This window comes from Lampetra planeri, chromosome 14 (genome assembly GCF_965212315.1).
Source record: "Lampetra planeri chromosome 14, kcLamPlan1.2.h2, whole genome shotgun sequence".
Taxonomy (NCBI): Eukaryota; Metazoa; Chordata; class Hyperoartia; order Petromyzontiformes; family Petromyzontidae; genus Lampetra; species Lampetra planeri.
The window spans coordinates 5,468,717-5,757,074 of NC_136120.1; the positions used below are offsets into that span (position 1 = coordinate 5,468,717).

General features: G+C 41.5%; 2 protein-coding genes and 4 long non-coding RNA genes across 9 annotated transcripts; 5 read left to right on the forward strand and 1 right to left on the reverse strand.

The window, feature by feature from the left end:
* Window positions 1-13,217: 13,217 nt before the first annotated feature.
* LOC144722452 (uncharacterized) lies at window positions 13,218-17,192 on the forward strand. Its single transcript, XR_013586053.1, has 5 exons — window positions 13,218-13,255; window positions 13,375-13,398; window positions 14,501-14,554; window positions 15,735-15,788; window positions 17,148-17,192. It is a non-coding gene; the product is annotated as an uncharacterized LOC144722452 (long non-coding RNA).
* A 161-nt stretch (window positions 17,193-17,353) lies between these two features.
* On the forward strand, window positions 17,354-21,268 carry LOC144722453 (uncharacterized). The gene is made up of 3 exons (XR_013586054.1): window positions 17,354-17,412; window positions 20,454-20,507; window positions 21,214-21,268. It is a non-coding gene; the product is annotated as an uncharacterized LOC144722453 (long non-coding RNA).
* A 1,130-nt stretch (window positions 21,269-22,398) lies between these two features.
* LOC144722454 (uncharacterized) lies at window positions 22,399-32,746 on the forward strand. The gene is made up of 11 exons (XM_078600720.1): window positions 22,399-22,454; window positions 23,998-24,051; window positions 25,528-25,581; window positions 26,022-26,075; window positions 26,529-26,582; window positions 29,435-29,488; window positions 29,847-29,891; window positions 29,997-30,050; window positions 30,192-30,245; window positions 32,303-32,356; window positions 32,540-32,746. The coding sequence occupies exons 2-11, from the start codon at window positions 24,031-24,033 to the stop codon at window positions 32,681-32,683; spliced, it is 588 nt and encodes a 195-aa protein (XP_078456846.1). The 5' UTR covers window positions 22,399-22,454; window positions 23,998-24,030; the 3' UTR covers window positions 32,684-32,746.
* Window positions 32,747-34,542: 1,796 nt separating this feature from the next.
* LOC144722455 (uncharacterized) lies at window positions 34,543-36,721 on the forward strand. The gene is made up of 3 exons (XR_013586055.1): window positions 34,543-34,622; window positions 35,617-35,661; window positions 36,687-36,721. It is a non-coding gene; the product is annotated as an uncharacterized LOC144722455 (long non-coding RNA).
* A 5,521-nt stretch (window positions 36,722-42,242) lies between these two features.
* Window positions 42,243-43,670, forward strand: LOC144722456 (uncharacterized). Its single transcript, XR_013586056.1, has 2 exons — window positions 42,243-42,322; window positions 43,260-43,670. It is a non-coding gene; the product is annotated as an uncharacterized LOC144722456 (long non-coding RNA).
* A 10,985-nt stretch (window positions 43,671-54,655) lies between these two features.
* Window positions 54,656-211,528, reverse strand: LOC144722331 (uncharacterized). 4 transcript variants are annotated; one of them, XM_078600503.1, is made up of 58 exons: window positions 211,394-211,528; window positions 206,890-206,982; window positions 201,048-201,641; window positions 197,183-197,248; window positions 186,116-186,233; window positions 180,879-181,002; window positions 177,708-177,983; window positions 176,928-177,008; window positions 175,295-175,420; window positions 163,878-163,937; window positions 154,550-154,603; window positions 153,013-153,057; window positions 150,036-150,089; window positions 138,124-138,159; window positions 135,709-135,762; window positions 134,739-134,786; window positions 119,817-119,870; window positions 114,221-114,265; window positions 111,326-111,379; window positions 109,484-109,537; window positions 107,146-107,199; window positions 106,460-106,504; window positions 102,375-102,437; window positions 101,739-101,792; window positions 100,358-100,399; window positions 98,667-98,708; window positions 97,170-97,223; window positions 96,200-96,253; window positions 95,179-95,232; window positions 92,640-92,693; window positions 91,831-91,884; window positions 90,694-90,798; window positions 89,250-89,294; window positions 87,499-87,576; window positions 86,865-86,900; window positions 85,333-85,386; window positions 83,738-83,791; window positions 83,321-83,368; window positions 82,702-82,824; window positions 81,329-81,382; window positions 80,518-80,571; window positions 78,932-78,985; window positions 74,959-75,012; window positions 74,064-74,117; window positions 73,908-73,961; window positions 73,196-73,249; window positions 72,012-72,056; window positions 70,820-70,873; window positions 67,415-67,468; window positions 66,473-66,526; window positions 65,036-65,107; window positions 64,422-64,457; window positions 63,366-63,410; window positions 62,353-62,532; window positions 61,453-61,519; window positions 59,474-59,659; window positions 57,731-57,808; window positions 54,656-56,979 (listed from the first exon to the last, which is right to left on the reverse strand). In XM_078600503.1, the coding sequence occupies exons 2-58, from the start codon at window positions 206,969-206,971 to the stop codon at window positions 56,783-56,785; spliced, it is 4,584 nt and encodes a 1,527-aa protein (XP_078456629.1). In that variant the 5' UTR covers window positions 206,972-206,982; window positions 211,394-211,528; the 3' UTR covers window positions 54,656-56,782. The 4 variants fall into 4 exon arrangements, with proteins under 4 accessions (XP_078456629.1, XP_078456630.1, XP_078456631.1 ...); XM_078600504.1 differs by lacking the exon at window positions 153,013-153,057; XM_078600505.1 differs by lacking the exon at window positions 135,709-135,762.
* Between the last annotated feature and the right edge of the window lie 76,830 nt (window positions 211,529-288,358).

Genomic DNA, 288,358 nt, shown 5'->3' on the forward strand with positions numbered 1-288,358 from the left:
ATGGCAGCCGATTTATGAAGGCTTGAACCACACTCATATGAATATTTGCAACGTATTGTAATTCTAACGTGATATCACATAGCCACGGTGTGATATTATACACAGACCAAATGGAATAGCAGGACTAAAAATGACAAGCGACACTGGTACCTACTATGTGTGTATATAGGCACATATTTTATACTTAACATGATTAGAAAGCATTAATTTTATTCAATTAATAATAGTGCCAAATACAGTAGGTCGATTTTGCTAAATTTGTAAGAATACATACATTTCTTATGCATCCTGTAATGCATTTAGAGTAATTGCTTTCAAATAGTCAATAACTTGAAGTCACTCGTCTAGTTGACATTCCAATTTGGTGTGTACATTGTATTCTAACTTCATTTCCCACCATAGGCGCATGGATTCCTTTTTGTTAATCGATTTTGAAACTCTCCTCTCTCCCACATGATTATTTTGGCCAATTGGATTTATCCACGAATCAATGTACAACACCCACGTGACGTGGCTAGACATAGGAGGTCAAGCATTCTAGACATTGAGCCAGTTTGCATGGAATTCACGGGCTAAATCTCACTATCATATGATAATTCTGCAGGGCATCACTACCGTTAGCCGTAGAACCATGTGACCTTGTTTAAAGTAGGGGCATATGAAGATTTCAGGGGTGGAGGGGGGCAGCAGTGGTCAACGAACGTTATATAACACACTTAATATTTATGATGTAGGTGTAGAGCGATATATATTTGTAAATCGGGCATTGAGTCGTTACATGTTCCATGATCTGTTCTGGGTGACCAAACCCACAAACTGAAGTTTTTTACTTCCCATTTGTGCATCAAGTAACCGCATCTGCTATGGTTTGTGCGGATGCAATTTAGGGTTGAAAACATGTTAAACGCTAAACGGAATGAGTTACGAAACGATCTCCCCTTGTCTATCGTGCATTCCGCTCCAGCTCCATATGGACACCAGGAAAGGCTGGGACATCCACGGCTTAATTGTACAGATTTGTAAATGTTGTCCAACCCCCTATAATTATTGCAGTTCACATATTTAAAATGGCCATCTCACAGCCCAAAGACTTGAAGTCTTTGATTTTTAACCAACCGATTTATTTGCGTCCCACATATTTCAATATCGATGTCACGTTTATGTAATGTCTCTGTATTACTGGCTAACTAAGGTGCTATGAGAGTTAGAAGGTTGGCTGAGTGGCATGAAAAGGGATAACTTTCTGTGTTGTTGATGTTGGTGGAGGGGGCGGTGACAGTACCGTGAGGGGGGGGGGGGGCGACAGAGGATCGTGCTCTGAGTTCGGTGCTGAGGGTGGGGGTGGTCTTGTGCACTCTGGAGAGGATTGCTCACGAACAATCCCACTATTCTCCTTCCCGAAAGCTGACTGCAACCATGGTGAGCGGCCGGTTAAAAACTGCAAGGGTGTGGATGCTCTGCGTCGCTGTCCTGATGGACTTTCTCAACGTTGCCTTGGCTCAAAGAGTGAGTACCAACGATGCACCTTTCATATTTGTTAATACTATACACGACCCTACTGCACAAGCAGTGCATGCACTGTTTTTTTGCGACGAAATGTTTTGTTTTAATATGATTTTCCAATTGCTTAAAATCATAAATGAATTGTTATTCAATTCGAATGTGTTTAGTCTTGTCCAAGCATAATATGCCAGTTTCATTGTTATTTTAGGATAGTTCTATATTTTATATGTGGGACATATGACATGTTCGGGAAAATAAAACGCTTAACATCATTACTTTGTCAAACTTTAACTTGTGCGTAGTTTCGCAATTGCAGGTGTATTTTACGAAAATTCGTCAATGCGTTTTGAGACCAGAAAAGACACGCCAACCTCATATTTAAGCAAAACATTTTTATCTCGTTATTTAAAAAAATGAACTGTACATTCCTCTATAAAACAAAACTGCGATGAACTTAAAGTTAAACTCAAATCCTGAATGTATGCATCCTAAATACGTTAAATAATAATCAGATACCAATCTACTCATTTTATCAAAAATAACTGCATCCATGCACAACATTGTACTTGTTAACATTACATTATTTAGATTTTTTGACCACCATATTTACCGTCTTAATTGTGTGTTATTGAACATGTAGTTTATGTTTTAATAGCTCTAGCAGTCACACATTATTTCTATCCTTCATATGTTTTATACCCTTAAGGGGCACAACTATGACAAAGACCTGATTCATATTTGGTAGATAATCTGTCTGAAATTATATATTTTTTAAATCACAGCTAGTGTACTATGTCGTTGCATATGCAATGAGGAAGGAGCGAATACATTTCCTAGACGTAGCGCGATCACCACTGTTACACAGCTTCACGGTTCGAATCCAGCGGCCACCCTGGTTATTCAACTAAACTAAAAACAAATTACCAGGTAAAGCCCGCTGAGCTACAGAAATCTTTTTCAGAAGCAACCTGGACACATGATAGCTCAACGAAGTGGCTTATTACATGGCATTTTATAGCAGCCAAATACTCTAAACGCGTGTGTCTAAATGTGGGGGGGAAAACCGGAGTACGCTGAAAAAATCTACGCGACCACAGGGAGGATATGCAAATCCAAAACATACAGGCGTCAGGGTTGGGATCGAACTCACGACCTTCCTTCATACTAGGCGAGGGTGTTAACATCGCGCCACCGTAGCGACTATTTCAAATCAGTGGAAGTTAAAGATCAACTAACATCATTCACAAGAGTAGGCCACCGTGTCCTGGCGCCAGAGTCGAAATTTGCCAAATAGGAAAGTTACTCACAAGTTGCTCAATTTAAAATATATATCGATCATTGCCCCTACGGGCAGACTAATGCCCCAAGTCACTCTCGCAAATGAGATTATCCTGGTCTATTATGCTCTCACCTCATTTGATTCAACATAAAATGTGGTCCTGCGGTGTTGGAGCGAATGTAGTAATGCATTCACTTGTTCCACGCTGTGTTATTAATTCGCACCTCCGATTACCACGGTTGGCTACATGCGGTGCAAAATAAGTGCAGCATCATACATGCTGCATTTTTGACACTGAATCTATATATCATCATTGTTAATGTGAAAATATGTCCGTATTAATTAATGATTTACCTATTGGGTTATGTGTTTGCTTTCTTATTTAGTTTTGTAATATTTAAACTAATAAATATTGTAACATAGCAAGCGCGTTTTCATAGGCAATATTATGACTCCTAACTAAATGTTGGATTAAGCAAATGTATCAAGTTAGTCGTGAGAATTGTTCTTTAACCAACTGGTGAGCCGAAGCAAAAATAACTAGTACTTGTACACGTGACAATTTTATTTGTTTGGTTGTGTTGGGTGGCGGAGGATCTGAACAACACAACACTTGTTTAGACGATTGCAGGGTCGAACCCATGAATAGTTTACAAATCAATTTAATCACAAGTGAATTTACGAATCCTCTGACCAAATCAGCTGGGATGCAACCTATCTTGTCAGATCTCAGAAGCTAAATAAAACCGAGCATGGATATCGTGAATCGTGCTTGGATTGGTGACTACTTGAACAAAAATAATGTTTTGTATGCTGAAGTGGGGCTGCCTTGTCAACAGAGGGCAGTGCAGCAAAATAATTGTACTATGCTTCAACGGCTGACTTTACTTTCCTGCCGTCACTCATACTGACGAGCATGATCAAGTATGGTCAATTAACCCTCATGGCCCAGATGCCATGGGGAGGCCCCCATCAAACAGTAGATCAATAAAAGGGCTGTTAAGTAAAATACAGAACACTAGGTTATTAAATAGGTGATTGGGCTGCAATATGCTGTAAAATATTAATGCATACATTGTAACGATTTAAACACAAAAGAGTGACTTTTTATTATGGAATAAGTAGGCAATCTAAACTACCTGATGTGATGGAACATGAATTCCCTTGTACGTAATATCTCCATTCATATTGACGCTGTTGTTTGTCTACTTTTATGAACACATCTTCTGTCTCGGTCCACAAAATACTGGATTGTGTAAACAGTTATAATGCCCTTTGTGCATATTCCACATTAAAGTAATAATACCCATTCAAGCATTGTACAATAATAATGATTACATAATTACAATGCAGGTACTCTACTTTATTTACCACTTTTTAACCTTGTGAGAAGCCATGAAGACCATTGGTGCCTCATTTGGCATTTTGCACCAATATATGCCACTCTTTTCTACGGACTTTTTCTTCAGCCGCAGTGTTTTCTTTCTTGGTGAGGCCTGTGGTTTATTATTTGGAGTAGTCTTCCCATTTACTGTATTCTCCGGATTACAAGACACCCAGTAAGTCAGATGCACCCGTAACTTGTGTCAATATCTCTCTCTGCCTCACACACACCAAATGGATTATCCAATGCACTCCCTACGTTTGCTTTAAAGCACGGAGGAAACAAGTGAGTGCGATATTTATTGAGTACTGCCGTGCTCTTTATTTGTTTATATTCTCACAGGTTATTATAATGCTGCTATAAATGTCCCTATAATTATACTCCACTTTGTTGAGCTATCATTTGTGGCCAGGTCGCCTCTGGAAAAAGCTGATAGCTCAGTGGGCTTTACCTGGCAAGAAAAAAAAATAGTTGTTCATTTGCATAGATGTTTTAAAGTGATTTGCTTACCTTCCCAATACTTTGCACTCCGATCGTCTTTTTGTATTGTTTGTGGTAACGTTCTGACCTGCCCCGACTGGACATCTGTGAAAACGAGTTTTTACAGCTCATCGGATTCCTCCAATAAAAATGAATTATGCTGGTAGGAACCTCCTGGTTACACCAGCCCACAGGGGATTATTGTGTCCGTCCATCGTGCAGGGAGGGGCTGGGTGGGGAGGGAGGGGATGGGTGGGGAGGGGCTGGTCACCCCGTGGTGCCCTTATAAAACTCAACGTTTAACCTATTCACGCCGGCTTGTGCCCGCCCTCACAGTCGGGCATATTTGCGGAATACACCACGCCGCCGTTGACCCTGGCCATTGACCGAGCAACCCAACGTTCCTACCAGCTCCCCCCGTAGGAATGTGTTTCTGAGGTACACGGCTCATGTCTGGCATGTGAGGTACCTCATTGCTGCTGTTGTTGACGACTCTGTTGCTGTGGCTCACGATAGGTAGAGCCTGTGACACCCCCGCGACCACGTGGGGTCCCTCGCCCCCCAGGATCTCCTGGAACCCCCGGCATCCCGGGGGTTCCTGGTGTGGATGGCGTTGATGTAAGGAGACTTCTTTTGCATCCCCCACCAACCTTCTCCCCTGTCTCGGCACCCTCTCTTCTGCCACCCACAATGCTTAAGGCTCAATTTTAGATTAATTCACCAGTGGAACCACAGTGGCGAGATGACCCTGACGCCTGCTGTATATTTGGAGTTTGCATGTTCTCTCCGTAGTCGCGTGAATTTTTCTCCGGGTTCTCCGTTTTTTTACCTCCACATTTAAAAAACATGCGTTGAGAGTATTTGGCTGCTGTACATTCCCATGTAATAAGCCATAATTTGTCGCCATGTCACTTCTGAAAAATAGCTATATAGCTCAGTGGGCCTTACCTGGTAAAATAAATAGTTTATAGTGTTAAATACATGGGAGCAATAACTTGAACCAACAGAACTCTGAACAACATATCCCATGCATTCGAGCTTTCTATATACTATACATATGATTTAATTCATGATCTAATTCATGATTGATTTAGCGTTTGGTATAATGGTCAGAACACTGGGCTTGCAAACTCGAGGTCACAGGTTTGATCTCATGCCACCGGCAGTTGAAATAAATGTTAAGTCAATTATATTTTTTGCTCACACACGTAGTTCCTTTCTGTCACAAATCTGCCACTTCAAGCGCCATCACCACAATACTAACAAAGATAAAAAAATAAATCAAAACAATTCTATACAATGATAAACACAAATATATCCGAGCTATAGTTGTTTAAAATATAATTTTTTTTTAAAGTAAGTTGTGGCTGTAAGTTGTTGCAAGCAAGTGCAAAGAGATGCGTTTTGAGTTGTGATTTGTATCTATGTATGCATTAACCTAGTGAGCATTGACTGTGCATATTGATTCAGAGAGTTGTTCTTAGAGGTTTGGCGCCACAAATGAGAAAGATCTGTCCAGCCCCGTGGTTTTGTGTTTGGTTTTTGGTGGTTGGAGGAACGTTTGAGTCAAAGAACGAAGTGATTTGTCATTTTGCTTGATCTGTATGAAGTTTCTTATGTAAGGTGGAACTTGGTTGTGTATTTTTTTGTGTGTTAAGCGGATTATTTTGCATTGTATTCTGTATTTGATGTGTAGCCAGTGTACGTTATTTAGATTTCGATTTCAAGCTTTCGTGACTGCAGAGATTCATCTTCTTGGTTCTTTCGGTAAAGTCACGTAGAAGGGAAATAATAAAATAATAAAAATAAAACATAATAAAATACAATTCTCACGACGTTTCGGCCACAACGCAAGCAGCCGTCCTCAGGTGAAGAACAGCGCTGTCTTTCCGACAGAAAGAACCAAGAAGATACGTTATTTATAGTTTATAAGATGTGCAATGATTTTAACAATCTTTATATTCCCCCCACCTCTGTTAACCCAGCAGTTTTAATCATTATGCCATTGTTAGTTGATCAGCTGGTAGTGTCTGGTATGCGTGTACTCCCCCATCTTCAAAGTTTTCTGACAAGAATACCTTAGAGGATGAATACCTTAGAGGATTTCTTTGGGTTCTATACTTTTCTTCTATATGCCAAACAAACACGAGTTCATGGAATTGGTTTAAACATTCCAATGCATGACCCTCCTTAAAAAACATTGGAAGCATTTGTATTGTTATTAGATAGTTGTGTACCATTCTGTATACGATGTATACAATACTGCAATAGCAATAGTCAAGCAACCTGATATTTGTAGTGTGTTGTTTGTAAGTGTATGTACTGTGTATTATAAGTGAGAAGCAGTGGTGTACAAGGTAGCACGCTCAAATGAGTACCTAGTGCAGTGTGTAAAAATAACTTCTGGAGAGACAAAGGCGGATGGGCGTGGTGCTGGCTACTTACCTCCTCAAGTGCCGTGCCGGCTTTCATAGGTGCTCGCTAACAGCACTTGCCCCAACAGTCTGTTAATGTCAAACCGGGGGGGATCATTTGTACAATGTGTACTCGACCATTAAAGTATTTGAATTGAATTCGTTTTCGTGGTGTTGTAGGGAGACCGTGGGCCCCCTGGACTTCCTGGTTCACAAGTGAGTTCTTGTATTTTAATTCTATTCTATCCTTGCGTGTGATGGCAATATGTTGAGGAACTAAATGCCAATGCCGAGGTCTTCTCGCCACGAGAGGGCTTCGAGAGAGAGTTTGTGTAGTTTTGATCTTCCTCCATTGAAGGCTCACAGACTACAGTGGTACACTATATGGCCCATTGTTTTGCTTGCATGGCCACAGTCACACTACTGTGGAATGTGTCTTTAATTTTCCATCCATGAAGTACATGTGGTCATCGGACTGTTGATGTTCTGATAGTTAATTCAGTGTCTCTGCGGGATGTCTTAGCCAGAAGGTTTCGAATGAGGTATTTGTGCCAGACGTCCGTATGATCTAATGATGGCTCATGAGACAAGCCAGTATCTCTGAACGTTGTACAACTAATACATCGCATATAACAATGACATTGAAAAATGTGACTTTAGTTTCTTCAATATCAAGAATTTTGTCAATACAAAATACCAAACAATTATGTGACCAAGAAATGAAGGTGACGCATGCTTTGGCAGATGTTGGAAATGAGGATGTTTGAAAGGATCAGCATAATATCAGTAGCCCGTTGAAATGGGAGTCAATTGAAGAACAATTAAATGGATTTTTGGAAGGATGTTTGATATAATTAACATATTAAATGTGACCATTCCCAAATTACAACGAGGCTGAGATGACCCAGGCTTTGGATTCACGAGCGGGCAGCTGAGGCAGTGCAGTCAATATTCAATGTCACTAACCGATGAAACTCAACGCAGTTTGAGTGAAACGTCATTGTATGATGATGTTAAATTCAGTCATTAAAGTCTTAAGGCACCTGTTGAGGTGCTTTGTTGGTCAGAATTTTATCAATACAACGTCACGTATAAATAATATCTTGTGAAAACGTGAGAATCTTGTTGGGTGGTGGAGGGTTAATGATGATAATGTTGATCTACAACTACCACATGTGCCCTCACCCAAAACAGTATTGGATTATATATTTCACCAAATATTTATCTTGCATACGATCAAGTCCTCTGCACTATTATCATAGTGCCTCTACCGTGGAAAAAAAGCAGAACATACCCCTGCTCCTTTCATCCACCGCCCTATTTCGCTGCTGTTCAAGCATTGGTAAGATGTCCGATGTTTACAGAGGACTGCGTGGATTGTTTGAACAGTGATTCACTTTGTTTGTGTCAAACAGGGCCCGAAGGGGGAGCCAGGAGAACCAGGGCGGAGCGGCCCACCCGGTATTCCTGGACTGCCAGGCGTAGACGTGAGCCGCTCTCGTTTCTCGTCACGTGATCTATGACAAGACCTACTCGACTCCGAAACCGTCGTGTCGCGCTATAAAACCAAATTCGGGATTTATTGTCTTTCGCATGGGCACGTACAAGTCCACCGAGGTTTTGTCATCACGCACACAGGGGCCAAATGCAACCTTGTCATGTGCTGTGCGATGGATTTTTTTGTCAGATATTTAACTAAAACAATTAAACACGATTAAACTATTTTTTTATTTTACCAGGTAAAGCCCACTGAGCTATATAGCTGTTTTTCAGAAGAGACCTCGCCACAAATGACAGCCCAATTTAGTGGAATATCACGTGGAAATGTATAGCAGTCAAATACTCTAAAATGCATGTTTCTACATGTGGAGGGAAAAACCGGAGGACCCGGAGAAAAAATCCGCGCGAACACGGGGAGAACACGCAGACTCCAAATATACAGCGGGCGTCAGGCTCGGAATCGAACCCATGTCATCCTGTATACCAGCACATGGCCTGCAAGCGAACATTGGCTCCAAGAGCCTCAGAAAAAATACTTTGCGCATACTAACATAACGGTATTTAAGGTAAGTAAATACAGGCTGGCAAAGAAAGTAATCACGTACAGGTTGACAACAATTCACTTAAATACGCGCGGGCACAAAAAGGCATCACGTACAGGCTAACAGTTGCCAAGAAACTCGCTTCTGGACTAATACAAATGAGTAGCAGGGTCGACAATGGAGAAAATTCTTACATTCGCATGTCGCCTAGAAGAACACATTCATCACACGATACATTATATATCAATGAAGAATGCAAGATAATATCTAAATTATGCTAATTGTACAAAATGTTATGGTTTTCACATCGCATTAATTTTCACACACACGTTTAGCACTTTAGCGAGTTATTCATTCTGTCTGTGTGGGGTGTACCGTCATTACTTTATACGGCATGCATGCTGAATTTGTACGAACACTAACACACGCTGCTGGAGACCCTCTCATCACGAAGCATGTTGTCCCTCTCTCTGGCAGGGGATAGCAGGCATCACGGGGCCACCTGGGGAGCAGGGTCCTCCTGGCCCAAAGGTACATTCTGTCAGAATTATGATGATGATGATAATAATTTACAGCCTGTGTCAATCCACTGCTGGATGAAGTCCTCTCCACGTGCCGTGTTGGTCTTCGGGGTTGTTTGATCGTACTTCAGTGCAATGGTCAGTGAGGGTTGGTGAGCGTGTGAGCACAGGGCTGGATCAATGCATTGGCCAATGATGTTAGCCATGGCATGGAATCGAACTATGACACCGCCTGGATTATAGTACAGCAAAGTGTGACAACCACTGTGCCACCACTCCCAGCCAACTCAAATGAGTAGATTAGACTTGACTGTCTAGATATCTGGTCATGATGGCACTTGTCTGCATTCTAGAGGCTTTTAGCAGGGTTGGTGGAACAAGCACCAATGATACCTGTATTTAAAATACACTTGCAAGGCAATGAGGTTTATGTAGGAGACACTATATCAAGTGGGTTTCTGATCAACATATTCTTAGGTTTTTTTCGGTAAAGTCACGTAGGTAAAACATTTAAATTAATAAAAGTAAAATAAAATAATATATAATATAATTTTATTAATTTTAATGTTTTACCTATGTGACTTTACCGAAAAAAACCTAAGAATATGAATCCTTGCAGTCACGAAAGCTTCAAATCTAGAATTTCTGATCAACGTGTGTGTTTTCTTCCGAAGAGCTTTGGGGTACGCACACTGACTACGCACCCAACCATAATAGCTCAAAACAGGACCCTCCTAACAACAAACTACTATGGCTCAGGGAAGCTTCCTGGGTGTATTTGCAACATGGCCCAGTGGTAGCGCATCCGTCACTTGTTGCAGAGGTTTGCGCTTCGAATACAGCAGTCTGGCTGCCCCTGTTATGACTGCTTCGCGGAATAACCGTAACAATTTGCACCGTCTGTATCATTGGGATTGCACGTAGCAATCGTCTAATGTTCACTTGCAGACTATGCGCTAAGTCAACTCCAAAACGCCCTGGAGTATAGGGCACCATGTCAAGCACAAGATAGCAATAATTATGCATTTATATGTATTAGAGCACAAATAATAAAAATGGGCACTTTAAAAATAGTTTTCCACATAAATGTGCAGTGTTAAGATTAATTATCATAACACAATGCAGTTAGACTATTGATTTTGTAGATTCATGTTGGCTAAGCGCACCATTTATATTCGTGCCTGATCTTTAATCAATAGAGAAACAAGAGCTTAGGCAATTTATCCAGAGTAATGGTCTTCAAGGACTATTAATTAAAGCACTGCCAGTATGCACGTGTTTCTTGATCTGGCGCAGACACGGTGAACTGACAGTATCGAAAAGAATTGCATTTGTATTTGTACCACACGATGAACTGACAGTATCTAAAAGAATTGCATTTGTATTGGTACCACACGGTGAACTGACAGTACCGAAAAGAATTGCATTTGTAATTGTACCACACGGTGACCTGACAGTATCAAAAGGAATTGCATTTGTATTTGTACCACACGGTGAACTGACAGTATCTAAAAGAATTGTATTTGTACCACGACAAAAAAAATTGTGAGTAAGCCTATGCCTGTGACAGAATCACCTTGAATTCACACAACCTCATCATAGCTCGGAAGCAGTTGGTGTGAGCCTGGTTCGTGCTTGGATGTTGGTGGCCATCACCACGCATGTAACAGATGTTGTAGGCTGCTGCAGAGCTATGTTATTAGCAGAGGGCAGTGCAGCATAATACACTTTTGTACTCTAACTTTGCTCCAAGGTCTATGCTCCCCACCTTCATCTATCTCCACTGCACTGGCCAGCTTGGTGAAGTATGGTCTAATAACCTGCACGTTATTAGACCATACACATTGCATTAATTATTAGACTATTGCACCCCCATGACCTGCACGGAGTGGGGAGACCCTCATCCAGCAGTGGTTTTACAAAGAACCAGCCAATGTCATGTAAAACAACAATCAATATAGGGTTATAATGATTATCAAACATTTTGCCCAACATTGAAATTGACAACTTATTGTAAAATGAAAAAAAGTACACTTTCTTTTTAAAGTTTGTAATTCGGTATAAATACACGAGTCAACATTTTCACTGCTCTAATTTGCCATACTGCTAGTTACTAAACAGATGGAATGATCCGATTGATCTTAAAAGTGCTTTAAAATATACGTATATAAATTACTGTAAAACAAAGCTTGTATTATTTAAAGTCACTCAGATTGTATTTTAAATTAATGGACAGTCATGCACATGATAGATCATACACGCAGGTCTGCATATCCACTACATTGTAACGTTAAGCAAGTGCGATTGACAAGTTAGGCCAAATTATTAGGAGTGAGGTGGATTGTGGTATCGTGCGTTGGTGAGTGTCAGAAGGCCTTCATCTTGACTTGGATAGACGATGACTGATGCTGATGATGCATAGAATAATGTCGTCCTTGTGACATTTCACAAAAGAGGAATCAAACTATTATTTTTTAATGACCGCAAGAATGGTTGACATAGCCCGAAATGAAAGCATGTCTCCAAGGAGGTGTACATTATAATACTACGCAATGCAAATGTTTTGCTCCTATGACATTTGTGCTGAGGAATTCAGGAATGGAAAGCAGAGGGGCTGTGTGTTGTTTAATCTTTCACTTCAAGGCTAATGACAAGTCAAACATTTAAAATCCCCAGCAACTCTGCACACATGCCCAAGCAGTCTGTTCACATTGTGACTTGCAAATAAGCCCTGGAGAATGAAAGACTGCTGCTGCTGCCTTGTGTTGCCCCTGTTCCTGACAGCGAATGCTACTGATTAAGAAAACACAATGGGAATGTACACTTAAACATCGTAGCACTACTTAATTTACACCGTTTGTCTAAAAAGCCAATAATGGCTTAAAACACGTTTTATATTTATGCTCCACATCAACGCATCGATTTTTGTACGCTATTGTTATTTGCTGGTCACTTATTATACACCGAATGCTCTTGTCAATAACATTGGGTAATATAGTAGCACCTGTTTAACAAACCTGACTGCTAATGAGGCCTAGAATGTTGAAACTGGTCCAGAGTTACTTGCTTCAACAAATGTGGCTTAATATTGGTCTTGAAAGCGTACAGGCTAATGGTTTTAAACACACACATTTTCAAAATGTGTGATTCAAAATCGATTTTCGGGTCAGATCGAATAATTAATATGCGTGTCGTACACCCTTCTCCACCCAACACAGCCAAAGAATAAAGTTTCTACTTTAACAAATGTTTAACCATTTTGTTTAACGATGTTTTGCTGGTAGTTACAGGCAGCAGAAATCTGGAACCTGCCTGTTGTGTGCGGTATAGGAGAGTTGATGACACATTTTATTTCAACGTCTTGACCCCCATGTTAAAATGTGTATTTACGTGAGATATATAGACTGGAGGTCTGCTTCTATTCAATTACAAATAAATCCAGCGTTGTTGGTTGATGAATACACTTGCGTGTACAATGTACATTGGTTTATTACAAGCAGATGCCACAGTTATGTTCAGTGGAGACTGCACCACTGGTTGCATGCACTGAAATATGCTGCATTCATGGGGTGTAACTTGCTACCCTTTTCTTATAGGGTGATACCGGTCCTGCTGGTCCAAAGGGGATGCCTGTGAGTGTTATTTCCCACCAAACATTTCCCATTCAAATAAAGTCATCAAGCTGTGAATGTTATACCCAATTGCTGATGTTGCATATTTTAATACCATTGCTTATGTTTATGGCATTCAGGGATTGGGGATTCCTGGGCCTCCTGTGAGTACATTTGTGATTTAAAAAAATGAACGTAAAACACCACCGTTCCAAAGGAACGTTTTCAACTCACACATTGATGATCATGACATAAATTACACAGAACAAATTAGCTCAACAGTTTCAAGCCCAAAGTCAGTTCCATTTTTGTATGTGTGTGTGTAATGTGCGGGGCACCACTGTGCATCGAGGAAAGGAAATTATTTCTGTAAAATGGGCTACATGACAATTTCTTACAAAAATGCCTTCAAGTTGCTTTAAAACAGACGGCAGTCGTTCAGGTTTAAGGAAGCCGCAGGCCAGAGGGTAACCATTGGTTGGGGTCATGGTCTGTCTGCTAACCTCTATAGGGCTACACGGAGGTCTGGCTGACTTGGCAAAAGAAGGCAGGGTGAGTGGGCAGGGTGGTTGTCTTGTGCAGAGAATATGCGTGGTGCCAGTGTTCATCGTGGGTTGACAGTGCTAGTACCGTAATTGGTCTGGGAAAGGGATTGAGCAGCCGTTTCTGAGACAACGTTCCTGGAGTAAGCTGTGGAATTTGCAGGAGGAACTTCGCTCCTCCACTTGGCATCTCAGGAAGCCATCGAGTGGATCCCCAAACTAGACACCCCATTAAATGCGTTTCCCATCTTACAAACGAAGGAGTTTGCGAGTCGTGCTCTGTCTGAGCGAAGCACCCGACTTCAGTGACATCGTGGTGCCTGTAAAATACAGTCGATCAAAGAGGTAGCTGATCTGTGTGAGGTCTCTGCATACATTTTTTTATGCGTGGGTGTTTTGTGCGCTTTCCAGTTTTATTTATTACATTGAGGCTATTACTGGGATACAAATATAAATACTGTAGATGGTAATTGAAAAAAGTGGCAGGACTAGGTACTGTAGGTTGTCCTAGCTTTCCTGGCATCTGATATATTTTTGTATTATATATTTTCTGTCATTTAATAAATGTTAATGATCCCCAAGGCTTTATTACGCTTATAAGAGGGCCCAAGCGTATGGTTTCATGTCCACTCTCGAAGCAGCCTTTTAAAATAAAAATAGTATATTATGTACACTTTATAGGAGATGTCGGGATAATTGTACCCTTGTTGTTTCATTTCTCCAGGGTTTGCCAGGTGCAGATGGAGTTGGTGGGGACACTGGTAAACCCGGGCCAGTGGTAAGTTTATTTTGCTCTAAAGAAACAACTGCTTGATCAGCTTTCAAATGATGGTTTGAATCAGCTCTCTTAATCCCAAGGGCATTGCCTGGGGTTACGCATTTTCTCATGATAGGCTTTAAAATGAAAAGCTTCAAAAACAATCTTGTCTCGATATGGACTACTTCCTTGATTTGCTAAGGTATTATTTAAAGTCCCACGCTTGCCTGTGTTGCTGCTGTAGTGTTGCAGTTTGCACACTGAACTTACAAATGCAGAGGTCACCCGAAGCAGCGGTCAACTTCCTTAAATCCTCCCGCACCTTGTTCCGTATGTATGCATGTATGTTGAACTTCTTTCACACCGTATGCATATCCAACCGTGTTAATCGGAGGTGCATCCGGTGGGGTAAAGTGTGGGCACTCTCACCTCTTCCACTATGTCTTGACCGCGTTGGAAAAGAAGGCCACAGCATCCTCGAGAGGGGCTCTGTAGAGCTTCCTCTAGTGGAGGCCCTGCTGCCAAGCCGTGACGTGAGCAAGTAATTGAAGGGCTGCAGCATCATATTTACCTTGCATGGCACACAGTGATGGCAAATCAAGGTTAATTTGCCTTAAAATTCATTGCAATTTCTGCGTAACAAATATCTACAATATAATGCAATGTCTGCATAACTGAGCATTGCTTTGTAATTAAATAGTGCGTGGTTGTTATTGTTTTCAAGATAAAATTATCAGAACATACGGTGTGTTCCCACATAAGTGTGTATTTTCATACATTTTTCGCCTTTGTCAATCCACGGATAGATGGAGGCTTTTCCTCCATGCCTCGTTAGCAATGGTTGTTTATTACTGTACATCACCGCACGTGCAACCCTATTGGAAGTCGAGTGACTTCACGTATATGTTATGGTCAGGTAAATTATATGGGTCACTTTGAGCTTTTATTAATTTCTAGGACATGATCAATCTATGTTTTAACTTTGTACTCATGTACGTGGAGGAGTGGTGGCACAGTAGTTAGCGCACTGCATTGTGCACCCGGTGAACCTGAATTTGCTCCCAGCCATGGCGAACATCAGTGCCGAGTGATGTCAAAGCTGATCCTCCACATCTCACCCACCTTGACCTGTGTTGCTGTGGCCTCCTCTTAATGAGACCATTATTCCCCCCCCCCACCAATACCTCCCTGTGTGTTGCAGGGTCCAGTTGGTCCACTAGGCCCTCCGGGCCTACCTGGGCCCATCGGCCCTCCGGTATGTACTTCTGGACACACTCAATGACACAGGGAAACTGGGCAGGGGAGGGGGGTAATTTCAGAAAACCTCCCACTGCCCAATTAATCCCTCCCTCCGGATAGCAAAGTGAGACTGGACAAGGTGTAATGTTAAACCACCGGGGAAATTGCGGCACAATGTTTTTATAAGTTGTGTGCCTTTGGTGAAAATGGTTCCTTGATCATTTCCAGCCGTCAACACACATGGTCCGAGTAACAAAAACGTGCATTTACAAATGTCATCTAAAGATTGTGAGTGTTACTTTTTTTCTGAATCAGCATTTTAGAAAACACTCCTTTCAAGCTGATACATTTGTAAAGTTATGCAGAGTACTGCAAAAGGAAAACGATGGAATCGTTAAATAATGAAAACTCTTTTTTACATTATCAAAGAAACTACACGGTAATTGTAAAATACTTCATGTATGAAATGTTCAGACATATTAGGTCCATACATAGTTTTCTGAAATATTACCTATTTTGCTATAAAATTATGATAGCATTGTATTTTAGATGTGCCTGAACATACATGTATCACAAGGATTATCAAACTTTGTCTAGTATCTGACTAACACTACTTAGATTATGCATTATACATGTTTGCATCATGCAAATGTAATGGTGTATTGTAATCTAAAAAAAAATACTTAATTTGTAAAGTGCACAGTTTCCGTAGATTTAGAGGCGTGGGAAACCACAGAAAAGTGGGATGGCAGCCAGAACCAGTGTCAACCATTGCCCAAGCTCCGTGGCCCTGGATTGGGATATTATGACAATTTCGACTGGGAGTTAGACGATATTTGTGCGATCTACAAACCCTTGCCTCCACAGCCTATTAACCTATTTTCTATTTTACCAGGTAAGGCCCACTGAGCGTTGTAGTTCTTTTTTCAGAAACGACCTGGCCATAAATGACAGCTCAACGAAGTGGAAATCGATAGCAGCCACATACTCTAAACGCTGGATTACACGTACACCATCACTCTTAGTTTTGTCATTAATGCCATACCTAAAATTGTATAGAGACAGATTCAATATTAATGTAAAATAAATGAAAACTCTTTCTATTGTTATTGTTATTTGTAAATGCCACGTGCACTCTACCTTGGGGTCAAAAGTAATTGCGGTTACAGCAGCATTGTTAGCTGAAATTAGAATTTCAATTGCATTGTGATTGCAACTCACTGATGAAACATACAATTACAATTGCAATTGACCCCAGATCTGATCCACATAGAACACTGGTTTCACATACGTCTAGCATGATGCTGAGCATCATCCCTCACAGATTAATCGTACTAATTTTAAGACCCAGTAATTAATTGCCTCATTTATGCAGGGTCCACCTGGGGTTATAGAATTTGACAGCCTTGGAGAAATTAAGGTAAGTCATTGTGTGGCATTCCCTGATTTAAATAACTAAATGCACCACATGTAATGTGAATGACAAGAATGCATGCATATTTTTGTCCCGTGATTTCTGAAAGTATTCCTTAAACACAGAATGCAAGAGGGCAATGGTGGTAATTGTACTGTTGATGTTCCAGTGCCCTCCCTCTTGCCCTCCGGGCTTGCCTGGCTACCCTGGCTTCCCAGGCATGAAGGTAATATGGCACAAAACAAGCATTCATTCTTTCTGTATATACTTGCCTTTTGCCCGTCCAAGGACGGGTGTATTGCAGTAAATCTGAAACTTGCAAGCGAAAAGCAGACCACGACGTGATATTCATTGCATGAATTCGTGTGCAATTTGTAAGGGCACGGTGACACAGACATATTTCATTTTAAGGTTATAATCCCTTGTTCATCATGACGTCCTTTTTACTTTGATGTCTCAACAGCGTTATGGAGATCGCGTGACGTGAGGGTTCTGCATTTGTAGTGAGGGTTGTCAGTAGGGCTGAACGATTTGGGGAAAATAGCTTATTGCGATTTTTATGACAGATATTGCGATTGCGATTTGATTTGCGATTACATTTTTTAAGTCAAGCTTCAGTTCAATATCCACTGTGTAATAGATTTAAAACATGTGATGGAGCATTACCACATGATACCATCAAAATTTCAACTGCTCGATATATTCTAATGCAAGGATGAGAACTTAAAAGATATTAATTGCTTCCAACATGTATTTTTAAAATGTTTTAATTGAAATAGAACAACAAACATAGAACAATTGTTAAGTTAAATAAATAAAGTTATAATAATAAAAAATACAATAAGAAAGTAATAGGACTTTTCAAATCGCAAAAAATTGCAGCCTTTGCGATTTACTAATTGCATTATTTCAAATTACGATTTCGATTTGAAATCGATTAATCGTTCAGCCCTAGTTGTAAGTTTATGCCGAGGAGGGGGGAGTAGGCGCATGGGCCCCCCATGTGGAGTGACGTCAGCCGCTAATTATTATGAATGGGGTGGGGGTGTCCATTTGGAGGACGTCACCTATTGTTAATGAATGGGGCTGTTCGATGTGCAGTAATGTCACCTGCTCATGATTATTAATGAGGGGAGCTGGTTGACTTGGAGTGACGTCACGAGCGTTGCACACAGACATTCTTGGCTCATTATAGTAGGCAATAATAATAATAATAATGGGGGAGGGGTGTCCATTTGTAGGACGTCACATGCTCGTGATTATTAATGAGGGGGGCTGTTCGATGTGGAGTGACGTCACGTGTGCATGATTATTAGTGAGGGGTGGAGTGCTCCATATTAAGTGACGTCACCTGCTCATGATTATTAATGAGGAGGGTTGAGGGGTGTCCATTTGGAGGACGTCACATGCTCGTGATTATTAATGAAGGGGGCTGTTCGATGTGGAGTGACGTCACGTGTGCATGATTATTAGTAAGGGGTGGAGTACTCCATAATGTATTAAGTGACGTTACCCGCTCATGATTATTAATGAGGAGTGTTGGGGGGTGTCCATTCGGATGACGTCACCTGTTCATGAATATTAATGAGGGGGGCTGGTCGATGTGGATTGACGTCACGAGCGTTAAGGACAGACATTCCTGGGTGATTATAGTAGGTATATAAACAGAAGAAAAAACCCGAAAAAAAGAAACTTTTTTTTATAAAATAGTTTTTATTTATTTTATAGGACAATTTAATATCATTGCAAGTTACATAAACTCCCCATTAAAAGCTGCAAGGAATATTGCATTTGAATTCTTGATACACTGACATTGAATGTAGGTCTTGGGAAGTGAGTGTGAATAGAGTGTTGCTAAGTGCCCTACAGTAACCTGCACATGGCTCCCCGTGTGAGCTCAGCTCTGCAAAAGGAGCCATTGTGCAGCTGGGTGCATTGCCTGAATATAGACCGACAGGAATTAAAACAACACGGCTATTGAGGTTTTTTTACTGGCCGTGTTTAATTACATTTCACATGCGCCATTACCTTCATTTGGCCAGGCTTAAGTAAAAGTAAAGGACTTCAATGTATTTTTTTAATTAATCAGATGATAATCACCACCATCATCAACCATGATACCCAATAATTGGGCATCTGTACATGGACAGTTTTTATTATTTGGCTGTGTTGGGTGGAGGAGGGTTTACGACACGCATTGTTACAAGACAACCTAACCCCAAAGAAAACAATTATGAACTACGATCAATCCACTGCTGCATCACACCTAGCCATGCTGTTGCCATCTCTCATGATGCTGCTAAGTAATAGTCGTTCCTTATTCTTGACCATCGGCCGTCATCACTCCTTGCAACATGAAAAATCCAAGCCCGATTTTAACACATTCCTGCGGAGGGAGCTGGTAGGAACGTTGGGTTGCTCGGTCAATGGCCAGGGTCAACGGCGGCGTGGTGTATTGCGCAAATATGCCCGACTGTGAGGGCGGGCACAAGCCGGCGTGAGTAAGTTAAACGTTGAGTTTTATAAGGGCACCACGGGGTGACCAGCCCTTCCCCACCCAGCCCCACCCCTCCCACCTCCCCACCCAGCCCCACCCTCCCCATCCAGCCCCTCCCCACCCTCCCCTCCCCTCCCCACCCAGCCCCTCCCTCCCCACCCAGCCCCTCCCTGCACGACGGATACAATAATCCCATATGGGCTAGTGTAACCAGGAGGTTCCTACCAGTATTAACAATTTGCATGGTGCCGTTAACTTGTGCATGTTCTAAACTCATGAAGTCATAGATTCGCGTGACAGAGCACAATTAACACTCCACGCCGTCAGTGGGCCTCGATTAATAGGTTTGCCGTACAGGGCAAGGCCTCCGCGCAGCCACCCTTCACGGTTGGGGGGTGTTCATGACAACCCACACTGCAGTTGTGACACCGTACGAACGGTGTCACAAATCGCTGATGACTGTCCCACTGACAAAGTTCAGCGGAGCTCTATGGCGATTCCGCAAACGCTGATTGAATTGAAACGCATTTCTCACTTAAATAAATGCATCCGATTAGCACGGTTGCCTACTTAAAAGTGCAAAATAAGTTCAACATACGAACGTTTTATTAATGGAACTTAAAACTTCACGAGAATCAGTCGTATGGGCAGATGCTTGAGGTAGGATTGGCCAACGTGTGTTGGCAATGTTTTGAAATCAGTTTACAAATGCTAATCGCACCAACTTGAAGGAAGGCAAAAGACAATTATCGCTGTGTTGTGTTTCTCAGGGGCACAAGGGCCACAAGGGCGACGTTGGTGAAGATGGTAAGATGGGTAACAAGGTGAGAGTTTCATTTGCTCCTGAAAAGGAAATATTTCCTGAAGGTTTTCATGACTAGCTATTCCTGAACAGCATTAAATATCTTCCTCACAATTTTGGTTGCTGTAAACAGGGTTTTGGTTCATATTAATTAAATAAATACTACAGTACATCCAGTATATTATACAGTACTGGGTACACAATCATGAAAATAATTCTACGTGAAGGGCTAATGCTAATGAATATATTTCTCCCAATATTATTTTATAAAACATATACGTACCGTTATCTCAGGATTAGAAGACACACTTCCCCCTTGTGCTTTTAGGCAAAAGTTGGGGGTGAGTCTTTTAATTTCTTCGCAGTGCATGAGGGTGACCATATCTGTTTGACTTGATACCGGGTGCAAGGTTCACGTTCGTCTTCCTTTACGGGGCGTCTTAGAATCTGGAGAATACAGACAATAAATAACTTCAGAATGTACACGAAGCAGTTGCTACTCGCCCCTGTCAATTCTCTTTCGTCTTGTTCACTTAAAGACCCTGGCTCAGCTGAAATCAAGATCCACGAACGAAGGGCAGCGGTTGAATGGACCCACTGTTGCTTTTTTTTTAACACAGTGTCCCTGATGAAAAAGCTCTGTGTGCCTCATGGAAGTTGGTGAACAGGTAAAGTGCACAGAAGGACAATGGGTGGCGATAACTTCACCGAACGTCTGATTTTTCCAGGGCGACACTGGCCCCGCAGGGGTAACGGGGGAACAAGGCACCGTGGGTTTTCAGGTAAAAACCGTGACCCTACCAACCGTCTAACTCGGACGTGTGTGCGCGCGCGTGCGTGAACCCGGTCGAGGAAGGGTCAGTGGGTACATCGCTAATACAATGTAGTTAGGAAGTTCTATTGTGCTTAAATATAGCAAAGCGACAGCCGCTACCTAACACGGAGTTGCTATTCATTGCACCGCAGGGTGACCAACAGACTTCATCCAGCCAATAGAAAATACCATGTGGACATGGACAAAGGAGCCACTTGACTTAATTCAACTCTGAAGGAAAGTGAAAGCTATACCGTAGTACGTTAGAAACGTAATGTAGCACATATTACTTGGGTTCAAAACAGCTTGACTCGGTGGACAGATGCTGTTGCCGAGGTCGCGGGTTATGCGATCGAAGTGTTATCTGAGCCGAAGATTGAAACCTGTTAGAGGAAGCTTCCAAGTGAGAGTTCTATTGCCTCGCTCCTGCATGTATGTTGAACGTCTTTCGCACCGTGCGTAGCCAACCATGCTAATCGGAGTTGCGGGGGAAGGACAACAAACTAAAGATGAAGGCCAGTTCTCAAGAAATACGTTTTCAATCGAGATGTTTAAGTCCAAAGCTCCAGTGGCTTCCTAATATTGAAAGAAAGAGCATTCCAGACGGCCGCAAAAGCACATCCGAAAGCATGCGATGCAGTGCCCGCCTTTGTTCCACGGTTAACCAAAAACCACTGCTGTGAGGATGAGCGGAGTTCGCGTGGTGATTTATGCTCCACGAAGTGGGTGCTGATGTTTCTCTTCTTAAATTCACTGAGAATCACGAAACGCTATCTCGGCACTCACCCACGCCCCGGCCCCAGGACTGCCCCATGCATGTCACCCTCACCCTGCAGTTAGCCATCCCCTGGTAAAATCAGTCAAACGGTCGCATCGCCCATGACTAAGTGCGTGGGTTGCTGCATATGTAAGGGTGCAAATAAACATTTTGAATTTGAATATGTGGCAAATATTATTGAGGATTATCATCAATACAAATTAAAGTGATCTGTCTTGGTACACTGCTATGGACAATGACGCGTGAGCTCCGAGTACAGTGAAGTAATTTGAGGCGTATGCTTCGTTGACTTGGGAACGTTTTGCACACCGTCTTGTGTGCAGGGTGGCAGAGGCCTTCGAGGGCCCCAAGGAGAAGCTGGCCCTGCGGGCGAACGCGTGGGTATCCCATCATGCATTTCCAGGCCGTGTTTACATCAGCCAACGTGTTGTTCGTGCACAATATATAATGTTCGTTAGTGTCAGTCGATCGCGTTAGTCAGACCCAATTTGTCAGGTCGATTGATGGCATAGCAGTCAAGGTCAGTCCGCTCCTTATCACTCTTACATTGCTGCTGCCATGGTTATTTTTCTCATTAACTTTACTCTATGGGTTCCTCCACCCATGCTGAGGACTCAGTCTCCCAGACTGACTGTCTCATCTCATCCACCCTATGTTCAACCACCACACTGCAGCTCAAAACATTCCTCTTTATACTTCCCTCCTATTCTCATAACCTCCTTTCCCAAGTTCGTATAACCTTGCTCAATTCAAGAAAAATATTAGCCCTTATCTATTACACTTTCAAAAGTGACGTTTGCTGTTATCCACTTTGGACATCTGCTCAGCGTTGATGGTGTAGAGTATATCTAAATGCAGATTTACTATTTATCAGGAATGTCGTACAAAATACTGCAACATAACATGGGTTTCCATGGTTGATACTTAAGAACTAACGTTAATTAACAAGGCTAAGAGTGTTGAAGGCAAGTGTCAATCGGAAGCACCTATTAAGACCGCCACAATATATGAAGTGGCTGTTGTAGCCAGGACCTAGCATACCACCCCTCCTCTGCCCAGTGCTTACGTTGACAACACTGATCCAGGTGCTCTCTTTACTGTGAGTTGACTTGGAGGTGGCCCGTGCCAAGTACAGATATAAACCGATGTGCGTAACCCATTTGTAGAGATTCTTACCACCAAACCGCTATTGCTTTCCACAAAGGCATATACATGCACAAATACAAATAAAACTATCCACAATTTAGGCTTACTGATGGGGCAAGTGCTGATAACTTGCACGTCTGAAAGCCGGAATGGCAAATGCAAAAGGTGGGTGGCTAGTACCATGCCTGACCCCCTTTGTCTTCCAAGTGCTGATGTTAACATATTGCAGCAGGTACTCATTTAAGGCCTAGTCGACCTAGGGCAGGCACAGGATGAGTTCAGATAATTTGTCACTGATATTGGCCATGAGCTAACCACTCCACTACCGCTCCCTACAACCGGTACATGCACATGTGTATGCACATAAACATTTTGAATAATACGAAGGAAATTATTTAAGATGGGACAGTCAGGGATTCTGTTCTGTAAGTGATCTTGGCATGCCACATCCATCTCGCCTTATTTTGGTCAATAGCATTTATAAACCTGTTTATAGGATTATAGGCAATGAGGGTACAATCAATTACAGTTATGTGTAGTGTATCTTGTACTCTAGTGGCAGTGCCTTGCGCTGGTGATCCGTAATCCAAGCCCACCTAGTAGTGTTCCGGAAAAAAAATCAGGTGATAAATTGAGCCCTGACAATATTCTATGTAATAGCAAAACCTACTGACTGTTTTTTTTTAAAGGCATCCCTGGAAATGCTATTTATTCACTCTGAACGCTGCATCAACACTGCCATGTGATGGTTGAATCTGGCTGTGTTTGTTACAGGGTCCTACTGGGCAGCCTGGGCAGCCAGGTCCTATGGGACCCCTAGGAAAATCTGTAAGTATTTGTCGTATCATGAATTGACATCTCATCTCAAGCATTTGAAAGGGTTACCCCCAGTGGCAGCTGTCCCTGTGAGGCACAAACTGACCCAGAACCTGGCCTGCAAGTGGGCATGAGCAGGTGGCGATAATTGTTGCGGAATCACAAATGAGTCATTTGCGGGTCAATTTGGCAAATAGTGATTTTTACACTAGTAAACAATGGCCTACTCTTTCGCAAGCATCAGGGGATATTTCATGTCCACTCTGAAGCAGATGGTGCATTTTTTTTTATAGATCCACAGTAATAACCAGGGCAGTTTGTTGGCTTTGAGCCACAAACCTCGGCAAACAAGCATGTCAATGGCCAAAAACAGCAGTACCAAATATATATATTCTATCTAAAATATGAAAATACCCCGTGGGAACGTGATGTTAAGAGATGCGTTTTTAAACTTGACAAAGTAATACGAAATCAAATATCAACATTAACAATTTTAAATAATGTATTGAACAATTATAAGACAATACTTAAAACGTGAAATAATGAGTTCAAAACATGAAAATTCGAAATTAATTATGAAACTAACAATACTCTAATATTTTTATATTTTTGTGTGTGCTGTATTCTCCGACAGTAAGAGTACAGTAGAATATCAGTTGAAAACCATGCAGAATCTGACAAGCATTGCTCAATACAGAGTACTGCGATATTTATAGCTCTCAGTGTCACTAGGTAAACTGACGGATACTGAAAGGTGTACAAATCCAACAAGCAGGTACGCAGTGGAATTATGGACAATGAATGTGAATTGTGCAATCATTTGTGACCGTTTATCAGGGGACAAATGCACAACCTCTGATGTCAGCCCATAGAGGAAAAGGACAAGCTGGGGCCCTTCCCAACATAGTGCAATCAGCAGTGTACATTTGCTTGATCACAAAATCTTTGTTAACACATTTTTGGGACACGTCACGAGAAGTGATGGCGATCGGTGGTCTCGACTAATGATGGAGTTTTCTTTTATGAAATAAAACTATTTTTTGTTTTGCCAGTTAAGGCCCACTGAGCTATAAAGTGCTTTATCAGAAGTGACCTGGCCACAAAAGATAGCGCAATGAAGCGGATTATCATTTGGAAATGTATTGCAGCCAAATATTATAAATTAATTGTTATAAATGTGGAGGGAAAAACTGGAGGACTCGGAGAAGAATCCACACGACCACGGGGAGAACATGCAAACTCCAAATATACAAGCGTTAGGGTCGGGATCGAACCCACGATCTCTTGTATGCCAGGCGAGTTAGTTAACATTTCACCACAATCGATAGGATGCGAATAATGGAGAAGGAGCTATGGAATCATCTCCCGTGAAGGGGCGAGATCGATTATTGTTGTCAGATGTGAGACAGTGATGGCTTGTGGAGGCCTTCAGCAGTGGATAGATCATACCTTATGGTGATCATGATGATGACTGTATACATTTCACAGGGAAAAGAAGGACCAAAGGGTTTTATGGGATTGCCAGGGCACAGAGGCGACAAGGTATGTTGGCCTACCTCAGCATTTTCCACCTAATAAGGATCACTTGTGTTGCGATCGAAACGCCGTGATTTGTTTAATTTTATTTTATTTCTACCTACGTGACTTCACCAAAAGAAACAAATAGTATGTTGGCAACACATTTGTGCAAAATATGTATTTGTTGCAAAATAAACTCTTGCTAATGACATTTCATTTCAATATACTCTCTAGTGGTGCATTAAATGATACAAACATTAACTGAGGCCACTTGGATAATAACGCTAACATTAAGTAACATACCGTAGATATGGTTTTGTCATTATTTTTGTTGTCACAGATTAGTTGCTGAAATAACATCTGTTGTTGCTCCGTGTAGCTGCTATACTGTTTTAACATTATCAGCGAGCTTTGAAATAATTTCTAGACTGTGCTTGATCATGTACTCCCATTTTTCTCTATAGGGAGAACATGGCCTGATGGGAATTATTGGTATTAAGGGTGTCAATGGAGAACCCGTAAGTAATAATCACAGGTGATACATTGTCAACAATATTTTAAACAAAGTGCATTTTCGCTCCCATACATTACATGCTATTTTACTTAATACATATCCATAGTGAAATATCATACTACCAAACCACTTAAAGTAATTTATTATTATCATCAGGGATTTCTCTGTCACAGGAATATGGAATTTTATATTACAGTTTTGTGGCCACTAAATGGCGGTGAGCTCCACCCAACTCACAATTGAATGTGGAGGCACGTTAATATTGGAGCAATTATTTTAAATCTAATCACGGCACGTGACTTTATAGAGTTCGAAGACAAAAGCATGTGAACCTATTCCATACTGAAGTAAGGTCCCCGAGTGAACCCACTGGAAAGTTTCACGTGAATTGCATACTAATTACATGGTAATTCTAGTAAAGCAAACTAAAACAGACTTAAAATGTCCTTCTCCACAGGGAGACTTTGCATCAAATGGGCGTGGAGGTCTGGACGGTCCTCCGGGAGAAACGGTGAATCACACATTTCATGCACATGCATGCATTAATGCGCTCAACCAAAACATGGACACCTACAGCTGTATAACCATTTGGGGATCTGTTCCAAATGTTCAATTTATTCTGGCATATTTTTTTTTTATAACAGGGCCTAGATATGACAGTTTCTACCATTTCGCATTGACCTGAAAATCTGACGTCACAGAAAGTGACGTCACATTCTTACTTTTTCCACCATAGTTACCATCACGTAATGTCACTTTTGCTTAAATTATTAAAATATATCAAAATATATCAAGTGATACAGCAAATCTAGCTGTGACGGTCCCACCTGATGACGGAGACTTGTGTTGCCTCCGAAACGTCGTGATTTTTATTTTATTTATATTTTACTTTTATTAATTTTAATTTTTTACCTACGTGACTTTACCGAAAAAAACCTAAAAATATGAATCCTTGCAGTCACGAAAGCTTCAAATCTAGTATTAAAATATATTCACGTTAGAATTATAATTTCAGTTGGAACTGAATGTAAAAAATGTCATTCAGTGATTAATGCAAAACATACACATATAAAATGATAATATTTGGTACAAAAACAATGAAAGCTATTTAAATATATTTCATTAAAATTTTTTTATTTGAAATCGGAATTGAAATTTATTCTAAAGTAAAAAAAAGTCCATATCTGAATCAATGAAGTCACAAACTCATCTCGATTACGCAGGCAATGTGATGCATTGTCAGTATGTTGTGTTACGATTCAATTTAACAATTCATTATTATCTCATTTATTAAATGTGTTAATTGTTCAATTTCCTTGGGACAGCGTTTGTCTAGTTCACTCCAATATCCTAAAAGCAACATGCGCGGATAATGTGTATAAATGTTGATAATCAATTCTTACGCATACAATCTAATGTAGTGATCGTGAATGTAAGAGTTAATTGAAATTAATTCAGCAAAGTATGTTTTTTTATCACATCCAGGCAACAGGGGTCACACATTGATAGTTTAAAAGAATGAGAAAATAACGTTATTGTTAATCTCATGTAATAATTCTTGGAAACGCATATGAACTCCGCACGTTTGAACTTCTTTCGCACCGTATGTAGCCAACTGTGCTAATACGTGGTGTGGGGGAAAGACAACAAACTAAACACAAAAAGCAGTTTAAAAAATGATAATTGGTTTTTTACCCTTCTATCTGGCAACAAAACTGACACCTTTTTACAAGGAGTCATGTTTGCATAGACCGCAATACCTGCAGTTATAATACAAACAAAAGAACATAACTCTGATAATGTGCACTGTCCTTGAAGTTGATTAGTCCACACCCGAGACAGCTTTCCTTAGAGCCTAGTCTCACATGGGTTGGACCAGATGACGCCAAAAGGCGCCTTTTGGCGTCATCTGGTCCAACCCATGTGAGACTAGGCGCCTTTTGGCGTCATCTGGTCCAACCCATGTGAGACTAGGCTCTAAGGAAAGCTGTCTCGGGTGTGGACCAATCAACTTCAAGGACAGTGCACATTATCAGAGTTATGTTCTTTTGTTTGTATTATGACTGCAGGTATTGCGGTCTATGCAAACATGACTCCTTGTAAAAAGGTGTCAGTTTTGTTGCCAGATATAAGGGTAAAAAAAACAATTATCATATTTTTACTGGCAAATGAGGTTCCCATAGTACAGTTTAAAAAATGTTTTCAATCTAGATTTAAAGTGCATTGCTCCAGTGATTTCCTCATATCAGAAGAGCGTTCCAGACGGCCGCAGAAGCACATCTGAAAGCACGCACCTTATTTGCTCGATGGCTAGCCAAAAAGTGCTGCGAGGATGACCGGAGTTCACATGATGGTTCATTATCCTGTTTATGCTCATGTGAAGGTTGCTTTCACTGCAGAGCAGATTCAATGGTAAAAGGACATCTCTACAAAAGGCATTTCAATGAGTGCATGGCCAGGCAATACTAGAGTGCGTGTTTAGTGTCCATGCGAGTGCAGGAGTGGGTGGCTGACCACTCTCAGCCACCTGTTTCCTTTCCCAACTCTTAAATATACAGCAGCGGGTGCTCTCTTTCAGACGGAGAGGCCCTCAGCTGTCAGAGGTTGATTAAAGGCATTGCACGCTCGGTTCTTTGAGGATGATATCGAAGTCAGACTGTGGGATATGAACACTGGCCTTGTAATCACAAAGCATATAATAAAATAAAGTTTTAGACAATGGATGTATTGTTTCGCATTTCCAAAATCCTTAGCTCATTATACACGATTCACAAGATAGTCACAGACTGAATACCGCTCAACACCGTCATCAGACTTTGCTAACACTGACGAGATGGTAAAGTAACTTCAGTATGTGCTTCCATCCTACTGCAATGAAGTCTCTGAAATGGAATCTAGTTGTGGAAATGAAAACAGTATCATTAGAATTTGAGATACGTATGGCAAACAACTTTAATATGTAATCCCTGGCTATGAATGAACACAATGTGGAAATTGGTATCAGAATCTGGAATTAAACTCTCCTAGGTCAACTCAGCCTAAAATGTGTACCTTGCGGCTTGGTCTCTAATAATAATGATGGCTTAATCACCCAGGGAAGTCACACAAAGTCCAATGACCATTTTTATTAAAGGTCCTCCACTGGAATATTTGGCCACCACCAATGACCTTAGATGTTTTAGCCTCGGGAAGAAACCAGATAACCTGGAGGAAACCCATGGAGAACAAGGGGAGAACATACATACTCTGCACATAACGGCACACGAGTCAGGAATCGGACCCAGGTTCTTGTTTCTGTGAGGCACAGGTGTTGCCACTGCACCACCTTACCGCCTTGGCTGAACTGTGCGTGTGATATTCCAGGGTGAAGCTGCTAAGCCAGGCTTTCTGGGTCACCGAGGCTTGGAAGGTTTTCCCGTGAGTTTTACCAGCAAGGATAATTTGACCGTTGTTTTTATGGCTTGAACGAAGCTTGGAGAACAAGTTGCACGATTCCTTGGGGAGAATAACTACTCCTGTGCTCATATGCATGCAAAGTGAAGTTTGCTCCACGACTGAGCATGCATTAAAAAGTTCCCATTTTAAGACATGTTAAGAAAAGTACGTATTTTTTGTACAATTATGCATTTCGAACATTCATATATCGTTTTGTATTAACTCGTTTAAAAGTAAGTACTCCCTTTAATGTGCGTTATGTTGTTGTTCCGATTGCACATGTGCTATTGATTGGCAAACTTAAAAGGATAAACATCTCTTTGCCTTGCTTTCTCTGCAGGGCATACCCGGGACACCGGGAATGAAAGGCTCGATCGGAGAAAGGGTGCGTCACTTAAAATCAATAAAACAATTATTCATAATTATTTGCATGTTACATTCTTATTATTATTATTTAACACGCGACTGCATTCTATTTTTTTACGTCAAGGGAAGTACTGGAGCAGAGGGATCAAGAGGACCAGATGGTCCAAAAGGAATAACTGTATGTTTTCACTTTGTTCAATTACCGAAAATGTACTAATCACGTATTATGCTGTTTACTTTAGTCTGAGGTTATTTGGTGAGTGTGTCTCACATTACGCGGATATCTTCGTCAAGTGATCAAATTCTCATTGCCCCACAGGGAGACCAAGGCAATGCTGGCGAGAGGGGCTTTGAAGGTTTGCGGGGCCCTATCGTGAGTTCTGATTAAAACAAAATGCACAACAGTAACAAGGGTGACTTGACCAGACTGTGGCAGGAGCAGCATATGTTGAATGACTGAGCAGCCAAAGATGAAATCTCCTATTCCCAACGAAAATACCCACGGAATAGCCTTTGGAATGTTAGTTGATCTCTGAATAGCACCCATAAGGATGGGAAAGCCTGCCTGATGTGGATAGTGGCTGCATACGGCTTCATTTGCAGGACTTTCATTTCAAAGCAGTAGCCATACTGATCTAATCTCATTGGACCTGGGAGGCTAATGTGTCAAATGGACAAGGGCTTCTCACACAAAGAACCTTCAGAAAACTTGGATTAAATCTATTTTTTCGTCTTCTTCAGCGGAAACTCTAGAATTTCTGTTTAATACCCTTACTTTTGGTGATGAATAAAATAAGTATGACCCATTACTTATTCCCCATACTCAGGAAAAATCCACCTTTGTGAGACTGCTATCTGGAATTGATTAGTGTTGATTTTGCCACCAGTGCAGGTTTGCAAACACGATTGAGGAAACCATGAATGGAATGCTTCTTGTGCTTTCGTTTTCAACTCTGTGAAATTAATCTGGGTCTGTAAGTGACTAGAGGGCTATGCACAAAAGACTGAAATCTTTATGCTCATTTCAGGAGCAAGGTGATGCACAAATACCATTTGTTTGGCCAAAGAGCATTGGGTCTCACACAAGCACGCAGTGTTGTGTGTTCCAAGCTGCGTTACATTACCGCAGCAGTAAAAGCAAAGTTACAATTTTGATTTAAACAAATAAACTAGTTAAACATTAAGAAATACAAAATAAAGTATCTCTATGTTCCAAGGAGTATCTTTGTTAACAGCAAAAAGCCAACGGTTGAAATTCCATATCCTTATGGTATGGTGCCAGTCTTTCTAGTGGACCAACATAATTCGTGCCATTTTATGTCCTTCAATGGATTTCTAATACCTCTGACATTCAGTGTACAATCACGAGACAAAAAGCTATACACACCTCTGTTTCAATATATCAGGGTTGATTACTGTCATATTTGCATGGGCAAGATAAGCATAACAATACAAACTTTAACAGATCAGGGGGAAACACATCGTAGTTAAATTACATCCTGTTTTTTTAATTGAGAAATAAAATAAAGTAAATATATGAGCTTTTGGAAATTAATCCTTATTTTACAATTTTAGAATTTCACAAGCTCACAAAATCACTGACAATCTGTAAGATGGAGCTTTTATTTGACACGACTATATGCCTATGGGTAAAAAAATGTAAAAGTGAATGTGCCACTATGTTAAATAAGATATTATAAGAGACACAGTGCATGTTTCCATGCATCACTATTAACAGCAGAGTCAGTGAAATAAGCATTTTGTGAAACTTTCCACTAACAAGGTTTAGATATTTTTTGGGGGAGGAAAGACAGGCTTAGTTTTTTTTTCTCCAAATTATTCTGATGTTTTCTTGTGACATTTGTTTATGCTAGTTGGGCTGATTACAAGGTTAAGATGAAGCAGCTAAGGACGACACATTGATGTTTTAATCGGTATATTGTGTTAGGATGTCAAGATTAATTTTAATAATTGTATTTTTCTTAATTTTGGTAAATCAATTCATGAAGATAAAACTATCAAATATCAATCATTGGCAGGACTTCCACACGCACCTATGACTTCATATGTACACTATGTAATACATTGTTAAAAAAATGTATAAACATGCAAACTATAAATATGCATCAAAAATAGTTTAATAGACATTATTTTGTGTAATTTTGCATTCCATATTTTTCCCCAAATATCAAACACTCAATATACGTTCCATGCATATATACATGTATGGGATTTCAGTGGATTGGTGCAACATATTATGAATACAGAATTGTGTATAATGCAAACATCTGGTTACATTCATAGCATGTGTTTATAACACATCCATATATAACATTTGCATGCAAGACATGCGTACGTGTGCGCAAGAACGTACTAATTAATGTTCCATCGGATTACGCTTCAGCAATAAGACAAGTTGTGCTTTCGCAGGGGAAACTGGGCGGAGAGGGCCCGATCGGGACCCCTGGACAGCAAGGAAAGCCAGTGAGTGCCTCCGCCCACTATGAACGTCATTTGCCACTCACACAAATCACAAGCAAGTGGCAACACCAAGTTCAAATTGCAATCCACGGGATGTTTTTGCTAGCTTCGAACCGGCAGCGGAACTGGCACCCCCACCCACCCACCCCTTGTCATTACGCTGTAACCCGAGTCTCTTTGTTGCAGGGGCCTAGGGGTCACGTGGGTGCTGGGGGGCTTCCGGGCGCCCCTGGTCACACCGGAGAGAAGGGGCACCGGGTGAGAGCCCAACGCCTCGTCGGCCGCCCCCCCCAACGCTTCATCAAACACGCGTCCAGCGCTGCCAGCTGAGCACATGCCCCCAGCGCCCACGGGGAGAGTGGTGCCGCGAGACTGCCACCCCACTTCCTCGCCAAGTGCCTTGTTTGAGCACAGAAGTTTAAACAAAACGCAGCTAAAACACAAAGCACCGGCCCAAAAGCCACACGTGTCCACGGGATAGCAACCAACAGCACTATCAAGGTTGCATTGGATAAAAGTTGCTTGCAATGAGCAAGGCTATGTATGGGAGCTTGGAAAAGAGACGATGAGGATGGGAATTTCAAAGGCGAGCAGCAGGAGGGAAGTAGCAGTACGAGTTGTGGTTTGACCTCCAGTTTGGCAGTTGAAACACAAAGTATGGGATGAGAAAGAACAGTCATTCTGGCAGACCAAGTCCTCAACGTGGGTGGAGGAACTCAACGAGTGAAATTAACGTTCGCAAAGAAGTAGGGTTAGAAGAAGTAGGGATAGAATAGTGATGAAGGGATTCATAACCGGTGAGCGGTAATGTTCATCACGTTTTTATCAACTGGCCATTGCCAAGGCAAGTTGACGTGGAATTACAGCTCAGTACAATGCCACACATCTGACTGTCACACATCTGTCCTGACCAATTAACCTCCCACACCCATTGTGGCATTTGTGCAGAGTGTAACTGTCATGGTCTATAGGTGTTGCCAAATCCACCCTTTTCACACGCATCCCTCGTCGTCTTTATCTCGCATACATTTGCCTACCTCCAAAGTGCAGTAAAGCAATTTCCTGTGCTTAAACCGGCTTGTGATTCTTTTGATAAGCTATTTGTGAACAGTGGTGTAACCGCCATTTTCTATGTATGTTCACGTATCCAACCTTTTCACGTATCTGCCGATACCTCGGTCCCCAGCGAGTCGTGTATGGGGCACTGTGCTGCGTTATGTTGTAGATGTACAACTCGTGAGTGTTTCCTACCTTTTTTGTAAATTCGGGTCATGAGATTAGCACACAGTGGCACCAGATGCTGGTAAGCACATTCTCTGAATATTCACATTTTCAGAAACTAAAACACTTTTCATATTCCTCACGATGGTCATGCAGTGCAAACATTTCTATCTCATACTCGTCGATAAAAAGTAGAAATAGGAAGAAAAAAGTCACAACATTGCCATTGTGAGTTTAACACATAGGCTTTCACGACCAATATCATCCATAATAAAGATATTTTGGGTTAGATCGCGTAAATGTGTCGTTAAACCCGCTACCACCCGACACAGCCAACTAGTAAGGGTTGTCACGTAAACAGAACATGCCAATTCGTCACTAGTACAGCACACTGCTGTGTTATAGAGCAAAGCCACAACATTTACAATCTGAGTACGACGTTTCGTCAGTAATTACAACTAGCTTCATCAGGCGACAGGCAGATGTGTGGAGAAATCCTCCGAGAGCACACAAGTGTTGTCATCATATCTACCCCTCAAAATGGATGATATTGTGATAATTACTCATACCAGCAGTTTGTAATTTTATATCAATCTTGTGGCGAAAAAAATAAAATATATATTCCCAGTGTCATAATGGTGTTAAATACCACAATTGTTCACGTTTGCAATACAGTTAAGTTCCATCTGCATACTGACAATATAAGGGTGTAAAAAGATTTGGACTTAAACTTCAGCGACTTATAAATCGTGCCTTGCACCTACATGGACTAAGCACTTACGTTGTATGCGCGTCGTTGAATTTGACTGTACATCACCTAGGACAGCAGGTAGCATAGGCCAAGTAAAATGTAATAATACACGTATTGTTGACATTAGCATGAATAAAGAAAAAAAACCTGTTGTGTCAAAGTTACCTTTCAACTGCAACTGATATGCTTTAAGTCAAATGCCAGCTTTCAGGAAACAGGCGTTTATTTGTTCCTGTGAATGTTTTTTTTCTGCGTGAATAGGGCACAGCCGGGAAGCGTGGACGCAGAGGAGTGCCCGTGAGTGCTTCAGACTCTTACAGACAGCGCCAGATTACGTTAGATGGAGCAGGCCAGGGCAGTAATATGTGTGCGCCCCCCCCCCCCCCATTTACCGCTCCACCACCACCCATGCCTGCTGCCAAACACTGCATTGTCATTCAGCTACATAAATTCTGCCCTGAGTTTTTGTGATAGACGAATTGTAAAGCTAAAAGTTAAAAGGGACTTTTTTTTTGGTTCGGCACATAATTGGAAGTGATACCGTGGCTTTAATTACCCATGGGGTTTGTATCACATTGCTACAGGATTGCGTTTCAACCATTATAAAGCTGGCCATGTGGCTCAGAGGTCGAGCAAGTTGATTCCTGGTTGGTTGTTAACTCAACTCATCAACCCTCTGGGGTTGTTAAAGTGAGTACCACTTTGTGGGAAATTTAACAGTGGTTGTCCAACGAAGAGACTTGGCCCCTTCTATAGCAATCTGGGATGTCCACCACTGGCTGAAGGCTGTAAATAGAAGATGAGCACTGCCTCAATTCTAGTTTAAGCGCCAAATAACTTTTATCTTTAATCATTTATTTATTATAACACGGTACATATTTTGAGGACCCCTCAAAATCAAAGGCTCTGAGAGGATGAAGCCCCCAGAGCTCCAGCATTAACCCGCACCTTCGATTAGCACGGTTGGCTCCGTACGGTGCAAAAAAAAAGCACAATTCCTCCCTGCTGCGAGGAATTGTGCACTTCAGTTGGCGGTCGACATCAGAATTGGACCGCGACGCTCAAAGGAATGGCCCCACCCCTGTGGTCACACAAATTACGCGAGACGCCGGTGTATGGCAGCAACAGAAGTTCATGCGAATGCTGTCGCAAGAGGTCACACGTTTGGCGCAACGGTCCTTCGCTGACTGTGCGTGATGATTTAATGATTGAGAGGATGCTCAATTCAACAAATAGCGTTCCACATTGTGGTAGGTCACATTAACTGTGCTGTACTTGTTTTTCTCACCAGGGCCCAGTTGGCGAAGGTGGCATCACGGGAGAGAGAGGAGACACGGTATCGCATTGCGTGCAGCAGACGCCGTTTCACGTTTTTAGGATAGCTATCGTTTTAATTATTAATGGTTTTTCCATATTACATTGCCTCCGTGACGCAGATCTTTTCTTAAAAGGGGACTGCTGGTTCAACATAAAGGATTCGTATCTCTCTGATGTATGGTTCACTGTGGCCATCATTCCTCACTTGTCTAAGCAGGGAGACACTGACATTGACAAAATCGTTGACACATTTAGGCTGGCATTGCATTTTAATTACCTCTTTTAATTCCCGGTGTATCACATTGTCTTGATTGTTAATGCACGAAGCTGCATTATTTATGATTTTTCCTTAAAACAAGACAGTTTGTTAATGCAGTCTTTTATCCTTGACCTGGAGCGATATACTTTGACAACTGTGTAAGAAACCAAGACTTGTAATGAGTGCTTGTGAACAAAAAACTCGCAAAAGTATTCAATTAAAAATACGAATCTTTCATTTAAAAAAATAGATTTGTAATTCAGAAGATGTTTTCCATACTGTGTATGTAGCGATTCATGGAATAAAATCGATTCTTATTTGTACTATAAATCTATCAAGTAATGTGTGCAAAATTACATTATTTACAATGTATAGAAATCGTATATAAATTGTATCTTTAGGCCAATGGGACAACTGGGATAGAATTAACGGCACAGACAAATACAAATGAGATGGCACAAACAAGAGAAAACATATTTGATTCATGAAATCACCGGGGAGGTGAATAATTACATACCTACGATATACTAAGTATGTCTATTGTCACATTTGCTAAATCTCAAAATCTCAAACAGATTGTGTCAATGTACTAAATTATGCAGATGTCCACAATGAATTAGGCCTGCTTATAAAATATTAAATGGCTTAAAAATAGCAACTGTAGTAGCAACCATGGAGGAGGGAAAGAATCGCCTGGTTATATATTGGATAAACTACATTTGGATTATGATGGATAACAACGGTGTAACCACTGCACCCCTCTCTCCCACCCATACTTTTGACAGGGTTTTGCTGGAAGCAAGGGATCAAAAGGAGAAGTGAGTATAATTGCCACGCGACCTTTTTTGAAACCAATTAACTGCACAAGCAGAACCCACTTAACACCACGCTGTCGGGGTCTCATGCATGCAAAAAGGGGGGCATTTAAATCGGTGAAAATAATTTGACCACAATGCCAGGTGTCACGTTGCGCTGTGACTTGGCATGACAAATTACACAGATGCATTTGTTTACACGGAAGCTTTCCTCTCTAGGTCTCAGGAATTCAATGACTGTTGTGGCGCTTCTGACTTGCATTGTGCTTCACTGTCCAGTCGCACGTCCTCACGACATACACATTTAATTTAATGAATAATAGCTTCAGTTATTTCCCCGTGGAAAAAAAACAAACTCACCCACTCATAAAACATACGAATAAAATGTACATTTGCATGGAGAGAAAAAAACATCTACATTAACGTTTCCAACTTTCACCAGTAATTTTTTTTATTGAAATGTATACAAGTGATTACAAAATAACAATCTAAATGAGAACCTTATGTGCGGAGAGCACCCAAGTTAATACAGGAGCGGCTCAGGAGTGATTCAAATTCAGTTACAGTATCTATGCTGCATACTGATGGAAGGTGTGTGTGTGCATTTAAATTAACGTAACAAAATAGTTTGCAACCAGTCTTCACGAATTCACATTGATCGCCACTATAGGTGGAAACAATGTTTAAAGCCTGGATTTTGGTGGTATTTATTATTATTCTTTGTTTTTTTTGGTAAAGTCACATAAATAGAAACCATATTTTTTAATATTTTATTTTTATTTTTTTTATTGTTGTTTTTTTCTATCTACGTGACTACAGAAAGAACCAAAGAATATAAATTAATGCAGTCACGAAAGTTTTAAGTCAAAATGTATTTATTATTATATAACATCAGAGCCATGTGGCGCAAGTAACATATGCCTCGCTCTGTATATTAAGAGATTTTCAAGTATTTTACCACAGCCTTGACTGCTGCTAAGTGACATGGAAGCAGATTTAAAGAAGAAAAAATTCTCATACATATGCAATATGAGACGCAATAATATATCGTCTCCCACAATATACTTAGCCTATAATCCTTCCCTCCTGGATTAATCATAATGAATTCCACTTAGTGCCATAGAGCAATGATGCTGCCACAGTGGTGTAATGGGGAGCATAATTGATTTGCAATCCGGAGGTCGTCGGTTCGATCCGCTCTCCTGGTGTGACAATTGAAACAGTGACGCGAGTTTCCTGAATCCCCTCCTCTGTCCACCCAAGCAATAGAAATGTGTACACCACAACCCAGCCTGTGCAAGTCACGTGTGGTGGAGTAAATTGTGGGTAGTCCCACCACTTCAATGATGTGTGCCCAGCGTGAAGAGTAGGTCAAATACGATCTAGAAGTGCTATCCACAGGTCACCTTAGAGTTACATGTGTAAGTGCTGAGCGCAGTGCTGCTCATCTCAGTCAATAAATCAATCCTTATTTTACGTGCCAATATCGCCCACAATGAAGGAGGCATCAGTGTACATTGCAAAGGAACGGGAACGGTACTGGGGGCAGAGAGCACTCAGCGGCTAACACCGACCGAGCGAAGTAAATTGCAACCGCGCGCAAGATAAAGTCAAGCCGTGCACAAACGAACAACATAAGAAAGTTTAAGTAGTAAATACAAAATAAGTAGAATAAATCAAAAGTAAAGGGACGGTCTTCATTTAAAATGTCATACATTTTCACGGGAAAGCTCGTCTGAATTGTACTCCCTTGAATCGTCTGTACGTCCTTGAACCCCGGCATGCGCGCTCGCCGCGGTTGCGTTGCCCGTGTAGGTCGGTGCCCGTGGGGACGCGGGCGCCCCAGGCAGAGCGGGCCACAGGGGGCGAGTGGGGCAGCTCGGGCTGCCGGGGCCCAGGGGAGTGGTGGGGGAGGAGGGAGAGTCGGGGGCCCCTGGTATCGCCGGCCGCCCAGGCCCCCTGGTAAGGCATGGAAATGGGGGTTGGGGGGGGACATTCTCTGCCTTCATTGGAGATGAACTCTGTGGGTAATTCATAATAGAGGGGGCTTTTTTGGGGGGTTAGACCACGTAAATATATAAATGTGTCGTTAAAGCCACCACCACCCGACACAGCCAACTAGGAAGGGTTGTTACGAAAACAGAACATGCCAATTCGTCACTAGTACAGCACACCGGTGTGTTGGAGAACCAAGCCAAAACATTTACAATCTGAGTACGACGTTTCACCAGTAATTACAACTAGCTTCATCAGGCGACAGCTATATTTGTGGAGAAGTCCACCTATTTCGTTCCATATTTAGAGGCGTAGATGTGGTTACCACACTTCTGCGCTGTTGTGCAAAGTGGGGGGGGGGGGTGAAATTGGTCGCGAAAGCCTACATGTTAAACTCTGTGGATAATGTGAACGACGCGTCATGAACTGGAGTAAATGAATAATCGCTTCACCAGGTGTGATGGACCACGCCTGAAATCCAGAAGCTTGAAAGAAGGGTGGGTGAGAAGGTTGCCACCTCTGAGGTACAGAAAATATCAGGGACAATGTTAGGAAAGACACATATCTCACAATACTGGAAGAGAAGCAACTGACAAACACCAGGAAGCTTCAATGTCCCGGGAAAATGTTTCATTTTCCCCAGGACAGTTTTCTCCAAAAGATGAGGATCTTTGGAAAACCAGGGCAGGTGGCAACCTTAGTGGATCACAGAGGGATGGGTTATATTTAGAGTTACCCCCTTGCTTATTGCAAGTTTACTCTGGGCCATTTAGTTTCCTCCCACATAACAAAGGAATAAAATCAGTTTGACTCTCAACACAGAACCCTACTAATAGACCTGCAGAATTAAACTTTGCTCAGTAAAACAAACATTGAAAATTACGTTTCATTATGTGTCACTATGAAGAATGTGCTGGCTATGATGTGTACATGGAATACGATACAGCATTGCTAAATATTTAAATCATTTTAGACAGTAGCTAACGATGTATCTTATATTTTTCCATTTGAACAGGGGAATCGGGCAAGTGAACTGCACATCCGTGAACTGTGCACCGACATGATAACAGGTGATTTAATTTTGAAAAATACTCCTTGCATTGTTACGTCATCTCGTATATGATTCACCACATTGACAACTGTACAACTGTGCAACACCAAACGTACATCGGCATCAACAGCCATTTTCTATCCACTGCTGCGGCGACGCGGCCCAGCTGCAGTGCTGTGTTCACTGCTTGTTGCAGAGCTTCACGGTTCCATTAATACTGTGGTGTGCAATAACAATACTACCACCGATTAATACTGCAGTGTGCAATAACAATTCTACCACCGATTAATACTGCGGTGTGCAATAACAATACTACCATCGCATGCCATCTGCTTCATAGTGGATGTTAATGATCCACTGACGTTATTCGCAAGAGCAGACCATTGTGTGCCAGATTCACAGGCAACATTTTAAAAATTCTAAAATTACCCACAACTTACTCAATTTGCGCTCGGCGTAGCGATCTTCACCACCTACTGGCAGACTAATGTCCCAGGGTCCTCTTGCAAATGCGACACCTATCCTGGTCTCTTGACTTCTCACCTAGTTACACAAAATAAAATTGAGCCTTGCAGGCTGAAGGCCTTCCCATGCTGCCACCATCCCTCAGGGTCAATCTTACTCTTGCACATGATCTGATCTCATGTCTCCATTATCTGCCTGGCATATTCTCTCCTTTAGCTGCCATTCCATCAGCAGTCTCCTCTATTCTTCACATCTAGCAATGTGCTCTGCTCAAGCCCAATTATATGTAAAAGCCCTGGAACAATGCATTACTGAATGAGGGCCTGCCCATACCATGCGGTTGCAGACATTGGAGTGAGCACCCAGATGTCGGTGACCTCTTTGGGGGTGGGGGGGGGTATTTAAGTTGGTGGGACAAGGTAAGAACACACCTTGGGGGTCAGCCGTTGACTTTGCAGGAGCTGAAGACTCGAGCATAATAAAAGGAGTCATGGTGAGGTATGGTAGCATCAATGGCAGTGGTTGTGATGACCTATTGACCTTGACAATGTCAGCAGAATAAGCGTTTGTGTTGTTGCACTTTCAGAACAGGTGAACCAGATTGCTCTCAGCATGCGGCGCCAGAGTCGGGGCACGACTCACCTCCCAGGACCTCCAGGCCCCCCGGGCCCTCCAGGCCCTCCAGGGGCCACTGGGCTGTTTGGTATGCGAGGGGTGCGTGGCCCTCAGGGCTTTGAAGGATCCTACGGAGTCATGGGTGAAACTGGACCAAAAGGTCAGTGGATAACTGCATTGCTTCATTTAGTCTATGTTCATGCAACAATATGTCCATGATGACTGCGCAGGTTTTTGTGGTTGTTCAGTCGAGCTCTGCGATTCGTTTCCAGGTTGTACCGTGTGTTGTTCAGCATGATGGCTGACGCTTCTCTGCACGAGCGAACTGAAGAAGTTTCCAGCATGCGGAGCAAAATATCAGATATCATGCTGAAACAACCACGTGTCGTACAAGCCAAAGACACACTGGGGAGCTCACAAAATATATTGTTAATTTCAATGCTGTGATTTGTTTAATTAAATGTAACTTCGCTCATTTACCAGGGAATTGAGATTGTCTGCCCGTTTTGCAAGAAAAATCTAGGTAATGTTAGCTGTGTCGTGACAATAATATCAATGCCAGTATTTAGATGTTCAAGAAGATGCACTTCGCCTGGTGCACTGGACTATTCCTCTGAAATATTTAATATTTTTTTCTCCATCTGCTTTGAGCAGTTACTGCGTTTTTTAAATGCTCTGTGGATTGTACTTGGTACCTAAAGGACTCAACCTTCAAATAATAACAATAACAAAATTTACTTTAGTGTAAATTACAGAATTGGTTCACGTAACTATCAAAGTATGATTTTTAATGTTGTACTAAAGTACAGTACTGTAATTCCAATAAACTCTTCAAAATTAGGTCTCACCAAAACAAAACACTGTTTCATAAATACAATTTAATTTGCAACGATACTAATGTATAATTTGTATCATTGGGTGGCACCACAGTGGCAAGATGTGAACTACCTCGCCTGGTATACAGGAGGTTGTGAGTTCGATACCGACCCTGATGACACCTGTATATGTGGAGTTTGCATGTTCTCCCTGTGGTCGCGTGGATTTTTATCTGGGTCCTCCGGGTTTTCCCTACACATCTATAAATATGCGTTTAGAGTATTTGGCTCTGTAAGATTTCCACATGATAAGCCACTTCGTTGAGCTATCATTTTTGGCTAGATCGCTTCTGAAAACGAGCTACATAGCTCAGTGGTCCTTACCTGATAAAATTAAAATAGTTTAGTTTCGTGGAAATATGCTTACCTGCCAATGCGTAGAGTATCTCACACCAAGCATTTACACAAATGGAAGGAGTAAAATTCAAGGCAAAACTTGGTTTGTTATTGAGAGATGCTCCTGTTGCGTGTGATGCTCAGTGTCCGTCACAGACCCGGCTTGTCAATTATGTTTTGCTGTTGTTTAGGTTTTCTTGGGGATAAAGGAGACAAGGGCTCTCAAGGGAGGGCTCTCTTGGGCTACATTGGTGTGCCAGGGCCAAAAGGTACAAGATCTTCCTTCCTAAATACCTTGACATTAATCCTTCCATTGGGATATACATCGTATTGCTGGTATGTGCTCACATTGTGTATTTAATTACGGCGTCAAATGTTTTAGTTTTGAGGTGGTCCAGTGGATCATGGGTCAGATATATAGCTGGCACTGCTGACACCGTGGGTTCAAATCTGGGCTGCTTATCATGATTATACTGAATTCACAAGTGTAGCAAGTTTATTGTCTCAACCTGGTGGTCACCAATGACCACCGCACATGCAACAATCACATTTAGTTGTTGTTGACACTTAATGTGACAAAACAAAATAAAGGGGACAAACACCCGATTTGAAATCCTATCTGCAAATTGACTCCACTGAATTTGCTGCACTAATCCACCTATCCGTGGAAAAGTTGTGCAGGATGGGACAAACTGCAGATCATCACGGATAACAAGAGTTTTCACAGACTCTATAGGTCTTTCGATTTAAAGCTTTCGTGACTGCAGGGATTCATCTTCTTGGTTCTTTCGGTAAAGTCACGTAGAAGGGAAATAATAAAATAATAAAAATTCAGCATAATAAAACACAATTCTCACGACGTTTCGGCCACAACGCAAGCAGCCGTCCTCAGGTGAAGAACAGGTCTGTCGGAAAGACATTCAGACGCTGTTTTTCCGACAGACCTGTTCTTCATCTGAGGACGGCTGCTTGCGTTGTGGCCGAAACGTCGTGAGAATTGTATTTTATTATGTTTTATTTGTATTATTTTATTATTTCCCTTCTACGTGACTTTATCGAAAGAACCAAGAAGATCTATAGGTCTTATCTTGATTTGATCTTGATTAGTGCCTGTGGATAATTTAAGTCACAGGTAACGGGGTGGTGGAAAAGAAGAGTTTTACTGTCCAGCTAATTATATTTTTTTGTAATATTTTGTACTCGCAGGTACACCTGGTCCGACTGGGGAGAGTCGACCTGGGACGGACGGGTCTCACGGGGATTGGGGGTTGCCGGGCTCTGCCGGCCGGCTTGGTTCCACAGGGGCCGTGGGCTCTCCTGGGGTCTGCGACAACTCGGGGTGCATCCCACAGGCGCCACCGCACATTGTCATGGGCAAACTTGGCAGCGTGAAGGGGCCTGGAGGCACGGGGCCCTAGAGACACGGCCACCACCAGCATCATCAACTGGCTTTGTGTGAAGGGAATGCGCTTTTCACTTGAATACAAATGGTGTATGAGTGACAACAGCAACAGCAGTGGCTGCAATTTACCAATAAGTGCCGGTGATGCCCCACGGTGCTTATGCCAGGATAGCTATACTTTGAAGCCAAATGCAAAAGAAAGGGTCACTTACAGGAGTAAAGAGACACAAATAGATGTTATTGAATAACGGAGGTTACTGGCAAATGCATTATCGGCGCTCCATGCTGTGTCAGCTTGCTGTGTAGTAGCTAGTAACTACTATTTTTATTTTTTACCAGGGAAGGTCCACTGAGCTATATAGCTCTTTTAACGAAGCGACCTGGCCACAAATGATAGTTCAATGAAGTGGCTTATCACGTGGAAATTTATAGCAGCCAAATACCCTCAGCGCACGTTTCCAAATGTGGAGGGGGAAAAAAATCCAGAGGATCCGACAATAATGCAAGCGACCACGGAGTGAACATGCCAACTCCAAATATACATCGGGCGTCAGAAACTTCTCGACACTGGTCATTGCTTGTGAGCATTGCTCCCTGCCTCCTGTTACTAAATAATGGCTATTTCAAGCTGCCCGGTAGCATCTCGCATAAACCACCTCCACAGAAGCCTTTTCTCTGACACTGCTGGTACCAGCCAGTGGAAAGGCCACTTGAGCTCTAGGCATGCCCGTTTACCCCCCTTTACATGTAAATACGTAAAAGCCGCTGAAGTGTGCAGTGATTGGGCGCATGGGTAACATGAGCCTGCCAATCCAGCCTTGCTTTCCAAGGAGTTCACGTACGTCTTGCCCAGATTCTTATGGTTCACATGATATCCTCACACAATCCACGCTTCTTTTAATTTCAGGGCGAGATTACAAAAGGTTTTTGGGGGGAAGGGATTACTTTTTAAACTCCCATGCCTCCATTTTAAGGTTTGTACAAAACGTGTTTTATTTTAATCATATTAAAACAAACTTCTTTCTACTAAATTTTTAATTATGAATAGCACAACATATATGTAGTTTATTTGTAGCAATCATTAGTGAAAATAACAAAAACGTGTTTGTGTGTGTGCATAATTAACACTCCTGGTAAACGTTCATACCTTCTCAATCTCAACAAATCAGTATACATCATGGGACCTTTTTTGCCAGTACCAAGTTATGATGATAGGTTTTCCCCTTTTTTCTGGCAACAAAACAGGTGTTAAGATGTTAAAACACCAACTGAAACCTTTTACAAGGAATCATGTCTGCATTAACCACAATGCTTGTGGTCAGAACGCAAACAAAAAACACACTGATAATATATGCATTGTCTTTGAAACTGATTGGTCCACACCAGAGATAGAAAGAAAGACATAACGCTGTCTCTGGTGTGGATCAATCAGTTTCAAAGGCAATGCATAAATTAACAGAGTTTGTTTTTTGTTTGCATTCTGACCACAAGCATTGTGGTTAATGCAGACATGATTCCTTGTAAAAGGTTTCAGTTTGGTGTTTTAACATCTTAACACCTGTTTTATTGCCAGAAAAAAGGGGAAAACCTATCATCAAATCAGTATACAATGATACTTTCTGAATTATATGAAGTTTACATTTGAATTGTCACTCGAATTTGCAAACACAAGCCTCGTGAACGTATCCCGAATTTCTATTACTCATAACGTAACACATTGAAGGGGACTTTGGAAAATTAGGTGAACACTTAGAAACCGATTTACAATTAGGATGCATTATACATGAACGAGCTGATGCTTGTATACTATGCTGTATTTATTATTTAAGGTATTAACAGCTCATAAGAAAACACATTACTGCTTTGTTCACGATGAGTTTGAGTCTTCATGTGTCACAGATGGAGTGGTAGTGTGTTGTGACCGTGTTTTGCATTGAACTGTAGTGATGCATCATGTGATGTCGTGTGGGTTTTCAATAAAGAAGATTCTCTTTTATACAACCAAACGTTCATTGCGATGCATTCACCTTCTTTATGGCGCCACTGAAGCAACCACACATTAAATGTCTACATTGTCAACACACTGATTATGCCATTACATGTATGTGTCTTGTGATCAGGTTACAAATTCGTCTCGCAGTCAGGGGTCCCCTCAGTTCTTTGCAGGGTTAATACAATGAGTATTACCACCTTGTGAGGGCTAAACATTGCTTGTCCTGTGAACAGCTCGTCTGAACCCATCATAGGAATGTGAAGTTTGCACCGCTGACTGAGGGCTATAAATAATAATAATAGTTCAATTTGTAACGCGCGCAAATTTGCAGACGTAGTGGCCGCAACTCAGAGGCGCGGAGCCAAGCTCAGAGTCGCTCAAAAGCATGATTGTAGAGGTGAGTTTTTAAGTCTCTCTTGAAGGAGGCGATTGAGGTGATGCTGCGAATGTGCAGAGGGATATCGTTCCAGAATGTTGGGGCTGCCACCGAGAAGCGGCGCATAGACATGACAATCCTGGATCTTGGTATCAAGAGGAGGTCGTGAGTCGCGCTGCGCAGGCATCTGCCGTGTGCTGAGCTGCAAGTTGTCAATAATGAAGAAAGGTACGGCGGGCAGGCGGATATGAAGGCATTGTGGCAGAGGCAGGCGGTCTTGTATGTGACCCTACTGGCGATGGGGAGCCAGTTGAGAGCACGGAGACAAGCTAGTGAGTCGAGACGGGGATGAGTGTGGGCAATGACGACGCGTTCTAGGTTATTTTGTAGTCTTTGAAGTTTCTTTAGGTTGCCAGCGGAGGTCCGGACTAGGACGGAGTTGCAATAGTCAAGGCGAGACCCAACTATGCAACATGCCAATGTGTTGGCAATTTCAGTAGAGATGAGAGGACGTATGTGTCTAAGAGCCTTCAGGTGAAAGTTACATGAGCTGATGATATGGTTGGTTTGACGGTCAAAGGATAAAGTTGAATCTAGGATGACACCGAGGTAGCTGAAGTGGTCGGTAAACTTGATGCTGTGACCGAAGATGTGTATGTGTTGGGGAGTGCTGCTGAATTGAGACGTTGCTTGGTACCTAACATGATGGCCACTGACTTTTTCGGATTAAGGGCTAGGTTGTGTGCAGTGAACCATTGTTGCACGGCGGTGGTACATTCCGAGAGCTTCTCGAATCCAGATGCATTGCTGGAATCGATGGCGGTGAATAGAATCATGTCATCCGCGTATGAGTGATGCTTAACACCAAAACTTGCAATGAGCCGGCCGATCGGGGAAGTGTAGGCTGTGAAGAGCAGGGGACCTAGTACAGAGCCCTGGGGAACCCCGCATAATGCTGTTGTTTCAGGCGATGTGGACATGCCCACCCTGACTGAAGATTGCCGGTCAGAAAGGTACGAGGCTATCCACTTAAGTGCTGAGCCGCATATACCGAAGTCGGATTTCAGAAGGGAAGTAAGGAGCGAATGGTTGATGGTCTCGAAGGCTGACGAAATGTCCAGACTTACAAGTGCAACAGTTGAGCCGGAATCAATGATCGTTAAGATGTCATCGAGCACTCTAGTGAGTGCTGTTTCTGTGGAATAGTTTTGACGGTAAGCTGACTGGAAGCAGCAGTAGTTTGCGGAGGAGGTGATGTGTGGTTTTAGCTGGGCAAGGGCTAGTCGTTCAAGGAGTTTAGAGAGGTTCGAGAGGTTAGTGATGGGACGATAACTAGATGGGTCATTCGGATCTAGACTTGGTTTCTTTAACAAGGGAGAAACCAGGCCATGTTTTAGGTTGGACGGAAAACACCCTGAAGAGAAGGAGGCATTTGCGATGTTCCTGATCATGATGGCGAGTTCTGGAGCACATTGCTTGAACAAGGAACCTGGGAGCACGTCGTGTGGGTTTTCAATAAAGAAGATTCTCTTTTATACAACCAAACGTTCATTGTGATGCATTCACCTTCTTTATGGCGCCACTGAAGCAACCACACATCAAATGTCTACATTGTAAACAGGGGCGGTTTCTTCATTAGGGCGATTGGGCGACGCACCACCAATGTCATTCAACCACAGAGTCACGCTAGCCGTCACTGTGCCTCTGGATATAGTCCAATCAGCGTCATGCTACGTTCTGTGGAGTACCGCCTCTTTTTGGGCGATTTCCCTCCAGCTGAGAATCGCCCCGAGTGGTCCCATAGACTTACATTCAACGGGGGCGCTGCAATGCATTCTCTATGGCTTCCGGGAGGGCTCGCCCTAACGTGCTTACGTCATCATACGTGCTTACGTCATCATACGTAAGCACGTTTCATCCAACAATATAATTTGTCGCCACCTAGTGGAATCTTTAATAAAAGAAACTTGAGTGGTTTATTTTAATAGTGAGTATAGAAACAAACAAGATGTATTGTAAGAGTCACTTTATTTTTCATTAATATTAAAGAAGTGAAGTTGCCTTTACATGCTTAAGCTGTTAATTTATCCATTGCATGGGTGGACCTTATCCTTATCAATCATCCAGACATTTGCCCCCCCTGAGAGATTTTGCATGAGTCGCCACTGATTGTAAACACACTGATTATGCCATTACATGTATGTGTCTTGTGATCAGGTTACAAATTCGTCTCGCAGTCAGGGGTCCCCTCAGTGGTATTACCACCTTGTGAGGGCTAAACATTGCTTGTCCTGTGAACAGCTCGTCTGAACCCATCATAGGAATGTGAAGTTTGCACCGCTGACTGAGGGCTATAAATAAGAGATGAGTACGGCCCAATACTCATTTGAATGGGAAATTAATTTGACTTTTTGGAGGTCAGTGGAAATAAGCTGATGCTTGGAATGAATAATTTAATCCTCGTTTTGCTCTTTAGGGTAATTGAGTTTAGCGGCAGAACAAGTGCTCACAAGTACCTGTCCAGGCTGCAGATCTTTGAAGAGAGATCCTGGCCTGCACCATGGAAGCTTGAGACTGCTTACTGAGCCAAAGCTCAACTTTTACACCAATGACATCACCTCCTGATTATCATATCAGCCAACGATGTTTAATGCTTCTGCAAAATGACAAACAATAAAGGAACTCGTATCATTCTAGATTTGAAGTTTTCGTGACTGCAAGGATCCATACTCTTTGGTTCTTTCGGTAAAGTCACGTAGGTGAAAAAATAATAAAAAAATCATGGGAAAAAATAAGAATAAAATAAAAAAATGTTAGGTTATTTTTGATTTTATTTTAATTTTATTCTTATTTGTTTATTTTTATTTTATTACTTTTATTTTTTTTTCACCTACGTGACTTTACCGAAAGAACCAAAGAGGATAAACTCTTATAACAACATTGGCGTTCTTGGGTTTGTGCAGCTGCATTGCTGATTCAGGAGCCTGCACTCGTTCTCTGCAATGTCGACGTTTGTTTGCCTTAGCGCTTTGTTGTTACCACTGAGCTCACGCACCACGCATCTCACGTGTAACATTGCCAGGGAACTGGCGAAACGGTATCATGCGGGTAACAATTCTTCTTCTTGGTTCTTTCGGTAAAGTCAAGTAGAAGGGAAATAATAAAGTAATAAAAAAAATAATAAAAACATTGATTTTTTTTATTTTATTATGCTTTATTTTATTATTTAATTACTTCCCTTCTACGTGACTTTACCGAAAGAACCAAGAAGATGAATCCCTGCAGTCACGAAAGCTTTAAATCGAAAAAATGCAATTATTATTACTTTGGCAATTGCATTATTTAAACAAAGTGCTCGCGAGCATACAGTCGTGGATGTTGACTTCAAATGATATCCATAATGCGGGGGCGTGCCTGCCGCAGTTTAGGAGCTAGTTGCTGACGAGAAAACCAAAGCGTAAATGGTCTCCATGCTCAGACAACAGGCGTTACTTTATTTCCTATGACAGCCTTGAGACAGTAGCGAAAATTCCACATTTCTATGTCAGGGGCTGTTATCTCTAAAGGTCAACCAATGCTGTAGAAAGTTCTGATATGAATCACCGTGAGTGGCTCTCGAAATGGAGGCGGAAAGTCGATTTTAATGGGGTCTAAATAATACAAGAGGTTCGATAGCCAGCAGCTGTGAGGTTATGGATTTCTGTTGAATAGCAAAACACATTTCGCAAGCAATGGTTTCTTCGTGGGAATTCCCACTTATTCTAAACAGATGTATTCAAATGTATTTTCAAACATTTCAATCACACACACAACGGATTCATATACCCTTGCAAATTCTGGGAGAATATTAGAATATGAGGAAGCATTGAGTTCTGCAAAAACTTATGTTACCCGTGCCCATAATCTTCTTATTGTCCACCATCATCCGCAATTTCAACGATGGAATGATGTCCAATTACCTACTTATTATCAGCTGATTGTCTTTTCCCCATGGACAAGTAGTGTAGTTGCGAATAACCCCACGGAAAATAGGATCCACAATATTGGTCTCCATATCATGACGGATAATTGTTCTCCTGTCCTACATTGTGCCCGGCATGGAAGCTTCTCTCACATTATCTCAGTTGGGACGGTCAGCTGATACACCACATCATGGCTATACCGTACTGGATTCCCATTGGCCATTGTTAAAGCCCCAAAAATAAGCGGTTAACTTTGCAAAGGAGGCCGAGGCTCGCTTACCTGTATGACATACCTGGTTTAGACAGTATTAGATTTGGTGTTTTGTGAACCACAATACCTTGTTGATCTCGTCAAGGATCATAAACCATCACACGAACTCCGGTCACTCTCGCAGCGGATTTTGTCTAGTCATCGAACAAAGACGGACACTGCATTGCGCACTTTCAGATGCGCTTCTGCAGCCGTCTGGAATGCTCTTCCTTCCGATATTAAGAAGCCACTGGAACAATGCACCTTTACATGTCGATTGAAATCTCATTTCTTTAGAACTGCTTTTTTGTCTATAGTTTGTCGTCCTTTCCCCCAACCTCCGATTAGCACGGTTGGCGACGTACGGTGCAAAATAAGTGAACCATACATGCATTGTGCCCCACAGGCGTCCCACTGCACGGAGAGGGATGACATGCACCAAGATAAACGTGGGTTTGAGATGGCAGGAGCGAGCTGTACCCGCCCGAAGCAGCAGGGCGTCGTTGATTAAAAATTCCAATCCGTCTTCAGTCGGGCATAACTGTTGAATGTGCCTTTGTTAAAGCACAGCTCATTCCATGGCTTAACAGTACTGGGAGGAGGAATTGTGTCGTTACAAGGTGACACGGCCTCACGTTGCAAACAAGCTGTGCACCATTGGACGAACGCTATTTTAAAATGTGTTCACCGCGTACACATGCCACGATATGTATGCTGAATATTGCTACTAACTTTGTCAGATTGTATTGCAGCTGTAATTTCAGCAAACAAGGACAAGTGTTTGATTTGTTAACGAACACTCCACAGTATTTTAGAAAGCAGTGTTAAGACTGACCAGGTGGCTCAGCTGTGGAGGGAACAGCTCGCAATAGGAAGGCTGCAAAGTTCAAAACCTGGTTAGTTGGTTGGCTTGACCCATCATCCCGCTGTACTCAGTTCAATGAGTACCGCTTTGTGGGAGACGTTAACATTGTTTGTGCTTCATATAGACGCACCCCTGCCATATGAATGTCCACCACTTAACTGAGGGATGTGAGCGGATGAGCACCGCCGTAATGCTCATTTGAATAAGGCATCACTCTGACTCTTTCGGCTGTGTTTAAATAAGTACAACTGTGTTATATGTGAGCTCGTCTATATTTTGTAAAAGTGTATTCGTTGAAAAAAGAAGTCACGTTTTTTTTCTTTGTTGCCAACTGTTTCCAGCACAGTAGTTTCTGAGAGATCATGCATATCTATCAGTACTTGTGTGATATCATATATGCTCTCATTTGAGTCATTGCAAAACTTACATTTAGGAAAGTTTTTTTTAATTTTACAGTCATTGCAGAAATTGTCAAACCATAAAATGTCGGTCTAATGTAAAATTGGCCACGCAACTTTGGTCATTCATTTTACAATTCCATTAGCCACATTTCCAAAAGCTCATGGTTGTCTAAGCAGATTAAATATTGGGCAAGCTTAATTATCTGGTCCTGGATATGTCAGCCCAATGTGTAAAAAAACCTGCAGGGAGTCAACAGCCAAGTAGCTTTGTGGTGGGGTAAAGTGTGAGCAGCCTTTGTCCAATGTGCCAGTTGCAGCTAGCTTTAATACATGTACAGAAGGCACACTGTTCTTTATATGACGCCTAATGTGTCTTGATGTTTCAACAAGTAGCCAGTTATAGCCGCAGTGATTTGCAAGTGTGGTGTCTTGTATTTGATGGGTCTCTTTCTTAAAGGCGTATACCACCATCTTCTGGTGAAGAGTAGATATTTTCCAGAGAGCACTATGAAGTGACAGAATGAAGGTGAGTACATTGGATCTAATGCCGATCTCGACACAATTGTGGTCCTTTCGCATGAATAATATGAATAAAAGTGGAAACGCTGAGTAGCAATTTGTCGCTTTAGAAATCTGTAGAAGCATGATAATAATTATCGATGTGCTTGTTGTTACTGCTGTGATTACTGAGCAACATAACGCCACGGATTCACAACTGCGATTTGACCAAGTTACATTGTTATTTTGGATTAAAACAGTTGATCTGAATTTTTACCTTTCGGTGTCCCTTTGACCTTACAGAAATTCGTATTTTCAGTTGTATGCAAGGTTTATTTATTTTTTGCGATTTTCTTTAGAGGTTGTCCTGAGTACAAGACGGCCATTCCGTATTTTATTTTGAATAAAAAAAAATCAAACTGATCAAAAAACTTTAGCTTACATTTACTCAGTTTTTAAATCAGTACATTGTCGCCGATTATAATTATGATTTTAAAATGCATGAGTGGAGATTCAAATAAGTTAATTAACTACAGCGGTATGGTCAGAGTAGCATAATTCATGGTCTGTTATTACCAATGTTACATAATCCAGGCTGATTATAGCCATATCACTGTTGCAGTACCAAGGGCGGTGTGAGTTTAAGTCCCAGCTTCGGTCAACTAAGCACAATCATCCTGCTTGAATACCCAGAATTTAGCACCACTTAATGGAGCATGCACAATGGTTGTATTGTGGAGAGACTGGTCCCTGTCATTAGGACAGAAGAACTTCCACCACTTGCCCTGGTCCAATTAATTGATACGAGCAGATCTCAAAATAAATTTGTTGTATATGAGCACACTGTGATCTGAAAAAAACTTTTCTGAAAATATTAACCTTACATTGGACATATTAAGGCATACAAAGTAATGACCCATGGCACGTGCAATATTTTAAGATAAATTTTAAAAAGCACACCTGAACACATCAAAGTTTTATGAAAAATACACGTAAAAATACAAAATGCATAAACTGAACAATATTATTGATCGAAATAATGAAAACATACTTTGAATAGCACCATTTCAAATGTTTACACAAAAGTACGTGTTACTTGTGGCAGCTAACTTGGAATATGGAACACGTAAAACAATGATAACAGTAACAACGTATGACTACGGTGCGAAATGTTAATGCTAAAGCATGCAAAGCACAATAAATACTGCATATCTTTTACATTTCAATGGACAGATTTTTGGAAACAGCAAGACGTGGTGCAATGACGGCTCAGCCGCTCATGCCTAACCATTGCCCCCCACCCGAACTCGAATTCATAAATTACAGGGCATCCAATAAGCAAATAACTGTTCATGATTTGTTGACAGATGAGAAACTCATTTCTTTAGAACTGCTTTTTGTGTTTAGTTTGTTGTCCTTCCCCTCGCACCTTCGAGCGTGGTTGGCTACGTACGGCAGGGAATAAGTTCAACATACATATATACAACACAGTTTTGACAGTGATCTAAAAAAAATGCACACTGCTCTAAAGTCCCATCTTCTCGATATTAATCTGAGATACGTTTGATTTATTCCATCATGTTGTCACGATCGCCTAGGATTTGTAGTACACTGGCATATGGCATCAGCTGTTTTAAATGGTCCCTTTAAAATGACACGTGTGTAGTGAAGTGAGCCACAGGACAAGAATTGGTACACTCATAAGTGTGACAATATTCATGGCTGTGGGATGACATGCACATGTGTTCGGGCATGTATCATGAAGGCAGAAGCGAATTGGCATTTCACACCGCAATCAAATGAACTTAACAGTGATTGTTTGTAATACCATTCACTTCCCTGCCTATTGACATTGTGTTTGGTTAAGCCCAGCCGAGCACAAAGAGGCCCGTTAAGTGGAACATTCTGTGATCAGATGGAGGGCAAATGCACGTGGCACATTTTGTTCCCTTCGATCTTGGACGTGTTCAAGAGCGACGAGTTGGTTTAAGTGCGGTAGCAAGTTGTGGATCAGACAAGACTTGAAATCCGATAGAAAAAGAGACTCATACAATGGTGCCGGTCAATGTGTGCACTTTTTCTTTCTACTATACTTTGTTGGGATTTAACAACGCGCGAGTGTGTGACATTAAAGGGTTGAAAGAGACACTTTGGTTAAGTGACTTCACGTCAATATAAAGGGGGGGGGGGGGTAGAAATAAATGTATCTATATTCACTTAAGTTCATGTGTTAACGGAATATCAGTTTTATGCCAAAATATTGCATGTTATATTCTGCCGATCGGTCACTTTCTCATCATAGATCAGTGGAAAATTCGATTATACCAACACTTGAACCTAGCCCTTACTATAGTCGTTGCATGGCTTACAGGGTGCAGCTCAAGATGCGGTGAGTTCAGGATTGTTAACGTTTCGCACAGAAACAAACACCGATGATGGGCAATTGTTGCCATATGTGTGCTTACTCGAGTACATGAGTAGTGAAGCGGGAACAGGCTTCAAAATAAGCCCAACATTAACTTGTTGTGACTCTTTAGTGTCGTGTTCTCAATAACGTTTGGACTGCAATTCACTGCAATTCACAAGCATGTGTGCGTGAACTGCGAAGAGCAATATTAGAATAGAGAAGCCTTAACAAAAACAAAACGTAAAATAATCGAATAAGTCCTGATAGACAAAGCGATGGACAGCAAGATATGTAATGTCTTGAAAGTAGCACAATTCAATGCTCGCCATTTCAGAATATAACACATGATTATAGGGACTTTTTGTATTGTGTTGTTTTAACTACAGAACTGAAACTGTAGGTCACAGATCAAACAAATATAACCCAAGACAACAATTGTTAGCACACGTTTCATTTGCCATCGAAGTTTATATTAGAAAGCACCAAAGCGGACATGTAATGCTAAAACCGTGAATGAAATAATATTGTTTCACAATGTAAAGGTGGTCACCGTACGCAGGGCACTGCGGCCATTCGTTCAGCAATTGCACATTCGCTGTGGTGTATTTCTGCACGGAATGAAAATGCGTTGCACAACGGGGGGCTCAAGGTACAACGCTTACCACGGTGTCTCAGTCTGCCTCTTGTGCAGGATTGAATAACGATGATGACGATGACAACAAACCCCATTAAAATATAATAAGCGTGACGATTTTAGGAAGCGCTGTTTATATCTATGTAATTCAGACTAATGTGAGCAACTGCCAAATGGGTTAAAATCAAAAGCTTAACAAGCATGTTAAATCGTATTTCGTAGATATTTGTTATATTTACATTATTCCCTGCTCTTGTTTTTTTTTTAAACATAATGCTCGATAGTATTGCCACAACATAAGTATAGAGTCAAATGCTTTTTAAATCACTACCGTTGTTAAATGCTAACTTAATCCATGGACACAATTGTAAAAAAAATGCGTTTATCAGACATTCCCTTACGAGGCCTATAACATACAAAGTGGTCTACTAGAAATGTTAAAGTATCAGAATATATATAAAAATACTGAATATAAAACATATGAAGGAATGTGTTGTATGTATGTTTGAACAAAGCCAAAATGACTACTGCTCACTTGAGGGGACACCTTTGGTAAAGTTAATGCACTCTCTCCTTCAACTCAAGAGCTTGACTTATCAGGACACAAAAGTAGGTGCTGTTGAGCGTGTGACATTGTGATGTGTTCTATGATGGACTGGAGTCATAAGAGTTCGCGATAACACATTTTCAGACCTACTTAAGTAATGGCGAGCATGCGTCCAGAGATAGCCATCGATATTGGTTCCATGTGCTGTTATGGCATTATTTGTCTTTATCGTAAACCCTACCAATAATTATTTTAACATTTTTAATCTAAACTGAAGATGAAAAGGTACAGATTTAAAATAAATGTCAATTAAGTAATTTTTTTAGAATGTTCTTGTTATAATATAATCCAACAATATTACCATTTGTATGAACTGCCCACTTCACTTGCTTCATCTCTATCAGATAGTCAACGGCCACTTTTAGTGAATGGCTGCGGAGATACACATACCAAGTTGAAAAGTGATATCTTAAATCTTGCCTACACACGGTGACATCCCCGAATAAACTCCGCACAGAAACTCCCTTCGGACCTACATATTTGTACAGGCTCTGGTGCAAGTGGTTAAGCATGGGATAGTTGATATGATGTCTTAACTACTGTACAGGGGAAACAAAGAGACCACTAAAATCAATGTGTGGTCTGGTGTAAACGACCCAGGCACCCAGGAACATGGATTTTTTCCTTCAAGACTGGGCTAGCACACCATTAATTCACTTTGAAAAAGGTCTCCAGTCAAAGACTATAGTGCGTTATTTTAGTAGCATTTTCCCAATAAATGTTAGATGAGCAGTGATTGAACATGTATATTCATGTTGAACATCATGTCTGCCTTATTCTTTGTCATACTCACATCATAGTACTTTACTCTTAGGCGGGATAATGTAATGCACAATAGTTTTAGAAAAAAAATGATATTGTAAAATCTTGCCTCTAACGATGATTAAGTTTTTCCCACACCAACTATAAAGAAATGCTTTCTCCAGCGCAAGTCACAATCTTCTATAAACCCTATCTCTCTCTGCTCTGATGAAAAGCCACTGAGAGAATTACGTGAACGTATTACATATTTTATCCAAGTAAAAAGGCAGCTTTAATTTTCGATTTAAAGCTTTCGTGACTGCAGGGATTCATCTTCTTGTTTCAAGAAGAGGCAGCTTTAATATTATGGATAGTAAGTGTAGCATTTCTATATATTGAAAAAAATGATCTAAGCATAAACTGAACTTAAAATGATTGCCACACTGCAACTGATAACAACTGAAGGGGTACTATGAAGCTGTCATGAAATCTGTCGACAGCGTGCCCTGCTAACTCAACCCCTGGCCTGAAAGTGTGGCCTTCGCCTATGTTCCTTGCTCTGCTGATGACGCCGCGGTCCCATTCGACCGAGCTCAAGGTCCCTTCACGTTCTTCTGAGACATGCCCATGTCCACGTGGCCCCCGTGGTGGAAGCATTGGTGAGGGGCGCACTGCCCGTCGCGGCCAGAGGGCCCTTTAGAACCTGTCGCCCCAGGGACCCCCGGGTTGCCTTGAGGCCCCATGGAGCCCGGCTCTCCACTTTTTCCGTAGCCTGGAGGCCCTGCTGGACCTGAAATTATAAGGCAGAGACACCAGACGTGAGTACACACCCGCTGGCCCCATAGAAAATATACATTCTCAACATGTGTGTGTTGCTCATTTACCACCGGCACCATCGCCATCATCACCACCACCAGCAACACATCACCATCACCACCATTGCCATTACCAACAACATCACCACCATCAGCAACACCAAACAAAGACAAATATCCTCCAAATATCCTTCAACAGACTGTTAGGGCAACTGCTTTTAGTGGTCACATATAAAGGCCAGCACGGTACACAAGGGGGTGGGTGGCCAGCACCACCCCTGACTGTCTTTATTTAGCTATTCGCAATATTTTAACCACACCAGGTCCAGGTCATCATTTGAGGCTGAGTCGACCTAGGGAAGGCCAACAATCGGTTCAGAGAATCGTCACTGGTGTTAGCCATGAGTGGGAATTGAGCTACTGGCACCGGGTTTATAGCGCAGTGCGGGAACCGCTGCACCACCACTTTGATGCCGGCACAGACGTGTACTAGCACCACTAGCACCCACCATCACATGGGAATCCAACATCGAAGTATGCCAAAAGTGTACCGATTGAAAGCGTGAACAGCATATTACCATTGTAAGATGAATTGGCAAACACACGCAGATGCAGTAATGTTGCATGTAATATTATTAATGTGTTACTGATTTAATAATACCCTTGATATGCTTCTGTTTCAACAGTAACATCTCATATGATTAACTAATTCCACTTCTGCCTTACCAGGTGGGCCAGCAGGGCCCGGTTCTCCAATGATGCTCTGTCCAGGTGACCCCCTTTCTCCATTCGTACCTGGTTCACCTGTTGGAGATACGATTTTTGTTTCATTGTGCATGGCATTTTGTACTTTGCACCTCCGATAAGCATGGTTGGCTACGTATGACGTGAAAGAAATTAAAAATACATACAAATCACGATTACATTTGGGATTAATGCCATTCTCATCACGCAAAGTATACGAAAAAGGCATTGTGTTTCACAGCCAAATGACAATCTGCAATAGTTTTACAGCAGGGCGCATGTTTGAAGTTGCTTTACCAAATTGGCCAAACTTGGACACGCACACACACAAAAAAGACAAAGATCCCCCGTATAGCCTTAACAGACTGTAGGGGCAAGTGCTGTTAGTGAGCACCTACAAAGGCCGGCATGGCAGACGAGGGGGTGGGTGACCAACACCACGCCCGGCCGCCTTTGTCTCCCCAGTGGCGATGTTTACACATCGCAATGGGTACTCATTTGAGGCTGAGTCGACCTAGGGGAGGCCCAGGACCGGTTCAGATAATCGTCACTGGTGTTGGTCGTGAGCAAGAATCGAACCCGGGTCGCCAGTTTCGTAGCGCAGCGCACTAACCGCTACACTACCGCTCCCCAACAAACACACGCACACACGCACACACGCGTGCGGTCTAATCATTTTTGAAGAGCGTCACATCGTTGGTCTCCAACCGGGAACCTTCACAACAAGCGGCGACTGCACTACCACTCGCCAACATTCAGAGGCTGACACCACCACTGTGCGTAGATGCACATATGCTCAAGATGCAGAAACCCACGCAAGTCACTCTGAGATCATACTCCCTGTGCCATAACCTTAAGCCTCATGTTAATTATCATCATCAGTGCAGCTTCCGCTTCCAAATTACAATGTCCTTATGTGCTTTGACAAAAAAATTGGATGTGCATAATAACTAATTCGATTTGATATTTAATTGGACACTTAGCCCATCTTTCTTAATTCAAATGGAAATTGAAAAGCAACTGACACAAAACATGATCGCTGTGTGTTGAGTTTGATAAATCCATTCGATTGCTTCAGAACTTGCTAAATATATAGCGTTCGTACCTCCTATGTTTGTGTATAAAGGACAGCGGTCGATTTACGTGAATAGCAGTGTGCACTTCACCAGATTCACAAAAGGGTGGCTCTCTCATCATCCCTTTGTGAAGGAGATAGCCACAGCTGCCGTGTGATACTCGAACGCAGTGAGGCGCAGCCCAATTGCCTTCTATGCAGGCTGGTGCCAGTCGGGTTATAGACTGTGCAGAGCCTCAATAAAGGGGTCACTTGATGATGTGCAACGCAGGTGGGGGGACACTCATGATAATAAGGTCATACTCATTCCACACAAAGTACCTGCCACAAATGAACCACCATACCTTGCTGATCTCGTTAAGGAGTATAAACCATCATGCAAACTCTGGTCATCCTGGCTAGCCATCAAACAAAGACGGTCACTGCATCACGCGCTTTCAGATGAACTTCTGCGGGCCATCTGGAACGCTCTTCCTTCCGATATGAGGAAGCCACTGGAGCTATGCCCTTTAAAAACGAGATTGAAAACTCACTTCTTGAGAACTGCTTTTTGTGTTTAGTTTCTTGTCCTTCCGCCGCACCTCCAATTAGCGCGGTTGGCTACGGACGGTGCGAAATAAGTTCAACACAGGCACACACATAATGTATACCTTTGTGTCCAGGAGGGCCTGGCCGCCCCTCTCTGCCAAAGGGGCCCTGAGGGCCGGGCATGCCGGGAGGTCCTGGCCGGCCTGCGTTGCCATCCTTGCCAGGGGAACCCGGGGGTCCGGGTCTCCCCGGAGATGGAGCCACGACGGGCGGTGCGGGAATGCGGGCCAGCAGCTGGTTTAGCCGGCCTGAGGGTAGGGACACACGGAGACTTAGACTCCCTTGGATGACAAGTGGACACCACCACTCAGGAGACCGTGTGGTGTGGTCTGTTTAGCGATCGTTTCACAAGTACAACGTGGGCGGAAACAAAGTGTTGCGCGTGTAATGTGGTGTTATTTAATTATAATCTTGATTAGCATACACAGCACAATGGTGACATCACAAGGTGGTATCAATGTTGAAGTTGAAGGCAAGGGTATATTGTAGATATCATAAAGTTCACCAACCCGATCGTAAGTGGAGCTCCTGTCTCTTAGGCACTTGTGACTTAGGCAGGATCCAAAGCGAATCACGGGGGGTGGGGCAAGGAGGGAAGTTTGGTTTTGGGAGGTGCTCTGATGTAATATCAACTCAGAGGATTGGTGTCCACTACAAGTGGGTGATTAACAATGAAGGGAACCGGATCCCAAATTATTTCTCGGTTTAAAATGATGTATAACCTATTGGTCCGGTGAAACATTAATGGGCTGGTTAGATATAGAGGGAGGCTCATGATTTTTTTGATAGATGGTTGTAATGTATGGCTTTTATAAACGCTCAAATGTTGATAAAGCTCTTCCTCTGAGAGTTAACAGGTGTTATTTTTCTCTCTCCAAGGTTTATTTCAGTTCTCCCATCAGCATCATGCCATAAGATGACGTGTCTGTCCATTTGGAGCACTCAGGCAGCACATTCTTACAGAACATCCTGTGGCAACAATGCTATTACAGAACGATTTCTGCTACAGCAATAACTAAAACCCATCAAACCCATGTTCTCAGCAGTCCTGGCTGCAGTACTCTGACCCACGAGCCACCCATTCACCTCACGATTCAACATTTCACTCCTTTAGGAGGATCAGAAAGGGCATGGCGGATGAGAAAGACAAACCACACACGCCGTGTACTCTTTTAAGCATTGAATAACGTTGAATGTTACATAACTGCAAGGGTGTAATGCGACAATGTTAGTAATTATGTCTTATTTGACGTTATTTGCAGCTGTGTCATGAACTATTTTTGCAATATTTTAATAAGACCCCCAATTGGCCACATTTTCAATAAAGTTAAGCATGGTGTGAGACCTGAACATTCCCACACTTAAATAGGTTGACTGCAAAATGAACACATTACATGTGAAATATCCGATGTTTTTATTCTGTTCATAGTTGCGGTTCTGAAAAGATGAATTGTTATATTGCATAGTCTTTTGTGTTAAAAATGTGCACTCCTTCTCAGTCTAGGATATTTGTCATAAAGTGTTCACGGTTATGTTAGCTACCCACTGTGTGTTGAGTTGGCAGGCACTTAAAACTTGACAGGTATCTAAACAATTGTTAAAAATCCATCCATTTTGGTGAGAATAACCATATAAAACCCTTCACGTTATATGATAAACATGCTCGTCTTTTATGATGATGTGTTTCAGCATTACGATGATTGCCTTTGCCATATTTATTTATCAAATGCCACAAGTGAAACAACACCACTACTTAAATAGACGCAATTCTAAAAAGTAGCAAAATCATCGCAGCAATTCATTTGTTCAAGTTCAATCAGTTCCCCTCAGCGTTTCATCTGTCGTGCATATTTAGAGTGTACGATTATTGCATAGTTTTTTTTAAGTATGAAGCCAGACTTTTAATGGGTGCCATTTATATTTTTTAGGAGAAACTACTGGACAGATAGTTAATGTGAATGAAAATCAAAAATTGTAATAACAGTAACATCAGGTCTCACGAGGGTCGGAGTGTCTATAATTCTCCGGCAGAAAAACCTACCGTCAAGCTGCCTTGCAATTTCATCCACAATGAATCTCTTTATTTCATCAAACGATGGAGCTTCACCCTGGCAAAGATCATAGTTGAGAAGCGGGGGAGGAAGGGGGGCCAGGGGAACCCAATGATGAACATGTCAATCACGTTTGAATGATACAGAATCCGTGAATAATTCGTATCCATTTACAGGTAATGCATAATTTACGTCACCCAATTTTATACCTGAACATAGCCACATTTTAAATTCGACGTATAAAACAATGTATATCAAACGTTTAGGACATTTTTTTGAATGCTTTTTCATAACGTATTATTTTGCGTATGCCTGTTGAACTCCTTTCGCACCATACATAGCCAACTGCGCTAATCGGAGGTGTAATAGAGAGAGGATATGGATGCTCATGATGAATGATACGGATGATTTGCAATGTCAAGTGGTCTAACATGTATTGGTGTTTGAAAAGTTTAATTAACACGTGAAAAAACAGAATGCTACAAAGATCATAAAAATCACATGTATATCTTATTGACAATTATAACAAATGCCAAAGTTTTACTCATATTTGTTTATCCATAATTTTATGCTGATCTTGTTACGTGTCACATCATGAGATCAAGTTTCCATTTGGATTTTGAGGTCAGCAATGCAACTCTTCTTGCTAGAGAGTGGCGAATGCAAGTAGATATCACAGAGCCACTTTATGAGATCCCTTTAAGTGACCTCTGGCCCACACAGTAGGAGGGCAGCACTTGTTCACTCACTCCACATATGGTAAGACATTGACAAAGGCTGATGATGACGATGATGACATGTTAAATAATACATGTTAAAATTGGCACACATATTGCAAAATGAAGTCACAGAGTGTTCTACCACTGCGAGGGAAACAACTAAGGCAGCACCTGTGGTCCAGGGCTGCCTGGTGTCCCTGCGGTCCCTGCTGGTCCTGGAAATCCTCTTTCTCCTGGAAGTCCCCTGGGTCCGCTCATGCCCTCAAAGCCCTTCCAACCAGAATTCCCAGGTGGTCCGGGCAATCCCCTTTCTCCAGATGTGCCCTTTGCTCCTGCCACGCCTTGTTCACCCTGCACAATTGAAATGCACACAAAGCAAGCTCATTCACGCACGTAACCACATGAGCGTAACCACACGTTTGCAAAACGGTCAAATGGAAAGGTGTAACCCTGTCATTTCTTGCTCACGCCACTGCTGGTATAGGGGGCTCCACTAGAGATAGCTATAAAAAGGCCCTGCGGATGATGTTTTGGCCTACTCTTCCATGCTGGCCAGACATCTTCGAAGAAGTGTCACTACCCAGGCTTTACCCCACTACAAATGATCTTCCAAATTAGTCACTGCGGTGTATCCATATATGCTGTTGGGTGAGCATAGTTTAAGAAACGTGTCCCATTGTTTAAAGTGAAGCGCCAGGAGATCGAACCGGCGACCTCTAGATTGCACGTCCAATGGTATTAACCATGACGCCATGGTGGCAGCATCACACACCGTAACCTGGGCACTATGTAGGCAGAGTTTCTGTACTCGTTGTGTGTAAGGCTAACTCGTAAGGCTGTAAGGCAGCATGTGAGAGCCACTACAGCAATGGGTTCTTTCACCTGACCTGTGTCAATGTTGGACACAGTATCTCCTCATATTGTGTGTGTTTTCTAGGGGTATCATGAGTCATTGCCAATGCAAAGTATGTATTAAGGTTATGGCTGAACATCCCGAGGAATGAAATTAGAGAAAATGAACATTTGATTGTGAACCCCCATCCACCCCCGATCAAATGTTGCAGTTGGATGTGAAATGAATAGAATGCGAGTGCCTCTTACAGGTAAGCATGAGATGCTGTGTTTCGTAACATATATAGCGCATAACAACACCACGTGCATTGTGTCAATCAGGTGATACTGACCTGGTCTCCTTTAGGCCCCTTTTCACCAGACTTTCCTGGTGAACCCTAATAAAAAACACAAACGGGAATATAACATAAAAATAAACGCAACAAAAAAGTGTGCGCAATTTCCAATACACGTGAAAAAAAAATCATGACATCAATATCACATGAGAGGTTGCGAAAATAATGTCGCGATTAGAATACAACGCATTTTTAATAATCAAACACACATCATTTGTCGAGTTTGTTATTACAATAGAAATCACGAGCACACTTGCTCTCTGTGCCATTCTTCTGGCGCACGGTTATTACGGGGGGAGGGGGGGGCGTTATGTCGCAGAGACGATGATAGTTTGCAGCTGTCTCACAGGAGGGGGGCGATGCTGCTATGAAGCGGCACCCAATTAGGTAATTTGCGAGTCATTTTTTTTTCCCATTTTGTACCGGCACACTGGCACACATGGCCTACAAATTGTAAATGCCAATGCGGTTGTAATATGATAATAACAGGTGTTTTAAAAATAATATTTGACAGCCTTATCAAATACATTACCTCTTGTGAGAAAGATTTGGGTAAATGTAAATACCACGTTATATCGAGACAGCTACAATTTATGTACAGTGACGTGTTTTTGTGGGTTGTATTCGCATTTGAAATTTGGGCTATAGTTGACCTATTTTTTCAGGTGATGCATTTAATATATCTTTAAAGACCTAGCAGTAGTAGATGTCAACTGCACAAAATGAATGTTTTGAGAATGGCAGGAACTGAAATGTGGACTCCACCATAGAGTAACTCTGAGTAAAATGCACTGCCCATGATATCATTCAGCAGCTTAAACATAGATCAGGCTATGACCATCATCACAACTTTAAAACACACATGAGGGATATTGTCATAATATAGGGTATTTATTTTAAGTATTACATCTTTGGCATGGAGATTAATTTGCTAAATGTTACCTTGGTAAAATTTTTGAATACATTTTTTTTTAAAAGCTCTTTAATATGACATTTCAAAATCAACACAAAAATATGTTCATTGAATTGACAGCAAAGCACAATTGATCTTACATCTTTTCCTGCTTGACCATCAAAGCCACCAGGGCCCTGTAAGAAAACACCACAGCATTATTAGCAAAATACATTTTGTGAAGATTAACTATTTTGGAAATGTGTGCATCTTTACGTGAATGTGTTCTTTAGAGTAAGGTCCACTGTACACTATGAGACCTCCTTTACCAGTGGCAAAATATAGTAATAGGTTTTTACCCTTTTGGCGTCATCTGGTCCAACACCAATGGAGACTAGGCTCTAAGAAAAGCTGTCTCAGATGTGGACCAATCAACTTCAAGGACAGTGCATATCATTATCATCATCAGAGTTGTTTCTTTTTGTTTGCATTTTTACTGCTTGTGTTGTGGTTATTGCAAACATGATGCCTTGTATAAAGGTGTCAGTTTTGTACCAGTTGAAAGGGTAAAAACCTATTACTATAAGGTCCACTGTGTCTATGTTCGTACAGTGCAAAGTGAATTTACTCTCAGAATCAGAATCTTTATATATCCTGGAGAAATCCCACGATCAATGAAGCTCTTTTTCACAGATGTCCTTTAAAGGCAGGTGAGAAAGTTACTGTGGTGAGTGTCCTCCGTGAGTGGTGGTGAGTAAGTGTCTCAGTTACTCACCGGTTCTCCAGGTCTTCCTCTGGGACCAGGGAATCCAATGTCACCTGATGATCCCTTTTCACCTTTTCCACCCTGCATTGACGAAGCAAAATGCAGAAATCTCGACAAGAAATCTGCAATGATGTTATCTTGTGTATAGGTGGGACGACGTCTGTGTAGGGGGAATAATGAGAATATTAAAACAATTCTAATACATTCATTATACTCTGAATTCTGGTTAAACCATGTTGGGCATTAAGAGATTTTACTTCATTGGGTTTGGTGGCATAGTGATTAGTGAAATTCCATAAAACTAACAAAACATGTTTTGTGATACTGCATTGGCAGTGGTGCACAAGTACAAATGATGCCATTTTATATAACAGGCGACATTTTGACAAATTAGCATTCTTCACAGCACACTAATGGCAAATATGTCTCTGCTATGAAGAAGAAACAGTGCCGGAAACACCGGCTGGTATATATATACATATTTTCCCTCTTTAGGAAAGAAAACCATGATTGATTCAAACCTTTGCAAAACATCGTTAGAAACGAGCTTTCTTTCAAATGGCCTGGTCCACCGCAATGTCAACTCAGCCTTAACAACTCCATATATTACTTTTTTGCATGAGTATCAGGACACAAATGTGGCTGATTCATAATTAGTTTCTTTTTGGTTAGATCATGTAGGTATAATGTGAAATCTAAACTATAACCCTCCAACACCTGAAAAAACCAAGCTATCGCAGGAGAGCGTAGCTTTTGTTAACACCCGAGAACCCTCGATGTAATCGCCAGTAAAACGTGGTACCAAATTGGCAACATTAAGCTTGCTTTCGAGTGGTGGAGGGTTGTAGTTGAAACATTGACATTATACCTACACGACGATCTAACGCAAAAAACACAATTACAAATCATAATATTTGTTGTGAGAGCCTCCGCATAAAATGAACCAACCTCTATGGGGAGGATACAAATGAGGCTTGAAACAGGCACCATTACTGCTGGTGGCCTTGCTTGTCTTTCTGCCCTCTGCTATACTCACCTTAATATGTGCTCACAAACACTACGATTGTTCGTGCTAAGAGGGTATTATATAAGATAATATTTGTAGGATTTTAATGCCTATACAACAAGATGACCATACTGTATGTGCAATATCCAACTGTGGCACAGCAGGTTATAAAATGTTCAAAGGTAGGTTCATTGAACAGACACCCAAAGATGCACTGTGGATTTTAGAATAGTACTGTCCCCTGCCAGAATGCGTCGTAGTCACCTTAACATTTGTAATCATAACTTAAAGGGTAAAGCCATTCAATATCTTGACATTGGCAAAAAGAACCCCACAGATAAAGGAGACTTCCTGTTTTGGAAATGCTCTTCGCTGTGCAGAAACTGATGCCGGAAGCACAATTTTCAAAGGGCATGTGAAATTAAGTGTCCTCCACTTACAGGTTCCCCAGATGGCCCAGGTGACCCATTACTTCCAGATGGACCAACAGGACCCTGTGTATAAGAAAGAAAACACAATTAATCAAACATTTTTCCAAAACGTTTAGCACCATCAATTCTTACAACATTACAGTCAGGCGATGGGCAAGACCAGAAATTGGTACCAGCTAAGATGATGGGATTTTTATGGTACACCATAAACACCACAGCATGGGGAGGTCTTGATCTATCACTCTATAGAAAAATTAGATGTGTTTTTATATGGTCAATAAAAAAGAATTATGTTATAATCTTTCAATAAAGTTTTGAGTATATGCACATATGCATTGCATATTCTAACACACACAATATATATCGTGCACATTTCAGTCTTCCAGTTTATATAATTAAATCAGAAAATAACAACAATAATTAACTAATTTAAACAAAATCATAATGCAAAATCAATAGTCTAATTATGTCCCAGAACCACGTAATGGAAGGGAATAAACAGCCTTCTGCAAATCTCACATTCAGCAGAGCCTATCCCTCACATCATGTCAGATAATGGCCCCCAAAAAATGACACCACAGAACTATGTCTGGAGTCACTTCAAGAGGCCTTTCTAACACTAGACCGGTGCTCCTTTATGCTCACTGAAGCGTGGCCTTTTTCCTGTCAATCATCCAATATATTTTTAGATCTGTATCGCTCGGGGCTGAAATATGTCAAATTGATTTAATGTAATGGGTATTTTTTTTCCTCACAGTAATTGGTGACCAGGCTGAGAATATCAACTATCCCAGGATTTCAGAACCTGTTTTTTTTTAGCTCACACTGGTAGCTGAAACCTGGATTAAAACCCAGGTATTTGATGGCACTGCCTCAGCGCTATAGCATGGGTAATGGCCACCTGTGTCACTTTGGCCTCCTCTTGCACTTGAACGTTATTAAATCCATTACCGTCTCCCCTCTTGTGCCTGAAGGTCCCTGTGGCCCAGGGGGCCCTGGTCGTCCCTGTGGTGAAAAGAACAAAATATAAATCAATATCATTGGCTTAGACATAAAATGATATATGAGACAAATTATACACCTGGTGTCTCCACTCCTGCCATTTTGTAGTTCGATGGGAAAAAAAAATAATTGGTGCCATTTTGTTGTCAAAGGAATGTCCATCTGCAGCAGGGTTAGATTTCAAAGCTCCTGCTGTAAATATAAAATTAACATTGTGTCTGGAACCCTCATCTGATTGCATTCCAGACTGAGCACTTAAAATGTACGTTTCTTATTTGTATTTCCCCTGATGTTATTCTGATTGTCCTATTGGCATAATGTTTTTTTCCGAAACTCAGAAGTTCGTTTATTTCTTCATATATTGGGTCCACTTCATAAACCTCGTATCACAAGGATATGGCTTCTTCATGAAGATCATTGGGAACAGACTAATTAACCATTTAGTGGTCAAAAAACCACATGAGAAAGCTGGATTTAGAAAAGTGAACAGATATAAACTTCCATTGTGCCTAGTATTTGTCAGTTATGATAACGCATTTGACTCAGCGGACATTGATATAGTCATCCAAGTTCTCACAAATCAATGACTAAATAAAAAAAACATATTTCAAGATTATCAAAACCATCTACAAGCATATAACAGCTACACATCTTCTTTGTCGCGTCTCCTGTCCAACCTCTATGGTATTTGCCCAATATTCTGCACAGGCCACCGCTTCTGGTGTTGGCATTGCCGAATCTTGAAGAGTGCATTGTGGTGCTGCAGGGCATCACAGGACATGACCGATGGTTTGCTTCTCCTGACAAGCACATTGGTCGGTTGTGTAGAAGTCTCATGATTTCATGAGAGCGGCACTAACAATGCATACATAAATTACCAATATATATCATAAGAAGAGTCAGGCAAGGAGATATGCACTTTGCGCAAGTTATCCAGAGTGATATGATAAGATATCTTCTGATAATGTATTGAATAAATATTGATACAGATTTAGATGGAAAAAATATTCACCATCTCGGATTTTCCCATTAAATAGTTATACCAACAACTAATGTAAATTAATTACAGGAAATTGTTGAAAGTTGGGGTCAAGATGAATAGGAGAAAAGCTAAAACCGTGTAAAAATTTTGCAAAAAATGCAGATATTTGTTGGTGGAACACAACTGGAAAACACATCATGGTATGTATCCCGAGGGCAGCTACAATTATGTATGGCTACCACTCAAAATCGCATAAATTGAACATAATTTTCCAATAAGAAACAAAGGAAATTGTTGGGGTTAGGGAGAACACGCTCCCGAACCTCATTCTTATGTCTACATATTTCACTGGTTACAGTATATATTATATTTACAATCCACCATACATGTATTAAAGATAGTAACAGCTTATTCAAAGAAAGAAAAAATAAAGTAAAAAAATATTTAAAAAATTATGCTTACCAGACATTATTCGGCAAATGTGTGCACAAGACAAAGTTCACGCGGACAAGATCTTCACAATGGCGTGCGAGAAGAAGATGCTGATGCTGCCCGCGCTTGTGGTTGTTGTACTGCACCTCAGGGATTGCTACTGTAGTTTGCTTCCTGACTAACCATTAGCTCGCAGCGCGTTCCGTACACCATGGCCAACACGTTGGGGCACGTTATTTAAAAAAATAGAGCGTGCACAACAGAAATACGTGTAAATTAATCTAACACGCTATTTCAAAATCGCATTACGTAAACATGCGTAAAACGCGAGGCGACTGTACCACATAAGCAAGGGAAGGTTGCAGTGCTTTTGAAAAAAAAAACTGAATTTGATCATATTAAAATAGTGAGTGCGCAATGTATGGAAACGTGGAGAGGTACGCGCCTTGATTTACACTGAGAGACAGCGAGGAGAACACACTGATCACAGAATAAATGCAACTTGGTAATATCATATCGACCCTGAAGAAAAACAAGTGGGCTTGGGGTCAGGACACATCACTATAAGGGTCGATGGTTGGATGGTTGAGACTCACGACGGAGTAGCAGTTGAAAGAGGGAACACACGCGGAAGAATGACCACCTTAGAAATGGACTAATGAGATCAGCCCATGGGCAGGAGCTAGAGATGACAATGACTTGAGATCTTCATACAGCAGTGGATAGAGCACAGGTGATACATTTTACCACCGGCGTTGGTAGTAAAAATGCATCTGTTGGCATTAAGCAGTCACAGGCCTTTAAGCAATTTTTGGTAGGTGACCAGCAGAATATAAGTATGCGTGAGCACGATTATCTTTCCAATAAAGTCCAATATTTCTAATATCAGGCCACAGGGCTATTGGTCATGATAGAATTGCTCTTTAGAAGACCTTGTTAAAACAAAGTTGATACATTAAATGGTATATCTGTCATGGTGCAGTCACTCCCCTGTGAATGAGCATCAATGTTGTTCACACGTTTTGATGGATGGTTACATTAATGCTCTAAAGCAGATGCTTTTAAACCAGTTACAAGCACATGCAGCTGTGCAATTGGTTTGGAGAATTGATGTTGTCAGACTGTGCAGGGATCTTGAATTGTTCATTATCAACGCGTTGCCTCTCACGTGTGATGTAGAGTGTAGATGGGATGCATTCTGGTGGCTTCTGTTTTAAAAAGTAAAGTTTTTTTTTTAACAGAAAAATGTTCAGCATAGTGGAAAGAAATGCCATCAATAAAATGGGTTACACGTTTTAAGCTTTTAATTGTATAACACTTATGAATATAATTGTGTTAAGATACATTACGATTTAATATTACCCTATGTTGTGGGTGAATAATAATGTGTGTAGTGATACACACAAGCACACTGTTTTTCACTCGCGTATATCCCAGTCATGCTTTTACTGCCTGTACTAAGTCACATTTTCCGAATTCCAAATCACCCGGAATACATCCTATCTCGTGAATCCTGGAAATTAAGCAGACCTTGAGCACGAATAGTTATTGGATGAGTAACCACCATGCATGCCAGGTTGTCACAGGGCTTTTGGAGCTAAGTGATGGGCAGCAGAGAACATCATTTGTTGTACTGCACGCCTATGCTCCTACATATATGCTGCCCACCTTCACCAATCCGCACTGATCAGCGTGGCGAAGTATGGGCAGCCGATTGACAACAGGGCTGTATTCGTGCATTACCTCATTTTCTTAATTAAAATAACATCGCAATCATTAAAACTTCTCTACCCCCGATGAGCATGGTTGGTTACTTTCGGTGCGAAAGAAGTTCAACACACATACATACACATTTTCCTCCAAGTGACTTTAACGCGCATTTGTTCTGAGATGTAATGCAGTTCACGAGCACAGGACATGAATGTTGCTGCCAAACTCACATCTGTCCCTGGAGGACCTTCTCGGCCAGTGATGCCCCTTACTCCAGAAGGTCCCTGCGTGGACAAAACACCTTCAGTTCATCAACTTGCTACATGTTTTTACACCATTGGAACCTCATTTGCCAGTAAAAAATATGATAATTGTTTTTTTTATCCTTCTATCTGGCAACACAACTGACACCTTTTTTACAAGGAGTCATGTTTGCATAGACCACAATACCTGCAGTCATAATGCAAACAAAAAAACATAACTATGATAATGTGCACTGTCCTTGAAGTTGAAAAAATGCGCCTTTTGGCGTCATCTGGTCCAACCCATGTGAGACAAGGCTCTAAGGAAAGCTGTCTCGGGTGTGGACCAATCAACTATTAATGAACGACAGTAATTTCGAGAAATAAAAAAGGTGTCAGTTTTTTTGCCAGATTAAAGGGTAAAAAAACAATTCTCATATTTTGCTACTGGCAAAGGAGGTTCCAATGGACAGTAATTTAGATTGCATAGATTTAGCTGAATGTTTCTGCCAATCTACATAATCTATTTTATAGATTAAAAGTAAATGTTCCAAGTCTATTATGGAACCAACATTTTGACGTATTTAAATGTAAGTTATATTTCTACAGTTTCTTTCAGTAACACCATTACAGGTATGTTTTCTTTAAAAATCCAATGTGATAATACGAAAGAGTGGGTGGATTTTCCTATATGGCATTGACATTTAAATCTAATCCCGGTTACCCAAATCCAATTCATGCCACGCACAACATTAGTGGCTGTTATTATCTGAAATTCACTCTGGGACAGTTGAGTTTTTGCTCCAGTGTAGTGGCCACAAGACCTTGATATAATCCACACTGCCCCTTAAAAAACATTGTGTGTTGGCCTTAAACAGACGTTCACTAACAGCTCTTAACCAGATGATCTATACAGCAAAGGTAAATGGGAGATCTCTGTCCATGCGTATCCGTAGAGGACTAAGGGTCAACAAAAGCTGCATAATGCCAACACGTGAGGGTTTATGTGCGGAGTATATCCAATTACATTCCATAATTCATCGAATGCAGGGAGGTCATGCGTCAGCAGATTCCCTGGTGCTCTCTGCAACGTGCGGACCCTATTGTGAACTACGACACGGCCCTAATGTGTAGCATTAGGTTTAATGACTAATAAAACACCATCATCGCCATCACTTACCATTGGGCCTGGCATTCCAGGTTCACCCTTGTGGCCTTTGTAACCCTGTTGAAGAGGCAGAGCAATTTGTCAGGTCAGTGAACCTGCGAGACACGTGATGGTAATTTCACGCGATTTTCTTTTTTACCTTCGGAGCAAGGAACGTGTATACCCAGGATAGACTCCTGGGTATACACTGCAATGACGAGTACCTTAAAGATGCAAAGTTGTATGAGTTGCATTGCCTATACACACACATATGAAGGTATAATTCACTTATACAGTAATGACATAGATGTTAAATGCACCGCTTTATTATTTACATTATCATCCGGTTAAAATCATATTCCAGGTTCAGCTTCCAATGACAAACATTGGAATCTAAACCTCGAATCCCTGCCTAAGTTGACTCAAGTGGTTAATATTAGGATTGGGGAGACAAAGGTAGCCAATTATGATGGTAGCCAAACCGGCAACATCTGTACCATACTGACCTTCAGTGCTCGCTGACCGCACTTGCCCTGACATTATTTCATTATAATTGGATACTCGTTGTCTACATACACGCAGATATGCATCCATCCATGCTGCCATCAAACTCTTCTTCTGCCCCAATTAGAGCAAATGGTTACACTCCTCGTAATGCAATTTCCAGATGGTAGTGAAAATCAAGCTACTGAATCCATACGTAATGGCTCTGTAGCAAGCTCACACGGGCTCAGGCATTCAGCTGTGCAATAAAACCTGCATGGACGAAAGTCAGGCTTCCACGCAGATATAGTTACGAAATTAAGGAGGCTTTTCAATGGGGAGGAAAACACCGGAGATCTGTTGCTGCATCAGGAGGATTTTCTTTGAGGCATGCAAGTGATAGGCTTGGTCGACACTTGGGGGCAGGTCTTTGATCCATGAGCATACTGAGCTGCAGGCCATGACAGATACTCCGAGAAGCGTGGCATTAAGAGAACGTGGCCTTGAAGAAACAACAGGGCTCCTCAGTTGTGTGCGCTCCTCTTGAAAGATGCATGGTATAACTGGGTAGGGGTGGGGGGGGTCACACTGCGAGAGTCTCTGCCATCCATGCTTTGGTGCCAACTCAAAAATGGGGTGGCACCCTTTTTTCTCTCTATCGCTGTGCCATAGTTGTAAAACCGTGGACGGCTCTGTGGTATGTGTTGTCGACGTTCGAGACAAGATTCCTCTACCGGATATCCTTTGATGCCATCTTTCCCAGGAGCACCTGGGGCACCGGCAGGCCCCTGCAATATAAAACATGTGATATGATGAGAAGCGTGCACATTCGTGTACATTTAATTCGGCTCTGCAAGAACATGGTTGCTTCACAACGTTATATAATACGGTACTGGTTCGGTATGGAACATGGGCCCTTCTTGACGATGGAGTGTCCTAGGATATAACATCTGAAAAATTCAATTATAACACACCTGACTTTGCTTATGAGACCCAAAAGGTGAGAGTGGGTCCAGGGTTTTCTTATTTGAACAAATGCTGTCGGATGACATTCTTTTAGAAAGCCCATAGGCTGATACACTCAAGTATTTATACGTAGAGAAATAAGCCAAAGTCTGCTAGTATCCATACCCATATCCATACTCCACGACCACAAATCATTATTTATATTACAGACATATACACTTGATACATATATACAGTACATCCATGAATCCTCAATGAATGCAGATGGCATCTACGCATGACCAATCTCTCCACAGCACAGCCACTCTTGACGTCCCACAAAATGGTGCCAACTTTTTCATCTCCGGAAAAAAACATGATGGGTTGAGTCAATCCCAGGCGGGGATATGAACAAACACCATTACAATTCTGATCATAGCGTGCGAACTGCAATGCCACCAAGCCAGAGAGATACGACAGTAGAATCCATTGCAGCTGTACCTTCTCTCCCGGAGGACCTTTTCTGCCATCAGCACCCTCTAGTCCAGGGGGACCCTGTACGAACAAAGTGCATTATTGATACATTCGGGACACACAACTATACACGTGCATATGTTTGTGCGGACGTGAATGCAGAAAACTGATAGATTAGCTGACCTGAGCGCCTGGGAGCCCCGGAGGTCCTCTAGCTCCTGGAAAACCATCTTTGCCCTGACAAGAGCACGGAAACACGCATCACCTCGGTGTAGCTCTCCGACGTGTGTCCAGGTTGTACCCTGCGCGGCGTTCGACATGATGTCTGGTGTTTACGCCCCACGTGTTGAGAACTCCCTAAAAGAGCGGCTGCCGAAGCTCCCAGCACGCGGAGCGAAACGTCGGACGGACGTGCCAAACAACGCGTGCGGTAAAACCCGAACGAAACAAGCTTTGGAGAGTGGTACAGCACAACCGCGATAACCTCAGTGGTCACAATAAGCTGCAGCAGCCAGAAATGGATGCCAACAATTTTCTAAGCTCTGTGGTCTCCCAGTAAGGAGGGGGGGGGCGATATTTGCTGTGTGCCATGCCAATTGAGTAATTTTCGGGTAATTTTTTACATTTGAACCATGATGCCTGCACACAACGGTCTACTGCTGCGACTGACGTCACAGGATATATAATGTCCATAGTTAAGAAGACAGAGCGTAGTAGTAATTTTAGGATTATTACGCCCGCAGTATTCAATCGAGTGGCCGCTGGATTTGAACCATGAACCTCTGAAACGAGCAGCGATCACTCTACCCCTCAACCACTTCACCGCCCCTTTACTTAAAATTGTAAATGCGTGCAGACATACACGTAGCACGGGATCGTGCATATGTGTGTGCTTATATGACATTGGTTTTAACCAGGTGATACAAACAAAACACTGGGTTGCTAAGAATATGTCAAATGTGAATCACAGTTGCATGTTCTGTACAGATGTCACTGATACTGCACTCACAGAAACACAGTTGAAATAACTCATTAATTAACGGTGCTGTTAAGGTATGTTATTTTTCCAACCCTTTACCTTATCACCAGAAGTTCCGGAAGGTCCTACAATTCCTGCTTCCCCTTTAGCTCCCTGTAAAAACAGAATGTTTTGTATTTGTTAAAGCCATCGACCTTATACATTTACCATCACTAACTTCCATTGTCGCTGGAACATAGCTTTGGTGAGAATGTATCTCCTATTAGTCTATTAAGTGATAATACAAATTGGTTTGGAGAAATAAAGACATCAAGATGCAAGTCTTGACCATCTCAGATTCGCTGATGACATATCACAAGTAATGGTAACGAAGACAAGGAAATGATGGAAGAAATTAACAAAAAGAATGCAAAGTTGCGCAAAAGATAAAATGAGCAGACAAAAAGTTACGGACAAAAGTTGGCAGAATAAAAATAAATATGGTGTCAGAGAGATTTAACTGGAAATGACAAAAGAGTTTGTATTTCTAGAGCAAATACTAAGTCCAGGATCAAAATGATAACATAAAGAGGTGAGTGAGAGGAAGGTAGAGTGTTTTTGGAATATAAAAATAACATACCAATGTGCCAATAGAAAAATGACCATGACATATGGACATAAAAATCGGACGAAAAAATACGGAGCAAAATCTTAAAAGTGTGCAAAGAAGCATGGAAAGACACGTGCTGGGAATTACACATAGAGACCACAAAAAGGAACGCGTGGATAAGAGAACAAACACAAATGGTAGACTTTATATTCAATGCTAAGAAAGTTAAGTGTGCTTGAGTAGGACACTTCACTAGAAATGAAAACAGATGGACAAGACTGGTGATGGAATAGCAGACAAAGGAGTGAATACACTTAAGAGGATGACTACCAAAGAGAAGCAGCGATTTGATCAGCTTATGTGGATCGTGGTTGCACAGGATAATACGGAATAGAAATAATTGATGAAGGCCTTCGTCCAGTCGTGGATAGAAAACATAAAAAGTGACACATGACGTAAAGAATAATAATATAACAATACAATTGCTATTCTTTTGGTGTTTCAGTAAAGCATACGTAGATAGAAAAAATAATAAAACTATCACGATGTTTCGATCGCAACACAAGTAATTGTCATCAGGTGAAAAAATACCTATTAGCAACATCAGTAAGGATGAGCGCTTTGAGCTTTCTCAACTAAAAAATAGAGATGACAGAGTCATCCTCTCAGCCGACAAGGGCAATGCCACTGTCATCATGGACAAAACCACATACAATAACACAATTCAGGACCTACTTAATGATGGTAGCTATACCAAAATCAATAGAGATCCCACCAACCGCCTGGTTACGAAAACCAACAGTATCATTACTGATTCAACATCTTTAATCGAACCAACCAAGCGGCTTTCCTTAAAACCCTCTACTGCTAGACCACCCAGATTTTATGGCTTACTAAAAATTCATAAAGAAGGTACACCACTTCGTCCCATCGTCTCCACCATTGACTCACCCACCTACCAACTGGTCCGATTTCTGTCTGAGACCTTACAACCATTTCCTGGTAAGACCACCTCAGCTGTACTTAACTCAGCTCACTTGATATCGTTAATAAAGGACATCTCACTATCTCCATGTGATTTGCTTGTCAGTTTAGACGTAGTATCTTTGTTTACCAAAGTTCCTGTGCCTGACACCATTGCAATTATTGAAGATTTGGTCCAACAAGGACTGCATTCTAATGTACCGGCCCTGGTTACATACTGCCTCACAAACACATACTTCACCGGGAATGGAACATTCTACAAACAAGTTGAAGGTACCCCAATCGGTTCTCCCTTATCTCCAGTTGTAGCCTATGTTTTCATTGAAAATTTTGAGACAGATGCCATCCAGGCATCCACCTTACATCCTTCCTTGTGGAAGAGGTACATAGATGACACGTTCGTCATCTGGCCACATGGCCTACCAGCTCTGGGCCAATTCTTCAACCATATCAATTCCATACAGCCAGCCATCAAATTCACCATGGAGGTGTAAAGGATGTCAAGTTACCATTCTTGGATGTTTTAATCGAAAAGAGACCAGATGGCTCAATGGGACACTGTCTACAGGAAAGCCACCCATATGGATGTCTACCTAAAACTTGACTCCCACCACCATCCATCCCAGAATAATTCCCTCATCAAAACTCTACACCATAGAGCTCGATGTTTTCCGACCATCACCACCTAGCCAGTGAACTGGAACACGTACACCAAGCCCTCAAGATGAATGGATATTCAGACTACACAATCTGTAAAGCTATCACCCCAGCCGTTGGGAAAGAACCATCTGAGGACCCAATCAAAACTATCACCTTGCCATACATAGCAAGGGTCACTAAAAAATTTCCAAAATCATGAGCAAACACAAGATCGAGGTTCGATTCAACACAGTATATCAAATTCGTGATCTGATCTCATCTGTGAAGGATGTGATCCCTGACATGCAATACCCCGGCGTCTACAAACTAAGCTGTGTCTGCGGCAGTAGTTACATTGGGGAAACTAAGCGACATGACTCGGACCGTGTTCGTGAACATAAGGCAGATCTGAAACACGGTAGGACCAATACCTCAACCATGGCTAATCATTGTTTTAACGCTGTGGGCACACACAAAATAGATTTTTCCAAGACGATGGTACTCTGCAAACACACTGGCTATCAGCAAAGATTCGTTCATGAAGCCATCCAGATATATAAACACAGACACAATTTCAACCGAGAAGATGGGTACAAACTGAGCAATCATTGGAAGGACATTATTAACCAGGTTAAGTCATAACTGGCTGTGATGTTTAGTAGTTATTTTCGACTCTCTGGTGTTACATTAACAGGTTAAATGTCTTTACATTAACAGGTTAAATGTCTCACCAACACAGCCACCATTGCTCATTTTCCTCGATTTGGCGGTGGCTCTACAATCTTACATTGGCATGTAATTCTCTCACAATACAATGGCCAACTCCACAGCTTCGTCGTCGTGGATGTGGCTCTCCGATTTACCCGATCTTACATTTACATGCAAATTTCATCACTAGCCCTGCCTACTTTGCTCATGACCCTTGGGCTGCACCCATCTCAAACCATTATAACATCCTGCCTCAGCAGCTCACCCGCTATTTTTTCACCTGATGACGATTGCCTGTGTTGCGATCGAAACGTCGTGATGTTTTTTTTTCTATCTTTACCGAAAGACCCAAAGAATATGAATTCCTGCACTCACGAAAGCTTTAAGTCAAGATTTAATACAATGACTGTGGATGTCACTGATTGTATATGCACAAATCTCCCAATCCTGACAACAGTGCTGCGTAGGGCCCATCACCATTGGTGATCCTTAATATATGGCATGTAATATTTTTTACCACAGGGACTGGAATCTCCAGAAGACAAACAGTGCTGAATTCCCATCAAGCGGTGCAGCTTCACGAGGTATGCTCACTTTACCTACCCCAGGGAGATGATGGGCTAAGTGGCCAGAATTTTAAATTGGTAATTCACTTTTGTCTATCTGCTGCTCAGCCAACCGAGCTGTAGGCTAGTGGTTATATATATATTGAAGTATATGAAAGGCCGTTAAGTATATGATTGGCCTTTAAGTATACAATTGCTCTTTCTTCTGTAGATACAGCACTGCATCGTAGGTTGCTAGGATGATATGTCAGCAACGTTTGCTAATTTTATTAATGTTTGTCTTTTGATTAGTTTGTCTAGTATTCAATATCAAATAATGTTCAAATTCCACTTTAAGTATGTTCACCTCTAGATATGTCCTTAAATCTGCATTTATATCAGGGCCCCATGGTCTATAGTGCAGCCTCCAACTATGCTTCACTCAATCGCACTGCCATCCATCTCTCTGCTATGAAGCAAGTCCATTGTCCGAAATGTATCCTATTATATCTACATCCTCTTTCGTTCAGTTATGAATGTATTGCGTTTTGAAATACATACTTATATATTAGGCATTTCTAAACCAAGAAATTATTTAGATACTCACAGATGAGCCAGATGGACCTGGAGGACCTGGGTACCCAGGTTGACCAGGCAACCCCTAAGTGGAAGGCACACACAAGAACCACCGCAGCATGCATCAATAATTCAACAGGCAAAATGCATTTGTTTATTATGGAGCCTGGTTGTTGCTGGACATTACTAATAACAGAACAAAGCAGAGAGGAACATGATAGCTTTTCTCTGTCTCTGCAGTAAGGCTCCGCTTAACAATATCCTCGTAATAACTGTTTTGTATTGTTATTGTCGACCAAAAGTATTATTATACTACACACACATACTGTACATCACGTATGTACATGTACACATATTGTGTACATAGCTGTATTGAGATAGTAGAATAGATTCCGTTGCCTTATATTAGTCTCTGGCACTCCATGTCAATATGTTGTTAAAGTAATTAACAGCTTGCCTAATTGAGATCAATACACATTTGTCAATGTCTGAACCAATGGACATTACTGCCAGCAAGCGCTGACCTTTTTCAATCACCAACCTTTCCATTCCTTTGTGATTTAGGTGAAAAAAACCCATTTCCCTCGGTTTCAACAAAATACTTGCTTCAGTGTGACTAAATCGTGCATAAAATAATGGATGGGAATTCTTACATACAAAGTCCATTATACGTGAAAAATACCGAGGAATGATATGTACACACAAAATAGGATAATAAAATAGCTAGACCAAGTAACCACTGAAATTCTGTAAATCAGCAAATTCACAAAAGTATGCGTAATTTCTTTAAAATTTAAATACAGCCATTACACACAGAGGTCATTATCATTACATTTAAAACAGTGGTCAATATCTTCTTGTTGGTGGGGGAGGGGGAAATCACATGACTAACCATTCAGGTTGTTCGTGATTGACATTTTAATTTTCAACTGTGGGTTGTAAGTTAATTGCATGACTGGAGGAAAAGTATTCCTTACACTGACCTTTATGATAATTACAACAGATGAAGATGATTGTTTTTTATACGGTTGGATTGATGTTCGGGAAAGCATAGACATCGTCGGCATGATGCCGCAGACAGCACTGCTCCATTTCACAGTGGCCCGTACATTGTAGTTATATCGTAATAGCCAGCATTTTAAGCCATGCATGTATGGTTCGGTTAACTTAACCTTAAGTGAGAATTACAGGCATTGGGAAGCAACTGTAATGCCTGGGCATGGTGCTGGCGAGACATACAATCGCCATCTTACGTACCAAGGGTGAAAAGAACGACACACCAGCCGTGCTTAATTCGAAGTCCATCCACAATAAAGCCTTTTCCCTTAGGCACGAAGATATTTCTATTGCGACCACTCAGCGAGAATGCGCCGATAATCACCTTCACGCATTATTTCAGTCAAGTTATACGAGTGGTTTAATTAGGACGAGACCCCTGAACCGCAATGGAAGGCTTTTTTTGTCATTGTAAAAAATGCATTAAACGGAGGAGAGGTACGATAATAATGTCTAGAGCAGGGTAATGTTGAGGTTCGCGCAGAGCAAAGCCTGCCGCACGGCAGCGAGTCCACAATAGGGCAACAGGCGTGTGAATGATGTCCGTGATTAGGCACTCACTTGATCACCCTTGTTAGCAGGCGACCCAGGCATTCCACGTTCACCTTTGGCTCCCTGATTAAGAAGGGAGGAGGAGGTGTCATTTGAAGAGAAGGGCAAACGCAGGCTATGAAATATTTAGCATCATTAAGTGAAGCTGCTCGACTAAAAACCATTAATTAATTATTAGTTTATTTCTACATCGTGGCAATCACACCGATGTATACCGCATCAGCTGCATTCGTATGAATTAAAAGGCATAGATAACACAATATAAAAATGAGCAAAAAACAAGTATGTGTATGTTCATCACCTTAAGGATGATTGCTCTCACTGATAGATAAGTCAGTTGAAACAATGGGAAGCACAGCGGGTTGCGAAGCGTCGAGTCACATACACACACAATGTGCAACTATATGTATGTAGAAAATTTTCCGCACCGCAAGTAGCCAACTGTGCTCATTGGAGGTGCGGGGGAAGGACAACAGAGCGGGGCTTCACATTTACCCATGTAAAGAGCCGCTCTGAGCAGAAGCCCACTTATTTGCACCACCAGGAGGTGCTATTAGCAAAGACAATGGGGTGTGCTCGTAGGCAGAACAATACATTTTGATTTAAAGCTTTCGTGACTGCAGGGATTCATATTCTTGGTTCTTTCGGTAAAAAAATAATAAAAATATAAAACAATACAAATTCTCACGACGTTTGAGAATTTGTATTGTTTTATATTTATATTATTTCATTATTATTTCCCTTCTACGTGACTTTACCGAAGGAACCAAGAACAATACATGTTCATGGGTAAACGTTTTATTTTGTTTTTCCATCTTACACTTGGTCCCGAGGATCCTGGGTCACCTGGAGAACCTGCTTCTCCTGATTCACCCTGCAAAGTGCAAATTATCAAGTTGCATCACATCATATACACTGTGTAGCCTTTCCCATGATCTATATATAGTGTGCAAGGCTGGTAGAGGGGGAGATGGCAGGGGGGGATCGAAGGGTGGGTTTTCCCGAGGCTTTACACATACAGAGGTTCTCACAAATGGCTCGTGGATGGAGGAATAATGTTGAAATAAGGGGGCCCATGTGGCGTTCTCCCTTGGGCCCGCAGGAAGCCCCTTGGCAGCTCTCATAGTAGGGGCATATCAGTGGATTCGTTTTGCTGAAAACAAGCTAAGCAGAAGCACCATATGTCATGATGTACATGCTCATCAATACTGACATGAATTCCAGCTGTCTATTGAAGCTTTTGTCTTTAAACAAATACCCTTTTCTACGAGTTTAACACGTAGGCTTTTTCTATAATGCAATGAGTGATTTCCAATCTTCCCCTATGAATATAATTATCTCACTTATCCAGATTTCAGAGGTGTTGTAAACAATAACACAGATTTTGAAAAATTCACTGGATTTATGAAAATGCTTTTTTGTCATAGGAAACACATTTGAGCATTTGCAAAACCTATTCATTGCCATTCCAAAATCATGTGTTTCTTAAAATCACATCATAAAAAAAGTATCCATGTCCCTTTTTTGGCTCCACGGGCAGTCTCAAAGGATTTTCTAGCCTATGTTTTATAAGGCACTTGCTTAGGATATTTGGCCAATGTTATCATTGGGTATTTTCATGTGTTAGATAATGTGAGTGGCTGGATAGAAAACAAGCACATATCATAGGAAATAATGTTCAAACACTCACACAAAGCAGTCAACAATTTACTTGCTGGTCTAATACAAGCTACGTATCACATGTGCCTATGGGAGTACAAAGCACACGATGAACTCTGTGTGATAACTCAAATGAAGTGAAAAAAAGGATAATAGACTCATGCACATTTGAGCTTTTCAATTTAGTTTAGTCTCATTTGCTGCGTATATTGTCCCTACCGAATTCTTATTCAACATTGTATTTGATCTGCACTCACTGAGTAATAATCTGAAATACCTCTCTGTCCTGTCGCCTCGAGATGTACTGCATGGGCGGCATAGTATAAATAATAATGATAATACTTCATGATGGTGATGCTGATGTGATCACCAACCTCATCTGCAATGTGTCGGATTAACGGCCCTTTGGTATGGTAACGGTAAACTATGTTTGTAGTCAACGTTATTCGAGGGTTGTTGCCGGACAAAACGATCAGAGCGGGGCCAGCTCTGGGTCAGGGTTCACCACGGTGTGGCCAGCACTGTTCGTCTTACCTTGTATCCGTCGCGTCCTGGAGGGCCCAGTGGGCCAGGCATCCCTCGGTCTCCCTTCATGCCCGGATAACCCGGGATGCCAGGATGACCTGCCATGCCTGGCTCGCATTTGTTGCACATGCCCTGGGAATGACGACAGACACAGACCCACATCTGTCAGTGCGTGTTAGTCACAGGCGTTTAACTCTCGATAGGTCTCGATGCAGGATTCTGATGTGCGCTAGACTGAATGGCTAATCTCTCCGACGTGTTTTTGTGTTGTTTGGCACGATGTCCGACGTTTCGCTCCAAGTTCCTGAAGAAGCTTTCAGCACGTGGAGTAAAACGTCGGACAAGCGGCACGACTAAAAAACACGTCGGACAGCTATGCAGCACAACCGCGAAAACCTACACAGTAGTACTGTTGGCTTCCCAACAGATTAGTCTTTCATAAGCAACTAAAACAAGACCCACTTTTTTTCGCAGCATTTTATTTTTATTTAAAACTTTCACCAAACATTCCGAAATTAGAGCCAAAATGCATAAAATATGCCTGTTCACAATGCTTATGAAAGACATACATTTAAGATCAAGATGGTGTTTGAGAAAATGACAGTATTTCCTCTAACCACACACTTACTTTGACCATATCTTGAATTTCCCGTTGAGTGGTGGTAGAATATGGTGCCTTAAAAACAAAGGAAATAACACATTTACATTTTGTATATTCATTGAATCACTTCTTTGTTGCCAAAATATAGTTCTAAAAAAATGAATATTATTTCAATGTAATTTTGTTAGCAAATTTTAAAAAGGACATACAATTAAATATTTGCTGAAAGATAAAAAGTAGAAGTTTGTTTTTGATGAAAATCAATGAGCTGTAACATTAACCAACTATAATTTTCTTTCTCAGCATCATTTTGTATTGCCTTGCATTTTCTCAATAATTAACACATACTATCATGGCAAGCAGCAATAGCAGCAGACGTAGCAAGGAGCTGGGACCATTAACAAAGCAAAGGGAATTGTATTTAATGGACAATGGCATGCTTACATTTGGCCCTGGTGAGCCCGGAGGACCAGGTTTTCCATCCCGCCCAGGAGAGCCCTAGGGAAGAATCCACCCGGAAGGTAGCAAACGTTAAGACGGTCTGAACTTGAGATGGTGACGGAATGTCTTGTTTTGTTTACTTACCCGAGATGTATTGAGAATCCGTGATCGCTAATGTGACTTGGGCTGTTTCCTTTTAAAAAGGGACATGTGCCACCCAAAATGCACTGCACTAACGTTTATAGATTTTTTTTGCTTTTATTTATTGCTGTTTGGCTTTTTTGCAATAGGTACAATTACATCACTTCTTATTTTCAAGTTGCGTTTAATAGCTCTAATTAATTTCATTTGTAAAGCATCAACACATTTCATGTCTGTCTGCTACATGTAATTGATTTGAGATATTGGAAAACTATTCATGTGCCAATATTTTTTACAATGTGTTGCAATTCGAAGACAAGATTGGTGCCTTTGTGGGTGATTACTGGCATGTTATACGATATTAATTCATGAGTTGGCAAAATGTACCAATGCAGAATGCTCCTGAAAAACAGTTTAGTGGGGCTTTCCTGGATACATATTATATAAACATTCATTCGTCTATTTCTTTTCTATTTGTCTCAGAGGTTAGATTTAAATGTGTCCTTCATTACACTGTGGGTATTCATAATGGACCTTAGTTGTATTTCTCTATCGCTGATGTTAGGTATGGAAAAGTTCACATTCTTCGCGTGAAGATTCGGATGATAGCAGCCAAAATACCCACGTTCTTCATTAATACTACTGTACCTCATAAGATAAACATATATATAGAAGGCTAACATTGTAAATAATAGAGAGAAGGCTGAAGGATTGACTAACATGGAGACCTCCTTCTATAGGGTGGCGCCTTTAAGTCGTAAATTGATGAATGCTGACATATGAACAGTTTTGAATGAACATATGAACAGTTATCAATTACTAGATGTTGAGTAGAAAACACATCGCTAACAAGTAGAGCATGAATGTATAAGCTGCCTTTGGTTTCAGGTTTCCACTGGGATTAAGAGTTAATAAATCAGAGCCATAAAATTATTAAAATTAACTATAATACCAAAGAGCTGCATCATGGAATCCATGAAGGTATAAAATAAACAAGTAAAAATAAATATATACATTCATTAGCCTATGCGCTTGCTGAATCATTTGTTTAAGTAGGCAACACGGGGAAGTTTCAAATTTCTAAGTCTCATCAGCAAAGTTTTGCCTGTTAAACAAGTACTGCTGGCCGACCTGACGTTTAAAGTTAGAGCACTCCAGAAATACCGGGAGACCGATTTAGCACAGTACAGCAATATTTCATCATCACATTATTTTATAAATCATGTTGGTTTGGGTTTAATAATAATACAGAGGCGGGGCGTTTCACTGGGTCAAAATAAACACATAAAAACTAAATTTTGGTTCATCAACCTCTGAGTGCCAGCAATGTTATTCAGCAGAAGCAGTGAAGGCAATATTTGTTACGGTTGATGTGGTGCTTTGATATTGGCTACTTGTAACAGTGGTGGTTGGGGTGAATGAATGCACTAATGTGTGGAGGGGAACATATCACTCACATTCTGCCCAGCAGGACCGGGTGGCCCAGGTGGCCCAGGAAAGCCTCTTGGTCCCTGTGGAATGTTACAGTGGCATTTAATGAGGCAACACTACCAACCAAGATTGCACGTACCAGGTTTCTATTAAGGAGTAGCACAAACAGCATGAGAATATGCGAGTTAAACTGCATGAATACACGTTAAGTAAAATATATTGGCGTGGCCCTGCAATTGATTGGCGGCTCATTCACTGTATCCCAAATGCAGTTTTTGAAAAAAATATAAGGAACACAAAATGTTTAGGTTCTCAGAAACTAGGATATATTTAATTAGGGTGTATGCATTTTCATCACGTGCATTTTTGGGTTTCTTTCTTCATTTAATCACAATGTATCTACCTGGCCCTTGTAAATGGTTTGTATGATTTCGATTTTTTTCATTTTGACCTTCGTTTGTGACAGCTGGGCATAATGGTATTTGACATTCACTTGAACTTTCCATCATGGGATTGTATTCATTTGACTGATGATAGAAAAGCCTTTTCTGAATATGGCTTGCTTAACGGTTTGCTGGCATTGTCATCGACCTTCATGAACAATTTAAGCACAAGGCTCTAAAGTGGAGTGGGACAAAGGGGTACACTCTTGCTTAACGAATAAAGATATTTGTTGGGTGGGGGACGCATAACTGCATAACATATGATAATACGTGAACGTGGGACAATTATTGAATGTGGAGCAAAATTTAAGCGATAAAGAGGTGGTTCAGATTGCACTGCGTTCTGTCCGGCATGGTGCCCGACGTTTCACTTCACCTTGAGAAGCACCCAGCACGCGGGGCGAATTGCCGGACGTTGCACCGAAGAACGCGCGGTGCAACCCGAGCACTGTTTTAAAACTACACCGTTTCTACTTTACCAGCAAGGCCCACTGAGCTATAGAGCTCTTTTGCGGAAGCGACCTGGTCGCAAATGATGACTCAACTAAGTGGCTTATCATCACGTGTAAATTTACAGCAGTCAAATACTCTAAACGCGTGATGTTGATTCCAAATGTGGAGGGAAAAACCGGAAGACCCGGAGAAAAATCCAAGTGACCACAGGGAGAACATGCAAACTCCAAATATGTATAGGCATCATCAGGGTTGGGATCGAACCCACGACCTCCTGCGTACCAGGCGAGGGAGATAACATCTCACCACCGCGGCGTCCCAAATACGTGGGAGAACTGTTCAGTGCAACCGAAAAAACCTGTACAGTAGACTTCAAATGTATTTGCAGTTATACATGCTTGCTTGTGAGAGAAAGTGCAATCTTTATGCATGTGATTTTTTACCATAGGATTGTTTTACTTCCTCAAGCAACACGTGATATCATACGTAAAATGTTTACGTATGACATTGGATGTAAAACATAATAATATATACTTTCCCCGTTTCTTCAAATAATAAAAATGAGTTTTTTTTCTGTGAGGGAAAATATATAAATAATACGAAGCACGCAATGTATTGAGTAAAATACACGAATAATACAATAAATCGGAAATGTTAAGTACCTCTTGTCCTTGCGAACCAGGTGACCCACTAGATCCCTGTTAAAAAAATCAGAACAACACGGCAGACATAAATTAAACAATGCGTGACATTAAAAATAACGACATCGTCATCGTGGCCCAAGCTGTTGATGCCACCATGTTACCAACTCTCCCTACCCTCCACCAGATCCCAAGGTTGCTGCGCAGTTCAAATGCACTGCTTTTTGCAAATGATGAAAAAAGTCATCGCAACTATATTTACGAATCCGAATGAGGGATGAAAACGGCCTCTTTGAAGCATTGCTGCCTTCTTGGGATGGCCACGTCTTTCAACCCTTTGAGTTGATGGTCTCAAACAACAATACGACCACACATTCAACTCAAGATTATGGTGGTCTGGACAAGGCTGAGACCATTGTACTGTGCATGCGATGTGGTGATCGCATGACATGAGTGCAAAACACGATGGGCGTTGTGTCTCCTTGTTTGTTTGTTAGCACAACTTTGCACGTCATTACAGCTGCTTCATCAGTAGATGCGCGATCTCCAAGATCTGGCCTAACGTCATAATCCCACCATATAGTCACAGTGCATTGCGTGATTGTGTCATACGAGTATAATGTAAAGATGCTGAAAATAATCAGCCGCGATTTACCGGCTGGCCATCGCGACCGATCCCAGGAGGACCCTTCATGCCGGGAGGCCCCAAAAGACCAGGGAGGCCTCTCTCTCCCTAAAGAGGAGTAAATAATAACTTTACAATACAGCAGTAATTACGAACACAACAAATGTAACCACCGCTTATGGCTATAGGGGTGATGTCAACCCATTACATGAAACATATAAAATAGAAAACGTTAGGTTCATGCGCATACAATTTTACGCAAAATATGTGAGTTTAAGGATATATATTAATAGATGCATTGTTAAATATTAGCCACTATTTAATATATATGAAAACACATACATTGTAAAACACGTACATTGCATTCATGGTGTGCATGCACAATGTGCATGCATAATGTATGTTGATTACCCTGAATAACCCAACCAGTAATGCGCATCTATTGTAATTATATGCATACATTCACTCCCCTCCCCACCCCACTCCTTTGGCCTTCGCACCTGATTGGCTCACAAGTGACGACATCACATTTATCAACGTATTTAAGACCAAAACAGGAGGATGTCTCTACAACTCTGGCTGTCGCCTGATGATGCTAGTTGTAATTACTGGCGAAACGTCATAATCGAATTGGAAATGTTGTGGGTTTACTCTCCAACACACTGGTGTGCTGTACTAGTGTAGTGTTGTAATCACGGACAAATAAACTTCTTTATGAGGCACACTCTGTTTATTGTCTTTCTTCCGACACGGTCCCTAACACACACAAGGGGTATATGGTCCCCTTACACGATACCTAGAGAGGTATGGCCTCCGGACTTGGCGGGACCTACTCACGGGTTACCCGCTAACCTAACGTCCTCCGGCTGGGACCTAGAGGAGGCTAATTGACCCGACCACGGAGTCTGTGGGTCCCGACCACTGGTTACACTGAGCCACAGCCCTTAGAAGGGCTGCAAGGCTTGGTTCCAGGGTCCTATCTATCTTCAGCCCGGGCTTCGGTCTTCGGGTGGAGAGAACTAACTCGAGCTCTCAGTGCTCTGTCTTTTATGCAGGTTCGTGGCTGGCTCCGTCCCAGCCACGCCCCTTCTTGGAACCTTCTGATTGGTCCTTCCCGAACCTTCTGATTGGTCCTTCTCAAACCGTCGTTCTGATCCGCTTTCACCTTCTCTGACCCCGGGAATTTCCCCTAGTAGGAATTGGTGTTTTGATCCGCTCTCACCTCTGTTTGACCCCAGGCTTTTCCCTAGGGAGGTAACTCAGTGGTACTGCAGGTTACTGAATGGTGAGTGGCGATCACCTCTACACTAGTAACGAATTGGCATGTTCTGTTTACGTGACAAACCTTACTGATTGGCTATGTCAAGTGGTGGCGGATTTAACAAAACATTTATATTTACACGATCTAACCCCCCATAAAACTCTATTATGCGGTGTAACTATTTATACTGTTAGATGGACAATGGCGGGGAGGGGTGAATGCAGGTGGGGGGCGGGGGGGGATTTAAGATACCCGCCGCATTGTTTCAACTGTGGCATTGTTTCAACTGTGGCATTGTTTCAACTGTGGCATTGTTTCAACTGTGGCATTGTTTCAACTGTGGCACCGAGAGAATGAATCAGCGGCCACTGCGTTGCAAGTTGAGTGTGCAGAACCACTGCACCACAACACCCCAGAACCATTGCACCACAACACTAACCCAAAAACCTCTATTGTTGATACATTATAAAAGGAAGTAACGAGAGACCGAAGGAAGTGAAAAAAATTAATGGACACTTACTTGCATTCCAGGGACACCAGACGGGCCTTGTTTTCCTGACTCACCCTGAAAAGAAAAGCCAATGAGTAATCATCAAAGGTATTCACAGGAGACTAACGGTGTTGTCCTACATTCAGTGGTGTGGTTTTTATGTTCTGACCGTAGAGTATGAGAGAGGGGGGTAAAAAACACACACAACAGGAAGATATCACATTTTTATGCTCAGCACATAACCCTGGCTTGCACTTGACATTGCATGTGCCGGAACGCTTTCAAAAGGTTTCCTAAAATCTATGGCATCGAGGCACATATCCGCAAATGAAATCTGTGCAGATCTAAAAAAAAACGATACCACCAGTCCTGTAATGTCAAGAGATGGGTTTTGCTTATTACATTTAAAGCAAAAATCTAATTGCAGCCACTTGTGAATATTAATCACTGATTGATAATAATTTTGAGCTATTTCCTGCATATGCTGGCCATTTAAATGCACAGCAGCAAAGATTGAGAGTGTGGGTAATCAGTGAATCTGATTAGATCACTCAGGCCATGGCTCATACGTTAATGAGAGAGCGCAGCTACACCAGCTTAGCTGCAGCGCTCATTGAAAAGTATCCATCACTGGGATAGCGAATGCTATCGTCAAATGTAGCGTTCGCCATTTTGTGGGATATAACGGTTCACAACAGTAGTTAGCAACAACATAGCTACAAAATCCAGTGGTTTTTGCTTACAAAACCAATGCATTGCAGCTTATCTCCGCCAAATGGATAGCCTGCAAACACGAGGTGAATATGTAAGTGTGTGTACTCATTTGAGGTAAAACACAACATGTAGGCCACACCTCCAAAACTGTGACTGCCACACATGTCTGACAATGGATTTTCAGGCTTACTTGCCGTGCAGCACCACGTCTGTTGACCACTCATTGATATGCTATTTTTTTCTCTAACCCCCCTTCCTTCTCTCTGCCTCCGCCCCCCCCCTCTGTCTATTTAAGGCCACCCCACAGAGACGATCACCCCTCTCTGTTACCTGTGTTGCTCCCGCTATGTATCTTGGTGATATCTGTCTGCTAATATGTCTGTCTATAGTTTTCTGGTTAGATTTTATGTCGCTATTTCATTATACCTGATGATGATTGCTTGTGTTGCAATCGAAACGTCGTATTCTATTATTTAATTTAATTTATTATTTTATCTTTAGACGTGACTTAACCGAAAGAACCAAATAATAATTCCTGCAGTCACGAAAGTTCTAAAATTAAGGTCTGACAATGGAATTATGCATTTCTGTGAATAAATTGCCGTGTACAACAGGCCAATGACTACACAAAGTAATGCACACAGCCCACTTCTACACCCACGGACCATTTCGTATCTATCCACTCTTTACGCTGGTTCAAAGGAAGGTAGCAACATTTTGTGATACATTTCTCAATCGTGTCTTTGTTAGAAAATCTCACAGGCAATCCCTGAATCCCCTCTCCGATGGGGCCTTGCATTCCTGGAAGCCCAGGAGGTCCTCTGCTTCCAGAGTCTCCCCTGGATCCATCCAAACCCCGGTCCCCCTGTAGAAGAAGGCAAAACACAAGATACACACAAATACAAACACACGTAGACACACAGGCTTACACACATACACAGAGATATACAGAGATACACACACTCGCACCAGCATGCACACACATACACACTATCAGACACATACAGCAAAGAGAAAGACAAGATGCCCCATATAGCCTTAATAAGATTCTTGGGGCAAGTGCTGTTAGTTACCACCTGTTAAGGCCAGCACGGTACACAAGAGGGTGGGTGGTCAGCACCATATCTGGCTGTTTTTTTTGTCTCCACAGTGGTGATGTGTGTACACCACACCAAGTACTCAGTGAAGGCGAGGTCGGCCGAGAGGAGTCGCAGGACCGGTTCAGAAAATCGCGACTGATGTAAGACATGGCTGGGAATCGAACTCAGGTGGCCACGTTCGCAGCATATTTTGCTAACCACAAGCCTCCGTTCCCCACACAAAGATCTCCCCTATAGCTTTTAACAGTAGGCCAGCATAGCACATGTGTGAGTGGGTGAACAACACCACGCCCGGTTGCCCTTCTCTCCCCAGTGCTGATGTTTAGACACTGCTACAAGTACAGTACTCATTTAAGGCTGAGTCGACCTAAGAAAGGCCCAGAACCAGGTCAAATACTGTATTTACCACTCTTATGGGTCGTGAACAGGAATTTAACTTGGGACAGCGGGTTCATGGCACAGTGCGCTCACCACTACGCTTCCGCTCCGCACACATAAAGACACCCAAACATGCGCATTCATTCACACGTCTATATTTGCATGCACGCATGCACTTCTTATAAATGAATGCCTCCCCAAGCCAGATTGTTCATGGGGGTGTTTAACCATACTTCACCATGCTGCTCAGTGCAGGTTTGTGAAGCAGGAGATCAAGGATCAGTTTAGATATCACTGAATGAAATTCACCAGGTTCATAGGTCACCAGGTTCATTGCTCAGTGCAATAATTCATTGTGCCAACACTCCACACGCACGCGTGTTGCATAGCACGAGAGAGAGAGAGGTTCAATAACTCACCTTGTCTCCTTTCAGTCCGGCAGGTCCAGCTGGTCCCTGTGGTCCCTGGAAACCCTGGGGATAAAAAAACAACATGAATGCAAACCAGCGAGTTTCACACCTCACTCGACTCAAACTGTGTCCGTTTCCTCTGTTGTGCGTCTTCCGCTCTGTTCTGATCGCATGCAACTCACGAGTGCCTTAGCCTTTTCTGTAGAAAGAGGACACGTTTGTGTGAATGTGCAGACACAAATGTGCATATAACGTAGGCCTGTTAGCACCACACAATGTATGTTTATAATTGTGACTCACTCGTGTTGTGCACTATATATAAATTGCAGCGATGAAGTGTTCTTGTTCCAGTGGCTATGGGCCAGTTTCATATAATAAAATAAAAACCAACGCAAAACATTGTTTTGATAATTTTGCCCAATTATTATTATTATTATTTATCGGAGACAGATATATTCAGAAAAAACGACAAAAAGGTACAATCTATATATTATGCTAATGTTAGCTGATGGACCAGGAAAGAATCGTGATTAAATGTATGTAAGTATACATTAATATAGTATATATAAAGTATAAACAAGCGGAGTGCTACATGAGACAGTTTATCTCTTGGACAAATCATACCAAAATAACGGGTACATAATTCTTTAGGGTGATATTGCATCTAAGCTTAGACTTTTTTTCTATACGACTTAATGCGACATTAAACTAAGCACGCGTCAGGCTGTGGTCGCTGCGTAATTTATTCACAACTTACATATTCAGTGCATTTTCTAATGAAAATACGAAATGCAAATATATGAGCAAGGGACACTCACGTGAGGTCCAGGCACACCAGGAGGCCCCATTGGACCCTGAGATCCTGGCACACCCTGAACAAACACAGACACAGCTTTAATGAAAACAAGTATTGTATTTAAATGCCACACATTCATACATGTCAACCCATACGGCTTCTTGTACAGGAAAATTTAGTTTCCAAGGTCCATACGGCGTACAGCCGTTTCAATACGGGAAACATGTTTTTTTGTCTATTTGTTTGTGTTTCTCCCTTGTGATAGGACTCTGTAGGGTGAACGTTGAGATTTATAAGAACATGGGGTGACCAATGGGGTCTGAATTGGTATTTAATAAGGTAGGCACTGATAAGCGGTTGACAGGTATGCACATTAGACCACGCAAGGTCATTTTTTTTTTAGTCAAAGTTCCTCCATGCTCAAGTGAGCATAAAACGGCACTCTTTACAATTCGTTTTCTTGAGTTTGTTGGTATGAATTCCAAGTCATTGTGGCAGGGACAGGCCTTCCATGGGACAACCACTGAGCTAGGCTGTGATCATTTTACTGACCCATGCCAGCACTTGAACCCATGAGCTCATGAATGGAATCTCTGTTGTCCTACCCACCCAGCGCTGTCCTGGCTCTGAATCACTATTTTGTAAGCAAAGCTAACACATAACCAAAGGTCACCAGAATCTTTAAGCTATACATTTAACTAATCTTCATTGTTAACAGCCAACATTAGACGAGGGGCTGCAGTGTACATTAAACGCTTTTGAGATCCTGTTCTAAATAAGGCAGGAAGACCCTTATCACCGCCTGGCCTGTGGAGGATACGCAAGGCATTTGTCTAAACCTTCATTAAGAGAGGGTGACTCCTAAAGGGCGTGAGAGCACGGTGGCCTGAAGGAGGACGGTGCCCCCCATGAGCACGGTGCCCACACATCAAAATATGTTTTCTTGTTCATGTTTTTGTTTGTTGCGGTTGCACCCGATTCAAGAGCCGAATGGCTCAGAGGGCTATACCTAATAAATTAAACTGAAAACCCAGCGAACACCTCAGACAACGCATTTGTGAGAACTCACGCAGTTTCCAAAAATGTTTTCACATTCATCGGCATCGACGAGGTTCCCGATCATGACACCAAGAGGCGAACACGCTAATTTCTCTACTCACCTGTGTCAGTTTACACTTGCATGCAATGTATTCCTATACCATTGCACAATGCAACACGCCCAGCTTGGTGCTTCTTTCGTTTGTCAAGGTGCACTTATGTACCTTGACGACGACTTAGATTGCGATGATGGTGATGATGATAATGAAGTGGAAAATAAAACACTTCTGAAAGCATTCCAAATCAGCCCGTGTGCATGTGCTGGGTGGCTTTTGTGTCAGCGGGACCATGGAGGAGGACGACAGCTTGGGGAGGCCTTCATCCAGCAGTGGAATGACCATGGCCTTATGGTGATGTCGATGAAACATTGCATAATCCATGCATATGCGTGCCTTGTCCATGTGCCTTATAGTTCTACGACTCCCTGCTGTGGAGTCTGCTTTGTGTGTATTATTTTGGTCAAAACTTATTGGAGCACAAGATGAAGTAAACTCGAAAATGATGACATGGGACAGCCAAGGTTAGCCATTTAAGCACTAGCTATAGTATGACTGTGCAATACACAAGCCATTGAACAAAGATGTTCACTGCATCGCGTGCTTTCAGATGCGCTTCTGCGGCCGTCTGAAACGCTCTTCCTTCCGATATTAGGAAGCCATACACAAGCACAACCCAATTCAAGGCATGCTATTTATCTCTGATAGGTATTTCAACATGGCACTTGGGGTCAAGAGGCATTCAAGAGTGTCAGGACATCTCGCTTGCTGATTACAATTTCTATCATGACCATTCGATGAGCCATTGCTTATTATAATCGGTACCATATTTATGCAGAATCGGCCAAAGTATATGGTTGAGTAGTTATTCCTGAGCATGTAGTTCATGTTATCAGTGTAATTAAGCACACTAATGAACATTATTTAGAAAATTACAGCAACTATGTGGGGAAGTGACACCGGCACATTGAAGATACGGACGCAAGCCCTGATCCACGCCACCGCGGACAAAGCACCGTGCCCCAGTGTGGAGTGCCAGCTCTCACACAGACCTCGTCAACCCCGAAATCAACACCGCACTTCGTATCGTCAGCAGCGCACCTTGAAGTCCACTCCACTCCCGTGGCTTCCGGTGCCGGCGAACATCGCCCCGGCCGACATTCAGGCACGATGCCGCGACAACCCGGGAGTAACCACAAGATTTATGGACATCGTCACTCTGCCGCTCCAACGAGACCTACAAGAACCCCACTTCCCGACGTCATCAGTTCAAATCCACGAAACCGCGTTCGGGCGCAACGTGGGAGATTAAAGGATCGCCGAACTGCGATTGCAATGAGGTCCAAACCGCACAGCGTCTAATGCTTCCTCATGGGAACGGTTGACGAAAGTTAACGTTCAACTATAACATTTTTCACAACTCTTGCCTTTCCATCCTAACGTGAGCAAGAAGAATAAAGCACGCACCATGTCTCCTCTATCTCCGGGGAGGCCCGGGGCACCTGCTTCTCCTCTTTCACCCTGGGAAAAAAAACGTGTTTAAAGAAGAACAAACCACCAGCATCATAATATATCGTAATGTGTACACCCTTGATTGCCTATTATTTGGAAACTGCTGCTATTCTGATGTCCTTATTAAACGCCTTTTGTTTTTGATTGTTTTAGTTTTAAAAGCTTTAACATCTCCGTTTGCCCACTGTAATAACTTTCGGGGCAAGTTGCTGTGAGCGAGCACCTAACGAAGGGCCAGAACGACACACGAGGGGGTGGGTGGCCAGCACCACGTCCCGCCACCTTTGTCTCCCCAGTGGCGATGTTTTTACGCACCGCACCAGATACTCATTTGAGGCTGAATCGACCTAGGGGAGGCCCAAGACCGGTTCAGACAATCGTCCCTGATTGTTGGCCATGAGCGGGAATCGAACTCGGGACACCAGGTTCGTAGCGCGGCGCGCTAACCGCTACACCACCGCTCCCCCCAACGAAGGACAGCACGGTGCAGTGCACGTGCGCTTTGGGACACGCGCGACTCTTCGGTGAAGTCACCAGGAGGTGGCACCGACGCTGCGTCGTACTCGGAGCATGGCGGCAACAGATACATCTCAACACAAGGGGGTTTCAGGCACGGGCAAGCGAGGTGGGGAGCCACTGCACACACAGAGGCTTACAAGGACACTAATGAAATCAATCGTCGTCTATTTAGTGATTAAACAAAAGCCTGACACAGAAGGAACGCTTTAGCCTTCAGCCCATGGGTATTTTTCAAGAGGAGGAAAAAAATATCGCGCTCAGCATTTAGGAGGGGTGCACTTGAAATGACCTTCATAATCCACGAACTTACATTCATGAAGCATAAAAACTAAACGATATTGTGGGAGAAGATGCTTTAGCATCATCGGTATCAGTGGTCAATTGCAAGCTTTTAATCAAGGTGAGACATGACGCTTTGATGGATATGCTGAGCTTTGTAATGTGTCACTGCTCTCACCTTCGGTCCAACAGGGCCCATTATGCCAGGAGAACCATCTCTTCCAGCATATCCCTAAAACATTGCACGATAATACGTGCATAGTAAATACATATATATACACACACACATCATACATAAACATGCAATGCTGGCTTTTCACAGAGGCTCCATCTTAGAATCATGATGGACAGTAAACCTTTAACTAAGATCATAACTGGGGCTTCCTAACCCCCAAACTCCAGAGCTTCGGCTGAAATTGCGTTGTTGAGAGTCATGACTCTGGCATCACCTAGCCACATTATATTTACATTACAGTGTTTAACATTTCAGTAAATTAACGTGTTGAGAGCAATAAGACAGCAAGAAAAAATGTTAAAATAATGACGCACTAAACGGTAATTTTCTATTAACACGCAGTGTAAAGCTCCGTGGTTTCTTTCGTTAATAATATACCAATTTTGTCACTAGCATAACAAGAAGTCCCCCATCAACAGCACAGCAACACGCCTTGACAGATAACAACCCTGAAAGCTGACACTCGTAAACTGGCCGAGCGTTCCAGCTTGCGATAAATTACGCGTCGCTGCTTCTTGGAATGTTTTATTTTATTTATTTAATTCTCCAACGTGACTACAGCCTAATTATATACGCCAATGCTATTTTTGCACAGTGTTATGCGTGCAATCAATGGTAACTAAGCCGAGTTCATAAAACTCGCTGATAAAAAATGTACCTAAATCCCAGGTGGCAACCCTGGGCTGGGACATAGAGGTGCAGCGGTTGAGTGTTGTCGGGGTCCTCGCTCAGAATTCCAACACAGTTTTTAGAAGAAGAAAAATGTTGAATGTGAAATCACATTGGGAGATTAAGTGCTCAGTATGAATCATCATCATCATCATTATTATTGGTATTTTATTGACCTTGCGCATGCAAACACCAGTGATGTCATGAGGTGATGGCAGGGTACTGCTGCTGCTGCTCTACTTACCCTCTCGCCTGGCTCCCCACGATCCCCCTTCTCTCCCCTCAGGCCTGGCACGCCCTGCATCCCATTGCACAAAGGTCACACTCCAGAATTTAAGACAATTTTGAATCATCAACACGTGCAATTTGTTTTAAGCAGGTGCGTGATAATTATACAATAGAGTGGTGGGTAGAAGTGACATAGGATGTTTAATACTGTATGGGCAATCCTATTAGTTTTGAAAAAACCTGATGTCGTGGTGGTTACATTTCGGGCCAATTGATTTAAGTCCATATAACATAATTATTGTCATCCAATTGGCAATTTGCTGCCAGTTGAAAGCTTCCCTATGCCACGTCGATCATCAGAGTTGTTGAACAACACTTCACGCTGATCAGTGTAGGTTAGTCAAGAGGAAGAAAAAACAACGTTTTCTTTGGTTAGATCGCGTAAATATGAATGTGTCGTTACACCGTCACCACCTGACATAGCCAGTTAGTAAGGTTTGTCACGTAAACTAACGACTGAAACAAGAAAACAGGAAGACTTCTTCACAATTCATGAAGCTGGTTGTAATCACCAGCGATAAGTCGTACTCAAATTGTTAATGTTGTGGGTTTGCTCTCCAACACACCAGTGTGCTGAAGCAGTAACTAATTGGCATAATTTGTTTACGTGACAAACCTCACTAATTGGCTGTGTCGGATGGTGGCGGGCTAACGACATATTTATATTTATGCAATCTATTCCAAAAAAGCCCTTTTTGATTAATAATATTGGCCATGAAAGCTTACATGGTAAACTGATAGAGGAAGGTGGTGGCCTGGACTGATCCATATGTCATTATATGCTAACAATAACTATGGCGCCCCACGCTCAGAAATATATTTCTAGGCATTGGGGAATGGTGAGATGTTAACTCCCTTGCCTGGTATACAGGAAGCCGTTTGCTCAATCCCGACCCTGACGATGCCTATATATTTGAAGTTTGCATGTTCTCCCCGTGGTTGCGAGGATTTTTCTCCAGGCCCTCCGTTTTTCCCCTCCACATTTAGAAACATACGTGAAGAGTATTTGCCTGCTATACATTTCCACTTTGTTGAGCTATAATTTGTGGCCAGGTCCCTTATGAAAAAAGCTATATAGCTCAGTGGGCCTTACATGGTAAAATATACACGTTTTAGTTTAGTATTCCAGGTCAGAGCACCCCATAACACAGTGCACAAATGACGGAGCCAGCATTCTCCCCATAGGCTTATGTTTGAGTGCTTAATTAAAATAAAATATGAGAAAATAAATTCAAGAGCACAATCATTACCATATTCTTGTAGTCACATCCACAAACACACAAATGTTCAGACCTCAACTTGCATGAACAAAGATAAGTCGGCTAACACTTCAGGGACCGAGACGTTTAAAGATGTATTGCTACTACAAAGGACACTGGCATTCCAGTGTATGGGCACACACTGTTTAAATATTATGGTGGTTCTGTGGAGTAAAAAAATCAATGCTACTTACGTGCATCCCACCGTCCAAGTGGCTTGCCATTAAACCGTCTCCCTGAAGGCAATAATTGTTTTAAACGAGTATAAAAAACCACTCCATAACGAAAGCTTGGTGTCACGGAATCACATCCACAGGTATGTTTCAACAAATAATAGACTTTCGACTGAATTTTAGATTCGTTATTAAATACATCGATATTGTTTTGAGATTAGTAATCAATAACTACGTTTTCTGAAAGATTGCCACATGTGTAATACATTTTTTAATATATATATTACAACAACAAAAAATAAAGTTTCTAAAATATACATTTCACTTGAGTTTGGAAAATATGCAGACACTAAGTATGGTAATGCAATACTTAAAATAAGCGAAAGAGTAAAGGTGCAACCCTCTCATTACTTGCTCACGCCACTGTTGGCAGACATGCATATCTTTAAATGCTCTGAAAATGTGACGCAAACTATTTGGTTTTTTTCGGTGACTTTACCGAAAAAACCCAAGGAGTATGGATCCTTGCAGTCACGAAAACTTCAAATCTAGAATGTGTGACCCAAATTAAACAAAATAATTATTTTAATTTATTTCCGAGAGCCGAAACTTCGTGCCAAACTATGAAGTGAAACTTCCAAATGTAATATCGTGGCATTTCTGTGCAGTCATTGTGACCATGCTTGAGGCCATCAACTCAATCAAATGAGGTTCAGGGAAATGTGCAGCCATCCGATTGTCTCAAGCCACTGGTCGCCCAGGGGGCGTCCACTGGCCAGCTCTCCAGAGCCCCTCTGGAGGGTACGTGGATTGCTCTTCCATGCCGGCCAGACATCTTTCAAGAGGGTGGGGAGTACCCACACTTCACCGCAGCAGATGCGACCTGTCCATAGACCCACTGTGGTGAACCACCCGTATGTACTGCTGAGTAGACAGAGACGCAGGGGCATTTAAGAAGTTTGTCCCATTGTTTTAACTGCCGTGCGCACGAAAGAATGAACCAGCGACCTCTGGATTTTTATGTCCGGTGTGCTGACTATTACGTCATGGGAGCAGCATCTCTTAAGGCAAACAGATTAGAGTACATCTTCAAGAATATAGTTCTCAAACCCATTTCCAACAAAAATAAACATACTCGCACAACGTATGAATAAAGGCACACAAATACCCTTTACAATGGGCACATATTAAAATAGATATAAAAAAAGGTTATTCAGCAAGCATGAAAATATCCATATATGAAATATAATCTCCATTTATTAATATTAGGTCCTAATGATATGACATTTTTCCCAAACGAAAGCCTGGGGGAAGTGGGAAATTCATATTTAGTTATTAATACATTCTTATTAACTCGTTTGCAGTATTTTTTTTTAAAATGTGGGATTGGGGCTCTGATATGAGAGGAACAGGACCAACTTTGGTGAAAGGCAGCAGAGGGTCAGCTACATTTACTTCCCAGCAGATAATGAGCTTTGACAACGACAATTTATCCAATGAACGCTATCCTCCACTTGCTTAATAAACGCATTGTTAAGCAATTAGCGGATTTGAACGATTCAACACATACAAATGAGCCCGGTGGCAAATCATTGTTTTCAAGCCATGTAATCATGTGCTGAGGATATAAAAATAAACAATAACTATGACTCAAGAGCTATTCTGTGCCCGAGGCAAAGAATATTATTTCAATATGAATTTTAAACACTCACGATTCCTGGGTAGCCTGGAGGTCCTCTTGGTCCCGCATCCCCCTAAGAAATATAATTACAGGGCAAGATTAGTCACATGTTGTTAGCAATTCATTTGTCAGCACCAATACACATATAATGTAAAGCTATGTTGTCAGGCAACAATTCGTAATGGTAATTGTGTTGCCAATACAGTATTTACAAGCACATTATAAATGTATGTCCCATGAACATTACAGCTGATGCAATATTTGTGAGTTATACCAACATGCTGGACTTTAGAGCCGGTAGGCTATGCAGAATTAAACAACAAAACCCCTAATTGGAGATCTCCACAGAGTGGATTCATGTCAGAATACACACGGGCAATAGTAGAGTCATAGAATAGCGTCATAGAATAACTTCAAAGGGCATTCATAATAGAAGAGCTTCGAAGAGTGGATTCGTACAGACGAGTCTGATTGGAGATCATATCTGAGGATCCTCATCGGAGCGATGAACAGTGAAGCCTCGTAAAGAAACCTCGCGTTGAACTCTCAAAGAGGGGGAACGACAGAGCCTTCTCGGAGAGAAGCGTCAAAGCCCCCCTATGGGGGTCTCATCGAAGGGGACAACAAATAATATCACAACACAAGAAGCTTATATGAGAACCCCATGGAGGAGCCTGGTAATGAACTCATAAGAAAAGGCCCATAAAGGAGAGCCATTGTGAAGCACCTCGGAGCAGTATTCTATAAAAAAAAAGCCACGTAGGCATCAGTCATGGTCATAACGAAGAGTTGTGTAAGAAACTTTACAGCTCTCAATAAAAGAGAGAGAGATAGAGAGAGAGATAGAAGCTTCACAACAGCCTGAGGAGTCTCACGCCTTCTCTCAAACATTTTCCCGGTCCCTCACAATGACATTTATTTGCCAACAGTCTGTATGTGTGCATAACTGCATATAATGTGAGGAGCGGTAGTGCATCGGTTAGCACGCTGCACCATAAACCCGGCGACCTAAGTTCGAGACCCGCTCATGGCCAACATAAGTGACGATTATCTGAACCAGTCACGGGCCTCCCCTAAGTCGACTCAGCCTCAAATGAGTATCTCATGCGGTGCGTAAAATCATCGCCACTAGGGAGACAAAGGTGGCCGGGCATGGTGCTGGCCACCCAGATTATCGTGTGCCGTGCCAGCCTTCATAGCTGCTCGCTAACAGAACTTGCCCCAACGGTCTGCTATAGGCTATGCTGGGGGATCTTTGTTTTTATATACAAATATTGCATTGAGTAAATAATCGCAATTCAATCGTTAATATGACGTACGTCTTCATGTCGAACAGTAAAGGACATTCCAATGGAATGTGGTCTTCCGTTGTGTGAGTGAATGGCAATGGGGCATAGGGCAAAGAACCTCACCCTTTCTCCTCGGTCCCCTTTGTCCCCTTTAAGGCCTGCATATCCAGGGGCCCCCTGTTACACAAAAAAACAACAATCGTTACATATCACAGAGCAGTGTAAAATATATAATAATTATCATTATGCCAGGTGCTTAATGATAGAGCTCACAGCTTGCAATCAGAAAGGTTGCGAATTCAAAGCCAGGGTGAGAGTTGATTCAGCCCATCATACTGGTAGGAACCACCTGGTTCCACCAGCCCACAGGGGATTATTGTGTCCGTCCATCGTGCATCAAAAAATGGGAGGGGAGGGGCTGGGTGGGGAGGGTGGGGAGGGGCTGGGTGGGGGGTGGGAGGGGTGGGACTGGGTGGGGAGGGGCTGGTCACCCCGTGGTGCCCTTATAAAACTCAACGTTTAACCTACTCACGCCGGCTTGTGCCCGCCCTCACAGTCGGCCATATTTACGGAATACACCACGCCGCCGTTGACCCTGGCCATTGACTGAGCAACCCAACGTTCTTACCAGCTCCCTCCGCAGGAATGTGTTCTTTATGAGGTCGATAAACGAACACCACTTTGTGGAAAAGTCCTATGAGTAGACTTGCCCCTGCCACAGGAAACTTAAATTTCCACCAATGTAACAGCAAAGTTTACCTGTTCCCCCTTCTCTCCTGTGATCCCCTGGCTTCCAGGGATTCCAGTGATGCCCCTTTCTCCCTAAACACACACACACAGGGCATCTTCCATGAGCACAGTCTATGAGGTCGTGCTGCGATATGGTGATACGACTATATATTGTACGATAAAAGGTCCACGGTTAACCAAAGTGTTTGGTTATATGTCAAACAAACATAGTTCTGAATCATAATTATATTTGCTCATTATTTTGTTTCAATGTACCTTTCGTTTTTAGACGAACATATATTCATGCAATTACAAATAAAGTCATTAAACGTCTAAATAAATAGCTACTTTACCCATAAAATTAGTGCTTGGAAAAACATTTCATGGGGTGATGGTTATACGACGTAATTGTGTTTTAATTTAATGTAATCGATTGATTAATTGTACGAGTAACTGACAGCGTGTGTGAGTGTTATGCAGTATTGTTTTTAAAGGAGCGATGATTGGAAGGTTTATGCTTAATGAACTGCAGTGAAAGAACTATGTAGAAATTGTTGATGAAGTTAGTTGTAATTACTGGCGAAACGTTGTACTCAGATTCTAAATGTTGTGGCTTGGCTCTCCAACACACCAGTGTGCTGTACTGGTGACGAATTGGCACGTTCTGTTTACGTGACAACCCTTACTAGTTGGCTGTGTCCGGTGGTGGCGGGTTTAACGACACATTTATATATTTATGCAATCTACCCCAAAAAACCCTGTATTATGAATGATATTGGTCGCGAAAGCCTACGTGCTAAACTGTTTGTTCTCAGCAGGAAGTACAGCAAATCAGAAAGACAATACAATAATAATTTTAAATATAATTACAAATATGGGAAACTGATATTGTCATGATCGTCAAGTACTGAGAATGTATATTGTATGGTAATGTATTCTAAAATAAGATTCTGCTGCAAGCCTAATGTTAAGACTGTCATGGCATATTAAGAGGTGGTATGGTCAGTACAAAGCTTACCTAGCCCCCTTTGTCTCTCCCGTGCTACCTTCCACCATACAACTCCATTAAATATTAACTCAATATAGGAGAGGTGCATATTCTGTTAAGATATCAAACTACCATTGGTGGGTGATGATGTGTCTGGCCAGGAATCAATCCAGTAAGTAGTGCCATAACCATAGGATCCACACAAACAAAAACACAAAGATCCCCTGTATAGCCTTTAACAGACTGTTGGGGCAAGTGCTGTTAACGAGCACCTATTCATGAGGGGGCAAGTGCCTGGCCGCCTTTGTCTTCCCAGTGCTGATGATTGTACACTGCACGAGGCACTCATTTAAGGCTCAGGACATGTTCATATATTTGTCACTGATGTTGGCCGTGTGCGGGAATAGAATTCGGGTCGCCTGTTTCATAACACAGTGTGCTAACACACCACAGTAGCACATGCGCGCACACATTTACTGCGCGTATAATTGTCTGAAAACAAATCAAACATGGCATAGCTTATTTATTTGAAGGCACATCTAACAGCTATATAAATGTCGGTGCATTTCTAAACTACAGAAGCATTACATCTAATCTGGTGAGGTAGGCCCGTCAGAAGGTTAAGACAACCGTGGTAATGAGGGAAGCAAAATAAACAAATCAATCCTGAGGATAAAAGTAACTCGGGCATAATTATACAATGAAACAATATAAACAAAACTAACCACACACTCTTTAGCTATAAAGAACAATTCTGGGAATGTAGATACATTCAAACATCCATCACAAATGTGGCCAGATCAAACAGCAGAGAAATGTATATTCTTGGTTCTTTTGGTAAATTCACGTAGAAGGGAAATAATAAAGTAATACAAATATCAAACAATTAAAATTCTCACGACGTTCCGACTGAAACACAAGCAATCATCATCAGGTGTGAAATCCACAGCAATACATTTTCACACCTGATGATGATTGCTTGTGTTGCAGTCGAAACGTCGTGAGGATTTTAATTGTTTGATATTTTTATTATTTTATTATTTCCCTTCTACGTGACTTTACCGAAAGAACCAAGAATATGAATCCCTGCAGTCACGAAAGCTTTAAATCAAAATTTAGCAGAGATATGGTACAGATTTGGGCCACGTGTTCATCACGTGCTCCTTTATGCTAATAGAATGAGGATGGGGGAAGAATCAAAGGCCGTATAACACCTCCACTTTAATGAGAGAGAGAGAGAACATTCCACTCCCAGGGCAAGAAATAAGATGGGGCCTAAACGTAGTGCAACGCCTGGGGAGAGAACAGTCTATCTTAACACAATATGGTGCCGACCTTTAATACAGGTTAATATTATCATATTGGAAAAAGCGGAGAGAATTCTATTTTTTTCCGGAATTTAAAAGCAGTATCATACCCTCGGATTCAAGCACTGGATGATATAAAGTACTTTTATTACTTTTTTTAAAGTCAAAGATCTCATGCTCAAATGAGATTCTACATGCGTATGGCAGGGACAAACACTTCTATAGGATAGTATTGGTTCTTTCGGTAAAGTCACGTAGATAGAAAATAAAATATATATTTTTAAAATCATTTTTGGTTATTAATATTATTATTTATGGTTAGTTTTATTTTATATCTACGTGACTTTACCGAAAGAACCAATAATGTGAATTCCTGCAGTCACGAAAGTTTTAAGTCGAAACTTCTATAGGAGAGATGCGACGAACATCCCCACAAGCGGTGGCGCCTCACCACGTGGTGCTCATTTTACCCATCCGAGATCCGGTGACGAAAATGATAGGCCAAGTTCATCCCTGTTGAGAGTTAAACTCATGATTTGATTTTTAGAAACCTTGCTTCTCTAACCAACTCCCCAACATGTCAGGATTATCGGAATTTTTTTTAAAAATTGCATTCAAAAGAAAGAAGAGTAATCAATGCTTATTCTTTGGGTCTTTCAGTAAAGTCACGTAGAAAATAACCAAAAAAACAAAAACTACGACGTTTCGATCGCAACAAAAGCAGTCGTCGATATCAATACAAGACGACCGCTTGTGCTGCAATCGAAACGTCGTAGTTTTTATTTTTTGTTATGTCCTTTGAACCTATCTACATGGCTTTACCAAAAGACCCAAAGAATATGAATTCCTGCAGTCACGAAAGCTTTAAGTCAAGAAGCAATCAATGCATTTATAGAATGCCAACATGTCCATGAATGCTGATTTGTTTCCCAAGTCCAAATACAGCTGGGGTGAAATTCATTTTCAATATGAAGCTGCGCTACAACAATCAGAAAAAAACCCCTGAACTGTGCTGAGATCAAAGCATGAACTGGCCAAGCAATGCCTTGACGTTCATCATGGGCACAGGCACACTTGAGAAGTGAATGGTTCCCGGTGATTATTGATTGGATCACACCGAATGTGCAGTGACTCATTATTTGCAAATGCTATTATTTCGTTACAATTGCCATACTTAATGTAGTAATGACAAATCCTATTAAACATATCCTTGACCAGGGCCGCATTATTTTGTCGGCGTCTCTTAGCCACATCTAAAAAAAAGATGTCGCGGGTGTCCGGACCTCCACGTTGGCTGCACCCCTGACATGCATTCCAAGTGGAGTTTAGAGTCAGTGGGAAAGTGAAAGTTATCCCCAGCCCATGGGCCAATGTGCAATTAGAAGCAATCGAATAGGGACTTCAAGTCAGCATAAGAGCATGTTAATTGGTGCTGTTGTGATGGCTGCATTGAATTGCTATGTGAAAATAAAATAAATAAAACGTTTAGATTTTCGTGTGTATGAGAACAAACACACGCAAGACTAAACCATTTTTTGTTTATTTTACCAGGTCAAAAGCGACTTATCCACAAGCTGCACACACGTGTGCTCAAGTGCACACACACACACATCAACCACACACGTACTCATACTTCACATCGTGACACCATCTCACACACTCCACTCATCAAGTATCACAAATTTCACTGCGGGAGGTCGGGTACATTTTAATAAAGTAGCAGCGTATAGCTGCTAGATCAAATATAAGACCGGTAGGCCCTGAGAGCAATAATGTAATAAAACACGAAAGTATCGAGTGCTGTTGAGGTCCCATCTCACCTTCTCACCTGGGAGTCCATTCCTCCCAGCCTGACCGGTCTCTCCCTGCCACATTGTAAACGACACGCGATGAGACAGGGGGCACCACAGACTTCTCCCACGTGCTCACAGCATGGGATGAGCCGAAACCGTGTTCCAATCGGACCGCGTGCACATGTACCGTGACGAGCGTTCTAATGAGAGCTTTGCAAGCCACACGAGCGGCAGCGTATCTGGGGCCATTAACACGCGCACACGTGCAAAGGGTGTAACCGGCTCATTTGAAAAATGCTGGCATTTTGTCTTAACCCTGCGTCGAAGCCCCCCCCCCCCCAATTGTATCGCCAGGCTGAAGAAGGTTTTCATAGGGCAAAAGGGGAAGTGGATTGCCGACAGGTTCAATTTAGGCATGGCACCCTGGAGTAGAGGTTACGGGGGTGTGAGGTATCGTGACAATGATGGCTCACAACCTCGATCCCCGGTAAATACGCCACCGCGGGTGTGAAACAATTAAAAATGTAGCCAACTAAAGCAACGCACGCATTTCTTATGCATGGGCTTCTAGAGAAGCATTAAAAAAAGCGTTGTATTACTGCACACAAGCCATGTGTGGGTGTGTTATCCAACATGGCTTTAGCTTTTTTTTGCTTTGTACATTTCCTATTTATCATTGCGATTCGGCCTGGGTAAGGAACTGCTGTAGTTACCGTTGAGCCAGGTTTTCCAGGAAAACCATCCGCCCCCGACTGACCTGCCTCACCCTAGAAAGACATACAAACAGGACAAGGACCATGCTGTTTACAGTATTTTATTTATCTATTTTGTTTTGTTAGCTGTTTATTTTAATTTTAACCCTTTCACCAGATGAGGACATAGTGACCGTGTCATTTTCAATGCTATGAAATGTGTTTTTTTTCCATTGAATGGTTTTAGAACTGTTCTGAATTACTGTGGGAGATTCTCACAGAGATTATGATGGCGTCTGGTTGTGACTGCAGCTTGTGCATCGGTGTGCAGGGAAATTAATTGTAAAACATGATACTGAGGCCAAAAACAAGTTTAGGGACTTCAATGGCAGTCGTGCAGACACAGACTGAACACCAGACCACTATAATCCATAACATTCAATCTTATATTAAAATTAAAGACAGTTAAGAAATGGGAAAATGCTACATTTTCAAATCAATGCCACTTCTGTTTCCAAGAAGAGTCAATGGTAGCAACATCGGTCTCATGTATAATTTCAAGTCGGTTAATGGCATTATTAGTTCACGATAACCTTTGCAAAGTATTCTCAGCTTGTTACTAAGAAATGATTCAACTTCACTGTTGTGTTTACATGACTGCAGGTGAAAGGGTTAGTTAAACAGATTAAAAAATTACGCAATTTGGTCACGTTTATAGTTGACATTTACATTTCAGATTGGAATTTTGTGCAGAATATATTCAAGAAAACATTTTGCCTTTTGTCACTCAATCATGCAGGAATACAAGCTGCATAATGGCACTGCAACAGAAGCAAGCAAATTAAAACATTAAGGCAAAGCCGAAAGATCGCAGCTGAAAAAAAGAAACACGCTCACATACAAAAGAAGACAAAAAATGTTAAAAATAAGCGAAAAACAATAAAATACAAACTCAGCATTCAGTGGAATCTGCTCAACACCACTACATTAAGCAAAACATATCAAACTGCGGACGTGAAAATCTATTGGACAAGTCATTTTCTTAAGTGGGTTAGGTTTGTTTACAGATGTTATTTTCAGCATGGGGTGAACGATTCTTAAAATTAGAGCTTCAACATAACACAAACCAAGTTGTGCCGTTGTTATAATGAGCTAGTGTGCCACAGGGAGGAGGAAGGAATTTAACTGTTGACCTTTAAATTGAGGAAGCCAGTTTCTAACCCTCATATTACCTAGCAACCAAATGTCAATGGTCAGCAGTGCTTATTATCCACTACGCAGCATTTTTGTATTACAATAAGCAGCACGTATTAAGCTGGTTCCACCGTCTTGGTTTTTTTTTCCCAACAGGTACATGAATGTGGATATCAAGTGTCTTGATTATAAGGACATTTACAGAGTATTCAGATGTGGTTGATGTTAGTGAGTCGGAATCACCTTAGCTGGTAAATTGCACGCATTACACATCAGCGAATATACATGTTTTGCATCAGTCTTTGGATGAACACATTCTTAGCTTGTACAGGTTTGTATATCACAGACTCATTTATAAAAATAATTTCCCTACAGCTCAAAGTTTCTTCAATGTATGTCCGCATATTTCAAACAAGCTTTACATGTATATTAGATAATCATAAATGCACAAAAAATTAAAGCCTTATTTGAATCATCTGCTTCATGACGGTCTCTCAATGCCGTGTTGTTCATTGAGGTTGTTTGACTATACTTCACCACACCCGTCAGTGTGGCTTGGTGAAGTGGGGAGACCAGCATCGGTAAAGATAAAACTTTACCACTGATGGTTAGCCATGGCAGCAATTGTACTTGGGTCACTGGGTTTCTCATGCAGTGCGAAAACGCATGTGCCACTGTTCCACCCGAGCTCATAGTGTCGAATTCTCCTTTAAAGCCATTTTATCTGACCAGTTTCCACAGATGGGACTGTTCACAACCTCAATTCGTAACAATGCCAATCAGCATACCTAACAGCAGCTTAAGTTGAGACTAATTTGTATTTCATTTGCCAAACAATTTGGAAGACAGATTACACACTAAAAATGATTTAAATGCATTAAGACTGTAACATTTCCTACATGTGCAGAACAATACCGCTGCAAGGCAGACTTTTCTGACAGAACAAAGAAATGTAATTATGTTGAGGTATACACAAAAACATTTTTTTTTACATCACGGGCACATTCATTTCTGACAGGGCAGCAGGTCAGAATATTAATGCTATCGAGATGAACAATGAAAGCTTTGTCAAAAAACGTAATTCTCAAAATTTCAGGTAAAAAATAAAATTAACGACTGAGGCCCACAAAAAAGGGGGATTTTGTGTGCCCATTATGGGGAGTACCTTCATCCCAGGTGCCCCGTGATCTCCTGGTCTTCCGCTCATGCCAGGCTGTCCCTGTAACAAGGGAACTCATTACTGCTTAATTAGAGCATGTATGGACACAGATAAAGGCTACTCGGTTAATTAGTAAGCAGACATAGTAGACATTTTTTTCTACCTGAAGTTCAAAGTGTTCACGATTTTTGGCAACTGCTGTACATAAATGAACTGGAACTAGAAAAGACAAACATGTTGAATTTAATTATAGTCTGCACTGTAAGTCTGAAGTGAGAAATCAGCATATGCATTTTAAACGGATTATTACTACAAATCGTTTATGAGCGCTAAACACTTGGGGTTGCGGTAGAGTAGGCGGCTCGCAAAGCGAAAGGTTGCGAGTCAGCCCATCATCTCCGTGAGGTCGATAAAACGAGTACCACTTCGTGGGGAAGTCAACAGTTGGTGTCTCCTATGGATAAACTCTCTCCTGCCATAGGAAAGTGGAATTTCCACCATTGTCTCATGGTTGTAAAATGGAGACTAGCAAAGCATACATGCTTATTTGAGCCAGACATCTCTTTGAATTTTAGAGTGTGCTATCCACACAGAGGCAAATATTAAGATGGACAATTTATACGACGTGGAATGTTCGTGGAATTTCTGTTTGCGAGTGGCTGTTAATGGTGTTCTAAACACCTTTTGCTGTGAGTGGGAGGTGTGTCCAGCACCACACTTCGCCATGCTTATGTTAAATGTCAGCGTTAAATTATATTTTAAAGATGTCTTATATCACTAGTTTCCAAGAACAGAGCTGATGTTCATATACTGCACTGACTCATTTTTGGCTAAGTTTAACGAAGACCCAAGCCAAGTTTCAAATACCAATGACCATGAGTGCTGTGTGTGAACAGACATCAAGACAAGGAAATGTTCCATGCACACAGTAACATGCCAATCCATCCTTGTCTCTCCACTGCTGATGTTTGCATACCACCCCGCATTTACTAATTTAAGGCCGAGTCAACCTAGGGGAAGACTAAGACAGGTTGACATACCGCTTGCCACCAACGTTGTTTTTCCACTCCGCTTACGTCACACGCAATGAACGGGTCGAGTCACAGCGTATGACGAAAACGATTAACCGTACCCGCTGGCTCTGCTGAGCTCTGAGCTAGATTCAGATGTCTTGTGAGGACAGACATTCACGGTTTGGTTCGAGTTTATGTTAACAGCCAGTGGAAAACCACCAGTACTGTGCGGGCCGCGTGCTGGCATTAGGCTCAGATGTGCCAGTAGAAAACGGGTAGGGGGCCGTCTATAAATGACGTCACGCGATTTTGGACGATTTTTTAACCCCCCCCCCTTCGTCACACGACGTCACAAAAAGTCAGACCCCCCCTCAAATATGATGTCACAAAGCTCTGCCCACCCCCCCCCATATAAAACATGCTTCAAATCGCTTTAAACTATTGTCATTGTAGTGCTTATTTAATGTGGTGCTGCACTCTGATTTTGTAGGAGAAAGCATTTATTAATACGTCTATTTAATTAAGTAGAACGTGTTGTCTATATTTATTTAACGTTGCGCATTTTGATGTGACGTCACATCTCTCACCCCCCCCCCCTCCTTGTCACACATCGTCACAAATGTCTGACCCCCCCCCCCCCTAGGTGCGTGACGTCATTTATGGACGGCCCCTAGGATATTCTGTGGCTGGAAATTGAAGTCAGGCCACTGAGTTCATTGTATAGCAATTCTAACCCACAATGCCATACCTTTCCAGAGCACACACACGCCCAACATGTGTACACAGACACAATAAAAGGACAGCGCAAGTTGAATTGGCATGAAATTGAACTAACCGGTGGTCCAGAACTTCCTGGGATGCCCGGCTTGCCAGTTTCTCCTGGGAAACCCTACAAGGGGGCACCACACAATTCAAACAAATCAAAACATACACAAACACAGCTCGCAATATGAGAACAGAAATTACAGCAAACAAGCTATGACACAACACTATACCAATTTAAACACCTAACGCATACAAGTGACCATACAATGGAAACAATCACCAATGTGATATCGTGATATGCCACATACACTCGCAGCACGGGAACAATTTGGAAGTGAAGGACAATTATATTACCATGCATAGGGGCTCATGAAAGGCTGCTTATGGGGTAACGTGGATTTGATACCAGGTTCAAACATCTTCATGTGCCTTGTTGTTGGTGAATATGGTGACGGTAAACAAGTTAATCACGTTTGAACCACCTCTACGGGGAGGATTTGAGTTTGTTTTATCTCTCTCTGTGTGTCTCTGTGTCGTCTCTCTCTGCTTGTGTGTCTGTCTGTGTGTCTCCGAGTCTGTGTTTTGTCTCTCTCTCAAATTTTGCAATCTTTGGAAGAACGTAATCAACCAGGTAGGGTGTTGACTGTTGTGTTAGCCGACTCTCTGTGTTGTATTGCATTATATTTCTAAGTTTACTAGGTTTGTTTTCTCATTCTTTCTTACCTGATGACGATTGCTTGTGTTGCAATAGAAACGTCGTTTTATTATTATTTATTTATTTATTTAAATTCTACGTTACTTTACCGAAAGAACCAAAGAGTAATGGGTGATGGTGGTTTTTGTGATGTTGGTGTGGTAGTGTGGTTATAATGGCCTGGCACAAGCGTCGTGGTGACGTCACCGCCACTTAGTGGCAAATTGCGGTTGTTGTTGTTGTTGTTATAATGGCCGTAGCCGGCTATAGAGGTTGCTGGTTGTAGAGGTATTGCTCTCATGCTGAATGTGGTGATGAGTATTGTGACGATTGTGGTGATGCTGTTGATGTTTGTGGTGGTAATGGTTGTGGTGTGATGCTGGGAGTGATTTTGATAGTCGTGGTAATTGTGGTGGTGGTTGAGCATAATAATGTGTATGGTATTGTTGATGGTTAAGGTAGTTGTGGTATTGGTTATGGTTGTAATTAATATGAATGGTAATGGTGGTATTAGTCGTGGTCGTTGTTTTCGTGTTATATTTTTTGGTTGTACTTCTGGTGATGGTGGTGGTGTTGGCGGTAGGGGTGTCGGCGGTAACATTGTTGATGGTTATAGTGGTTGTGGTTATTGTGGTGGTGATGGTCTTGTAGCATTACTTTGGCTCTGTCCGTAATTGTCCCAGGCACAGCATGTGCCATGCGACGCTGGCAAATAGCTATCAGATTGGAAGTTTTTACTCCCAAAAACAACGACGTTCATTTTATTTTTAGGAAACCAAATAAAAAATGTTCTCGGTATGAGTTGGAAGCCAAAGAGATGGGAGGCCATGGGCACCCATTGGTTAGCCAAGGGTGGAGGGAGAGGAAACAATTGTGGGGAGCACCATATAGCTTGCTCCTCCGGTTCAGATATCTGAGGAAGAATGTATGTATGTTGAACTTCTTTCACACTGTACATAGCCAACCGTGTTAATTGGAGGTGCAGGTGAAGGATACCAATCTAAACACAAAAAGCAGTTCTAAAGAAATGAGTTTTCAATCGAGATCATTTAAAAGTGCATAACTCCAGTGACTTCCTAATATCAGAAGGAAGAGCGTTCCAGGTAGCCGTGGAAGCACATCTGAAAGCACGTGATGCAGTGACCGTCTTTTTACAATAGCGAGCCAAAAGCTGCTGCGAGTAGCTGCATGTACCTAGCTGCATTACCTCTGCATTCTGTGTTTCAATGGCAATTAGCATCGTGTTATTCGAATAGTAAAGATGAAAAATTGTAGAATTCAATAAAAATTGACTTCTTTTTAGTTGGGCTATTACGCTGTTCCTCTTATCCAACATGCTAGGCCATGCCTGTTTATGTTCTGTAAAGAATATATCACTGAAACGTTCATGTTCACGATGCAGCTCTGTCAACATATGTAATAAATATATAAAGATGATTGTATCAATTCAGCGACATATTAACAGTGCACAAATTGTGTGGTGGTCCTGCGTTGGTCGTAGAGCACAAGCGTAATTAACAAAAAACACTCAACACATTCGTCAATAACAAGCTCTTGAGAGTAAAAACATATAATCGGTGACATTTTTGACAATGGCCCTTCTCCAGAAACGGTGATTGAATCCAGCAATGCAATGCAAAGTGTATATTGCCCTATGCCTACAGGAACACATGTTCCCACAATGCAATGTGCCAGCAACATTTTTATAATTTAGCCTTCAATCAAAATTGTTGATTTCATCATAAATACTTTTTAATAATTGAAGGCTTTGGCTGTTACCCAATAGCTAACATTAGTTCACCATTCATATTACAATACAAAAATAAAATTGGTCATCATAAGACATGAAATAAAAATAAATATAATCAGGTCCTATGGAATCCAGTGCCGTCTCCAACTGTGATTATCCACTCTGTCTGGTCTCTTTATTTGTGTGCGATGAAGAAGGGCCAAAGCCTAAATGACACCTATTATTTTATTGAGGCCACGGTGTTATTTACCCATGTGCTGGGTTAACAGTGATGTATTACGAAAGCATGCTAATCTTGAGTTTACCTATGTGGCTTATCACATTTCAACTCGTGACCTCAATGGTGCTAAATAAATGTTCCCGATGAGATGATGCAATCGTTGAGCTGCCCAACCACGATTTTTTTTTGTAAATGCGAGAGCATGCATAGACTAAAGAAAATTAAAACGTTTACATGCCCTGCAGAGATCACAAGACTTTCGTGTGTGAAAGGGTTATTGTTAACACGTGGGTGTGCATACCATCGGACCGGATAAACCAGGGGGCCCAGGAAAGCCAGGGGGACCCTACGTGAAACAAACAACGGAGACATTAGCTGGTGCGGCAAAATAATCAATGCACAGGGCAAGACATAACATGTATTAAGATTCCGATTTAAAGCTTTCGTGACTGCAGGGTTTCATCTTCTTGGTTCTTTCGGTAAAGTCACGTAGAAGGGAAATAATAAAATAATAAAAATAAACCATTTATTATTTCCCTTCTACGTGACTTTACCGAAAGAACCAAGAAGATGTATTAAGATGATTGAATACTTTATTTTCCACATAGATTCATAAAAATCAACCGGAACCAAATAATATTGTCCCTATATGTTTGGATACAGGCGTTAAGCACACAATACACAACCATGGGTCAAAAACGATTGTCCTACGGGAAGCGTTGTTACCACCGGAGGAATGCAGATTGTTTTCGTCTCTACCAACAGAGGAGGAGAGACTGCCCTGGTGTGACAGCCAGCACACACCCCACTTGCAATCCAGAGGTCGCCGGTTCGATTTGAACTCCCGGCGGGGCAGTTGAAACGATGGTACAAGTTTCTTAAATCCTGTCCTCCCAGCAGCGTGTCCATGGATACGTACGTGAATGGTTAGTCGCGTACATGGGTATGGGGACGGTTAGTCACATACATGGGTATGGATTGGTGAGGCGTATATACGGGTATGGGAAGGGTTGGTCATATAAATGGGTACGTCAATGTTAGTCGTATATATATTGGTATGGGAATGGTAAGTCGTATATGTGGGTACGTGACTGTTAGTCGTATTCATTGGGACGGGAATGGTAAGTCATATATGTGGGTACAAGTGGAGGTACTTTTGATCAAGGCATGTCAGGGCTGCACCTTTTACTAACAGAGCTCTGCACTCTTGTGAGCAGGGAGACCCTCGAAGACAGATTCACATCTGAATTAAATGGTCATCACCTCAGCATTGCTCTTTTGTTCATGCCGTATGGATCAGCAAGTTCGTTATCGGATAAAAATGAACATTAGTAAAGACGTGAATTGGGGCCTTAGTGTGAATTAAGAGAAAGAGGCAATTATAAGCCCCCACAAAAAATTCACATTCAACAACATACATTTTCATCAAATAATACGAACCTCACATTTTTGAATAGATTAAATATAATTGCTTACACATTCTAAGAATATTAATTTGTCATTAGACTACGCTAATGCATTTAACTCTGTAATTAGACTATGTTAATGACGTGATTAAAATGGACGCTTGTGTTGCAGCATAATTAGAAGATATGATATTGCACAAAATGTCTAAGTATACATTTGCCACCATTACGCGCTAACATCTATATATAACATACTGAACAACAATTAATGTAATTGTCACTCATTTGCAACACTGTATAATAATACAATACAGTATAATAAAATCTGTTCATGTAATATAACAATCTATCAATAAATCACGAAATACTTTTTGGTTCTTTCGGTAAAGTCACGTAGGTATGAAATAAAATGAATTCTATTTTATATTCTATTTTAAACCGACGTGACTTTACCGACGTGACTTTACCGAAAGAACCAAAGAGTATGGATCCCTGCAGTCACGAAAACTTGAAATCTAATTTAGGAAATACATTTTCCTTAGATGATATCAAAAGTAATATACTGTACAACATTTATATATATATGAATAAAAGTATGTCTGTCTGTTCCGAATACAAAGCCACACCGTTAAAGCTATCGCCACCAAACTTGGCAGGGTTACCTTTGAAAACCCCACGGGAAACTTGGAAGTACATGGCACGCCAACATTCTTCTATATGTGGGTGCACAGAACCTCCCAAAGGGCACCCCACACGGTCCCAGTGATGTCACCATCCCGAACCCAGCACGCATTAATCTGGCCACGCAAATCTAATACTTACATAATGACCCCATCCTGCCCATAAAGTTAGCCTAACAATTGCCGTTGATTGTAGCAGCCAAAACCCCGTTGGTGGTGATTCCAATTAACGGTCAACCTCCGTGAGCACGCCCACCATAGTCTCTCTGTGCGAGACAAACGACATCGTTCACTCTTCAAAACAAAGCTCCGCTTTATCGTTGTGTACCCCATTGTGGACACGCTTTATGACATTTATTACAGGCCCCATGGCACGGCAAAATCTTAACAGTTGCTGTAACGCCATTGACCCCCTCCTCCTTCTGAATACAGCGATTTAGCCACTCTACATTCGCAAGTGCCCGGGCAATGCCTTGTATTTCCCGCTTGTGTTATATATACAATAAGCTTCATAATGTGCCACTTACAATAGCAATTATACATTCGAAACTGCTGTAGATGCAAAGTAATTACAGCGATTTAATAACGCGTGTTTGTTTGTACCTTGCACGAACCCAATGTGGGGCAGAACAATTTTCGTATTAATCCCGTGTTCAATCTACAAACTAAATGTGATATCTAAATATATTATGATGTTGGCTCATTAATGCCACGTAAGCAATATTCCAAACAATTATCGTATAATCTGTGGCAATTAGTAAATTGCAGTACGCATTGAATAGTGGTAACCATTACATTTTTAGTTTGCAGTTATACACATGAACACTGGGGGGGCGTCTAACACCGCGGATTCAAGGAGCTGCTGGTGCGGATTCAAGACATGGATGATCCCTGTCGCAGTTGACAGCACACAATGCTCGTCCATGTTGTACGAGGCACCATCCAGCAATGCGTTTGTAAAGTGTCTCCCATTGCACACACACACACATATCTTCATATGAATGTTAGCAAATTGAGTGATCATTGATTTGAGTGATCTCCAGCAGGGCCTTTTTTTAGGTCTCGATTGGTCTTCGATTATAGATCAAATAGGGTACCCTATTTTCTAAGCATCCAGCTGAAATGGAAAACCAATGCCAGGTACTGAAAACAACTCCTGATTTTTTTTTATGTAACAGTTCTATATGAAAATTGCACTGTTACTGGTTCAGCTTTTTGTAATCAATGGGCGATTCGAATATTTTGGCTCAATCGACATAAGCGAGGTTTTGGAATTTGTTTTCTCGCTCTCTAAAACATGTCTTTCTTCGCATTTCTCCCTCGAGAAATTATATCCCGACGTTGCTAATTTATGTCAAAGCGCAGAGCATTATGTGAACTTTTGGATTTGCCCCTTGAAAAAAAAGAGACTCTGTAGAAATACTTTCCGTACTTCTTCAGTCAGCCCTCTCTTTTACCACAACCACACAACAACAGTGTTCCTTCATCTTTACAGATACGTGGTATGGTTCTATGTATCCGACAATGCGCTGTACTGCATATAAAGAGAACATTCATTCTGTGCTATTAACTGCTGGGGGCAAATGCTGTTCGTATGTATGTTGCATGTACGTACGTTGAACTTCTTTCGCACCGTACAGCCAATCCTGCTAATCGAAGGTCCGGAGTGTAGTATGACCAGTGCCATGTCTGGTCACCTACCTTTCCTCAATTATAACGTTTTTACACATTGCAACCGATAACCATATTAAAGCTGAGTCATTAAATCGGGCTCAGGGCAGGATAAGACATAAATTGCCACTTATGCTACACATACACAGAAATCAAACGCAGGCAACCGTAATCGCAATGTTGCATGGTAGCCGCTGTGCCACTGCTCCCCAAAATACAAAGATCCACCATGTAGCCTAAACAGACGATTGGGGTAAGTGCTGTTAGCGAGCACGTATGAAGGGCAGGATGGTACACGAGTGAGTGGGTAGCCAGCACCACGCCCACGTGCTTTTTGTCTCCCGAATGGCCATTTATACACATTGCACCAGGTACTAAATTTGAGGTTGAGTCGACCTAAGAAAGGCACAGGACTGGTTCAAATAGTAGTCACTTGTGTTGTCCATGAGTGGGAAACGCACTTGGGTCAATGGGTTTCTAACGCAGTGTGCTCACCGTTATATTGGCTCTCCCCATTAAATGCACACTCACATAGTGTGCCTTTGAGAGTTGTGATGAATCCAATTATTTGCAGAACCAAGGTGCATTTCTATGTGAATTGTGAAAATGCTGAAACTAGAGAACTCACAATGCAGACATCTGTCTTACTTGAGGAGGTCACTCCACGATCTCGGTGATTCTGGTTTTGTACTATTGGACTGGCTTAGGTGCCCTAAGCCAATTGATCAACTAAAGAGTTGTGTTTCTTTTTAAGTCAGCCAAGAAATTAATAAACGTATATATTACGTTTATTAAGCAGTCTGCGATTAAACTGTGTTCTCAAGTGCACTGTGTCATCAATTAATGCATGCAAAAAACATGTAACGTTAAAATTGGTTCTTCACTTACATTTGGCTCAATTCCAGCTCTGAGAATTGCAAATATTGGTTTGACTGTTAGTGTGGAAAGTGCTGCCCCGTACCGCGTGGTCTAGAGGTCACTTGAAGGGAACTCAAGAGCTACCTCTGTGGTGTCTGCTTCCTTGGGTCGTTAACTCACGCGAAGGGAAGTACGGATTTCCATTCATGAGTGGTTGGCATGTGGTAGAATACTAGATTATACTGGAAAATTAAGGGCTCACGTCCAAAGCTCCACACAGATGGATTCAATCCAACCCACGCATCCCAAGTACAGCATTAAAGTAATTTGCCACTGCCCCTGGCTATAATATGATAATCTAAATATTCTTCAAATCTAAATACAAAATAAACTAAAAATAAACCATAAACTATGTTTTTATTTTAGCAGGTAAGGCCCACTGAGCTAAATAGCTCTTTTCCAAAAGCGACCAGGCTACAAATGATAGCTCATCAAAGTGACGTATAACGTCAGAATTTGTTGCAGTAAAATACTCAAAAACATGTTTTTACATCTGGAGGGAAAAATCGGAGTATCCGGAAAAAAAATCCATGTGACCACACGGGGAGAACATGCAAACTCCAAGTATACAGGCGTCAGAGTCGATATCAAACCCACAACCTCCTCCATACCAGGTGAGGGAGTTAACATCTCAGCGCCGCGGCGCCCCAAAGTATACATTGTATCTTAACAGTTATCATACATGGAAAACAATACATTTGTTATACATGTGAATAAACGTTTGCAGAAAATTTTTTTGAACCTGTAGACAAAATTATGATTTGAGGAATTAAACATATATTTTTTTTAAATGCCAGCCTTGCTCATGCTACCAATTAGAGGGTGCTCGAGAAGGTATTCGGCCTACTCTTCCACTGTGACGAGATATCATGGAAGGGTACTCTTTGTTTTTTTCGGTAAAGTCACGTAGGTAGAAAATTTAAATAACTTAAATCACGACTTTTCGGGAGCAACACAAGCCTCCGTCATCAGGTGTAACCGCTCCAGTAAAATTGCTGTAGCATAGGCTTGTGTTGCTTCCGAAAGTCGTGATTTAATTAATTGTATTTTTCTACCTACGTGACTTTACCGAAAAAAACAAAGAGTATGAATCATTGCAGTCACGAAAAATTCAAATCTAGAAGTCATGGAAGGAGTTTATATTACCCCACACTCTATGCAATCACACGTGGCCTCCTGATCGAGTCAATTTACCAAAAAGAAAGAGTTACCCCAATCTCACCTGAGGTCCCCTTGGCCCCTCGTTGCCCGGGGGTCCTGTTTCTCCCCTCCTGCCCTGCGGATGGAACAGCAAAGAGCAGGAATATTGGTACTGTTCAGCATATTTTAACAAAAACGCAACGCAGGTATGCACGTGACCTCATACTCATGACACTCAGCATAAAAATCCAAAAACAAACCGTAGGCAACAATAAACAAAGTGATGCGAACATTACAACTGTGCCCAGAAAAATGTTTTTGCCAGCTAACCTTTATTGAAACAAGAATATCTGCTACACTCTCAGCTTCTGGCCCTTAACAGCATTTCTCATCCACTGCTTCCATCTTATGACACAAATTGACATACAAACCAATTCGCAAAAAGCACAATTTGCAACAAAAACAGACTGACATTCAGTAAAATGCTTATATCCCAATCATGTTTGGACTTTTTTACATAATGCTCTGCAGAATGTGCAAAGAGCTGTGCGAATCATGTGGAATTAGGTACACACAGAACCATTACATAATCAGTAATAACAAAGGATGGAGGTGGTTTTTAAAAGTGTATGGCAACATATTACGTTTTTATTCTCTGTGTTACAAAAGGAAAGAAATTGGTCAAACATAGCAATAATATTGTTATTATTACTATTTTAGAGAAAGGCACTGGTTTGACTTTAACACCAAATGACAGGTGTTACACTTCAATGTCTTCCCATATCCTTAAGTGCATTTACGCAAATTTAGTAGCCTGTGAATAACAGATGGCATCCTTTGGCCATACTTCACAGTTATATCCATCAGTGATGAATGCGCGTCATAGATGGCTGTATATTGCTGATGGATGCATGTGAATGTAAACGGGTGAGGAAATACACTTTGTTTCACAATTGGCGAGACTGTTGTCCAAAGTGAAGTGTACAAACTCCGTGCTCTGCACATTTTTCCTGACTTAATTAGCATTTTTATTCCACATATATACAAGTGGATGGGTGTTTTCAATATAAATGAAGTGCATTGTACACTGTGGCCAAACCTTTGCATGCAATACGAATGTGCCACTTGCGCGCATTACCGAGTGAAATCCAAAATGTCTATAGCGCAGGGGGTAAATGTTGCATCTAAATTATGATTTTCACTGGTCTTTTTTTTTAAGGCAATTGCTAAGTACAGGCCCAAAGAACCAAAACTTCCATCGGACAACAACCATTATCAACGTTGAAATCGAACATATGTAACATGCTTATTGTATTGGGAAAGGTCACAATGGCTTGGTAAAAAGCAAACGACATGTGTGGAGGGAATTCCAAAGTCAAGCTGTGCAAGGAAAAGATGCAGAAAATGTCATTGTTGTGACCTGCAATGTGGTGAGTGGGTGAGTCATTTGGTGAATGAGTGAGTGTATCTATGGGACCAACTCGAACAATTGCAACTTATATACTTGCATTGCGTTTGTCCTGTTCGCCTTTTGGCGTTCTCTGCTCTAACACTAGTGAGACAAGGCCAATCAGTTTCAGGGACAATGCATATATTATCAGAGCACGTTTATTTGCATGTCTTTCCAGAATGTACGTGTGGTTAATACATACTTGATGCCTTGCTATAGGTGTCTATTTGGTGTTTGAACATCTAACACCTGTTTTATTGTCAGAAAGGGTAAAGTATATTGTGTCGTGGTGGCTGGACATGGTGTGGATGAGATGAAACAGTCAGCCTGGTAGACCAAGTCCTCCATAAGGGGTGCAGGAATCAATGATTGAGGTTCACCGGAACAGACGCCATGTTAGCAGTGATAGAAAATAAGCATGTCTATAAGTGGCACATTGTTATCTAGCTTCAGCACACTGGCTGGTGTCCTCTTGGGCATATTCATCCCTTTGGCTGCCACTCCAGTCTCAGCCTCAACCACCGGCCATCATCCCTTCTATCAACGGGCCCTGCCCAAGCCTATTTTACCCATTTACATTTTTTAACGGTGAATATTATGTCTCTAACATTGCATTTGCGCTCTGATCCATGTGTTCCTCTTTCTGCCTCGCAATGTAAATCTAAGCATGTGTCTCTCCATGCCTCTTTGGAGACCTCTCAGCTTTTGTTCCACAGTCTGTCTGGGTCCATGTTGCTGATTCGTACGTCACAGCAGGTAATACGTACTGATTGAAACAGTTTTTAGGCACATTGGAATGTTGCTTTTCATTACAAAGTAATTTTTTCCAAACGCACTCCAGAGCGGTCTTGTGTGTGCCTTTTTACTGTACGTCATAATTTTGATTGCAGTCTGAATTCAATAGCTGCCTTAATTATACATACTCTGATGTGTTTTCCTTTTTTTGTTTCCCGTCAGCAGATATCTTCAATTGTTCAGATTACTTTTTTTACTAGATATTTATCTGTAGTCCAACTTTGCAGTCTTGTTTATTACGTTCAATTATTTTCAGGAGTGAAATACATTTTCTATTATAATGACGATGACATCAGCAAATCTGACATCGTTAAAATGTTCTCCTTTATGTTTATGCATTTACTTCTCAATACAATTTTCAGAAACCATCTTTAAATGTCTATGTGAATAAATTTAGTAAAATAATGGCTCTTCTCATTTTTGCAAATGTTTTTTATGAACACAAAGATATATCACATTTGTATTATTCGTTCATTTATGACAGCTTGGATAACTACATAATTTCCCACAGAGTCAAAACATGTTTTATGCTCTTATGCAGGCTAGGCACAATGGTTATGCATATTATTGTTTCTTATAAATAATATTTTGCATAGTGTGTATGTGGTCAATATTCGAGAAACGTTTCCAAACATCCCCTTGCTCATGTAGTTAGTTGACCTAGACAATATAGCATTAATGTGTGTTCTTCTTCTTGGTTCTTTCGGTAAAGTCACGTAGAAGGGAAGTAATAAAATAATAAAAAGAAAACATAATAAAATAATTATATTATTTTATATTATATTATTTTATTATATTACATTATTATATTATTTTATCATGTTTTATTTGTATTATTTTATTACTTCCCTTCTACGTGACTTTACCGAAAGAACCAAGAAGATGAATTCCTGCAGTCACGAAAGCTTTAAATCGAAATTTAGCATTAATGTTATTTTAAAAAAATCCTAAGTATTTATATTCATACGTTAAGAGGATAATGGGTCAGCAAATATTTCAAGGCAGTTTATCGCCATTTTTATAAAAGAAAAATGCTTAAGGTTAATGATTCTGTGTAAACATTTGATAAAGGAGGTCCACTAATCCTGTCCTGCTTCTTTAATAATTATATCATCCGCACCAGGGAGCTTTAACTTTTTTCATACCAAGAAGGGCAGAGACGACTTATAAAGTGTGACATGGAATATCTTCCCTTCATCTGACAAACGGTTTAATTCATGGGGTGTATGATTTTAATGAGATATAGACATGCGTAACATTTCTGCACTTATTTTAATAATATATGTCGATCACCTTTAATGGTTACATTTCTTGCCTGGAGGGCATTTGTAAAGTTGACAATTATGCAGTTCATTCTCGTTGCCTGCTCCAATGTTTTTTTTTATCCCATTGCTGGCTTGCTATGGCATTGTGATAAATGTTTACGGCGGCGTGTTCTCCAATTTCTTTTCTGACCCATTTCGTAATCGTCTTACAGGGTTCTGTTTTCCATATTTTGTTTAGCAACTCCATCTCCCTTCATAGCTCCCTCTTCCTCAACACGTCTCTCACGCTTTCCGATGCATTTGTTCTCCGTCTATCTTTCAACTTAACCCCCCTCCCCCACTACTATGCTAGTTTTTGTATTGTTTAAACTAGTAACATCCTGTGCAGTACTGAGATAATCTACCTCAATATCAAGAGGAGAAATAATGCTATCAATTATACCTCTAGGCATTTGAATCTGTTCTTTATAGTTAGTTTAAAATCAGCTAGATCTTGACCGAGATTTTATATGTTAATTATCGAGTTCCCCCACCCACCTGCAATTAGCTTTGCCCTCTCCTTGGCGATGATGAAGTGCGATTAACATCACACCAGCCTCTGATGTCATCCCAGGCTGTGCTGTACCCATTAGCTGTAATGTATGCTGTGCACCTTGCCAAACTAGATTAAGAATAAAGAAAAAAAGGGTACACTGGATGCTGCTATGTAATGGGTACGAGCGATAATATTTTTTTGTTTAAATGATTTCACGAACAAAATTTTTAATACTGTGACCGTAATCATATGGCAGTGTGAAGATGTAATTTCAGGGCTGGTAAATAATGGGTATTAAAGGCATTTGCTGACATTTCAGACTGTAGTCAAATACTAATATTATACAATTCCTTCTCCATTTCAGGATTCAGAGGAATGCATTGTAACTCCCAGAATAAAAATGTACTATTGGAGGAAAGTGTACAAATATGTGTACGTGAAAAGCTACAATGATATTTCGCATTTGACCTTTGTAATATGACCAGCTAATATTACTTTGTAATAATTTTGTGCAAAGTTTACACCGTATCAAATGCATGGTAAACAAACAAAATAAAAACCCAGAAAACCAAAACATATTTTGCTTCTAATCTAGGACTTTGGTAATATACAGAGGAGCCACTCTTTTTGATACACTCTTGCATGAACTTTCATAAACTGTTGCTCTTCCAGCCACAAAGCTCGGGATTAATGTTAAAGGTTGACATTAGGAAAATCTACTTCACATAAAAAAGAATGCGTGCTAATGGCAACCCTTAAGTATGTGCCCTTTTCATATTAAAACTGACAATTGGGTTTGTTTATTTATATATATTTCCAATTGCATACGGTCCACTCACTCACATCTCTAAATAGCCCGCATGTCACGTCTATAGGGTGGTCAAGTGAATGTTTATGGTTCTGCCATAATTATCCTCCGAAAATAAATTGCACAAAATGTATTGAGAACTATGCGCTACGTAGGTGGTATTTAAACTTATTAATGCCAAGTACAACCGATTAAAAGAAGTTAACCTCAAAATAACTTACAGAAAATTATGATGCTAGTACATATAACCTCAATTATAGCCACTTACAAAATGTCACCACATATTTGTACAAGGCTAGGTACAATTTAAAGCGAAATGGAGTGTTTATTCCCCATGTCATCATTATAGGCCACTGTCTCTTCACTGCTGAAGAAAACAAACCTCCGTGTCATTGCCATTCATTATAATTATATGATTACCACAACAACAACCGCATCTGCTACTAAGTGGCGGTGACATCACCACGGTGCCTGTGCCAGGCTATGTGCACGTTAAGGCCACATGAAGTGTCGAACGCCCGCTGGCAGGAAGTCACGGGACAGCCCCAGGTGCCATGGGTCGACTGACTGAGATGACTGAGATGACTGGCCGATGCACCACCTGTCCCCCCTACTGTGCCAACTTGCTGTGTTTTAGCCACCTGGCGCTCCGCTCATTGTTGTGAGCACAACACACACACATGCACAAATAGGTATCTGCCAAATAAAAATAAAATTAATACAGCCAATGTCTGAGAGGGTTTGACCTTCTCAAAGATGTGAAAACTACAAAAAGAGGAAAGTTATATGAAACCGCGAGTGCTGTAATGATATGTCAGAGCGGCCGAACTTAACAAGACACAATTGTGGTAAACTTGATCCCTCCTTTTGGATGGCTGCAGACTTTACCAGAAACGTAGAACAATTGTTCTCCATTTGTGTCACATTTGACATGCAAGTGAATTGTTATTTACCTTCTTGATGATTTGCCGGAAACATTGCAAATATTTTATTCATACTTGGGCTAAACAATTTTGCGTCTAAATCCCTGACTAAAAGTTGATCTTTCGATTTAAAGCTTTCGTGACTGCAGGGATTCATCTTCTTGGTTCTTTCGGTAAAGTCACGTAGAAGGGAAATAATAAAATAATAAAAATAAAACAGCTATCGTGCTGTGACGGTTCCACCTGAAGACGGAACGTCGTGAGAATTATTTTATAATGTTTTATTTTTATTATTTTATTATTTCCCTTCTACGTGACTTTACCGAAAGAGCCAAGACGATACAAGTTGATCTTGAAACCACACGTAGGAGGGGGGTCTGGTTAGTCAAGGTTAAGAGCAGTGAGATGGTACCACTGGGATTCTGGGTTTGAATTGGGGCAGCCACCCATGGTTAAGAAGGATTCATAAGTGTATTGCAGTGAAGAGTGTTGTGGTGCAATGGTTCTGCACACTCGACTTGCAACGCAGTGGCCGCTGGTTCATTCTCTCGGTGCCACAGTTGAAACAATGCCACAGTTGAAACAATACAGCGGGTATCTTAAATATCCCCCCCCCCCCCAGTCCCCACCTGTGTCCACCCCTCCCCGCCATTGTCCACCCAACGGTATAGATAGGTACACCACATGATATATGTTTTTTGGGTTAGATCGCGTGGAGATAAATGTGTCGTTAAACCCTCCACCACCCGACACAGCCAATTAGTAAGGTTTGTCACGTAAACAAAACGTGCCAATTCGTTACGAGTTCAGCTCACCGGTGTGTTGGAGAGTAAACCCACAACATTTACAATTGGAGTACGACGTTTCGCCAGTAATTACAACCAGCCTCATCAGGCAACAGCCAGAGTTGCGGAGAAATCTAACCCAAAAAACATCCATTATGGATAACATTGGTCGCGAAAGCCTACGTGTGAAACAATTACACCGCAGTTTGCTGATGCGTAGGTCGTAAGTGCTGGGGTAAAGTGTGGGTACGCCCCACCCTCTTGCAAAATGTCTGGCCAGCACGGAAGAGCAATCCAAGTACCCTCCAGAGGGGCTCTGGCAGAGGTGGGACAAAGTCATTGTTATGCAAGTCCAAGTCGAGTCGCAAGTCATCAAATTCATGACTCGAGTCTGACTCGAGTCCAAGTCACACGACTCGAGTCCACATCTCATAGGTGGGACAAAGTCATTGTTATGCAAGTCCAAGTCGAGTCGCAAGTCATCAAATTCATGACTCGAGTCTGACTCGAGTCCAAGTCACATGACTCGAGTCCACACCTCTGGGCTCTGGAGAGCGGGCCAGTGGACGCCCCCCCGGCGACCAATGGCTTGAGACAATCGGAAGGCTGCACCTTTCCCTGAACCTCATTTTGTCGAGTTGTTGGCCTCAAGCCCATTTGCAATGACTGCACAGAAACCACATCATATTGAATTTGGGTTTTCACTTAGTTTGGCACAAAGTTTCAGCTCTCGGAATAAAATATTAAATATTTGATTGATATGTGATCACAAATGTTTGCAGAGCATTCAAATGTATGCCCCTGGTGTTAACGAAGAGGTATATTGATGTGGAGTACTTTCTCAGGGCTGATCTCTAACAGAGCATGGTGCTCTGTCAGGTGTGAGCATGGCAAATGGAAATGTCTTTATCTGATGACATAATACTAATAGCACTATTAGAATATAATGTATGTAATATTGGCGGGAATTCCACCAGAAATGTACCCAGTTATCTGATGTTACTGTAGAGGAGTAACGCGCGTGGGGTTTTGCAAACAGTGGGCATGCACGTGTGAGAAGTCACGTCAAGGCAAACAGGTGCGGAGAGTAATCCAGAGAGAGACGACCAATTAGAATGCATAGCGGTGATTGGCTGGCTGCAAATGCAGACACGGTGTAGGCGCCTGGGAGTCTGCAGATGGAGGCGATCGCAGCAGATGCCACGCACGAGAGGAGACGGGAGGAGCAGAATAAATACGGCAATGTGTGAGGCAGGCGTTGAGTTGGTTGGAGTGAAGAGAAGAATGAACACCAGAGAAGTCCCAGGCCCTGCTCGCCACACCTCCTCCTCTCCAGCGGTGATGGCTGATCCCCCACTGGAGGCAAGAGCGAGGTTGGAGAGGCGAGGGTAGAGAGGCTAGCAGTAGAGTAGCTAGCGGAATCCTAGGTGTGAGTGCGTGAAGACTAGCAGTAGAGAAGCTAGCAGAGTATATAACGAGAAGCTAGCAGAGTGTATAGTAATAGGCCAGCAGTGGAGAGGCTAGCAGAGTGTATGGTGGGAAGCTACCAGAGTGTGTAGTAATAGGCTAGCAGTGGAGAGGCTAGCAGAGTGAGAGAGTGGAGCGCGCGGAGCGTGGCAGACAGGCTAGCAGAGTGAGAGAGAGGAGGCAGTGGAGAGGCTGGGAGAGAGAGAGCGGAGTGAGCGAAGCAGGCGAGCGGCGCAAGTGGGAGAGTTGCGAAGAATTTACGTGGTGTTGAACGCGAGGAGTCCTGTTCGAATAAAAGTGACACAGGATAAAAAAAAAGTGGTCCGCGTGAAATAACACCACTACATTACTATGACATCCAGCAGTTCCTTACTGCTTGTGCAGAGGCATAATTCATGCAATTTCTTGAGCTTGGATGCTCGTGATTTACCATTCCAATGGGAAAAATAGCCACGACTGAAAATATATTAGCATACATTATGGATCTTCATTTAAAGCTTTCGTGACTGCAGGAATTCATTCTCGTTGGGTCTTTAGGCAAAGTCACGTAGGTCTACGTGACTTTACCGAAAGATCAAAGAGTATACAAGAGTATACTGTACATTATGGAGTTATAAATTAAAATTATTTATTTTAAAACCAAACATGAATTGAATGATGCAAGCCTCCTTGTGTCAGTAATTCCACATTTCTAAACCTGTCAAGAATGCCTTTTCTATCGAATGAATGGAATTGTGAACTCACATTTATAAGTGGGTCTTTTCGATTTAAAATGACAAAGCTGGAAAAATGCAGCGACAAAACACTTCGCAAACGAAAATTGGGAATGTGTTAAGTACACCGTGAAATTCCAAGTTAGGATTCCGTGTGTTGATACGTTTTCACTGTGCCTTGTCTTTTGTAACCTGGTCAGATAAAGAGCCACTGTCATATGAATACATTTCAACGTAGACAATGCATAAGCACGCAAATGCATTCACACGTGCATACACATGCACAACAAAATATGTAATTCGCAAACCAATTGGCAGTTACATCATCACGGCGCTTGTGTCAGGCTAAATGCACATCGAGGCCTCATGAAGTGTGCACAGCTTGCTGACTGGTGACGGTACAAACTCAGGTGCCATTGGTTGACTGAGATGGCTGGCAGGTGCCCAACCTGTACTCCTCACTGTGCCAGCTTGCTGTGGTTTAGCTACCCCACGTTCTGCTCGTTGTTTTGAGCATCATACACACACAAAAACAAAACAAAGATCCCCGTGTTGCCTTAACAGACTGTTGGGGCACACATCACACCAGATACTAATTTTAGGGGTGGCCCAGCACTGGTTCAGATAATCGTCACTGGCGTTGGCCGTGAGCGGGAATTGAAATTGGGTCGCCGGGTTCGTAGCGCAGTGTGCTAACCATTACACTTCTGCTCACAGCACACATACACGCGAATAAAATCGCAACGTAAAATAGATGAAGATCTTGTATATAGTTACATAGTCTATTTGGGCAATTACTGTGAGTGAGCATCTATGAAAGCCGCATGGTATACAAAGGGCCAAAGGGGTGGTGTGGTGAGCACCACAATCTGGCCACCCTTGTCTGTGCAGTACTTTATAGTTACAAGCCACACTGATACGTACTCAATTAAGGTTGAGTCAACATAGGTAAGGCCAGAGAGATGATCTAATTTCACTTGACACTGATATTATTCATAGCCAGGATTCTGATTTTGTGCAGTCTGTCGTAGAGCAATGTGCTCACCACTGGACCATGGACTTAACTCAAACACATACTGCACAAACATACGTGATACTTACAATAAAATACGCACGCAATTTGAGTTTTTTTTGAAGGGTAACAATCATCTTTGGGCATGCAATTTTAGTGCCTCAGAAAGCAATGATTACTGTTGAAAAGCCTGGGACTATCAAATAATACTATTGACCACTTAGATTCAAATATGATCAGTTTCATTGATTTAGGAACACTAATTATGAGCTCCATGAGCTGCCCAGCTACCTTCATCAAATTCATGACAAGGAGGTTAAAGATGCAGCCTTGCAATTTCCTGCTCATGCCACTGCTGGCAGAAGGGCCTCCACTCAAGGGAGCTCTAGAACAGCCCGGTGATTGGTCTATTCTCCGCCAATGAGCAGACACTGCTGAAGGGGTATGAGTACCCACACTTTACCCCATCAGCTGTGGTGTAGCCATGTACACTGTTGGATGCACAGTCCTCTAGATTGTAAGGCCAGTGTGCTAACCATTACACCACGGGAGCACCTGTGAGGAAATGATGTGGAGAGAAGTTTAACAAATATATACACAATTAGCCTAACATGAATATCTGTAAAACCCATATCAATGCTACAAAAAATGTCCAGTTTATCAAACCTCAGTAGGCTTTTAAAGCCACAGGTCACATTTTAACTTAATGAACAGACTGCAGTTCAGCAAAATGACCTTTGACAAACGTGTTGTGTAACGTCCTAACGTAAAATGACCTCGACTTGAAATATATACAATTGCTAAACCAACCTCTGGATGATCCTGTATTTCTTAAAGTTTCAGACAAATGGTTGCAAAGGGGATTGCACAATGCAGAACACATTTACAGCAGCGCAGGTTGAATTGTTTATGCGGAGTTTCAGATCGATCTTCGCATACAATAACTAAACCATCGACAGAGAAACGTAACTATCACTTCAAAGTGGAATGTAATTTTCTCGTAATCTAAGTCTAAAAAAATAGCAATTAACTAGAGCTTGCAAAACCGATGAAACTGTACTGTTTATGATATAAATGTCAGGCCTATCAAGGCCAATAGCTTTCACACATATTGTATTACTCTGCAATAATAAATGGATAATTTTGATTTGAAGCACGATATCTGCTGCCTTGTGACATCGTGCTGCTCGCAGCAGATATGGCGGCTATCGCGATTTTCACCTGAAGACGATGGCTTGTGTTGCTATCGAAACGTCGTGATTTCTTTCGTGTTATTTCTACCTACGCGACTTTACCGAAAGAACCAAAGAGTATGTAATGAATGGATAGTTGCATATATCCACTTATAATAAATATAACAATCAAAGAAATGTTGATTGCATAAAACATATGTGAGTTTACACTTGAAAAATATATATGGTGTGTTTAATTGGAATAACTTGTGGGTAAGAGTTAATAAAATACAACCTACAAGGTAACCAGCTGAATCAGAGCTCAGATTAGTAAGTCTATAAGTTCTAGAACGATGAGGCAGATTCCATTTCAGATGCCAAACATTGAAAATGTGTTGTTTGTAACAATAACATATTATACCACTTTTACGTTCAGCTTACTGCTCAGGAGCCCACTGCAAATGGCTTGCATGCAGTGATGTGACGTTGACTTCTGCTGCTAACTACCGGCATGACCTGAATACTGGAGCCATTTACAGTTTTCAGCAGTAAATGACAGCCGTTGCAAATTAATCAAGCGGGGGTGGGGTGTCTTATTTATTAGCCACTTTTAATATATACCTTGCGACATAAGCTGTCACTGCTGAGATCGTGGGTTAAAATCCAGTGATTAAACTGAATTGAATGTGGTTTTGCACTTTAGTTGGCCAACAGTTCAGAGCCGAGAATAAACAAATAGCAATATTGCTTTGAATGTCGTGCTGCAATCTCATAACACAGGGCCTGTGGGGAAGTGCTCTCCCGATTATGGTAGAGGATAAAAAAGCCACTTGAAGATGTTTTTCTTATTCATGTTTTTTCTGCTCCATGTGATTTCCGAATGATGTTTACTTCTCACGACGTGGTGCCAATAGCAGAACAGGAGTACATTGTGGCAAAGAAGAACACACAAACCCACCCCCCATTGCATGGCATAGTCACCTGTTCAGCACATATTGTCTCTCTTTTGTATGGCATTTGAAACGAAACTGGAAAAAATGATAACTGTATGTTGAGTTTGATAATTATCATTTATATTTTTTATTACTGATGCCAGGGAATCGATTATAATCAGTTATAAAAATTTGAAAAATCAGAGGTGTACAGTATAGCACCCGTAACTGAGCATCGATTACGGACTGCCTATCATCGCTGGCTATCATCACTGCCCGATAACGCAGTCTGCGTGGAAGCCTGTTTGGTTAGCGGAGAGTGACGAGCAAGGTTCAGAATACATGCCACTGTTTTTTTCTTCCATGGTTGAAAATGTAAACTCAGGTTTCTGGAATAAAGTAAAGTGTTTTAATTTGCAGACACAAACACCCAATTAACTCTTAACTCCTACTAAATTTATGCGAGTATTATTATTGTGATTCATGTATTCACACGCTGTTTGGTAGGCATTGTATCATCGTAAATAAATGTCTAACAAATTTGCCTCATATAACACAAAACAGAGCGATACAAAATAAGTCGGTGTAGAAAATGTAATAATAACTCTAGCTACGAACATTAGATATCTCCGTTTAAGCAAATGTAAACGAATCAGCCCTATCTCACTAGGCTCATCGAAAAGAAAGTAAATTGATGGTCAACATATGCTTTTGACTTGAGTAGTATAAAAGCTACATAACGTCCAGACCACCCACTGGCACCCTCAGGCTTCCTATAACATATCCACATCGCACATTCTGTTCCAAGAACACAGCGTGATCTCACAGCTTCCTGGAGGTTATATTTCGATGCATATTTTAATGTACCAAATGTCATACTTGAAATTTCGCCCAAACCACATGCAGAAACACAGTTGACTTTTTATACATATGTAAAGACGACTCTACTGTCATTACACATTTATCCAATCTAAGACTAGTAGATTCACACTGCCATATTCTTAGCAGTGTATTCTAATTATGTCAACACCTTTTCCATTTGGCAGGGTACCTCAGTGATAAAGTGAACAGCTCGCGATCAGACGGTTGCAAATAAAAATCCCAGTTCGGGGTCGACTCAACCATGCATTGATGAAATGAGGATCACTTTGTTGGAAATTCAAAAGTGTTTGTCTAAAGTGAAGACCCCAGCCACCACCATAGAAATGTGGAATTTCCAATATTGACTCAGGACTATAAATGGGAGATCCGTATTGTTCCTAGCTCAATAACGTTTTTTTTGTTCTCCTTACATCTCTGACACACTCAATGCAACACCATAAATACAATTCTATTTTCATGACAGATTATTAAAATAAAGTACATTGGCATGATGCAGTTCACAATCTAAATGAGACGTCAGATATTTCACAAAAAATTGTGATGAAATAAATGTCGCGCTATCCTATATGCAGCACCATGGAAAGCTATTTGAACAACATTTGCATGTTATGTATGCCATTAATATAATAATGTCCAGATGGTAATATTACATTAGCATATATCATTCATTATACATTTTTGTAAGATTTTTTACATTTGCTTTGATTTTTGCTAAAAACTATTTTATTAAACATTTCACCTGGAAAATCCCTCGAGATGGAACATCTCATTCTCAATTACACCATACAAACATGTACGAACATGAATACAGTATGCATTTTAAAGCTATTTTTTTTTAAACCAAGTATTTTATTTTTTGTCCCAATTTTATGTATTTTTACAATTTTTCACAAGTGTTGAGTCAAATTAGCTTGCATCAAAACAAATATAATTTATCTCCAAACTTTTAAACTATTCAGGATGGTATAGGTCATGTTTATAGCTTTGCAGCCAAAGTCATATTTCCTTCAACAAAGTACAGGAGACTTTCAGCAAATGAAACAGCCAACGTGATAAGAGCCAGAATTCCATTACCAGTTTCTATTGGACTGAGGGCCACTTGGGATTCATGGCATCACATGGCTCCTTTTTGGACGCAAAGTCCCAATGTTAAATTAGTGGGATAAAAAGGCTGAGTTATAACCTGAGCCCTACCAAGAGTGAACACTGCCCATTGACAGACCCACATCAAAGCACGCAGCATCAGAAACTCCGAGGGTGAAAAGTCACTGTTAACATAGGACCTGCGAAATATTAATCATAAATCGTAAAACCCTACACCTGTCCAACAAGACTTACAATAAGATGTTTTTTTCTCCAAATGTATATTATCAACCCCAGGATATGAAGAATACTTCTTGAAAGTTTTTTTAATATGAATTTCCAAAAGTCACAAAATGCAGAAAACTTTCCAAATATTGTGCTTAGTGGTCATAAACCCCACACTCAACAAGAAAATAAACAATTTCATATTGCCATCTTGATGATATATATTTACAGAGAAAACCATCACTGATCTTAATACTAATTTCTATTCATGTCCTGCTTGGGATGTTTTATTGTTTTCAAAGTATTCTTGCATGAGACAAAAATAAAAATACAATGTTCTCAGAAATAAATAAATAATTGGCCCCTCAAATAACTGATGTCAGGGACTGACAATTAACCCTAATTGATGTCAGGGACTCAAAGACATGCACAACATGCGTATTTATTTGTGAGTGTAGGGTCGTATGCCAGTAATTCAGCCACTTTAATGTAGGATTTGCACATCTCATAGAGGTGAAACCATCATGTGAGGAAAGAATGCCGAAACTGCACACACAGGGCAAAAACCTACTTTCTCCACTGCCTCCTGCAGGTGCTATGTTCCCTGTTGGTGAGAAATTTATACACATGATGGTTTCACCTATGTCAGATTTACATTCAAGTAGCTGGTTTAGTGGCACACGGCCCCACACTCAACAATGAATATGCATATTGACCATGTGCACCATGGTCTGCCTCCACGCCGCCTCGGGTAGAATGGCAGTTACTGACATCAATGCATTTTAGAATTTTATATACGCATTTTATTTATCACAGCTTGTAATTTAGAAAAGTTTGTTTTAAATAAAACACAAAGCTAACAACAATAACGGTAAATGATGCAACTATAATACAATATGAAGCTAAATGTCGACATTTTCTTTTTTAGGTACTGCAATAATGTTGAATTAAACTTACTCTCTGCCCAGAATTCCCGGCCAAGCCAGGAAACCCATTCAGAACACCCTGGGAAAAAAACATGACAAATACAAGAATGCAAGTAACGACACCTTAATTTGGTTTTCTTGAGTGTGTGTGATAATATACACACTCAGATGTACAACGTTGCTGTGATTGTTATTGGTTTTTTTATTCTATGTTAATAATTAAAACAGAGTGCTGCATTAATAACAATAATAATGATAGTGATATTAATTGTGATTATTATACGTTAAAATCAAAACAACATTTTAGTCCATCAGCCTATGGTGCCTAATAAAGAAATGTTATTCTTCAGCAGAATGTTGTTCTTGTTACTGTACCAGGCAAACTCTAGAACCAAATACAACTTTCGGTGACTTCATGATTAGAGTGAGGCCTACAAAACAAAAACCTTACTTGGGTTACCTGGTGTTAGGCAACATTGCCGTCCACCAATATAGCGTGGGGCTTGTTTAATGCAGACAGGAAAACTGCACAAAATCCCGTATGCACTCCCATGTAGTGGCTGCTGAAGTAAAAGTGTATGTTGTCATGCATAATTTAATTCCTCAAAGGCCACCATTCTAACAAATCATATACCGGGCACAACGTTGCTGCATTGTGCTGAGTGGAGCCCTTGGTATTCATGGAGGACTTGTCTGAAATAACAGCCAATCACAGGACACGGTCTGCTGATGAAATGAGTTGACTCAAAACTGGCCCACATTTAGTTTGCTCAAAGAAATACGACTGTAATAGATTTGAGCAGTTGTCACATTGGCTGAGAGACTAAAATGTTGTTTTATTTTTACAGGTGAAACAGACCTCGTGATTTTATTGTTTTATTGTTATGATTGCTATAATCCACAACGTGCCATGACAGTGCTAAATAAATATTGTAAAATTCCACGGCATCATGACTTAACACAAAATGTTATTCATACAACCTTTAAGAGGCACAACATACCCCTGCCCCAGAGAGATCAGGAAAAGCAGGTGGGCCTTTGGTGACTGGATATCTCTGCGATAAAAGTTTACACAAGACTGTCACAAATGCATCATTAAATGCCGCCAAGCATCGAGATATGCATTTCACATATCTGAGCAGGATATGTGGTTTCAAAAAGCAGAAGACAATTGATCCTTTAGGTATACTGGGCATTGACACTAGACTTCGACATTTAATAATGACAAAGAAACTTTCAAATACATATCACAAATGAGAACTATTAACAAGAGCAATATATGTGATTTAATATGGCATTTCTTATATTTATTTAAAGGTTAAACGTGTTATACATTTTTCTTTTAAAAATCAAATGATCAAAAATTACTTTGTAACATTGTTACAGGGAAAAATAAAACATCATAAATATTCAATTGCACACAATGGTTTCCTTATGGAAACCAAACATATATTCGAGACTGCAGGAATTAATATTTTTGGGTCTTTCGGTAAAGTCACGTACATAGGTTCAAAGAAAAGAATAAAAAAATTTACAGAAAACTACGACGTTTCGATTGCAACACAAGCGGTCGTCTTCAGGAAAAGGGGGGTTAGCTTCCAAAGGAAAACTGTCTATAAGGGTTTGAAATGGGCATAGCCCAAATGTCAGCAGCCAATGATAATGTAAGTGGTGGGCAGCCAACCTGACGGTGTTTAGTTTTCCACCAATCAAAGGGCTGCCAGGTGAAAATTAGCATGTTAAAGAGAGATTAGCATGTTAATGGGAGATCGCAGAGCCGCAACCAAGGGGTCGGCACGCGAAGTGACTGTAAAGAAAACGCAAGTTTGAAATGGGCGTAAAGCACAACATTGGAAGGTGGTCGGATGGGAACATCATAGCCAATTATGACTTAAACTGGTTGATAACATCCTTCCATTGATTGCTCAGTTTGTACCCATCTTCTCGGTTTAAATTGTGTCTGTGTCTATATATATGGATGGCTTCATGAACTAATCTTTGTTGATAGCCAGTGGGCTTGCAAAGTATCTTCGTCTTAGAGAAATCAATTTAAATTTTCACCTGGCAGCCCTTTGATTGGTGGAAAACCAACCACCGTCGGGTTGGCTGTTCACCACTTACATTATCATTGGCTGCTGACATTTGGGCGATGCCCATTTCAAACCCTTATAGACAGTTTGCCTTGGAAGCTAACCCCTCTTTTCCTAAAAACGACTGCTTGTGTTGCAATCGAAACGTCGTAGTTTTTGGTTATTTTTGGTTATTTTCTTTGAACCTATCTACGTGACTTTACCGAAAGACCCAAGAATATATTTGAGAATGTATTAACCTACCATCCCAAGCAGGACCTGTATTTTATAAAACCTTGAATCAGTGAGGTTTTCTTCAGGTAAAGTTTTTTAAGTTCATAATTTATAATAACCGGATTAACAGCAGAATACAAGCATGGCTATACTGTACAGATGAGTCCAAAAGATAATTACACCGGTATGCAGTTCTCAGCTATTTTGAGCTGGTGGCTGTTATGAGGCTATGTGCACACAAACGATGATATCATCTCAACATACAAAGCATTAATGTTATGTTGTGATTCCGAATAATCGTTTTGCATTACTAATCTAATTATTGCATTCATTTAACAATACATTTTGGTAAAACAAGGACGAAAATGTGGCTACGTGAAATATTATGTTTAACAGAGCAACAACATAATTTTGCAATAGTTTGTTGAAAATGCTAATTATGATTTGAAAATAGAACTGGCATACTGCTAGGATTGTGATTCATACAATTTTTTTGTATGTCATAAAACCCTCCTCCATCCGACACAGCCGATTAATAAAGTCTTCACTTGAACAAACATAGCAATACATACTTGTTTCAGCTTACCGGTGTGTGAGAACACAATCTGACAACATTTAAATGGGCACGACATTTCATTGATAGTTACAAAAAGCATCATCAGGCAGGAGCCAGAGTTGCGAAAATGTCCTCCTTTCTTGGGCCTTAAATCGGGTGTATGATGTCATCAATGTGCATTCACAAGGGAGCAGGGAGTGGCAGGAAGTGCTACTTATGATGAATGTATTGACATAAATCATGTTATTTTATCTTACGATAAGTTACGTGAGCGAACCGTCACACCCATTTAAACGTTGTGAGATTGCTCTAAACGGTGTATTGTGCATTTGTTGTTGAAGCAGTAATGAATAGGCACGTTTGTTCACGTGACAACTTTATTAATTGGCTGTCTGGTGGAAGAAGGTATACGACTCACATTTTATTTATGTGATCTGACCGAAAAAGTTAATTATGAATAAATAATATTTGTTCACGGAAAGTATCCGTGTTACATTTACTGTGATTGTCTGATGATGGTAAAAATAATTGCGTTCAAAATGATTATTATTACTTACACTTCCTCCAGGGACATTGGGTGGTCTGGCAGATCCCTGGGAAAAACAAACAAAAATGGTAAACAACACAAAATTAAACTGAGTTGGAAAAAAAATCCCTTCCAAAACTGGATTTTTAGTGACTCACAAACAAATAATATATATTTGGAAACAATAACATGCAATACCTTTGATTTAAAGCTTTCGTGACTGCAGGGATTCATATTCTTGGTTCTTTCGGTAAAGTCACGTAGAAGGGAAATAATAAAAATATAAAAAATTCTCACGACGTTTTGACTGCAACACAAGCAATCATCATCAGGTGTGAAGTCCAGGTGTGATGATGATTGCTTGTGTTGCAGTCGAAGCGTCGTGAGAATTTAATTGTTTTATATTTTTATTATTTCCCTTCTACGTGACTTTACCGAAAGAACCAAGAATATGCAAGACCTTGTTGCTGATTGCAAATGTACATTCTTTGAACCTTTCAAAATGCACTTCAGTCTAATTGGGTTATCAACATGCCACAAGCGAAACAATAAAATTGCAGTCCCTTGTGCTTGTTTTTATTTTAAGCTGCTTTTGGTGGGTGTACATCTTAACTCGGTTACATGCCATATAGTATAACGTGTGTGATTAAAAATGCATTCTTCTGCCAAATTTCAATAGACCACGTGAAGAAAGTGTGTTCTATAATGTTCTGCTCATATAATCTGTTGGCCGAGAATATAATGCCGCCCTGACTTTCTCTGGCCACTTCCCACTTGCCGCAACCACATCCAAAGAGCTATAGGACTGCCAGGCAAGCAAGTGCTTAAACCCCAGCCAGAATAAAACCAAGTGCAGTCATCTGTTTATATACAGCGTCATCCATTTACAGACACCTCACTGCTCTCTAATTATCCTGTATTAATTTATTCTCAACAGTGGATTTAATATTGTAAAAGCAATGGCTGCCGTATCTTACAGTTAACGGTGGTGGCATGGATTGAGAGTCACGGATCTGTGGTACATTTTACATACACAGCGTGTGCCACAAAAGGAAATGTCATTACAAATTGTATCGCAAATTATGTGACACTTAATTTTTTTTTCGTGACTGCGGGAATTCATATTATTTCGTTTGTTTCGGTAAAGTCACGTAGATTTCGACTGCTTGTTTTGCGATCGAAACGTCGTGAGTTTTTGTTGTTGTTTACTATCTACGTGACTTTACCGAAAGAACCAAAGAATATGTGACACTTGGTTCGATTAATTAATATGGGAAAAAACATAATAAAAACTACATTAACTGAGGAGATTTTGTGGCATACACAGGATGCCACGTTGAACAGTCCTCAACACAACCTATGATTGTATTATTTCTGTACTTTCTATGACTTGGTAGGTTAAATATACAAGGATCACCCTGGACTGTAGTTAATGATAACAATTTAATCTTGCAATAAACACAGTATTTGCTCACTCTCGAACAGGGAGAATGACTCGAATGTGCGAGGAACCATTGACAAGCAGAAAGACAGCAGCCACGCAATGAGAGGGCAACACTCTATCCCACACAGATGGAACAGATGGAGTTCAAATTTACTGTACCACCCTCTCCTAGTGAACCAGGCTATGGCACCTTGATACCCATGGATTACAGGTGTGTATTGCAACAATTAATGAAATTAACCACTTTTTTTCCTGATTTTAAACCTCTCTTTCCAAGCCCACGATTCAAACCTCCCAGCTGTATGTCCTGAAACAGTCCTGCCAAGATTCGTTACGACTCAAATTGAGTTGTTATGCATTATTAACAATTGCAAAATTAAGTGCAAGACATTACACCAATCATCATGTGTTTCCACTTTCCTCTGTCTTGTGCCAATATGCTCAAGTAGTGCACATCTTTCTGGCACCAATATATATAACGTCGTCAAGCCATTCTTTGTTAGCCCTTCCTCTCTTTCTGGTTCCTTCCTTTTTTCCGAACAACACACTTTAAATTTTACTGTTATTGTCCATCCTACATATGTTATTGGTGTATGTATTATATATATATTACTAGCTTTTTCACCGTCACTTTCTGTAAAGAAACGTCATTTTTGAAGCCACTTTGCGTAATGAATTATTTAATTCAGCTCAACCTCCCTCTGCGTTAATGTAAAAATCCACCCACTCATGAATGTTAATGAGGGGGGGTGGGCATCATATGGAGTGATGTCACGCGGGGGGGTGGGCCTCATGTGGAGTGACGTCACGTGCGGGACACACACACATTTTTGGCTTATTATAGTTGTAATATCTGTACATGTTTGATGTCATCCTAAATGAGTATGCATTCATCTCATAAAATTTCTGATGTTAAGCTTGCATGAGCATGGCGAGTACTTCAGAATCATAACCTGTATTTATGCTGGAGGAATCCGATGAGCGATAATGCTCTTTTTCACAGATATCCAGTCGGGGCAGGTCAGAACGTTATAACAACGAACAATACAAAACACAATAGGAATGCAAAGTATAGGAAATGTAAGCAAATCGCTAAATGTGTTTTTAAATAAAACGAAACTATTTATATTTTATCAGGTAAAGCCCACTGAGCTGTTAGCTTCTTATTCAGAAGCAACCTGGCCACAAATGATAGCTCAACGAAGTGGCTCAACATGTGGAAATGTATAGCAGCCAAATAATTAAAAAAAATGCATGCACTTGGATGGTTTACCATCAGGGCCTGGCAGGTTTTGTAGACGTGAGGGGTTGAGGCGTGACATGGATATGGGTGGAGTTATTTTTTTGGCCGCTACAATTTCCTCCCACATGCCAAACACTAATTTATGGAATTGGCCCAACATCACAATGCAGGACCCTCCTGAATAATAGTCTTGGCGCTCAAGGACGCTGGCTACATAAAATTAGTAGCACAGATATAGTATTTTGATTATGATTTTTTTAGATTTTTCTCATAGTGTCACTGCACAATATCTGAATGTGTTTCTCCGTGCTTATATATCATGTTATATTTACAATATTTTGAGTCTGCACTTAATGTTATACTTTCTACAGCTTCGTCCAGGTCCTTCTTGAAAAGAGACCGGCTGTCCTATTGGACTCTTGCCTGCCTTTAAATAGCATTCACAAATTGACTTATGATTTGGCCCCGTTCTTTCATGCTGGCCAAATACGATGGCATCACCCCAACACAGACGATGCACTAATTGCCTTTTTTTTTTATGAAACCCACATTGCTGCTCAATAAGTGATCACGTCTCTGAAACTTGCCGAACGTTTTTAGTGGCCTTCACCTGGATCTGAGCCAAGTACTCTCGCTATAGATTTTGAGGCCTACTTTTATCACCCGCAAATAATTAATTTTATTCATGGCACGATATGAGCATGCCATGTGCAATACTTTTCTGTTTTGAATGGATGAAACCAATATCCTGGCTGGTGGGTTTGTCGTAATATTTGTTCCAATGAAGTCTTACATATATCATAATTTGTATTGTGTCACAAACAAAAAAACAAAAACTTTATTCAGAACTCGATGAGCACATCAAGCAATCTGTATATCGTAAAATAGGGACGTTTGTTACAAAGTTTTCAAAACAATTACAACACGATACAGACAGATCCACAAAATAAAACGAAGGTATAGACAAGAAAAAATAATATCACTTTAAGTGAAAAAATGGCATCCAACAATTGTAAAATATTAACACAATAATTAATGTCAGTGATTATTGTTCGTGCAATATAAACAATTTCATCATTATGAAGCAATTAAATAACTGTCCCTAACATGCACTATGCCTAGCTGATAGTGAAGATTTAAAAAATAAGCTATCATTCACCACCTCTTTATTAGTAGACACTTCAGCATAAATAATCACGGCCGTATCAGACTAGAAGCACTTTACACATATTAATACACTGTGGCAATAGCCCTGACTTCGAGCTGCCAAACTAAGTCACTCAGTCTGCCATGATGTCCGCATTTGTGATCAAAAAGCACAACAAATGCACAATGAACAAAGCATCTCACTTGCGATCATGATGACTCATTTATTTTCCCATACAAAAGACACCATCTGACTGGAACTTGGACTATTATCTTTTCATTAAGTTGATTAAACATTATTACTCTATGGCACTCATGTGTCTATTTACTTATGACCTTGGCCTTCTAATAATGTGAAAATTCAAAGCGCCAACATTTAAACAGCATTTGATTAATGTGCAGTGCTTACAATAACGCCATTGTTCATATCAAGCAGATATTTGCTATCAAATTGTATGTAAACAAAGTGTTGCATGTCATTGCATAGTGCAAACCTGTGCGTAACACATTATGGGCCATGCTGGATTTATAGAGACTTTGTGGTGTACTTTGTGTGCAAAGGTTTGACGTATTTATCCAGGAGAGTTGCAATGAGTCGTATGGCTCTTTTTCGTTTTAAGAAGTGTTTCAGTCAATTAACGATGAGCGGTTATTTTGTACGTGTTTGGAGGAAATCAGACCGCACGGAAAAAACCGACAAGTACGAGGGGGCAACACCCTATCCCCGTATAGATGGAAACAAATGGCGATTAGTTCACTTGCTGTACTGCCTTCTCGGGGAGAGTCCAGAGGATAGCACCTCGATGCCCATGGGAAGGCAAGTCGCAAGACGTCTGTGCGATCCGTCAACCCCTCGCTGCCTCCACAGTGCTGGATTTCAGGCCATGTGCACAGTCGCCATATTGGGTCACATCCCGATTTGAGTGACTTACTTTCGGGTTTGTTTGAAAAGTGGCCACATTTTGAACAGGGATATCCAACAAACCACACAGAACAGCTTGTAATTTCTCAATTGGGATTACATGTAACAACATCGCTCCCGACTGTGAAACTATTTCAGACTGTCTGTAAATCAGAGCCTTCATGACAGCCTTGCTCTATGAGAATGGTGCGAAATACCGGTTGTAATAGATTGTCATTGTCATGTATGATACAAAACACTCAAAATGCTTGTTTACATTTCTACAAAGTGTGGGGCTGAGAGGGAACTGAGATAGTATTATTGTATTTCGATTTAAAGCTTTCGTGACTGCAGGGATTCATCTTCTTGGTTCTTTCGGTAAAGTCACGTAGAAAGAACCAAGAAGAAGTATTATTGTAGTCAAGATATATAAGACTGGAAAACCTCAGCTATACATACATAGCCGGAATACCTCTTGTTTAAACGGTAGGACATGATGTTTCCCAATTCAGAAATGCAGTTTTTGTTTTCATCATCACAGTAGTTTCCATTCCACAGAGCCTCATTCACACGTACAGCAATGCAGGATATGCTGTGCAGTCCAAGAAAAGGGCCTATTCATACAGCCGTTTTAATTACACAATCACATTTGGCCAATGAGCAAATTGATTGAACTTCTGCACTTCTCTCAGTCAATCTGCATACTAACTCTAGGTGTGCGTACAAACATAGTGAACGCTCATGACCCGTTACACACCAAATGGTCCATAAAATTACATCACAGACTGCTCAAACCCACTGGCCATAATCTATTACTTAAGACTGTGTGCAAACCTCCATATTTCCTGAAGAAGGGTAATCAACTGAAACACCAAGAGCTTATTTTCCTCACAGTGACAGCTAACAAGATCCGTGTTATTACAGTATTTGCGTTAACCTCTTATTTATGTGTACGTTCACTGAAGGCAATGCATGTGTAGTTATGAAGGCTCTTCATGTAATGAGATGTAACTTCAGAAATACTGTACCTCACAGAATAGATGCAATACTCAATTTTCCATACGAAGAATTAATTGTGTGGCTACTGAAAAATCACAACATTCTGATAGCAACCTGTAACCCACTGCTTTGGAAGCAAAGGATAGTTGAACATATAGATCTGTACTGCCAGGAGATGGCAGCACAGAAAGCGAGTTTGCAAACCTGTCTATGCAGACCTTAAGTAAATGGGGTTTCTACCGGCATTGCTGTTTCCTCCTATGAACAAAACATTCTTTGAACAAATAATTGGTTCAGCATCCTCATGTATGATCCTCCTTAAACAAGAAAATCTTCAACCTCAGGGAGGGATTATTTAATAAAAAAAAATTCACTGTAAATATTACCGTTTCATTTGGCTTTCTAATCATTAACTGTTTGTTGTGAATCAATCAGGGTCTCCGGAAAGCCGATGCTTTCTACACAACATCACGTATGATCAATGAATAACACATTCCCTCACAAGATGCAAGCACAAAGCCAAATAAAATTCCTGGACTGGAGCCACCGTTAGAGATGTTAGATGCATCGATTTGCAATGCAGATGCTTTGTGACCCACTCCCTCTCAGCTAATTTATAATCCAGTGTCTCCCCGCCTCAAGTGCGCATTTGGGGCAGAACTCATCTTCATCAGAAGCTCTTATCGATTCGTGGAAAGTCCACGTGCCTATTCCAGGGCGCGAGCCTCCCCATTATAAGATGACCACTGTTGACTTCCCACAAAATATCACTCATTTTAACTGACCCCGCAAGGACAATAAGCCGAGTTGACAGCCACCTCTGATTAGCACGCACGGTGTGAAAGACGTTCAACATACATATATACATACACCTGGGATTTGAACCGACGCACCTTCTGTTGGTGCGTCTAGCACTCTGACTTGGTGTGTAACAATGCTCCTTCCCCTTGTGACTCAATTAGATGTCACAAGTCAGGCACCACAATGTGATGCACACATTGATTACGTTGTTCACAGTGTGGTGAATGTAGCGGTTTCTAGCAATTGGGAGTGTGGGTCACATGAACCTGTTACAGTATGTACAATGTGCTGGATATGAACATAAAATATTGGATTCTTACACAAACTGTTCAAGGTATTTATCCTAAAAATATGCCAATTAATCAATACACCATTCCGCTCCCAACTCGAATGACAGCACAGCCCTCCCAGAAGTGTTATATTTTAAGGAATGAATCCCACCTCTATTGATTACAAATGTAAACATCCAGACCTGCAATTGCTTTTAATGCTTCCGTTGCAATGAGGCCCTTCAATAGCAGGGGCTTTTGAGAGCCTACTCTTCAAAAATGGTTCGGTCTCTTGGAAGAGGTGTATGTACCCACACTTTACCTCACCACACATGACCATCCAATCGACTAACAGCGGTGGACCCAATTATACTGCTGGGTGGAAAGAGGTGGAAGGGAATGTAAGAAACTTGCCCCATTGTTTCAACTGCCACACTGGGAATTTCAACCGGTGACCTCTGGATCGAAACCCAGCGTGCTGCTAACCATTATCCCATTGCAGCATCCACCTTCATCAATGGCAATTCATTCAAATATAAAAACCTCGCCCAACAGACTGTACAGCCAAATGGAACCTATTATTATTATTATTTTGCATTTAAACATTTTCCTACTGCGCAAGCATGTAAAGTGTGGGTGTGTGCAAACCCAATGTGTGATGCTGGTGTTGTTCTAGTATTGCCACTTATGTGTAATGCTCGTGCTCCCAAGTGTATTTGTTTGCTACACGGACACCGTGTGCACCTGACCCCCCTGTTCTCTATAGTTACCTCACATCGCTCACATTGTGTACCTTGCCAGTCTCATCCCCTAGAGGTCTGCCAATTGGCCCCATTTGCCCGGTGAGTTTTCTAAATTCACCATACGATAGCCCCACACGCACAAACCATACATGTATTTAGTCCTTTGTTTGACTTGCCAGTTTTATGTTTTCTGTGCAAAACAGAATCAAAACTCTCCATCGCAATGCCCTCCTGCACTCCCGTAAGTTGAAGCCTTTGTACTCCACCCAAGACCAACCAGTCCACTGCTTGATGAAGGCCTCTCTCACACATCTCGTCGAACATGGGGAGTCAGTGATGCTTTTTATTTACCCAGGAAGGCCTAATTTAGCTTCAATATACATTTCCAGGCGGGTTGATCGTCGGGATTTTTTGGCCATATGGATGAATGACTGTTTGGTGTGTGGGAGTCAGTCAGTGCCTCTAAAAACCCACTTCATTTGGGTGCAGGGATGTGCTCAAAGCTCTGCATTGATATAATCGAGCATTCATAGCTGTTCTGCCATCCCTTAGGCACCACGCAAGCCAAGCCTACGACAAAAGCTGATATTCCTAGACAGTATCCCATCCAATTTCTAGTCAGGCTGTCAGATCTCAGAATAACTTCCACATTCTAGAATCGCTTCTGAAATCCGACAAAACCCCATGCAGAGTGATGTATTTCTATGAATAACCGTTGGATAATTATAGGTACCGAGACCTATTATATTTGTGAAATTAATTATTAACAGGTGTAGGGAATACTGGGGTTTGCTGTAAAGCCGAAGGAAACTCACAACCAAGTGCCAAGCAACTATTCAAAGAAAGAGGGTAAAGAAGACTAAAACGAGCTATAAATCGGCTGCAGGGTAGTGTCACATGAGTTATGTGTGTATATCCACGCCTTTAAAACACCTACGCAAATAATGTGGAGTATGCATAGTATTACCACAACCTTTGCTTTGGTTGACCGTTGTCTAATGTGCAAATTTGATTGGACAGAGGGCAGGATTTGTGTCTGTTGGTGTGCTTAACAATTGATGTCAAATTGTCGGTGTAATTTATCCACGAAGGACGAAGGAATTCAAGTTCAATTCAGTATTTTCAAACGCACAGATCCATCGATGCATTGTCTTCGAGACACACAACGACAGACATAAACATAACCACTATGTGGTGGTGACAAGACCAGGGCGCTTGTGCCAGGCTAGGTGCACCTTGAGGTCACATGAAGTGTCGAAGGTTCGCTAAAGATAGACACACCACCATACCACAAAGTAAAATAGCCCCCCAAAAATTAGCGTGCAGTTGGGATGTCGATGTTCAGGGATATAAGAGCATAGCTGATAAATATATATTTATAAATAAAATAGCTATGCAATATATATAGCCACTTCAACTGTTACGCTTATCCATATTATACACACGTACATATGTAAAACACGACATCAAAGATAAATGCAAACATTTTATATGTGGACATTTAAATGGCTACATATGCATGCCTACGTAATTTAAATACATGACAATAATACTCATTAGACTTTAAAGCCAATGCGGTGTGGACAAGGGAAGTGAGAAGACATTCTTTGTTATTATCTGGTACAGTTTGATTATATTGGTCTCACTTGCAAGGCTTGTAGAGTGAGCTCCATATGTAACCTTTAGATTGCCAATATAGTTCAATGGCTGCTGAATAGTGCCAGAGGAAATCTATAGCTCTGAAGGAACAACCTTCCCAGCACTGAGGTCATTTAACACCATGTTCAGTTTTAAGAGTCATCTTCAAAATGTCAATTAGAAAGCATGCCTGTCCCCACGGATAATGATTTTGCCATAATGACCTCAAATGTCCTGAATCTATAACTAGTAATTCATCCGAAGATATGTTAATTGTCGTGCGACAAGTTAATGTGCAAAGTGTGGGCGCAAAATGAGCCGACTAGTCTACAGCGATGTGACGACAAGGTTAGGGCAATGTGAAGATTTGTTAACACGAGTCGATGCTACCTATGGTTATGTTTTTAATTTTTGTTAAGTGCACTGGAGCATAACCGTAAAATGCAATTTTAATGGAATCTGCATCTGGATTAACTGGTGTTTTGTGTCATGCGTGTGCGTCATCCACTTGCATTAAAATGTCATGAGATCTGGTGATTCTGGGTTAGATGTATGCAACATATTAAAACAGTTGTGTTTTTTTGCATGCTCTTAGAATGATACCAGTGCCTTCATGCTATCACATTATAACATGCAATGGGTCGACATTCTTTCAATGCAGGATTGCTCTGTGGCTCAGGGGGATATCGCTATGGCTATACCAAAGTATAATTTACCATCTCAATTTGTCAACCTGTCCCCCATAGACAAATATGTATATTCAATGTCAAATACAAAATTAAGGTATTGCATTGGCAGGTGTGTACAACACACACCCCACATTTTCTGGTATCCATATATTTACCTGTATCTTAACAAATTATAAGCTGGAATTTATCATCGAATATTTTATTGTTTAGTTATTTTTTTACACATCTACAACCCTGTGTTAATCCAGTATTGGATTAAGGCTTCCATACACCACGTCAGCCATGGTGATGGTCTGATCATACTTCACCAAGCTGGCCAGTACAGGTTGGTGAAGGGGGTCATAGGACTGACTCATATATCACTTGCCACTGATGTTATCCATGGCCAGAAATCATGTTCAGGTCGCTGGGTTCAGGACACATTTCTCGAACCACTCTGTGATGTGACATGCAACAAACAATCTTCAGCATTACAAGAAAACAAATATCGCTCCATGAAGATTTTTCGATTTTCAGAAAAGCTTGCTGGAGGACAACACAGGATTTGAAAGCAGGAGGAAAGGTGGGAGGGAAGTGTTTGGGGGGACAACCCAGCATGCATCCTGCCAAAAAAACCACATCCAAGAGGTCTCTGTATTTTCGTCTATGTGCATGTATGTACGTATGTATGTGTGTGCCCATGTAGGGGAGTGGTAGTGTAGCGGTTAGCACACTGCACGACGAACCTGGCGACCCAGAGTTCGATTCCCGCTCACGGCCAACACTAGTGACGATTATCTGAACCTGAGCCTCCTCTAGGTCGACTCAGCCTCAAATTAGTACCTGGTGCGGTGTGTAAACATTGCCACTAGGGAGACAAATGCGAACCGGGCATGGTGCTGGCCACCCACCCCTCTGTGTGGCGTGCCGGCTTTCATAGATGCTCGCTAACAGCACTTGCCCCAACAGTCTCTTAGAGGTTATACGAGGGATATTTGTCTTTGCTGTGTCTGTTTTTGCGTGCACACAAGTGTTGTGGTGACGTCACTGGCACTAAGTAGCGAACGGCGGTTGTTGTGATTGTGTGTGCATGCAAGTGTGCATGTCTGTGTGTGCATGTGACAGTTGTAAATAAGAATGGAGAAGATCCCATATTCGGGCAACATGATCATGGTTCACTTCAGTTTAGCAGCAGAGGTTTACATTTGCATCAATCGAGCAGCATTATCTTTTGATCGACTGCATAGTGCTGTGTGGAAAACACCTGGCGTATAAACACAGTAATGCCCTTTCTCCTCTATGCTTGAGAAACGTTTACCCCTTTAAAACGTTCATGCTCGCATGCCTACTCTCCATTCTGGGTTTAACCAGGCTGGATTGTGTGAGGACCTCACAGATCCTGGAAATAGCTGCACACAATTCCATAAGTGAGCTTCTCCGGCAGGCTGGGCTGCATTGGCTGGGTAACATAGCCTGCATGCCGAAGGAGCTTTTATTTGGCGAGATAAAGGGGCTAAGTGGGCATGGCATTGAGTAGAAAATAGATGGCCTGATGTGGTTCAGGAGAATGTAAAGCTGATTGAAATTTCTGATGATTGGTACACGCGCTGTCAAGATCGGATTTTGTGGAGGAGGCTCATGAAGGATACTGGGAAGGTGAAGGCAGTCGCCCTCCAACAACAACAAACAGTGGAGGAGCGACACTCACAACAACGAGTGGAGCACCGGGCAGCTGAAACACAACAAAGTATGGGACAGTAGGGAGTACAGCTGGTACATCTGACAGTCATTCTAGTCAGTGAGCCCTTAACACCTGGGTCTGTCTCGTGATATCTTGCCAACGAGTCTTTAATATTTTACGTGTCCTCAAGGTGCATTTAGCATGCCACAAGCGCTGCGGTGACATGCACATCACCACCACTTAGTGGTGAATGGTGTCTGTATGCATGTGTGTACTCATGTGTGCACAGTATGCAGAGACAGATAAAAATTACCCATATTAGAGTCGCCAATGCGCGTTACAGCGGCACGGCGCCCGGGAGATTGTGCGGATGTGGTTGTTTGGGGCCTGGCACACAGACTGTGACTCACTTTTGAGAAAGGAGGAGCCGGTTGGCCTGGTCCACCTGCCTCTCCTTGGTCACCCTAGAAGGACACAAACCGTGTTCACAAGATCCCAAACAGCACCGACCAAAGAGTAATCATAGCAACAGAAAGTTGTTCATTTCATGCAGTTTAAACAAATGGATTGAAGCTGAGAAAGTCAAGGGCACATGACTCACTGTTTCAGCCAAAAGTCCCTTTACATGTTTATCGGTGAAATTATTTTACAAAGTGATGTTGCTCTCGCTTTTCTATCCTACATGTATAGTTGCATGTATGTACAGTACACAATAAAAGATAAGACATTAATCATCACCCTGTTCTTGCCATGGGCAATGCAATTTTTTTATTCATAAACATTTACTCATGAAGAAAGTAAAACTTGAACAGAAATAAAAATGTGGTGACAATTTCCATATTAATTGGAAATGTTGAACTGGTTTATTTCCATTTGTCGTTTTTCATCAATTTCCATGTATAGAAGGACCGTAATAAATATTTACAGCCCTTTGTCAATCTACTCCTAGATTAAGGCAGCCGCATGCCATTTCAATTCCGGGGATTGTTTGACCATACTTCACCAAAATGGTTCGTGTTATTTAATGAGGGTAGCAAAGTGGGGGGGGGGGGGGGGTTAGGAGGAACTACGGAACGATTCAGATGTCATGCCCCATTGAAGTAGCCATGGCTGGGAATTGAACTCAGATTGCCAGATTCATAGTGCAGCGCACGAACCAATGTGCCACTGCTCTATCCCCTATTTACCAAAATGACCATTATATTTCCACCATTCCTTATTTTACCCATGTAAATAGGCACATTTACATATTAATAAAGGCTTATTATTCTCAGATACGGTTTTATATGACGGGCAGCTCGTTGCACTATGAACCCGGTGAGATGAGTTAAATTCCTGGCCACTCTAACAGTAGTGGCGGCGAGGGATATGTGATCCAAGTATGGGTCTCCCTAGCTCCCTTCACCAACTCAGACTGACCAGCGTGGTGAAGCATGGTCGATAGACAAAAACGAAGATCGCCGATAGGAGAAGCGCATAAGGCCCAGGACGAGTTCAAATATTCATTACTGTTATGGGTTGTGAGGAAGATATTTAATTTGGGTCATCAGATTCACAGGGCAGTGTGCTAACCATTACGATACCGCTCCCCACATGGTCAAACAACCCCCACGACCAACACAGCACGGGCAGGCCTTCATCTAGCAAGGGGCTGCAAATCATAAAATACTCACAACAAGATTATTAACACATTTGTGATAACAGAAAGCAATCGGATGCCCTGCGACATTTCTCAGTTTCATCTTCTTGGTTCTTTCGGTAAAGTCACGTAGAAGGGAAGTAATAAAATAATAAAAATAAAACATAATAAAACAATTCTCACGACGTTTCGGCCACAACGCAAGCAGCCGTCCTCAGGCGAAGAATGAGAACATTATCAAGCTAGGAGCTTATATAGGTGTAGCGAGGAGGAGCGCCTTAACAAAAGAATGTGCATATGAAGAGGAATTTAGCATACCAATGGGCAATGCATAGGAGGTGGGCGGAGGGGTTTCAAAGTCCCATTATGCCCATGCATTATGCAGGATCAACAGCACCACGGGGGGGCGCAAGGAACAGCGTTAATAAAGGAAAGGAATGTTAGTGATATGTAGCTGCATTTGCCAAACAACCACGTAGAAAACCAAAGTGAAAACTACATAAAAAACTAAAATATAAACTGATACTTACTATACTCTACAATAAGCTGAGTTACTAACAACAAATAATAAATTACAATTCTACGTCGTAAGAAGTATATAATTGCCTCTGTGGTAGCAGTTACATTGGGGAAACCAAACGACACGTCTCAGACCGCATTCGTGAACATAAAGCTGATCTAAAACACGGTAGGACAAACACCTCAGCCGTGGCAGACCACTGTTATAACTCAGTGGGCTCACATGACATTGACTTCTCCAAGACGGAGGTTCTCTGCAAGCCATCTGGCTATCATGAGAGATTCGTTCATGAGGCGATCCACATATACAAACACAGAGACAATTTTAACCGAGAAGATGGATTCAGGCTTAGCAATCATTGGAAGGACGTAATAAACCATTTCGATACACATTAGGGTGAGTTGAATAATACATAGTGTTATATTAAAATGTATAAAGTATAGGGTGGTTTACAGCAATAAAGTATATAATTTAATGTTGGGTTTATCTATGGCAGTATATAGTACTGTATATGCTAAGAGAATAAAGTTTAGATGGAAGTATATTATATACTTCTTACGACGTAGAATTGTAATTTATTATTTGTTGTTAGTAACTCAGCTTATTGTAGAGTATAGTAAGTATCAGTTTATATTTTAGTTTTTTATGTAGTTTTCACTTTGGTTTTCTACGTGGTTGTTTGGCAAATGCAGCTACATATCACTAACATTCCTTTCCTTTATTAACGCTGTTCCTTGCGCCCCCCCGTGGTGCTGTTGATCCTGCATAATGCATGGGCATAATGGGACTTTGAAACCCCTCCGCCCACCTCCTATGCATTGCCCATTGGTATGCTAAATTCCTCTTCATATGCACATTCTTTTGTTAAGGCGCTCCTCCTCGCTACACCTATATAAGCTCCTAGCTTGATAATGTTCTCATTCTTCGCCTGAGGACGGCTGCTTGCGTTGTGGCCGAAACGTCGTGAGAATTGTTTTATTATGTTTTATTTTTATTATTTTATTACTTCCCTTCTACGTGACTTTACCGAAAGAACCAAGAAGATGAATCCCTGCAGTCACGAAAGCTTTAAATCGAAATTTCTCAGTTTGTAATATATAAGTAGACATTTAATTTATGGTAATAATCCCTTGTCACAAACCTACTGTATATAGTTAACATTTCAAAAAATATATATAATATATTTTTCAGCATTATTGTGTTAAAAGAAAAAAAAACATTAAAATACCTTTTCCCCTTTTAAAAATCCCTCGCCATGATATCCTGGCCAACTCTAGAGAACGGGAATGGAAGTGCATTAACAGATAATTACTTTCTTTTCAACACGACATGTAAATAAAAAATGTTGTCGCCAAAGGTTTATATGCCAGAAAAAGGTAATTTAGCAAGGTAAAAAAGTAAACAACATTTACAGACTTTATATCCCACTGAAATGAACATCTGCAGTTCTGACATTCACTGCACTTTGTATAATGAAAAGTAACGGCATTTAGCAGCAGGTTTTTTCACTTCAAACCATACATTTTAATTATGGATGTAGATTCTGCCTCTGTAAGAATGAATCAGCCTTATTTTTCAAGTGAGTAACAGTATGATAACCCATTGGGCAGCGGTGACATTTGGTCATAGTTCTGAACCAGTGGTGGAAAATCCACACAACTGTAGTTAGGAGAAGCCTTGCCACGAGACAGCCACTTTTAGATTCCAACAAAGCAGGTACACAGCAGGTGGTGTTTGTTTTATTGATCCCATATATATAATAGCGGAGTCAATCCTGGCTGAGCCTTCATCTTGTAGGACCTGATTCATGTAGCTATTTGGACCATCGTTTTGCCACTTTTTTGCAGAATGACGGCCAATTATACATAAAATCGAGACGATTTTGCACCTGGCATTTCATGTATGGCCATTGAAAAGCAAAACCAATCCTCCACGAATTATTGCACAATTGCGAAATGGCCCAAAGTGTGTGGCAGTTAGGGCAGAGTTGGCAATTGTAGAAACTTTCTGCAAATATGGTGATTTAAGCAATTCTCAAACCTGCTGGGCTGGGAGATGGCCTGATGGTTTCCGCACAGCAATGGATTATTGACTATATCTGTGTGGAGCTTTGAATGAAACTCCCTCATGTGTGGATTTTCTCTGGGTCCTAAAATATCCTCCCAAATGCCAAACACTAAACATGAATTGAAGACTCAGCGTGGCTTTACGATGAATACTTCCTCTTCTGCATCAACATCATCGTCTTCTTCATCATGTGCAGCAGCATTAATTTAACAGTATCGTGAGCACGAATATAGAATCATCATCATAAGAATTATTATGATTATCTATATACCATCATTTTCAGTGCTATCATCTTATTCATACTTTTCAACACCATCTTCATAATCAAGAAGGGTGTCGTTTTGTTGCAATTGCCCTTCTTGTGCTATGAGGAAGGGTCATTTCCAAAACGTCACCTATTATTAATGTTTCCTTTTAGCAAACATGTTGAGATTGTTTGTGGTATTTGTGCTTGTGCATCACTGCCAAACGTGGCATCGCCCACTTGTTGATCGTTTAAATAGAGACAATGCAATGAACAATTTATTCGTTTTACGTTAATTAAGGGAAAACTTTTGTTTGCATTCTTTGTCAATTGTGGTTCAGTATGAATGGGACATCCATTTACTGCACATAAACATAAATAAACAATAATAATTATAACCCTGATCAAAAGTACATTATGTATGCTTAACTGCAGGCAGAGTTAAGGCACTCACAGATGATCGGAATGGGCCCTCTGGAAAAGGCATTCCTTCAAGGTCTTGGTAATTCTGTGAAAAATAAAGACGAAATATCACATTTGCATGAATCAACAGTTGAATATGAAAATTATATATTTGTATGCTTTGATCAACAAACCATAATCACAACTGAAGAGTTGTTATAAAATCATGTCAGACGAAATGTCACCACATCGAGTATTGTCTTACCCCAGAATAAATTGAATTAAATTACATATATATTTACGATGAAAAAAGTTGACACGGCTTTGTTTTGATGTTATTTTTTAATAACATAAAAAACAATCACCATAAAAGTAAATTGCTAAGGCTATCTTCAGTCTGGTGTCACCAAAACACAATTCGACCAAAGAAAATGTGATCAATGTTTTATATTTCCACAGGCATTACATTTACAGGCCAGTTTATTCTCCCCCCCCCTCAACATCTGCGTATTGTAGTGTTTGTCCCAAATTCCTTTAATAAGTACTATCACTATGTCACGTGAGCTGCGACTTTAACCTCTGCAGGTGGTGTAGGTCATTTGGGCAAGGTATCAAGCCACCCACCGGCTGCGTACAGTCAAGTGGTCACATCCACCCAAAACACCCACAAATGCACAATTAAAATTCCATTACTTTTTCTAACCATCCGTCAAGAAGACTGCAGAGTTTAATTGCGTCGTGCAGAAGAGGGCACCAAACGCGTAGCCATTTCGTTATGCACGGCTCTTTGAGCATTCGATTATTGCATCGAATTAGGCGGCACGCGCAGCTCTGCATTACACAAACTGCATATTAAAATGTAAAGCTTGAGAAGGGATTGCAATTCAAAGCAAGGTTGATGGCTCGACACGAACATGAACGGCATTAACCGAGAATGCAGCAGAATATATTTCTGTTTGTGAGCACAGGAACCATTAGGCAGGCTATGAAACAGAATGTAGCCATGTGTAGGAATTTCCAGCACATTTGTCTTAGTAATACAATGTCTCCCGAGCCCCCTGATGGTATAAACTTTGTTTTTCTTGCTGATGCATAGCCCAACGGTTTAAAATATCGCAGCTGCTTCTATCCCAATAAGCACGGCTGCAATTTCATGGCTCAGTGACGCAATACTGACAGTTTATAAGAAATGAATTTTGCTTTGAAATACCTTATATTTTAAATATAATTGTGCGCCCTAAACATACTTTAAAATATGAGCACCAATGGTTTGGTTTCACTCATATTTGCGATGCACCTTTTAAAATCCAGTATATAAAAGGTGCATGGTATTTTTTTCGTCTACTTGAAGCCATGAACCTTTCTACAAGCCACCATAATGGGAAAATACTACAACAATGATCTAAATAAGTAGACAAAGTATTAGCCTGTACAAGGCTGTACAATGAGAACACATAGTGCTGATACATTTCCTGGCCATAACAAACCCCGTTTCCCCAGTAATCACCGCCTTAACTGCCTCACACTGGCTCGTACCTGGCTATGACATACTCTTTGGTTCTTTCGGTAAAGTCACGTAGGTATAAAATAAAATAAATTAAATCACGACGTTTCGGGCGCAACACAAGCGTCCGTCATCAGGTGGGACAACCACAGCAAGAAAAACAATTGCTCAAGTGGGCAAAAGAACTGCCGTGACAAGAGGCCATATAGGTAAGAGGCGGGGGAGGAGCAAGGGAGGAGAGATAGAGAGGGGGTGTCACACCTGATGACGGGCGCTTGTGTTGCGCCCGAAACGTCGCGATTTAATTTAATTTATTTTATACCTACGTGACTTTACCGAAAGAACCAAAGAGTATGGATCCCTGCAATCACGAAAACTTCGAATCTAGATTGGCTATGACTTCTTAATGTGTTACAATGGATTGATTTTATGTTTTGAAACTACAGTTCCCAGGCCGTCCAATAATCTATGTTTAAAGGTGTATCACGTCTCTTTTTCAATTCGTATTAGGTAATGACTAATGTAAATATAATTAGCTTGTTCTTGCTAGAACATTGTCTACATATGTTTCTTGGTAAAAATTGGCAGGTACGAGAAAATGTATTTTAGGAACCCTTGGGTGAAACATTTATTATTTCGTATTGCTTACCGCTCGGAAGGACAGCCAATATGGCTATTTTACTGGAAATCGATAAAGACGTTCTTTGATTGACATATTAATCGATTTTGCATATTGCTTTGTATACATATTTAAAATATATGTGAAAGACTGCTATCTGAGTAATCTACTGACAGTTAAATTGTGCCATGCCAATCATGTTATAAACTGTAATATTTAATATTTTGAGTTCATGGTTTATGAAAGAATATGAGAACCATACGCTTTAAAAAAAAAACTACAGTATTGCATTCAACAATAATAATGCAAAAGGTGAATCCACTTGGAGAATGATGCTAAATCACAAAAACAAGTTTGCTCGCTGGATTCGTGCCTGGATTCCTGGCTGGCGAGCGGCCAAGTGATAGTGCGGCGGTGTTGACGTCATCACGCACATCTGCGTGATGACGTCACTCAACACATCCCCACCCAACACGCAAATGCGATACGAGAAACAGATGGAGGGTGGAGATAGGGGGAGGTGAGGGAGGGAGATGGAAGATGAAGGGGGGATCAAGAGAAAGGAACGGAGAGGAGAGGGCTGGGGTGAGAGTGAACGGGCGTGAAACAGAAAGAAAAGACTTTGACTTTTAAACAACTTTTATTGCTGCCAGCAGCAACAGCACTGGAGGCGATTTCGATATGAAATACACAAAGTCACCAGCAAACAAATGAAAATAAACGCTACAAATCCACGCGCTGTGGCGCTAAAAGCACCGCGCAAAACACGAAAGAAAAGTCACGTGGTGGTTGTGGTGGTCATCGCGCACGCCACGGTGACGAGCGAGCGCTTCAGAAGGTGAACATGAGAAAGAAAAGAGAGAGCAAAACGGAAAGAGGATAGCGAGGGAAAGTGATACGGTGGTGGAGGGAGGATTAAGGAGAGGCAAGAAAGGTTGAGCTGGGAAAGGAAGAGGTGGGGAATAAGGAGAGAGAGAGAAACAGGGAAAGAGATGGTGGGGGGGTATAGTGGAGAAAGGAGAGGAATATAGGGGGAGGCAGGGACAGGTATAAGAGGGGACAGAGGAATAGAGAAACACGGAAGAGAGAAACAGAGAGAGTGACAAATAGATAAAAATGTACGGCAGAGAGAAGGCAAGATAAATGTGGAGAGGGACAGGGCTCTATCTGAGATTAAACGTGTTGCTGGCTGGCTGGCTGGGAGGGCCCGACACATGGCCACATCCAAAGGACACGTTGGTATTTTTTTTTCAAACAAACATACAATAAGGATACTCTAAATATAATGTAATATTTTGTTTCACAGTCTACTGCTATACTGTCATTTGTGTTTATGCATTCTGGGTGCCTGCTATATTAACCCAAAAAGTATTCCATAAATGTTGAAGCACCATCAATATTTAGGCCACTGCCCTCCATCAGAAGAAGCATAATTCCTCATCTATCTACTGCTGAATGAAGGCCTCCCAAACCCATTACCATCTATCACGAGAAGAAGAAACATGCATCTTGCTCCGACATACGAGCTGATGGCATTGCTCCATCTCTGCCCTGAGTGTGCCTCTCAGGTGTGTTCCTCCCCCTTGTTTTACCAATGAATTTTTATTTATTTCAAAATGTAATTTTTTTAAAGTTATTTTTGGTGCCATTTCCCGAGATAAAACCTCGTTAAAGCCTAACATTTTGACGTTGATGACATGATATTCCATACATTATCTACAGGTGCAGCTAAACAAAAGATGTATACAGTTGGATGTTGAAAGTGGAGGTTAATTATGTTATAAAGTATCGTGTTTATAAGTTGCGAATGATGTTCCTTTTTAAACATTTCTGGATACCCCAATAAAATGGTCGGTTTTAATTATGTAGACACCAACATTTCACCGATCTCAATGTATCTATTACATATTTTAACACAGCCATCTCTGTAAGATATTCTGTGGAGCAGAAAGTAAGAGGGCAATTCGAAATCAGTGGGGTATCTATAAATGGATTGACCTGTGTTTGCATCACTTATTTGCACTACGGTTGTCACAGCAGAAATAAACTAAAACTAACTTTTTATTTTACCAGGTATGGCCCACTGAGCTACATACATCTTTTTCAGAAGCGACCTGGCCACAAATCACAGCTCAACGACGCGGCTTAGAATGTGGAAATTTATCACAAGCCAAATACTCTAAACGTGGAGGGAAAACACGGGAGCACCGGGAGAAAAATCCACGCGGCCACGGGGAGAGAGAACATACAAACTCCAAATATACAGGCGTAAGGGTCAGGGTTGAACCTACGACCTGCTCAATACCAGGCGAGGTAGTTAACATCTTGCCACCGCGGTGCTGAAATGATTTGTAATCAAAGCACGTTTGCCTTATTGTTAACTTGCAATTGATTAAAGTTGTTAATTATTGGAATACAAAGTAAATTATTGGAATACAATTTCACTACAAAGCCATTGCAGTACGATCCACTAAAATGCATGTAATTTTAAAGCCAGATAACTGCCCGAGAGGTGTGATTTGTTGTGACATTTTAGCAGCGGTGCATAATGCTTTACTCATCGCAAATGTAGTAAACTAAGGAACCCCTGCAAGCGTGAGTGTGCTAAAGAGATAGAACATGCAAACTGTAGATGCTTAAAACTATTAACCCAAATGCATTATATATTCGTAACAAGTAAAGATGCAGCCGTGCAATTATTTGCTCACACCACTGCTGGGAAGATGGCCCAGATGTCTTGCAAGAGGTGACAGTACCCACATCCTACCCACACTTTACTCCACCACACGACCCACTGACCGACTTTATACTGCTGGTTGGACAGAGGCAGGGGGATTTAAGAAACTTGCCCCTTTATTTCAAAAGCCATGCCGGGAGATTGACCTCGTGACCTCTGGAATTGCAAGCTCAGTCTGCTAAGGTTTTAGACTGGGCCCCTGAAAAAAATTCTGAGACTTAACATTCAGATTATTGACCATCTTTGTCTTTCAGTGATTGAGTAATACCATAATTGAGAAAGAACATAACGCCTGGAGGTGCCTATAATGAAAATGAAACACTTGGTATTCAGCTGTGAAAACTCTTGACTCTTACTTCATACATTATGTGTGGAGTAAAAAAAAACATTCCCATGTAAATGCATATTAGATCATTTATTTGGGACTATGGTGATTAACTCCCAGCAGTTATGCTCTCCAGGTAGATGCATGTTATATTATTCTACGTGAAATAAATAACTCCCTGAAGTTATTAAAATTTTAATATAAATAGCCGGCATAACCACTTCATAAAATGGGTAGGCTGAGGCACATAAAAGGTTGGATAAGCTTACTAAATCCTATTTCTGAGCCTGCCAGTGCATAATATATAAGGAGAATAAATATTGCATGCTATGCGTGATAACCATACAGATACAAGTTAAGGAACATGTGCCCTACGGCAATATCTTTTTTCACTTTCAAATTCTATCTGATTTTGTACACGGCATGTACAAAATGACACAAGAACATTCATGCACTTAAGCACACACATATATACAAAAAGTGCCCTCTTTCGTTGTAAATTGGGAAAGCACAGCCAAAGTTTTGGCAGCATTTAAAAATCCACACGTTTGAAAGGTTATGGATTTTTTTACAGTGATTTTATCTCCAAAAACAGCCATTTTTGCACGGATCTACCTACCCATCTTTTATACAAATATAATCATCAGTCTCTTCAGGAGGATTGCAAGCGGACAGATATCAACAAGCTATCCTGGGATTGCAGCCGCATGCGTGCTGCGTTATGGCCACCAACTTCGTAGCACTGCATGCGATGGGAATTCACACTGGAAAGTGTGTTAATTAGTCTCTTGGAACCAAAATAAAGCATCTCCGTGAGTTGCATCAGCAATTTACAACAATGCGTAAGCACATGTTGTGCTAAAAAAATAGGACATTATGGCCTTATTTAACAAATTGGGAGCAGGAGCAACAGCTTGCACTGACATTTGCACCGAAAGAAACGGCCTCTTTTGAAACCTGCTTGCACTGTGAGACACCCCCCAATCAAGCATTTTATTGCCTTTCTCTTCTCCAGAGGCCCAGCAGTGCATGCCACAGCCAATTAAACCCAGCACATTTCCCACATGTTTATCTGCGATGCGTGGCATGTCATCTTCATAAAGCGCTGGGTGCCATAACGGCGTAAAGTATTTTTTTTTGCATTAATATTACTTCATATGCATTGAATAAAAAATAGCAATGGCTCTGCTTTCTAATATTCATACGTAAACTTTGATTTTCATTCATGAATATATCGCTTTATAAAAAAAACAATGAATGCATTTTATGACGAAAATTAATGACCACTATTCTCAATACACCATCACATGCCATTGGCAATCGTGCTATACAACAAGAATCGACTGGCATGTGATCATAACACTCAGCAGCAAGTCAAAATATACAATACATTCGGCAACATGTATTCCAGAGCCAAAACAGCCACCTCCAAATAAATCAGTATTTAAGTGAAATAGACACACCCCAGGATGCTGTCGTGGTGCAATGGTAAGGCCACTGAAGTTGTAATCCAGAGGTCAAGGGTTCGTTCTCCCAGCACGGTAGTTGAAACAATGGTCCAGCTTCCTCATTCCCCGGACCTCTTCATCCCAGCAGTGTTAAAAGGTATGCCACAGTTCGTTGATTGGGAGGTCGCATATGGTGTGGTAGAGCATATATACTGTCAGCTCTTCTTGGCCAGCATGGGAAGACGATGCCAAATGCCCTTTAGAGGAGCTCTGTACAGCTCTTTCTAGTGAAATCCTTTTTGCCAGCAGTGGCGTGACCAATTGATTGCAGGGCTGCACCTTTATATTTTATATATACAAGTGATGCATTGTTGGCTGAGTGCTCAAGTCACAACACGATTCAGATGTATTGTCCTGGTCGGGGATTATCATCCCACCACAGTGAAATGAAAATGCGTACCACTTTGAAGAATCTGCACAAGTGTTCATTGTAAACAGTGGAGCGGCTAGCCTATGACATGAGAATGTTGACTCGTTACTAGCTTAGGGCTAGTGCAGCCCCAAGACTCGCTTGAGCATGGGGGACACTGACTTGACACACGCATTAGCTGGATTTCAGATTTGCCTGGTTTAGATTAAACCCTAAACCTCAGAGAATGTACTGGGGGAAAGCACATTATGTGGACCAGAAATGGTGTTCCGAGTCTGGTTTTGGCTCTTTGCAGGCTGTGCCATTTCAAAGAAGCCCATGCTTTTACATCTGCGAGCGCCACAGTGTGGTTATCATTGTGTAGGCGATGGCCTCCACCTGGCTAAGTGGCAAGATAGCATCCTTTGCAATTCCGTACAGCATAATGACCTTGACATTAAAATTGCTCTTTTTTCCAAGAAAGACCTTTATGACTTCAAAGAAGTAAAGATAGATGAAGAATGCTCTTTTCAAAGATAAGTTGGCAGCAAAAAGAGACGAAAGAAAATGTGTGGGAACTAATTAAGTATCTTAAAATGTCAAACTACAAATGTAGCCAACTGTGCTGAGGTAAAGTTTAGTCTGCCTTCTAAATTGGAAAGTGGTTGGGATTCCACAAATGGGTTTTGGGTTCAAAGTTGAGGAAAAATAATGTTATTCTCATTAATATAAAAAAAACACTCAGAAGCATGAAGTTAAAAGCCACTGAAAGTGTTATATAATATCAAGGTACTCACTTTAGTAAGCACCTACCAATACCAGCACAACACACACACACACAACATGTAAAGGCCAGTACGATGCCCTCATCTCTCAGTTGCTGATAGTCACACAAAACAAAAACAGGTACTCACTTTAGGGTGGGTGGATCTGGAGGAGGCCCAGGTTATATTTAGATGAAAATGTACACTGCTATTGAGCATCATTGACAGGAATCGTATGAGGGGTTAATAGTATAGTAATGTGATGTGCTAACTTCTATTGCCACCGTTCTTCATAGTGCACACACACGTGTGGTGGTAGTATATTGTGTAACGAATACAATATATGCAAGGGACAGTCAACGCACTTTTAGAATGAAATGTGGTAATAAACGTCACACAAATATAATACCGAATATATTTGAATATGCATTCTTAACGGTGAGGCCTTTGTCCAGCAGTGGATTGACCATGGTTGATGGTGATTACATTTAATTTACAGCAATAATGACATATTAAGTGCATTGATGATAGGGTTTAAACATGGGCAGAGTTTGCGGGGGGGGGGGGGCAATCCCCCCCTCAAAGTGGACTCCTGTATTAATTTATTTTCAGCAGTTTACAATTAAGATTATAAACAATTTAATTATATGCACCCGCGATTCATGTGAGGGACAAAGTGACCCCCCCCGCCCACAAATATAGGAGTTAAACTCCGCCTATGGGTTTGAAATTTGTTTAATTATACGTGTGCGTGCATACTTTATAACCACATTGTTACAGCTTTTCGATGACCTTAGGTTATGCGTAAATTAAACATACTGATCTGTGGCCGTGTCCTTCCACAGCAGGGGGAACAATGCTTCCCCCATTCATTTAGCTCACACTCTCGTTAAATCTGTGGATTCTACACACGCGACGTGTAGTAGTGGCATTGATGGGCGCGATGCGCGATAACCACGCCTGTAGTACTGGTCCCGTGTCAACAGGAGGCAGAAGAAGGGCCGAACGAGATTGCCCGGATTAAGTCGGGCCGTTGGGCTCAGGTGACTCCCAGCGAGGCTGGTGAACGGACTCACCGGAGGTGCAGACCCCAGACCCCCAAGAGGGGGCTGGGGGGATGACGTCACACTCCAGGTCCCTCTCGAAGGTTCGAGAAGGAAGGCCTGGCTAGGGGCAGAGAGAGCTGGGACCCCGTTAGCCGGAAGACTGACACTAGAGCTGTTCCTCCAGTGTGTAGGGCATGCTAGCCCAGAGGACATACCTCCCCTAGAGTATCGGGTGGAAGGGGTCGTTACCCCTTTGTGTCAGGGACTGTTATCATATTGTTATAATAAACGTGTTGCCTCCAGAGAAGCCTCTCTCTCTCCATTTATACCCACTACACATGCACAACGTGCAGAACGAGTCCATTCCAACAAAGTATTTCTCAATAAGCGACCCTGTATGCATGAGGAGACTTTCCAAACGGCCTTAGTGAAAATGCTTTTTGTACAACAGCTTGCGTTTTAACTTCAACAGTTGGCACGCCTCTTTATTCAACTCTGCCAAGGGTGGGGAATGAACAGAATATTTACCCGGTCTCCGTAGGAAATGTCCAAGTCGACATCTGCGGAATCCTGCTGCAGTCTTCCGTGCTGGGAATAATGTAAAAATAGAACATTAACAAAAACACTAAATGCACGATAATTGATCAATTGAATGCCAGTGGTGGACATTTATACGTACAATTTATATATTTCCACACGATGGTGATGCGTATTATATGGAATACTCAACATGGGTTGTGCAGAATCTATATTTTAATGAAAAAATTCGAAGCAATGCTGTATGGGAGAAATTGAAATTTTGGGCATGATATGTTTGGGGAGAATCCAAAGCTTGGATTCATTACAAGTCCCAGAAATAAAACCAGCAACTGTGGGAGTCTCATCGCCATCTGCACAGAAACTATTAAACACCCTTTATAATGAAATGGGTTCTTTCTGCTGCTTGGAAGTGATACATATTAAATTTATATAGAAGATTGCCATAACTAGGTTTGACAGCACATTGCTACAAGTTGAGGGTATTTGCAAATACATATCTTGCCGATTCCACATGTGGTCAACATGAATTCTTCATGAAATAAAATGTCCGTTTCTTTTCCTCCGTATTACGTAAATATATACGCGCTGCGGGTACAAGGCTGCCTTTGTGTGGATCACATGAACTGTACATAGATTTGTGCCGTGTTTCGTTGGACTAGAACTTGCGGAACAAGACATCCGTCAAGTCCAGACACAACAACTGGTCTCCAAATGACTGTCTCTTTACATTAGCATCATACCATGACCACACATGGGTCTGCGGGGATGTTCTTTCCTTGTGCATTATGAAACCTACATGCAAAAGTGCGGCGAATATCAGATACAGTATTAATACCATATTGATGTGCCTCTGTAGGGTGGCAGTGTTAAAATGCCATGCTGACTCAGACGCTTGAACAAACAAAAATATGGCCTAAGTTGATGGTCAAGCCAAGAAAAACTAATTTTTTTATCGACTTGAAGCCAATAGCCGCAATAATTGTGAAATAGAAGCAAAACCCAGTCCCACGTTTAATTTGTTTGGTTTCCACAATTTAAATATGAATTCATGTTTGCATTTTGGCATCCTCTGGTCTAACACTGTTTAAGACTAATCTCTAAAGAAAGACTAAGCTCTAAAGAAAGACAATGCAAAAACTGCCAGAGCATGTTTTTTTTTTGCATATTCACCACAAGTATATGTGGTTGATGCATCAGTCCCAGCCATTGCAAAAGGTTTCAGTTTAGTGTTTTAATATCTTAACACCTTATATCGTAGGACAGTGTCGAACCTTAATACCATTGCACCACATGCAATTATATGGCCTTAGACTGCCACACACATCCATGATTTTTCACTAAATAAGGACAATGCAAAATTGAGTTAGTGGTTCTGTGAACACCAAACTTGACCACCTTCGTCTCCGTAGTACTAACTACTGTGTTGATACACCACACCAGGTTTTCTTTTTAGGCTGAGTCAACCTATGTTGAGGTGCAGATGCCAAGTATCACTAGAATTGCACGCGGCTAAGAATCAAACCATGGTCAAAGAAATGATTGTGCAGTGCACTACTTTTTCACAACTCCCTAAATGCACACACATGCGAACACATTGACAAAGATCCCCTGTGTAGTCGTGAGCAGACTGTTGGGGAAAGCACGATTAGCGAGCACCTACGAAGGTGAATACAGCACACGAGGGGGTGGGTGGCCAGCACTACGCCCGGCCAGCACTACGCCTGGCCACCTTTGTCTCTGAGTGCTGATGTTAACACGAGGTACTCATTTAAGGTGGTGTCAACCTATTTGGAAGCCCATGACCGGTTCAGATATTCGTCACTGATGTGAGTCATTAGGAGCAATTGAATGCAGATCGCCAGGTTTGTAGCCACCACTGCCCACACATGCAAACAAAAATCAAGATCTCCCTCATAGCCTTCGTAGACAATTGGGGCAAGGGATGTTAGCGAGCACCTATGGAGGCCGGAACGGCACACAAAGGGGTGAGTGGCCAGCACCATCTCCGGCTGCCTTTGTCTCCTAAGTGGTCATGTTTACCCATTGCACCAGGTACTTATTTGAGGCTGAGTCGACTTAGCGGAGGCCCAGGACCGGTTCAGATATTCGTCACTGGTGTTGGTCATGAGCGGGAATCAAACTCGGGCCACCAGGTTCATTGTGCACCCCCCCCCCCACACATGCAAAACACATACGGACACACACACAAAAAGATCCAGTCAAGCAGACGGAGCTCTATAACCATTATTTAACACGGGTCAAGTACAGTAGTGGAAAATGTACACTTGGCTGACTCTGAGCCATATGGTTACTGGAAATGCATATGCACACTGTTTCTGAAAACTGGCCTTTTCTTATGTAATCAGAAAAAAACACAAACAATTATAACTACCATATACGATTTACACATTGTAAAAGACAAGAACCTGAAGAATTATATTGATTTCAAATGTCCTAAATGTTGCGGATATGATAGATCTAGTGGTTATTTTCAGACCAATCCACTGTGTGTTGTTTTAATGGATCACGCTGTACGTGTGAAAATTACCTATCAACTAAGCTTCCTATATCTGTGAGACTTTGATTAACGAAGCCAAGGCCAGGGTTGAAGCCTGCAGCCTTTTAGGTAAAGCCCAGTGTCCAGGCAGGTCTAGGCCAGATATTCTAGGCTGAGGATTGTATTAAGCCATTGACAATAATTTCGAACGATAATTTGCAGTTCATGTAAAAAAAAAGATACAACAGTCGTATAAAATTCACCTTAATTTGAGGTACATTTCTTCAAGAAGGACACACTCACGTATTTTATGAAAGCTTTAGAAACCTGAATATTTTCTGAAAGTTATAATTCTGAGAAATCGCACATGACCAGTCTGAAATAGGACCCAATTCCTCAAAAGGCTTGCAGTGCAGCACCTGTGGCCAGATCAAGGTCAAGAAAGAGAGTTGAGAAAATGTCCTTGAGCCAACCTCGAGGCTGAGGTCTGGGCTCGAAGACCCAACACTGAGGTCACGTGTGGCCTAAATATAAACTTTCTCTGGGCCCCATCACAGGAATGTGGAATGTACACTACTATCTCAGGAATTAACATTGAGATGAGCCCTGCACAAAGCTTTCATAAGTACAGAAACACACTTTTACATACCATAGCATAGCCATATCCACTTAGGTCTGACTTGCAAAGATATAATATCTCAGTGTGCTATCTGCTGGTTTAATAAATTATAATGAAATAACTTTTTTTTTTTAAACAGATAATAAAACGAACAAAACACGATGCTGAAAATAAGCTCTGATTATTCTGATAGTTTCAAATCAGCATCGACAATAATGTGTGAAAAATATACCAAAAACATTCCACACGACACTTCATAACAAATCACTTAAGCCTTCACACAAGATCAACAGAAGGGAATCAGATGGTATCTTTTGTCTTTCAACTCCTGGTTGCCCTTCACGGTGGCAATTTCAGATAGAGGGCAAAGCAGGCATTTTAAGCGAGACACCGTGATGCAGAGATACTGATCATGTGTTTCTGCATTTGTGACCTAATCAAACCCGCAAAACCTAACCAACAATTAAGTTTGGAGGTGAATGCTAAATTCAAGTCCCTGTTGTCCCCTATAAATAGGCTGTCTAATACAATTCTGCGTGTATTATGTATTGAGTAATGGATTTATCTTTTCGTTGATAAATATATGTTCACATTCTTTAACAAGGATGCCACGATTGTGTGTTTGAGATAATACCCTTTTAATTGCGTGAATATATCAACTTTAAATGAGAAAAAAGTGTGTTTCTGCTTAACATTCCAAATGCTACGCTCTACGAAAATACTATAAATAATTTATAATTTAAAAGACATGCTTTATATTACAGCTAAAATAGATTAAGTGACTAGTGATGCAAGAAAAGTGCATGTTAAATGCAATATACATTTGGTTCATCAATGACCTATTACAATATATGGTTGGAACTTACACATATCGCTAACATTTACTTCTCCTGATTGTTTCGTGTAGATGCCTTAGGTTATCTCTACAAGGCTTCATCGTGTACAATTAAATTAATCGTCATCATTAGCCATGATCAATTCACTGCTGGAAGAGACCTCGCTAAGCAACAGTCCATTTAGGTCCTGGACATGAGCTCATGTTATTGCTCCATCCCTGTGGCGGTTATCCTTCCAGGTGAGTTTCCTCCTTCAGCTGCCACTCTATCATCAGTCCCAGCCATTGGGGCCATCATTCCTTCTCATAACGTGTCCCAAACCAAGCACACTTTCTTTCGGGTGCCCAAGTGGCAAGATGTTAACTACCTCGCCTGGCATAATGGAAGTCGTGGGTTTGATCCCAACCCTGACGCCTGCATATTTGGAGTTTGCATGTTCTCCCCGTGGTCGCGTGGATTTTTCTCTGGGTCCTTCCGTTTTCCCCTCCATATTTAGAAACATGCGTTTAGAGTATTTCGCTGCTATAAATGTCCACATGGTAAGCCACTTCGTTGAGCTATCACTTGTGACCAGGTCACTTATGAAAAAAGCTATATCGCTGTGTGCTTTACCTGGTGAAATATTATTATTGCTTTAAGTTTATAGTTTTACTTTCTATAACAGTCAACATGATTTCCCTAATTTGTATTTATTCTTTGGTCAATGTATTTGTGACTCCCCACGCATCTTTGTATACTTTTTAAAAGTTGTGTTCTATTTTCTTTGTGAGTGACCATCTTTGCGATCAATGTCATCACAGATAAAATGCACTAATTAAACACATTCTTTGTGAGGCACATTGCTTTGGTGCTTTTGATTTTCCAAAAGCACTCGATGTCGTTTGTACTTGCTCACCTCGATATTTCATCACTTTGATCACAACCCGACTTTAGCAATTTGACTTGTAAATACAAACTCTATCGTCGCCTCCTGTCCCAAGCAATCATATAACCTTGCTCAAATAATAAAACATATGAACTCTTACCTGCTACAGCTTTGACAGAGCTGTTCGTTGCTGGCTGATTGACAATTTAGGTATTTGGGCTTATGCCCAGCAAATCTATATATATACTGCATAGTATTTTCATCCTGTGTCTCTCAAAAAAATATCTTATTTAGTTTAGCAAACTTAGTGTACACAACATTTGTTTTGCTTGTATTTATCTTGAGCCCAGCGTTTCAGCCTCCTTTAGTAGCTTCTTCAAACAAATCCCGGAGTTAATTTAAATTTGTTGTCTTAATGACTATGTTATCAGCAGATTTATAATTGTGAATATTTGATCCATATATGTAAATGCCTTGGTATTCTATAATCCAATTTGTGGAAAATAGTTTCTGTTACCGTCAAATGCATTGTTACTTTTGCTATTTAATCTCTGCGTAGTCGTTTTACCACTATACACAGTATTTTTAAAAAAATAAAAATCATATATACCCCAATGATTACAATTTTAAACACGCATACACAATATATAGTACCATTAAATGACAATGGATAATCACATGCGTCAATGACCCCTAGGTGCGTGTCGTCATTTATGGACGCCCTCCCCCCCTGAGTTCAATTCCCGGCCAGGGAAAATGCCAATGGCACCTGTTTTGAGCCTCCCAAGGGGCGACTCACTCAGCCTTACGTGGTTTCAAGTGCAACGTGTACACATCATTGTTGCACATTTGCTATCCAGCGCTTTGAAGGCAATGGTTGGTGGATCATCATGGGATATGATTTGAAGTAGATTGGACGACCAGGCATTTGGCAGATAATCATTAGTTACAGCAGCGTCTTGATTATTATAATGATATCATCACCTGCGATGAGCACGTTAGGCGACGTACGGTGCGAAAAAATGTACGTTCAAATTAAACATTCAATTTTCTTAGGTTTTTTCGGTAAAGTCACGTACCGAAAAAACCTAAGAATATGATTCCTTGCAGTCACGAAAGCTTCAAATCTAGAGTTAAACATTCAAATTCCCCACAATTACTGTCATCATCACCAACGCAATCACTATCATCACCAACATTGATTTTAATTCACGCTAACCCATCGTTGTGCACCTTAGTGGAGAGCAAAGCAAACTACTCACACGCATTAGCGCGAGTGTTTGTGTGTGGCTGGGCGTGGTGTTGGCCACCCACCCCTCTCGTGTGCCGTGCCAGTTCTTCATCAGTGCTCGCTCACGGCACTTGCCACAACAGTCTGTTCAACCTATACGGGTGCTCTCCGTCTTTGTGTGGGAGCGCTCAGCGCTACGCTGCGCTACGAACCCCTGCTCATGGCCAACACCAGTTATGGTTATCTGAACCATCAGTGGCCCTCCCCTAGGTCGATTCAGCCTCAAATGAGTAGTAAACATCACCGCTGCGGGAGACAAAGGGGGCCGGGCGTGGTGCTGGCCACCAAACACCTTTCGTGTGCCGTGCTGGCCTTCATTAGGTGCTCGCTAACAGCACTTGCCCCCAACAGTCTGTTTGGGCTGTACGTGGAGGGGGGTGGGGGGTGATCTTTGTCGTGCTCGTGTGCGAGACGGGTGAAGCCTGATCCGTCACGGCAGTCTGACAGCAGGGTGAGCGTGCTGGCGTCGGCGCGCACACGACCCCAATTCCCATCGGCACCCTCCCCCCCAGCTATTGCCTGGCCGGTGGGATCTTTTGTGCGTAATGGGGGGGGGGGGGGGCTCTGCCCACTCTGCCCAGCGAATATGGGTTTAGCAAACAAAAAAACCTTCACGTGCATTTGGAACCAATCGCTTTTGGGGAATATCCAGCCAGTGCCGGAAGTCGGCAAAACGACTTCAAACCAATTCAGGAGGTCGCTTCTGAAACAAAACAAGCTAATACCTCACTGCGCTTTGCCTCGTAGCATATGGATGGTTTAGTTGCACATGCATGTTTTTGGATGATCTATTTACCTTTCTTGTCCTTTACATTCCTATCATGTTTTTTATTGTTTGTTGTAACGTTCTTGCCCGCCCCTACTGGACATCGTGAAAAAGAGCTTTACAGCTCATCGGATTCGTCCAGTATAAATACATATTCTGAAATTCTGACAAGCCGTCATCATTCTGCTGTCACCTGATTAATAGCGTCAGGCTAGCGATGCATTATTGGGAAGTCAACAAATGTTCTATGGAGAGACTGGTCACAACCATAGGAATGTGTAGTTTCGACCCACTGGCTCTGAAGAAGAACACCACCTAATGCTTTTCTTAGAATCAGCCAACACCGATTTGTTCAAATGCTGTGCGTGTAAGCTCTTCGATTACAAAAAAGTATTCCACGGCAATGGTCGCGTGTATGCATACCACGTCTCACGGCTTTTCGCAGCATCGGCTATGCATGTTACAAGACAAAGGCAGGTTACAACGGTGAGAGGGAGAATGGAAAGCGCATGACTTGTAACTGATGACTCAGCACGCACGCGCACACGCACACACGTTACCAGTTCTCCCCGAGTCCCTCTAGGGCCAAGTGGGCCCTGTTATGTCTTTTATTACTGCCACTAATCAGGCATTGTTCCCCGCAGGCTGTGTGTAACACCGAGCGATGCCTGCACATGATCAGTTTGCGGTTTAAACCGCACAGGTGATCAATTGAGACGCAGTGTGGTGAACGTGTGTGATGGAGAATTATAAAACAGCTACCTAACACATTGCTGCAGGAGTGTAGCACACGTTAGAGTTGATATTACAAATGCATCTTTCACGATGTTTGTGCTTTTCGTTCATAGCGTTTACCTTTAGCGGTACGGCACAACGCCCATGAATGGACTCTACCGCGTTGTGAAGCGATACAATCCTCTAGATAAGGGACTTGACGTATTGATTGGCATGCAGTCAAGCAGTCCCACTTGCAAGTGTAGCGACATTTATGTCACGTGGAAGATCATAAATTCTCAAGACAACGGGATCTCCATCGTTCAGACCAGAGCGAAGTGGTAATCCGGTATTGCCTGGCAACGACCGTTACTGCCATCAGTAATGTGCTGGTAACGACCATCGCCAAGCAACCGGGCCAATAACGTGAAATTGCCGCTTTATGATCGGTGTGGCCAACGGGATTCCAGGTTGGCTAATTTCGCCTGCCCGGAGTTTTCCGTGCACATGTTCGGAAACGTTGCGCGTGCGCGCGTGTGCGCGCGTGTGTTTGTGCGGGCGTAAATGCGGCTTCGAGTGGGCTGGGGATGACGGGTGAAGGAGGAGAGAAGGAGTGGGCGAGTGGATGTGGGTGTTTGGGTGAGTGGATGTGGGTAGTGGGGGAGAAGATGCGGGCCTGCGTAGAGGGGGAAGATGGAAGCTTTGGTGCTCAGGCTAATGGGGCACACCGTGACGGCATTGCCTGGGAGTGGCAGGCAATCAATCGTTCAGCCGCATTGAGGATCTCTGCTTTTCAGTCATTGGATGATTTTAAAATAATGCATGCTGGCGTCGGTGGGAGCAAAGACCTGAACATTTTTGACACTGAGTGAGCTTACGGTTTCATTATTCCTTTGATATTTTTTTGGATTTTCCCTATCTGCAGCTTGTGTTAAATAGCAACATTACATTTGTATATGTGGACATAAAAAAGAGTAATGTTCTTCCACTTTGTATTGATTTTGATTGGGATGCTGGCGTCAGGCGCGTGTGTGTGGGGGGAGCGGTGGTGTAGCGGTTAGCGCGCTGCGCTACGAACCCAGCGACCCGAGTTCGATTCCCGCTCACGGCCAACACCCAGTGACGATTATATCTGGGCCGGTCCTGGGCCTGCCCGAAGCCGACTCAGTCTCAAATGAGTTCCTGGTGTGATGGGCAAACATCGCTACTAGGGAGACGTAGGTGGTCTGGCGTGGTGCTGGCCACCCATCCCCTCCGTGTGCTGTGCCGGCCTTCATAGTTGATCGCTACCAACACTTGCCAAAACAGTCTGTTAAGGTTATACGGGGGATCTTTTTTTAATTTTTGGAGCAGTAGTGCAGTAGTTAGCACTCTGCGCTATGATCCATGCGACCCGTGTTCGATTCCCACTCATGACCAACACTGGTGACGATTATATCTGGACCGGTCCTGGGCCTCCCCTAGGTCAACCGAGTATTAAAATGGGTACCTGGCACACTTTGTAGTAAACATCAGCACTGGACGTGGTTCTGGCCACCCACCCGCTTTCGTGCATGTGTGGCCCTTCACAAATGACAGCGCTTGGCCCAACAGTCTTTTAAAGGCTATACTGGGATTGTTGTCTTGTGTTAAAAAGTGCCTTGGTTAGCACATTGATTCCTCCACATGGCCAACATCAGCGAACTCAGATTCAGCCTTAAATGTGTGGTACAGTTTGGCGCCAGGTATCATAGAGTGCGGTCGAGTTGCTACAGTTCTCCGTGGTGATTACAATGTATTTTAAAACAATGGCGCTATGCCTCTCTGAATGAAATTAACGCTGAGCTGCTTTCCGAGATTCGGCAGTGAACGGGACCCAACCTTCAACTTGCAGACGTCTCGTAACGGGTTAATCGGTGCTCCCTAATTGGACTTGGCTTAACAGTCTGTCAAAGGCGAGACAGGGGATCTTTGTATATGCATGTACGTGTGCACATACACTAGCGAGTCCGAGGAATACCAGCTGCCAAACTGCTCGGGGCAGCCTTAGCCAACCAACACTCCTGCCCTAAAACAGGTATGATCCACCCTTGGGAAGCCATGGAATCCAATCGAAGACCTCTTTGGCAACTGCCCAAGTAAATCGAACGTCAGACACGTTAAAACTGCAAAGCCAATAGACTTGTATATGGTGATAGCCAAGAACCGTCCAACATTTATAGCTTAAACCGGGCATAGCATTACAAACTCTTCCAAGCAGGAAAATCACTTTAGCACTCAGCTCAAGAAACGAGTCTTCTATAAATTCTCACGTGATATTTTAACACCGAATGTTGGTGTTCTACACCTCGCTGCAATGTTGCGAAAAAGGTCACCCACACAAAAGCCATTACAGGGAAAGGGGCCGTCCATAAATGACGTCACACGATTTTTGACGATTTTTGACCACCCCCTTTCGTCACACGACGTCACAAAAAGTCAGACCCCCCTCAAATATGACGTCACAAAGGTCTGTCCCCCCCCCCAAAAAAAACATAAAACATGCTTCAAATCGCTTTAAACTATTGTCATTGTAGTGCGTATTTAATGTGGCACTGATGTTGTAGGAGAAAACATTGATTAAAAAGTGTATTTAATTAAGTAGAACGTGTTATCTATATTTATTTAAAGTTGCGCATTTTGATGTGACGTCAAATTTCTCAACCCCCCCCCCCCCTTCGTCACACATCGTCACAAATGTCTGACCCCCCCCCCCCCTAGGTGTGTGACGTCATTTATGGACGGCCCCAAATGGCTTTGCTGTGTAGTCATTCCTATCCTACAGCATGTTCGGTCTGAAGAGGGGGCTTAATCAATGGGTTAAAACATACATCAGGTAAATGGTCAACACCTCTATCATTCTCGGTCCAAGCCTTGGTAACTAAGATGTATAAGAGGGGTTGAATACACAGTGACGGGATAGCGTATGCCAAGTTATTACTGATGCCTGGTAAAAAAAAAAAATGTGTACACAAATTGGAAGTCGCTCATTACGTGTAAGTCCTTTCCATATTTTAAGTCAAGTATTGAAATTTTATTGACAACAATATCCCACAGGGCCAAATGGCACTTTTTGGGGCCGCATGTCAAAACCGACTGCATTGTTGGCTGTGTAGCTTACTCGTATGATTCGTTCACCATGGGTAATGCAATGGGGAAAACATCTATATTTAATCAAATAACGTTGCTGAATGGCCTTCTGTCAATGAGAACTGCAAATCTCATCCAGTTGTCCTTTACAAAGTTGGTATGTCACTGAGCTGAGGATGGCTCTCTTGCAGATGTCATTATGCCTAACCTTTGCTGATTATCATCTCACTCACCGCATCCCAACGCACACAAATTTGAATGAAAACTAAAATCTAGGTACATTTTTGGTCACAGAAACATTATTGCAAAATTCCTGTCAATTGTTGGTGATAAAGGTAATATGCATTTGATGGTGGCTTATTCGATAAACAGTGGTTGCAATAAAAAAAATTGATCATAACTTGCGAGTCATAGGCACAATTGATCCTGGATGTCATTTGAGGAAAAGTGAAATAAATTAGCAATGCCTCGTGTGGATAAGAAACAAGCAAATAAGTGGACAGCAGCGCTATTTTATGTGGCGGTCTTTTCTTGAGTTGCTTTAGGTCACAACCAATAAACAGGTGGAAGCGTCTCGTGCAGCAACTTAACCTCCACATTGTTCCATAAATGGGCAGCTGGCAATAGAATGGGAGGCCGTTATTCTTGAAGACCAGAAATGTAGCATGTGCATTGCTTGAGGAAGACAGGTGACAAGTCAATGACTCACCCGGTAGCTGTGATGTCCTTGCGGACAGCTACAATTAGCGTCCTTCCGTTGCAGGTCAAACTTGGAGCCTCCCTCGGCTTGATCCATTAGGTAAGCAGAGTTCGAATCTTGCTGTGCGGAGTAACACTTGCAGAATAGAGACGGGGAGGAAGCATTAATGTCATTGCTGTGTAAAGTAGGCACGGAGAAATACCCTGCTTCTGCTTTATACAAATTATAACCGCTATCACTGGCGTTCACACGTTCATACATTCGCTGATCAAACATGTGGAAATAATTGCCTCATATGTTTATGTAACAGGAAACCCTCCTTGATCAGTAGAGGTCTTCCATACCCAATGTGTAATCATGGCTGTATGTGGGTACGTATGTATGTATGTAATGTGCAAATAATACTAATATTGTATTTTCTGAAAGGATATGATAATCATTCTTTAAACCAAATAGGTCAAGGTCAATATTGACCCCTGGATAACGTACATCACAACATGTGTACTGCATTGATATACTTTGCTGAAGCGGCATGATTAGTTAATTAGTATTTGCTGTGTGTGTGGGTGTGTACATGTACCGGTATGTTAAGGCTATATGTGGGATATTTGTCTTTGTATGCGTACTCGGCAGTATTACACCTACAGAACGCATTAAAGTTAGGTCAGCTAGCAACACCATTATATTAATATTCCATCAATGATCCCTGGTGGTCTAAGGCCACAAATCTTGTGGTCAATATTGTATTCCACTTTTATTTAAAATGTTCTTCTGAGATGCACAAAAGAGATGAGCCAACTCATTTGAAATGCATTACTGCCCAAACCCATGCCAGCGCTGCCAATAAAAAAAGCATCAGATCAGATCATTGTTCCAGGCAATGTTGGTTATTTTATAGACACCAGCCTCCATCCATCATTTAATTAATACTTATTTAATTCTACGCTTGGAAGTTATGATAAAGTAGCCAATTTATTTTAGTTCAGTTTATGTGGCAAATGTGGCACTGGAGGGAGAGTATTTGACTCGCAAATGGACAGTTGTGAGTTTAAATCCCAGGGAGGGCCCACTCAGCCCATCATTCCTCCACGGTCGATACCGGTGCTTAATTTCTACCAGAGCTGTACTGGGAGTTATTTTGACACGGCACATCTATCTCGCCTTTACATTGTCCTCATGATGCTGCATTCAATTGTATAAATCTGGTCATAGGATTACAGGAACATACGGCACTATAATATAAGATTACAGTATTATGGTTGGGTATACCTCGTGCAAATAGTGGTAGGGCCTTAACCTTATAATCCCTACTCCAAGCCAGCTTGCCAGTGTTCCAGAAAACATCGAGTAATAAATTAAGCCCTGGTCCATACAGTGAGTGCCACTTTGTGGAAAGTTAACAGTGGTTGCCCTGTGCGAAGACACATTCCCACCTTTGCCCAAGGGCGACTAATTCAGATGAGTGCTGCCCCATTTGCTAATTGCAGCGAAAAAAGACACTTTGACCCGTTGACTTATTATTTTTTGGTGGGGATGGATTTTCATTAGTTTTGGAAGTCCATTATTAAGACAGGTTGTAACGGGCAAGTTCCCCGAGCATTGTGGAGGCATTAGCGAATGGGACATGCTGTCACGTGCGTACCTGAAATCCCGGGATGTCGCAGCAGCTCTCCAGTTCGGCGTGCCTGGAGTCGCAGTATATGGCGAGTTTAAGGATGTCAACCTGTGCACAAATATAACAGCACAAAAATCCATTCTCGTTCAAACATGAACGGAAATCACAGATTTACGATGCATCATTAATCCTTCAACAGCTGAATTTAGATTTTCTGTTGATGATAGTGACAATGGAATATCTGACTTGGTCCCATCAAAGTTACGAACACATTTTGTTCGGGGGGCCACTCTGAGCATAACGGATTCGCATTGCTCGTGGCACATGCCTGTAATCCAGTGCTGCAGAAGCAGCGAGGGCTGGTGGATCACAAAAAAAATGTTGTGATACTCGTATCCAATGTGCATTGAGGTGTCATACCCTGGCTTGCTAGGAGAAGGTAGTACATTAAAATAGTGCACTCCACCTGCTCCATCTGTATGGGAAAGAGTGTTCCCCCTTCACACACGTGACTTTTCTACGGATGCTCAGATTTCCTCCCACGTGTAAACATTCATTAATTGTCCAATAACAGCTTAATACAAAGAGGACCACAGAGCTTAGGCAATTGTTGGTGTGGCTCATTGCATGCCTCTGGGTCATTCTCTCTCTACAAAAGTGTGTGAATATTGTGTGATGATGATGGTGTTATTGTCAGTGTTATTGATGTCAGTCTTGTTGCTGTTGATGTTCTCAGTGGTATCGGTGTTGGCGGTGTTGTTGCCATCGGTAGTAGTAGCACATGCAGTATGGCAACCCTGCACTCACTTCTGCTGACGCATCGCTGTTAACAGAGCTCCCAAGCAGCGTCAAGCCATCCATGGCAATGTCCTCCTTCGGCTCCGTGGCCCGGGTGACGCCGGGTTGGCAGTCCACGTGCAGAGAGGTCCGAGTTGGCTCCACGTGCAGCTCCAGACGATGCCAGCGCTGGTCAAAGAGCTGGCCCACCAAGGGACCTTTGAAGACGGCTCCGACGCGGTCACGCTGGCGGCCCAGTGCTGAGAATTCCAAAGTCTTCGCCTCGCCATCAAGTCGTAAGGACACCTTGCGGAAACAGTAGCAACAATCGTATTGATTAATTGCAAGTTCAGCGCTCAGTCTACCACCAGGCTGTTTGTTTTATCTCATTAATACCATATTCACCCACCACACTGCAGGTCAAAAAGTGTATATTTTCGTCTCTTTATTCACATTGCTCCACTTTGGAATTTCCTCCTCTCCTCTCATTATACCATTTCTCGATTCAAGAAACACATTGATTCTTATCTATGACATCTTCACACGTGCTGTCTATTGCTGGCGGCTGGGGATTTGGTCCTGACAGATCCTGGTGGTGCTCTGGTCAGAGGGCCTGATTCACAATGACTGAGTCATGAGTTCTAATTTAGAGTCAATAAAACGTAACTCAAATTGTTTTGGGAAGCCACCAGTGGTTGTGTAGCTTTACACTACTGTCTCGAGACAACTGAAGACAATGTGTTCTGCCCAGTGCCCAGTTGAGCATGGGAAAGCACTCTGACGTTTGCTTCGTGATATATTCTCAAGCCTGTCTGAGGGTTCGCTGTTGAGGAAGGGAAAATATTACCAGTGGCTCTATGACTGCATAATGATAAATAATTCACAAACAGTACATAATAGAGGATGAGCTAAAACAGTAAGCTTGAAGTCCAACATTTTCCACAACGCATCATTATAGTTTTAAATAGCTTTGTGGCTCATCACTCATAAATGGGGGAATGCATTTGTTGTGTTCAAGCCAGAAAATCTGTGTATTGTAATTAATGAGTGCATTATTTTGATTGAAGAGCCGGGGTAAGGGAACGAGAAGATGGAGGGCCAACAGCTTATTGCAGGGATTTTCATTCACAAGGTTGGTGAGTTGTCTGGGCATGGCTGGGTTTGCCTCTAGAACAGGTAAGTATTGTACAGGCTGGTCCAGATGTCTTGTGACCCCCCAAATAATTGACCCCTAACTTTGTTTTTCTTTTGCACGTCAGCTTTCGCGACCAATATTATTCATAATAAAGGTTCTTGGGTTAGATCGCGTAAATATAAATGTTTCGTAACCCTCCACCACCCGACACAGCGGGTAAGGTTTGTCACGTAAATAACGCGCCAATTAGTTACTACTTCAGCCCACTGGTGTGAGATTTATAAGGGCACGGGGTGACCAATACGGTCTGAATTGGTCTGTAATAAGGTAGGCACCGATAAGGGGTTGACAGGTATGCATTTTAGAGAATTAAATGGGGGTCACAAGACATCTCCCCCCTGTATATCAAACATCTAAATTCTTTAGCACATTTGTATGTATGTATGTTGAACGTCTTTCGCACCGTGCGTAGCCAACCGCGCTAATAAGATGTGCAGAAGTAAAATATTAATTAATGTATCTAAAATATAAAAACCTCTGTGTAATGTATCTGTGCCCATTGAAATGGGACATTCATTTTTTTGCAGTATTTATTGCTCAAAGCCTGGACCATAATGGTTGCTTGAAAGGATAGTACCCACATTATATCCTACCAAAAATACGCTATTGATCAGCTGACTAGTGTTCCACCTTGACTACACTACAAACAGATACAATATAACATTAACAGATATATTGCTAATGTTACTCTAAGTCCAGAAGGGCGACAGGATGACGAACGTATTTTTACATGGAGATATAGAATGAAAGTTTATTTATTTATGTTTTTACATAGAATGCTCCACCACAGTAAATCTTTTTTTTAATATGAATTTAGAATTCAATTTGCTTCAAAGTGAAAAAGAGCCCCTTAATGCTATTGGCTATTAATGTTATATATGACTATAGGCGTAACATATTACCCAATTTTCCCGTAATTTATCTAACATTAACCACCAAGGCTGACGGGTCTCTGGGTTTCCTTTGTGCCAAAGATGCCTGCAGCCAGGTGAGCCCTGATCATGCTGGAGGAATAAAAATGAACACATGAAGGGAAATTACGAAAAAAACCGAGAAACTTTTATTTTACCAGGTAAGGCTCACTGAGCTATATAGCTCTTTTTCAGAAGTGGCATATCACGTGGTAATTTATAGTAGCCAAATACTCTAGATGCAAGTTGATTCTAAATGTGGAGAGAAAAACCCGAGTAAAATCCACGCGGTCACAGGGACAAAATACAAACTCCAAATATACAGCAGGTATCAGGGTCAGGATCAAACCCACAACTTCCTGCAAACTCCAAAAATACAGGCATCAGTGTCAGGATCAAAGCCACGACCTCCTGAAAACAAGGCGAGGTAGTTAACATCTCGCCACAATGGCGCTTTTTATCATCAACTCCCCTTTGAGAGGCAGCAGGGAGGGGAGAGGTAGAAAGATGAACAGGACAGGGCTCCTTGCAACTGCAATGTGGACGGTAATTTAAACTTAAGGGATGATTCTAAAGGGTCACAAACCCTTTTGGGTTTAACCAGTACCAGCAGTGTAAATTCCATATTTGTTAAATCTTGACTAAAAGCTTTAGTGACTGCCGGAATTCATATTATTTGGGTCTTTCGGTGAAGTCTTTACGTGACTTTACCGTTATTATTTTCTAAATTCATTATGATTGTTTCCTCAGCTTGTATGCTTGTAATAAAGGAGACAATCTGTTTGTTTTATTCAGTTTTAGGAGTGGTAATTATGGATCGTGTATCCTCTATTCGGCAGTTTGGTTTGACTGAACTACCAGGCTACTGCAGGTAGGCAGTACCAACGAGACACTACAAACAAGACCAAAAATGCATTCATGAATCAAGTGATGACCACAAATAATTAACATCTCATTCGACGTGAAGATGGTGAATATGTCAATTCTCAGTTATTACGTATTATTGTGCTGAAATGTAATGGCACAATAATGGTCGATAGCAGTATAATATGTGCTTTGTGTTGTGCGAGTGATTCATACTTGTAGGCAACGTACCTGTGATATGCCAAATTTATCAACCACTTGCCACAGAATCCAATTATCTTCCTGGGAGCTCTTTTGAACTTTAAACACTGCTATGAAGGTATATTCTTCGGGAAGACCATGCGGGAAAACCTTGCTGAAGAAACAAACGAAGAAAATCACGTTAATGGTAATGCAACGCAACGCAATGTCTTACAATAACCACTCTCTCTAATGAAAATTCTTGATTAATCAAAATAAGAGAGTGTAATATTCGCAAAGATAAATGCAGCAAAAAGTGACATAGCCGCATCACAATTCTATTTTTCTGACATTGCGGTGGCAGCGATGCACAGGGAAAATATACAAAAAACGTACGACATTTATCAATAACATTGCATTAAAACGAAAAGTAGGTCACGTTTTGATAACGGACCTTCTTCGTAGCACATACATGTCGGACGCACGGTGCAAAGTGCAGTGTCCAACTTTTTATGCACTCTACCTCTCTGCCCTCTCTATTTTGAGACGTCACTTATCCAAATAACTAGGAGTTACATTAAGCTGAAAAGAGATGTATGTTTCGTGATACTGCAATTGCATTTGTGCAGACGTACACAAAACAAACGTCAATAGCACTGCCCTTAAAGGAAAATAAATAAATAATAATTGGTGAGAGCATAAACCATCACGTGACCTCCGGTGACCCTCGCAGCTGCTTTTGGCTCGCCATCGAACAAAGACGGTCACTGCGTCGCACACTTTCATATGCGCTTCTGCGGTCGTCTGGAACGCTCTTCCTTCCCATATTAGGAAACCACTGGAGCTATGCACTTCTTTACGTAGATTGTAAATAAATTTCTTCAGAACTGCTTTTTGTGTTTAGTTCGTTGTCCTCCTGCACCTCCAATGATAACGGTTGACCACGTAGAGTGCAAAAGAGGTTCAACGTACATACATACATGCATGCTCCTGGCAATGACACTTCTTCCTCATCTCTCGGCGATGAAAAAAATGGCCATTGCTTGATATGTTGTCCATCATATATTTAATTTATTTTTTCTTCAAGAGATAGGCAGGTTCAAGTCAGCATGCTGGCATTGGGCACAGAAGGGTGATATTGACCTCTTAAGCATTGTCAATTCTACACATGTGGTTTTCGTATACCACAAGCATGTGTGTGGCGCCTACTTCGCACCCACACGCGTACACACGAGCACACACGCAAGTACACACGCATACGCACCCACACCAGCCCTGTGGAATGTCTAGACTTAATGCTTTGAAAGGCGTGTGTTGTTAAGGATTTCTTAAGTGGGAAAATTTACCCCATCAAAATTTACTCCGTTTATATCTCTTGGGGTTTGAGTTGTGGTGCACTGATTCGCACACCGTACTTTCAGCCAGGCAATCATAGTTCGATTCCTGGCCATGGCTAACCACCCCCCTTCACCCCGTCACTTCGCCAACCTGCAGTGACTAGCAAGGTGAAGTATGGTCAACAAAACAACCCCCATCGTCATTAGAAAATGTTGCATTATGAGGTTAACCTTCACAATGGGCTAATGTTTTAGGTCTAGGCTTCTCCAGAGCAGACCTAACAGAGGGCATTTGTATAAAATGTTATATAATAAACCATAAGGCAGTGTTCAGTGTTTGTAACAGACAATTTTAAGGCAGGACTTTGGTAGCACTGTTAATTACGCTATATGATTGCATGTGCTTATTTATATGTTGAAGAACAAATCTTAGTATATACATTAATCTGGGACATTGGGAAATTATCTACCGGAGCATGTTACAGGAGTAAAAACACACCATTATTTATTACTCGTCTCTTCTCTATTAGTTCAATCGAATGTATAAATTATACTCAATGCAATTTTACATGTAAAAGTAGAAAAAATGCGGCCGTGAAATGTATCTTTTCACACCACTGCTTGTGGCAAGGTAGCCGAAGACTCTCTGGAGGGCATTTGGCTTACTCTTTCACGGTGGGTAGTACATCTTGGAAGAAAACATTTAAGTACCCACAATTGACTGCACCACACGTGACCTGGCGATTTCCTAACTGTGGTTTACACTGCTGGGTGGACAGAGGCGAGGAGATTGAATGAACTTCCCCATTGTTTCAACCGCAGCGCCGGGTGATTGTACCGGCGACCTCTGGATTGCCAATGGCAACATCTAAAAAACAACGTTTTACTCAAAGTGTGCATTGCATTATAACAAAAAAAAACACTTGTGCTCCAATAAAATCGAGCATCACCAGAGTCAGCATATTCATATTTTATGAATTTCAACTCATTTTATGTTTTTACAAAAATATGTGTAAGTCGACTGAACCCGAGCTGGCCAGTTGTAAACGGAAGGGCTGAAATGTTTTTTTTTTACTGAGCTGGTAGACCGAAATTTCAGACAAAATGTTTGGCAATTTCGCAAAAAAAAAGTGGTTAGTGCTCACTGAGCCAGAGCGAAACCTTTTTACGCCCTTGGCTGTAAATACATTGAAACGGAAAAAAACAACCTACAGCCTAATGGCTGCCGTCTGAATAAAATGGGGCTAAGGATTGTGATCATTTATGTGCCTGCCATTATTTCTAGAACATTTAGCAGGGCTTCTTAATTCAGAGCTGGCCTTTCATGGCATGCTTACTATAATGTATATACACACTCACAAGCATTTATATTCAATATGCACGTTAATGGTCTTCAATGTATGTATTCATTTGTTCCATTGACAAATGTTTTCTTCGAACAGAATACTACAATAATGAATGATATTCTGTTTGAGTCATCATAATTTTATTATATTATTAATTTACTTTTCTATGGAGCATTTAACACTGCTTACGCAGTCAATAAATTGAACCAATATTGTGTTAGTGTGCACATTAATGCTACATATCTAAGAGAGGGTAACAACATAAAACAGAAGTATTGAACAAACACACTGCTTAGTATGCACACATACATCTGCGCTGCCCTTATACAACCCTGGCAGTACAATCAGGGTTGTTGGAATGATATTGACTTTCTTAACAAGACATTGCACTTTTCGCAATATCAAAGTAAAAGCGTCAACGCGCTCTAATGAGTACGTAATCGGCAACGTTCAACTCCACTGGTGGTCATCACTCATCGGTTGAAACTCCACATTTCAATGTCACGAAGCTGTGTATCCATACCCAGAAGCACAATTGACTTCCAACCCAATGCTCTACAACATGAGCTATTTGAACAGTAAATGTGCAATATATATCCGTTTACCACTACCCATGGGGCTGTGATGTGGCAGCGATGGTGCGTTCGCTGCCCGTTGCAGAGGTCTGTGGTTCGAATTCAGCAGCCGTCGTGGTTAATACCGCGGGTGGAAATAAACTGTAAAAATACGACGTGCCGTCTGCTTCACAGTGCTCGTGAAAGAGCCCCTGGCGTCAGTTGTAAAACATTCGCCAGGGTGTGCCGGGGTTATCATCCGAATTTTGCCAAATGGCAAAAAAATTTGCCTCAAGTTAAGCAAATTTGGATTACACGTAGCAACATTGTCTCCTTATTTTAAATTATTGCAGACTATGTCTGTGAAACACAACACATTACGTGATAGCCTTTGCACTATAAGAACGATGCGAATACCAATTGACCGACATGATTACGCAGTACACTGTAATGTAATACTGTACGTATGTTTACTCTATGTATCGGGCTATGCATACATAATTTATATATTTGAGAATGTAAGAGTGGTACAGTGCTTAGCACACTGCGCTATGAACCGGGCGAGCCTGAGTTCGATTCCTGAATGCGCCTACGGTAACATCAGTGGCGAGTTACATTTCAATTGTTCCTCTGCCTCCTCCCTTTCGCAAACCCAAGCTGACCAGTGTGGTGAAGTATGGTAAAAATGACCACCATGAAGGCACAGAGAGGTACAGCCTTTATCCAGCAAAGGATTGAAAGGATTGAGAGACGTAATTAACGGACTCAATGAATCTGTTCAGCAATTTTTTTGTACCATCCCACGTTATATATATAAAACAAGTGTAACACATTCAACATATGCATATTGTGACAAAGAGATGAACACATACGAATTATTAAAACTGTTGCATCATGTCAGGAACGAAGCAATTAGGCAATATATGACACCCAGGGCAAAAGTGCTTTGAAAACATGACCAGGCTTGCAAAAAGGCCCACATGCAAACTGTCTAAGGAAGGAAACTTGAGTGTTAATCTATAATTGTTAAAGGCAAGCCAGACCACAGCAAGCTAATGGGCTCCAGGAAGATGTTGGTGTTGACCTAATTTCAACAGGAGGTGCTAACACGGTTATGTCCTCAGTACATTGCCACGTTGATCTTGCACAGCTGCTTACATAAGCACCTTCATCCTTTTTTTTCACCATCGAGCAAACAGGGGCGATTTGTAAATTGGAAGGAGTGAAGATGTCGCTGATGATGTGTGCAGCTGTGCATACTAGCATGTTAGCGTAATCAAGTCACTCCGTTTCACTTGTGCGGAAAACGAGCAGCCAGGGTGCCAGTGGGTCGCTGCACACTGACTGCTCACGCACCTTCGATTATCACGGTTGGCTAAGTACGGTACGATAAAGGTTCTACATACATACGTCCTTACTACGGATCAGTCGGTGGCTGAGCCAGTGGTTGAACTGGAACTCACACGTTCTCATAGCGGGGGTGGGGAGCAGTCTGTTCATAGTAGGGGCAACCACTGCTGACTTTTCAAATAATTGACGGTAATTTTATTGACCACTGAAGTCTTCTGTAAACAAAACCTTAATTGTTAATTTCTGCTACAGCTAAAGTTGCTGCCGATGAGTTACAAAACAAAACAAAATGGGACATATCATGGGAAGAAGAATATCTCAGTACCATCAGAGGGAAAAACTGCATATATCTGGACTGGTGCATTATTCTGCAACTGAAAAAAACTGGGGACTCTTAAGTTCCCGGGAAGACATACAAATTTCTCGGAATAGCGACCTCAACAATAAAAAAAAATCCTGGCAAAACAAGGACTGCTGGCGACTACCGGTACGTCTTTACAGGATAAACTACGGCATCAACTCTTTGATGCCTTCCAAAGAGCCTGCGTAAATATCAACGCCGGGGTTCTCCGTCACATCGTTGACTCAGACGATCACGTTTGTTGTGGCTGCAAATGCGTATTTGAGTGACAAGCGTTCCACAGGTTGCTCACAACACTGCCCGCGAGGACGTGTCATGCGCCAGAAGATGCGGCACTTACTCAGTGGGCTGGGAGATGGGGTTCCCCCTTAGGCGGAGTCGGGCTTTCTCGTCCTGTGCAGACTCGGTCGGTTGCGCCACATTTTCCAGGAGAGCCAGCCTCTCCAGGAGGTCGAATCCTGCGTCAGAAGAGGCAGCAACAGATGGCAGAGTCGTTTCACGGACCTTAATGTTTAATGTAACGGGAAACGTCCACGCATGCCGAAGTAACTGTAAAATGTGAGCGGTAAGAAGCTGATGGTGGTGCAATGGAGCAGTTTCAGCTTTCATGAGCTGCCCGTTTATGTTCTGAGCTTACATGAAAAAAAAATCACTCCAAGTTAAACTGGTATAACAGGTACTGACTTGAGAGGGGAAAAAAAAATATCACAACCTCTGTCATTAAAGCTGCCTTCGAACGGAAATATAAATGTGGTAGGTTAATGTTGCGTGCAGTGGCCCATCTTCAGTTGAGAGAAGGTAGCCAGCATATCCACTGATTTATGGCTGGAACATTCATAAAAATTATGGTGCCTTTAAATATGGGAGACATTTGGAAATTGTCAACATTCAGCATTGCATTGCATAACTGCTACTTGCATATGAATACTGTGGTGTCATTTGAAGGTAGATATATAGCACACGTGCATATATTTAATACAGAAAGCAAGCTGCTTTCACACCTTTACACAAAATGTACTTTGAAATATACGCTTGATGCACATGTATGGTTATGGATAATGTGAGCTTCAGGCCATAGCACATGCTTTACAGCTTAAATATTCTGGAATCTCCATTTTTCTGGGGCATGAGCACGTGAACTCGGAGGAAACCAATGATTGTAATTGTATTCATTATTACACTCGGATGTAAATGTATTCATTACCGAGGGTGCTATAAAAATAATACTGAATTCTTAATATTCCTCATGTGTTTTATACGATTAATCCAATAATATAATAAAAAATAGTCCGTTGACAAATGAACATTACATACTTTTACATTACTTTTGGAAATATGTCTCAATGATATCCGCATATGATATAACTGCGACCATTGTATTATATACATGCACACACGTAGGGTGTAGTCAACGAGCTGAAAGAGGATTTTAAACGTACACATTTTTAAGCACTTTATTTGTTATGTAGTTATTCTAAAAAAATATATATACATTTATCAGCAATTATAATACATTGTATAAATGCTGCTGATTTAGTGATATAGAATAAAAAAAAAATTTCCCATGTAAATTGAGAGTAAAATCAAATCTTGATATTTTAACTAACCGATATAGAGTCTTAAATGTAACAGATATGGTGAGAGGATTTGTGTTGATACTGATAATTCTAAACAATCAGGATTCAGATCATGATATTATTACTACTACCCACTATCGCCGTGTTAAATTATACCAATGGCTATTTGCATAATCTAAATTGTTCTCTCTATGAAATGTTTTGGATAGTTGACATTTCAACTGTAGATTGTCAGTCGCTGATATTAGCAACAACGTCCGTTGGCAAATGCCAGTGCTTAAAATACAAGAAGCAATACACTAAAGCTCGCAGACACATTTTGAAAGGTGCTCTCCGGAGTTCAACACTTTGGCTACAGTACTCAGATTGTAAATGTTGTGGATTTGCTCTCCAACACACCGGTGTGCTGTACTAGTAACGGATTGGCATGTTCTATTTACGTGAAAAACCTTACTAATTGTCTGTGTCGGGTGGTGGTGGGTTTAACGACACATTTATATTTACGCGATCTAACCCAATAAACATATATAATTGACTTTGGCTATTATAATTTTTGTGATGTATGTCGTGTGCAATTATTCATCAATTACTTGATTAAAATTAAGTATTACTTATGTCTGTTTGTTGAATTTCTTTCGTGCCGTACGTAGTCAACTGTGCTAATCGGAGGCAAGGGGAGTGGACAACAAACTAACACACAAAAATAAGTTCTAAAGAAATTAGTTTTCAATTTACACATGATACATGCATCCAATTGTATATGAGACAATTGCTAATGGAGCATTTTGACTAGATTTGGGGTTTCTGGGGATGGAGGATTATGAGGCGGGGGTGGAGGGGGGAGGTTAATTGTTACGCGCCAAATCAAAGTGACATTGGTGATAATGCACAGAACTGAAATATTTCAAAACAGTCTTCATACTTTTCAACTTGTACCGCAAACAGTATACGCTCACTCTCATGACGACAGAACGACTCAGAAGCACGAACAATCACAGACAAGCGGGACGACAGCCACGGGATGAGCCGGTGCCAACAATTGCCCAAGCTTTGTGATTACATGTGAGGAGAAAACAAGAGCACCCAGACGAACTCAAAATATACACTTAGGCAGTCAATATAATTTTAGACATACCAATGAATGCCAATAAATAACTATGAAGTCACAATTAAAATGTAATCATACACAGCAAAAATATACATACAGATTTCCATCTTTATTTTAACATACATATATTGGTATTTCCACTATAAACCTGGTGACCTAAGCTCGATTGCCAATTATAGTTAATGTGAATGACGAGTGATATCTGAACTGTCCATTGTGATGAATTATAGCCAAACATCACTCATAACTGACATGGAATGGGGGCCTTCATCCAGCAGTGGATTGAGAAAGGGCTGTTACATTTTTTTTCCATTAAAAATTTCAAAAGGTAAATTAATACATCACATTATCCTTCAACCATGCACGATCAGTCCTTCATCTCCACGTCATGCCAATTATGTCAGATACCAATCACCAGCCATAACAACTTTAAATAGTTTTATATTCCGCCCCTAGTTTTACTCATGGTCAAATCACTGTCCAGATCCCTTCCTTTGTCAGTAATTAGGAAATTGCTTTGGTTGATTTAGTTGTGTTTGCATGGCTATAAATACGTCCTTATTACCCCAGTTAACTCAGTTGCAAAATGGCAATGAAGCTGTTTATTTATTTAGGATATGCTTCTACATTGCTATCATATTCCAAAATATAACAGTATATTTTGTGAACTTTAATTTGCATATATTCTCACCAACACCACTACATTTAGCACTGCTCCAATAGCCTCAGATTTGATTGCACAGAAGCACTATTTCACAATTACAAATGCAAATCATTTTGAAGGCAAGAAAAACAACTGTAAACGCATTGCTGTTTAGATATTGTTATACTACTTCATTTTTTTTTATCACGTTACACTTTCATTTTTTATATTGTTTCGTAATTTCTTTAAATTATATTTTTCATATGTGTTGTCTACACAGTACAATTCGTTTGTCGTTTGGTGTGCTTATTTAAACACATGTCCTTTGAGATAAAGACTTCAGGGGACAAAATCATGAAATGCTTTTGGTAGTAATTCCAACACATTTGGCATAATGATGGCCATTTTTGCGGCAAGTTGGCCCCAATTTGTAATTCCCAATTCATGGAGGACCCTTTTCCTCCGATTGCAGACTGCATGCTGTTATGAATCAGTCCGCATTGTGAAATGGGCCAGTGGGTGTGAGGCGAAAATGAAGCTAGGGCAAAGCAACAGGATTGTGGAAACTTTAAACAATTCATGCACCATGATTTCAACGCTCTATTCGTGCCACTGCCTTGCATGGGGGTGGCCACTCACGGCATGGAGGAGTGGGGGCATAGAGACCCATTCCACACTATTCATGTGGCCCTCTGGCCACAAGACGTGTCAGAAGCCCCACCACAAAAATTCCAGGAGCTAAAATCCTCCCAGAATGGAGGTTGGATGTGGCAGAATGAGTGCAGATTGATGCTGATGATGGTGCTAATGATGATAATTATGACTATATCACGCTTTTATTGAGAATAGCCTCATTGAGCCTCAAGAGACACTTTCATTATGTTTTTGCAATGGGATGTTTAGACAATTATTTTTCAGAAGTGTTTTTAATGTGGCAGGAAACGATAGTGCCCAGATAAAATAAGTGATGCCAATGGAAATTATTCTCTGGCAGGCCTAACATCCCAATGAGAATTTTACAAATCTGTGCAATCGATCAACATGTGTCTGGAAAGCACTTCATTGCAGTCCTACACGACTGTGCCTTGTTACTGCTGTGGAAAAATAAAAAAAACAATCAGGAGGTGAGGCTTCATCATGGCATCATGATGCACATGCTGGAATGCCCTTAGCCCTCCCCCAAGCTGAATATCGGCTGCTAGCCATTGTGGAATGGGGCAAATACCATTTCTCCCAGTACATTGGTGAATTATGTTTCCACAAGACTTCCGCCGATGGAATATTGAGCCTGATATGAAATAATCTTAGCATGCTCTCTTCATGAATTGGACCCCTGGTATCAATGAGCTATTATCTGGCTGTTAACAAATTACACGTACCTATATACTGCTCTAATTATGTTCACAGAAGGCAGGGTGATATGTAATGCTTGGGTACTGAGGCTTGGCCTGTCTAGGTGGGTATATTATCAGTCCCACTCAAATGTAATGAGTTTCTAGGCATGAATGCTTTTCGTAGTATCCAGGTGGTGAACAATTATCTTTCAGAATTGTCTGGCTATGTCAATTTAAAGGAAGATAACAGTACAACAGACGTTTACCGGCATTTCTGCATATACAGGTGGCACTGGCCAAATGCTCAGGCATTATTAAAGTAACTTTTGTAATTTTTTGTTATTTTCTTTTAACCTATCTATGTGACTTTACCGAAAGACCCAATAAGATGGATGCCACATAATTCAAATATTACATTGATGAATATTTATACTTTCCCTCAAGTATATTTCCTTCAGGTAGCCTGTCATTATGGCATGTTGAACTTCTTCCACACCGTATGTAGCCAACCGTGCGGGAAAAGTACAGCAAACTAAACACAAAAGCAGTTCTAAAGAAATTAGTTTTCAATATCAGAAGGAAGAGCGTTCCAGACGGCCGCATAAGCACACTTGAAAGCACGCGATGGAAGCTCAAGGAAGCACACCAACTATGTGGTTGAGAACAGGGAGAGGGATGGGTGGGGACAAATCTTTCCTACTTTGTAGCTCAAGGAATAGAAGTGTTTTTCTGGGCTGAACATGCGTTAGGCTGGAAATGAGCAGCGGAGTGAAATTGCAGGTTGCACTGGCGCGCTTAGCACTTACTCAAAAGGCTGCTTATTTTGGGTCAAATACACGGCGTGCTGAGGGCAGAACGGAGCTTAAAACAGAGACAATGAAGTACACTGTTAACATTCCACAGCTGTCTTTAATTTTAAGAAAAAGCAGGCTTACAAATCGAATCTATCATAATCGATAAAACACTCAGGTCACGCCACATGGCATAACAAGGGAAGAAGGTGGCTCGGTGGTTCAGAGGCCAGAGTGCTGAACTGGCACTGTTGAGATCCAGGGTTCGAACCTGGGTGATAGTGATTAAAACTGGTCGTCAAGTGAATTGAGTTCGTTTTGACCGCTCGGGTTTTTGAAGGTATAATTTATTTTGTAGTTCTTTCAGTTGAGACGAAACTGCAAGCAATAATATGGAGGAGTTACAATCGTGCAGAGTTTTTTTGGGGGATTGTCTTTTGTCAGCCAAATATTTCACCAAAGTGGATTTTTGGCCAAATTCTCCATGCACAATGGATGGGATCCCATTCTGTAAAAAAAAACATCCCACAGCCAATCAGCAGTAGTTGTCGGGGAATGTCGAAGAGTGCTTGGGGCTGTGCATGCTGACATCAGTATGCGTGTACCCCCTGACGAATCAACTTGGCCAGTGAGGCGTCAACCATCTAACACCAATACCCGCCATTCGCCACTAAGTGATGGTGACATTGCCACGGCGCCTGTGCCAGGCCAGGTGTACTTTGAGGACAAGTGAAGTATCGAAGGCTGGCTGACAGGAGGTCACGGGACAGACCCAGGTGCCATTGATTGGCTGACTGAGATAACTGGTAGATGCCCTAGCTATACCCCCTACAGTGCCAACTTGCTGTATTTTAGCCGCCCGTCCCTCCGCTCGTTCTTGTATAATTTATTTTGCTTCATCTAACACATGAACACGCATACACACTTAATAACACGTGCGAAATGTAGTGTTAAGCCAAAAACTACCTAACGCGACTTAAAAACAATGGCGATGATGATAGGTGAAGATTATGATAATTGAAGACGATGATAGTGGTTCTGTTGATGATAATATATGAAGATGATGAATGCTGATGCTGCTGCTGCAACGACCATTAATACATCCAACGGCAGTCCACCGATCCACACCAACCCCGTTCCCATGGCGATCCACCAAGTGTGAACAGAGCAAAGCGCACTAGATAACCATTTGAGGCCGAGTAGCTCTAGGGGAGGCTCAGAGCAGGCGCCACTGACCTGTGAGGTGGCCTGTAATAAAACGTAAATCCCTGGGTTCACAGTGCGATGCAGGAGCCACTGTGCCACTATTCGCCACGTTTAAACTTGAAGATCAAAGACAGTGGATTGACAGGGGAAAGCAAACGTATGGAATGTGTCTGTGGGTTCTCTCTGGCCACTGCAATTTCCTCCCAGATGCAAAAATTTGAAAAAAATGCTAGGACTTAACGTGGCCTTTGCCATCATCATCTCCATTGCATCATTATCAACAACCACCTTCATCATCTTCCTAAACTCCACGGCGGTCTTCATCCTCATTGTCATCTCTAAGTGCGTGCAAGCTTTCCACTCTGCTGCTTTACAAATTGTTTAGAGCACCAAAGTCCTGCTCGAAAGCGGATGTATAAAAGCGGTAACAAAAGAGTTGTGTAATGGAGGTGACAAAAAAAAACCTCATGCACAAACCTATTTTGTGCGGAATGGCCCCGCCGTGATGCACTCACAGCCCTCCCCACACAAGCCTCAGCCACACTCGCGTTGTGTGACTCCAGCGATTCGGCACAGTGGCGGAATGTCGACGTTTAAATGTGCGTAGTTGCGGAAAAGTGTCCTCCATTGCTGTCTCCGCACTAATCCCACCGGCTTTCGGCCAGTCCCACAGAAATGTGGAAAGTGGTGGAGTGGGTGTAATGTGTCTAAATGATGGAAAACATAGCTTTATGATTCGGGCCCAAAGATAAAGAATAATGCAACAAAATGCATTTAAGCCAATGAACAGTTTACAAAGTGACTTAAGATGATGGAACGTAAATAACAATGAATAAAACTAGCATCTACGGTTGCATGAGTTAAGTAATGTTCGCGGAAATCTGCTGGCTCAAATGCAGAAATATAAAAATGTAAAACATATGTTTACTTCAAATGAATGTAAACTTAATGCTTTCTGAGCTATCTGTATAATGTAAATAATAATAATAATCCATGGGCAGTGCAAGCACATCTAGGAATCACACGTATTTGCAACGACACGTCTTTTTTTATCACATTGCATGTGAATGTGGCACTGTAGCAAGATTATTAAAGGAAAGGAAAATACAGACGAATGTCTTAACCCCTCCCCATATCCGGAAGCCAGCATGTCAGACTACAATCCGAGTGACGTATGCGAGAAAAGAAAAAGCCCACGGTATAACGGGGATGCCACGTCGCAGCTTGAAGGGGAATACAGTGCGCACGTAGTCGAGCGTTCCATGTGCGCACCACTTGTGCACGCGCACACCAGGTCACATGTGGCTGAGACGATGCCCATGCCGACGTGCCACGGGATTCATTCGCTGTGTAAGATGCACATCTGTGGGTCTCCCAACAGGGCCCCCTTCATTAAGGGCTCATGTCAACAGACACCAACTACATTCACCAGAAAGGGTAGTTGAGTTTCAATGTTATAGGTGTTCATATATATGGTGTAAATTACTGTATATGAATGAAAGGTTTTTTTAATGCTTTAAAAATATATATAATATATTCATAGCTTTAGGGGCATTGCCATTTTTTTACGTTTTATTGGAACGAGAGTAAGAGCAACACTTTTTTTTATTTAGGATAACATGAAATGAATATTAATATACTTAATTAAATGCATATTCATCAAGGTGAGAATCAATTGTGATTTGTTATCTCTTTTGTGATGAAGACATGCACTTCATAGGTTGGATTTTATTAATGACCATGGAAAAAAGTGAATGATAATTTTTAGGACTGCTCCGTTTTGAACTTGATAATTTAGACAAATGTCTCTTACAATTATACTTAAAATTAACAGATAAAATGTACACATCTGATTGGGACCTTGTAGATAACATGACTGTTTCTTCTGCCGCGACAATGTCAACCAAATGTAAAGTTAACCTAATTGCTAAATTCAACATCCTGTCAAAAAAGAAGCCAGATCCAAATGTTAAAAAGTTAGATGTTTAGGTCACATCCCAGCAGACGTGGCAAGATCTGAAATCGCCGCCATCCTCAAAAACTCAAAGAAACCCATTAGCATCCATTGGCTCTACTAATTGGCCAAATGGCAGGAATGCTAATGTACAGAACCTACCAATGCATCCACTTATGTAGTGGGTACAGATGGAGGCTCAGGCTTACTATTGGAGGCAACACATTTATTAACCAACGTACTAACACAAAGGGGTAACTTCCTCTTTACCAGATGTTAACCAAGGGTGGTGGTCCATCGGGCTAACTACACTGTCCGTTTGTGCCCACTACATTTATATTAAATTTCAGACTGTCAAAAGCCAAAGTCAAGTCAAGCTTTTCATATCCGGTATGCTTGTTAATTCTCATTTTGGTGAGACAGTTTTATAAGTGAAATACGTAATGTTTATAGGGTAAGCATGCATACATTTCTAGACATGGAACATTTTACTGTGGGTTTGCCATACCACCGTACAGTTAAAAATCAACAAATGCAAATTGTTTAGTGGGGACTGGGTGGTTTATGCGGTTAATGCCAATGTTCAAACAACGAATGAGCATGGCTGACATTGTGGGTTCAAATTCACGCTCTGTTCTAAAGTGAAGTAAGTTAATATAATTAGCACAACTATTGATGACCATACAAAGAACAATGTGTACTATTTGCTTTTAAAACATCATTATGGGTTCTATTGTAATTGTAACTACTTCTGTTACTGCACAGTATAATATCGCACTTTATATTACGTGGTAAGATAGATACTAGAATGATGACAGGTGACAAACCATTTAACTTTCAGACAGTTTACTGATGTGAAATTCAACTTCGTGGGTTATAGAAATCTAAATTAAGCAGCCTGTGCCAAGCTACTCACAGCATAACTATGATAAAATTGGAGAAACACACATGCATGAAACAACGTAATAATAGATAATGCTACTCCATCCAGGGGTGCCTTGGGTGATGCGATTCTGTGAAGCTTAAAATACAATTCTGTCAGGGCATGTACGTAGAGCTTTGGCATTCGTAGATAACGTGTGGTTTTTCTACAAAGAACTGCTGCTGGATCAACTTTCTAACAAAATTGTTGGAAGAAATGGCAGATATACTTTGCCAAATGTGGTATCAAGTTTGGCAACGTCAGTGGTATCATCTGACATTTAACGGTAGTGGATCGGTCGCGTAGTGGTTAATGCATTGCACTCTGAATTCTATACTGGGCCACGGTTAATATCAGTGGCGAGTGGTATTATGATCTGGTCTTGCCCCCCACCTCCCTTCAATGACCTGCACTGACCAGCGTGGTGAAGTATGTTTTTTTGGCATTTCATCGAACAAAGACAATCACTCCATCGCGCACTTTCAGATGTGCTTCTGCCATCATCTGGAATGCTCTTCCGATATTAAGCAGCCACTGGAGCTATGCAATTTGAAATATAGATTTGAAAACTCCCTTCTTCAGAACTGCTTTTTATGTTGAATTTGTTGTCCTTCCCCCACACCTCTGATTAGCACGGCTGGCTACGTCCGGTGCAAAGGAAGTTCAAAATACATACATAAATACAACCCCCGTGATGGACACAACATAGTGAGGGCCTTCATTAAGAACATGTTAGATAAAAAAAGCAAAATGCTTTACCATTGCTGTAAATAATACAGGCGTTAAGATAATCTAGGATTGAAGCTTTCGTGACTGCAGGAATTACTATACTGATTGGTTCTTTCGGTAAAGTCACATATGTAGAAATAAAATAAAAATAAAATAAATCACGACGTTTCGAACGCAACACCAGCACTCGTCCTCAGGTGAAAATGGCGTTTCTACATTTGTGACTTTACCGAAAGAACCAATGAGTAAGTGTTAAGAAATTCAAACACCAAAGCGACATCTATTGCAAGGCATTAAAATGGGTCCCAGAAATATAACTGCTCAACCCGAGCTATGAATGCGCAATTGTGATATGCGTCTTTTGGCATTCTCTGGTCTAACACTGGTAGTGAGACAATGCCTTAAAGGAAGCTGTCTCTGGTGAAGGAGAATCCGTTTCAAAGACAATTCGTACATTATCAAAGCATATTTGTTTGAATGTTTTACCAAAAGAATGTGTGGGTATCTGTTTGGTGTCTATTTGGTGTTTGAACATCTTAACACATGTATTATTTTCAGAAAGGGTTAAAGCCTATTTTTGTTCATACGTTGGTAGATCATGGATGAATGTTGGTCTGCACAAAGCATGAATGCTCTCTTTAATAAAGGCAATGGATTCACCTACAAGTTTCACTCTTTATGCGGCTTTTGATTTGTGCGATTTCGCTTCGGTGTGGCTTTCCTATTTCTACCCAAAAGTTGTTCTATGTAGTTTGAATTCCCTCATCTGTGACTATACGGTCAGACGTAGGACAACATTATGTGAACCGTGTGTGCCACTCGGCAGGCAGCTGCCTCCTCGTGCGGTTCTGCTTTGTGCGCAGGTTTGGAACACATCTGCTATCGCGTAGAGCTAGGGACACATGTACAATGATAATGCCACCCATTCCATAAAAGCCGATTAGGTTGTAGTGAAGGAAACCAATCGGACGCATTAGATGAATTTGAGCCCCCACAAGCAGTTTCAAAGCAGAGTGCCAAGCAGTATAAAGTATTCTTCATTAAATAAAGTGTAGAAAAAAAACTTCAAATGTTTAGCAACACGTATGGGTATACATTTTTACCACATGCAAGCAGTTTCTATGCTGCCTCTATTGTTCTCACCTGGAATGTCAATGCGCTTCCCTGAGCCTCTCTGTTTCTCGATCTGGTAACTTGGGCATACCACGTCTGGCAAGGGAAAAAAAACATAAATGGCTGTTAATGCACAATGATTCCAAAAGCAGCAACATAAAATTCAACAGTTTATTGAACTATGCTAGAAAGGCGAAGCATTTATCACCAACGTGCACGTACAATGCGACCTAGGCAGATGAAAACATGAGCACATCACGCCTTCCAAAATGTTTAGTGTATCTGAAAAGACAAAGCCATGATATATACATGCACAGGAGATTGTTTATCCACACCAGGGGTGCTGCGCTTTTCCACACATAATATCGCAGGGCAATTAAACCTACATTTAATATTCTGAGAAATTGTACGTCGCCAAGTTAAGCGAAAACACCAAATTGTGTCAACCCAGTCACAAATGACACTTAACGGTTGACCCCGTAACATCTCGCCATGGTGGCGATATGTTAACTACCTCGCTTAGTATACAGGAGTTCATGGGTTCGATCCAGACCCTGGCGTCTGTATATTTGGAGTTTGCACGTTCTCCCCGTGGTCGCGTGGATTTTTTTCCAGGTCTTTCGTTTTTTTCCCTCCCAATTTAGAATAAAATTTACACGTGATAAGCTACTTCGTTGAGCTATCATTTGTGGCCAGTCGCTTCTGAAAAAGAGCTACATAGCTCAGTGAGCCTTACTTGCTAAAATACAAACAGTTAAATAGTAGCCAGTTAATTTTGCTACACTGGATGATCAAGTTTAACTATGGGTGGCTGCCCTGGTTCAAACCCAGGCTCTCAGTGGTTTGGGCTCAGCGCTTGGAGCCTGCGACTCACCACTCGGCACTTTTGATTTTAGACACAAAAAGTTATCGTTTCCGTTTTTGCTGAATACATTTGTTTGTTTGTAATATGCCTAATTTAGAGTGGTACATTTGGTTTCAGAATACTCATTATCCACGTAAGCTCGAGATGTCACGAATGATTATCGCTTCACAAAGAATAAACTCTGTAGCATTGGAGCTGAGCAAAACAAGCCTGCATAAAATATAATGGAGAACATTATGGGTAAACGCTTTTGATTCCCGCAATGTTCTCCATTTTACATGGAACATTGTGACACGTGACATGGCGAGAATTTTCACTGGTTAAGCGTTTCACAAAAATGCTGTTTCAACCAACCGTCACCTCTAAATTGTTCGTGCAGCTTGTGGTTGGGAGTGTCACAATAATTGAAACAAGATTTAAGAATAAAATGAAACATGAGAGGATGCCTCACACCGAGTGTTGGACTGACACATTCTGCTGAGTTCACAAGGCATAACTGCCCCCTCTATTCCATCACACAAACATTTCATCATCTGCAAAGCGGACTCAATATATTATGCATTTTGTTCTTCTGCACTGGGAGTAACAATACCGTGCATTTGGATGCTACTGCATACATGATTTTACACACAAACGAGAAATGTTTTTTTTAATACATAAATGTTCGTAGGGGGAATATAAACAAGATGAAGATGATTATAGAAGTGGTATATATTATTTATTTTCGTATTAATGCTTAACAACTCAGGTTGACATCGTTAATGCGTTAGCTCTATGCACCTATCTGCCCATCTATTCCCTGCAACAATGATAACGCCAGTGAAAATTAAATGTGTAGTTTAAAGTTGTCTTGCTATATGGAACTTGCCCTATAGAAAAGCAGGCAAATTGATACTTGGCGATGAAAAACCAGCGATAATGAGTACGCCTTTTCAGCCAAGGTGATGACCTCACATGCCATGGTGCGTGATTGCCTCACCGAAGTGTCATTTTGCGTGACATACACTCGTGACGTCGCACGTCACGTGCAGAGCGATATCGATTAATTATGCAACTGGGAAGGTAACTTATTATCACTAAACAAATACGATACTTCGGAAGACAAACACATGTTGGAAATACATCAATACTGATCTAGAGCCTCTATATATATAGCACTTTCACGTGCTTGGGAATTGACAGAGCTGTCACCATATGGAACACAACGCTTTCTTGCACAAATGAGTGCTAAATAAATAAAAGTCTAACAGTGTATACACAAACGGTGGCTGCAAGATGAAAACATCATACATCCAGCAAACGTTGCATTGCATGATTGTATCATCATTGTTGGGCATATTCCGTACAAAGGTTTGTGATGGCCACCAGCTTAAAATAGCTGAGATTGTGGTTTTTTTTTTCGCAGAAAGATGAAGAAGCAACTTCACGCCAATTTCATCCTTATTAGGATTCGTCAGTAGAGGATGGTCACCATTCGCTCCTGTGGCCAGTTGTGACAGAGGGGCTCGAGTTCCCCACCCCGTCTCTCGAAATTGTGGAGTTTGGTTCGGCATGGCCTCAGTGAAATATCAACAACAATGGTGTGTTTCGCCATCTAAATATAACGTAACATTCAGGGTCATCAGCCCATGGCTATTCCGAAACAAGTCTTTTTCCTCCAGAATGTTTAAGCAGTCAAACTCCAATTGTCATCACCATACCTTGCTTGGCTTCTAAGAGTGAGCCAGTGTATATACATTTCGAATTGATGCATACGGTAGTGCATGTGGCTCCATTTCTAAATCTTCACCGTGCAACTGGGGAGGGCCTGACCTGGAGCGCCAACAGCACTGAGCTTCTGAAAAAGGCCCAGCAGAGACTTTACTTCCTGAGAATCCTCAGGAATAATAACATCACACAGAAACTGCTGGTGTCCTTCTACCGAGCCTCCATCGAGAGCATTCTTACATACTGCATCTGTGTATGGTACACCAGCTGCACAGTGGCTCAGAGGAAAGCGCTCCAGAGGGTCATCAACACAGCCCAAAAGATCGCCGGCTGCCATCTCCCCACACTGGAAGAACTACACAGTTCACGTTGCATCAAAAAAGCACAGATCATTCTAAAGGACTCTTCACACCCTGGACACTCACTGTTTGAGCTGTTGCCATCAGGCAGACGATTTAGATCAGTCAAAACGAGGACAAACAGATTCAAACACAGCTTTTATCCTACAGCGATCACCACACTCAATAATGCTAATTAATTATTAAGTAATAGTGTTTACAATTGAATGTGAAATAGAGATGTGCAATGACAAAATGTAACCTTATGTGGGTATGTGGGTATACTTGGGCTGTTTTTATATATAGTATAAATTGATTATTTTTCATTTTATTTTATTTTTATTTTCTTGTTTTATTTAATTTAAATTTATGAATGATGCCCTGACTGGTGAGCATTTTAAATTTCGTTGTACTGGTGACAATGACAATAAACGATCTATCTATCTATTATTTACATTGGACAATAACGAATTACATATATAAATACACAAATATCTAAATTAATATAGTATAAAGGCAAACATATTAATTGATACTAAATCCCATGCCATTGTCAAATACATTCTGGATGAAGGCCTCACCACACCGTGTGAGTCATGGGGCTATTTGACCATACCTCAACACGCTGGTCATTGCAGGTTGATGAAGGGGACACTCAGGACTGGTTCTGATATCACTTGCCACTGATGCTAGCTGTGGCCAGGGATCAAACTCAGAGAGCAAGGTTCATAGTGCAGTGTCTGAATGGCTGTGCCAAGGCTACATTACCGTTTTACGAGATTGCTTTTTATTTCAAAGATCTGACTAATTGAATTGCAATTTGCAATTAATGAATGAACGATGCACACTATAGCTGCACGTTTAACAAACCCATTCAAAAAATGCTGCATATAACTGAAATCTCACGTAAATGGATTGCCAAAGTAAAGTTTCTAAATTTTGCAAACTATCGCGCCAAAACGGGCAGGGAAAAAAAGGGCCTCACTTTCACAGAGCTTCTGACGAAGGACGCTGGTGACCCTTTGCAGCGAACCGAAATCCTCGACGTGAAAGATGTGCCCAGAGTCGGGGTCGCTGGCCATCGCCTCCATCTCCTCCTTGAGCACGTCCCCGACGCCCACCACGAACACGCGCACGGCGGCGGCGACCGTGGCTTGTGCGCCTCGCTCCACCTCCGCCGCGGCGCCGCGGCTCTTGCCGCTCGTCACCAACACGGCCACGCGCTGAGGGCCACCCGAGCCCAGGACCCGGCCCCGCGAGAAGCTGTGCTTGGCAACGTACACGAGAGCCGCCCCGGCTCGAGCCGAGGCCGTCGCGCCAGGAGTGACGGCGCCGCCCTGGTAGCGGACGTTGCGCACCGCCTTGCGGATGCCCTCTCGTCCAAAGGAGCTGCCAAGGCGGAACGCCGTGTGCGGAGCGTCGTCAAACCACACTAGCCCCACGCGCGTTTTGTTCTTGCCCGTCTCCAGCCCGCCGATGAAGTCGGAGACCCACAGACGCGCTTTGGAGAAGTTCTCGGGGCCAACATTGGGAGAACCGTCCAGGACAAACACCAGGTCGTAGTGGAGGTCTCTACATCCTACACGTAAAAATGGTGAAAGAAATTGAGCTTCAGTGCAGTTGTGCGTATACAACGATCGGCAATATAATATCTCCTAATGTGCTTTCGCGTTGTATCGCGTGTTGTTTGGCGTGATGTCTGACGTTTCGATCCATGTGCTGGGAGCGTCTTCTTGGAAGTTTTTCTTCCAGCACGGGTTTATGTGGGGCAAACATTTAACGTCGTGCTGCACAATGTATGGTATGACTCAAAAGTCACATCAGAGAGCTACAGAAATATAACCTTGAACTTCTAGGCAGTTGTAATATAATGTAACACCAAGGCTTTCGAGTGAACAAAACATTAAGGTTTGTCACGTGAATGTTTTGTTATTGGAATTCAACTTACTAATTGACTGTATCGGATAGAGGTGGCTTCACGGCATATTTACATTCATATATTCTAACTTTATGATTGATAATATTAGTTCAAATTGTATTTTTCTATGCTCAAGCAATGGGGAAGCATTCATCTCTGTTGGTGGCTCTAAGCAAGTAATGCAAATTCAATATTCCCATGGTGGGGGCATTTCCTTCATACAGTGACTGCAAATGTTTACTCACAAGATGGTACTCACTTTGAGAGCCTAGAGGGATACAGGGAAGATAACAAGCTGCTTAAATCCCCGACTGTGATTTGAAATTACCGACTTCCAATTGTGAGTATTGTAATCTAATCGCAGTGCCACCCAGACAGATATATTGATAATAATAATGATGTAAAATACTGAAATTAGAATAAAAATTGCACTGTTTTTCAAAGACAAATATCCCCCGTATAGCCTTCACAGACTGTAGGGGCAAGTGCTGTTAGCGAGCACCTATGAAGGCTGGAACGGTACACGAGGAGATGGGTAGCCAGCACCACGCCCGACCGCATTTGTCTCTCCAGTGGCGATGTTTACACACAGCATCAGGTACTCATTTGAGGCTGAGTCGACCTAGGGGAGGCCCAGGACCGGTTCAGATAATCGTCACCGGTGTTGACCGTGAGCAGGAATCGAACCCGGGTCGCCAGGTTCATAGCGCAGCACGCTAACCGCTATACTACTGCTCCCACTGTTTTTCAAATCACACTCTCACAAGCATTGGTTATTTGTGCCTCTGTGAAAGCAAGATGATTTGGGTCCTCCCCCATTGACAGTCATGATGGGCATCTTGTGCTCACGCTGAGAAATGCCATGCTAATGGAACCAACCACAGCTTGATTCGGAGAGATAAAGGATGGGATGGGATTGCATTTAATTAATTTAATTGTCACGTTAAACTAGTTTAAGGTAGGATATTGTTTGGGGATGCATTGTCCATCAGAGGAGGGCCAACGCTGATGACAAACTGAAACAAGCTCTCGATAACCATAACAACCTCAACAACTTAATCTTTGGTTTAAGAAGCACAAACTGCTTTGTGTTGTCGACTTTGACAAACTGCTTGCACTATATTTCTTTTCATACCCAGGAGGGTTCACCATAACAGCTGCCATTTAGCCCCCCCCCCCCCCTTATCTGATGGAACTTAATTCCATGCCTCCAGCATTTATGGTCACAAAGACAAGAATGCAGCTTCCATGCTAATCAAGTCACAATCGTACTACTGTACGTACAAGCATTGCAATGGCACACGCGACTTACATTCATATCCACTTTTCATATGTTGTAAAATGAATTTTACAGCGTAAAGGCGCAGCCTGCAATCGCTTTATAACTCCATTCGTGGCAGATGAGACCTCCACTACTCCACTACAGAAGTCATGGAAGAAATGGGAGTAACTCACTCACTTTACTCCACCACACACCATCTGACGATTGGTGGATAGTGGCGGTGTGATGGGGATTTAATGCAACGTTTCCATTTGCTTTCATTTGCCGCACCGTGAGATCAAGATCGAGCCGCGGGCCTCTGGATTGCAAGCCCGGTGCGCGCGAACCATGACACCACGGCGACATGCCAATGAAATAAACTTATAGGAAGGAATTCAAAACCCAGGCCCGAGGCAGCTGCACTATTGCTAACGCCACAGTCGAGCTTGGTGTTTAGTTGTACAATCCGCGGCAGTCAAGTGTGTTTAATTATATTTAACTGAGATTACTGTGTATATGCACACGTGCAGTACATTTGATATCCACTGCTGGATGAAGGCTGGCCAACACCGAGTGAGTCATATGGGGTCATTTGACCATACTTCACCATGCGGTACATGTGAAGGTCGGGAGCAAAGATGTGGTAGCCTAAAAGTGAATTAGAACAATGAATTGCCCTCTCTGGTGCCCACAACCTAGCCCTGTAGAAGCCGATAACACCCGTTTTTACAGATGTTGGCCACTAACCTCATAATCCTGGCGATACTCTGCTTCGCGTCTGAGATTTCCGGGTGAATTGATCTTCGGCTGCGCATATATTAAGGCGTAAGTAATGCATGTAGGTGATGTTCTGAATATTGGGATTTAATATATAGCTATATTATATTATTTGGGTCTTTCGGTAAAGTCACGTAGAACAAAAATATTAACAACAAAACTACGACGTTTTGATTGCTTGTGTTGCGATCGAAACGTCGTAGTTTTCTGTAAAACAAATTTTGTTCTACGTGACTTTATCGAAAAACCCAATGAATATGAATTCCTGCAGTCACGAAAGCTTCAAGTCAAGATTTCGCTATATTATTGTACATATGTTCCAAATATGAATGCATTTTTGGAATAGGATTGAGATGGGACATTGCAATAAGCAATGCACATCAGGCAATATAAATTTTTCGAATTTTTCATTATTGAGGAGGCCCGGTAGCTCAAGGGGTCAGAGCAGTGAGCTGCCACTGCTGAGATCTTGGGTTTGAATCTGGGCAGCCATCCGTGATTAAGCTACATCCTCAATCCCATCATCTTTTTTTAGTTTTCACTTCATTTGACAAATTTCCATCATTTCTGAGATTTTAAAGTATCAGTTTGATTGCTTATTGATGGGCATTTCTCTGCAGCAGGACATGTGAGGAGGTGCACAGACCATTCTTGTGGATAGAGATTATTTGGATCTCAGATGTAGTCCTGCGATATCTACTTCTGTGGACCCATTCTCTAATATGAGGTAATGCACTGCTCTGCAAGAGCTAATATTGCATACTTTGTCCCATGACATGATGCCGTAAGCACAATTTAAATAATTTGAAAAAAGACCAGAAAAAACCTGTCAATTATCGTAATACTTGACTAACCCCTGATACAACTGAATTGCATTTTTATTAATTTGACAAAGAGTAAAGGTACTGCTATAAACTGTGTATGTAATAGGGGTCTAACGATTTGCACCCATCACGATTGATCGAATTGTCATCAGTGAAGGTTGTAATTTAAAAAAATATCTATTGAAATATTATTTTTGTTTTGGTTAATGTAGTGGCCTACAGTGGCTGGAAATGTCACCTGGACCCACTATGTGCAACACACTTAAAAAAAAACATCTTAAAAAAAAATCTTACACATTCAATGTAAGCTGAAGTATCAATGTGAATTGATTCATTGGTGCACCACTGAAGCTCTAGAAAATATATAATTGGATGCATTTTACAATGTATGAAATGTTCTGCAATGATTCTGTGTGACTCTGCCATAATGGGATTTATTTTTAAATTAGTATGTGGCATTGTGCATGTTAATGCACATTTGCAGTACTCAGAATTTCGTGTAAATATGTGATGACACAAAGGAATCAATATTTTTAGTGTTTCTGTCCCATTGTATAACAGTCCAATAATTGCATTCAATTGTTATTTTAACATGAGTGCTCTTGAAAATAATATCTGGAAACCCAGAAGCATTTGTTTAACAATGCTTCTGATGAGACTCAGAAGGTCAAAACCAGTACAGAGTGTGTTTGCAATATTGAGCTGAAAAGCCAGTAGGTTGATGGACGAAGAGAGTTGTGATTATATATGCTATTAATTAAATTACGAGAGAAATATATGAATAAGCGCGTACGCAAATATATACGAAAGTCGATTTGAGTTTTTTTGCCTGCATTTTGGATGTTTTGCCAAATCCTCTTCAAGAAGTATTGTTGACTCACTCGCAGTGCTGTACTTGAGAATATCATATCTAAAATTTACACAATGACTCTTGTTGAACCATTCGTAATAGAATATAAATCTATTGTTTTATATTAGCAATTTTAGTTACTTTCTAAAAGTAATGGTTAATGTTTGATTTTAATGGTAACAGCAGTGGGAATCAAACATTGCAATATATTGCATTTCAATTATTTCACAATAAGAAAACAACTTTAAAATGTTCCGTGTTATAGGCTATACAGACCCACAGTGTGCGCACGCACACACAAACCGTTATATCACAATGATTAGTGCAATACACTTTAGATCCTAATGATCACACACCGGTGGTACAACAGCATCAGCACATTCGTCAATAGCACCGCCTTAAAAGGAAAAAAAAACAGGCGACATTTTAGGCAATGGTCCTTTATCATGACATATTATTTATTTTTAAGGTCACTGTGTTATTTACAAACATGTTTGAGTTTGTTGTTGTTGGTGGTTGTGGACCATTGGAAATGCAGCATCACCAAATCAATTGTTTCTTTTTTAAAGACAACAGCTGCAATACCGTGTGCTATGAAAATGGGCCATTGCTTGAATTGTTGCAAATATATATTTGTTTTCCTTTTAAGGGGGTGTAATAGGCAAATGAGTGCAGTAAGTTGTTAGAAAAAGTACAAAATGGGTTTTAATAGTCTTTTCTCAAAGTGTATTGAATGCGATAAAATTGTTGTAAAATTGCATGAAATTGTAATAAAAAAGCAATGCTTCTGGTTAACATACCTTAATGGTTTAATATTTTCCATTGGAACTTGTTCAGCACAGTGCGTTACACCAATTTTTTTTCAAATAACACAAACTTTAAAGCCTTTTGCAATCCACTACTGGATAAAGGTCTCCCGACGCTGTGTTGGTCTTGAGGATTGTTTGACTATACTTCACTACTCTGGTCAATGCGGGTTGGAAGTGAAGGATAGGAGTAACCAAGGACTATTTCAGACATCACTCGCCACTGATATTAGCCATGGCGTGGAATCGAGCTCGGATAACCAGGTTGATAATGCAATGCACTAATCGCAGCACCACCACTGCACCACAACCATATTTCCCCGGGAAATCATTGCAGCGTTATTGTCACGGTGTATTAGCAAGCATGCAGTCACACATCCGCACCCATTACCAGCTCTTTCAGCTTCCGTCCGTTCTTCTAGAGATGCAATACATATCCACAGCACAAGCCACACTCTGCGCAGGGCGATCATTTCTTACTGCCCTGCAAAACACGGAGGCACAGAGACAACCGGTTATGTCAACAAACGTGAACGATGCAATCAGCTTCAAGCACATGCAGAGGAGAGACATGGGTGTCGCCGTTGAGTGGTAGTTTGATTCATCTACGGCAAGGTAGAGGAGCTTCTTGCGCTCTGAATTGTGCCCCTGGCGAAACACAGCGAGACAGTGGCTGCATTCATTTGCACCTGCACTCTTCCAAGAAAACATTAGCATTCCGCATTTCGGTAACTATGCGAACATGATTGTTTACAAAGTCAAAATTGAGTAAAAGTGTAAACCTCGTTCAGACGAGCAGGCGGTGGTGGTGTGCGTGAATCACCATCGGCACTTTCTGAGTTAATCGTGAACACTCCATGCAGTTGTGGGGGAGGGGGAGATCAATTCACAGGACAACCACTGTTGACCTCCTACAAAATAGTACCAATTTTATTGACCCCAAAACGACACTGAGTAAAGTTGACCGGGAACTGTGACTTGTTCCAACGTGTTTTCTAACTGCTGAGTCAAGCGTTTGACGACCATAGAATGTATTTTTTTTAAAGCAATGACGTTGAGTACTATGCAACTTTGCCGATCTATTTTTTTATTTAGACCATAAGGAATTGATTCATTGGACGGATGCTACATCTGCTTCGGCTTGTTTATAAGTCTGCCCGTTTGGAATGTGTCAGGTAATCAGGGGCAGGAGTCTTGTAGCCCAGCAGTGCCCTTGAGTGACGCTCATACCGAACACAGATCGAACACGGATCCAACACGACGAGATTGATTTTCGGCCCTCTGTCAATCCACTGCTGGATGAAGGCTTCCCCACGCCAGGGATTGTTTTCACCATACTTCACCATGCTGGTCATTGCTGCTCGTTGAAGGGAGACCCAAAATCAGTTCTAGATGTCATTCGCCACTGATGTCAGCCGTGACTGGAATATAAAATTCGAATCTCCGGGTCTCACAGCAGAGTGCACGAGCCAACGCACCACCTCCCCACCCCTCCCCCAGTGCATGAATTCTCCACCTATTAGTTGCTCCTCATTGGTGCTAGGGAACATCGGAGACGTAGACCAGTGCATGGAAAATAGCGTGTGCATGTGTGGTACAATCCTAAGGCCAGCCACCGCTGACTTCATCACGATTACAGCAAAGAGCAACCACCAAGGCAGTGAGCGTTGCACGCATGTTCATGGTTTCCGATCGTGAAGATGCCACATGCTGACCATATAAACCTTATGGCGGTACCCCAGGGACTACCATAGTGCCCCAGCTCTCGCATAATGTCCTTGATGCAGTCATTTTTAGTCTGTTGATGAGTCGGCGATGCGGCAATCGACTCATCTCGACGAGCTGTTGCACGATGCACTATTCAAAGTTGAATGTTTCGATAACGGATTTTTTATGCTAATGTTTGGCGATTGGTACCCCAGTCGCGGAGTTAAGTAACACCCCTGGAAAAAATAGTGTCCCAGAAATGAAATATTTAATTGCCTCGGCCCATTTTCTATTATTTGCTACCCCGGGGTACCGCCATAAGGATCATATGGTCGGGTCACTGGCACACACTGCACTGCTGTTCCACTGGATTTCCAGTGCCCGTGTATTGGACAGACGCACGTTATTGTTAGCATTCTCTCCCCGGATACACAGCACAAGGGCTGATACACTCGTAATGGTATAAGCTATTATTGTTATTGATTGAGGACGCTTTCACACATTGGTCGCAACACGAGGGGCTATTTGCATTTGACTCTGCTGATAATATGGACATTTTTCGTTCCCGCGCCGCCCCCCCCCCACTTCTGCATAGCACTCCAGGATCTTTACGGCAGAGCTGCTCAGCCAATTTTAACCATACTTGGGCAAGGAGAACACTTGTGCAATAATATAAAACTTTCTAACTTGCTGCTTCAAAAGCGACCATCTGGTCTTCAGTGCCGAGAAAAGGCATATAAAGTTGCAAAACATCGCCAAGCGTGCAATGGGACAGTTGCTCGCCACTTTTAAGCTCATCTTAAAATACTCCTCGTGGACGCACTGCAAACCGCCAGGACAAATAAGATGTAGGGCATCCCTGACATTAGATGAAATAAACAAGATTGTCTTACTTGCTGGCATTTCATAGGGATGCTGCGCAAGCTGCTTTGACCATGTGTAGGGCCATGAGTCGTGACATAAGAGCTCCAATTATAAATAATCTTTTCAGATTCAGGGAAGAAGAAATAGGTCAAGAACTTAATTATACATCAATTAGATTCAAGTGTATAGTACAATGATTGCAATATCACGTAATCCAGAAACATAAACTATACATATATTTGAATCACCATCCTAGAGCTTTGCACATTTAAAATACAAAAAAAATCCCACTAAAGAAATGCTATTTAGATTACACACTTTAGAGATGCATTGAGGCTTCCAAGTATATGCTTCGTGTGCACACAAACAGGCCTCTCCCTCCCTGGCTCCTTCCCTCCCTCCCCTCAGTAGAAATATGGCACGCTACGTTATGTTTTTTTTTAAGTAGTTGCACTGTACAGTGGTTTTGCTGTTGTGGACATACCAACGGAAATATCACCATTCCCTGCTTTCTATATGAAATGATCTGGAGAGCTTTTATAAAGGGCAGTGTGAATAAAAAAAAGGACAGGTTGAAAGATCTTATTCAAGGTCGATGGATCCATAATCCCTCCATGATCAGTAAAATATGTACCACCTGGTGAGCCCCTGGCACAATAGTTGTCAACAACAATGGTTACTCAGCAATAAAAAACAGCAATGCCCACACTCACATTAAACATGGACATGTGTGTGTGTGCATGTTCCTGTGGGGAACGGTGGCACAATAGTTAGCATACTACGTTATGAACCATGCCACCCGAGTTCAATTCACGCCCTCGGCCAACATCAGAGATCAATATGTGAACCTGTCCTGGGCCTCCCGTAGGTCGACTCAGCCTTAAATGAGTACCTGATGCGGTGTGACAAAAAAATCAGCACTGGGAGACAAAGGCAGCTGGGCATGGTGCTGGCCAACCACCCCCTCGTGTGCCGCATCGGCCTTCGTAAGTGCTCTCTAACAGCACTTGACCCAACAGTCCTTTCAGGCTATATGGGCGTATTTGTGTGTGTTCATGTACAATTTGCATAGTGGTTTTATGGTGTTCATGGATTACCCTGTACTTAAATTTCAATGCCCCATGGTTCAATTCCAGGCCAGGTACATCACTGATAATTGGCATGTCAACCTTCTCTGAGCTGGCCATAAATAAACGGAGCCTAAAATGAGTAGCGACTGTGATGTATCAACATCAAGATGAAGGCAACAATGAACGACGATCAGCTGTGGTTGTAGCTCCAACGCAATTAATTTGCCACAATTACCTCAAAAGGTGCTCGCTAACTCACTTGCCCCTATGGATACATTTAAACAACTCTATAAGTATGCAAGGTGGTATGCTATTTAATTCCCTTTACATTTGCAACGATTAAAGGACATTAAAACACCGCGTTTGCACCCATGTTACTTAAAGTAAAACAGTGCAGTTCTGGAATAAGTACTTACACTTAATTTGCGAGAAAAAAGTACGCGGGGAATGAAGAAATAGCAAAGCATGCTGCTGACCTGGAAATCAGTAAAGGATGGCCGCAAATGCTACATCAGTGCAGGGAAGTATCAATGTAACCAAATCGCTCCTAAAATCGGAGCAAGCACCATCATGCACGGTAGGAACAGACATAATCTCTTCTATCTCTGCTGGCCAAGTCGTTTTACACGTTAATCACCACTGGTGGCACACTATTATACTTTCAAGCTGTTCGCTGTCTGTCACTTACTGCTGGAGGATTACTGCGGTTTAAAAGTAATATATAAACAGATATAACGACAATAAAAAGTTAAAGAAAAACTTCTGAAGAATCCTCTAAAAATGATGCCACCCAAACACACAATGCGGCCGAATATATTTGTAGCTTTCTTTGTAGCTGATGCAAACCTCATGCAAATAAGATGACACCCGTGTCTCACACACAATTGTCAACGCTGATTTTGGCGAGTGGAACACTCTTCCAGAAACAAATTTTTTTTTTTTACAACTGATATGTAGGTTATCAGCAAATAACACATGTGCACGACATTATCACCACGACCACAGGAAAAAAAAAAGCTATTGTGTAAAAAAAAAAATCAGACAGTACAACAATATTTACCACATGATTTTGACAAACGTTTGCATGCAAGCTATGGACAATAATACAACAGCACGTAAAAATGGCATGAAGACACAAACTTTACTTACTCCTACCAGTTAACTTTTAAACTCCGAGTACAGCCATGATGCTGGAGATAATTTAATGATGTTTACGGTTTTACTGCTTTGCATTCCAAATCTACACACGCTTACCAGCGGAATGCACTTTCACCATCACACGCGGCCGTTTAGGGAGAGATCGTTTGCAATGCTACACAACGGCCCTGCTTTTCTCTTCTCTTCTGCTCTTGCTTTCACCCTCTCTCTTTCCCCTTCCTGTGAGTACCCCCCCCCACCGCTCAGACACACACACAAAAACCCAAAGCAAAAGAAACTTTTTTTTGAGAAGTTGTGACGTTCGCCTACAGACACGCACACACACACCGATCCCCTCTCCGCCAATGAAAGGCAGCGCTCCAGGCATAAGTGCACACGAGAACAGACCCCTCGCCTCCTTTGCTCAACATCTGGACTTTGTCAGCAAAACGTTTGGCGAAACTTTAGTAAATTCATGACATGTGATTTACTCATGCTCACGTCTGCAGAGATGTTGTACAGTTTTTTTTTATATCTGGTGCTTTCTGGGCATGGCTTATACAGGAGACATTTCACATTCTTTTATTCAATTGTTCTGAAGAGAAAGTAGTCTTTAAGGAACAAACACTGGCACGTGTATTTATTTCACACTTATTCTAATTGTATTTTGTCGTGAGACAAGTCTACCATTGGCTTCCCTTAAAAAAACATTCTGAAACTGGTTCAATTTGACCAATAATGGATTTAAAAAACATGAAATACAATTTGATCAACAAAAACACAATGCAAAATGAAATTGTATAATACAGATTTATTATATTATTATATAATATTATAATATTTCTTTTATTATTTTATTTTATTATGTTTTATTTTTATTATTTTATTACTTCCCTTCTACGTGACTTTACCGAAAGAACCAAGAAGATGTATAATACAGGTTTGTATCAATGTTGCAGCTTCCTACTATAAATGTTTCAGAGTACAAACAACTATCTGTTTTGCAAAGAAAAATATTAGCTGCTGCTGCCCAGTATTCAAAGCGTCCGTGTTATCAGGCATTAAAATACCAATGCAACAACCGCATGTGGTTGATGCCTATGCCCTGCTGGAACCAGGTTTGTATATTTGCACAACAAACAAACATGCACAGCTGCACGTGGAAAGGTTGGGATTTGAGACTTCACTTATAGGTCCAAGAGAGCCTGGGAAGCTTGTCGCAATTGGTGGTTGCTTTCTTGCGTGCACCTCCAAAGCTGTTTCTGTCAGTATCACGGGCTCCCAGATTGCCTTTTCATGGGCATGGGGCCCAAGATTGTGACCCAGGTGTCTATTTTGGAATTTTATTTTTGTACGGTTAGCACACTGGACTTGCAATGGTTAGTATACTTGATTTGCAATGGTTACCAGACTGGACTTGCAATCCAGACATTGCCAGTTCGATTTCCCGGCATGGCAGTTGAAAAAAAATGGACATGTTTCTTGACCCCGCTACTTCTGCACGCTGGGCAGTATACATGGGTACAACATAGTTAGGAAATTGGTAGGTCGCATGCGGTGGGGTAAAGTGTGGCTACTCGCATCCTCTTCCAAAATGTATGCCCATTGTGAAAGAGTAGACCAAACATACCCTTTAGAGTAGATAGTTGATATCCTTCCATCAGCAGTGGCATAAGCAAACCATTGGAGGGATACACCCTGCACTCCTTCGTTGCGTGGCTGATCAGGAAGGGAGGTGACACCCGAGAAAAATGTGCCTGTTTACTGATCACAAGAATGCAGTTTTGACTGTTTTGCCTGGCTTGTTCATGTTATTGCGAGTGTTGATGAATGCCTGTAACCCACTTTGAAGGTGCTGTTGATGGATCGCAGTACAGTATACAGATATCACCATGTGCATGACTCCCGAATCTGTTACAGGGTACAGGCTAGCCCACCAGATGGCAGTAAAGCAAATTGGTTTCTGATTGCTCGCCGGTGGTTTCTCAGGAACGGAAGAAGCTCTCAGCAGGTGCAGCGAATCGTCGGACATGTTGTCTAAAACGTCGGACATCACGCTGACCAATTTGACCGGATGACACAAGGGAGATAGCTATACAGCGCAACTGCGAAACCCTGTGCACTGGTTTCTGATCAATATGTTGAGGTGTATTAGAGCGATCCTGCCATATGTGTTGTCTCCAGGTGTTGTAGTTTTTTTTATACGGACTAGACAACCCAATGCAGGATTTTTTATGAAAAAGCCTCAACGCTTAATGAGAGTTGACTTTATAACAAAAAAAATGATTGTTGTGTCAATGCTGCTTCCAGGCTTTGTTCGACTGATCTGACACACAGAATTAACCACAATTTTGTAGTTTTAAAAATAACTATTTTAATTTGCGAAGGATATTCGCGTTCAAGCCCAACATCCGAGAGACATTATACGTTATTTTACATATTATGTGAGCATTGTGTGAACGTAACTTTTTTTAAGTAAAAAAAATATCTCAGTCTATAATGTGAAACTTTTAAAAGTCACGTCCAAAGGGCAATTGCACTCTCTGCATGCAATATGCAAATGTTGAATAAATTATATGTCTTGAGGCATTCATGTGACAAATAGATTCTTACGTTTTATGAGTTTTGGTACAAGTGAGGTTTTGGAAAGCGAAAATGTAAGAAAATGTAGATCTGTCTCCGCCCAACAAAAAGCAAACATACAAAACATACCAATTAAACAATTTCTGACAAGATTTGGCAACCCATTGTCAGAATAGAGGGAACGTAATGGCTAAACATAGAAAATTTGAATAAAACAAATAAATCCACAGATAAATGGATTTGTTAAATCTCCAAGATTAAATACTGCAACTTTTAATCCATTGACGAATGGGCCTTCTCAATCAATGCATTTCAATAGTTTTTGTTTAATCTCTAGGATTTGTTAATCTGTGACGTGTAATTCCATCCATTGATCTACAGGATTTATTAAATATTCATGTTTTGCAGCAAATAAATCAAATGGAAATGGGCAGCATGCATCACGAGAACGACTGAGGAGAGACAAAACTAACGACGGAGCGGAGACCGAGAGGAAGCTGGACAGAGAGCACCGACTTAAAGGAAGGAATGGACGCGAATGGGGGATGTGCTTGCCCTGCAGCGGGAAGTTACTGACTGACGACAACAACAATATAGTGAATTTCTGCAGTCACAAAAGCTTTAAGTCAAGATTTAACAACAATATCATTCTGGTAATTAAGTATTGCAACCTTGAATGGGTTTCAACTTCACAACGTCTCATCAGCAGGGTGTGGCATTTAAACACGGTTGGGTATCCCAATGTTATGGACAAGAGCCATGCTCTCTGACTCCTGTCTCTAATTTGAGTAAAGCAATAGCGACTAACGACTGATTCAGTACTCGGAGCGCCATACTTTTCTTTAATGCAAGGTTATACATAACATGAAGCGTTAATCATCCATCAATTAATGGTCAGTCTCAGTTTGCGACATTTCGGGGTTCAGAAGCAGCAAGCTTCGGCATCGTTTTGTCTACGGCATGGAATGGATGCAAGATGAATGCATCGCTGCTTGATGGATATTACCAACAATATATGTGATTTGAGGCTCGGGAAACCGCACCATCTTTGTTGATGAGCCAGATGGTGCACACGTTGTACATTCAGGGTTTGTGTGCAGCCCCTAATATAATGGTTATGATTGATCTAATGCATTGAAATGTAAAACAGTTCCCCCTGTTGGTTCTACTTAGCTTTTTTATATACATTAAATCAAAACGGGAGTTCTCAACCAGCCGGTCAGTGCAACTGTTAAGGGTCTGCAGCTCTCAATCAGAAGGTTATTCACTCAAATCTAAAGAAGCAGTCGATCCAGCCCTTCATCCATCTGGAAGTAAATAAAAAAGACGACCACTTTAAAGGAAGTCAATAAGAATGTGGATTTAGACCTCGGGGTTTTTTCCAACTGCTGCAGTTGAAGCACTGGGTCAGTTTTTAAAAATTCCTCACCTGTGTCCACCCAGCAGTTGAATTGGTTACACCACGGTTGATTGGAAAATCATGTGTCATGGGGTAAAGTGTGGGCACTTCCACTTCTCCCAAGATGTCTTACCAGCAAGAAAGATAAGTCCAAAATACCCTCCAAAGGAGGCCCTCTGGAGCTCTCTATAGTGTGGAGGCCCTTTTGCTAGTAGTGGCATAGAAAATAGTTACAGGGCTGCACCTTTACCTTTAAACAGAAGATGGATACCAACCAATGCCCATTCGAGCAGGAACCTTAAATTTGAGGAATGGAAAGCATTTCACAGGAAAGTATAAGAAGGTTTGATACGATTTAATTCTCGAAAATAATTAATGAAGACAAACTACTGAAGAAGTATTACTTTACACAAGCACGTTGCTACATTCTTGGCGATTTAGCAATACATATACATTGAAAAGTCAAATAGTCTCTACTCAAATGAGCACGGGATAGTGCCCACCTCCTTTGCCAGCAGTGGAAATTCCACATTCTAGCGACCAGTCTCGACATATGATCGCTGCTGCTGTCTTTCTACAGTGATAACCTTCATTTGAAGCTTTCGTGACTGCAGAAATCCATACTCTTCGGTTCTTTCGGTAAAGTCACGTAGGTATAAAATAAAATAAATCACGACGTTTCGGGCGCACCAAAAGCGTCATCATCAGCAGGCCATGCTTTCCCACCTGATGATGGATGCTTGTGTTGCGCCCGAACCGTCGTGGTTGATTTTATTTTATGCCTACGTGACTTTACCAAAAGAACCTAAGAGTATAGTGATACTCTTGTTTGGCCGATGGAGGGATAAAAAGCAATTTCTTGCCAACATTTTCTAAAAACTTAATTCGTTGTAAAAGTTAATACCTGCTTTAACTGATGGCTCTGGTGGGGTATGCTTGAAGGGTTGGTGGATCTGCGTGCAACACTCACCTGCAGGACAAGCAAGCTTTTGAATGATGCAGTGCAGAAAGTAGTTTTATGAAAGAGTAGCTGCGTGAATACGTTTTTCTATTATCCCATCGTATGTGAAAATTGCATCCAAGCAAAAAGTTATAAATATCATCCAACCCATATTAATTATAATATGTTGCAGCAACTATTCATTATTATGATAATTGGTTTTTTACCCTTCTATCTGGCAACAAAACTGACACCTTTTTTTACAAGGAGTCATGTTTGCATAGACCACAATACCTGCAGTCATAATGAAAAAAAAACATAACTCTGATAATGTGCATTGTCCTTGAAGTTGATTGGTCCACACCCGAGACAGCTTTCCTTAGAGCCTCGTCTCACATGGGTTGGACTCTAAGGAAAGCTGTCTCGGGTGTGGACCAATCAACTTCAAGGACAATGCACATTATCAGAGTTATGTTTTTTTTTGCATTATGACTGCAGGTATTGTGGTCTATGCAAACATGACTCCTTGTAAAAAAGGTGTCAGTTTTGTTGCCAGATAGAAGGGTAAAAAAACAATTATCATATTTTTTACTGGCAAATGAGGTTCCAATGGTATTCATTATTATGTTAGTCGATGCATCAATGTGTGTCATGCATGACATTCATGATGTATATGTAAATACAGGTAAATAACGTGTAGGAATGGTTTATTTTTTTACATTTTCTTGTTACAAAATCTTTCATAAACTTGCCATATCATTATAATTGCAACGTGAGCTCGCACAACTGGTTGGAGATACTCCATGCGATGTTCAAAAGAGAACACGTGATTTTACAGTCCCTTTGTAAATCCACTGCTTACTGGTGGTCACCCCATTCCCATGACGGCTACGGGGATTATTTAACCATACTTCGTCACACTAAGTCGTTCAGATTGGTGAAGGTCGTGGGGCTTTGTGGGCCCTGGACTTATTCGGATATTTCTCGGCACTGATGTTAGCCATGGCCGGGAATTGAACTCAGGTCGTCATGTTCGCAAAAGATACAATATGTATTAGACTAGAGTGTGGGTATATGACAAGCAATTCATGAGGAAATTGTAAAGAATGTAATTATAGTTATTATTGGATTCTGTCTCAGTGAGTGCAAGATAATTCGGTAGTTTTGCTTTTATATATTTATATATATACAGCCATAATCCTATTATCTCCTTTTTTTATAGAGGCATGCCGAACAAGTTGTCGCGGAAATCCCATTCACAATTTGCGTGCGCTTGTGCGAAAACACGGCGTCCTCATTGTTTGCAATGTGTGCGGAAATCCCATGCACAATTCGCGTGCGCTTCATCGTTTGCAAGGTTTTCTTCGCAGCCGCAATTGAAATGTGGTTCGGCACGGTCAACCTGTCCCTGCGCGTGGCGTTTGCGCTTGGCAAAACTGTCCCCACTACTCACCACAATTGTTTTAGAATCCAATTGAATCCCGAGGCATTCGCACATTTACACCCACCGCTGCATCGTTGGCACGACAACAAAAAACTGGGAAGAGTGTTTCTGTTTATATTTAATGTATTTTTACCGAAAAAAAACAAAGAGTATGGATCCTGGCAGTCACGAAAACTTCAAATCTAGAATTGTTTCTGTTTTGCTTAATTCGGACAAACAGCTGGCCTATAACCCTGTTATTGCTTCCCCCAACTATATTGCCTTAAATTGCCCCATTGAAATCGCGTGATGGCGAACGCACAATCTCACGAGCGATGATGGCTCGGTGCTCTCACACGGGGATTGAAAGCACCCCCAGCGAGCCACGTGGCCACCTCGACCCGGGTAGTTCGTGACTGATGGTCGCGCAATCATTCCAGGGATCGTGCAACCATATTTTATTTTCATTAAAGGTGTGTCAACACCACCCTCCCCCTTCCCCACCTCCGGCTTGGGAGGTCAAACTTAACAATTATACTTTCACTCAAAGTTGCCGCATTGTGGCGGAGAATACGAAAAGTAGTTCAACACGTAGGCTTTCGCGACCAACATTATCCATTATCCATAATAAAGGTTGTTGGGTTAGATCGCGTAAATATAAATGTGTCGTTAAACCCACCACCACCTGACACAGCCAATATTTGTCACGTGAACAAAATCGTTACTAATTGGATGTGTCGGGTGGTGGCGAGCTTGACGGCACATTTATATTTCGGCGATCTAACCCAAAAAAACGATTTTATGGGGAATACACAGAGCGGCACGTATCCAACGGGCTCCTCGTTTCTCTCCTCCTGCGTACCTTTCAGAATGAGTAATTCCATTCACGGCGTGGGACCCTCGCAGGGAGGAGTAAAAACGGAATTTGCAGGTCAGCATGCGAATAAAAGGCAGAGCATTTTTTTTTTACTTGCAAATCTACTTGCACCTGGAACGTCCTTTGAGTTGTGCAAAGCTGAGGAGAAAACATGTTCACATTTTGTACTGGAGATGTACGTATGTTGAACTTATTTCACACTCTACGTAGCCAACCGTGCTAATCTGAGGTATGTAGATGAAGTGGTCTCAAGGACCAAAGAAAAGCATGTATTATGGTCCGAATGTATGGTGGGACAAACATGAACTTTACCTGTGTGTATAACCAACACGACCCATACACTGATGTCAATGGTGGTTCATGTTAACATTTATGGTGCCGAAAGCCATGGTAATCAATGTCAAAACAAGTTCATGTTATTTGTGAATTGGACATTTTGCAGTTAAAAAATCTAAACATTTGTAAAAGTAATCATTAAATACGTAGTTTGCATTTCAGAAATTAATATTTTAATATATATTTCTGAAAACAATTACAGCAGCAGATACGTTTACATAGCAGACGATGTTTTCACTAAGTCCATGTAACATTGGTCAACAAGTCTCACAAATGAAAAAGCCAAAGATCCCCCGTATAGCCTTAACAGACTGTTGGGGCAAGTGCTGTTAGCGAGCACCAATGAAAGTCGGCACGGCACACGAGGGGGTCGGTGACCAGCACCACGCCTGGCTTCCTTTGTCTTCTCAGTAGCGATGTTAACATATCACACCAGCTACTCATTTGAGGCTGAGTCGACTTACGGAAGGCCCAGAGACCGGTTCAAATAATTGTCACTGGTGTTAGCTGTCAGGGTTTGTAGCGCAGTGCGCTAACCGCTATACTACCGCTCATGTGTTTCACACACGCACACATACACGTTAAACTAATCTCGTGTGAACGCTAAACAAACATTTAAAATAAGCAAAGTCAAGTCAATAAACAGTCAATTTAAACGTGACGCACATTCGATTTTTCTGTGGCATGAGCGCACTGTGCAAATGCACCAAAACAATCACGTTATCAATTTAGCGCGCGGTTTTCTGCAGCTCTTAGGATTCGTTTTCAGATGCTTCCACTGGCTAGAGATTAATTTGCATGATCGCCGTTCTTTTCGACAAGCTGTGCTTTTGATGACGCCTCCAACAGTTTCTTTGCATTGCTGAGGACTCTTTCTGTGCGCTTAGATGACCCAGGTTTCCCTTCGAAGTGGGTGTGATTCTCAATTATATTCCCGACTGATTTGAATCGATTGGCCTTTGGCAGGTTAGTGGCGGCATTCACTTGCTGCACGGAGGCTCTCGTCGCTTCAGAAACCTGTCTGAGACCCGCTCGCTCTATCTCCGATTTGCAACGAGATGGGGATGCGTCAGATATATGCGCACCCTCGCGGGGTGCGGCTGCGTTATTTACGCAAACTTTTACGTTCTTCCGTGGTTCCCGAAATCTAATTTCACGCGCTGTTTTACCGCCCGGCGAAAACTCAGGCCCCGACTTCTGCGGGAGAAAGTGACTTTTGCTCGCTGGCATCAATTCGGCGCCGAGGCAACGCTTGTTTTGAAAAATCGTCTCTTCCTTTGGGACAACCAACAAGGCCTTTTCTTTACGTTTCATTTCTTCCATCGTGTCCAAAACTAATGGAGCCAGAGTCCTTCGCTGTGCATGGAATGCTTTTGACAAGTCGCTCCCGGGCATGTGATTCCCCGGTCGAGAAACGTCGACCTTGTATCCGACAGCAATTTTTTCAAGCTGGGACTTTTTCACGTCATCTGGGAGGTCCAGTGGAGCCAGCTTTACGGGCTTTCGTATAAACTTCTCATCACTGTGGTCTTTCTCCTTCCTGATAGGCTTTTCAATGTCAGGTCTGTCAATAGTCTCTGTTATTGTAACAATTGGGGGCGGCACAAGATTTCGCTTTGATAAACCTCTGCAGTCCTCCTGATTGCTTCTTTCGGTTTGGGATTTCTTTGCAGCTGCGACGGTAAAAGGGGGCTTTTGTTTAGGGTTCGGTAAGGACAATAAGGCGTCTTCATTCATTTGGGACGCTCTAGGCATTTCCTTCTGAAACAAAATCACACAAGTTGAAGGTTATTATTATCATTGCACACTTGCATCCAGTCGCCTCATTCACTCCACCACTGGCTAACATGCACAGGCATGCACGCACACATACGTTTATAATGTGCGAAAAGGAAACAGGCTGCTTCAAATTTGAAAGTGATTTTTTTTAAGCGAGAACCAACGATTAAATGAAGGGAGCATTTTTTCTGAGAGCAACATCAATAAAGCTTGTCATCTTCATTTCATTTGGCCATCATCACCATTATTGCAAGCCAAGTCAGCCCCCATTATGGCAGAGCCACGTGTCTCCTCCTCCAATAAACTTTTCAAAGTTCCAGTCACTTTTGCCAAGAAGCTTGGCTCGAGATGCCAACATAATCAACACAAGCAGCCAACACCACGAACAAAGTTTAAAGCATTTTTAAATAGCAGCACTACTTACCGAGGTGTTTAACTGTTGGCTCACGATGTCTCATTTAGTCTGATTGAAATGGTTTATGATTAAATATTGTGTACAAAGTATTTTACAATCGTTTTGCTGGTGTTTCTTTTGGTAATAATGTGCTGTTTTTTATTAATATATATTAAGTAAAATGTTGCTTACATTATATTTAGGTCATTTATTTCCTTCAGATTATGACCAATAGTAAGAATTTAGGAGATTCAAATGACATGTTTTGTTGTTGCTGCTCAATGACCTTCACATTCTTTTGACGAAGGGCAATCAACCAATATGTTGAGGTGTTTTTTTTCACTCGGTGACAGAAGATTAATTATTATTTCCAAGCAACCTTTTACCCATTGAATACTTATTTCATAAACCAAGTCAAAAGTAAAAATGTCTCGTCACTCAAAATATTGATGTAGCCTTAATCTTTGTTGGTGGACCTGAGCCAATTGTGGAAATTCCACATTGTGGAGACCAATGATTTTACAGAATGACCAATGATGACATCCTACAGAAGTGGTAGATATTTTATCAACCCAAGAACAATGATGGGCTGATTCCACCCCTCAACAGGAATTGAACTCATATATTTATGACGTTGGTCTTTATTTTTATAAGTATGTTTTATGATTGGAATTGGTGCTTGTTATTGAATTATGCACGACCAATTTTTTTAGCTTATTTTAGCCATGGTCCTTATTATAAATAAGTATTGTAATAAGGATCACGCTCCCTATTATAAATACACAGCATCTAGAGGGGCCATGTAGACCTAATTTTAATGTAGGCCCTTCTTGGGCCTACATGTATATTGTTGTGTTTTACAAATTTTATTTAAAAAAAGGTCACGACCTCTGTTTGAAAATAAAGTGTCAATCCACTCAGCTCTTAAATTTTTGTACAGTCGTGGACAAAGGTGATATTTAGTACGTGGAGGTGAGCTTGCTTCATCCAAGCTGACAGTGAATCCCCTTGCTTAAGATTATATTTTCATGTTTTTAAGCTCTGCTTCACACTGCCAGCTATTTTTTTCTGGATGCTACCAAGTGTCATTCATTATAACAAATAATACAAAAGAAGCACAGTAACCAACAATATCGGGAAAGAATGTCACTTTACACGCAATATTAATACATATTTGGGTAGAAATGTATTGGGGGTTCAAAGGTACGTTGCATGTTCTTTGTAGTTATTTCATGGATACTTTCGTATTCGTTGTTGCCATTATGGTTATTTTATCCACGAATTAATAAATCAGGAACTGGCAACGCACAATCTTTAGCTTGTTAGCCAGTATTCCTCTGGTACTCTTGACGAAATGCCTGCAGCATTTGAATGATGTTACAGCCGTGTAAAGCTTCCGTGGTAATGAGCCAAATGGCAAGGTTCATCTTGATGCGTGGGAAGCCATAGCATTCGCTTACAGAGCGCATCGTGGTTCCAGTCAAGCGAATGCTTGTAAATCCGCAGACACAACAACAGGCTCGATGTTGAAAACGACCTACTTATCACCATCGTCAAGCAAACAAAAAACAGTATGAGACTTGAATTCATACAGAAAAGCCTCTTTAGTTTCGATGCTTTTTTTTCCAGGAGGGATTTATTTGGGATTTTAAGCCAAATTGATATTGAGCATTTCGTTATTTGCGCAAGGAAACTAGCGAACCCGAATACAATCAAGCAATTAATTATTAAATTAATAAAATTCATGTTTGTATGTAACGCAAGGCAAAGGTGCAGACCTGCAGTGTCTGCTGGCGGAATGATCTTCAAGCCCTGTCGGTGATGCAGAACGTGGCCTACCTCGCCCACTCTTATCGGACGTCTTGGAAGATGTGGCGGTACCCACACTTTACCCCACCGCACACGACCTGCTGATCAACTCACTGTGGTGTATATTTATACTGCATGTAAGGCTTACACTATAATAATATCGCTCACAATTCCATATGCGGTAAATGGATCAGCAACCTATTTTCTCTACTGCCAACTTGTACTGGAGGTAGGTTTACCATGTCTAAGATGATGCCTAACACGGGCTACTGACCCAAAATGATGCACCTTCATATCCACACTAAATATTTAATCATGAACACTGCCATATTACCATAGACATCTGTATCTGTATTCTATTGTAAAAAAATAATTAATGACAAAAAACATGGTGGGTGGTTTTGATTTGTGCACGTGCACCAGTGCAAGCAGAGTCACTTAAGCTTATGATGAAATGTTTGAAAATATTTTTACTTAGAAATTATTGTTATATATTAAAACTATTACTATATGTGCTCTAGTGGTATCTAAATTAATTGATTTTTTTACTTATACCACCTAGTCCATAACGGTGCCTTGTGCGTGTTGAACTTTTTTCGCACGGTATGTGGCCAACCGTGATAATCGGAGGTGCAGTGCCCAATAAACCCTCCACACATCGGTTATGCACTGGGCTGTAGGAAGAGATATTGACTTCTGCATGGACGCACCGCCCAGTCCTTGATTATATTGTGCCTGACCTCAGTAAGTCTCTAATGAGATACCTGGAGTAAATAAGGAAACAGGACTGTGTATAATGATGTTGTCGTTGCAATGCAGGTAATAGATTATTTTTTTATGCATTTTGTACAGCAACTGCAAAAGTCAAGCGCTGGGCATAGAACATATGATCCAAGAGAACCAATGTCTTCCCAGTTTGTACAAACACCCCAATATAGGACCGCAGATCTTGGGCAATTGTTGGCGCTGGTCCTGGCTGCCTTCCCGCTTGTCTGTGATTTCCTGCACCTCTGAAGCATTTTTTTTTTATCTCGCTGTAGATGCAAATTAAAGTGTCAATGTTACAAATTTGAAGTCTACTTAAGCTTCGGCGGCTATGTAAAAGAAAGATAGAACAGTGGGTTTACAGATTCAACATAATATCTGTAATCGATGTCTTTCACACTTAACAAAAATCATTGACTAAGCGTCTGCATCAAAGTTTTTTTTATAGATAATGTGGCATGGAAGGTACTAACTCAATCCTGAAAAATAAGGAATGCTAAATTATGTTTGTTAAGCTATTTACACGACTAGATACCAAACTATATTAAATGTTACATTCGAAAATAAGATACAATACATTAAACAAGACAAACAATAAAAAAATGCATGTTTTCCCTCATGTAATTTTACTTATTATCGTTCTATTTAAATATAAAAATCCCAAAATACATGCATTACAATAGGTCAACAATTTAAGGTCAGAGATACAGGGGGCTGGGGTTGAGACAAGCAAAGAGGCAGAGACTGTAAGTACACGCATGCAGAATGACCAAGCAGCTGACCCCCATGAATTTAGCAGTCTTTTGTCTGAGAGGAAGAACAATTTAATGGTAAAAGTTCCAAATTGAAAGGGGATATTTTTGACATATAAAAATCATGTTGAACGTTCACCCCAAAAAAACCTGTATTTTAATACATTGTACTCAGTATCACAGTGGTGCAAAAACATCCAACAATATTAAATAAGACTGGATTATGAATACAGCCCTATGCGAAAATAGTCAAGGGACTTACTGTGCCATCATGCGGTCTTGCGCAAGTCACCTGTTGTGTTCTTTTCATCGCTGTCACAAACAACACGGGCCTGCCAGAAGCAGGCCGTCGCATTCATTCGACAAACCCCCGAGGTTTCCGTGCAGTGCCCATTTAAATGCCCCAATGTAATGCGATTATAAGTTTAACTAGGATTTGCAAGCACGTGACCGCGTAAGCGTGGGATTTGCTGTACCAGTGGTAACTACCCGCATTGTCGCTAAGAGAAATTACAAAGATGTGTCTTTGACATGCCCTTTTGAGGAAAATGTCAGTATTACTTATAAAGAATAAGATAACATTGTAAAAAAACACTAATTTTCATACCATAGTTCGTCTATGCTACAGTTATTTTATTTTGTTCTGAGGGAAGCAGTGGTGCAGTGGTTAGCATACTTCGCTGTGGACATCATAATCTTAGTTCGATTCCTGACCATGACTAACATCAGTGGCGAGTAGTTACTGAACCTCTCCTGCAGTCCTGCTCCATCTCCCTTCATACATCTGCAATGACCAGCGGTGAAGTATGGTCACATAACCTCTCATAACCAACATAGCATGGGCAGGTTTTTATCTAGCAGTGGATTGACAAAGGATTGTACATTATCATTGTAACTAGAATATGTGTTATTTCATTAAATCCTTAACCTTCAATAGATTTATACTTTGTCTGCGTGTGTGTATTTCATATGTGTGGAGTGGTCACGCAGTGGTCAGCGCGCTGCGCTATGAACCCCGTGACACAAGTTTAATTCCTGCTTACAGCCACCAGCATCAGCGACGTTTATTTCAACCAGTCCTGGGCCTCCCCCAGGTCGACTCAGCCTTAAATGAGTACCTTGTGCGGTGTGTAAACATCGCCACTCAGGAGACAAAGGTGGTACTGACCGCCCACCATCTCGTGTGCCATGCTGGCCTTCAAAGGTGCTCACTAACTGCACTTGCCCCAAAGGTCTGCCAAGGCAATTAAAAGGAAACCTTTGTCTTGTATTTCATGTCGGTAGCCACATTTTTCCATCCTCTCGTGAGCTGTATTTAACATGCACAGCCTGCCTCCTTTACACACGCAGATTGCATTGACTGACACACCACCCATGACCCACAATTAGTTCTGTTAAAAAATCTGCAGAGGAACAAGTTATCTTTAATTAAACTCGACTGCTTTTCCTCATTCCACATCAATAACATTTAATTTTCTTTTCTTAAAACAGACAACCAATCGTTCTGTGGTGTATGTTACTGATCACGGCATTGTTGTGGCTTAACTTGCCCGATTACGTTTGTGAGCGTACAGAGAATGCGTGGAATGAAAGATAAAAACGCGCTATGTGGGAGTAACAATGCAAAGTTACTTGAGATGCTGCGGTTAAATATTAATCCCAGTAAATGCTTCAGTTGGAGCCTGGAGTTGAGAAGAGGCGTTTAATAATGCAGTTGCAACGATACTCAGTGTGCATGTTCTTGCAGCGTATTTACAGAGTTAAGGCAACAGAGGGCAACACAAGCGTATGTTTCTTTAAAGGAAAATGGATAACCATAATCAGAACAAATAAATATACAAGTCCGGGTATGCAGAATAGATGTATATTCTGTTATATACTGGGACAGTGGTTAGGAGCACTTGGGATACAATCAGGATATTGCAGACTCAAATCAAGGTCAGGGAGTCGGCTCAACCTACTAAGCCCTTAGGGTGAGTATCTCTTAGTGGGTCTGATTTATTCTGGTCCTCGCCATGGGAATGTAGAATGTTCACCACTGGCTGCAGGTCACCCACCCATGCGGATGGATGTCTTACATTATGATACTGTTTAGAGCGGTACGATCCCTCGGTTTATTTGGGGGGGGGGGGGGATTAAACAGTGCACAGTGATATTGATTTGATAAAAATTGGAAACAAATTGTGGAACTGCAGCCAAAGGGGTGAATGCACCCAAGGGCATGACCACCGATGGGAATGAAGCGACGAGATCAGTTAATTTGAGCGAGCGAGGCGTATTGTGGCATCGCAGGACCAAGAGGGTCGGTGAGACCGTGGGGGTGCCTGCATCAAGCAGTGGATAGACGATCTTCTTGGTTCTTTCGGTAAAGACCTTTCGGCCACAACGCAAGCAGCTGCGACGTTTCGACCACAACGCAAGCAGCTGCTTACGTTGTGGCCGAAACCTCGTGAGAATTATTTTATTATGTTTTATTTTTATTATTTTATTTTTTATTATTTCCATTCTACGTGACTTTACCGAAAGAACCAAGAAGATGAATTCCTGCAGTCACGAAAGCTTTAAATCGAAATTTGGATAGACGATGTTTGATGACGATGAGGAGGATGATATGAATATGCGTGTTATACACAGTTGTTAAAACAATCGGTAACATTTTAACTGCGCAATGTCTTGTTCACGCCACTGCTGGAAGAAGGGCCTCTCCACTAGAGGGAGCGCTAGCGAGTCCCCTCTGGAGGAGATTTGGCCTACTCTTCTACGCTGGCCAGAAGTCTTGGAAGAGGTGGGAGTAACTTACACTTCACTCCATCACACACGACCTGACGATCTGTTGTGCACCCATACATACTGCTGGGTGGGACAGAGGCGTTGAGATGAAGAAACCTGTGCCACTGTTACAGCTCGACGATCAAACCGGTGACCTCTGCATTGCAGGTCCGTGTGCTATTATTGAAGATGCAACTCAGAGTGCACGATAACTATTATCTAAAAGCAAGCTACTTCGTCGAAAAATGTAGGTTTCTGTTACAGACAAGAGGGTTTCGATGCACATCTGAGTGTCTCAGTTGCAACACGATTGACGCAGGCCGACTGCCAGTGCACACGGTGCTTTGACAGGACGCGACAATTGTGATGCTAGACGAGAGCACCGCATTCCGACAAATGGGCAAGGGGCACCACAGACCTTGTCACAATGAAGCCCATCAAGGGGTAAAACAAATAAATCGTTATCCATCCATAAAGACATCGTCCAAGTTGAAGGTGCATGACATGTACGCAATGGGGAGAGCACACGAGGATCTGCCAAGAGTCGTCGCGTTGCTTTTTGTGTCACTTTACACCGTCTCGCGAGCAAAAATGTTCACGGTGAATTTTTGTTGGGAAGTTGAGACGAGATGCATCCTTTGCAAGACTCTTTTTTTAGGAGGATCGTGAATTTAGATGTTTGGTCAACACGATTATTTTTCTTGACTTCAAGCTTTCGTGATTGCAAGAATTCATATTCTTTGGGTCTTTCTACATGGCATTACCGAAAGACCCAAAGAATACGATTATTTCTGTATATATTCATATGAAGGAAGAAAACAAAATACATAGTAAACTAAAATAAAAAAAAAACTCGCGTTTGAATGACGAATACTCAAAGATTTGCACGGACAGGTCACAAACTGTACTGCCATCTCCTAGCCACTTCACGGTTCAGCGATTTTGGAAGGCTCACTTGCATTCTGACCTCCATCTCCAAAGTGCTGAATTGCAGTTGCGCACCGCTGCCTGTTGCCTGAATTCAGTATAAAAGGTAAAGGTGCAGCCCTGCAATGTTTTGCTCACAGTTCATGTTAGTTGAAAGGTCTAAACTAGAGGGAGCTCCGAACATGATATTTTTGACCAACTAGTCCACACTGGCCAGATGTTTTTGAATACATGTGAGTCGTATCTGTAAATAATGAGAAAACCACACCATCACAAAATAAAACGTGCAGGCCGTAAAACCATACGTTTCAAACGAGCAAGCAGAAATGTATACACGAAGCAAAAAACATCAGCATAAAGAACTGCACTGTTGTCCTCTTGTCTACGATTAACATCAAAATATGTTTGAGCAAATGCGACTCGCTGATAGGCATCGGTGAGACAAAGACGCCTGTAGACGCGTTTCATTCTCATTGGGACTCATCAGTGCAGCATAGTCACCAATGCTCAACGCAGCAACGTCTGCCTCTGTGCACTATACATGTGGAATTCCAACTTCTACAATTTGGGGCCCATTATCTGTGTCCAATTCCAACAATAATAACGTCTGCAAATGACAAGACACTGAAATTCAAAATCGGTCCGGATTATGGTAATATTAAACTATTGCTACAATACATGGCCGTGTAGCTGATTAAATGTGTGCAAAAAAACGCTTCATAGGAGGAAAAATAGATGTGGGATGGAGGCGAGTTGTCAGCTTATTTGGTTTGTCATTCTCCACAATGACACTCGTGATTACCGTATTTCGTGTAATGTATCAAATAATTTCGCTTTGAACTAGGACCCATGTCGAACAGAGAGGATCCATGCCAATGTCTCATTTGCTGACGAGACAATCGTTCGCCGTCAGTACGTTTCTTTAGATTTTACGTTGAAGTCTTTGACATTTTAAAGTGAATCTCAAAAATCTTAAACATGATCTGATGTGACCTGCGCACATTTTTCAGAAGCTCGCCAAGTTTTAATTACTGGTTGCGAAGATGTTTTTTTCTCTTCTTTTTCTCATTTTAAACTGATAATTGCTGTCATTGCAGTGGCAGTATGCCCATGCTCGTTGCGCTGAGCGCATGCACATTGCTGCCTTTCTGCTCGGCACGCCTGGCACTGATCACCCCCCGCCCCGCGCAGCTAGCGGAGGACTGTCGCTCGCCACCATTATGCGAGTCGCACTTTCTCTCACCTTTTTTTTCTGTCGCCCCTAATGGAAATGCTTAGATTTCAAGTAAAGAACTGCGCGTGAGAGCAATTTTGAATGTTCACGTATGGCAAATAGAAGTCCAAAGATTGTTTGTTTGTTATAATCGTTATATTTGAAGGCCATATGTGGACGCTATATATATATGCACACATAAACCGAATATAGGAACATCTCTCTGCAGAAGAAACTTAACATGTATGGAAATGGGAAATTAAATTGTATATTTTTTACCAAGCGAGTGCGATTGTTATCAAGGCTTTATTTTCAGAAACATAGTTGTTTATCTTAGTTCGTTTTGGAATTAAAGGATTTGGCATTTTTGTGTAATATTTAAGAACATCAGTGACAGCCTGAAGATATAGATCATCAGTGGCAGCCAACATGTGGATGGAAATAAGTAAAGCTGTATTGCTGAAAAGCACAAACCTTTATTCATCATCAAAATAACATGACACATGATACATGTACACTGTGTATGTGTAGTGTCAGTGATTCGGAGACGAAGTTTGTAGGAGGCACCTTCTTTTATTTATGACATTCACGGTCTCGCCTGCACACTCTTCACAGTCGCTTCGCCTAGCCTGTACACAACGCGAGCCGTCTAACATTGACGGCGCTGACGGAGACAGCCAACAACTATCTGGCCACGCAATGTCAAGTGAAGACGGCAGCGACGACGGCGACGAGACGACAGCCACGACGAGACGAGTCCAATCCCAGAACCGGCAGCCCTGAGCCCCCGCTCTCGGCTCCTTTTATGCTACCAGCGCGGCCTGGCTCCACCCTGGCCGCGCCTCCCTTCTCGAACCTGCTAGCAGGTTCCAGGGGCCACCAGACGGGGCCCTCCGTGACCCTTGCCCCAGTTACTCTGCCCTGCCAACACGCCCGTGCACACCCTCACCGGCGTGTGTGCCGTCTGTCCACCACAGTTGCTGCTGTTGTCCACCAGCCAGCGCTGTTACGCTACATATGTATTATACATGCACATGCATGTATACATTCTCATAAAAGCGATTCGTTTTACATATTTAAAATGATACTGTCATAAGCATATCATTTCCAGGTGATACATTGATGGACATCAGCCAAATCACTATGCAATTTATAGAAATATGTAAAATATATTGTGTACATATATGCTGGCTAAGCGTTCCTCATGTAAAGTGATATTACGTGGGATTTTTACATTATGCACAATGAGAAATATTAAAAGGCAAGTTTCCAAAAGTGTAGCTCTTTTATTGGATTCTCAGCAAAAATGCATTTGCATTCAGGAAGAGGGGTGAAGTATTGGGCATGATCTCTTGCATGGGTCCTGAGCAAGCACTTCCGAGATCCAGGATCCAAGCCTGCGGGTGTACAAGTGAAACATTAATATCGCCGCTTTGATAAAGACGGATTCTATCTGCCGTGCATGGTTTCGTATTAGCCCGGCCATTATACATACACGTACAGGCTGCCGAATGTTAACCATCAGTAAGCATACTTGAAACGATTTCAAGTATCCCAATGCTCGAACAATTATTTACCGGAGCTCTTCTTGCCAATGGCTGTGAGCCAGTGGTGGAGACTCCACTATCCATTGATGGGAGCCAGACTCTCCATTAGACAATTAGGGTATAACTTCCTACCAACTTCATGGAGACTCAGCAAATCTGATGCTCTGCCATATTACTGGATGGCAAATTGGCATTTGACTAAATACTATTTGTTTACAATCATATGCAGATCAGTTTCCGGTCTGTCTCTGTAGATACTGGAGAAGACACTGAGAAAAAAATCCTGAAGGGCTGTTCAAACTCCAGCACTCACGGGGGACAACACAGTGCAACGTTTCATTTCTTTTTACAATGCAGCATGTGCATACAATGTGCAACGGCTTAATTTTTGCTTTAAAATAGATTGGTAAGCATGATAAGGCTGAGGGGCACGAGGATTGCAATTTGGTTTTTCTGCAGGGTGGGAAATTGCACCTGATGCCAAGACCGAGCTCGATTGATCATCACCATAATTGGAAATCGTGAAAGAGAAATACAATACAAGGCCTCTGATTCACGTCTTGGCAGTACTTACTGACAACCACCACAATTGGTAATTGGGTAGTATTTTTGCCCACCATGCAGGGAAGTGTCTTTATTGCAGTGGAATTACTTTATTAATGGTCAGTAAAGCCCTTCGTCAGCAGAAAATCTTGTTTACTGCTAAATATATCCGATTATGGGATGTGCATCAAATATAAAAATCACTGAAATAGAGGAAAGAATGTCAACTTAATGATTAATTCCGACACAAATCTTTCTGAAGAGGACAGTGGCTGACAAGTTAGTATATGTTCCCATGATACGCATTTTATTGCGTTGTACATGTTTATTTATTATATTTTTTTTTTATAACAGCAGACACTTTGGTTAGCATGTGCGGCATGGGGCAACGAGGCGAGGTATATTCACGCAAATGGTAATTTTCATTTGGAGAGGAGGAAATGTATACTATTTCGCTGCCAGATGCAGTCATCCCCTAATTGTAAAATGAACCAGAACAACACGACAAAATCTATTTGACGTCACAAATAAAAGGAAAAGGCTGAATCATGTGTTTATGGGTCAAACAATTTATTGACTTCAAATAGGCTGCCATTGCACCGCATATGCATTTTCTGCAAGGCATAATTAAGAAGTTGGTATATTTGCTGGAAATTACGTTTGGAAAATTTCATCAGCTACTTTGCAGTAACAAAAAAACGGCATAAATTACATTGCAATACCACGTATTTAATAATGGGAAACATGTTAAACTAATGAACTGTGAACATATGTGAGGTAAATGTTTTCATCAGTAACATATTTCAGCTACACGTGTAACAATTATAATATTTTTCTTCCTTCGTGAATATTGATGCATGATGCAGGATACACAAGTCTTCAGGTCAGGCTACTATTGTATTGTCATTATTACTGTTCTTACGATTATTTAGAAGTTAAAATGAAACGTATTGTAGCCACTCATACAAACAGGCTGTTGAAATTGCTACCTCTGTAAATGTGCTTATATTTACATTGAAATATACCCTGAATATGTGTATACAGTGAGGGAAACAAGTATTTGATCCCCTGCTGATTTTGTACGTTTGCCCACTGACAAAGAAATGATCAGTCTATAATTTTAATGGTAGGTTTATTTGAACAGTGAGAGACAGAATAACAACAAAAAAATCCAGAAAAACGCATGTCAAAAATGTTATAAATTGATTTGCATTTTAATGAGGGAAATAAGTATTTGACCCCTCTGCAAAACATGACTTAGTACTTGGTGGCAAAACCCTTGTTGGCAATCACAGAGGTCAGACGTTTATTGTAGTTGGCCACCAGGTATGCACACATCTCAGGAGGGATTTTGTCCCACTCCTCTTTGCAGATCTTCTCCAAGTCATTAGGGTTTCGAGACTGACTGAGATGTGTGAAAACCTGGTGGCCAACTGCAATAAACGTCTGACCTCTGTGATTGCCAACAAGGGTTTTGCCACCAAGTACTAAGTCATGTTTTGCAGAGGGGTCAAATACTTATTTCCATCATTAAAATGCAAATCAATTTATTACATTTTGGACATGCGTTTTTCTGGATTTTTGTTGTTGTTATTCTGTCTCTCACTGTTCAAATAAACCTACCATTAAAATTATAGACTGATCATTTATTTGTCAGTGGGCAAACGTACAAAATCAGCAGAGGATCAAATACTTTCCCCCCTCACTGTATGTGCACAGTGTATGCACACATATACCCTCAGCCTCAAATGAGTACCTGGTGTTACGTGTGAGCATGGCCACTAGGGAGACAAAGGCGACCGGGCGTGGTGTTGGCCACCCACCCCCTCGTGTGCCGTGCTGGCCTTTATAGGTGCTCACTAACAGCACTTGCCCCAACAGTCTGTTAAGGCTACACGGGGGATCAAAGAAAACAAAGCAGTCTATGCACATGGGGAGTGGTTGTGTAGTGGTTCGCGGTGACCAGAGTTCGATTCTCGCTCACGGCCAACACCAGTGACGATTATCTGAACTGGTCCTGGTCCTCCCCTAAGTCGACTCAGCCTCAAATGAGTACCTGGTGCGGTCGGGCGTGGTGCTGGCCACTCACCCCTTCGTGTGCCGTGCCAGCCTTCATAGGTGGTCGCTAACAGCACTTACCCCAACAGTCTGTGCAGGCTATACGGAGGATCTGTGTCTTTGTTTCCACTGTGTGTATGCACACGTGTGTACGTGTGTGGCACAGTAAGGGGCACAGGTGGTGCATCAGCAAGTAATCTCAGTCAGGCAACCCATGGCACCTGAATCTGTCCCGTGACCTCCTTAACGTGCACGTCGCCTGGCACATGCGTCGTGGTGACATCACTGTCACTTAGTGGCGAATGACTGTTGTTGTTGTTGTATGTGGAAAGCAGTGGTATAGTGATTTAACACCCTGTTCTTGCAATCCCAGCGACCTGTGTTCAATTCCTGCGAACAAACAACGCTCTGAAGTGTTGTTCATTCAACTAAGCTCGACTTCCCCTCGGTTAACTCGGCTTAAAACGTGTACGTGGTGTGGTGTGTAAACATCAGCACTGGGAAGATGAAGGTGGCCTGACGTGGTGTCGGCCACGCAATCCCCTTGTGTGCCGTAACCAGCCATAATATAGGTGCTCGCTAAAAGCACTAACTTGCCCCTCAGATCTTGTTATTGTGTGTTTACAAGGCCACCGAGAAGGAAGTACCATGACATTTGTCCCAAGGCCGATGTCGTTCAGGGTCCAACAGGGTCAAAACGAGCGAGGCAAATGTATTGTCAGGCACGTGTAGTTACTGGGAGTCGCTGGAGGCCTGCATGCATGCACACGCCTGGAGAAGCACTGCATAAAAGCTACATTTGCATTCTTTAACCCTAAATGCTTTTCCATTGGACCACTTCATCGCATAAGTTGGTGTAATTGTTCTGATGCTTAAAAAGTCATGTTAAAACAATCACGTTTGTGCCTCGGATTTCCATTTCTCTTTCAAGCTCAAAGTCAATCAATTAGGGGCTACAGAAATAGCTGCTGGAGACGCAAAACCTGTCGACATCCAGGCAAGATGATGTGCTAATGTTCTGGCAGGTAATTAGGCGGTGCACTTCGCATGATTTATGCATTCGATGGATTGATTCTGCGTCATTTAAAGCTGTTATTTTTCAATCAACGAATGAATCCTGCAATAAGTTTTGTGGAGAGGCTTTAGTTTAACAACAGATCAATGCACGGTTGATTCAATTAGGCCGTAAAATCCATGGGAAACATTTTTCAGCAATGCCCAAAGCTACCTCGACGCACCTATTCCCAGCACACCTCATTTGATGGATCCCTACAAGGATTTTGTAGCAAACATGCAGCACACACATGGCTTGTTTATATCCCCTTGGGGGAGGCTATATTTAAAACAAGCTGTTTGTTTCAGTTCTATGTTGTTGTACATCTGATTCAAGCTGTTAAATGATCTCCGTTTCGCTCCTTAAAAGTCGCCGCGTTCTTTTTTTTTTACCTTTTATGTATGTTTTTTATGTTTAGAATAATACGCCAATTATTGTCCTAGATATCAACGTACCATTGCGACAGCTTGCCTTGAACATGCCGTTGCTGTACAGTATATAAATGATGGACGTTTTACCTACACGATCAAGCCCCATAAAGAAACCGATAATTATTAATGTAGCAGAGGTCGTTTTGTTCATTTCATAAAATATTTTTTCAGGTGTAATGTATCATTGAATTGAATTGATGAATTTTTGTTTCATTAATGAATGATATTCCGTATTCTCGAATTGTCATGGAATGCTGTCATATTAGCACATGGCAATAACATGTAAAAATAACCCAGACATTTATCATCTGTGATTTATACACTACAGACATTGTTCAATTGTTTACATATTTTTCTAATCTGCTTCATAATCTCATGTTGTATTCAATTTATGTTACGTATGAGAAAAATTAAGTAGAAATGGACTTTTGCCTATAAAATTTCTGTAAAAATCTGTAAGTGACCCATCTGAACAGAACAATAGACTTGGGAAACCATCAGCATATCCTAATGAAGTGCACTGTGGTCCTTCTGTTTTATAACACAATAAACAATAATTTACTCTCCTGACGAATATTGGTAACTATACTGTACTGATGAGTCCTACTGAGAAGGAAAACTGGTCCACAGTTGTCTATCACTACATTACTGCAGTTATCAGTTGGTCACAATTGTTAAAATTTATTTTGATGGTAATATCAGACAAAGGACCAGAATGTGCTTCTTCAGGAAATGTGTTTTACCCATATTTTTCTGCAAGAGCTTATGAATTCGTTTTTTTATTTAACGTGTTTTTTTTTGCACTTGATGGGCCGCCCTTATTTAGATGGCTGTATCCTGCCAATGACAAGATAAACTGCATTTGTGTAATAGGACTGACTCCACTGATTAGACCCAAAAAGTCGACACCTGTCGAGACTGTATGTATTTAAACATATGATGTGTTCAAACGTGATTCTGAAACGCCCATAGGCTGATGTATCAGATATACATCTAAAAACAATCTGCATAGGCATGGACTTTTGTATATATATATTTTACTCGCTATGCGTTGCAGCAGCATTTCAGGAGTTTTACACCGCACTGTGTTAAACATTGGTTATTCTGACTGATGAGAAAGGCAAGCGGGCTCAGGCAGGAGACGTCACTTAGACGGGATGCTACCCAGTGGGTGGGAATAACTCCCAAGTGGCAACCAGAGGAGGGAGAGTGTTCAAGAGTGTGTGCGCCGCAGTGAATGAGCGATGAGATCAGTAGGTGCCGGTTGCTTCGCTGCATCTCAGAACCGCGATGGAATGGCTACGGCTTGAGGCCCTCATCCAGCAGTGGATTGATCATGGCTGATGAAAAGATACATGTACCGGAGCAAAACACTGTTGAGAAAAAGCAATCAATGTTGAAAAAGAAAAACAAGAATATTTTTTTTACTAATACAATTTTACGCGTTAGCACTCAAGATATCTGGAAAGCTTTTAAATATATATTTATATGAGCACAGCGTAGCAGTGTTTTCTCAATGGCACTCTTATTTCTCGTAACTTGTTGTTGAAGATAAAGTACATAGTACTTTAATAATGTTTAGCCCCTTGTCAATCCACAGTTGACACAAAGCCTCTCTACAATCTCATCCACAGAGGTTTTTTTAACCACACTTTATTCTGGTCAGCGGAAGTTGGTATAGGGCGACCGAGAACTGGATCAGATGTCATTCGCCACTGATGTTAGCCATGGCAGGAAATAAAAGTAACATTTAAAAATACTTTTTTTTTTAAAACGCGCTTTAATGAAATGTACCGTACGAGTAATGGCGGAACTCCACGACTCCATGAAATGGCCCCGAGGCTTGCCATAACGTCAGGGACTGGTGATTTACAGCCAACGTCAGTTGAGCGTGGACAATTAGACCAAGCCGAAATAAACATATAAAAATTAATGATTAAAAATACGTTTTTTTTTATAGAATATAGTATTGTCATCAGTATGACATAAGCATACCAAGTTTGCAGTCGATACCACATTGGTAAGTGGGTTAAAATTGAGTTACACGATTTTAGGATACGACAACGACGACAACGGCAACAACAAACAGAGTGAGTTAAATAAAAGCATGCAAAATTAACATTGGCGGGTTTAACTAGATACTGCATGCCCTCTCAGCATGTGGGTGATGGTGACACAATGAAGCCATAATCCTCTCTTGTGTGAGGATGCCAAGCTGTAACACACAGGGCGTCTTAGCAGATGATCCCTTAATGGATTTTCCAAAGTTTTTGTTTTACTTTCTCTGAACCGAATGCAATACGATACAAGGGTGCTACCCCTGACGTCTCAGTGGAAATGCTACTGGGGGGCTACAAATAATACCCGCCTCCTACAATTTATCTGCTGGGATAGTTCTCAGATACCAACTGTTTCAGCTGTGAATGAGAGCTTGACATAGTGAATACAATATTCTTCATCGAGGTACACAGCGCACGTGCACAATGCGGCATTTGTATTCAAAGTGAAAGTGGCGGCAGCATCTACATCTGCAACGTTGAGACAATGATCAGAAATCTACTTTAGTGTGACAAGAGCCAGCAGATGAGCTTTGTCCACTCTCCAAACAATGGCACTCTTGCCAAAGATCTTGCAGGGACTGGGATTTGAGCTAAGCACTCAAATCACAGCTCCATCCAGCCAGATGGACACACACAGACAAACTGCAGGGTCAACAGAGTTTATTCATCTTTATCTCTTAAAGTGTTTGATCCACTCAGTTTCTTTAGATCGTATGCCTTGAATTGTTGTTCACACAATCACATTGTACTAAATAATAGAGGCATCCTTAAAACCACTTTAATGAAAGTGAGGCAGTAAAATCGGTATTGGGTACTCGCATTATTTTAAAATGTTGCGATATTTCAGATCACATGCAATGCTAGTCAGGTCATAGGGTTATTTTGTCATAAAATAGATTTGTGGTTGAATACATAGATACATAATTTACAACTATTTTAGGCAGTGGATATAACAGAGTGACATACCGACAATTATGTTACATAAACTGTACAGCACAATAATGTTTTTTCCACACCTTGGGTCCAATTAATAAAGATATTGTTTTTCACATTTTTTTCATTCAGAATTTCCCCGAAAAATAATTCGGCCACAAATCATGAAGCAGTTTTTGGTTCGATTCGTCATGTGGAATGGATGGATCCCCTTCCTGAGAAAGATTCCACAGCCAATCACAAGCTGGGTGGAGTTCCAGTGGGAAGCGGGTCGCGAGCGCTGATGTCAGAAACTTTCAGCAATCACGGCTCTGCCTTAAACCCACCCTTTGTTGGTCTCTCTACAGAAGCGGCCTGGCCACACATGATAGCTCAACGAAGTGGCTTATCATGTGGAAATTTATAGCAGCCAAATGGTCTCAAAGCATTTTGCTGAATTAGAAGGGAAAAACCGGTTGTCCCAGAGAAAAATCCACGCGACCGCAAGGAGAACATGCAATGCCGCTAATGTATCTGTAAGGCACTTTAAATTATGATTCACTCAAATTTTAAGATGAAAGTGTCGAGATATATGCCGCTGCAATGGGCATGAGAAAACAGGGTTGGAACACGTGACCACAAGTCCTGATAATGAATTCCAAGGGACCTTTGGCTATTGTTTAACGAGCACCCCCAGAACCAATCAGCATAGTCGGACCCTTTTTCCGAAGTATCCCGTGCAAGTTATTTGATCATTTTTTTGACAAGTGTTCTTCATGAATGATCAAACCTGAGTTTTTGGATAATACTCGGACATATGACGGGAGAATGTACAACATCCATTGTGAAAAATTATCACTGTTCTGTTCTGCCATCTTACTGCAGACTTGCCATTCTATCAGCAGTTTTATCCATAAGACATACATCATATCCACACCTCTAAGCTGTTCTCAATAGCAGGTGCAAGTTCATGTTCTGGATTGCGATTCCTCACGTTTCCTTATCTTTTTGTTTTCCTTTTGCGTTTAATAGCCACACTGGGAACATATATTTCCACATTTTTGGTGGGATTTTTTTTATTTTTACAATTTCCATTTACCATGTGCTCACTCTATATATCACAGTTGGAAGCATGTTTATCAGCCCCATTTGTCACGATGACCACAAGGTTTCAAATAGACTGCCAGAAGAGATGCATCATGAAAGATCACAGATGCCCAAGCACTGGCTCCATTGTGCTGGCCTTTCACAATATAGCCAAGAAAAAATGTGTCTTGAAGTCACAATGATACAGTGCCCTAATGTCTGTATAGTACAGCAGTGCAAGAAGAAAAATACAAACTAGCAAAAAACCCCACCAAAGGCCAGCAGACTTTAACTTCGGCCTTTTACAAAAATACCACAACTTTTATAGTGGAGTTCCACAAGCATAACGTACAAATTCTGCTCAACGAGTGGTCAGATTAAAGGATGGTATCCAATGGTAACTGTCATGATAATCTCCCATTCATTATAATTATATTGTTGGCTTGTACAGGTCGTCCTTTGCTGATGCAGTATATGTAATATTCAACTGTTGTTATATTCCTACACTTTTTTTTATTTTGTTCTTAATTGCTGTCATCAAGTGTCATCATAAGGGACAAAATAATTAGGTTGGACAACGCCAGTTTGTTAACAAGGGCCTTTGGTTTTGTTTGGACAGGTGGTGGAGCATGATTCATCCTAGATGGTTACATTTTGCCATGGTAATAGCGCACGATGTCCTTTCATTTGCTGAGAGTGCTAAGATGAACTTTAAGCAGGTCCTCCCCATGGTCACAATACAGCCACAATAAAATAGGCTTAAGCAAGCAGCCACACACAGTTGCAGTTGCCAGTTCCCGGAAAATCATGCAGCCAATTTGCTGCGCTAAAAGTGTGGATTCTATCATAGATGACCGCACGTATCTCAAATCCAGCAGCCACTAGGGACCCCAAAGTGGCAAGCAGGGTCGTACTAACCAATGGGCAGCTGTTTTACCAAGGTTTAACCTGCGTGTAATGTAGCTCTCAGGGACACCGTCTTGTAGTAATAGGTTTTTACCCTTTCAACTGGTACAAGAACTGACACCTTTATACAAGGGATCATGTTTGCAATAACCACAACACAAGCAGTCAAAATGCAAACAAAAAGAAACAACTTTGATAATGATCATATGCACTGTCCTTGAAGTTGATTGGTCCACACCCGAGACAGCTTTTCTTAGAGCCTAGTCTCCATTGGTGTTGGACCAGATCACGCCAAAAGGCATACAACTCAAAAAACAGTGCACTATCAGAGTATTGTCTTCGGTATATTTATGATGAATAAAGTCCACTGACAACTCAACAAGTAACCGCGAGTGACTGTACACTGTAGTGAAACAACTCTGCTCAGAGACAACATAGCTTCTAGTCTCAAGACAACTCGCAGACGATGGAGACGACCCGATCCAAGGCGACAACGACGATAGTTTCCCACACCCTTCAAGCCCACAGCTCCGGCTCGTGCTGGTTCTTATTATCGCTCGGTCTGGCCACGCCCTTATTCCAGAATTCTCCTCGCCACACCTTCTCTTGTCAATCACCGCCCTAATTACACGTCCCCCTCCAATTGGATCCCGTGCTCCCCCTCACGTGACCCTATAAACGCTCGTCCCATCAATCATCCTTAGCACGTCCATTAATAACCATGGTCCCGGTGATCCATACTGTCCCACTATTGCTCCGCACTGTCTTTACATATGTCGTGGAGTAACGCGTGCGGGGTTTTGCAAACAGTGTGCATGCACGTGTGAGTGGCGGACAGTGAAGTCACGTCAGGGCACACACGTGTGGAGAGAGACAGCAACCAGAGAACGGCGACCAATTGAGATGCATGCTAGTGATTGGCTGGCTGCAAATGCAGATACGGTGGAGGCGCCTGGGAGTCTGCAGATGGAGGCGATAAGCGTGGCGGATTTGCCGCGTGAGCAGCGGCTTAATGAGGGCCATCTGGGACCACTTAATGAGGAGGAGGATAAATAAGGAAAGTGTGAGGCAGAGGGTTGAGTTGGTTGGAGTGAAGAGAAGAGTGAACACAAGAGAAGTCCCAGGCCACACCGCGTTCTCTCCAGCAGGGGTGGCTGATCCCCCATTGGAGGCAAGGGCGAGGTTGGAGAGGCGAGGGTAGACAGGCTAGCAGTAGAGAGGCTAGCAGAGTATATATTGAGAGGCTAGCAATGGAGAAGCTAGCAGAGTATATAGCAAGAGGCTAGCAATCGAGAAGCTAGCAGAATATATAGCGAGAAGCTAGCAGAGTATATAGCGAGAGGCTAGCAGAGTGAGAGAGCGAGTGGAGCATGGCAGACAGGCTAGCAGCGGGCAGGCTAGCAGAGTGAGAGCGAGCAGGCTAGCAGTGGAGAGGCTGGGAAAAGGAGAGCGCGGAGCAAAGCAGGCGAGCAGTGCAAGCAAGAGAGTTGCGACAGAGTTACGTGGTGTTGAACGCGAGGAGTTCTGTTCGAATAAAAGTAACACAGGATAAATAACACCAATGCAGCAGCGACAAAAGATCTCCCAGTTTGTTTCGTGGCAGAGCTGACCAATACAATTATCCAATTATATGGTAGTAAGTTTATAACCTGGTCGGGGTGAGACTCAGTGGTGATCTTTTTTTATCTGAAAAGTTATCCACGATTTCACTCCACATATTCGTGCAAAAAATGTTTCATAATTGTGCATAATAGGATACTTGCAAAACATTCACGATAACAGGAAGTCATTGTAAAAAAAGCAACATGGGACAAAATGGAGGGTAATTGTCGCTTTATAGGCAGAATAAAGCCATGGATAATATCACTCACAGACCCTATAGGCTCCCATAATTAATAAGTGTTGCAAGTAATATTCACAGATGAGAGGAGTTCACCTATTCTGAGTGGAACATATACAAATTACCTTCCTCTGGAGAGACAGGGCTTCTGCCAATCGCTGACTCGAGGCCACCAATGGACATGAGCAGTAACATGCTTTGACTTTTGATGGCCATAGCTCCAATGTTAGTTCCTGCTCGTGTTCACTAAAAAAATACAAATCTTAGACCATTTGTGTCTGCTATCTACACCCATTAATGGCATGCCAAGACCATTACATATTTTAATTGGTTTGAAGTCTGCAAGGAGATGGATGAGACGAGGAAACTAAGTATCAATCTTGAATTGAAACTAAGTATCATGCCATCTACAGTACGATCTCCTATGATTTTCTATGATGCGTGTTTTCATAACAACACGAATTAGATATAACGTGAATAATGTATTAGGGAATGCATTTTTACAACGCGGATGCTAATTGGATGCAACGTGATTGAGTGAACAGAACTACATCACGTGATTAGGAATAAGTGGTTGTACGGCTGCATCGCGTAGCATCACACAAGGCGGGATGCTGCTGGATGTTTCGAGATGCTACCTACGCGCCTCAGTCGTTGTTCAGCCTGTGTACATATCGCACGTGTTATCACGGACTGTTGCTTTACCCAATATTACATATTATTTATTATAACGCGATTTTTCTATAACACGGCGTTTTCAGGAATGCAAATCTCGCGCTATAAGAGAACAACCTGTAATTGCTTTGAGCTCTGCAAGGAGATGGATGAGACATCCAGGAAAACTATGTATCCTGCCATCTATTTCTTCCCATGCATTGTTGAGAATTGGGATTTAGGAAGTGGCTGGGTGACTCAGAGGTCAGAACACTGAAGAAACTTGGGGTCTCACCATTCACTACAGCCACATGACACCTTATAGCAGAGTGTATGGGAAAGCGTGCCCCCAAATGTGTAAAGGCAAACAAGTGCACTTAAAGAATGTAATGAGAAGTCCTGTGATGTATTTTGTACCGTTCTGCGAAATTACGGAACAGATCCTTCATTTCACGATATAATGCTGATAGCACACGTGCTAAATTGTTTAAAATATATATTTTTTTAAATGCCATTTCGTTTTGTAATTGCACTTGGTAAACTTCCAGACAAAACCTTGCTTTTTCTGACCAGCAGATGACAGCAATGTATTACAGTTCTCCTCTGTACGACAGCTCCAAAATAACTAGCCTCCTATTATCTATACAGTTACGAAGAAGTGCATTTTGCTTGCTTGGTGCTCATTTCCAATACGTAAAATGATACAAATCAATACAGACAGATCAACCCAGTACACTGACTGCTGCACTCCACTGAAGTAAAATAATCATAGAAAGCATATGATAGCTGCTTATAAACTTCCAGTGAGTATGCCAGAAGAGATGTAGACATCAAGAGAGAGATGTAGTGAGATTAGATAAATGTATACAAAAGAGTAATAAGAAGAGAGATACACACGAGACAGATGCCGTGAAATGAGAGATGTGGACAAGAGTTAAATTTGGAGGCAATGAGGTAAGATACACTTAACATCGGAATGAGAGACATTAATTCGCTGTTTTTATGCTTGTATACTTATTCATATTTGATTGGAGCTTACAGTTTGGTCACCTTTATTTTATCCATGAATCTTGGGCACCTTGGCCTGCTTGGGACCACAATCCTTTGCGAGATTAGTTTGCTTGGATCTAGCATCACCACTATTTAGTCTTTCCTAAATGCATCACCATTGATAACTGGTCACTGCAAGTCGGTGAAGTGGGGACCCATGTATCCACCACTGTCTTCAGCATCCTATGCTGTCGGTCACATTAAGCGTATTACTCTATTGCTCAAAGCCATCCCATACATCTCATGGTAATACCAAACAGCAGCTTTAGCTTATCTTATTAGATGTCAGGATTTAAGGAGACTTGGGCAAATTCAGCCTGGGTAGTGGTTGGATGGGTGACCACAATGTCAGGTTCCTGGGAACGTATGGCATCGAATGCTTAGTTTTAATGTTCCTACTTGGCTTGAGTTCAGCTACATTATTCACAGCTTTGCAAATGGTAATACGAAAATATCAGAAACCATTTTTCATCGGGGAGATTAAATAAAAAGTCTCATTCACGATATGGATAATAACGAAATCATGGAAATATTTTTTCATTATAGGAGCAACAGATGTTGACCAGGAATCACTGGATAATGTTAATTTACAATGTGAACAATTTGACAGTGTCCAATTTCCCACACATGGGTAATTTTAAAAATAAAAATGTCTTAGCAAACTAATCCCAGGGAGTATGACGCAAGCGTCTTAATGAATAAAATCAGAACATCACATAAATAAATGTATAAATTACATAATTCTAGAATTTAAATTGGCTAAACATAGCCATGTTTAGTTTTTTACAGCACCATTGAATTTAATACAAATTATAACAAAGGTATTTTGTAAAGCTTATATTACATTGAAGAATCCCTGCAATTTGTTTTTTATATCATATGTTAAACACATACAGCTAAACAGAGTATTGATGTAAATTTGTTGCTGTCCTATAATACATTTTTCACCCAAAGGAGAGTATTAAATGTTTGGTCATTTTCAGCAGAAAGAAATCGGCAAGAGTGTAAATCAATGTGATTCTATATACAGTAATGCTATTTTTGCAATTACTGATTGAGTCACTGCTAGTGCTTAATTTCAGCTGGAACAGTCCGAAATGCTGTTGCGGGAATTATTTTGGCACGCCACATCCATCTCGCCTTAATTTGTCCTCTTAATACCACGGTGGGGTGTGCAGTGCCATGCAACAAAACGTGCGTGAATAGTGCTTAGGGATGTTATACATTTCGGGTAGACTACTTTAGCATTATGGATAGGTGTGCCTTGCACTCTAGTGGTAGTGCCTTACGCTGGCTATTTCTCCATCAAGCCACACTAGCAGCGTTATGGAAAATATCGAGTGATAAATTAATCCTTGGTCACTGGTATTCTAGAGTATACTAAAACATGACTAGCCAATATTTAGAGTCAATGTATATGAGACGTGGCTTCGTAGTGGCTTCAGGGGTTGTGCACTGCTTTACGAACTTAGTGACTTGAGTTAGAGTCACAGCAAGGGCGAACATAAGTTTCAAATGATATCGGAACCAATCCTGGAACCATCCCCCCACCCTATTCAATGATATTCAGTGACCAGCGTGGTGAGGTATGGTCAAACAACCTCTATAACTGATTTGGCATGTGGATGCCTCGATCCAGCAAGGGACGAAGGGCTGTAAATTATTACCGTCGTATCCATTAGACATGGGTCATGCACGAGTGTCGACTGCACGTGCCTGAAAGTCATTACTTTGAAGTCACAACCGAGGTCGTCAACCTTAATAATCAGCTGCCGCCAGGTCCAACATATTCTGCAGAAGCTCCCTGCAGAGTATGGCAATTCTCAAAGCCACGACGGAGACACGTGTGCGCTTCACGATAGCCGCTGTCCACAAGATGATTGCCATAGCAGCGGCTGAAAGCCACGCAACTTCTGCAACTGTTTATACTCGGAATGTGACCTGATCAGCACTCATGTGCACTGTGACTACACAAGTATTTTCACAGCAGCAAAGCTGACAGCCAACTAACGGCACGGGTGCAGACACAATTTATGACATCTACACAGTGCAGCGATTTTAGCAGTCAGTAAGATACAAATGTCATCTTCAAGGCGTCACTTAAAGTTGTGCTTTCTATATATTTTTCTGGTCTATGTCACATCAATGATATATATGCTAGAACCACTTAGAAAAGGCTCAACCGATCGGCTAAGTGGAAAGAACTGAGCTAATCATGATGTTGATACCATTTCAATGATATGCCATCCCTTTTACATCCGTAGGGCTGGAGAAAGCTGGCTCAGAACCACATTGCTAGGCTGCAAACATGCAAGCAAGTCCCATAATTATACCGTAAGCCCATCACAGCACAGTATCATTTGCTCTGCACACATGCTGGTAAGGCATTAATGAGGTGCTTGCCTGGATCTGTTAAATGCGCCACACGATTGCCATTCTGTCTTGCTAGGGTGCCTTACTTTGAATATTTATCTACAGCGACACCGTTTGTAGTCAGCATTAATACCTACCCTAAAGAGTAATGCACAACGCTAAGTAACCATCGGCGTCTTTCTAGAGAGTATGAATAACAAAATGAATACACATGCTACACGCCTCCTTCCCTTTAACCATGTAGAAAAAAAGATTTCAACTTGTTTTTACGTTAAGAGATGCGCATGGTAGGTAGAGGTTTATTGTCTGGTGGCCAGGCAGATGCGACTGAAGCATTCCTTTATTTCAGAGTATTACTATAGTATTGAACAACACAATGCAATGCACGGTGGTGTCGTGCATTTCAGAAACATATTTCAAAGGGCTGTGTGCAGATACAACAATGTATCATAATAAGTCCCGTTTTTAGTCCAAGTGGAAGCCCATTCAGGAAACACAAATACCTCAACTTGTATGTATGTATGTTGAACTTCTTTCGCTCAGTACGTAGCCAACCGTGTTAATGGGAGGTGTGGGGTAAGGACAACTAAAACTTAACAATGTACAGCACATCATATTGTAATTCTCATGAACTACATGGAAACCATTGTAACAGGCAAGTACAAAGTTTAGATTATAAAGAAACCAACCCATTACATGATGCAGGAGATTCCATCTTGAGTTGGGTAGATTTACGATACACTGATACAGAGATGCCAATTTGGTACACAAATGGATGCAGTACTCATGTAAGAGAATGTTGTCTCACCAAGCCCATTCAAGTACCTTCAGGAATAAATTGTGTGTGTGTGTATGTGTGTGGACCTTTTGTCACTCCACTTCTGGATGAAAGCCTGCCCACACCGTGAAGATCATGGGGGTTATTTGACCATACTCCACCACACTGGTTAGTGTGGATTGATGAAAAAAAGGGAACACGGGCCTCTGTTGACAATGTAGTGCAGCAGCAGACTACAGCACCTCTATAATAATAGTGGACATGCATCCAAGCACTATCCAGATTCAGCCTTGCTTAATTCTCTAATATCTGAGATTGGACGCATTCCAGGTCATTTTATCATCTAATACATTCTTATTAATATGATTAAATATTGAATATTATACATTCTTTATAATATGACCAAACTTCACATTGTGTTTCTGGATGGTCCTGTTTGTTTAACCAAGTCACTTTTGAATGTTTCTTAAGTATTTCGTTTTTATTAAAACCTGGGTAAGAGTATAATACTCATAGACGGATAACCTCCTACATGGTACAATACTTAAAAATTAGGGATTGTATGCAATTTAACAATTATACAACTTTGCCTGATGACAGTTCCACGTAATGATGTTCTAATGACTATAGTCTCTCAATATCCATTTTACAACAGACGGAATGGGTTGATAATGCTCACAAAACTCTGCAGGATAGATGTGTAGTGGATTCAACTGAGTCGCAGACGTGCTCTTTGGAGGCAACACATTTATTAACACCAACACACGGGGTAACTGCCCCTTTACAGGATAACAACCTATGGTGGTGACCACCAGGCTAACTACACTAACTACACCGTAGCTAGCTACAACGGACCGGACCACAGCTTGGGTCCAGGTCCACGTGTTGGAAACTCTGTAGAACGTAGAACGTAGATTTCTTCAGGATGAACAACAGCGCCGGTCCCTCTGGGGGACCCGGCTTATATTCTCTGCGGCGTGGTTGGCTCCGCCCTTGGCCACGACCACCTTCGAGAATCCTCAAGCAGAATCTCGACCCTGACACGTGACCACCCCTAGCCCCTCTTGGGGGCCCTGTGTAGACTTAACCGGTCACGCGTCCTCTGGGGTCAACCAAAGTGTAATGGCCTATAGTAACCCCATTCCCGTGGCCGGCACTCTCACACCCTATCCTGTAGGGGTTGGCACTCCACGTCAAGCGTGGTGCCATCCAGCGCTAACGATCAGGGCTCACCGAGCTCCTCTAGGGCCGGTACTGCACCCACATTCTAGTGGAGCCCGCGATGTCAATACACCGCACACCGTGCCTCTCTAGGGCCGGCATTACACAGTGACATCCGCGATGTCACTACAGATGTATAGAGAAAACCTTTGTATTCTGCCGCTTAGCAGATGCACAAAGCAACACGGAAACTCATGCTAAGAAGTCCAGTGAAGTCTTCATCTGGATTTGATCAAAGCCTGTGACAAAACCAAGCATGTGGTCACACATATGCATGTGTTTGCATTTGTATGGGGAGTGGTCGTAATGGGGAGTGGTAGTATAGCAGTTAGCGCACTGCGCTACAAGTTCGACAGCCCGAGTTCGACTCCTGCTCACGGCCAACCCTAGGTAGACTAAGTCCTAAATAAGTACCTGGTGTAGTGTCTGAACCTCAGCATTGTCGAGAAAATGGTCACCAGGCATGCTGCTGGCCACCGATCCCCTCGTGTACCTTGCCGCCTTTAGCACTTCCCCCAACAGTCTGCTAAGGGCTACATGGGAACTCTTTGTCTATATATTATCATCTGTATGGTTGTACCATGGAAGTGGTTAGTGAACTAGCCTATGAATCTGTCGACCTAAGTTTATATTCCTGCCCTGGTTACCATCAGTTGAAAGTGCGGCCTGAATCAGTTCTGGGTCTCCCCTGAGTTAAGTCAATCTTAAATAAGCACCTGGCGTGGTGTGTAAACAAAAACGCAGAGAGACAAATGTGGCTGAGTGTGGTGCTGACCACATCACCCCCTCGGGTGCCATGCAAGCCTTAATAGATGCTCACTCACAGAACTTGACCCAACAGTCTGAATAAGCTATGCGGGGGATATTTTTTTCTTTCTGTGCATAGTGATGGGCCAGGTGCTTTGCTCTTAACATTGGGATATTTTAGTTCGATTACTGGCCATGGATAACAGCAGTGACAAATAAGATCTAAGCCTGGCCCAAACCTATCTTGGGTAACCTCAGTCTTAAATGGCCACTTAATGCAGTGTGTAAAAACCATCACTAGAGAGATGAAGCACGCCAATACTGTGTTGCCCATACCACCCCTCATGTGCTTTGCCATCCTTCATAGGAATTATCTAACAATAATTTGCCCCAACAGCCTATAAGGGATTTTTGTCTTTGTGAGCTTTATGCGCGTATATGTATGTGTGGATATGTGTGGGCGAGAGTTTGTAGTATGTTTGACAAATGCAAATTATCACCTTGGCAGTAATGTAGCAGAAGCCCTGAATATAAATACGCAGTCTCCACCGTTTCATCGTAATTAACAAAACACCGTCGTCTTTACTCAAAACAGTTAACGTATTTTGAGAACCGTTCACCTTCACAACATATTTCGTATTGTATTTCTAAAGGATTTATTTTGCTAATGAAAAATGTATTCATATAACTATTTATTTTCACATTATCGAAGTGTCACGTAAAATTGAAAGTGTTGCTTTGTAATATTCAACCTCCACAACCTTCTGCCTTCCTCTGTTTCTCTGTTTTGAAGGTCATATTCACAAACTGTTACCTCACGTATACTTAGGCGATATGTAACGTTTTTTTGTACTAATTATAAGGTGGTGAGTTGTTTTAATCTTGTGTCTCGTGACATTGCTTTATCTGTGAAATTCGCTTACATCTTTGTTCATTGAGTTACAATTACGAAGCAGTGGTGTGCACAAATAATACATTTTTTGTGGTAATTGTTGCTATGCTAGGGGATATTAAATCATTTTTCCACTCGGGGAAATTGTACCCTCCCTGCAGTCAGGAGATGCCCCTTCGCGTCTACAGATACAAATTCACAACATACATTTGCACTCATTACGACCAAGAGGATTCACGGCGCAATAACTTTCCAAACTATAATAAAATTACACGCAAATTACTTAATTTGGGAAGCCACGTCGCGAAATTGCCACCTCCTGTCCAACTAATGCCCACTTCCAACCGTTGCTGCATTCACGCTGAGCCTCACAGGGGCAGCTGCTACCGGGGGTGTCTCCTGCTTCACAGTGCCTCAACATGTACCGCATGCGAAGTATGGTTGTTTCAATAATAAGTAATGGCGATGATGATACCTCATGTATATGCGGATACACTATTATGTGGTGCATGTGGGTTCTAATTATAAATACTTGGTTATGTATTTATAAGGAAGTGTATATGTATGTATGTACGTAAAATATATTAACAAATGTCCCACGATCCAATTAAACCCTTTAATTTATCTAGCATTGCAGTTCATTTTTCCAGGATTACACGTAGCAGTGAAAGTTACTGATGATGTAATTACAATATATTTTTATGGCAAAGAGAAAAAATAGAATTACTGACAAGGCATGCAGAATAGATCATTTACCATTTAGCTTACTGTAGCTTTTGCTATGAATTTAAGGTTTTATTAATTAGCTGTGTCAGGAGTGCAAAAGCACGTTATATGTTATGAGTAACTAATTAAAACAACAATGATTGATTCAACCTCGAGCTGCTCATTGTGCGGCCACTTGCCAGCTCTTGCTAAAGCATTTTTCATCCGGAAATGCAATTCAGTGATTATATAGAGAGTTGACAACCTCCAAGTGTTATATCTGGAGACCAAAATAAAAACGTGTCTTTTCCTTTTTAAGGTCTAAACAAAAGCTGTTATAGTTCCTTATGCAATTATCTGTAACCAGCATGGACAAAGATAATGTATAAAAGTCAATTATCATGCACATTCCTTGCATTTATTTGTATGATGTACGGCAACAAAGCAATGCAGTGAAAATTGCTGTTATATGTCCCCATGCCCAGTAATCTACAAGTCTACAAAATGTTATTTCTTTGAATGTACAACATACTTCAACGTAGAGTGAGTGGCCAATTAAACAATCATAATTTTGTGAAACTGCATATTGAACACCTCTATTTGATGGACGGAAACAAGAAAGCACACATGCCGTCAATTACTGCTGTGAATAACGCATTGCAATGGCATGCATTCAAAATAATATAAAATGTCACGCAAAACAAATCTGCATTTTGGAGTAATCGCTTTATTTATTGAAATGCATTACACTGCATTGCTATGCTTTACTTAAACAGGGAATTGAAACTCTGAAATTGAAACTTTGTTAAAATACATTTTCAATTTACCAATGCAAATATGCCACTTTAATCTAGTTGACACTTTGTGTTTAATTTTAGAATTTCTACTTAATGGTATTTTAAATCCCATAGAGAATTACCTGTGTTCCTGTGCTTTTATGAGCATATGGACAGGGCTGCTTTAATATTCACAAGTGGGAATATTTACCCCATGTCCACCGTCAATATTCTCAGTACAGATTAAATTAAATAACAGGGAATGATGCTTTGTTGTTTATGCTACGGTAGCATACTGGCCATCGTGGCTTGCACTTTGGTCTAATGATAACGTAAATATGAAAAATATTACTCATGCATAGACAAACACCAATGTCATGCATACATGTTCCTGCCTTCATGCTTGTCGAAAATGTATGAATATTGATATACAAGTGGTACCAATTTATATACATACAGTATACAGTCAGAGGTATTATCCTCATACTGCTGGGGCATATGCTGCTAGCGAGCACCTATTAAAGCCGGCGTGGCGTGTGATGAAGTATTGGTGCGAGCACTGCACCTAACCCCCTTTGTCTCCCCAGCATCAGCGTTGAAAATAGGTATCAATTTTAGGCTGTATTAACCTAGTGAACGTCCAGGACAGATTCATATATCAATTGCTGCTGGTATATATCTCTAAAAATGAACATTGTTGGAATGGAATTATACCCAACTGCTCAAAACGCAATGCAACCATGGCTCATGTCAATCATCAAAGTCATCAGTCGCGATCATTTCACTTCTGAATAGAGGCCTCCCCAAGTCGCCACCATCCCTTACTGTCTCGGGACGCAAATATGGCGATACAGATATACATCCACAAAACACATACAGACGTCGTATATATATGTATATCTACAAACAAAACAAAGCTTTTCCGAATAGCCTCAACAGACTGCTCGAGCAAGTGCTGTTAGCGAGCACCTATGAGGGCCGGCACAGCACAGGAGGGGGTGGGTGACAAAACACCACGCCCGGCCGCCTTTGTCTCCCCAGTGGTGACGTTCACACACCACACCGGATACTCATTTGATGCTCAGTCGACCTAGGGGAGGCCCAGGACCAGTTCAAATAATCGTCACTCGTGTTGGCTGTGAGCAGGAATCGTACTCGGGTAGCTGGGTTTGTAGCACAGCGCGCTAATTGCTACACTACTGCTTCACAATTAATATATATGTAATGTTCTTGTAGGGAGACGGAGTCTTCGTAGAGGCAACACGGTTTATTATACCAAACAGTTTACACTTAACCCTAACACAAAGGGGTAATGGCCCCTTCCACCCACAACCTGGGGAGGTACAGCCTCCAGGCTATCGTACCTAGAACTCTGAGTACTCTAGCCCTCCAGCTGGCTAGACCTAGGGGAGGCAGACCCACCGCTGGCCCGGTGGGTCCCTGACCACTGGCCCGTCCGGACCTGGTCCTTAGAAGGACATCAGGCTGAGGGAACCTCAGGGTCCTAACCTCTCGACCATTAGCACCGCACTGAGCCCCGGCCCTTAGAAGGCCGTTGGTGGCTTGGGGTCCAGGGTCTTCTTCCCCATGCGTCTTCTGGCTTCTGCTTGAGGCGGACTGACTCGTGCTCTCAGGGACCCGCCTTATATACTCTTTCTCCCTGAGGGGCGGGGTTCTGCGGGATCGTAGCTTCCCCCAGCCCCCTCCCCTCAGAGGGGTTCCAACCGCCGTTGGCCTGACCGGTCCGGACCGGTTTCTATCCCTCCCCCTGGTTGTGGCGCGTGTGTGTCAACATGACCACCACATATACACGTATTAAACAAGACATTGGCCAAATATTTCCAACTTCAGCTCTTTCGGAAGAATACCCGACTTGGTAATGCTTCTTTAGATAGGCGATAATTATTGGTATTATAACGCAGCGGTGGACATTGATTTATCTAATAATGTACAAATAAACGCTCAAACATACCTTAATATTATGTTCCTGAGAAGCGAGTGAGGAAAAACATTACACTTGTCAAATATTTCTGACTTTAGAGCAGCGCAATGGATAACATGTGATACCGAATGTAAATTAATGCCGCCGAAAGAAAAATCATGTCTATTAAACATGCGCCTACAGTGTATTATTCAGTTTAATTCAACAACAAAAAACGATGAAAAACCAACACCACGTATCATCAATTGTAAGCGTAAAACCACAGGGCACCGTTTTATAAACCGTTTCAACAATCAATGCATGACCTTAAGACATGTTCCTTTGGAGAATAAGCGCCTCTAACAAAAGGCTTGGGCAAGGTCAAGATGACCTATTGGAGTCCCACGTGGTATATTTTGTTGTTGTTAAAAAAGGATACAATTTATTTACATCACGGCAAAATGCTGTAAAAAAATTCGTATATTTTTTTTCATCACACAGCCAGAGATGGCTTAATTCATCATCATAAAACCTCTGCCGGCTGTGTTTGGTGATAAAGCTGCGTGGAAGTTGTAGACGACTCACTCGCACGTCTTGCTGCTGCTGCTGGTGTGTTGCTTCTTGCACAAATACAGAAGCCGAACGATGTGGCTGCATGCGAGTGGATTACCTGGACCGGTCCCCACACACAGCAGCAGCAGCATGCAGCAGGTGTTGCCTCGTCTTCAATTAAGGGGACCACATTGTTGTTTTTCGCTGTAACGAAAAGGCGCAACTGTTGAACATGTCACGTCATCACTGCTGGTGGAAGTATCTCCACGAGAGGAAGCCCTCGAGAGCCCCTCAATAATTGATTTTACTCTGTCATGCTGGCCAGATGTCTTGGAAGAGGTGGGAGAACTCAAACTTTACCCCACCACATGCAACCTGGCAATCGACTGATTGTGGTGTTCTCATTGATGGTCGCACACATTGCACACAAGGTGCTTGCCACTGATGAACCACAATACCTTGCTGATCTCGTCAAGGAGCATAAACCATCGCACAAACTCCGGTCATCCTCAAAGAGGCTTTTGACTAAGCATCGGGCAGCGACAGTCACTGCATCGCGCGCTTTCAGATGCGCTCCTGCGGCCGTCTGGAATGCCCTTCCGATATTACAAAGGCACTGGAGCTATGCACTCTTAAATCTAGACTGCAAACTCATTTTTTGAAACTGATTTTTTGTGTTTAGTTTGTTTTCCTTCCCCCGCACCTCTGATTAGCGTGGTTGGCTACTTACAGTCCAAAATCAGTTGAACATACATACATTTATACTGATGCATGGACAGAGGCGAGGAGGATCTAAGAAACGTGTCCTATTGTTAAAAATTCTGTTTTTGGAGGTTTCATCAAAGAGACCCCCCTCTGGATTGCAAGTCCAGTGCAAGACCATAATGTGGGAGAGAAAGCAACTTGCTGCATCGGATGCACATAGCCACGTGCCCAGTTGGACTGATAGAGATGAATGCTGTTTAAGATTCCTGGTGCAGCGTCTGCTCCTGCACAACATGACTATTTTAAAAATCTCAGATGCCCACTTTTTTGACGGCGCGGTGCCATGCGCTGCGGCTGGTTGCCAGCTGTTTGAGGTTTGAGTCAGGGTTGTTCGCTTTGTGCGCGTTCTTTGTCACGGTGTTTTTGAAGCGTTCCATCTGGCCTCCTTGTGGACCCAGGATATTTGTTTCGTAGGGCAGCACTTGCTTGGGTGTAGGCATCTCTCGGACACGCGGCTGCCATGAACGTTGTGACTTTGGCTGGGCACCAAACATGTGAGACTCGACACCAAACAAACCGGGTCTCACCCGAACTTTAGAGCATCCAGCCCTTCCATGCGTTGGCCACAAGTCACCACAGGTTGTGTGGATGAAAGCCATCAAGTCATCAACCACTCTAGCTGCGCATAACGGCTTCATCATGGAGCTGTAGTGGTTCACCCATGGTGCTATAATCCCTGTATGCCGATTGCCATAGAGTTGCCATACGTAACACTTTGGCAATTGATAAGGGAACCTGACCTGGACCTCCCGCCAGAATGCAGTCCGACTAACATCATCACGGGAAAAAAAAACTAGGTGGCTGGGCATGGTACTGCCAACGCCAGTCCATCATGTGTACCATCAGCCTCTAAAGATGTTGACGATTACAGGACTTGTCTTGAACGTTAAAGCTGGATAAATGCGATTGTCTGTCTTTCTACTCATTCTCGTTTAATAATGTAATTTTCTACATGGTATATATACATCCTTTAAGCCATGTTTTGTTTGCATGAAACAATGAAGATAATTAAAATGTTGCTTCATATGATAAATATTTTATAAAGACTTTTTAGTTTATTTACGTGAATATCGGCGAGGATATTTTCAATGCGTACATTGTTGGTTCCACGTTGACTTCAACAAGCATACACGGTGTTTATGCAGCTCCGTTACTCATGTCAGCAAACCAACAGTAGCATTGCTTCACCATGTGACTCAAGACCAAAGTGTCATCAAAGTAAATCTTCATACGTGGTGTGACCTTGAAACACCTTCCACAGAATATAATTAATCTTGCATATCCATGAACACTCAGATATTTGTGTTTTAAATATAAATCAACGTCAAACTGTCTGAATAATCATATGCATTGTGGGTGGTGCTCACCTTCATTAGTGGCCCTGAGCAAGTGGTTGAAATTCCACATTACTATGGCAGGGATCGTTATTGGTCATATGACAATCACTGCAGACATCCCACATAGCAGTACCTATTTTATTGACCCATAAGTCCTGACCACGGTTTTCATTCATGAAATCTCAATTACGAGTGCTATTATGAGTTCCCTTACGAGTTCTAACCACCGTGATCGAACAGCAGTGCCACTCAACTGGATGAATACACCTCTTTACACTGAATATAACATCAATGATAATTATTAACCTTTTTCTATAAACTACATTATAAACAAATAAATATCGCCTCTGAAAATGTTGAGACCGACAGGAGCATGTGCGCCTCAATTTTAAAGACTACATCACAAACAAAATCCCTCGGATAATATGTGGTCAGTATATTTTGAATTGGTGCAATGCTTTGCTCAATAACTTGCATGTACGGTAATTTCAAAGACATTTTCACAAGCTGCCTGTGCAAGGTGCAGCTACAGCAGTCAAGTACAATGCTTTTTGGCAGGCAGCGATCGTTCTATTATATTTATCATCCGAGCCTGGTATGAGGTGCTTGTAAATCCTCTATAATATTATTCCGTGTCAATTTTCAGCCATACAAAGCGAGCACAGCTTGTATTTGCTTGAAAATACCGCACAGTATTTAAAACTACCGTTCCACTTTGTGTAAGCAGAAGCCACGGTAAGTCATCATTACAGGTGTACCATCATCAACACGCTGCGGGATAAGGTCCTTCCCACAACGTGGGGACCATGGGGGTTATTTTGACCACGCTTCACCACACATAGAAGTACAGTACAACAATGATTGTTGCAACACATATCGCATCCGCGCAAGCCACCTATTGCAACCTGGCATGCATGGCAGTCACGCATTGAAGTACTAACCAGGCCCCAGCCACCTTAATTTATTAGATATGATTTGATCTGGCACATTATGGGTGATCGCAGGTTGCCTTCGAATAACATTCTGCAAATATTTTGCAAAGCCAAGAGATTACTTTGTATGCCACTCCGCAATACCAATGTGCATTAGCTCATTTGAAAAGGCATCACTTATTTATGCACTCAATGCAACAATGTGCACTGGCACAACACATATACTGTATGTAAACGCAGTCCATCTGTGCATTGGACACATTTGCACGACCAGACAGTGAGGTGAGTGACCTTGATAGGCGTCTGATACTTGTCTACAATTATGTGACATAAACCCAAATGCTGCCACTATGCTATAAAGTTAATGTTTATTGAACCAATATATTAAAAGGTGCTCTTTGCAGTGAAATGGAAATACACGTTGACTTTTGTTGTTGATTGACCAACGGTGACATCGATGTCATCGTCGACAATGGCTGTAGCTAACTTCAAGGTAGAGTTGTACGTTAAAAGTACGCACTTACAAACCGGACGCAGGGTGGGCACGTGGGAGGTGGTGCAGCAAGAAATATATCAACGCCTATGCTGTGCAAAATGAATTAATACAGCCATCGTTATTTGGCTGAGTCGATGCTTTCAAGGCTTCTCGATTCACGTAAGTCTTTGTGCTTTATAGCCACTGTTTCAACAGCATGCAGCACAGAATCCTTCATGGGCTGTTCTGTGGAAGTGCACTTGAGCACAACTTTTTGCAGCTGTAAGTACAATGTGTGGTAGTGTACTTGAAACGTCATTCAGTGTAGCACCTGAATGGACGCTTTCTGCTATTGCAGCTTTATTTATGAGAGTTAAAACATGGCGTTATTTTTTTTCTTCCATTGCAACTTATGGGGTTTTCTTGACTGGAAAGGTCTGGGAAACAAAAACAAAAACTTCCTTTAGTTATCAACTGCAGCCTGGTCAGAAAAATTAGGGTTCTGGATTATATATATATATAACATTTAATCATTCAATTTGTTCTTATTGCTCCAGGCCAATCACAAACACTATTACCCTGTTCAACCAACTGCTGACAACTTTCCCAGTCTATAATGTATATTTTTACATAAAAAAAACATTAACAGGATACATATATATGACAGTGAATATGGGTGTTTTGACACATCCACGATTTTAGATTAAGTAATGTACATAACTCTTGTTATTCTCAGTTATGTGCAGGTCAAACACCGCAGATACGAGAGCTCCTTGTGGAAAATAGCAGCCAAAGGTTAATAAGGTCACGGATAAGACGAGTTATGCATTTTGCGATGTGTGTTATTATCAACGAATTAATGGATTGATTTATTATTTCATCTTAATTTCCATTGCATGCTGGTCACCAAGATATTTTTAGGTTTGCTTTTATTGGGCATTCAGGCCGATTTAACGCCCTCATTAAAATAGGGGAAAACACTGTGATTGCGATAATGATGAATGTTGTCCTGCTCTTGACCCTGATCACACTTACAAAATAGATGTTGTATCGGAATAGGCTGTTGCCTAGCTATAAATAAGGAGATTTAAACGATTAACTGTTAACTTGAGAGCCCGTACTGCATCTTTATTATTATATTAATGGCACATTGCTAATAGAAATGGAGCATCTCCAAAGGGTTTTCTATATTATCAACACACAGTACACATTTGTATGAATACATTCATGCACGCGTGTGTATGTTGAACTTCATTCGCACCGTACGCAGCCAACCTTGCTAATTGGATGTGGGCTTTGATGACCACAACGATTATTCTTGGCCCATGAAATGAAATGTTTCAAAATATTCTGTTGTCGTGTAACCAGGAGCCATTCTTCTTTTTTCAAAATGTTTTTTGCAAGGCTTTTACAAATAGCTGTGTTATTTTATTCACTGATGATGCATAAACGGTCATTGGAAACACTCGCGTAGAAACCGTACATACTGCATTATTATGATTCCGAGACGTGGGAGAGAAATTAACAAGGCATGCATTGTTGTGACCACAACATACCCACAAACTGGCATACATCATTATATAGGTGATCATTTGGGTCAAAACTTTGCTGATACATTTTAAGTAGACAATAGTAAGTGGTTAACAAAAAAACATGTACACCGATGTTTTGTTTATATAAGAAATTATCATTTCTGTAAAAATCTTTCAAACAGTTTTTTTATCTCAAGTATGAAACTGGACCAAAACCCTTGTTCAATCATATTCTATTGTAGGTTTTAGTTTATTTAGCTATAATATGATACACATATACTGTAAAACACCTGCATTGACAGCACACTTGGATCTGCTACAGACCCCCACATGATTCATCAATGACTACTGCACAAGATTCAAAGTCTTTACTCCACAATCAATTTTAGCTATGTTGCAATTGACAGGAAGCCAATAATGTCATCATTCTTCTCTTTTTTTCTCACTCTGTGTCCAATCACTGCAGACTCTCCTATCCCGGAGAATTTGTGGGAATTAGTGACACTTCCCAGCCTACGGTAGTCATTTTACAATTTCAGGAAAACCCCTCGAGAGTTTACACATATCTGTGACCTTGAATCCTTTGCTGAAAAATAGCTTTCATGCCTTTCGTTCAGTGATCCAAAAGTTTACAATGCAGCAAGACACAAAGGACGATTCTCCTGCGTGTGGATAGCAAGCACTTTGTTTCAAATATTGCACTTGAATGTGTGTGAGTTGCATTGTCACGATGGTAGAACAAGAGTCGATCTGAGCCACTTGCTGACTCCTCTGTTCTTAATGGCATTATATCAAGAAGCACGTGTCCTTTAAATGAGATGCCAATGTGTCCCTTAGGACTTCCTCATTTTGCAGACCATTACACAGTTTGTGAAAGACGCAGGCACACACTCGCTTGCAAACAGGTGCATAAACGCAGTGAAATTGACTCTTGTGTTTGGCAAATTTGTTGCACGGAAAAAGTGTTATGCATATACAATTATATCTGCACAAGTCAACATGTCTGGGAACAGATGCAGACAGAATATATATATCCCAAAAGAAAATTACGGATGAGGAGGAGGATCCAGATGTTGCACTGGAAAATGGAACCACTGGGCTTCCTGCACCAGATGGAATCACTGAGGACATTACCGAAGAAGCTGAACCAGCTGTTGAATCAAAATAAGCTGAGTAAATTAAGTGTATGTTTGCACAGAAATGAATACCTCAATAGTGGAATGATCCCTCAAAGATTATTATTTTCAGAGGGAAGGAAAACTTATTTGAAGAATTAAAAACCAATGATCCTCTAATCGTACATATATACATTGTCCACAAATATTACAGGGAACCAAATAAAGAGCAATTTAGAGACCAACCAACCATCGCCAGCAGGGTCATATACAAGATCGCCTGCCTCTGCCACCATGCCTTCACATCTGCCTGCCCGCCGTACCTTTCTTCATTATTGACGACTTGCAGCTCAGCACATGGCAGATGCCTGCGCAGCACGACTCACGACCTCCTCTTGTTACCAAGATCCAGGATGGTCATGTCTATGCGCTGCTTCTCGGTGGCAGCCCCAACGCTATCCCTCTGCACATTGGCAGCATCACCTCAATCGCCTCCTTCAAGATACACTTAACACATTCCTGCGGAGGGAGCTGGTAGGAACGTTGAGTTGCTCGGTCAATGGTCAGGGTCAACGGCGGCGTGGTGTATTCCGTAAATATGACCGACTGTGAGGGCGGGCACAAGCCGGCGTGAGTAGGTTAAACCTTGTGTTTGATAAGGGCACCACGGGGTGATAATAATCCCCTGTGGGTTGGTGGACCCAGGTGGTTCCTACCAGTAAAAACTCACCTCTATAACCATGCTTTTGAGCGACTCTGAGCTTGGCTCCGTGCCTCTGAGTTGCAGCCGTTACGCCCGCAAATTTGCGCGCGTTACAAATTGCATTATTATTATTTGAGGAGGCTGGTTTGATATACAGTTTGTCTACAACACTATCAATCAGATTCTGGAAAAGGCACCCAAATATCAAACAACTATTTTCCATAGCTCCTATAGACGTGGTAGTAATTACACGTGACTATGGTCATGACCAGTTTATACACGAGAACATAACTGTTGACTTTCCATAAGTGGCACAAGAGTATGAGTTACTCATTAATATACTGATATAGGTAAATAGTACATGTTCATGTGTTATGCATTATTTGTGAATGCGCGTGTATGGTTATAAAAGTCAGCATTGTTGTGCATGTGTTGGTTAAAACAATGTATGTGTAGTGGGTTCGAATTAGGTGCACACACACGCAGCATGGAGGCAACACTATTTATTAAACGGTTGGTAACATAACGCTGTACATGAGGTGGTGACCACCTTCCTCAACTCACTAACACTCTGGAACGTGACACAGACTAGACCAGGCAGGCAACGGCCTGCTTGGCCCAGGACGACGACCCATGATGTCTTCACTTCGGAGTACAGTACAACAGCCTCGCTCTGCGTTCACACCACGCTTATATCTGCTTTCGCGTGGCTGGCTCCGCCCCGGCGTGGCTGGCTCTCTTCAGGCCACGCCTCCCTTCCCAGGACACGCCTCACTTCCCCCACCTCTGGGAAGGTCCGGATCCCTCCACCACGTGACCCCCCAGGCACCCCCTTGGGGCCCCCAGCCTTCGTACAGGCCGACACAGTAGTGACCGTTCTATGTCACTACATCACCCTCCTCTGTATAAACACACAGCCGTCCCTGGCTGTAACACAACTGTGAAACATCGAAAAGGTGTGCCTCCGAACCAGCAACATCAATAAATGACCGGCGACCGATAAGAAATACAATCACGTAATATATACAGAATCGACGAGGGTAAAAGGGAACCGCATAGAAAACGGGGAATTAACAACAAATATACATGAAAACTGGCTAACCCACTTACGCTCCAGCACAGCCCCCCCACCGTGAGAATCACGCATGCACTGACATGTGAGTGTGGCCATTGGAACGACGGCGTAGGCAATGAGCAAGGAGTCTGAGAGGCATGTAGAGCAGCCAGTCTTCAACGAGTCCATGTGGCCGGGCCTGGGGAACCAGAAGCGGCCCAAAGGGCACGGTCCCTCCCCCCAGGAGTCAGAACAGGAGGAGCAGGAGTAGCTGACGCATGCTCCACTCCCCCCCCCCAGTCCATAGCCGGTCGGCATAACTGGCGACTCCAAGGTTCCAGGTAGATACTGCCTCCTGTGACGAGAACCAAACCCTCCTGAGGCATCACTCAACGAACACTCGCCTCCGCTCTTCGGACATGACAGTCACCCGTTAGCACCCCCCCGCCTTTCCGACGTGGCGTCACAACCAGTAGCACGTGTCGGCCATATCGGGGGGATTTTAACCCAGTCTCTCTCCAAGACTCGCATCGCAGCATATAGCTGTACCGTCCGAGCTGAGACGACCCAGTCTCTCTCCAAGACTCGCATCGCAGCATATAGCTGTACCGACCGAGCTGAGACGACCCAGTCTCTCTCCAAGACTCGCATCGCAGCATATAGCTGTACCGACCGAGCTGAGACGACCCATCGTTCACTCACTGCACAACATGCACCCTAACAACTGAGGGATACAGTCCCAACGTAACAGGACAACTCCACCTGAACCTTACGAATCTCCAGCCCACTGTTTCAACGCACCTCGGAGTGTCTCACTCTCCGGGCCGTCAGGTCAAGCCATCAGACACAGCATGATGGGACCACACTCTCTGAGCCATGTGAGCGCACAGCCCACTAGGCTAGACAAGCCACGGAGTGTCTCACTCTCCGGGCCGTCAGGTCAAGCCATCAGACACAGCATGATGGGACCACACTCTCTGAGTCATGTGAGCGCACAGCCCACTAGGCTAGACAAGCCACGGAGTGTCTCGATCTCCGGGCTGTCAGGTCAAGCTGTCAGACACAGCATGACGGGACCACACTCTCTGAGCCATGTGAGCGCACAGCCCACTAGGCTAGACAAACCACGGAGTGTCTCGATCTCCGGGCTGTCAGGTCAAGCCGTCAGACACAGCATGACGGGACCACACTCTCTGAGCCATGTGAGCGCACAGCCCACTAGGCTAGACAAGCCACGGAGTGTCTCGATCTCCGGGCTGTCAGGTCAAGCCGTCAGACACAGCATGACGGGACCACAATGTTCGTGTTAGACACGCAACTCTCACTGGGCCATCCTGGTCAGGATCTGCACCCCAAGATAAGTGACAGCCAGCACCACAATTCCAAATCCCTGGCAGCATGTCACCATCGCAATTTAACACCATCACAACACATACAATTTGAATTATGATCCCCCACAGAACTGATCCAATGCCGAACAGGTACGCACAATTTGTGACGATCCCGAATATTCAATGGTCACAACAATACACCTCACATCCCGTATCCGTACACCTCATCTCCGAGACTCGCATTGCAGCATGCAGCTGTACCAACCGAGTGGAGAGAGCAACGCAATTTGACAGCAATTAACGGAAACGCACCCCCGATCGATGTAGAACACAAGGGGCATTCCCACACAAAAGACATCATCTGTGCAACAACGGACAGGAGCCAACCAGTGAGGTTGAAACACACCGAACCTGTCATTTCAAAAACCCCTTCAACATTAACCATGGGACTCAGGGCATTCGAATTTTGAGAGCAAAAAAACTATACACAAACCCCAAGAATCACCGAATTGATTAATACAGCATATGCAGTATATGAAATTCGTACAGTCAATCATATGGCGCAATGCTCCATCCAGTCCCCACATGGTAACACACACAATCAATACTCCAGACAATCCGTACATAGTAAATAATCACAAGCAAGTACCCAACAGTCCATACACTGTTAACAATTCCAAGCAAAGCTCCATACGGTCTGTACCTTGGCAACAATGACGATCAAAGTTTCTTACAGTTACACGTGACAATCACGAGCGAAACTCCATACAGTATACACAATAACAATGGCGATTTCGCAACAAAACAATGTAACAACACGAGTCATTAACACGGCAACCTACATGATATCAACAGAGCTCGGGACACCCAACAACGAATTAATCATTAACTACACCCAGAAGATACCGATCTCGACGCCGTAATTAACAACAACACTTGTTACAAGCAGACACCCGCATGGAAGCCGCGTCAATTTATCACGCACACAACCGGACGAACACGCTCCGCAAACCAGCGAGTAAAAAAAAACACCCGCGATCGCAACCCGGCACACGCAAGATGGGTGAAGTTATTATTATTTTTCTTGGGGCCGGGTGCTTGTCATGTCACGACTCGCTTGGCGACTGTGAATAGCGGAGGGCGGCAAGGTGGAGCACTGGGACGGCCCAAAGAATCTTTCATGGTGAACACGGCCTGCTCTTGCGAACCCATTCACCTCTCGCGCTCGAGCAGAAGACTGGAACTCCCCTCTGCAGGCGTTGATGTCGGCGGGAGCGGCATTTCGGCAGCAGGAGCGGCGTTTTGGCGGGAACCGCGCCCCGACCAGCCGCCGAAATGGCGGGCCCACCGCATGGCCCGCATGCCCGGGCCTCCCCCGCCAGCCCCCACAGCGACGATGGTGTCCTCTCCCCGTGGCTCCGTCGCTCCGTTCCCGATGGCGGCGAAGCAGCAGTGCGATGCCACTCCCGCCGCTCCGCGTGCAGCGCCATCTCTCTCTCTCTGTCACCGGGGCTGCCATCCCCGGGGCTGTCCGAAGGATGGTCGTCACACCGTCCCCATTGTACGAAGGCGTCCAGGTGAGTTTTATATTTGTTTTTCGTGTGCCCATTTTACTTCCCTAGGATAACACCTAGCAATATTTATATTTCCACAACTTCTGACGCCAAATGTAGTGGGTTCGAATTAGGTGCACACACACGCAGCTTGGAGGCAACACTATTTATTAAACGGTAGGTAACATAACGCTGTACATGAGGTGGTGACCACCTTCCTCAACTCACTAACACTCTGGAACGCGGCACAGACTGGACCAGGCAGGCAATGGCCTGCCTGGCCCAGGACGACGACCCATGATGTCTTCACTTCGGAGTACAGTACAACAGCCTCGCTCTGCGTTCACACCACGCTTATATCTGCTTTCGCGTGGCTGGCTCCGCCCCGGCGTGGCTGGCTCTCTTCAGGCCACGCCTCCCTTCCCAGGACACGCCTCACTTCTCCCACCTCTGGGAAGGTCCGGATCCCTCCACCACGTGACCCCCCAGGCACCCCCATGGGGCCCCCAGCCTTCGTACAGGCCGACACAGTAGTGACCGTTCTATGTCACTACATATGTATCATTTCAGGGTGTATTGAAATGTCGCAAAAATACAAAGAATCTAAGCATGGGCAGTGTGAAATCTTTAAAACATATCCACGTTAAGTTCCATGGCATATTTATTTTAAAGCATTTACAGTCACATTCACACTCCTGAAGAGATTCCAATAACTAAAGCCCTTGACTTTTGGAGATGATTTATATATCACATACACAACATAAATTACAATACATATCCATTAACCCATGCCTTTGAGATATATTCTCCAGTTTGTCTTAAAAATGAAGAAATTGTTATCTCTTTTCACTCCACTGTTACTGCGTCATGCCTTGGAATTTAATTATCATAGTCAGATATGTTTTGCTTAAATTAATAATGCTAAAATAAAACGCTTATTTTAAAAATCCTAATCAATTATACAGAACAACGCCATGGAAGAATATACATGCATCGTGCAATTGAAACCACCCTGTGTTTTGTTTTTTACTTAGTGAAATTTTATGATACTGATCTTATTAACAGCCTTCACCTCGTGATGAAATCTCCACATTACTATGGTAAGGACGAGTTTGTATTCAGGAAAAGCATTATTCACTCCTCACATACTCAGCATTTTATGCCTGAGCGTTAATTAATAAGCTGATGGCGTAGGTTATGACATTTTTATGTTCTTTGCTCAAACACTACAGAAACAATCATGTTCTTTAGCCTAAAATATATATTCGTTTCACCGACTTTGCATTTGTTTATTTAACATGTGCACAATCGTACACTGTACAGTATTTTATTTTTACAAGTGGCTGGGAAAAGAAAAGTGGAAAATTTGAAGTGAAGACATTTACTCCCACTCAATTTCTTCCATTGATTCACACGTTCTGATTGAAGTTGTGTAAGTGTCAGGGTAAAATAGGGAACTTTCAAAATTGGTGGCGTGAACAGAGGGCTTGCAGAGACTCGTGCGACTCACGTCAAGGGACTGATTTCATTTGAAGCCACCTTCAAGATACCACAGAGATCACTAGTGATCAAAGGCATGCGGCAGAATTACCTCTGCGTTTGGCCCAGCATGCCGAACCCAAGGGAGTCCCTTGCGAAGGCCATCCTACTGGATTGGCTTTGCAAGAAAGAGACTGCGCCCTTCTCATCTTAAAATAAAAGCTGGGAGAAAAAAAGAACATTTCTCAAATGGGGTCACTCTTCAAGCTGCTAAAATAAGGTGCAATGCTACCCATGCTATATCGGAGGCAACACCATTTACATATATGTGGTCATACTCTGTATATGCAAAGATAAAGCTGCTTGGGCATGTTGAATGATATTGGGACAATAACAAATACAATATTTTTTTCGTAAAAAAACCCATTGATATCTAGTTATTTTTAAGTGTCTTATATTTGTCCTAAATTTGTTTGAAATTTAATTTAATTTGGCGATGCTGCATTGGCCAGTGGTGCAAAAGCCGAATTAACAAGAACAAAAACTAAAATAATAAAAATAAAACGTAATAAAATTAAATTCTCACGACGTTTTGTCCACAACGCAAGCAGCCGTCCTCAGGTGAAGAAACAGAGCTGTCGGAAAGACAGCGTCCTAATGAACACTGCTAAGCTTGGCAGCGTATTTTAAGCTGGGTGGGAGGAGGAGAGCGCCTTGACAAAGGAGTTTACATATCAACAGAGGAATTTAGCATATTGATGACAAATGCAGATATGGGATTAGTCACTCCTTGTGGAATGTGTAGGTGGTGGGGGGGTCTCAAATTATGCTAGTGAATTATGTAGGATTAGCAGTCATAAAGAGAGAGAAATTTTTAATAATAAAGAACTACAACAGCCCAAACGTCGTGAGAATTATATTTTATTATTTTTATTTTCATTATTTTATTATTTTCCTTCTACGTGACTTTACCGAAAGAACCAAGAATATGAATCCCTGCAGTCACGAAAGCTCTAAATCGTGGGCCATGGCCCTTCTTACAGTGCTATCGAGAGCTCAGAGAGATGGCAGTGGTTATTGTGTAATTTCAATTTGCATCACGTGATATTAACCACGGTATCATCAATCACAAAACAGTTCTGCTTTTATATTCAGTTTTTTTTTAAGCACTCCAACTTGCTATTGTTTCATTAATCGTGTTGTGTCATCATAACTAACAAAGGAAGCAATCGCATGCTGGGGAAAAAGATAATGACAGGGAAAAATAAGACAGTTCATATAATACAATCTAGGTCAGGAGGTAGCAGACTTTAGACTAACACTAAGCAATACACTCACATTCCCTGAGGAACAAAGAGATTAAATGGATGTTGCCAGATTAAATAATGCAATAACTAACTTAGTAATGGACTCATTAATGTGGGGAGAAAAAAAAGCAAAAACTAACAACAAATTAAAAAAAAATCGGAAAATCATGTTTAAGTAGAAGAGATGTTTTGAAAAGAGACAAACATGCTAAGTAAAATATATCATATTTAGAACCTTTTCGAATGATTACGAAAATAATTACCTCCGATGTCCTATGCCTTCAATTAGCACGGCTGGCTACGTGCAAAATAAATCTGAAAACATAATAATTAATGAGGATATCATAGCAAGAAATGGGAGCATGAAAAGCAGCAACAATTATGTTGACAATTGTCGATTTGAAAGCGGTAACCCTCAGGGAAAAGGATGGAATCCATAACTCACGATAGTTCTAACCCAAACAACACAATCTGAATGATAACAGTGGTTCTGAAAGCATAAGTATTATAGGAAATATTTTTAAGATGTCAAACTTTCCCGAATAAATTGCCCTGCAAAGCATAAAAAAGGGGAACAAGAGAGTATCACCGTGGACATCATCAAAGAAGAAAGACCAGTTTTAGATCAAAATGGTAGACTTCAACCATGGAATGACATCATGGGACCTCCTTTGCCAGTAACAAAATATGATAATAGATTTTTCCCCTTTTTTCTGGCAACAAAACAGGTGTTAAGATGTTAAAACACCAAACTGAAACCTTTTACAAGGGATCATGTCTGCATTAACCACAATGTTTGTGGTCAGAATGCAAACAAAAAACATACTCTGATAATATATGCATTGTCCTTTAAACTGATCGGTCCACACCAAAGACAGCTTTCTTTTGAACCTTGTCTCAAATGGTGTTAGACCAGAGGACACCAAAAGGCGTACAGCCCAAAGACAATGCACTTTCAGAGTAATGAGAGCTGGGGGTGAGCATCTACATCATTGGGACATCTTAACACCTGTTTTGTTGCCAGAAAAAAGGGGGAAACCCTATTATCATGGAATGACATCTCAATAACTCTGCTAATCAAAAAAGGGTGATGAAACTGCCAAAAAAAACATTTTACCATTTTATATTGCATGTATATCAATCGCTCATGAAGATCATCGGGATGAAAATAATGGCATAATTTAGAGGCCAACAAGAGCAAACCAGATTTAAGAAATGTTTCTCTACCATCAACCACATGTGTACTATCAATAAGATTACAAACCATGACTTACGTGAACAAATCTAGAAGTCATAAAACAAAAACTGTAACAAAATGTATATTATAAGAGGAGTCAGACAAGGGAGGCATGGTTGTACGAGCATTATTGAAAGTGACGCGTGTTTTCTACAAATTGAATTGGAGAAAGGAAGGCATAAACATGAGTGGAGACAATATTAACCCATCTGGTTACCTGCGTTAAACGATCCCATGATACTCTTATGAAGCTGTATTTTTAAAAAAATATTCAGTTAAAATGCCGTCTACTCATAGGGCCAAACCAACAAGAGACTCATGAATGCATCTAACCATATTTTTAAATCCTTTATATTAAGTTCACTTGCTTGCTTGCTTGCGCGCTTATGACCGTGCAAATCTTTCGGTCGTTTTTTAACCCACTTCCCGTGATCAAATCGAGCTGACATTTTGCACACAGACTCGTTGTGCGTGACAATGTATTTTCGTGAAAATATTTTTCCAAAATTTTCCACTTTTTAGCACATTTTTAAAAAAATATTTTATTTAAAATACCAATGTGATAAAAATGAAACTCTTACTCAAGAAAAACAGAAATGAATAATAAAATAAAACCGACGCCACGCATATAAAGGATTTATAGTGAAAAACTTTGTTTTTACGGGTTAATTTTTTACGCCTTAAGAAAATGTTTAATAACACAAAGAGAAATATCCCCCGTATAGCCTAAACATATGTTTTTGGCCAACTACTGTTTGTGGGCACCAACAAAGGCCAGCATGACACACAAGGTGGTGGGTAGCCATTACCATGCCCAGCCACCTTTGTGGTGATGTTATCACACCACAATGGTACACACATTTGAGGCTGAGTCGACCTATGCGGAGGCCCAGGACTGCTTCAGAAAATTGGCGTCAGTGTTGGTTGTAAGCGGGAATCTAACTCAGGTTGCAGGGTTCGTAGTGCAATGCGGTAACCATTACACTCCTGCTCCATCACACACATGCATGCGCGTGCACATGAACACACATGTATAGACATCTACATAATTGCATACATACACGAACACACAAGTGCATGCATGAACAAACACTCAAAAACACACGTACACACCATACACACACGGCACCCAGGTCACTGTTGTAGATGAGACTCTCTTTAAAAATTATAATGAAATAGTGTTAGGTATGTAGCCAATTGTCCTTGCATTAAGTTTGAAGAAAATCACTTGGCATAAACTCATAAAAGTGAATTGAGTTTTTTTTTTATGTTGCCAAAACATATATCTACAAGCAATGGCATAATATGCCCCAGAGAGAAAATTATTATTCAAATAAGTTCCTCTTTGCAATAACGTCTCTTTGCTATATAGACGTTGGTATTGCTGCATTTCGTATTAATGGCCCATGTTTTGCTGCAACTGCAAAAAGTATAATCTGAACAAATGTGTATGAGAGACACCATAAGGGACTAAAGTCTATTGACCATAATCTGGCGACTAAAAAAAGAAATATAAAGCATTGTTCATTATTTAATTACATAGCTTTATTTATGGAATTGTAAGTAAAGCAGTTTAGGAGCAATAGTGAAACAGTGAAAATGTTTTTTTTTTTTTAAACACAGTGCATCTGCTGCTCACAACACTGGACGTATTAGAGATACCTGTGTGTGTCGCATGCAACCATTCCTCAGACTACAGAAAAGGTGTCTGCAAAATGAGCTGCCTTCATGTAACATTACACCCATTATAAAATATACGATGAAGCAAAAAAAAAGAAGCTACTACAATCCCGGTACAATTTGAGCAACCTGAAGTCGTTCGTTTCAATTGCTGCTCCTACAGCCTTGAAAGATGCAGGGTAAAACCGTGCACATGTTTCCCGGAAGGACCATATTTTTTCACAAAAAGGCATTGCACAGTAGGGAAGCTGTTAAACCAAAAGACATCCTAAATAACCTGCTGTATACCCTTGCAAAGAAAAGCTTTCACAACAATTGTTTTTCCTCGGTGGTAAAAAAGAAACATAATTCACGAATCCCCAAGGTGTGTTGACTGCAAAAATAGCATATATAACACTGTGGATGCAAATGCATTCATACACAAAACTACAGTCGTACATGCATATAAGGAAATGATGAAAAAAAATCTGTTGAGGTAAACACATGCGTATACATAATAATAACAAATTTTGTTGATGTAAAATCAACGTACAAACATTTGAATACATTGCGTACCATGGAGATGGGCATACTCAGAATGACACTGAAATGAAGAGGAACACGTGGATGTATGTACGTTGAACTTCTTTCGCACATGGATGAGGGAATGAATGAAACTCAGCGACATCATATCGACTGTCCACATTACTCTTAAGTATGAAGGGCAAGATACGAGACTGGTAACAGAATAGCAGCCACAGCAGGGAATGCAGTCGAGATGATGACCGCCACCGTAATCGAGGAATGAGATCGGTAGATGACTGCGAGATGGATTGTGGCACAATTAGCGGTGTTGCGTGGGGAGATCTACATGCAGCAGTGGATAGACAATGACCTGTGATATTCAAACAAACATTAGCAAGGAATGTGTGTTAACTTAAATCAACACTTACAGTCATTATTCAATGGACTGCTGCATTAAAGCCTCCCCTAGTTTATATTCTGAATATATGACAATACTTCACTGCGCTGCTCTGTTTGGTGAGCGGAAGGACAACAGGACTGGCTTAGATATTGCTCACCGCTGAAGTTATCTATGGGCAGGCGGAGTGCGCTGACCATTGCGCCACCGCTCCAACACATGTGCCTACACACACAATACAAACAAAACGTAACATATATATGGAGCTAACATATAGAGTACAATTCACATGCTGACGAAGGGCCATTTAGACCTGGTGTGGCACTAATTGGAATGATATCCTCGAGGTGGATGTAAGACCAGTTCATATATTGAAGCATTGCCAACTCTGCTGGTCGATCACACCCACAACCACAGATTCGTGATGCAAGGGCCCAGACATAAATGCTTGCATTGCAGGATATAACTTGCCTTTTAGTAGCAGAGTGGTGGGAATTGACTACTGTGGGAGAAATATGGAGCAGAGAGAATAGAAAATTTGGCAGAGAGAGAGGCACACAGACACCAAGAGAACAGGCACAGAGAACAGGACATAATAGTTTAATGGACTAAAAGACAGAGGCAGAGACAGATACACAGACATAAACAATACACTGGATCTGAGGAGATTCAAACAAAGGGACACCAATAACGGAGCAACAGCAATAACCCTAGCAATGTTTGACCTTCATTTTCACGTCACATAGACAAACTAAGAGACCATGAGGATCCATAGGATATTAAAGTAAATGTATCAATCTTCAATGAGACTGTGGTGCTGGGGGACAAAAATGTCTCATCAGGCACTTGCACCACCCCACCGTGATGGCCTCTGGGAAGTGGGAGAGTATTCTTACGTCGTGATGTCATTGCTGCTCAGCCCACGCCCCTTGATTGGTTGGAGCCACCCTGATGGATCTTGCTGAGTCTGCCCTGGATCTCATAAAATGCGAATAGGATGGAGCAAACTTATGTGGAGAATCTTAGACCCACCGGAGATCTGCTAAAAGTTGTGAACTGTGTAACGAGAAGAAACTGGGGTTCGTCGTATTAAAGAGCAACACAGATGGTAGATCTATCATCTGCATTTACACATCGGGAGAGATAATTTACAAAAACGATCAGGGGTATTGTTTGTTTAATACAATAAGAATACAAACAGCAGTCTCTTTAACACACTCGTTGATTATTTCGGTAAAGTCACGTAGGTATAAAATAAAATAACTTAATTTGATTTAATTTAATTTATTTTATACCTACGTGACTTTACCGAAAGAACCAAAAAGTATGGATCCCTGCAGTCACGAAAACTTCAAATCTAGATTAGTCTCTTTAACGTGAAAAACTTTTAATTACATTCCCTATTTCGATTTAAAGCTTTCGTGACTGCAGGGATTCATCTACTTGGTTCTTTCGGTAAAGTCACGTAGAAGGGAAGTAATAAAATAATAAAAATATTTTATTATGTTTTATTTTTTATTATTTTATTACTTCCCTTCTACGTGACTTTACCGAAAGAACCAAGAAGATATATTCCCTATATTTAAAACAATGCACCATAGGTCAGTATCACTGTGTAGCAAGCACAGACTATATGAAAAGTGATTTACCCTTGAGACTGTCATTTTGGAAATGTGCTTTACCGTTCATATTTTAACAAGATAATCGGAACAGATGTTTGTCTATTGAACTGAAGGTAAAATAGAGAAAACAAAATGTACTGGACATTGTACAGAGTCCAACTTGTTTTAACGTTACCTTACAGATCATAAGGCAACAGCCATCCCAGTTTGGCTGCCTGACGACAACAATCAATAACACTTTGTCCCTACGCTCACAATTTAATGTGACTCCTAATGCAATTCATGAAGACAGATACAAGGCATTAATATGGCCAGCGCTACAGCAGATGGACTCAAAGCCTCATTGTAATTAACTTATGCATGCTGCTCGTGAGAAGTCAGTTTCACCTTTGGCTGTTATGACCTCTGCAAAGTGGCCTCTGTGGAGAAGTCGTAGTCCCATAGAACATAATACCGTCAAGGCATATATTGCACATTCAATTCCCCTTCACAAGATTAAAGCATCATTTACTGGTTGGGGTGAAACTTTCATGGAGCTACTATATTACCCATTTTAATCAATATTTGTCATCTTAAAAATACAACACACATCCGTGCTTCTAACTTAAATATTTATGACAAGTTGCAGAACGTACATTTAGATTTTGATTGACCCAATGTTCTGGCATTGCAATAGTATTGTTTAGAAATCCACGTGACAATCCAGGTACTTTATAAATAACATGTGGGCTCATCTAACTTTTTTTATTTCTATGCAGCCCTTACTGTGCAGAAAAGCATAACCGAGCAATGATTCATTTGCCGCACGGTTAAAACGAACCAATGCCCCTGCTAACTCATACGCTGAAACTACAGGGAAGTATCCACAAAATAAATGCTTCATTTTTCCCCACTGACAGGTCATTACGAAGCCTGCATTGTGAATTTCTAGCGTAACTAAACTGCATTCCCAGGAAGCCGGGATGGTTATCTGACCATCAGCAATTTGGAAATGTCACGTGTGAGCTGACAAGCTGATCACGAGTCATCCTTACCATTGTGAGAAGCCATCTATTGTAATCATAACCTCAGAAAATTGTCGCACTATATACATTGGGAAGTACAAGGTAGTCATTATTCTATGCAGCGGGTCTACATATATATTGTAATTTGTCAGGTTACAGTTGATGAAGTCAGCCACGTAAACTCTTCTTGTGGGGCTGAAATTTGAAAAAAATCGTGTTGCACTGGTCGAAATTAATGTCTCTGTTTCATCACGACGAGTGCTCTTTGCCCCATGAGCAATGCGTCATTTCGTTGCAAGAGAAACACGATTATCAGATACCATACGTTATTATATTGAAGTAAGGACATATTTAAAGGAAGGAATCCATTTGAATTAATATGCTTTAATTTTCTAATTGGGATGCAATTTGCATGTTTTCAAGAGTGAATCGTCTTTGGGTGGATTGTACACCGTCGTTTACTATTCTGAATGAATGTTATTAAAATTGCAATAAAAATGTTTACACATTTATATCACTGTAGTGGTATTTCACTATTTCTGCCGTTTCTTTATATTTTTCTGTTCAGTTTGTTGTCCTTCCCCCGCACCTTCAATTAGTAAGGTTGGCTATGTACAGTGCAAAACAAGTTCAATATACATACCAAATGCAATGTACTTTTTCGACCATTCATTAAAAAAATCTGTCATTCCTAAAATTCCGGAATGTAAGCCACTTCAGACTGGTATTACATTCCAAATATAAAAACAAATGCATTACTAATGAATGGAAAAAAATAGATATTTTACTATAGCTCCACAGACCTGCTTTGCAAATTATTTAACAAATCACAAAGTGGACTGATGAAGCTGAATGAATATTAAACACTAATTGTATTAATACTGTTATTATCAAACAAAAGCTGCTGCCAAGGTTAGACTGTTGGTAGTCTCTGAATGGGGATGGTGTTCTGGTTTGATCGCTTCCATCCCTAGGTACATCATGGGTTATTGGAATTTTGTTTAAGTCAATTATGTATCTGTTAAGAGAGTCCCAAAATGGCAGGGTATCTTCTAATTTTATATTGCAGCCCATGGTAAATTGAATTAAGTTTATCCCCAGGATTTTTTGCAATAGTAGATTTGCATAGCGAGCAGGTCACAAATTATATTTTGTGTCATGAATATTTGCTGTAAAATATGAAATCCAGCAAGTTTAGATTTTCAATTTTCAGAGATTATTTTTTTAACTTTTCTGCAAAAGAGATAGTTTCGTTTATTACAGCTTTACATTGTAGGAACATTCCTGGAAACTCAATATATGGACATCATTTCTAAGATAACTTGACAAGGTACGAAAATGATGGCCACACTGAGTAAGATGTGATTTGTGACCCTTTGTTGCCAGAACTTATTGACACGCAAAATTCATGATTCATCTTTTTTTCTTCTTCTTTGCTTTGTATCGACTTTTGTGGAATCCTGTAGGAGAAGCCTAATCACAAAAAACATTATTTTCATCATATGTAAACATGCAGGTTTGATTATCGATTTTTTTACTTTTCTCAGATGAAAATAATCAACATTTGAGCAAGATGATATTTTTTATCAGTGTAAGTTAGCCATCTAAAAATATATTTGCATATTTCCAATAAAAAAAATTGCTAGTATTTGTACTCAATAAATGTGTACAAAAATGAAAGCATAAACGATATATGATATTAAATATATGTGTTGCATAACGACATGCAACAAATTAAAACGGATCGCTTACCAAACTACTCCCTTTCACAGAGTTTGTAACGACACATTAGTTCACCCCGTTTCATGGTCAATCTACAAACCGTTTCAGGCGAATGTTGCAGTTGATGAAGTGTTTCCATGTGGACATTAACAGACCAAAACCTTTCCCGTGAAAAGCAAATTCATTTTGTTTAGGAGTGCTTACTATGTGTGTCTGTAACACCGTGAAAGTGGTTTACATTCAAGTAAATGTTCATAGCCAGATTTAATAGCTAGTTATGTCAAAGTGCTCAGAATAATGAAGGTAAGGATAGTACTTAGTGTTTGTGATACTTACGTTTATTACTTTTCAAGTGCAATTTTGTAAAAAGAAAAAAGGTACAACATTGAGAATTGTAATTAATGGTAAAGGTTTGCCTTTTAGTGTAATCAGGGACAAATTGCCTGATTGCACTCAGTATGACACATGCTTTTTCTTTCAATAATAAAATGCATCATTGTATGCGTCTAAGATAAGCTGGGGAATTAAAATTAAATGAATGCTGCACATTGCATTGCCTTTACAGCGCATCCTACTAATAATAGAGTAGTAAAATTTGATGTGGTACTCCCAGGTTCCCAATACTGTACTGGAATATTGCAAAATTGACACAAAAAATGAAAGAAAGAAATGCAAAAACATATTTAAGACAACGCTTTCATCCGTTGCAGGATACTCTATGGACATGTATTGTGGTTATTAGAGCAACATTTAAAGGAATATTCTGACTCATCCATCCCACTTCTCCCACCCCCACAGCCTCTTCAAACCCAAATGCATTTCATTAGACTAGCGGCGACAGCTTTCGCTAAGCAATTCAAGTGCAAAACATCCCAATAAAACTTCGGCAGGTATAAATCAATGCTGCGCAAGGTCTGACTGAGTGCTCTTCCATGCAGATTTTGATTGCCACTGCAAAATGCATAAATACACAAATTAAATATCCCTTGTATAGCCTTACCAGACTGTTGGGGCAAGTTGTGTTAGCAAGCACCTATTAGGCCAACAAGGGGTGGTGTGTGGCCAGCACTGCAAAGGTTGGAAACATCACAGCAGGTTAAGACTTTACCTGGTTAATCACGTCCTTCCAATGATTGTTCAATTTGTACCGATCTTCTCGGTTGAAGTTGTGTCTGTGTTTATATATCTCTGGTTTACCATATGATTATTCATAAGACTACTTCCGATAAAGGACAGCACAATAAATATATAGGGAATCATTCTGGGTTATACAATAAATAAACCTCCAATCTCTATTCAATAAAATGTATATTTAATAATTATATCAGTCTTTTGTATTCTTACACTTGCAATAACCAGAGCATAATGGGTCTCATGCAAAATATTAATCATGCAATAATTTTCATCAGAAATCCAGTTTAAATGAGACCACATTTGTCATTATTTTGTTATAAAAGTTATATATATATATATAACTGACTACGCATTTATATTTAATGAAATGACAAATATACATTCTAAGGGTGATTCACAATTTGAAGGGCTGTTTAAACCTGGCACATTTCTCCATGGGGTTTTCCACTGTTTTCACTCGGCTTGGTTATGCCAGTGCCAACACGTGAAGACGAGCTCTCCGAAGGCAAAGTGAATGGCAGTAGTTACGTACGAAGTTCCTGTAATAGGATCGCAAGTCACGGTAGGAGGAGATAAATGTGGTAGAGGATTCTAGATTTTAAGTTTTTGTGACTGCAAGGGTCCATACTCTTTGGTTTTTTCGGTAAAGTCACGTAGGTAAAAAAATAAAATAAATTAAATCACGACGTTTCGAAACGTCGTGATTTAATTTATTTTTATCTTCTTTTTTACCTACGTGACTTTACCGAAAAAACCAAAGAGTGTGGTAGAGGACTTTGTGTCCTTTGGCAATGATGTCCATCATGCAAGGGGCTGCGAGAAAGGGTTCAAGGGGTGCGTTGCTTTATCAGGGCAGGCTTTTGATAGGATATGGAGACCACTTTAAGAGAAAGGAAAGATACGTCTGTATATAAAGGAAAGGGTAATTGAGGCAGGAGTATAATCTGTAGTGCTGTATGGGTCAGACAACTGGACACTACGCAGCTTTAAAAGATTGTTTTGGCATTTGAGAACGGGTGTAAATGACGGATTCTAGAAATGTTGCGTCAAGATAAGGTAAGTAAAGCAAACTCTGTAAGAGAACATGTCAGGTAAGTATTCTAGATAAGATTAGGTAAAAATGGTTGCGTTGGGTCGGACATTAGTGGAGGAGTGCGAAGGAGCGGCTGTCACTAGCGTTGAAATTAATTCGTCTTCTTCCAAACACGAGTGATATTCTTTTTAATATGATTAATGGAAGAGATCTCTTTCCAAGCCCATCTTGCTCGTGTGGTTGACTGTGCTCTAGATTATCTGTTCCCATTAATAATTGGGAACAATGTATATATATATACATGCAATACAAGCAACATGGTTCAATTCACTTTTATCATGGTTTTTGCACAGAGAAATCAGTGTATCTGCAATTTCACCAACTGTCAAGACAAAGCAATTGAATGGCCAAATCACTAAAAACTTAATATTCTAATAGGTGCTCATAATTTGCCATGTGAAGTCATCAATATAAGAATGATTGAAGCATCATTCCATAATTTATAAATGAAACAGAAAGATGGACATTATCACGGACATTAGCAAAGAAAATGGACAGTAATGAAGAAAACGGAACAGAAACTGAACGGTGTGCTTATAAGCACAGGCCGATCCACACTCAAAATGACACCAAGAATGAGGAACAGATGAATTAATTTTGACAAGAAAAGTGGGCTTGAGCTGGACATGTTGCCAGAAGAGATAATGGCCAATGGTCGAGTATCATAACAAAGTCAGGATCAGAATCTTTATTCATTCTGGAGAAATCCGATGAGCTATGATGCTCTTTTTCACAGATGTCCAGTAGTTAGGGGGCAGCTAAGTGAGGCAATATGCCCGAAAAAACGTCTACCACGGAGATGGAGTGATGAAATTAGCTTGTGTGCAGATAGTGGGTGGGAATTTACAATATTTCAAGATCGTGAGAGATGGTGACGACAATTGAAGGCTTTCATCCAGAAGTGGATTGATTATGGCTGATGATGATGCTGGATTAACACGTTCTGTCGAATGTCTCTTTGTACTGTTGTATGGCCTATTCAGGTAAACCTTTAAATTAATAACTGAAGGCAATTTTTAATGGCTAACCTATGACAGAAGTTAATCGTGGGTTTTTTTTATTAGTTTCAATTGTCTTTTGATACCTTGATAATTCTATTATGTTGTTGTGAGTAGTACATAGGGAGGTAAATGCTAAATCTGCATATATTGCATTGATTTTGGGTAATTATTTTAATTGCTATTTTATTTAATAATTTGTATGTTTATATTCAGTCTCATTTATAGGTGATTAAATCAGTACTTTGAGAAAATGTTTTATTATTGTTATTATTAGTAAATCTATTAAACAATGAATAAATACATTCATAAATTAAGACCTACTTTACAGCAGACTGTGGTAATCTGATTCCAAGATTCAACCCGTTTTAGCCACTGCAATCTTCTGCATTCAGGGCAAAATGGTATTCTGCTGTAAGTTATCAAATCTGCTTAAGGTACAGTAGAGCATTCAGAGAAGGCAAGGCGTTACCATAAATCTGAAAACACAATTTAAACCTTCTCGATCATGTGAATTTATTCCACTAACGGTCCATTGACTAATATAATGAGAATGGATACACGTATGCATTAGTTTGCAATGGGGAAATTAACCTCTGGAGGCCCATAACAGCGTAGCCATGAACATGAGCTCCCAACTACACACACCCATTAAAGGCTTGTTACAGCATAAAAAAATAAATAAGCGAGTAAACAAGCTATTAAATAATTGTTGTATTTAAGGAAATTAATTACAATGTGCATTTCAGGACTATGTTGTTCAGAAACTATAACAACAATAATATAAAAAAAATACATAAATTGTATGGAAAGGCAAATAAATATATACGAGGTCAAATGAAAGTCAACTCAACATGTTTCCCTGCTCAAATGTGCATGGATGGTACTCATGCTAATTGGTTGCTCTGAGCCAGTGGTGGACATTCCACGTTCCTTTGGCTGGAGCCAGTTCCTACACGGGCCTACGAGGGGCTGTTCAAATGTTTGAACAATGAGATTCTGGGTGTCGCGGTGGCGCTTTGAACCGAAGTAATCTGAGTTCAATTCCTGGCCATGGCTAATATCAGAGGTAAGTAAATTCTGAACCAGACCTGCACTGACCAGTGTGGTGAAGTATGGTCAATCACCCATGACTTACACAGCATGGCCTTGATCCGGCAGTGTATTGACAAAGGGCTGTAAGTTACTATTTACAGTATTAACATTGTATCAAATACGACAAAATTAACGTTATGCAATATGGCAAGTAATTTAATAATATCTAGATTTGAAGCTTTCGTGACTGCGAGAATCCATACTCTTTGGTTCTTTCGTTAAAGTTACGTAGATATAAAATAAAATAAATCACGACGTTTCGATTGCAACACAAGCAATCACCATTAGGCGGGAAATCTTACAGCAAGAAAAGCAAATTTCAGCAACAATGTTTTCTTGACGTGGTTTTCCCACCTGATGATGATTGCTTTTGTTGCAATCGAAACGTCGTGATTTATTTTATTTTATACCTACGTTACTTTACCGAAAGAACCAAAGAGTAACTTAATAATACTTAAATATTTTATGTTATACATGTGCAAAGTTGTTCTTATGAATATTGTTTCTGTTTAGAGTATATTTTATACAATTTCATATTCATGCTTCAATTGCTGAAACACGAGACATTTTACGAATCCAGCTATTGTGTATGAATACGTGGGACATTTTAAATTTCAACGTTCATATATGTGTTTTATCTATATATAATTACGTCAAATGTCCTAAGATGTACGATTTTAACGAGACACATTAACTTTTTTCTCATTTATTATTGGATGGAAGATTTATTTATGTTTATATTCTTTGACTACGCTTTCATTATTTTAATTCAAACAAGTAAATGCATACCGACATTGTTTCAAACAGCATTTTATTTCGAATATTGTTGAAAATGCTTTTACCACCGTAATTATTATTTCAGAAGGCATTCAATTTTTTTTAAAATATACATGTTAACTTCGATATCTTGCAGTGTGGTTCAGGAGGAGAGCAAAAACTCAGCTAACATAGAGAATGGCCAAAGTAGCGTCTACGTATTTATTTTTAAAAAGGTGCTTATGAGCATCCGGTGTGTGGCCGAGTAGCACGTAGCAGATTGCACACTTGACTCATACTGCTTCCTGGAAAAAATCCTCTGCAACTTTAAAATGATTGCTGAAGAGGTTGCTTAAGCGTCTGGAGGCTCAATGCCTGCCTTAGAGCATTCACTGCTTTCACTGATGAGATCCTGGGATGAGTTTTCTTGGGTCGCCAACCCTAATTGCAATTGTATCAAGTGCTGGCTTTTGCATGTACTCTAGTGAGATGATGGGCTTAGGCCACTCACTAAAAGCTGCACAAAAACATCATATTTTGGCTTCTCAGTCAAATTCAATTTCGGCCAGCACTGAGGGGTATGATTTTAAAACATGCGAGGTAACTATTACGTTATATGTGTGACAAGCCACTTTTTAGAGATAATGATAGAGCACCATCTAGTTCTGGGCTTGAGGGGACCAATGAGCAAGAGGGGCCTATTGAAGTTATTCCAAAAAAGTAAAATCATATTTAAGAAGAGCTCCATTCTCCGTTTCCACAAAAAATAAAGTGTTAGTACATCAACCTTTTGGCTTTCCAGACCATTATTATCAAGCAGCATTTGTGTAAGCACGCCAAATCTGACTTGTTAAACTTCTCTACAGGACCCTATGCAACAAGTAATACTATACTAATTTTTAAGTAGTTCTGTGTAGGTTATCTTCTGAGATTATTCCCTGACTTGAAGTGATGTTGTGCCGATTGAAAAGATCACTCCAATAGCAGGATTATTTACATGCAATTGCTTTTCACATGTTAGATGTTGAAAACCGATGGAAGCACCAGAAATAGTCCAGAAATACTGATCGTGAAAATGTCCCATAAATTATACGATATCACTTGACATGAATGCAATTTGCATGGCCTCATTACGATGAGTAGGGTCTGGTGTGGCATTATACTCTAATTAATATTTTAATGTATTAATCATTAGAGTGTTGTATTGATGAGAGTGTTGTATAATACATTCGATTTTTATAACCACAAAACCATTGTTTATATAAATATCGGATGTTTGCTACTTATTGCTGGCATGCCCAATGTTGGTGGCTTTTTTTAGACTTATAAAATGCAATACCAAACAAGGAGTTAATTTCCATGTTCATTGCAGTTTGCAATTAGTCATTATTACAACATTCAGTGGAATCTATTGTATTCCCCACAATAATTGATGCTGAAATGAAGCAACCGATGGAACTATTTAATGTGTGAAACAATCAATGATATTTCCCACTGTGATTAATTCTCATGTCACAGTCGGTTACAAACGTAGAAAGGAATTTATTCTGCTGGTGCACGCGTGTAGCCAGTTGCATACATTTCGTTAAATTGAAATGGACCCATACTTCACAACTGACTTACATGTGGCAACTAAGGGAAGTTTCACTTCAGTTTTAATGTCTATATGCAAGCATCTACTGACCACCTTTGAATTAGTGGGTTCTAAGTGTTCCTTCAACGGGTCTCACTGTTTTATGTGTGGTACTGCTTGTTACTGCACATTGTTCAGAATGATGATGGGAGCTCGAGAAGTTTCAGACCCAGCACATGGATGAGAATGTCGGCACGTGATACAACCAGAAAATATAACAGAGCCATATAGCACAACCACGCATACCCACACAGTCTTATCAACTCGTCTTTTCGAGAAAGCCATGCTATGTTTAGCAGAGTAACAATAACATCTCAGTGGGCTTCACCTGGTAAAATGAAACATCGTTAACTTTTGTTTGTATGTTTCTGAAAGTAATTTGTTTACCTTTCATATACTTTGCACTCCTATCGTGTTTTTTATATTGTTGTGGTAACGTTCTGACCTGCCCCGACTGTACATCTTTGAAAAGGAGCTTTATATTCTTAGGTTTTTTTCGGTAAAGTCACGTAGGTAAGATGGTAAACTACCATTCTTGGATTTTCTGTTTGAGAGGAGACCTGACAGATCCTTGGGACATTCTGTCTACAGGAAAGCCACCCACACAGATTCCTACTTGAAACCGGATTCCCACCACCACCCATCTCAAAAGAATGATCTCATCAAAACGCTATACCACAGAGCCCATGGCATTTCTGACCAACACCACCTGGCCGGTGAATTAAGACATGTACATCGGGCCCTCAGGATGAACGGATACTCTGACCGCACCATCCGCCAAGCTGTTTCTCCCACCATACAGAAACAGCCACATGAAACTCCGACCAAAACTATCACGTTACCATACATAGCAGGCGTGACCAAAAAGATCTCCAAAATTCTAAACAAACATAAGATCCAAGTCCGATTCAGTACAGTGCATAAAATCAGTGATCTGATTCCATCTGTGAAGGATGTCGTTCCTGACTTACAGTATCCTGGAGTCTACAAATTGAGTTCCAGTTGTGGTGATTGCTACATTGGAGAAACGAAACGTCATGTTTCTGATCGTGTCCGCGAGCACAAGTCAGATCTGAAACACGGCAGAACTGATTCTTCGGCCGTTGCCGATCATTGCTACAACTCCGTGGGCTCTCATGAAATTGTCTTTTCCGAGACCAAGGTGCTCTGCAAACCTCCTGGCTACCATCAAAGGTTTGTACACGAAGCCATACAAATATACAAACACAGACATAATTTCAACCGTGATGATGGTTACAAACTGAGTAATCATTGGAAAGATGTGATTAACCATGCAAAAAAGATTTAACTACACTTATTTGGACCATCTTATTTGACAGACAACTATTACAGGTTATTGATAGACAGCCAGTTTTGTTTAACCAGGTTTAGTTTTTTCTTTTTTCACACTTTTGTTATGTAGGCTAGGCGTAGTCACAAACCGTACCTTTTCATAACAAAGGCTCAGTCTTTTGTTATGCAGTCTATTCTTAGTCTTAAGCCTCACCTTACCATATTAATAAAAAGTGTGCCATACTTGGCCCTTCCCCTCTTCAACCATTATATATACGGAGTGGTAGCTCTTGTAATCTCTCATTTACTTGATACAGCTGTCGTGGCTGTGACGGTTCCACCTGAAGACGGAAGCTTTTGTTGCCTCCGAAACGTCGTGATTTTTATTTTATTTTACTTTTATTAATTTAAAATTTTTACCTACGTGACTTTACCGAAAAAAACCTAAGAATATGAATCCTTGCAGTCACGAAAGCTTCAAATCTAGGAGCTTTATAGCTTATCGGATTCCTCCAGTATAAATACATATTCAGATTGTGATCATACCACACCCATGTACATATGTACGTATTTTTGAACTTCTTTCACACAGCACGTAGCCAATCATGATGATCGGAGGAGCGATTAGCACCTCTTCATCGTGCACACTCATGATGAAGTTTTTTTGGGTTAGATCGCGTAAATGGAAATGTGGCGTAAAACCCACCTCCATTTGACCCAGCCAATTTGGAGATTGTCACGTGAACAGAACCCTGCGAATGTATTACTACTTCAATACATTTATAATTGTAAATTGTAAATGTTGTGGGTTTGCTCTCTAACACACTGGTGTGCTCAAGTGTGCACGTGACAACTTCACTCATTGGTCATCTAACAAAAATAGTTATCTTGCATAATATTGGTCCCGAAAGCCTACGTGATGAACATACCGCACACTATTGAAGTGCGTTTAATTGTCTGTCTCACTTCTAATAACTTGTTTGTACTGAATCTCATTGGCAGTTTCTTATTTCTTTATGTGTTCCATCTTGATTTTACTATCTCAGCTGCACTCCCCATCTTTGTGTAATCACGAATTGAACGCACTTGTGTTGAGATGGTTTCTTTTATTAAGAGCCACGGGCTCGCACTCGAACAGGTGGAGACCCCAATGCATCAGCACCAAGTCTCCCGCGCATCTCCCTTATATACGGTCCGAGGCCACGCCCCCATTCTCGAACTTTCTCGCTGGCTCTAGACGCTCGATCTACCAGCAGACTCCACTGTCCTCTTCAGTCACTTGGCCAAGCCCCTATTCTTGATCATTCCCGCAGCCACCAGTCCACTCATACTGCAAGCTGACTCCCCTGTCATTACCTCCCGTGGCCACTAGTCCATTCGCACTGCAGACTGACTCCCCTGTCATTACCTTCCGTGGCCACTAGTCCACTCGCACAGTAGGTTGATTCCACTGATTACATTTGTACTATTTGAGTCAATTGCACTGCCGGTCTCATGTGAACTCTCTCATATGTACTTTATGCCACATTTGTGATGTGTATTTGTTCATACTGGACTACTACTCACTTTATTGTATGGTTTATAGTGGCTGCTATCGTTACACTATAAACATTACTGTATTTTTAATTCTGTTTCACTTGTGCTGTCTCATTTTGTCTATCTCCGTTCATTCCTACCATTCGCCGAAATGAACATAATTATACGAATTGAAAACACATAACGTTTCTTGCCTGAACCACTTCAATTAATGCATCATGTGTGTACCAATCAATATTAGTGCAATAAATAAATGACTCATTACAAGGAAACTATTTCTCATTCATGAAAGCATTTTTATTATTACATATGAACGAAAAAAACTGGGGGGGAAACAATATCTGGCAAAAAAATATTTTACCCACAAATAGTTTTCCGTATAAGTTCTGCACGTATATATCAGAAGTGGTCATGTTCTATCCACTGCTGGACACATCCCCACGTTCCCCGGCCATCCATTATACCGTGATTCATCTCACTCCTCAGCATGGGCTGATCTCATCATCCCATCTCCGCAGTGTTCACCCCCTCGGGTGTGATCCCTCAATCGGCTGCCATTGATCACCAGTCTCACCCATTGGCTATCATCCATTGTAGCAATGTGTTCTTGCCCGAGCCACGCTTTACTTTAAAAAATAAATTCCGAATAAAAAAAGTCGCTCAGAAATCGAGATACAGAGAATTGTAATGTAATACGAGTAGTTTTTTTTGCAGTGCTTATGTGCATACATATCACCAATTAAAACACAGGCAGGCATAAGTATGGGCATAATAGGCTGACAAGACATAGACAGACGTGCATCTGCCAACCCATTAAATCTACAGACGGGTTAATAGATACAAGCAGAATGTAGCAACAACAGATCTAACCTCAATGACGAAGTAGGTAAGAGTGATGGACTGGAATAAAGTACGTTGGTCTCTATTGCCTGTGCATTGACTCTTCCCCCCTCCTTGCATGGAGCGTTCGCAAAATGTGTAATACTTCATTTGGTGGGGTACACCGCGGCCATGCACATTTCAGTACAACGTGTCATTGTACGCCTCCCCGAAAGGGAATGGCCAAAGTGGAGGCCAACAGCGCAAGGACAGCGCAGGGTTGCATTTAATGACGCATTTTGTATATCGATTCCTTAATTCGAGCACAAAATAGGGTCGTTTGATAGACGAATAAGCTAAAATGTGAAGTTGATTTACGTGTGCATTTAAGGTATAACTGCACCCCTCCACTGCTTTATTGGCCTTTCTCGACACTTAATTGTCATGTCATCTCCCAACATGCATTATGCATGCGTCAGTTAACGACTGCAAATCCCAATTGACCAGGCGGCGGGTTTGAGAATTGGGGAATGGTCACTGGCATTGCCATTGTGCTTTAACTCAACAGATATTGCCCAGAGCTATTGAATCCTCAGAAGCTCTAGACGGAATTGGAGCACTGCTCTTCATTTCTTACACATAAGCAGAGCAGAAGCATATACATAATATAACACAGACATATTCAATGTAATGCCATGAATTATATATGTTTGGAAAATGTGTATCTGCATGTCTGCAGTGCAATCTGGCAAAATGTGTATATTTTATACATCTACATCTGCCTGTTTTAAAGGTTATATGCTGATATAAATTGCTAGATACAGACCAATGAGTCTCATTGGATTCAGAATCACTGTTTGAAGGATTTAAGATAAACAAATTATCAAGTTTATAAGCCTAACAATATTTTTTTGTTTGAGAATACACGGGGATATTCAACTTCAAAGATGACAACACATTAATTTGCAATTCAGAACATTTAAATTTTGACTCAATTAATTTTTGTTTATTTCTTTATAAACTCCAGTACCCATCTGGTACAAGATACTTTGCAAATATTTGTTCACAGCACAGTTATAATTTCTATTGTCTAGGGATGTGACACATTTTCATTACAGCCCTATACATCAAACACGATGTCGTACGTATTTACATATGACTGATATTTTTTTTTTACTAAGTAACGTCTTTGTTATTGCCAATTAGGATCGCTACAGGCACAGGTGTTAAACTACTTTGTTATTGTGCAGCTTGCGGTCACGGTCCTGACACTGCTTTCATCTAAGAATAGTGCGGAACTGACATGAGTGATGCCTTCGCAGTGGTTCAATCGCAGGTGGTTCGGGAGCGTCAAATCAACGTCCTTGTGAATCAAACTAAATTAAATGCAGCATCCTCTGGTACATGTGTAATGCGGGCGTAAGCGACCTTCCGGAGGTGACGTCACGGGGGGTGGAGTCATGTGACGTGGGGGGAAGGTTCGGGGCTTTAAGCGGGTAAACCGGAAGGGGAAGGCAGTCGGGGTGTGAGCGGAAAAGAGTGAGGCCACGCGGGCAAGTGTGGAGAGGGGGGGCGCCGACGGCCATCGGGAGCCAACCCCGAAGATAAGAGGAAGCTGCGGAGTGGTGTGCAGCTGGGGAGGAGACAGCCAGGAGGGCTGCGTGTTAGAGGCAGCGGTGTGGCTGCCAGGAGGAGCTGCGGAGAGAGAGAGAGAGGGGGCTGCTTGTTAGAGGCAGCGGTGTGGCTGCCAGGAGGAGCTGCGGAGAGAGAGAGAGAGAGCAAGAAGCTGTGAGAGCTGCGGAGGGAGAAGAGCAGCAGAGAGTACAGCCAAGGGGGGCTGTGTGAGAGAAACAGCAGCGGAGCTGCTGTTGTGGATCGGGCCGACATTGGAGTCAGCACCGTGGAGAAGCTACAGAGTAAAGACAGCCGTGTGGGTGTACAGCACGAACCGAATAATAAAGGACACTGAGCCAGACATCGTGGTCCAGTCGTTTATTACACTGGTGTCGGAAGTGCAACGGCATGTCGAAACAAGTGAGGAAGAAAGTTAATCCGGCGCCTGCATCGGCTTCTTCGTCCGACGACGACGAACTCCCTCCAACCGCGGATCCTGTTGGGGTGGTGGAGGAGAGCCCGGCTGAGGCGACCACGGGAACGGGAGTGGAGGATGTTGGCGCGGTGGCGGGTCCGTCGACATCATCAGACGCGGATCAACGATGGCAAGCGATGGCGGTACAACTGGAGGCACTTAAGGACGTCCTGGCGCATCTATGCCATCTCGTCGCGCCAGGGACGATGGATGATGCAAGTGGTGCTCCGCGGGCCGCCACGTTGCCTGTCCTGCCGCCGCCATTGCCCACGCGGCAAGAGGCCGCCATTTTGCGCGCTCCGTGGCGCCAAACCGCCATCTTGGCCACGCCGCGGGCCGACGCCATTTTGAATTTGCCATCACAACCACCACCATTGGAAGACGGCGGGAAGAGGAGTCGGAGTCGCCACCTTACAACAGTTAAAGAATTTTCCGTCGGTGGGGACTGGAGCGCGTTCGCCTGCCGCTTCTTGGCGGCGGTACGCACAGCAAGATGGACCGATGCGGAGGCTTTGGAGGTGTTGCCGACTCTCCTGGACGACGAATCTGTCCGATTCTTCCGTTCCATAGCGACCGATAAGAAGGCAACTTTATGTGGTGTTTTTCAAGAAATGGCCGATGCTTATGAGCCACCAGATGATGCGCATCGGCGATTCGCTCAACGACAACGAGCACCAGAGGAGTCGCCCGTGGCGTTCAGGGGTGCGGTGCTGGAGCTGGCCATGGCAGCTTATCCTGAGACGCCACAGGACCTGCTTGAGCCTCTCATATTAGGGAAAATGTTGGAGCTGTCTCGGGATCTAGGGATCCCCATG

Coding starts and splice junctions, on each gene's coding strand:
- LOC144722331 (XM_078600503.1), bottom strand. CDS start 206,971: ATGATCGCCCTGCGCAGAGTGTGGCTTGTGCTGTGGATATGTATTGCA. Junction 186,234..197,182: donor GAAGCGCATTGACATTCCAG/GTGAGAACAATA, acceptor CTTCTGACGCAG/GATTCGACCTCCTGGAGAGG. Junction 83,369..83,737: donor CGGGCTCACCAGGGCCAAAT/GTAAGCATGCCA, acceptor TTTGTTTTTAAG/GCACCATATTCTACCACCAC.
- LOC144722454 (XM_078600720.1), top strand. CDS start 24,031: ATGGGACCCCTAGGAAAATCT. Junction 29,489..29,846: donor GAGGCTTGGAAGGTTTTCCC/GTGAGTTTTACC, acceptor CTTTCTCTGCAG/GGCATACCCGGGACACCGGG. Junction 30,246..32,302: donor AAGGTTTGCGGGGCCCTATC/GTGAGTTCTGAT, acceptor GTGCTTTCGCAG/GGGAAACTGGGCGGAGAGGG.